Source organism: Camelus bactrianus, chromosome 35 (assembly GCF_048773025.1).
Source record: "Camelus bactrianus isolate YW-2024 breed Bactrian camel chromosome 35, ASM4877302v1, whole genome shotgun sequence".
In the NCBI taxonomy this organism is placed as follows: domain Eukaryota; kingdom Metazoa; phylum Chordata; class Mammalia; order Artiodactyla; family Camelidae; genus Camelus; species Camelus bactrianus.
The window spans coordinates 9,426,013-9,713,688 of record NC_133573.1 but is presented as its reverse complement, the minus strand read 5'-3'; the positions used below and the strand labels follow the sequence as shown (position 1 = coordinate 9,713,688).

The following is a 287,676-nucleotide window of genomic DNA, read 5'->3' as shown; positions in this document are numbered from 1 at the left end:
TTTAATTACTAGTACTTTTATACAGTCCTCTCAGTGGGAATTAGGTTTGGTTGAGAATCCAGAATAACAGAAGTATAAAAATGATTGACATTTATGTCCCATTAAAGGATCCTGGCTGAAAAATGTAACTCTCTTTTCAGACACCAAACTGAAGGTCCCTGCAGTGGGGAGTGGCTGGTTTCAAAGCTTCTGGAATCAATCCACCTCCTTTAGAGGAGAATTTGAACCCAGGTGGGACTCACTGAGTAGAATGTCAACCATCTGGGCTTGCTGGACCTGGCCTGTGTTAGCGACGGAAGTTAAGCTTCCCAGGAAAGCCCCTAGATAGGGACTGGCTGTCACAGGTCACTGGGTGCCTCTCCACAGTGAAGGGGGAACACAGGGCTGGCCAGGTGACATCACTGAAGTTCCACCTGCCTCGGAGGAGTGGCCCCCTAACCTGTTCTGCCCAGGCCTGGTGCCAGCTCTGGTCTTCTGGTAAACCCCGCCAGGCTCTGCGTCTGGTCCCAACTCCTGAATCACCCTCCCCAGTCCCACAGAAGCTTGTCCATCAACCGTTCTAAGGAGGCGACATCTGGGTCCACCTCACACGGCACCCTGGTCTTCCAGATTCACCAGGGACAGGATTTGTCATATGTTTCGCAGTTTTTTTCTCTTCCTTCTTCCCTGGGAAGTTGTCATGGTTAACTGAGGAGGAGGAGGAAGAGGAAAAGGGCGTGGCAAAAGCCCACGTCCTCAAAGGCCACGGGATCTGGAAACATTGTGGATGAATATGGAATGGCTGACAGAGTTTCAGGGTACACAGTGGGAAAATGAGTTCCACAGAGGCACGTGAACATCATGATCCTAGCTTATAAAAATATATGAACAATCTTTACTTATTTAATAGATTCCCAAGGAGAAAGAGGCTGGAGAAACAGGCACCAAAATCCGAGCGGCGGAACTGGGGGGGACATGCTGTGACGGAGAAGGGGAGCCCTGGCAGACTGAGGACTTGGGGGTGGACTTGATGCAGCCGGTCAGAAAGAGGGCGCAGTGGAAGGTGGCAGCCAGGCAGGACGGGTGGAGAGCTGCGGGCGGGAGACATGGAGCCACGCGAGGCTCCCACGTCGGGAACCTGCGGGGGGAGGCAGCCCATCACCCTTCCAAGTACCCAGCCGCGCCCCTCCCCGAGTCAGCCCCCTGATGCCCGGAGAGACCGGCCGCAGCAACAGCTGAATAAAACCGTCTGCACTCCTCTCCGATCGCTCCTCCCCCTTCCCCTCAGCCACACCTGCCAGCGGCGGTCGGTGAGAGAGAGGAAAGAGCCAGCGCCGCCACTGCCCCTTGCCGGACCCTCCGTGCCTGGACGGCTGTTCAGGGAAGGACCCGGTGAGGGGGGCCCTCCAGCGGATTAACATCCTCCGTCTTCATCTGGCAGGACTGCATTTTTTGGATAGCTGACAATACCTGAGGAGCTGTGGGTGACTTCCAGCACTGAGAGAAGGGAGTGGAGTCAGACAAAGCACGTTGGAACGTTAGGTTCAGAGGAAAAAAATAAAACCATTTCACGTGTGTTTCTCACCAGGTTCATAGTGTTTAGTAACTGGTTACACTTACAAACACGGTGAGCTCTCAGCTTTAGGGAGTGGTGTGGGGAGACGTTCAGGGTGGCCCGAGCACGAGAACCGCAGACGGCAATAACCTGGGACTTTCAGGAGTGTGTGTACAAGTGAGTGTGTGCGTGCAGCCTCACGCGGGTGGGTGAATGTGTGTCTGGGTTGATGGTACAAAGAGGAAGAAGAGGAACGAGATGGAATAAGACGGGCTCTAAAGGGCAACATACCAGGAACTCTAACCAGCAAAAGAAAAACAAATAGAAAAAAGGGAGGTGGCCAGGTCACATTGCCTGTAATGCGGATGCTCATTCAGCGCCCGGCATCCTCATTCAGGGAGAAGACCTGCAAGACACACAGTTGTGTGCTCCCAGAGCCGCTAACTTGCTTTGCTCTCAAGCCATGTCTCTGTTTAATAATTTCCACAGCTGTGTGTGACATAACCACAGATGCACAGCCGAAGCGAGTTTCCCCAGCCAGTCCTGCTTCCAGGGAAACTGATGGGAAGAGACAGCACCGGGGTTTTTCCCTGCACGCCGGCCAGGGCTGCGGGTTGGGTCAGTGAGCTCGCTGCCCAAGGGAGCAGCAGACAGGCTGCCATCTCCCACCAATGTGTCCTTTGTCTTCCACTTTCCTGCAGGTAGCACATCTTTCTCTCTGACTTCTGAAGAAATCTCTTCTTTTCCTGGTTTCCTGGCTCTTTAAGGAAAAAAAAAAAAAAAGACAAGACCAAACAAGTCATCATTTTAGGCACAAACTAGTTCAACAGCTTTGATCCTATAAAAAGCAAAACTTCTATTTCCACCATTTTATGTCTCCCTGAAAGAATTTTACAGTTATTTCTTGTCCTCTGTTTTCCCAACTGGAAAACTTAAACACCATCTCGGAAAGGCAGCCATTTCCAGATTACTGCAGTTTACTGAGTTTGTTGCAGAAAAACGTGTTACAGCTCGGTGTAACAGCTCCGTGTAAACAGCTCCGTGTTAACAGCTCTGTGTTAACAAAGCTCCGTGTTACAGCTTGGTGTTACAGCTCAATTGTGACAACAAGCTGGATCCCGGCAAGAGATCAAGCAGCACTCGGAGAGGGAGAACGCAGGTTTACTACGCCAGCGAACCCAGAGGAGTTAACACTCCAAGCTCTGGGCCCCGGCTGTAGGTTTACACAGGCTTTTATAGGCAGCCAGTTTACACTTTGCAGCATCTTATGCAAATAAGATATAACAGAAGTTGGCTAATTAGGAACAAGCTTTGTAGAAATGAATCAATCAGGAGGGAGAGAAATAACCCATAGGAGTGAGCTCAGGGAACCAATAGAATTTTAGGGGTAAGTTCTACTTTCCTAGAAGTAAGCCGTTTCAGAGGCAAAAAGTGAGACAGAGCTTCTGGGCAAGGGAACCGGATGGTGCTGGCAGGAGAGTAGTGGCCCTGCCTGGGGGTCCTGCTGGTCTCTTTTTTTAGGGGGCTTCCCACCTCAAGTTCACAAGCTTGATGACTGCCAGCAGAACTGACCTTGACAGAGAATCGCTTTCCTCCCCCGCTTGCTGATGCACAAAGGAAGCGATTTCTCTCCGTGTGCCCTTCATCCAGGAACGTGAGTGAGCAGAGTGTCAGGGACTTAGAGCGGGACACCACCGTCTGTGCTAGTTCTCCCGTTTTACATGTGAGGAAAGCAAGACCTAGAGGAGTTAAGTCACTTGATAACTAGTCACCCCGGAGCAGAGATGCAATCTCTCTTAGCAGTCCTGATTCCAGCCCGAGGCTCCGGTCCCTGCCCCCTGTGGCCCCTGGATGTTGGCCGCCTTGACGTTGAAATATAGCAGAGTTGGAGCGAGGGCTGTCATCACCATCAGGGCACAGCGACCCTGTACAAATGCCGGAACCAGGGAGGCCGGAGGAAAGTCACCCTCTGAGGGCAGGTCTGTGGTCCTTGTGAGGGGAGGCATGGGCAGTGGGGGAAGGCGCATTGTGTGACCCCTCCAACGACACTGCTCTGCCAGGGGAGAGCCTTGACCCATCTAGGAAGAGCGTCTCTGAGCCCTGCCCACCTCTGACCTCGTGCCTTCACAGAGCTCCTGCGCTGTGCACCAGGCAGGAACAACACAGCTCCCCTGACCTTGTCTTAGGGTTGGTCTTGATGAGGAATTGGTGTTTGATTTTTGAACAGAAAGAAACATCACGGGAGAGAGGGAGGAAAGGGATGGAGACACGAAGGGAAGGAAGAGGAGGAGGAAGCGCTGGAGGTCAGTGGCTTTATCGCAGCATCGTGTTTCAGACCCAGTCTAACCAGGAGCCAGCACTGGGCCACGGAGGCCCCTGTCCCTTTCTCTCTGATCTCCCTTGTGATAGCCTGAAAGAAAAGGCAGTTTTACCACTTTGTAAAGCGTGGCTTTTATCTCTCTTGCATTTTCTGGATTCCAGCTGTTGGTGAGAAAAGAGGGGCAGCACGACCTTCTTGGGACAGGATGCCCGCCTCTCTCCTCCCTGGCATCTCCTGGCCTCCCCATCAAGTCAGAGGCCAGGGCTAGTCAGCTCTGGTCATCGGCCCTGTGCGAGAATGACGTTCTGCATCATATGTTGAAGTTAATTCCTTCCAGTCACTTACATCACGTACGCAGAACATTTTTCTCATCATTCGAAGGTTCCTCCAATGGTTGCCCTTGGTTACAACTTTATCTTTATGACACAGATTATCCCCTCGTTGCCTTGCTCCCCTTCCAGGTCACTTGTATGTGTAACTGGTGGCCTTTGCCTCGTATTACTGACGTCGTGTGCTGCCTGTCATTTATTTGGGAGGGAAAGTGAAGAGATAAGAAAGGCAGAAATTCAGGGAGAAACAAACAAAGGCCCAACTTTGGCTCCAGCCTAAAGGTCATCATCCAGACCGGCTTGGGCAGAGTCTGTGCTGGGGTGCAAGGTGCTGGGGTGCGAGGTGTCGTGACAGTGAACAAAACTGCCCTGTACACCCGGTGGAAACCCTAATTCGAAAAGATACATGATGCACCCCAGTGTTCACAGCGGCTGTGGACAGTATGTTAACAAACGGGCCTGGTGGCATTCCAAAAAAAACTCATCTGCAAAGACAAGCTCCCTGCCCTAGGAGACGACAGAGCAGGATGGAAGGAACATGGATCCCTGATGGTCTTCGTGGGAGCGAGGGGCCCCACCAACTCCAACTGCAACGACGGATCAGTTAACATGAGAAAGCTAGGGATGTATTTTCCCTTTGAACCTCGTAGCGTTGGGAGTCTGTCACCTCACTTAACCATCACCCCAGCAGACTCTGACTTTCAGACTGTGTTAGGCACCAATGTCGCCAGCCTCCGGAAAGTAAAGAACCACTCGAAACCAGCTTCTTAAGTCACCATTGGTTTTCTTGTCATCAATATTTCTAAACCAAAATGATGCATCAATGAAAAATAGTTCAAAAACGTCAGAGGCGTTCCCTAATTAAAGCTTCTCCTCATCCTGCTGAGACCAAGAACCCTCCAGAGTGGGTCTGAGCCTTACTCGCCTCCATACCTGTGATGATCAGCCGGACGTTGACTGCATGATCAATCTCCTGCATCAAAGAAGGACAGGAGCCCAGCTGGGAGCACACCGCCAGGCTGGCCTGGGGACAGTGACTTCCAGAATTGACACAGTCATCCCCTCCCCCCACACCCCCAGGAATCACCTGCCTCTGGCCCCGTTACTGTGCTAAGAACAGATAAGACACGTGTTACAGTCCAAGATGCTGGGAGGTGATCAGATGCCTTTAATTAACTAAGGCGGGTTAAATAACTGAAAGGAAAGACTGTGAGTGTTCTGTTATCTCGCTTTCCTTTTAAACCCTCGGTGACTCCCCGCTCCCCTACACACCATGAATCGCACGGTGAGTAAGTGATTTAAGGTGACTGCTGGATGGTGCCCAGAGGGCCTGTCAATACAGCCTGCTATCAGCCGCCACTTTATATCAAGGCTAATGGCATGAAATGTAATATGAAATTCTGGTTTGGAGAAAAATAAAATAGTGGTTGTCCATTGATTAAATTTACCTGAAAGTCTGACATATTCATCGACCAAATGCTGTTATTTCTGAATGAGTCATGAGCTTTTAAGAGGCTGCCGGTAAACCACCGCTTGCATTTCAGACTGATCCCTGAAAGCATCTCTTCCCTAGGTTAACCCCTGTGCCCTCAGCTCCAAACGTGCCTGTGAGTACTGCCAGCCTTGGCTGGTCCTCTCCATCCCCTGCTGAGGATGCTGGGCTCCTAGCACAGACGGGGAAGGGCCTGGGGGAGAAGCTGCTCCAGCGCTGGCATTTCACAGAATGGGACATCTTCCTGCCACACTATCTGTATCGGTTTCCAGTTGCTGCTGTAACAAATGATCACCAACTTAGCGACTTCAAACAATGCAGTTTTACCACCTGACAGTTCTGGAGGTCAGGAATCTAAAATAGGTCCCCAGAGCTGAGTTCCTTCTGGATGTTCCAGGGGAGAATTCCTTTCCCCTCCCCTTCCAGTTTCCAGAGGCTGCCTGCATCCCACATCCTTTGCCTCTTGTTTGCCTCCTTCATCTTTAAAGCCAGCAGCATCACATCTTCTCTTCCCTCTGAGCTCCTGCCTCTCTCTGATGAAGACCCTGGTAATTACATGGGACCCACCCAGATAACCCAGGATAGCCTCCCCCATTGCGATACACTTAACTTAACCACATCCGCCAAGTTCCCTTTGCCATGTAAGGTAGCATGCGCCCAGGTCCCAGGGCTTCAACTGTTGACATCTCTGGGGGGTCATTATTCCACCTGCCATGTTGTCAAAAGAGGAAATGTTGTAAACAAACCACTGAAAATATTTCACTTTTAGTGAAAAGATTTCTGTCTATTGACACAAATGTTGTCAAACTCCGGAGAGCATGGCAGTTAGATCTCAGAGCCTGGGCACAGGGACCACGCAGACCCCGTCTGACTGGGCTCTGCCAATCACAAGTTCTGCAAGCTCCGACCACATAGGCCATGGATTGTCCATGTAGCTTAAGCATCAAACCCTTGAGGGAAGGGGCAGAAACACACGGCCTTGTGGGAGTATCCCGTCGTCCCTGCCCTGCCTCGACCTCGTTGCCGGACACCCTGTGACTCCCGCTGGATCTGTTTTGTTCGAACTCGTGTTCTTCCCTCCCTGGGATTTCTGACGGTAAGTGTCACTGACCCACCCCCGCAGGTGCCTGGCGTGCGCTCAGGCCTTCAGACTCAGCGTGCGGTTGCTTCTCTGCCACGCAGAGACTTGGATTGGATGGAGTCCCTGAAATCCCCCCGCGCAGGACGGAACGGGGGGACGCCCCAGGTCGGAGTCTCAGCTTTCCTGGTAACTATCGGGTGACCACGCACAAGTCAGTGACCCTTTCCGGGCTTCAGTTTCCAAATCTATAGAATAGAGGCTGGTGATGAAATGGCTGGCAGAGCCTTCCCTCGTGTGACCGTCTCTGCTTATGTGACTGGGCCTCACAGGTGATGTCACCTGCTTCACCAGGTGTCACTTACGGACCCCAGGGATGCCCACTAACACCTGCAAGAGTAGAAGCAGCAGGAATTAGACAGGCCCCAGAAAGGGGGTCACAGAGTGGGCGTCCTCCACGCTCTCCCGTGACCTGACGGGCCAACGGAGAGCAGCTTCTGTGGCGAACCAGACAGTGCGCCCACCTATTGGTACAATGGCCGCAGAGCCACGTGTGACTCTCGGAAGGAAAAGGACATTGTTCTGGACAATTCTGGGAAGGACGCTGTGGTGGATTATTCTCGACCACAGACAGACTCAGAAATATGTCTGCTTCTTAATCCTGTGAATCAATGATTCATGGGATGCATGCATCTTAGGAACTGAATGCTCTAGGGTTGCTTTCCTGGAACTCTTCATTTCTGAGCAGTCTCTAAAGGCCAGTAATGAATGTCCACAGCCACAGAGCTAAGTGATTATGACCTGCCCTCCTGCGTCTGGTACATTTGCTTTAGGAAAATTCATTAATAAATAAACATTTTCCATAAATATGCCTGATGAAACAAAGGTAATGAGATTCACTTTTAACAAGTCAATACTGAGAATGACAAATGATGACTTTTTAGGGGATTTTCCTGTAAGTTTCCTGAAAGCCTCGTAAATCTTGCCCTGCTCTTATCCACGACTGTTCTCCCCTGACTAGACAGGTGCCCAGCTTCGACTGAAACTCCACAGTCAATTACGCAGAGTTACAGAAAGATGGTGAGAGTGCGGGAAACAGCAGATAATTCCATGGGTGAATCTTCTGAACGGTCAAGTTCTCTCAATGCCCCAAAGACCCAAGGAGCCAACCCTCTGTCTTCTCTGAGGGCAACTGGTGAGGTGGGACCAGCAGCCGGGGATGAAGTGTGATTCGAGGACGGTTAGAAGTGCCATGTGTTGAAATGACTTCCCCACCAACACTGGCTTCCTTGCCTCCAATTCCCAGTGTCTGGCACATACTAAGAACTCAAATGAATAAATTACTTAAGTCTTAATTGGCCAAAGTACAGGGTCGTATTTGTTCGGTCCAACAAAGTGTTTGCAAAGGTCAGAATGGAGAAAGGAGTCCCACCAGGCTTCCATAGTTTGATGAACATACTCTCTAAGTTGGAATTGGTCATGGAAAGATGAGGGATTTGGAATCTTACAGAACTGGTTGCATCCAAGCTCCACACCTACAAACAAGCTATATGACAAGCTATTTAATGTCCCTGAGTCTTTATTTTATTCCCATCATCAAAGGGATATAATCATGGCTACATCACAGGGTGGCTGAGGATTAGAATAAAATATCATGTGTAAATTATCTGTCACAGTGCTGAACACAGCCAGAGCTCAGTGTACGTTTAGGTTTTCCTCCCAATTCTCCCCTACACCTTAACCCCTTAGCTCTGATTCCTTTGCTTTTAATTCAGATTCCCCAAGTAACCCAAATAGAAAAAAGATGTTTAACAACCTACATGGAATTTTTTCTCTTCTTAAGCATAGTGATTTCTCAAAGTTTGTATTATTATATGTTTTGAGACTCGGTGGTTAGAATCTAGAAAAGGGAACTTTTCTAAGCTACAAAAAGTCTGTATGCACAGAGTTTAGAGATGTACATTCAACTTTTTCAAGATTGGCCCTTGTTTTAAAAAAAATCTCTAAGTGCTCCTTTAATTTGAGGGTTCTAAAATCGGCTACTGTATTATTTTTCCGAGTACTTGGACTTAACCATTGGCCTGAACGCACTTTTAAACACTGAGAAGATAATTTGTTTGAAGAACTGAAATATTGCTAGAATTAATTGATCCAAAGCCATTTAAGAATTTCTTGCCTTAGGAGGAGGTGACATGGTGGATACTGAGGGAGGGGTACTAGGAATGCCCCTCAGTTCTGTGCGAGTTCACAGAGCAGTATGCACGTTGCTGATTGTGTTCTGGAAATTGTGGACAATCTAGATTGGAGACCTAGCAGAAGATAGAAGGAAACTGTGTTTCTTACCAGAACATTCTTCCTACCAGAACAGAATCCCTGAAAGTACCCAGCCTCAGCTTGGCACAGTCCAACTTGGACTTGGTATCAACTGTCATTAATGATGTTATGAATGAATAAATAACCCAGAATAGACTGAGATCAAGCTGGTACACACCTGTGTGTAGGAGTGGGCTCTCTCTGTGGGAAGTGGCTATTTTGCTTGTTAATTATTGAAAAAAAGAGTCAATTCTGGGACAGTAACCAAGGACTTAGGAGTGGAACTTAGACTGGGCTGCAGACACAATGTCTCTTCTCTCCCTGTGCCACACGCTAGCCAGGCATCAGCTGGCCTACGGGCAATCCTTGGAAAAGGACCCATCCCAGAGCCACGGTGGAGGTCACTCAGGTGGGGGCCGTGAAGAATCAGGACCCAGCGAAGTGGCCAAGCAGCAGAGGCGGTGGTGCCGTGGCTCTCAGAGAAGAAGCTCCTTGAGAACTCAAGGACCCAGGAAGAGCACAGCAGACTGACTCTCAGAGAACCGCGGGTCAGAGCTACAGTGGGCACCACCTAACACCGCGCAGAATGGCCAGCATTCGAAAGTCCACAAATGATAAATGCTGGAGAGGGTGTGGAGCAAAGGGGCCCCTCCTACACTGTTGTGGGGAATGTGATTTGGTGCAGCCGTTATGGAAAACAGTACGGTGATTCCTTTAACCACTGAAAATAGACTTACCCTATGATCCAGCAATCCCACTCGTGAGCATATATCCTGAGGAAACGCTAATCTGAAAAGACACCTGCACCCCAATGTTCATAGCAGCACTATTTACAACAGCCAAGACATGGAAGCAACCTAAATGTCCATTGACAGATGAATAGATAAAGATGAGAGATATAGATAGATATATATAGATACACACACACACAATGGGATATTAGTCAGCCATAAAGAACAATGAAATAATGCCATTTGCAGCAACATGGATGGACCTAGAGATTATCATACTAAGTAAAGAAAAAAACAAATATCAACTAGTATCACTTATATGTGGAATCTTAAAAAAAAATGACACAAATGAATTTATTTACAAACCAGAAACACAGACATAGAAAACAATTTATGGTTACCAAAGGGGAAGGAGGGGGGAAGAAAAATTAGGAGTTTGGGATTAGCAGATACAAACTACTGTATATAAAATAGATAAACAACAAGGTCCTACTGTACAGCACAGGGAACTATATTCAATGTCTTATAATAACCCATAATGAAAAAGAGTATATATATGTATGTATAACTGAATCACTATGCTGCGAACAGAAACCAGCATAACATTGTAAATCACCTATACTTCAATTTAAAAAAAAATAGCACACAGCAGCAGCGGGGGACCGGCTGAGTCTTGGGAGGATAAAGCATACACGGAGGCTCAAGCCATCATCGTTTGGGTGACAAAGGTGCGCTAAGCACAGAACATACTCAGCTTGGGCTTAGCTATTTTCTTTACACACGAATCATTTCCCTCCCCATGCTCATCTCAAATGATTTGGTTGAAACCGTTTCCAAGCCAATTCTAAAGAGCAGAACCTGAACAGATTGGAAACCTCTGTACCTAATCGCCAAACCCTGGCATCCCATGTCAGCCCACCCAGTGAACAAATCAGAGTTCTTGTGCTGACTTTTACAAGATTTTTCCCCCTGCATAATGCCTTTTTTTTTTTTTTTAACTATTTTGTTCGTTTTTTTAATGGACGAACTGGGGATTGAACCCAGGACCTCATGCATGCTAAGCATGCGCTCTACTACTGAGCTCTCTGCCCCCTCCTCCCACATTCTGCCTTTTAACACAAAGAATATGAAAGAAAAAAAATGGGTGGAGTCCAGCCCAGTTATGATATTATTTTTTTCACCAGATGCAAATTATTTCTCCATTATAAATTCAGTCCTGAATTATGCTTTAGTGGGAGAACTGGCTGTGAGCTTTATTCCTGGAGGAAGCCCCTGAGATGCCCCATCCCTTGGCTCAGCTGGAGAGCGGGAGGCTTCCATGTGGCTGTTCAGCCTTTGCCCGAGTACATTTCCAGACGCTGCCCCAGCAAAAAGAAAGCAGACGGAAAGTCACCGGATGCATGTCTAATGCGCAAGGGAAATGTAAGCTACTGGAATAGGAGTAGGATGAGTAACAGGGAGAGAAGGAAGGTGGCACGGCCCACTTGGAACCTGGGGAGGAGGCACCGCTCAGCGCAGAAATCGGTGCGTTTCACTGGAGCGGTGCGCCGGGCATGTTCCTGCGACTGAAAGAGGCTGTGTAAGGCGGTGCCACAGGCTGATCCGCCTGCTATTTATAATTCCTGAGCAATGTTTGATGTTTTGCCACCAGAAAAATAGATCGTGGGCATGGTTCACTGACAAACAAAATTAAACATTTATTTCGTTCTCTCTGCTGAATAAAGCGTCACAACCACCTTTTGTATTTTTTCCAATGAGACCAGGTGGAACCTCCGTCCCTAAGAGGTGCTCAAATTGCCCTTAGACCTTGTTTTTGGAAAGTGCAGCCGGGGGCCCTTCACGAGGCTTTCTTGGCCACAATATGGAGGAGGCGGCAGAGGTGACGTTCACATGTGCCCTCGTGTCCCCGCCCACCCCCTCGGGGAGCCAGAAGCTGACCCCTGGCCCTTCTCTGGTCTCTCGGTGCCTCAGCAGGAACGCCTGTCCTTGAACGGGGTTCGCCTGCGATGGGAGACGCTGGCATTAAACAGAGCACCCTTCTTTTCTTAGCTCAGCTCCACGGAGCTGGCCGCACTGCACCTGGGGGCAGTGGCGACGTTTTCCCATCACTTCTGGAGAGAGTTGCAGAATCCTCTAGGGGCGAAAAGTCCGCAGCTTGAGGAAAGGTATGGACATCCGCCAAGGAGAAGCAGGCTTCTGGGAAAGCGTGTGCTCTGAGTCACCCTGGCCCATTACTGGTGATCTCTGTCCCCTTTCCTCTCCCCTATCCCTCCCCTGCTGCGTCTGACACTGGGGTTCTTCCTCAGCCGAGGAGCCCTCGGTGCTGGGGGACCCCTGGGAAGAAGGCTGAACCCCTGCCCTCAAGAAGCTCCCGGATTGCAGGATAAGTGGTCAGGGTAATGCTAGCGGCCTCACTGGTTCATGCAGGGGAACAGAGCCAGAGCACCACGCCAGGAAGAGGGCGAGGAGACCAGAGCTCCTCCAGGATGGGTGACACCCTAGTGCCTATGACAGTGCCCTGTGGACACCAGGCCCCCAGGTTTTGTTTCGCTGAACTGATCGGGAACTTTCCCTCTGCCCAAGCACTCCCTCCCACGGTGCCCCTGAGGATGCGAAAGCCATGATCTGAGAAGGCATCAGTGGAAGGGTTCAGATTCTGTAGGTGTAAGTTCTGTCTCGACCACCACCCACCCTTGTGAAGTCAGACACGTGATTTATCTTCGCTGCATCTCTTTTTTCACCCACAAAAATGAGAGGACTTCTCTAGGATCCCCAACTTTGAAACCCTACACCTCTAAGTGTTAATGTGAAAGAAATCCAGGACTGCTGAGAAGGCAAAAAAAGCAATGAGTGTAAACACGCCTTTAAAATCCTTAGCCAAGGGTCAGGCGTTTCCATGGACACGGAGTCCCTAAACAGCAGAAAAGACAAGCAAGGTCCATCAGGCCTCCTCCAGGCATCCTGCCACATGTTCCACGTGAAGAACAAGAACCTCGAGTCAACTCTGCTTGAGCCTTCATCACTTTTTTTTTAATGTTCTTGTTAAGCTCCGCCCATCATTTGCACACACATGGTTGTGTATTTTGCAACGGGGACTTGGCAGGATTTTCTGCCACATACTCTGATGCAGTAAATGAATATGTTATGACTCGCCAACCACTGATGTAGGGGGAGAGGCTGCCTTTGGGGGATTTCAAATGTGACTAAACATTACTGGAAATACCCAAACCGAGCCCCACTGATTCTGATTTCGCACCGCTGAACAAATCTGTATGTGTGCCCATTTTTTTTTTCAGATGAAAAGAGACAGTGATAAAAATCAGTAATCTAGTAACATACTTAAGACAGATATTTAGAAATGGCTGGGTTTTGTTTTTTTATTTTTAATTTTCAATTTTTTTTTTTTTTTTTTTTTTTTTTTTTTGCTGGGGGAGGAAATAGCTGGGTTTTGATTGTATGTAGATGACCATTGTGGGCTGAAGTTTTCACAGTGACTTAGCAAATGTTTTCCAACCTCTTGCCAGACTAAACCCCTCAAGAAATGACTTCCAGGTCAAACCTTTTAAGAAGTAGCTCTTATTTCCTGTCCTAGAGTGGTTCGTTTCTTCCCCTCCTCGGTGACTCTGAGATGTAACTGGCACCGCTGTCGTAGGTCGGACCTCATCTACAACGCGCTACGTCGGGTGCGGCTGGTGCAGGGCGGCGATCACCCACCTTCACCATCAGCCATGCTGAGTTCTCTTCTATCAGAGTTGCCCACTGGTGGTCCAGGCAGAAAGTCAGTCGCTAAAAGCCCAGGTTGAGGAGGTAGGCTTCCTGAGTTTTAATCCAGATTGACCATTTTAACTTTAGAAAATATTTGTCAGCGTGCCTTCAAGCATCTCACCTCCTCCATCTGCCTTCCCGCTGTTTCCGAGTCTCTTTTTACTAGGATGTCGGTGCCCCTGTGTCTGCTTCCCTGCAGCTTAGCTCGTCTCTCAGTCTTTCGATTTATCCCTTCCCAGTGCTTCTAGGGAAGTTCTTTGAGTCAGTTTTTCATCTTCCTTTTCCTTCAGCTGTGTCAGTTCTGCTGTTCCACCATCCGCTAAATCTCTTATTTCAACAATTGTGTTTTCAAAGTCAGTACTTCAAGCTGCTGCTGCTTTATAACTGCTTGGTCCCGTGGCACTCCCCCATCCTCTCCCGCATCTCTCTGTTGACGTTGATTGTGCCCATTTTACATTCTTGATCTGTTCCATGTGTCATCCTGCCTCCCCCGGGGAAGTCCCCCCTGGTTTTCTCTCTTCCATGATCCTTGAAGTCCTCACATCCCTGACCATTTCCCCTATGACTTTATCTTTTATCCTCTTCAGACTAACATTTGCTTCAGCTGGTACCTCTACCTAAAGGAGATGGAAACCTCAGATCTCGCTTCTGTCCTATTAGGAATGGGCTCAAGTCAGATAGCTTCTAGAATAGTAAGTGGATTTTTTTTTTAACTTTCTATTTTGAAATAATTGTAGATTCACAGGATGCTGCATAGATAGTGCAGAGAGGTCCTGTGTGCCTGGCACTGAGTTTTGCCCATTGGTTATAGCTTAGGTAACCAGGGCACCTCAATAAACAAAACAAAAACAGGAAATAGGTGTTGGCACGCCAGGTCTGTAAGGACCTGCTCCACTTTGATAATGGCCTTGCCCTTGGGGGGAGGTATGGAAATTTCCAGACCTGCCAACCTCAACTGCTCTTACCTACTGCCCTCCCATCCTTGCTGGGCTTCTGAGCCTCCTGGGGGCAACCTGATCTTGCCATGTCCAGCTGGCTTTTGTGCTCATGATAGCAGTGGGGTGGCAGGGATCCTTTCAGAGAAGGGAAGAGGATACAACCAGGAATTTGCTCCCATCCCCTGTCCCCTTTTTTAGCCTGTAACCCTCGCTCTCTCCAGTTCACCCTTCACCCAAGCTCATCTTCCCACATGAGGGCTTTATCACCAGTTGTCTCTCCAGGTTTCTCCATGGTTCGGTCCCTTGCCCCTGTGCTGAGACACCTGGGGCACAGTCAGATCTCCAGCTCGGTTAATAAGACTGAGGCAGAAGTGGTCTGGAATTGCTACACCTCCCAGCCCCCTGCCTGACCCCCAGTCCCTGGCCCCGCCCCTTGTCCCCCTCCACCAGCTCAGCCATTCTGGTGCATCACCTTAGCCCAGCACCTGCCCCTCAAAGGTAGCTGGTGACGCTTTGTCATCTACATCACGAACAGAAGATTTTCAGCCCCGCTCACAAACAGGTTTCATCCTAATACCCCAGTCTTTTATTTCTCCCTGTGAACTTTTCCTTTCCAGTCCCCGAAACCAAACTCACTTGATTTCCCCTCCATTGTCGGTTCCAGCTCAGGACTACCCTTTAGTTCTGTTTGCCTGAGTCCGCCCGCCAAACCCCCAGTTGGGATTGCTCTTTCTGTCCCGTGAGTTCCTAAAGCAAGGATTCAAGCAGCATTAACTGGGGACAGGTCACTGACTGCTCCCGATATCTTGAAATGTCCTCAGCTAGATGACACAGTCCTTGGGGGAAGAAGTCTGTCTTCTGACGTGTCTCCCGTGAACGTGATGTTCCGCACCACAAGGGAAAGCTATTTTGGGGGGGGGGGTTCCCTTTCAATTAAAAAAAAAATTTTGTTAAAATACAGTCAGTTTACAATTTTGCATCAATTTCTGGTGCACAGCATAATGTTTCAGTCATACATAGACACATATACGTTCCTTTTCATATTCTTTTCCATTATAGGTCACTACAAGTTATTGAGTGTAGCTCCCTGTGCTAAACAGTAGAAACATGTTATTTATCTATTTTATATATAGTAGTTAGTATCTGCAAGTCTCCACCTCCCAATTCATTCCTTCCCACCCACTTCCCCCAGGGGTAACCGTAAGTTTGTTTACTGTGTCTGTGAGTCTGTTTCTGTTTTGTAAATACGTTCATTTCTGTATTTTTTTTAATTCTACATATGAGTGATATCATATGTTATTTTTCTTTCTCTTTCTGGCTCACTTCACTTAGAATGATGATCTCCAGTTCCATCCATGTTACTGCAAATGGCATTTTTTATTATTTTTTATAGTTGAGTAGTGTTCCACTGTATAAATATACCACAGCTTCTTTATCCAGTCATCTGTTGATGGACATTTAGGTTGTTTCCGTGTCTTGGCTGTTGTAAATAGTGCTGCTGTGAGCACTGGGGTGCATGAGTCTTTTCGAATTCGAGTTCCCTCTGGATACATGCTCAGGAGTGGTCATTGATTGACGGAGACCTTCAGTGAATTTCACAGCTCATTCTACCATTCATACACATACTTTCTCCGCACGTCTGGAGGCCAGGTAGGGTTCAGCTCACTCACTTCCTTTCTGCTCTCTCAGCATTATGCCCAGTGCCAAGGTGTGTGAGGACTATGTATACCTTCACTTCTTCAGTCAAAGCCATGAACAGGTGCACGCCTTCTCTCTGTCATCTCATAATAAGAACCTCGAATAGCAATAATTCATTTGTTGTGTCCTGAGCTACAGAAAGCAGTGCCCTTCTGGAAGGGGTGTGTGTGTGTGTTTGTGTGTGTGTGTGTGTGTGTGTTTTAGAGAACACAGGCTGAGTGGAATGACCTTGACTTATCAAAGTCAGAGCCCAGAAAGCAAACAGGACTCATCCCAGATGGGACTGAGTTGGCCATTGTTGCTCTGGAACCAGTCTCATTACTTGAGATCCAATCTGCCGGCTGCCATGTTACCCTTCATTACTTGGGAGCATCTTAAATTTGCAAAACAATTGGAAATGCTAAAGTCCAACCATCACGATTACTCACAAAATACTTTCTTCTTGGAAGTTAACTCCTGAGTAATGTAAGTTTTCCTGTTCTCTGTCTCGATCCCTGTTGTTTCAAAGTAGACATAGAACATCTACATGTAACTACACGGGCTTCAAATGCTAATACATTGCAGCAAGGATCTTACTTCAAAATCATACAGTACGTGAAACTTTAAAGTCTTGTTAACTGAAAATCACAAGCACACAGTTGCATCAGTCATTTCAGTCTCTGACCTCTGAGACGTTTAGCCTTGTCAGATATTTATAAAGTTGGGAAATTTTCAGTGGTGTTATGTAATGGGAAAGAAGGAACCATTTGGAACTAAGCAGCTAAGATCTTGTTCTGATTACTCTCTAGCTGTGTAATTTGGGGTAGATCCTGGAACTCTCATAGATCCATTTTCCTGTTTTGGAAAATGTGAAAAATAATTCCTATTTCATGGGATAGCTGTGAGAGTTAAACCAGATCATAAACGTGGAGGTGATTAAATAGAGCACTTTGTACCCTGGAGATTATTGCACTTCTGTTTGTCACCATCTCTTTTCTTCATTTGAAAAGCCATAGCACTGAGGTGGGAGGGTGTAGCTCAGGGGTAGAGCACGTACTTCGCATGCACGAGGTCCTGGGATCAATCCCCAGTACCTCCATTAAAAATAAAGTAATTAAATAAACTTAATTGCCTGCCTCCCCCAAAAAATAAATAAAAAGGTATCCTTAAAAAAAAAAGTCATAGTGCCAAATGTATGCATGGTTTTAAATTAGGTACCTTAATAGATCAAGAAAGAGCCCCATTAAAAACAGTTATATTTTAATTAATATTTCATAATTCACTGGATCACTGTCTCTAATACTCAAGGATGCTGGTTTTACATGAACTGATATAGTTCACACAGTCAAAGCACTTAGTTCCCAGGGATGCTGTCTAGAAATGTTGACTGAAGAATAAGCCAGTAAGCAGCGGCACAAGCAGAAAGAGGCTTCCTGGCTGCCAGGTGGCGGGCTTTGGTTGCGTAAGTTTACCCCGGGCTTTTCCTGTTGGGTTCCACGATACTTAGAGAAAGACCTCCTCCTTTGTGCAGAAACCACTTCAAAATTCTCTTAGAAAGGTGAGAAGAGTATAAATATTTTCAAGGGTAGGAGGAAGGAAATTCTGTATCTTCATCAATCACGCATACCAAGCTAAGCGTCCAAAGTTTTTTAAGGAAAATACTTTGTAAAACTTCTTTAAGAAATTCCTGTGAAAGAATAAAAAGAAATTACATCTCAAGAAGGGAGATAAAGAAAGAAGAGGTATGTATTCAGTGTTGAGAGTAACTTTATACACAGAATCTTTGGAACAATCTCTCTACCCTTTGCTTATTTTGGTTATTTGGACTTCTCTAATAAGCTATCATGAGGTCTTTCTAAAATTATTACAAGGGAAAATTAAAAAAAAAAAACACTTTTCCACTATCTCATTTGTTGGCAAAAGAGAAAGAAAACAAAGCAAAGACATCTGGTAAAACTGTCGACTGTGGTTAGGTATCTCCGATGGCCTGTTAGGTTGTTTCAAGGCACGTTTTATTTAATTCTACTGAATGCTATTGAGCTGCTCAGACCAGAACTGTGCGTTCTGTTGTGTTTCCACGTCCACCATCGCAATTCAGTAACAGTTAGTAACGAGTTACCATTTATCGTTTACAATAGGCCACGCACTGCGTTAGCACCTTTGCGTAGGTTATGTCCTTAAGTCTCCAAAATGGCCTTTGAAGCAGACACCATCCGTGTTCATACTGTCTGGTGTGGAAAACTGAGTGGTCGTGCCCAAGGTCACACAGCCAGTAAGAGGAGGTTCCAGGTCACGCGGGTAAGCAATGCAGAAAGCACGCATCAGACGCCAGCTGATGGTGGCTTTGACGGGATATAGGAACAGCATACTTATTTATAAAAAGTGACCTGCCCCAGGACTGTCTTCTTGTAGACGTGAGTAAAAAACCTGCCAAGGTTGAAGCTTTATTGCACGTATAGCATCTGATTAAATAGTTTCCGATAGCCAAATTAAGCCTGTACTAAGAACTGGGCACTCAGATCGAGCTCTAATCAGTCATCTATATTCTGACATCATTTTACTTTTGAGCAGCTAAATTACTTTGGGGCCTGGAAGCTCAGACAAGGGACTAAAGAGAATCTCTCGCATATTTAATATCCAATGATTAAAAGGTGAAATAGCCTTGACCTTGAATTCTCTCACCGTTTGGGTTATGCCCCGAACATTACATTTATGCTGTATTTTTGTTTTGTTTTGGTGTAAGGCAAGAAACTCTTATGGTCAGTGCCTATCGAGCTGCTCTGGTCAAATATTTATTAAAAAGTGCCTATTGATTTGCAGATTATGACCGACCACATATGAACCCTTCTTTCCAGTGACATTCTTATTTAAGGTATTGATTAAAGGCTTTTCATGCAGAAAGCATTTTTCTTGTCAGTTCAGTTACGCTGGCTTTTGTAATAAGCTAATTTGATTTCCTTTTTTAACCTTTGTTTGATTAGAGGAACAGACATTTGCATTAAAATTCAGGAGAGATGAAGTCTGTCATCGATCCTGACTTCCTCGTGGACCTCTTGTGCTCCGCGAGAGATGATTTAGAGAATGTCAGGAGGCTCGGAACAACCATAATGAGACAGGGAAAAAAAAAATCACTTCAGACTTACAAACCAGTGAGGGCTTATTTGACAGAAAGGGCAATTGCGTTGGGTGGATACGTTCTAGAGGAATCCAATTCAGGAAGTTCAAGTTTGTTCTTTTAGGCCAAGTCGTTAAGAGATCTGTGAGGTGAACTGACGTTAATAAAGTACTCCCCAGTTGCACCAGAACATTTCCAGACATCTGAAGAGGTTAAAACATATCCATTGTTAGTTGCCACAAAGGAAGACTGAAAGTAAATTCTGATGTTTATAGCATGTTCCTGGTGAAGCACCAACCTCAAGACAAGTTTGTGATTTAACCCCTACCGCTGTGTCTGAGAACTGTGGAGATAAAGCAGCAAGGCAGCTCGGGTCCTCCCCCTGTGCACCCCAGGACTGTTTGGTCCTCTTGCACAATAACACTCAAAGCTATTTGCAAGGTCTTAGAGCTGCCCTTGACTCTGGATCCTTTTCCTAGATGGGAGTCACTGGGGTTTGTGGCCTCAGTAGCTTAGATCCATTGCTTATTCCTGAAATCACCTCCCAAGGTCTTTATCTGGATCTTTTCTGGAAATGGAGGTTCCTTCTGTTTTCTGAGGAGTTCCACTGGACTTGGGATTTTTAGCTCAAGAGGAATTCGCCTACGATGATCCAAGGGATGTGTATGAAACACTCAGTGAGATGCACGAAGTCTATAGTTTTTGCTATAGTTACTCCAACATTTTCATGATGCAGGAGTTAGAAAAACCAAAAGACAAGACAAGTGAACAACTTGCAAGCAATTGGTTGCAAAATTTCTGGTTCCCAGTATAATAGGGAACTCTCCCAAGTCCACTGGATAAATTCTCACAATTCTAGGTCGCTTGGAAGAATGTTTAGGGTCAGCAGGCCATTACTAAAATTTCTTTCTTTCTCTGGAAAAGTCATTGAGTATACTTACTGAAAGTAACTTTCCATTATCCATTGTTCTGACAGTGGCTAGTCCCAAGTGTCCAGATTCCACAGCTTATATTTGACTCTTTTTATTTTTTATTTAGTTAGTTATTTTTTTAATGGAGGTACTGGGGATTGAACCCAGGACCTAGCGCATACTAAGCATGCCCTTTACCACTGAGCTATTTCCTCCTCCCACCCCCATCCACTATCTTTTTATATTAATGTTTTAAATTAATCTAAATTAATGTGTTTCTCCTTTAAGCTAGCAGAAGCTCAGACACTAGGAAACCAGCTTCTTAAAAACTCAATGCAGTTTGGAAGTGAAAAATAGTTGGCATTTGTTATTAGAGATACATCTAAGTGTACAACTATGATGCAACTACACATATTTTAAGGTCTGCAGATGAAATGAGATTGTTCACATGAGAAACATTTCTAAATTAACAAAGTATGATGACTGCAAATACTTTCAAATTCCATAAAGTTAGGTTCTTTGACAGTAACGATGGCACCATCTTATTTGATGTCTAGCAAATAATCGAGATGAAAAATGTTCCACTTACAGTACCAAGTTTCCATACTGTCCATGGTATGGAAGTGGAATATCCATAAAACATGGCAAAAGAATTTAATAGAAGTATTTTCATATGTCCCATATGGGCAAGTCATTAGCTGTTCTTTCATGTTGTGAACCCAAAAGTATCTTTATTATATTTTATATGGTGTTAAAATCAATAAAATGTAATATAAAATTCATCCGGAGGATGGTATATTTACACATTCATAAGGCATTTTTAGTTGAGACATTATGTGGACTTTAAATTTAACAACAATGCGGCTGGGCTTCTAGCTGTGCTGTTCCGTCCTTTCCAGTCCAGGATCCCGGCACCTGGGAAGGCCATCAGACTCATCCCAGCGGAGGCCTAGGGGCAGACACATCATTTTTTTTTGTCTTTAGCTGCCCTTCAAGTCCACTAAAGAGATTTCCTTATCTCCTAACAAAGATTTTACTAGAGCGTTTCATGTGCAATTCATCAGAATAGCTGCCGAGACGTTCAGATTTGTTTTAAAAAGGTAGGAGCCTGGTGGCAGACAAGCTTGAGGTTTAAAAAGCCTGATTTTGCCTGCTTTTCATTTTCCCCGTGGCCTCTGCAGTCTAGTTTATTGGTAACTGCCATGTTACTATTCCTGTCTCAACTGGCTCCTCATTACTCAAAGCCAATAATACTTGCTAAATATGACTAATAGCACGTGGAAGGTCACCAAGTTCACTGCTAACCTTCATTCCAGCTCCAAATGTTTTCAAGGTTAATAGATTGATTTTTGAGCTGAGATAGGATGCATTTATAAAATGGGAGAAAATGAAAACTTTGGCATCGCCAATATGCGGCTAGTTTTAGATGATTCATTTGTTACATTTGGAATGTAGCCATGAAATTCATTTGATACATGTCACATGGTTATAGTCTAACCCAGACACTGGGAAATAAATTAATGATACATTTTTAACACTAGAGGATTTTACACACACACACACAACTCATAATCCAGGATGAGAGTGAGGGCGCTGTAACTTATTGATTATTCCCGCTAGAGGATATCACGTATGTAAGACAGAGCCTAACCACTTTCAAAGATTGAGACTACACTAAAACACAGCTCGGTTAAAGCTATAAATCTAAGAGGTTAGTTGTCAATTGTGTCCTTCAGTCTCCTTGCTTGGAGGAAGGATAGATGAAAATCCTGACCTTGTCTCTGTTCTGTGCTTCCTGCATTTTGTGGAGCCCAGGTTTGAGCCCACAGAAGTCCCCTGTTTTGCCCACAAAACCTTTATTGGACTTGACAAGGATGCCAAGGTCCCAGAGAGACCTTTATCAGCAGGCTTTCTGATCCATCCAATGCCTACTCTGGATCCGTTCCTACAATCTGTTCCTGAGCTTGGATTTCAACTCCAGTTTGGTGAGTTTGGGGAGTCCTGGCCCCTGGCCCACCAGGCAGAAGGCAGCATCTCCTGGGAGGGTCTTCCAGGTCTCAGCAGGCTTCCTGGTCCTTATTAAGAACAAGTCACCAAGGCCCGCGGTTTCCTCCTTTCACATGTTGTTCAATTCACTCTCTCTCTTGATTCCACCAGGGCTGGATCACTACCTGCCCCCTCTAGCAGATCGCCTTTAGTTTCATGCCCTTCCCATCCCACTGCCTGGTTAGTTGGCCCAATCACAGTGAACGTCATGGCGGTCTTCCTCCGGAAACGTCTCCAGTGACCTCCCCTTACCTACCGAACTGCACACAGCCCCCTTGGCCTGGCTGTCCAGGTTTCCCACCTGTTGCCCCACATCCCTGCTCCCTTGTCCTTACAGAACAAGGATCCGTGATCTGCCGTCGACTTAGCTCTCCCTGTACTGACTGTGCGAACCTGGGCCGGTCACTTCATCTAGCCGAGCCTCCCTATCTCACCTCTGTACACAATGAAACCTTCCTTATACGTCGTTGGGAGGAGCGACCACACGGTGCGGAAGATCCCTGACATGCTCCATGCCCGTGGCCAAGCTCCAGGCACTCGCAGGAGGGCCTGTCCCCTGCCTGCAGGTCTCAGCACCCTAGGAGGCTCTGGACCTTGCAGCTCCCTCTCTCCTGCAGGCCGTGTCAGTTTCCACTGTGATGAGGACGGATGCATGCCTGGCCACATCCTAGTTCTTATCATTTCCTGGTTTTTCAGGGGTGAGAGTCTCATCTTTCTAACTAGATTACAAGCGCAAGGAGCTGGTTCTCTGCTGCTTCTCGGCCTTGCCTGCTCCCTATATCCGGTATTCCTTGCCCCAGGTATTTCTGGGGCCTTCGGGATGTGTCTCCAGGGTCCATTCATCGTTCCCATGTGTGGTCTCCAGTCTCTGCTGAGCGTCGTAATGCCTGTCAAAGAGAACTCCATCCTCCTCCATGGTTCCCATGCTGCCTTCACCCAGCGTTTCCACGGGCGCTGTCACCCCCTCGTCCCCCCACACCTGCCCTCCCTGGAGGCTGTTGCATCCACTGACTGTCATCTCATTGCACTGGGGCCCCCAAGTCCTGTTCCTTGTGTTCCCAGTGTCTCAGGAGAGTTTTTAGGAAAACAGCCGTTAAAGAGGGAAACATTTTTCATGAGAGATGAGTTGATTGGAAAAGAGCAGAGTGACAGGTTCAGGATCCCCTTATACTGACTGGTGAGCAAGGCCGTGTCACTGGGTTAAGCCTGCGGACGTGGTGGCCTCGTCCCTGAAGCTGAGTTTGCTTGCAGGTGCCCTCGGTGCCTCAAGCAAGTAGACGTCTACTGAGCCCCTTCTCCCAGGTCCCCGGCCAGGGCTCGTTCCCAGCGCCAGCCCCAGCCTGGCGCATCTACGTCACCTTCCCTGGCAGCACTCTGCCCCCATGTGCAGAAAAATCAGCTGAACATCAGCCGACCGACTGTCCTAGTCAGCAGCATCCAGGAAGCAATTTGGGGCATTAAGCTGACTCTGTCCTATGGAATTTTATTTCTATTTTTTTGTAATTTTTATTTAAATGTAACTTTAAATCCTTTCTTTTTAAGATTTTTGGGGGGGAGGGGAGGTAATTAAGCTTACTAATTATTTATTTAATTTTAATGGAGGTATGGCGGATTGAACCCAGGGCCTCGTACATGCAAAGCATGCACTCTACCACTGAGCACTGAGCTATAGCCTTCCCTTGCCCTATGGAAATTTTTTTAATTTTTAATTTACTTTAAATTTTTTAATTTAAATTTTTTAATTCAAATTTTTAACTATTTTTTATTCCTGTTTTGGATTCTTTTTCTCTTATTTGTCCCCCCCCCCTTTTTTTTTTAATAAAATTAAGACACGAGGGAAATAACATCTGTGGTTTGAAATGTGCCTCTCAGGGACCTGACAGGGCAGCTGAGTTTAAAAACCAGGTTGGAGAGGACTGACCTGCAAAAGCATATGTTCAAAGAAAAATTGATTTTTTTTTCTTTTTTTTTTTGCACTTTAGGTTGCAAACACCAGAATATTTCCCAACCCGAGAATGAGGAGGCAGCTGAAAGAATCTTGCTTGGGATACTTTTGAAGCGACAAAAGTTCTGCTGGCCTGAGAATTCAAGCCGCCCCCTCACCGTTTTGGTGCCATCATTGGCTGCCCTGGTCCACGTGAGCCTCGCCTGTGGCCCCGACACTCCCCTGTCTTGGGTTAAGTGCCCCTAACATCCCTGAGAAGACCAAAGCCATCCTTACAGGCATCAGTGGTGCCTTGGTGCTGGAGGCTGGTTACGCTCTGGTGCCCGGGCCTGCAGGAGTCTCCTCAGTTCTGGAAGACGCGTGAGAGAAGGGGAGGGGTAGTTTGAAGGAAATAAAAAGTGAAGGAGGGAAAGCTAAGTACTGTTTCCTTATGGCTGAGCCTCTGGTTTTTGGTCTCCTAAAGGCAATGGCTTTACCTGGTTACTTTCAGGTTTTCAGATCTGTATGACACCCCACACAAACATGCAACCAGGCAGGGGCACACACACACCCTATTCGAGTTGGGGGCAGCAACGCTGTGGAACCGAATTTCCAGAGGATATGATATATGGCCGAGAAAATGGCACAGGACATTAGAACCAGGGGTGACCTTGGAAATCATTGAATCCAGTTTCTTCAATTTGCAGATGAAGAAACTAAGGTCTCAAGAAATATACTGACTGGATAGCACTGGGAACTATAATCAGTGTCTTAAAGTAACCTATACTGGCCAGAAAGAAAAAGGAAAACACCACATGATAGCACTTATATGTGGACTCTAAAGAAAAAAAAAAAAGACAAATGAACTTATTTACAAAACAGAAACAGACTCACAGACATAGAAAACAAACTCATGGTTACCAGAGAGTGAAGGAGGTGGGAAGGGATAAATTGGGAGTTTGAGATTTGCAGATACTAACTGCTACATATAAAAGAGATAAACAACAAATTTCCACTGTACAGCACAGGGAACCATATTCAATATCTTATAGTAACTTATGGTGAAAAAGAATTTGAAAACGAATATATGTGTGTTCCTATATGACTGAAGCATTGTGCCGCACACCAGAAATTGACACAACATTGTTAACTGACTGTACTTCAATAAAAAAGATAAGAAAGAAATGAATGAGTTTGTTCAAAGTCAGGGAGATGCTTGTGGTGAGGGCAGGAATTGGTACCCAGGCCTCTCTAACATCTACCTGGCTTGTTGCACCTGAACAGCTGTAATCATTTGCCCAATTTGGGGGCTTAAAACTAAGCTGCTTTCCTGACCCTGATGCTGTGCTAGGATATTTGCAAAGAGCTAGCCTGCTCAGCTAGCGTGCTTTGTGGCTTCCACACCTCCTGTGCTTATCCATAGGTTGCACAATAGCTGAAAGACTTCAAAGAAATATAATGGACCCTTTCCTGATTTCCAGTGTTCAGTACTTCCATTTTTGGACTGTCTCTCTTTCTCTCCCTCCGTCCCCCTGCCTTGGCCCCACTTTTGTCGAGGAGTCAGCTCTGAAGCTTGCAGTTGGAGTAACTTTAAGCTCTTGTCAGAAAGCACATGAAAAGCGGGAGGAGGAACCCCATTCGCCACTGCCTGAGAGTCCTGGTAAATCGCCTGCTTGTTGCTTTTTGCTGTTTCATTCCATAAGCTCATCCCTCTGACACTCACCTTGAGCAGAAACTTACGGAGACAATAGACAAACTTGGCAGAAACCAAAGAGGAACTGTCATCAAGGAGTGGTTTAACAAAGTGGACGTAGCAGACAAACGGCAAGGCTGCCTGTTCAGTCATGAGGATGGAAACATGTCTGAGACTCAGTGTACGAAAAGGAAATTTAATAGGATGGGACAAGTCACTTGAGCACCTATTTCCTTGAAAATTGGATGTGCTGGTGCCCATCACTCACAGTCTGCAAACACTCTCCGGGCAGAAAATGACCTCATCTCTTTCTTTAAGGATTGAGGCAGCAGACCTGGGTTGATTTGGAACAGGACTAGGGGCTGTAAGTAGGGCACTGACCGCTAGGGCATTGCCTTAGAAGGTCTGGACAGAGGCGGTAGGGAGTCAGAACCAGGAGAGAGAAGATGAGAGAGATTGTGAGCAGCAGCACGTGAAATCAGGGCAGAAAATGAAAAATCTGCATAAAAGATGAACTCATTTTACCCTGAAATTTGCTAAGCCTAGAGTCATAAATGCCTCTTCATCTTGTAATCCATCCTGGTCATGGAAAAGTTTGTTTGGAACTGTAGCTGTCTGTGTTGATGTGGGTCAGGTGGAAATTCAAGCTCATTTATGGGGGAAGAGGGATTCAGAGTAACTTCAGCAGGCAGGGCTCAGCTCCCGGCTTCATGGAAGGGCTCCCTTTCCCAGGACTATGCCATGAAATGTTAATATAAGCATATTTCTTTTTTGACTTTCTCCCAAACTTTAGGCTTCCTCCCTACAAATGTGACGATTGCATTTCATCAGAGACTCTTCCAGAGCTTGGTTTTACCCTTTTCCATGTACCAGAACCAGCACTGTGCCTGCAAAGAACACAGTGTCACGATTACCTTGGCCTCCGAGATGTAGTACTTTTGCTTTCTTTCAGCTTTTCTATTTCTCCAGGGATGGACGAAGCATTTAGGACATCTTTCCAAATAGCTTACAACATTTCTTACATAAAACTCAGCCTCTTTACTGGATTCCAAATTTCTAGCTGATTCTTGACTTCTGTCTGGTAAGAGCCTCTTCAGTTAGACACGGACACCCGTCAGGACTCCCAGGGGTATATCTCACTCATCTCTCTATGCAGGTCTAGTGTCCCTCCCCGGTACTGTAAAATGTGGAGGAAATCCTTGAGTGAGATGCAGCGTAGTCAGTTATAACAAAATACTCTATAGGATGTTGTGAGAGCATGAGGAATGTGGCAGTTATTTTGGCCTGGAGGACGGAGTTCAAGGGAGGGCTCACAGAAAAGAGATGTCCGGGCTGGCTCTTGTGGCGGAGGGGAAGAAAGGGCGTTTCAGACAGGAAACAACATTCACAAAGGCCCAAAGGTGTGAGGATATGTGACACATTCAAAGAATAACCAGCCCTCTGATCTGGCCAGAGAGTTAAGTGCACAGGTGGGGGGGGGGGGCTGGGCGGGGGGCAGCGGGCGTGAACCCATGAAACCGGAGAGGCAGGTTGGAGCCAAGCTGTGAAGGGCTCTCCACTATGACTTGACTATAACCTTTCTGTGCCCTTAAGCTCAGTATCAAAGATCATGATGATCTTCTAAGTAGCTCACCTCTCCTAATTCAAGGGACGAGGAAATTCTCAGGGGAGAATTAGCTGCTTGCACAGATGGTGTCCCCGGTGCATGGACAGATGCCAGCCACAGGCCCAGGAGCAGAAGGGCTCGCGGAGCATGTGCCGCTGCGCCAGGTTCTCTCCGACTCTTGCTGACAGCAGAGGGGCAGTGGTCCACTCATTCTCTCAGCACTGGTTGGCTACCTCCATAAGGCAGGAAACCACATTGCCTCCCCTTGCTCCTCCCAGTCCGTCCACATCTTTCAGGGTGTTGGTTGTGTTTTATGACTCTTTCCTCGAGGCCACGCTTGACTTTATTTTCACTTGATTTCATCCGTATATGGAGATATTTATTCAGGGAGTGTTTGCGGATGTGCACTCTGTAAGCTCCATGCCTCTCTGGAGACAAGTCTGAATACAATTCACAGAAAACACTTCGGACCAGACAGACCTGAGCCAGTTAGGAAGAAATAGAAGCTGTAAAAAGATGAAAAGCCAAGGATGAAGAGGAGACGGTATTTGGGATCCTAACACTGCCTGTGACGGGCTTGTAATATGTGGCTTGAATCACTTCTTTCCTGGCCATGATGCTTACCAAGAGCTGGGTCCCCTTGGAATCCAGAGGCCAGGGCTGATAATGACAAATCTTTCAGGATTTGTCCTGAAAGGTTTCCTGATCTGGGTGTAAGATTCAAGATTCTGAAGTCCTTTCACCATCTGAATCTTCAAGTCTCTTGTACTCTCGGGTCCTGGGTGAAAGAGGAGCAAAGCGCTCAGAGAGGAGGCCGAGCTTACGGAACACACTGCGCTGGGCCTGCCTTCATGCTTTCGATGTTCCTACGTTGCATTTTATGATCTCACGAGTTACAACTGGCATCAATTTAATGAATTATTTCTTGAAGAAATCCATAGCATCACTTCACAAAGCTTTATTACTGCCACATTTGAGTCTCCTACTAAAATGGTTTTTATTAAAGCCTTCTGAAAATTCAGACAAGATGGTATGGCTAGTTCCACCAAAAAGGGGGGCTCTGAGAGGAAGAATCTGGAAAAGGTTTCAGCTTTATGGAGTCAGACTCCCTAGGGTGGCATCTTGGCCCTATCACCCAGGAAGCTCTAGGACCTTGGACAAGGTCATCCGCCTCTCTACACCTCCGTGTCCTTCTCTCTCTCAAGACTTGTAACTTATCTACCTCAAGAGGCATGGAGATTGGATCATTTGTTCACAATTACCCGTTTCCTTCTCCTCTTTTTCCAGTCTTCCCTGTAGACACCATCATCACACTGATGGGGTTTGGCCACACAACTTACAAGATGGGCTGCGAGCAGGGGAGGTCTTTAGAGGCCTTGCGTGTCCCCACCAGCAATGGTGTTCTGACCCTCACCCTAAGACCATCAAACCTCATGCAGTGGCTGCTTCTTCAGCCTGGTTCTGGAAGAAGACACATGGAGCAGAGCCAGGATGAGTCCAGCAGAGCTGCCAGTGTCCGGAAATTCCAGAACTTTTAGGGTTGACAGTTGAAACTCTCAGATCTCACAGGTAAAAGAGTCTCAGATTAAGACAAAGACAGAGCATAGGTCCAGACCGCCCATTGTCGAGTCTGCTGATTAGATTTATATGGCCCTGGTGAGTTATGTCAGTTGGCAAAATGCCCCTGGGGAAAGAGTAAAGGTGCAGTCATCTGAAGCTTGATGAGATCAAAGTACCAATGGGGCCATTTCTTGAGAAGCTATCTGAGGTGTGGCTGTTGACTTACGTGGACCTTACTGGGATCAGTTTGATTAAAAATGAAAGCCGTTATGTAGAAGGAAATATTACCAAAAGCACCACTCTGGATTAAAAGAGACTACAACTATTCAATTCATAAAATAACCCCCGGGCCCCCAGTCTTCTGCAGGTGTGAAGGAGTCTGAGACCGCTTCTCAGCCACAAACACCATGCTTTCCAGTACTCCCTTCACAAAAGACCAAGGAGGATGGTGGAAAAGGAAGAGCTGCCCAGACGGTGGAATCGAGCACCTGGAGAACAACAGACTGAGAAGGGACTCCCAGAAAATGGAACTGGAACAAGCCAAGGAGCATCCCCTGCCGTCGAGGGGGCAGGAGGGAGCCTGCAACACTGGCTCAGTGGAATATCGGAAGTGCTATGAACCAGTGACTGGCACAGGCCTCCAGCTCTGCCTGTCCTTACTAAGGTGTCCCTACCCCACTGTACTGTATGATCTTCAGTGTCTGGGGAGAAGCGGGCAGACAGCTAACTTCTTTGAGTTCCTAGGTCTCTGCATCCAGAAGGGCAGAAAGCACACGTGATGTATAGCACCAGATTCCAGACTTCTGAGCCCACTGCCTGGTGGTTTTGAATATCTTGGGGAGAGGTGAGAGTATCCCGTGGCAGGGGGGTGATCTGGGGCCAACTGCGGTCCTTGTCCATCCCTGCCCTTGCCAACCACTGGCTTTGGGGCTGGCTACATGGCTTGCTTTGGCCAATGAGACAAGAGTGGATGGGATGTCTGTCACCACTGAAGAGATGATCTCAGAAGAACTGCAAGTTCCCACCAGCCCTTTGCTGTCCCGGAGAGTGGCTTCAACCTGGCTTTCTTAACGCATGAGCATGTTTTGAGAATTTGATGTGATCATACGTGCATAAGACAGTGCCTGGCACATCATACATTCAAAATAAATGTTAAATTCTGTCATTGGGGTCATCTCTACACCCCCATTCACCGACAACAGCTCTTGGAGCAGAATTAGCAATCTTTAATATTTATTGAATGGTTGAAGAGGAATTAATTGAAATTTACACCTTTCATAAAGTTAAATAAGGTGACTGAAATAGAGAATCACTTCACCAACCCTTATCAAGTCTAGTGAGACACCTTGTAAATTGTTAGAGATATGTTTGTTCGATCTATATTGAAGTACCTGGACTGAGAAATCATATACCAAATGACATTTTTAAAAACAACCAATTAACATTTGGGCCAGTATTTTTTGCTGCTGCAAAACATGAGAAGCAAGTTCTCCAGTAGGAAAGGGCCCTGGAACCATAAGAAGCACTTCATCAGTCATTTTGGTAGCAGATAGCAAACCTGACTGCGACTCAAGAGTCTTACTAAAGGGGCTCTACGAGAACCCCATTCCAGAGCAAGGACACAGCGTTCTTTCCTAGATTTTTAGAATGTTCTGCCAAGCTGATTCTTGGGGATATTTTTGATAAGTTCTAAGGTAATTTATTTGGGGACCTTAAAAGGCTCCTATAAATAATGGAGAGGCCATTTTAAAGCCAAAGTAATGAGGAAGGAAGGGCGATAGAAATGGACCGGAAGAAGGACGGGGGATCTATCTGGGGCGCTTTGACAATGAACATGGCTCCTTGGAAGGGCGGATGCTTTTAAAATTTGAAATGTCCCCTTGGAAATCAAAGGAGGTCCCCCAAGAGAGTGAAATGCTTTCATTCTGAGGCTTGCAAAGTTTTAAAACAGCATGAAGATGGGCATTAAGAGTTGATGTTTCTGATAGTGCTGCTGTATTACTTTTACTATTAATAAAACCACCTGAGATTTTTATAGTGAATTTAATTTAAAGCACTTTCACATCCATGTTGCCATTATTCTCCACAGCAACCCCGTGAGTTTGGCTACACAGGCTTTATTATTATCTCTATTTAAATAAACAGATAACAAAATACAGGCTCAGAGAGGTTTACGACTTGCCCAATGTCACACAGCTAATAAGTGGCAGAAGTGATTCATTTTACCTCGGGACCATGGTTCTTTTATCTCTTATCAAACAGCAAAAAAAAAAAAACAAAAAACAAAAAAAACAAAAAAACAACCTTCCAGCTGACTTTCAGTATTAAATGGCAAAATAAAGATGCAGCTGCCTGTTTCTTCTGTCCTCCAGAAACACAAGAGGCAGAGGTGATTACGAGTCATGGTTCTCTCATCCATCATCCATGAGGCAAGGTGGAGACAAGGGACTGTGCACGGCGAACAGTGGTCCAGCTGTCAATCTCTGCTGGTCGAGGAGACAGAGGCTTGCTCTTCTACACGACTCTGCTGGGAGGAATTCCCCATGACTAACAAGGCTCTGTCCCCTGCCTCGCAGGCACCACCTGCAGTGGCTGGTGCAGGATGCCTATCCTGGTGAGGATGAGTGATAGCCAGGTAGAATCATCACGAGATGTAGTGTGTAGAGATACTGCAAGAGAAAAGACAAAAAGAAATGGAGTGCATGTTGGGGGAGGGGTGAAATGACACCACAGACCAGGCGAAAATTGGCATCAATTATGTCACCATGAATACACAAAAGAAAATGAAGCTATCAATTTTTTTTAAATTTTGGAGTGGGTAATTAGGTTTCAGTGATTCATGTATTCTTTTGTAATGGAGGTACTGGGGCTTGAACCTGGGACCTCGTGCATGCTAAGTATGTGCTCTACCATTGAGCTATACTCTCCCCTGAGGCTGTTGATATTTTAAATAAGAGGTTAAAGTTGGGTGACAAGGGCCCAGGGAAGATAAAGTGAAATAACAAGAGATGAAACAAACCCTCCCAGAAACATGAAGGTAACTTTGGAAGCAGCACAAAGGAGAACAGACCATGCTGAGAACCCAGCAAGGAGTGCGGACCAGAGAGAGGATGTGACGTAGAAATAAACAATGGCAGGGCTGGATCAGAGATAAAGGGTAAATACAGAAGACATAGTAATGAGATCCAGAATCAATGGGAGACCTGAATCTAAATTTTAAATGGCACATCTTATTCTAGAGAAAAAACTTACATCACATTGTCAACACTGAGACACACCCTAGTAAAGCCACTGGATAACAAAGAAAAAGAAAGATTTCCTGTCAATGTTAGCATCATACCAATAACAAAATTCAGAGAAAAAGGATATAAAGAGGAGAGTTATGTAGGTTTAGAGAGTTCCTTATCTTTCTGAGCCAGGCATCAAAGCTGAAAAACCAGTTAACACGAGCTTATTCAAATAGAAACACTAAGAAAAATAATAAAAGTCAAAGAAAATCAGCTAGTAGCAGGAACATTGGAGCGAGGAGGTGGAGATTAGTGATTCCAACATTAATATAGTAAAGAGTCAAAGAATGCTAGCTGAAGAAATAGAGATCTTAAATAATGTCTACTATATCCTTATACAAACAAGCCACTAGATAAAAATTAAAATCTTTCATATTATCAGCAAAAGAAAACACAGGGGCAGGGTAGAGCTCAGTGGTAGAGCACATGCTTAGCATGCATGAGGTCCTGGGTTCCATACCCAGTACCGCCATTAAAAATTTTTTAAAAGATAAAAAAAAAAAAAAGCCCACATAGTGAAAAATAACAAAGCATTAATAAAAGCCAGAAGTATGTCATTAAGACAAACAGATCTGTCACATCCACTTCAACAAATTTATCCTGCAGATATCTTCATGAATGCATGAATGGCATATGTACAAAGGTATCTGCTGCAGAGCTGTTCATAAAATCAAAAGACTGGGACCAATTTAAAAGTCTATTCATGACAACTGATTGAAGAATCTATAACACATCCATGAAATGGAATACTAGACTGCAATCTGAAAGGTTGGAGCAGCTTCAAAATCAAATCGTTCGGTTGACAAATATGGGAGCATACGACCATGTGTATGAAAAAGCATGTGCCCATGTAACACGGGAGCTGCGTGCGTGTGTGCCTACAGGGTAGGCATAGACTCGCTCTGGGAGGATGACGAAATGGGTAAAAGCATGTCACCGGGGAGGGAAGTTGGGTCTCTAGGGGATACAGTCAAGAGGAGGAACCGTCCACCACCTGCTCCTCTGTGCTTCCTGAACTGTCATGTAAGTTAAGCAATTTACAAAAGGCAAAAGCAACCTTACCAGTTGGTTGGCTCTGGGATGCGTGTGCCAGTTTATAAAGGGGTGAGACACCAAGACAGTTTGACACAGAATAATCCCCCACCTAGAACGCCTCTGAGTGTCCGGTTTGCTTCCGTGTCCCACTGAGACATCAGGTTTCAGTTTGCTTGGAGACACGTAGAGCTTGACTTAGGAGGGACTTGAACCCAGGGATCACCATTGAACTGGGTAGACATAGTCCAGATCAGCCGCCTAATGCCTGCTTCGAGCATGCCAATCAGACACCAGGAAACTGAGTGTAATCAGAAGTCACAGTGAGACGGGGGTATGGAGGGCCAGCCCAGCGTGCCAGCCCATTGCTAAGTGCTCTTCAGTTTTTAACTTTTCTCCCTGAATGTCCACTCCCACTGAGAGCGCCCTTTCGCAGTCTTCATTTGAAGTGAGAACGCATTTCTTGCTTTGCTTCTGCTATGTGGATTTTTTCAGCTTTCTACTAATAGATTATAATCTCTAGACCCAGGCCTGAGGGACAGTTTACACAAGATTATTTACACAGTATGCTCTTCCACAATTTGCTATTTCAAGGCATGAAAGAAAGAATCACAAGTGCCTAGGAAGGAAAAAAAAAGAATTATAAAGGGCAGCCTTCCTCTTGAGAGTTGAATTTGATCCTTTAAGGCCAGCAATTCAATCTCTTTAAAGGCACATCTCTGTTCTAATCAATCAAGCTTTCATTTCCAACGGCAATAACCTTCCCTAGGCACTCAAGGAATCAGAAACTAGAGCTCCGGGCAGGAAAAGTCAATACAGAATTTTTCTACTAAGTTGACCTGGTCCTACAAACGAACCTGCCCAGGATTTTGTCAGCGGGAAATCTGATGTTCCAATATATTGTGGGATGCCAACAGCATCTACCAGCACAAATCTGTCACATTAAATGGAGAAGATGTGGTTTGCATCCAGGGAGTTGAGGAGTAGCCTTTCTGATCAATCTGAGAAAAATTGAAAATAAGCAACAGCCTCCAGTGTGTTTCTCAGCTTCTCGTCTCGGGTCTATGGTTTTGTGACAACTGTGTCTGAGGTTAATTGACTGGATGTTCTGGGTCTTCGAGGTTCTGATCCTAGTTACTTAGCAGGTGGCTTCGCAGATGCTGTTGGTCAATAAAAGCGTTAGAAACCATGGATTTGATCCAATCCTCCATCTTCTTCATTAGATAAGCTTTGTGTGACGTGATTGGAAGATTCAGACATACACACATTGAAATTTACAATACAAGACATTTTTTAGGGATTTTTTTTCCCAAAGGGCCACATTAGAAATTTTCTCAGGGAACATTCAAATTTCCATAAGACTAGAGAAACAGTGTCTTCGGCCAACAGATTTCAAGATCTGAATGGTCAATGGTATATCATGACGGAGTTTGTATCTTCCCGCACTGGTGTCTAGATAGTTAATAGATGTGAAGTCACGAGGCTTGGCTTTGGGGGGAGGCCCCCACCCCCACCCCATCACGGTATGAAGCAGGTAAGAGTTGGAAACCATTTGACTTTCTAAGCCTGCAAAACAGGGATCAGAATAGCCGGTCTGCCGGAAGGGCGAAGGAGATGATGTGTGCGCTGAGCTTCGCTTTCTGTAAAAGTCATGCTGTCAATACTCAGGCAGTTCTCAGCAGGAATGAAGCTGGGATCCTGGTGAGCATTCTGTCTGCATCTGCTACATTGTTTCACAGGCTACTGGTCCAATCTAATTCTTTAAATAACAGCACACGCTTTATTGACGTATGACTGACATACAAAAAGTTGTACGTTTGTTTGAGTTAACAAATTTATAATTACCAGGGGCAAGGGGGTGGGAAGGGATAAATTGGGAGATCGAGATTTGCAAATATTAACTACTACGTATAAAATAGATAAAAAGCAAATTTCCTTTATATAACACAGGAGACTCTATTCAATATCTTGTAGTGACTTATGATGGAAAAGAATATGAAAAAGAATATATGTATATATATGTATGATGGAAACACTATGCTGTACACCAGAAATTGACACATTGTAACTGACTCTACTTCAGTTTAAAAAAGAAGTTGTACATGTTTAATGTGTACTCATCTCAATGAGTCGGGAGATACGTATACACTCACGACACCATCACCACAATTTATGCAAGAAATACCTCCATCGCCACCGAAAGTTTCCTCCTAGCCTCATTATTTTATTTATTTATTTATTTATTTATTTATTTATTTATTTATTTATTTTTGCATAACATAATGCTTACCGTCTTAGTAAAATCTCAAGTATACAGTGCAGTATTGTGAACCACTGGCTCTGTGCTACAGCAGATGTCTAAGGACCTACTCATCTGCATAACTGAAACTTTTGGGTCTAATTCTTAGCTGAAAATGCCACTATCATCATGAAACTCTTTTAGAGCTTGGTAGGAAACTAATCTTCTTTGTATGTTAACAGTATCACCCTAAGGGTAGTAATATTGCATTTCATGACCCTTTTAGAGAAGTTCTGACCCTTTCATTAGACATGCAATTATAAAAGTTGTTTTTAAAAAAAACTTGCTGCAACTGCATATTTAGATTTTCTGTGAATAATCTAAGCCTCTCTTCTAATGCTTTTTGTTCCATGAATACACATAATTATTCTTAGTCAGTAGAGTTGCTTTAACGATCTGGTTAGCAGGTATCTTCCAGATATTCATCAGGGCGAATTTCAGCAATGCTGTCTCTCTGAATTGCTTAGCTGCATGTAGATATGATATTTTTCCTTTGCTACTAAGTCCTGCTGCCAAGCCAACTGAAGTCTCCGGCTTGAGCCAGGAACATAAGCACAGTGCATCGTGGAAGGACTCCACGCTGGCAAGTCACCCGAGATGCACACAGGCTGGAAAATGAATCCATCCTGTGGCCAGAGTTGGAACTGCCTAGAAATCCTCCAACTCCTTAGTAACTCTGGTTAGGACAGCCTGGAAATGGTTGTTTTTAGTTGCTCAACACACATGAGGAGCCTGGGCACCCCAGGATACCTTTCACCAGGCAAGAAGGGGCAGGAGACAGTCAGATTCCAGTTGTTTAAAGGTATAAACAGGCAGATCAGGCACTCACGGGAGGCTGTGCCGCCCAGAATGTTGCTACTGCCAGAGAACCAGTTTGTGGTTTTCAAACAGGACAAGTGGGTGTGGGCTGAAAATGTGGCATAACCACCCAGGAAGAACTGAAATTGCCAAGCAGGAGGCAAAACTACCCGCCCTGATTATAATCTGTTGCCTGACCGCTCCCACCAACATAAGCCTGTGTCAGTTACCCATACAAAAATTAAGTTATCTATCTGAAAGCAAAGAAAGGCTCGAGGCATGACTTCATCTGTTGGGGGCCAGTCCGAGGGCAGCAGCCAAGAGGAGCCCTAGATACCGAGGAGACCCCAGCCCTCCTGTTCTGGCTCGGTCATTGACAAGAACAAGTCTTGCAAATACTCCCAGCTTCAGCATCCTTATTCATAAGCCAGGATAAACCACCCCAGCTGCATCTTCCTGGCAGAATTGTGCTGAGAATAAAGAAAACCCATCCACAAGTATCCAGGAGCTCTCAGTGTTCCCAGAAGTGTAGACCCTGAGTGGGTAAGAAAAGTATCTGGCCTGGGGTATTTCAACAACAGGTTCTGGAAGAGACAGACTAAAGCCTGTGAGATAATAGTGAAGCCATTGGACTGGCTGAGTCAGGTTTGGGACCTGGGCAACTGCTGGGAGGCCTGCTCTGGCAACACACACTGAGACTGCTTCATGCGCTTTGCTTTCTTGGGCGGTCAACTCAAGCCATTGCTCTGCAGAGTATTGTGAATGCAGCTGGTTCTTTAATGATGACAGTGTCTCCTCCCTGCTCATAGCTGTTCATCACATGATTCTGGAAGTGGAGTCTTCTTGATTCTTCCCGTTTGATTGAACATCAGTTCCTGGTCTCCAGCTTTGCAGTGGTTATCATTACATTCTTTTCATTGTTTTTTCTCCCCACATTCTGGGGTCTCAGAAGGAGAAGAGAGAGAGAAAGTGCCCAAGAAAATGTTTGAAGACATAATAGCTGAAAAGCTCTCTACCCTGGAAACAGTCACCCAAGTCCAGGAAGCACAGAGAGTCCTCCCGTAGAATGAACCCAAAAGGGAACACACCAAGACACACTGTAATCAAAATGACAAAAATTAAAGAGAAAGAGAGAATTTTAAAAGCAGCAATGGAAAAGCAACAAATAACCTACAGGGGAACTCCCATAAGGCTATCAGCTGATTTTTCAGCAGAAACTCTGCAGGCCAGAAGGGAGTGACAAGATATATTTAAAGTGATGGAAGGGGAAAATCTACAACCAAGAATATTCATTGTTTTTTTTTAACCTGTGAGTCTCTGAAGCTTGAAAGTAGTCTTGTGTGTAGAATCCATCAGTCCTTGGCTCAGTCAGTTACACTGCATGACTTTCAGCCCCTTGATCTCAGTGGCAAGGTGCAAATCCAACTCGGAACCCTAGATGGCAGGCAATAACTACTTTTCTCCATCCCATTCCCCTAAAAAAGCCACAGGATGGACAAACGAAACAGTATGGCTCACACATTTCTGTTTGTCCTCTAACCTCTTATTTAAAACAAAACCCCACAAAGTTTTCTACCTACATCTATGTTCATTCTGCTGAAAAAGCAAAATAAGGATTTTCAGACTATTGAGACCTGAGTGCGTGTGCTTTATTTTGTTTTTCTTAAGTTTTTTCGTTTGATTGAGTTTGTTGTTTTGCCCAGGAAGGAAACGGTGGAGGGACAAGCAATGAAAGTGGTAATGCTGGCATTATGAAGTGAGACTATCTGGATTGTAGCGCAGTCTTTATTTATTCATCATTTTTGGCAGGGTGGGGTTGGGGGAGTTCGAGTGGGAAGGACACAGTGTGGATACACAGGTGGAAGCCACGATCAGGAGGAACAGCAATGAGGTTGCTCCCAAAAGCCAAACAGCATCATCACCCAGGAGCCCGGGCCGCTATTTCAGAACAGCCCTGAGACCGCAGTTACTTTCGGGAGACTTTCAGATCATCCTTCTGCCGGATGGAAAATCAACTTAGTAGAAAGCCGCCGACAGTGGACTTCCAACCTGACTGTAGTCCTGAACTGCCCTGCAAAGTGAGGACGCTGCCCGGGAGGGAGCGCACGGGCACACCCACCCCCGCAGCCACAGGGCCCCCGGGGGCCCGGCCGGGATCAGGACCGAGGCCATGTGGCGCCGCGCGCGCCGGGGATGCGCCGGAGGGGTGAAATCGGCCCGGGGACCTGGGACGCCGCCTCCCACCTACCCGCGGGCGGGGGCGCTGCCCACGTGGTTTCTCCCAGCAGCGAATTTCCTCGGGAAGCGCGGCTGCCGGGTGGAGCGTTATGACCATATATAGAGAGAAACTGCCCGGCGCGCACACATGCAAAAAAAAAAAAGACCAGGAGAAGCCTGAGTCAGGCGCCTCAAGTAGGAGGGACAGTCGAGGGGTTAGGACGGAAGCTGCCCTCTTGCACACATTGTTACTATCGGTGTCAGGTCGGCAGATGATTCAAAAGACCGATGGGAGGAGGGTAGAGCTCAGAGGTAGAGCGAGTGCCTAGCATGCCTGAGGGTCCTGGGTTCAATCCCCAGTGCCTCCACTGAAAAAAGAAAAATGAAAAACCTAATTACTTCCTCCCCAAAAAGATGAAAAAATAATAAATAAAAAAAAGTAAAATTGAAATTTAAAAAAATAGTTGGAAAAGACCATCAGAACAGGGAAGTGTTGTAAAGGCCCCTGCACGCCTGGAAATCCAACCACAGGAAGAGGTGGTAACAGTCGTTACAATCCTGGAGAACTGGTGAAAAAACTGGCTCAACTTCGATTTTTTAAAATAATCATTGCTTCTACCTTTACGTCTACATTTGCTTGTTTTTTATTTAAAGAAAGCCACACATATTCTAAATAGAAAGAGTCCACTTTATGATCTGGGACAAAATCTCTGTGGCTGAAGCATTGCTGTGGGTGAAAAACTAATGCAGATTACACGTCAGACCACCTGGCAGCCAAGTGGAGATGATTTCCAGTGTGTACAGTAACTGCTCTGATGTTTGGGATGTAACAGTTCCTGCCGACAGAAGAATAGAGCTACCAAGAATGTTGACCAGAATGGGTCCAGAAGGAGGGAAGGGACTTTAGGAGGAATGTTTGGAAACGAATCGAAAGCTTTTATATCTCTCCCCAGCTCTTCCATTTTGCCAGCGTGTGCGGAGTTCATGTGGCCTCAGTTTTCCACTCATAAAATGGTCACAGCACCTGTTTCTACCTAGTTTTTAGTTCTCTATTAAGTTTTCCTGTGGTTATGCTCATAGAGCTTTTTGAACCTCTTGGAAGCAAAATATTCTCATTTTTAAAAAACTTTTCTTTCATGGCCTATTATGATATGATCATCAATATATAGTTTTTAATATATGTATAGTTATATTATCTGATGATAATAATCAATATATAGTTATACTGAGAGCTGAACATAATGTCTATAACATGGGAAAATTAAACATTAGCAAATAACCAGAAGGAACCCATGGGCTTATTTTTGGATTTCATAAAATTGGCCAAAAACAGCGGTGGGGGGGGTGTCTATTCTATGCAGATCAGCTAGGACAGTGCATCACTCATGTTGCTGAGATTAAATGAGCAAGGTAGCACAGGAAAGCAAATAATTACCCAGTGAGAGTGTCCTCACATAAAGTAATATTTTTGCAAGTTTCCAAATATATCCAGAAAATAATATTTTTCCACCAAATCGACTGGCATTTTTTTTCAATAGAAGTTAACAGTCTCATCATGGAAAATTCAAGCAATATGGAAATACAGCAAAGAAAAATGTGAAAACCCTTTATTGGTCTCACACTCCCCAGAAACCAAAGACATTAAAAATATCCTGCCAGACCTCTTTCTAAAGATACACACACACACACACACACACACACACACACGCATCCGTATAATCAGAATGACGGTAATGGTCTGCAGTGTGCTTTCGTAACTTAACAAATTTTATATAGCTTTACAGAGTCATGTGTATAAATGAACCCCATATTTTATTGGCTGCAGCCACTGACTGAAGGTCCTACAATTTATTGACCCCATCTCCTCTTGATAAAGCCTTAGTGATGTTCCCTCTCACAAAAGTGCTGCAGCGAACGTCTTTGAATCCTTACACGCCCTTGACGAAGTGTTAGCCTCAAGGTACATGAGCTAAGACGAGTTTCTGGGTCAAAGTCAACAGACCTTAAAAATGTTGCAGTTTCAGTTTCTCTCCCTTCCCTCCCAAGCACTTATCCACCTCCTGAAGTGTACCAGCCTCCCTTTTCTGATGCCCTTGCTTTTGCGGCTGAAGCCATTCTTGGTAAGAAACGTTGGAAGTTTTACCAGTTTAACCATCATGGTATCATGATCAGTTGATCAGAGACCCCTCCCAAGTGCGTCATCTGGTCCAGCCAATCAGTTCTGTTTCCCACGGAGCAGATGAGCAGACCACAGCGCCCACTTCACTGTTAGCTACAGGACCATCTAAATACCAAGCTCTGGAAAAGCTATCTCCAGAATGCGGCTTAGACACGAGGTGCGGGAGGCGCCCTCACTCCCCTCCTGCCCAGATCTGAGCGGTGGACGCTCACTTTCCGGCAGTCCTGAGCAGGGCTGAGCACGGCCAGCGGTACCTGCAGGAGGAAGTGGGCAGGGCCCCCTCAGGCTGCAAGGCAGCCGGCTCACCAGACACAGGGGACAGAAACGGTGGCTGAGATGATGTCAGCCGGCGGTCCTGTCTTTTTTGTTTTTTATTTTTTAATTTAAGTACAGTCAGTTACAATGTGTCCATTTCTGGTGTCCGGCACAGTGTCCCAGTCATGCATATACACACATAGATTCGTTTACATATTCTTTTCCATTAAAGGTTGTTACAACATATTGAATATAGTTCCCTGTGCTCTACAGAAGAAGTTTTTTGGTTTTTGTTTTTTAAAACCCAGTGCTTCTGTCCATTTGGTGTAAGGCGATTCTTCCAGAAGGAAAGCTAAGAATGGCCTGGTGGAAGGCGGGTCCCGTGAGGGAATACTGCAGAAATTCCTCCTCTCTCTCTTTTTCTAAACCGAGGTATATTGACATATAATATTACACTAGCTTCAGGTAAGCTACGCGATTCGATACTTGTATGTGTTGCAGAGTGATCATGACAGTAAGTCTAGTTAACATCCCCCACCAGACATAGTTGAATGTGTTTTGCTTGTGATGAGGACTTTTAAGATTGACTCTTTTATTCTCCTCTCTTGATTGATCCTTCACTAAACCAGTTTTATATGTTTTTTTCCCAGTATTGACAAGGCAGTTCTGTGCATTATTTTAAGTTCTACTGATAATCATTAGTATATTTTACCAAAGACATGTGAGCTTACGTTTCTCTATCAGAATCTAATATCAAATCGTAACTATGTCCTGGGCTTCCTACCCCAGTGGGAACCCTTTGCAAGCTTCTCCTTTCCCTTCTTTCCCTCCCTCTGTCCCTTCCCCAGGCTTTACTGAATAGTCTGAACAATTTCCCAGATGCTCTGATAATTATTTCCTTACAATACGACTTCTTTTTCATGATTACTTTTGCATCCCAACTGCAATTGCATCCCACCTCATTTCTCAAAACTTATTTAGATTTCACTCTAAGTTTTACTTAAGTTTTACTGAATTTTTACTGCTTACTGCCCTTTCTTGTATATCGTGTCTTTTCCTTTCTTGTGATCTTTACTCTGATTCAGTTTTTGTTTACCTGAAGTCTCTTCGCAAATAGTTACCCCAGAAGTGCACGTGGTTGGTACACTATTACATTCGAAATCTCTGAATGTCTGTGATTCTGAGTTAGGATCCTTTTCCTTGCTAATGTGTAGCTCTGGTAAAATCTCACACCTTTCACGGTTCTTGACATTAGAAATGGGCCTTTGAAAAATAATGCCGTCATTTGTTGGTGAACATTTTCAGTAGACAACCGCCCTTTCTCCAGCTCTGAAGAACTGTCTCCCATTGTTTCGTTGACTGTTCAGTCTCCAGTGTGTCCTTTTGTGCACCCAGAACTCTGACTATTTTTAAATTCGACTTCTGTCTGTTCTCCAAGACACCCTTCGTGTTTGACGGTCTCCTTCTTGTGTGTACACGCCATCCAGTTTCCAGATTTTGAAATCGTCTATTTTGTTATTCACTGTCATTATTTAGGTTTTTATTTGGGCAATTATGGCTCAGTTTTTTTTTAAAGAATCATTTCTTTTCAGAGCGTTTGTTTGCTTGTCTTTTCCTGGATACAGTTCCCTCTCAAATCTCGTCATGAGTATGAACTCGAACGTCTCTCCCAAACCCTCTCCTCTCCTGTTTCCCGGGGCCCGTTGGCTCTAAAGGGCCATCTCAGAGCTTTCCTTTTGACCAGAAGATCCCATGCCTGCAGTGAGTGACTGGTTGTTGCTGCTGGGCTTATTTGCTTGACTTAGCTGGAGCGAGTCTCCCCAGCACTGGGGGAGCGCTGGCTCCAGGATCCCCCAGAAGGGAAGGGTCTGAGCCCGGACCGGTGGGCCTGAGTGAGCTTCTCCTTGGAGGGGTTGGCGGTGCGGGCAGAGAGCAGGTGCTTCTCGCGCCGGGGGTGTCGGAGAGCTGTCGGGCCTGCTGAGCCCCCTCCACCAGGCAGGCAGCCGTGGGGCAGCTGGCATCGGCGCCACTCCCCTGGCCACCAGAGAGACTGAGGCCAGCAGGCGGACTCCCTCAAACACAGCCAAGCCCGTGGCGTCCGGGGCTTCCCCTCGGAAAGCTGAGAAGACCAGGTGGGCTTTCTCCTAACCTAGGTCTCCGCGGTGGGGACTCAGTTTTCTGCCCCTGCGTAACTAACTACCCCACCTGATGGTTTAAAATCACGCACGTTTATTATCTCATGGTTTGCATGGGGCGTGGGTAAAGTGTGCCCTCTGCTTCAGGGCCACAGGCCACAAGCCTGGCCCACAGGGGGCTCTAGACCCTCTCCCTTGCTCATGGAGTGTTTGGCAGAATTGGGTTCCTTGCAGCTGAATGACTGAGGCCCCTATTTTCTTGCTGGGAGCCATGGTCAGTTCCTGAGGCCACCTCCCGTCTTCTGCCACGTGGCCCTGAAGGCAGCTCACGGCAGGCTGTTTGCAGGTTTCCCAGCGGCGGCAGGGCGTTGCTCTGCCTTCCATTCTCCTCTCAGTCTTGCTACAGGAGTGTCTTATAAAATGTAATGCAGTCAGGGGCGTGACTACTGCAGAATCACTTACCACGTGGCGTAACCTAGCCAAGGGAGCAGCTAACCACGCAGAGATTCCCTCCACATCACAAGGAGGGCATTATCCAAGCCGTGTGCACCCAGGGCTGCGACTTTTGGGGAACCCTCTTAGAATTCTGCCTTCTACAATCGCCAAGTGTGTAAGAATACATTGCAGTCGAGCAGCTCGGGCGGCGGGAGGAGCGGCAGCGGCCAGGCAGCCCAGCTTCGCGAAGGCTCTCGGCGCAGGCACCCGGCACGCGCCCGCCCCGCCGCCACGATGCCCAAGAGGAAGGTCAGTTCCGCCGAGGGGGCGGCGAAGGAGGAGCCCAAGAGGAGATCGGCGAGGTTGTCAGCTAAACCTGCTCCTGCAAAAGTGGAAACGAAGCCAAAAAAGGCGGCAGGAAAGGATAAATCTTCAGACAAAAAAGTGCAAACAAAAGGGAAAAGGGGAGCCAAGGGAAAACAGGCCGAGGTGGCTACCAAGAGACTAGAGAAGATGTGCCTGCAGAAAACGGAGAAACTAAAAATGAGCAGAGCCCAGCCTCTGATGAAGCAGGAGAGAAAGAAGCCAAGTCTGATTAATAGCATACACCTGGTCTTATCAGTGGTCCCTGTCTCCCTTCTTGTACAATCCAGAGGAATATTTTTATCAACTATTTTGTAAATGCAAGTTTTTTAGTAGCTCCAGAAACATTTTTAAGAAGGAGGGAATCCCACCTCATCCCATTTTTTAAGTGTAAATGCTTTTTTTTAAGAGGTGAAATCATTTGCTGGTTGTTTATTTTTTGATACAACCAGAAAATAGTGGGATATTGAATATGGGAGGCTTTGATTGTCTTCAGTGTCAGCTTAACATTCCATAGATGGGGGGTAGTTTTTATATCCTATAATACAGAGAGCATAATTAAATCGCAATTTGGAGTCAGTTGTGCATTTAATGTCTTGAACACTTTAAATTACTTCTCTTCCCATGTTGTTTTTGGTAGAATTGTTTCCTAAAGCAAACCACTGCTTGATCTTGGCTCTCCTCGTCGGAATTTTGTGCACTCTGTAACATCTTTGGTTGTGGTAGTCCACTTTCCTAGTAACTTTGTTAATGTGCTGTGAACGATTGAAAATTTGAGTGTGTAGTGTATATGATATTAAATTGTGAATTGGTGGGACTTACGATGTAACAGCATATCAACATTGGATGATACTGGTACTTGATATCCTGTTAAGGAAAATTTGTTTCCAAATTTTCAGCTGGAAAGTCACTGGAATAACTTTGGAAAAGAATCACAACTACATGCTTATTTTAGATTTTTGGTATGTGTGTTAAGAATTGTGTACAAATTGAAATGTCTGTACTGATCTTCAAAACAACCAATAAAATCTCAGTTGTGAAAGAAAAAAAAAAGAATACATTGCAGTCTCCAATGGTGGGATGAAATTTCTCCTATGTTGGGTCACTTTAGCGAAGAAGCAGGGTAGGAGGAGGAGATGTCTGTTTAGGACGCCACAGTAAATTATTCCAGAGATTATCTTAGCTTTCCACCTAAATGAATTGACATTTTTAACTTTTTGTTGTTGTTTTCACCTTTTCAAAAATCTTCGAACCAAATCAATTGATTGGAAATGTAAATAAAACTACTTTGTAAGTCTGAGGCAGTGTATTTGTCTTAAACAGTAGACTTGACTTTTTATAGCAGTTGGAGGTTTTCAGAAAAGTCGGCATAAAGTACAGAGAGTCCGGATACCCCTGTACCCTCCCCGCCCCAACACACCCGGTTCGCTCTATTACTGACATCTTGAATGAACACGGTACATCTGTTACAATTGATGAGCCAACACTGAGATATTATTATTAACCCAAGGCATAGATTACATTAGGATGCACTCAGCGTTCTGTATTTGGTGGGTTTTGCCAAATGCTTGATGGGCATGTGTGCATGAACACAGCACCCATGACGGGTGTCTACCACTGCCATATCATACAGAATAGTTTCAACTCTGCATTTTTTTTTAACCAAAAAAAGTGTTCTTTTAAATCAGATCTTTGTCCTGTCATGGACCACGTAGGAGATGCTTTCAGGCAAACTCGGGGGTCTGGACAACCATGTCCCAGGTTAGGGTGTAACTCAGCCTTCTGTGACTGAATAGAGGTTGGCCTGAGAGCCCTGACACTCAAAATTGATTATTAGAGATGAGGTGGTTCAATCTGTTTAAGAGGAACACAGTTTCTGGGGAGGGGATTTTGAGACAGAGAGGGGAGTTTTGGTAACAACACTAATAGCATGGTCCAGAGCAAACTCCAGGGGCACAGGACAACGAGCTTCCGGAAATAAACTTGTCTTGAGGATGCTTCATGAAAGATACTGTCAAGAAAATGAGAAGCAGGAAGAATATATCTCGTAAGACACCTCTGATAAAGGATTGTTATGCAAAACATAGACAGAACTGTTAAAACGCAACAACAAGGAAACAAACAGCCAGATTTCAAAACGGGCCAAAGATCTGAATAGACACCTCACCAAAAAAGACACACAGATGGCAAACAAGCTCAGGAAGAGACGCTCTGCATCACATGTCGTCAGGGAACTGCAAGTTCAAATAGCGAGATGCCACCACTTACCTATTAGAATGACCAAAACCCAGAGCACTGACACTGCCCAGTGCTGGTGAGGAGTGTCTGAGCTCTGTCGCTGCTGCTGGGGATTCAACGTGCTACAGCCACTTTGGAAGACAGTCGGGCTGTTTCTTACAAAACTAAACATACTATTACCGTATAATCAGGAATCACACGCTGGTATTTATCCAAATGAGTTGAAAACTTTTATCCACATACCAAAAAAAAGGAGAGAGAGCCCTCAAGCCATGAAAAGACATGGAGGAAACCTAAATGCATATTGCTAAGTGAAAGAAACTAGTTGGAAAATGCTACATGCTGTGTGATTCCAATTACACGACATTCTGGCAAAGGCAAAACTATGGAGACATAAAAACAGTGGTTGCCAGTGGGGGCAGGGGAGAGGGAGGGATGATCAGGGAGTGCCCAGAGGGTGTGTAAAGCAGTGAAACTGCTCTGTATGGGGGCTCTGCTTTCTGCTCCATTTTGCTGAGAACCTCCTGCTGATCTAAAAAATAAAGACTATTTAAAAATTATCTTGAGGAAAATGCGTTTCCAAGCTGGTAACCAAGACTAAAACCAAGCCCCAGAGGATTTTTGGAGAACAGCTGGTTTGAACACACATGTAGCTGATGATGACCGGTCCTTCAGACCCAGACTGGGGCTGGCGCAGTGCCCGTGCCCAGGAGCGGTGGCTGTGAGGGGCTGTGCTCACTGAAGGGGGAGCCTAAGCACAAAGCGAGCTCAACGAAGCTTATTCTCTCTAGGACGGTGATGGAGGTCAAGACAGAGCACCATTGTGTGATGCATACCAGACGCATCTGTTGCCTGGGGGTGACAAACGTGCGACAAAACTGCACTTGGCAGGGAGAGGCAATGCCAGTGTTGACTGGTTCAGGTTTAACTGCTTTGTTCTGCTGGGTGTAGGAGGAGGCAGCTGGCCCACTGAAGGACGCTGAGGCCCAAGGGGGTGCTCAGGTCCATCAGCAGAGGGCAAGAGAAGGGAGCAGTGGAGGAAGGGTCAGACACCGACCTCCTAGCTAATCTTGGGATTGGAAGGTTTCCATTTATTTTGGAAAAATAATGTAACGAGTAATGTAATGTCCACTCACATGTGACATTCCTGATTTAAGAAGGTGTGATTTATTTTTTTCAGAATTCTTTTATTTTGTTTTATTCTCTTCACTTGCCATCAATATATTTGGAGCTCAAGAGTATACTTGGTACAAAAGAAGGATTTGGGAAGCAATCTATCCATCTTAGGGTCTTTCCAAAAAAACAGTTAACATTGTGTCCAAAGAACTTTATACAAGATCATTTCACCCGGGCATCCTATCTATGGCTCCAGAGAACAACGGATTGAAATCATGGCATATTTGACAGAGGACATGATCCATGTGCCTCTGCTTTCTTATTAGTGTATTGAGCTCCCTGGGGAAAACCCAAGACGGGATGTGGCCGGGGGCTTCTCCAGCAGCTGTACTTGGATGAAGTCTCTGAGTTGCTCTGGTTTTGCTTTAATGTTACTGGATTCTCATGCTCATTTTACCCCTTTTGTCCTTCAGTTTCTCACTCTGTTAAAAACTAATCAGGCCACACCCATTACAAAGGCTATTATTTTTTAAAAAGATGGAAGGGAGGGAAGAAAGAGAAAGGAAGGAAGAAAAGAAAGGAAAAAAGGAAAGGAAGAAAGGAAGAGAGAAGAAGGAAGGAAGGAAGGAAGCAAGAAAGGAAGGAAGGAAGGATGGAAGGAAATAACAAGTGCTGATGAGGATGCAAGGAAATTGGAACCTTTGTGCATTGCTGATGGGAATGTGAAAAAGCACCACGCTATGAAAAACAGCATGGTGTTTCCTACAAAAGTAAACAAAATTTCCATAGGACCCAGCAAGTCAACTTCTGGGTATATCATTTGGGTATATCCTTTGGGGAACTGAAAGCAAGCACTGGAAAAGATGTTGGTACACCCATGTTTGTAGTACCGTGATTCACAAGAGCCAACAGCTGTAAACACCCCAGTTGTTGGATGAACGGATAAACAAAATGTAATATACACATTCAGTGGAGAACAGTGGAATTTTTAACACATTTATTATTATGTTATTTATTGTATGGTTCTTGTACAGTAAACTATACATATTTCAAATGTACAATTTGATGAATTTTGATAGACATAGACACCAATGAAACCACTACCACAATCAAGATAGCTAACATTTCCATCACTCCCCAAGAGGTACAATTTTTGAATTCCCAATTTATCCCTTCCCACCCCCTTTACCCACTGGTAACCATAAGTTTGTTCTCTATGACTGTGAATCTGTTTTTGTTTTGTAGATAAGTTCATTTGTGTCTTTTTTTTTTTCATATTCCACATATAAGCAATATCCTAGGGCATTTTTCTTTATCTTTCTGGCTTACTTCACTTAGAATGATGATCTCCAGGTCCATCCATGTTGTTGCAAATGGCATTATTTTATTCTTTTTTATGGATGAGTAGTATTCCATTGTATGTATGTGTATGTGTGTCATCTATCAATGGACATTTGGATTGTTTCCATGTTTTGCCTATTATAAATAAAGCTGCTGTGAATATTGGGGTGCATGTGTCTTTTTTAATTATATTTTTCTCCAGGTGTATGCCCAGGAGTGGGATTGTTGGATTATATGTTAAGTTTATTTTTAGTTTTTTAAGAAATCTCCATACTGTCCTCCCTAGTGGCTGCACCAATTTACATTCCCACCAGCAGTGTAGGAGGGGTCCCTTTTCTCCACACCCTCTCCAGCATTTATTGTTCGTGGACTTTTTAATGATGGCCATTCTGACTGGTGTGAGGTAATACCTCATTGTAGTTTTGATTTGCATTTCTCTAACAATTAGTGATGTTGAGCATCTTTTGATGTCCTTGTTGGCCATCTGTATGTCTTCTTTGGAGAGATGTCTAGGTCTTCTGCCCATTTTTTGATTGGGTTGCTTGTTTGTTTGGGTTTTTTTTTTTTTGGTATTAAGGTGTATGAGCTGTTTGTATATTTTGGAAATTAGTTCCTTGTTAGTTGCATCATTTGCAAATATTTTCTCCCATTCTGTTGACTGTCTTCATTTTGTTGATGATGTCCTTAGCTGTGCAAAAGCTTTTAAGTTTAATTAGATCCCATTTGTTTATTTTTGCTTTTATATCCATTACTCTAGGAGCTGGTTCAAAAATATACTGCTGTGATTTATGTCTGAGTGTGTTCTGCCTATGTTTTCCTATAGGAGTTTTATAGTATCAGGTCTTACATTTAAGTCTTTAATCCATCTTGAGTTTATTTTTATATATGGTGTTAGAGAATGCTCTAATTTCAGTCTTTTACAGGTAGCTGTCCAGTTTTCCCAGCACCACTTATTGAAGAGACTGTCTTCTCCATCATATATTCTTGCTTCCTTTGTCACAGATTAATTGACCATAAGTTTGTGGTTTATTTCTGGACTTACTATCCTGCTCCGTTGATCTATGTTTCTGTTTTTGTGCCAGTACCATACTGCTTTGATTAAAGAACAGTGGAACATTATCCAGCCCTAAAAAGGAATGAAATTCTGACACACGCTGTAACATGGATGAAGCTTGAAGACAAAATGCTACGTGAAATAAGCCAGACAGAAGAGAACAAACATTGTGTCATTCCACTTATATGAGGTATCTAAATTCACAGACAGAAAGGAGAATGATACCTTCCAAGGCCTGGAAGGAGGGGAGGATGGGAGGTAGTGTTTAATGGGGATGGAGTTTTCGGTGGAGAAGAAGACAAAGTTCTGGTGATGGGCAGCAGTGATGGCTGCCCTGATGTGTATGTACTTAGTGCCATGGAAGTGCTGACAGACAGTCAAAATGGTAACTTTTCTGTTAGGCCTCTTTTGTCACAATAAAAAATATTCATAAAAGGAACAAAACACTGGGCAGTGGGAATGGAAGCTTGGCTTCCAGAGCGGGATCTGGCTGCACTGGTCCTAATGTAACACTTAGCGCTGTGGTCCTGACACCCTCCCTCCCGAGGCACTCACTCACTCACTCACTCACTCAACTAACATGTCATATTTGTGAAGCACGTACTGCGTATTTAAGTTACTCTAAAACTGTGGAATAGCTTGAAGGCTATTGATTGTGGGTCAGAGGCAGGATAGAATTTATCAAAATCATCCATGTTTGGGAATAATCAAAATTGCTTTTCTTTTCTTTTCTTTTCTTTTTTTTTTTTGATGGAGGCACTGGGGCTTGAACCCAGGACCTCGTGCATGCTAAGCATGAGCTCTGCCACTGAGCTCTACCCTCCCCCAAAATTGTTTTTCTTTTAAAACAATATAATTCTTTGCTTTCCTCGTCACATCTTTTTCACCTTCAGATATAGATTTGACTCTTAAATCAGAGTATCACAAAATGTGAAGGCTGGGAGGAAAAATTATCTAGCCTAGTAAATTATTTAGCAAAGTAATGTATTTTCAAATAAGAGTGTACAGAGATCACTCATATAAAAAAAGAAAATATTAAAACTAGTACATAGCCTTCTTGGACAGACTAACTTTTTATCATTGGGACAAGCACATGACATTGATCGTGGAAGAGCTTAAGCATCTTTAAGAACGCCTGATTTCTGAGGTCCACCTGAGATTTTAGGAATCCACAGAGCACAGCCTGAAACCCCTTCATTCTACAGATATAAGTGATCTGCCCAAAACATGTGTTATTTTCTTTATTGTGATTGTCAAACAGTGGTTCTAAGTTGCAGCTGACAATTGAAATCATTTGTTCTTCTAGTCACCTTTTAAAAAAAAATCTGTAAAACAACTGAGGGGTAGAAAAGTCTGCATGTCAGTGAGGGCAGTTTGATAAATACGGTGGAATCCAAGAGTATGGGCCTGCAGTCCAAAAATCTAGATTCTGGTTCTGGCTGTGCCGGTCACTAGATGTGTGACCTGAGGAGAGTCAGGTTACCTCCCGGACCTTGACGTTGTGTTACGTCTGAAAGGAAGGATAATGATGCCCAACACACCTCGTTCCGGAGGTTACAGTGTACTTGTGAGTTAAGCATCTATTTTTGTTTGTTTGAAGTACAGTTGATTTATAATGCTGTGTTGCAGCAAAGTGATTCAATTATCATATATATATATATATAAAACCTATATAACCTATAATGGAAAAGATCAAAGAATATAGGTTATTACAAGCTATTGAATGTAGCCCCCTGTGCTACACAGTAGGTCCTTGTTGTTTACCTATTTTATATACAGTAGTGTGTATGTGTTAATCCCAAAATCTTAATTTCTCCCTCCCCGCCACCCAAGTTTCTATTTTTGAGGCTGTTTTTGCCATGGTATAAGAAAAACAATCACAGCAATCACCAAAACTAAGTTGAAATGAGATAGTGTGTACATTTAAAGCTGTATATTAATAAATTTTAAAAGTTTCTGTTAGTCTAAGTATTTGTTATCTACAAAAATAAGTGTTATCTATTAAAAAAAAAGTCAAGTACAATCTGTAAACAAGTTTTGAACTCTACATCTGTCATCAGGCAGGAATTTCTAGAGATTTAAAATCACAGCTATTCAATTATTTCATCAGTCAACTTCCCCTCCACAGTAAGGAAATTATAATTTTATTGGTCCCTCAAATTTATGATCACTCCAGCGACTCAGAGTCCAGATCACATAGCTCTTTCTCTTAATCAGATTTACATTTGGAATGCAAGGTTTTACAACATTCAATTTCTTTCTCTATTAAAATGGTTTTCTTAATTTAAAAATTTTAAGCTACATGCCTTGATAAGATTATTCCTTTTCTGGAATGAACAGAAGCACAAAGCAGGTAATAATAATTCCTATTTCAGGCTAATCTCTTTGTTTAATCATCAAAACAACAAAAACAGAACACACCCACGTAAAATGTGAAAAGCTCTTGCTCTGTCATAGGTTTTAAAAAATGGTGCTTTTAATCAGCAATGAGAAAAAAAAAATCAGTGCTTCAGGCTAGCACATCAAGGCCTATAAACCAACGCTGGCCTACTTCCTGTTTCTGAAAATGAAATTTTACTGGAACACAGCCATGCCTTTGTTTACATATCGTCCACGGCTGCTTTTGAATTATGACTGCGGGCAACTTGTTGCCACAGAGACCATATGGTTTGCAAAGCTAAAAATATGTCTTCCTTGATCTTTTGTAGAAAAAAAAAAAATGGTCCATGTCTGACCGAGGGACCGAGTAGAGGAAAAAGCAAAGAGATGCTCCCCTTTCTTGAAGCAATGGTATCACCAGAAGTCTCTAAACCACAAATATTCCACACTGAGTTGAAAAGCAGGCATTTTCTACCCAGTGTGGATGGAGGCCTGACACTGGAAGGTCACCCCATGGCCCGGGTGCTTTCCTGCCGGAAGACAGGAAGTATGAGTGAGCCTCCTCTGTCTTGGAAACAAAGAACAAGTAGCTGTGTGCAGACTTCTTAGGCAAAGTGATTCTTTTAAGGATGGACGACAGGGGGATAGAAACAACAGACCCAAAATGATGCAGATCCTTTTCACAAATGTTTGGACGGGTGTTTGGGCCACTGGCACCTAGGTTACGTGTTCACTTTGAGAAGCTGCTTCTCTGGGGCCTCAGGTCGGGGGACAACAGAAGCGACATCACACAGGTGTCTTTCCTATGGTCCCCTCTGAGTCTTGGGACACTCTCTCATTTTGTAGGGGAGATGTTTTCCCTTCCGGCCACAACCTTAACCCCTGGATACAGCCAAGCCTGATGCTGGATCTGCTCTCTTCAGACTTCCTCGCTGCGGAAGGCGATAAATCCCGCTCTTGCTGAAGTGCTTTGAGTCGGGTTGTAACTACGCACTCTCACAGCCAGTTCGTCCCAACGGTCCCTGCAGCACTAATATTTCTATGACTTTCCACCCCTGAGAAGCTTGCTGGTGAGGGCCCGTGGTGTTTAATGTCAGACCTGTGTTCAAATCGCAGCTCTAACATTTGTTCATTGCATGAGCTTTGCAGCTTCGGTCCTGACCTCTATCAAATGGAGATAATGATACCTGCTTCCCAGATCGATGCGATGGTGACAGGAGATTGTGTATTTGAAAGTCATAAAGCCTAGAGGAGATAATAAATATTCTGAAAGTGTTCCCCCAGGCCTCCCCAACCAAACCAGGATCAATGGAGTCAGAGGTCCTAGCCCACACCTCCTCTGACTGATCCTTTTTGAATTAACTCAGTTGTCTCTCTTTTGGGAAGCCTTCCCCGCCCACACACCTCTGCAAACCTTAACTTGATGCAAATTCTCAGTGGTTTTACAATTCTCTGAGATTAGCACTTGCACCATTCATAGCACTTAACCCAGTTTTTAAGAATAGTTTGCCACATTTGGTGGGGGTACAGCTCAGTGGTAGAGCACATGCTTAGCATGCAGGAGGTCCTGGGTTCACTTCCCAGTACCCCCATTAATAAATAAATAGATAAATAAATAAACCCAATTACCTGCCCCCCAAATTAAAAACAATTTTTAATAATAAAATAGTTGGACAAAAAATATTTTAAAAGAATAATTTGCCAATTTATTCATTGTAGCAAGACATGTCCATTATTTTTAAAATTGAAAAATATAGAAAAGTGCAGATTGCTATAATCAATGCACGAATCAGCCACACTTGCATTCCTACAACCCAGAAACGAGTGAGACACGATTCTCTCTCCCTCTGTCTCTCCCTCAACCTACAACTATTCGTACACTTTTAGTTGCAAGTAAGAGCAAACCAGGACTCAGTATTCATTTGGCTTAAATAAAAAGAGTTAATTGACTCGCCTCACCTAAGTCCAGCAACAAGGTGACTTCTTAAGCAGGACAATTCACTAAAAGTCAGTCTCAAGTTATAGCAACAAGAAACTGGGACTGAGGCAAATTTAATGTTCCTTAAGTGCTATTATGAAGACCAAGTGAAAATCAGTCAACTAAATCTAGATAGCTAAAATAAGTGAGTAAATTCAGCAAATTGGCCACACGGGGAATTACAGTGGGGAGGCGTTTGGCAAACAGACTTTTGGCCACTGACCTACAGGGATGACACTAAGGTTGAGGGACCAGCAGATCAGCACCCCCACCCTCTGCCCCAAATCTAGGCCTTTCCATCTTCCTGTCTTCTCCTGGGTGTCAGCTCAGCCCAGGCTGGCTGTGTGGTGGCGGCCACGTGCAAACATCACGTCATGTGCAGACCCATGTGCCGCAACCTACCACTGGCAAGGGGGCTTCATGACCACTGACGATTGGTTCTGCAGGGCCAGCCAGCTCCCTGAAACACACAGCCCTGCAGAGAACAGAAATACCAACAAAATGGTGTTGTGCACCCCAATGTTCACAGTAGCACTATTTACAATAGCCAACACATGGAGACAATTTAAATGTCCATCAACAGATGCCTGGATAAAGATGTGGTATATTTATACAATGGAATACTACCCAGCCATAAAAAAGAATGAAATAATGCCATTTGCAGCAACATGGATAGACCTGGAGATTGTCATACTGAGTGAAGTAAGAGACAGAGAAAGACAAATATCATGTCACTTATATGTGGAATCTAAGAAAAAATACAAATTCTATTTACAGACCAAAACCAGACTCACAGACATAGAAAACAAACTATGATTACCAAAGGGGAAAGGACAAGGAGGGATAAATTAGGGGTTGGGGATTAACACATACACACTACTGTACATAAAATAGGTGAACAACAAGGACTTACTGTAGAGCCCAGGGAACTATATTCCATTTTTCATAATAACATATAATGGAAAAGATTCAGAAAAGAAAAAAAAATATATATGCATGTATATGTATAACTGGATCACTTTGCTGTACACCTGAAACTACCAGTGTAAATCAACTACACTTCAATAATTTTCTTTTTTTAAATAGTGTTGTTAGGAGGGAGGAGGGAGACAGAATGGGTAGGAATCAACAGTTTCTGCCTCCCTCGCCTTTTGATTTAACATCTATAAATGCCTCCACGACAGTAAATGTTTTTTCACTGTTTCTGAAAACGTGATTTTAATTGAAAGTGTAAGTGCATGAACACCTCATAACTTAAGACATTCCCTGTTGAATTAGGGCAATGCAGTTTTTCGCTGTGATAGATCACTCAGTGTTTTGTCCACAGAGCTGTCATTTTCATGTCCATAAACCCATTACCTCGAAGAATGCTGTTTCTCTTATGCAGTAAGTATTACCATCGACAGTTAGGTGCCATTTTGTTTACTCATGTGCCATCAATGAAGCAAGTAAATGATTGAGAAATGCTGGGTTTGTGATATCCACATGGACTTCTGTAACCTTCGCCACCAGCTCCCATGTTACCTTACTTTTTCCCCCAAATAGAAGAGCTCTTGGCCAACTCATTTCAACAAGTGTTTACTGATAACATTGCCAAGCCCGATAAAGTGAATAAGACCCAATCTCTGACTTTTTTGAGTTTATAATTAGTAGGGTTTTTCCTAAGATAGCTCTCTGCAGATAGCAGCCTTCAGATTATCAGAATTGTCTGATCCATGTATTTGTTTAATGTTTATTGAGCATCAATTATACCCCATGATCTGTTCTCGAATCATGAGGGCACAGTGCCCTCACAGGACTTCACAGAATCCCTGGGCACAGAGAAAGCAGGCTGAGTGGATCTTTCAAAGTCGTTCCTCCCACCCATTGTTCCCAGGCCCCCTGTCACTTAGGAAGGAAACACCTGGCCTCCCTGCCTTCTTCTGCATACTTCTGAGGGAACCAATTCAAGCATATTTCTTGCTTTTGGCCTTGTCACTGATGCCATAGATAATGCAGCTTTCTCAGCAAAGGGCTCAGCCCACAAACTTGATCTGGACAAAATTTATTTCCTGACACAGCTCATAGCTCACAAGCAAGGCAGGAAGTGCTGCTGCTCACAATGAACTTGGCTGTGGCTGTGGCTGCAAATGGCCTGGGAGGACTCAAATCCTGCTGACCCAGCGACTCCACCACGTTCTCTCCCAGGACCCTGGACCTGCCAAGTGGTGAGAGGCCACGGAGCGCTGGGCTCTGACCTGGGACTTCCGTTCAGTGTGGAATTTTTCAGGATAACATTTCATACTTAGACATGTCATGCTTAAACACAAACTGTTCTGCAGTGGCCCAGGTGAACCTGGTTTAAATATATATATAAACATTTCATTTTTGCCATAAATAAAATTATGAGAATATTTCTACCTTTTTGTCATCCATCTAAACCTATATAGTTAATAAATTCCTTTTCTGACTCAAAAGCATTTGATTGAAAAAAAAATCTTGATTCACAGAATTTTAGCGTTAGAAAGGCCTTGGAAATAATCTAGTGCAATGATGGGCAAATCTGGCTGCCCATCCAAACGACATAGGGAGTTTTTCTTTTTCTTTTTCTTGGTTTTTTTTTTTTTTTTGATTGATTATAGTTGATTTACATCATTGTGTTAATTTGTGGGGCACAGCACAGTGATTCTTTTATACATTTATATGTATATTCATCTTCATATTCTTTTCCATTATAGGCATTGAATATAGGTACAAGCTATTAAATATAGTTCCCTGTGCTATACAGTAGGACCTTGTTGTTTATCTATTTTATGTACAGTAATTAGAGTTGGTATCTGCAAATCTCAAACTCCCAATTTATCCTTTCCATCCCCTTTCCCCCTGGTAACCATAAGTTTGTTTTCTGTCTATGAGTCTGTCCCTGTTTTGTAAACAAGTTCATTTGTGTCCTTTTTTTTTTTAAGATTCCACATATAAGTGATATCATATGGTATTTGTCTTTCTCTTTCTGACTTACTTCACTTAATATGATGATCTCCAGGTCCATCCACGTTGCTGCAAATGGCTTTATTTTATTTTTTATGGCTGAGTAGTATTCCATTGTATAAATATACCACAACTCCTTTATCCAGTCATCTGTCAATGGACATTTATGTTGCTTCCATGTTTTGGCTATTGTGAATAGTGTTGCTGTGAACATTGGGGTGCGTGTACATTTCTGAATTACTTTCCTCCAGATATATGCCCAGGAGTGGATCATAGGATTTGGATCATAGGGCAAGTCTACTTTCAATGTTTTAAGGAATCTTCATACTTTTTTCCATAATGGCTGCACCAAACTACATTGGACATGGGGAGTTTTTAAGACTCTAGATTCCCAGGCCTCACCTGGACCAACAAAATCAGATTCTCAGGGCATCAGATTCCAGCATCAGAAACACAAGTTCAAACCTATCATTTCAAAGATGAGGAATTTATGGGCCACAGATTTGTGGAGTCGCACAGTCATATTATGTCAACGGGAATAATATATTTGGTTTACTCAAACATCAATGTCTTTCTTAAGTTTGTAACCCCAAAAAACCCAGTGAAGCCAGAAGAGAGGCACTACTGAGAGTCTGGAATCCCTGCAAGGAGGTGGGGAGAGGTCGGTCAATGAACAGCTGGGGCAGAAGGGGCGGGAGAGGCTGGGAGGGCTGCGGAGTTGCCGGAGGAGGCCATCGGGGAGGGCACCAGGGAGCCTCTGAGCAGCAGCGAGGCACTCCTACCCCGGGAGCCGCTCCCCTCCTCTCCAGCGCGGACTGTGGAGCAGGTCCGGGCGGAATCCGACAGGCCGGTCCAGTGCCGGGAGCCTGACTCAGGCCAATGTCACCGTGACTCAGAGGCTGGACGGGACTGTGCACCTGGCACTCCTGTCCCCGAGGCAGGAAGTTGGCCCCGGAAGGCAGCGGGCCACTCACCTCCAGAAGACACCCAGGCCTGCAGCCTGGGGCTGCTCTTTTCTGCTTAATGCAGAGAAATACAGAAAGTGGCATGATACAGCTTTTAAAAAATTATTTATTTATTTACATTTTTTGCTAATTTTTTTTGCAGGGTGGAGGTAGTTAAGTTCATTTATTTATTTTTCGGCAGAGGTGCTGGGGATGGATCCCAGGACCTTGTGCATGCTAAGCACGCACTCTACCACTGAGCTCTACCCTCCCCTCCATGATACAGCTTTTTAGTGGAAAAACAGTGAAGGTTCACTTTTCTTTTAAGGATACATAGTTTAAAAGGCAGGCTTAAATGTGATTGAAAGGAAGATTACTAGCCAGGAGCAAGTTCTCCAATAAGATGCATTTGCTCCACGGATATTCACTGAGCACCTACTACACGCTGGGCAGTGTTGCAGGTGCTGGTTTCTGCAGCGTCCGTTCTTAGAACGGAAATATTCAAAAGAGCAGCAATTTAGTCAAATGAGAAACCTAAATTAAAGATCATGTCACCCTAGCAAATGGAAAGGATGTACTAGGTGAATTTTGCTTCTGTATGGCGTGTTAGACGTCAAAATCCACAAACTACAATACTACATTTTTAAACTCTTGTGTTAACCTGAAAAGTACTGACATATAATTTTAATAGTATTACCAATAGCAACAATTTCTTGAACACTCTGTGCTAAGCATTATGCATTTCTGAAAATTTAATTCTTACCATAAACTTTTGAGGCAGGTCTCAAAAAAAATCTCCATTTTACAGACATGGTAATTGAAGCACAGAAAGATTAAGAAACATGTCTAAGATTACACAGCTCTTGAACCAAATTCAAACCCAGTTAGTTTCAACCCCTAGTCCCCATTTTTCACAAATAAGCCCTAGTGCCACCCCAGACATCCTCATGAATCTGCATGTGTTATGGGTGGGAAAGTGCGGAAAAATGGTTAAATGCCCAGCCTTTGGTGTCAGCTGCGTCCTCTTTGCATCCTGGCTCTGCTGCTGCAGAGCCAAAGAGTACCTGTCTCCCCGAGTTGTCCTGGGTTTTCAGGATAATTCACATTAAGCACATGGACTATGGACAACAAGATGTTGGTGGTGGTGACAACAGAGGAGCCAGAATCTTGGCTTTGCTGTGAAATCTCCTCTTCTTACTCCAATCCCCCAAGTTCTGAAATCTGAGTCCCCGAATTGCCTAAGAATAGTGACAAATTATCATCAGATTGCTGGTTTGTTTCTTTCTTTATTCATCATCATCCAACTGGGAGATAGTGAGGGTCATTCTAAACACAGAGCAAGGGCTTTGAAGCCAAGAGAGGGTGTAAGTCTTGGTTCTCACACTTACCTGATGTGCAACTTTGGACTAATTATTAAATGTCTAAGCCCATATTTCTCAAGCTGTTTATGGGAAAGATCAGTCTCTCTCTCTCTTCCTTCCTTCCTTCCTGGCTATTTCCAATCTATTTTGGACCGACACTGTTGCAAAATACAGTAGAAATATCTTAGTAATGCGCTACAAACACTCTAAATGCTAACTCTCAATTTCTGTTCTAAACCCAGTGAGGACATTAACAGTTTGTGGACATCAGAGTCCTACTGCTATAAGCATTTTTTCATCATTTTTAAAATGGGGACCCTAGTACTTACTTCATGTGGTCATTGCGAAAAATCGAGTGAAATCATGCAGATAAAGTGCTTGCCTCACATATCGTGGCCACTGAGCTGGTAGCCCCTTAGAAGTGCCTGTTCCTGGCTTGTGCTAGGAACAGGGGTGAAGAGACACAAGAAAGATCTGTAGAAAGGCATCTCAGGTATTCGTGGCTGAGTCCCTTGTGAGTCCTTTATCTCCCTAGCTCTTTGGGCAGCGGAATTGCTCCTTGGGCGATATGTTCCTCAACTCCAGTTTTTTTCGTGATGTTTTAGTGACCAGCCTGAGGTAATCCCTGAGCCACACCAGAGGCCTGTGCCTTCTGAACTCAGCCCACCTTTCTGTTTTGCTCAGTATAAGGATAACCCCAGAATGTCACTCAGAAGTGAAACAGCTCTGGCTGTCTTGCCCAGCTAAATTAAACCGAGAAAACATGGACAAGGAACATGTTCAATAGCTGTGTCATTACTCCATTGGTGGTATCACCGAAGTGGCTTGAGTAAGGTCCCAGTGGAGCTGAGGAAGGCACTGGTGCTGCCCTGAAGTGCTCCCCATCAGGACCATTCATATAGAATATATTCGCCTACGGAAAGTGCAGCTGAGTCACAGAGATGCCATCAGCAGCCTCTGGCAACGTTTGAAGACACTCAGAGAGCATCTAAGTGATTACACCGTGGTGCTGACAGGGGACAGGGTGACGTCTCCTTGCTCATGGGATTTAACTGAACCTGACACGAGCTGAAATCAAAGCAACAGAAAGCCTAAACTGGAAGATGACAAACATCTCCAAGGTTTGTTTGATGACTCTCACCCTGAGTAATATCCTCAAAATCATGAAGGAAAGTGGCCTCATGCAAACAGCAGTTGAGGCATGTCTAAAACTACCAGGGGAAAAGGAAGCTCTCAGAATCCAGATTTATGTCAAATTTAAGTTGACATTAAACTATATCCAATAATAAACATTAATATGACTCCATATAGTAGTCTTTATTATAGTAATAAATACTTAAAACACTTTCTATAGATTATTTATATCAGATGAGAAATCCTAATGTAAATGTAATTTTATCTTTCACTGAGACGTGGAAAGCTACAATACTGAAAAGCATCCGAAAGGTAATATCTCTGTTGTATAAGACACACCAAGAAAACTTCCATGCAAAGCCTCCAACAGAAATAAGCTCGTGGAGAAAAAAGACGTGACAGTCAAATAAAAAGCCAAAGTTCGTCAATTCAGAGAGAAGAAAAATTGATACATTGAACATTGGGCTGTCTAAACAATGAAAATATTGTTAAGACTGATCACCCTCCACTAGCTGAGTTGGCACTGTCTAATGGTCACAACATCAGCTTCGTGATCACAGAGTGGGTAGGTAAGAGTCGTGGTATAGAGCTGGGAAAAAGAAAGTTTTCGCCTCTAAAACAACTGATTTAGGGGGAAAGAAGCATTAATGGGATAACCTGAAAAAGCAGTCCAAGTGAACAATAACAAAACACATGCAGGTAGGGGACATGAAGTTGTTAAGATTACGAGCGTTCAGTTACACAAGTCCGGGCTGAAATCTCTCCATAAAATTCTCAGGGGATCAATTTCCAAAATATACAAACAGCTCATACAGCTTAATATCAAAAAAAAAAAAAAAAAAAAAAAGCAACCCAATAAAAAAAAAATGGGCAGAAGACCTCAATAGACATTTCTCCAAAGAAGACATTCAGATGGCCAACAGGCACATGAAAAGATGCTCAACATCACTAATTATTAGAGAAATGCAGATCAAAACTACAATGAGGTATCACTTCACATCAGTCAGAATGGCCATCATTACAAATAATAAATGCTGGAGAGGGTGTGAAGAAAAGTGAGCCCTCCCACACTGTTGGTGAGAATGTAGTTTAGTGCAGCCATTATGAAAAACAGTATGGATATTCCTTAAAAACTGAAAATAGACTTACCATATGATCCAGCAATCCCACTCTGGGGCATATATCTGGAGGAAACTCTAATTTGAGAAGGTATATGCATCCCAATGTTCACAGCAGCCCTTTTTACAGTCGCCAAGACATGGAAGCAAACTAAATGTCCATTGACAGATGACTGGATAAAGAAGATGTAGTGTATATACACAAAGGAATACTACTCAGCCATAAAAAAGAATAAAATAATGCTATTTGCAGCAACATGGATGGATCTAGAGATTGTCATAAGTCAAGTAAGTCAAACAGAGAAAGACAAATATCATATGATATCACTTATATGTGGAATCTAAAAAAAATACAAATGAACTTATTTGCAAACTGGAAATAGACTCAAAGACATAGATAACAAACTATGGTTACCAAAGGGGCAAGGGGTGGGAGGAGGGATAAATTAGGAGTTTGGAATTAGCAGATACACACCACTAAATATAAAATAAACAACAAGGACCTACCATATAACACAGGAAACTATATTCATTATCTTGTAATAAGCTATAGTGGAAAAGAATATTAAAATATATGTATATGTATAACTGAATCACTTTGCTGTACACCTGAAACCAACCCAAAATTGTAAATAAATTATATTTCAATGAAAACAAATGTTTAAAAATCATTCTACAAAATTCTGTAAAATGACCCCCTCCCTTGCAGATTTTGGAGATGGTATATGAAAAGTGCTTAGCAAACTCCTAACATCTACTCTGGGTTAGAGAAATGAGAGCCACCATCAAGAACATTAATAATAGTAAAGCAAGAATGATGACTACAGTAATTACAGCCTAGTCCACTCACTGTTTAACCTGCCGGTCCACCAAAATAGGAACATTTTCTAAAACCTAATGATAATCATAAAGTATCATTTATTTCTCTATAGCTCCCTTAGAAAGAAACTTATTTATAAGGGGAAAGTGTAGATAAATCTGGCAAATTCACAAGAAGCCTATTCTATTTTATTTCATTTGTAAACTGGAGTGAAATAGATACTCTGAGGGCTTCAATTATTTATTTAGTGAAGTACCAAGCAGTGTAGGAGGCACTATACTACTATTTAAACTTTAACCAATATACCTAAAAAATAAATATTGCCACAGGATAACTGGCCTAACTTTTTCAGTAAGCTCGTAACTAGAGGGGAAAAAATGGCGAGGAATTACTACTATAGATTGTAAAAGACTGGCAGGACAGAGTAACCACAGGTGATGAAGGGCATTTGGGGGATCTCATTTGAACAAACCAACTGTAAAAAAATGCACCTTTTTTTGGAGCCAACCAGGGAAATCTATTATGGTTTGAGCATGAGATAATATTAAGGGAAAAAAATGTTACTTTTATTGAGAGTAATAATGGCATTGTGACTGTACAAGAAAATACCCATATCTTTAAAAACTTACACCAAAGAATGTGTATGAGATGGGTTCTCAGTGACTGGGTTTTGCTTCCAAATAAACTTCCAAAAAAGGAAGACCAGGGATGGGTGAATCAGAGGCAGGAGAGGCCTGGTAACTGTTAACTCCGGGGGTGAGAGGAGGGAAGTTCACTGTACTCTTTCTGTCCTTTAAATATGCTTCAAATTCTAAATGACAAAATCACGAAATGAAAAGCACTTAAACCCCAGGTAGTTAATGTTCTCTCACTATTTTTAAAAAATGATTCTTGGAAATAAAAATTCAATTTGTTCATATTTACTTCTATTTTTTTCCCAAGATTTTTGGAAGATATTTCCTCTCCATTATATCAGAAGGAATATAATGAAAAGACTTGGCATTTATAGTATTCACAATATATCAGAACCTCTACATTTAAAAAAATCTCCTTTACAGAGGCTTTGAAATGATCAGGAAATCTGGCTAATCACAAGCAAGTTTAGGTACTCCAAGAAGCTCTACCAAGATTTTAAAGGTATGTACTTCACAATGGCATGGATGACTGTTAAAAGGTATTTTTGTTTCAAGTTGAATAAATCAGACTATCTGATCAATTCTTTTGGATTAAATTAAGTTTATGTTTTGCCTCCGTGTGTGTGTGTGTGTGTGTGTGTGTGTGTGTGTGTGTATACATATAAGTATACTTATATGTGTACATACACATATAAGTTCAAAGAAGAAATGAAAAGTTGGTTTCCTAAAGATTATTTCTGATTTGAAAATTTGGGGGACAGTCCTCTCCCGGGCCTGGGAACAAATTCCTCAACACTTCTAATTAATTCCAGAGTCCCCTCCCAGAAGGAAATCACCAAGGACACCTTACAGATGTGCTGGATTCTGCCTTTCCGTCTGTACAGGGGCGTCCGTGTGATGTCTGCTTCCAGCCTGGATGGAGGCAGCCCTCTGTCTCAGCCCCGCGGTGCTGATGAGGCCAGGGGGCTGGTGGGAGGTAGTTCTAAAGTCGAAACCACAGACTTCAAGTCTGAGCAGTCTCAGAGAGCCCGCTGCCCAGCCCTTTCCTGCAGAGACAGTGCCATGACCTTCCAGCTGTTTCACTCTGGCCCGCTCAGGTCTGCCTGTCCCTTTCACCTCCTCTCTCTGGAATGCCTCACGTGCTCTGTGCCCCCCTCTTAGGATAAATCCCCTCCCCCTCCTGTTTGACCCTCACATCTTCCCAGTCTCCTAAATGGGGAAAGACAAGGGTTATCCGTACCTATTTCTAGTCTGAAAGAAAACATTACCAGATGCTCTCTAAGAAGGAACCTAGAATAATACTGAAACTTGCACTTTCCAAGTGAACCACAATAAGACCCATACAAGGTTTTGGATACTTTTAGAAAGAACTAGAATCGCTGTGGACTAATAAGCGGAAAAGTTTGAAATTGCATATGGATATTTACTAGGAAATCACTACTCACAAGAAGAGCTTTTGTAATGAAATTTGGAGTTGAAAGTTCTTTGCATTCCTCACCGGTAAGGCAGCAAACTCAAAACAAAACTGCAAGTCCACCTGTGGATAGAGGCAGTATTGTCTTATTTTACTAGTGACATTACGATTACAGGAAAGAAAAAAAAAAAAAGGAAAAGGAAAGGGAATTTATTTTCTTCAGTGAATTACAGGAAGTTCAACATTTCAAAACACAAGTCCAGACATCCAACTCAACACAGGTAGCATCAGAATCTAATCAAAATGGAATTAGCAGCAAAAGCTGTTTGCTTCCCACCTATTTTTGCATAACGTCATAATTTAGCAGCTGCAAGACTTTCAACAGGGTTAAGATGGTCGCTCTAATTTACACTGCAGGCTCTCAGATGTTATCCTCCCCTAAAGGCTGTGGTCTCGGTCTCGAATCCATGTCATCTTTTATGATAATAATATCACTAAGTGTTTCTTTTTGGGGAGGGGAGAGGTAATTAGGGCTATTTATTTATTTTATATTTATTTTTAATGGAGGTACAGCGGATTGAACCCAGGACTCTAAGCACGTGCTCTACCACTGCGCTATCCCCACCGCCCCAATTAGGTGTTTCTTAATGTTTATAATTAAGTGTTTCTTGATGTTTGGACTTGTCTTAAGTGTAACATGTGGGGAAAAAAGCTGCTTTCTGCTCTGCCAGCCTCATGCTAGCTCCAATTTTCCTCCTTAAGAGCCCAAGGCAAAGAGCACCCCAAGCTCTGAAAATCTCGAAGTAAAGGGAGGGATCAGAAATGTATGAATCAAGCATGAATTACTTAAACTGCTCAGAGGCAAAGAAGAATAGAGCCTGTTTGTAAAGATCCCCAGAGATGCAGATGATTCCACAACCTCAGTGACTAATTCCTACTCCATGATTCTTCATCTTATTTAACCAGAATCCAAGGGCTGGATGTACACTATGCTTCTCCACTGTGGAGTCTCAGAAGAGCTGGATCTCCGCCCACCCTGGTACTCCCCTTGGACCACAGGACTGCAATGGACTTGGATTTCAAGGGTATGTGTCTGAGATGGTCTGGCTATTCCAGCAGGACTGAAGCACTTCATTTTCATCACGTGGAGGGTGTTTTCCGCACAGACACACAAAATCACCAGCCGTTCAGCCATTGAATCCCTCTCACTTGAATCATTCTCCTCTGGCGCACACACTTTTACTGCTTCTCTGTAGAACTTCCACCCACCCACCCACACCCACACCCACACACCAGTGCTGCACCCAGATATTTCATTTCTTGCCAACTTCCACGTTCTGTCTCTGAGCTGTGGCTTTGAGACCTCCTCATTCTCCTCACCGCCACCAGAAGCTGACTTTTTTCCCCCTAGAGGTGGGAGATTTTTTTCTATACGAAAGTAAGCGGGTTTTTTTTTTTTTTCCCCCTTTTATTCAAATGACTGCCTGTGTTCAATGACAAAAGAGAACTTGCAGGCCGGGCGGGGCCAGGCACTGACTCAGTCCTGGACCGCGCCTGCAGGAGCCCCGCTCACCCCTCAGCCAAGGTGCCAACTGCTCTCGGTTCTACTCCAGTTGCTACAACTAATGAAAACTGTACAGTTAAACTGTGAACACCAACCAGTGATCTCTGATAGCTCTGGGGCCAAATTCCTCCTGGCACAGGCCACCTCTAAGCTGCAAAGATCACCCTTAGGCCCGGTTTGAAGCAGTTCCTTTTCTCTCCCCTCTCCTATTTTTTTGGCTTCTGGATTTTATTCAGGTCTAATCTCTTTAAGTCCTGCTCCTCCTGGGCCCAGTTTGGTCAGCAGGGTGTGGGTCCCCAGGTGCACGGTGGCAGATAAATTCTGAGTGCCAAAAAGAACATGGCTGAATGGTTCTACTTTACATAATAGCCGAGGGGCACTTGAAGGCTGTTATCAGTCGTAACCAGCTTTTCCTTTTCCTGGTTCCACCATCCTACTTGCTCTGGTTTTTCCCTTCGGTTGTGGTTTTTGGTTTTTTTTGTTTTTTTTTTTTGGTTCTCTGTATATATATTTTTTTACTGAAGTATAGTCAGTTTGTAATGTTGTGTCAATTTCTGGTGTACAGCATAATACTTCAGTCATTCATTTTCATATTCTTTTTCACCATAAGTTACTACAAGATATTGAATATAGTTCCCTGTGCTGTACAGGATGAACTTGTTTATCTATTTTATATATATTAGTTTGTATCTGCAAATCTTGAACTCCCAATTTATCCCTTTTCACCCCCTTCCCCCACTGGTAACCATAAGTTTGTTTTCTGTGAGTCTCTTTCTGTTTTGTAAATAAGTTTGCATGTGTCACTTTTGTAGATTCCAGATATGGTATTCATATGGTATTTGTCCTTCTCTTTCTGGCTTACTTCATTTAGAATGATGATCTCCAGGTCTATCCATGTTGGTGCATTATTTTATTCTTGTTTATGGCTGAATAGTATTCCATTGTATAAATATACCACAACTTCTTCATCCAGTCTTCTACTGATGGACATTTAGGTTATATTCATGTCTTGGCTACTGTAAATAGTGCTGCTATGAACACTGGGGTGCATGCATTTTTCTGAATTAAGGTCCCCTCTGGATGTATGCCCAGAAGTGGGGTTGCTGGGTCATAGGGTAAGTCTATTTTCAGTCTTTTGAGGAATCTCCATACTGTTCTCCATCACGGCTACAGCAAACTGCCTTCCCACCAACAGTGTAGGAGGGCTCCCTTTTCTCCACACCCTCTCCAGCATTTATTGTTGGTGGGCTTTTGAATGCTGGCCATTCTGACAGGTGTGAGGTGATACTTCATTGCAGTTTTGATTTGCATTTCCCTTTGTTTTTTAGGCCCCTGCCCTTTCATCTTCCCTGTGGCTCCTCTCTGAACTTTTCCCATTGCTCTGAAGCGATTAGTACTTTACACATTATTCTTAGAAGGATCTGACCAGCCCCTCAGGAGATCACATGACAAAGACAGTAAGGAGCTCAGGACAGAGCAGCGGCCCAGGGTGTCGGCCGCCAACCAGGCCAGCGGGCCTGCAAGTCGGTGCTCACCTGTGGTCTTGGAAGGCCTTTTAGAGGAAGGGAGGGAAACGAGGCACCCGCACTGCTGCTTTGGTTACTGATAGTACTTCATGGGACTCTCCCGTCACATGTATAGTCTCATCTACTTCATCGTCCATAAAAACCCTGAGAGGAAGGTCGTTACTAACTCCAGGTAACAGGTGAAAAAGCAAAGGCTCAGAGACGCGGTGAGGTTCCAGGTTTGTTGACCTCAAAGTGCAAGCTTTTATGCTAAGCTACGTCAGCTGTTTTGCAAAATACCACAGGCAGGGAAAGACTTTTCTGCCCTGGAAACAGCTCCACCAGAGGGCTTTTGAGGTCCTCCTAACGTTCTGAAAATGGCATATTCAATTCCAAAACTTTGCAGAAAGCAGCTGCTGCTGTTCTGTCTCCTTCCCCAGCTGACTTCTGCTTGGGAGGGCAGGAGAGGGGGGTGGAAATACAAGAAAAGGCAGACAGAACATTGATGTGGTACCAAAGATGTAAAGGATGATTCTTGAAATTAAGATTTGGAGGTGCATGAATGGGATTTCTAAGAGGCTAGATTCAAGTGAATGATAACTTATCTATGCAGTTTAAACACAGGGACCTTCTTGATTCTTCTAGAGCAATGTAGTGGAGTATGCAGGCGTGCCATTTCCACAATGGCATTTGTCATTGGGTCTGCACTGTCACTGTTCACCCATCTGTCAAATCTGTAGACAAATGGTTTCCATCTTGAGTTCATGTAAATTATCTTGTTCATGTTGTCATTTATTTCTTTTGCATTTTTCATTATTTTTTTTCCTGATTCACTCTCCCAGACACCGATCTGCTTTTGATACTAATTCTGTTTTCCATAATGTTAGCAATCCACAGAGATTTGCCTATAAATTAGTGGGTCTCCTCTGTACTGTCTAGGACTGACTACACGTCTCTGACTGACACACAACTGCTCCTTAAAGAAGGAAAGTCTGCACTAGGTTTGCTTCACTCTAAAAGCCAAGGTCTTCGGAAGAATGAGTCCTTTCCTAGAAACGTCAGTTTACTGTCTTGGAAAGGGGGGTTTATTTTGAGGTAGATACTTATTTTCAGAAATAGCCTCAAATCTTTTTTCTGGTATTAAAGGCTTATGTTTTGGAGGGAGGGAAGATGTGGTCTTCAGCCTGGTCATTATGTACACATAATAACTATCAACTATCTTTCCATAAAATACATTCAGGTCTAACTCATTCTTTCTTTTTTTCTTTTTTAAAGAATGTTTGCAAAATACTTGTATTTATTTTTTTATTACTATTATTTTTTATTATTGTTATTTTAAATTTCTTTTTCAGTTTTATTATGTAGAATTATTAGTTTGACTGCACATATACATTATATTGCATGTAAATACATACATACAATATACTGCACATTTTTGTTTAGTTTACACATATGTACTGATCATTGTTTGTAAGAACAGATTAGAGTGTTAGCTTTCACTTATTCTCCTTTAAAGCTGCTGATTATTTCATTCTATGCATATGTTAGAATTCATTTAATCAATTTTGCCTTTTCCTGAATGTCAGTTAGAATCATACAGCATGTAGCCTTTCTAGATTGGCTTCTTGCACTTAGTAATATACATTTAAGTTTCCTCCATGTCTTATCATAGCTTGATAGCTTATTTCTTTTCAGCACTGAATGTACCATGGTTTATTTATTCATTCAGTTACTGATCGACATCTTGGTTGCTTTCAGGTTTTGGCAGTTATGACTAAGTCATTCTAAACATCTGTGTGCAATTTTTTGGGTGGACATTATTTCAACTCCTTTTGGAGGAGGGTGAATCACCAAGGAGGGTGATTGCTAGAACATATGGTAAGAGTATGCTTAATTTTGTAAGAAACTGCCAAACTCTCTTCCAAAGTGGCTGAACTATTTTGGATTCCCACCAGCAGTGAGTGAGAGTTCCTGTTGCTCCACATCCTCACCAACATTTGGTGGTGTCAGTGCTCCCAAATTGGACATTCTAGTATTTGTGTTGTGGTATCTCACTGTTTTATTTTGCAATTCCCTAATGACATATGATGTAAAGCATCTCTTTGTATGCTTTTTTAAAATTTCTTATATCTCCTTTGGTGAGGTGTCTGTTAAGGTCTTTGGCCCATTTTTTCAATCGGGTTGTTTGTTTTCTTATTGCTAAAGTTTAAGAGTTTTCTGCATATTTCAGAGAACAGTCCTTTATCAGATCCATCTTTTGCAAATAGTTTCTCCCTCCTGGTGAAATTTCAATGTTCTGACTGTATGAGAAAAACAGTGTAGGTGACATTTTAGGCATGTGGCTGTCATAAGCAGTTATAAATAGGGAATTCTTGTGAGCACAGCCCAGAAAGCCTATGACACCAGCCACCAGTGATGCAGAAGTTCCAAAGAAGCAGCAGCACGGGGCTGGTTACTCTGAATGCTAAATGAAGTGTTCTGGGAAGTATAATTACAATTAATATAAGATTGTTCTCAATCTAATTAAGAATTGACAACAGGTTTTAAACAGGGTGATTTTTAGGTATAATTTGAAGGCATTAAATTCCTAGTATGTAAGCTAGAAATTTGAAATAAAATGTTCTGGTTTCTCTTTAAAGTTTATTTTACCTTGAATAGCAAACACAAACAGCACACTCTTTAGTCATGTGGTTGATCCCAGAGGACTGTGCTTTCTCTGTTCTACTTCCTACAGGTTATGTAACACTGCAGGGGAAATCTTGTTATCACAAAATATTGGAGGTTTATCTGATGTTTAAAGAATTGTTTCAGATAAGAGTAGTTAATGTACAAGTCAAGATACCAGACCACCACAAAAACAAAAAAATTTGTTTAGGCTTATAAAAGAGATGGATCTTATCTGTGCTTAAAACAGTGATTCTTTTTTTATGTGTGTGTGTATATATATAGAAGTTCAGTCAGTTTACAACATGTCAATTTCTGATGTACAGCATAATGCTTCATTCATACATGAACATACATATATTCGTTTTCATATTCTTTTTCACTGTAAGTTACTAAAATAGTGATTCTTACTTTTTGGGGATTAAGATCCCACTAAAACCAGAATTACCTGCAAAATTGCAGATCTATATGTATAAGTGAAATTTTGTCTATAGTTTTGGGGGTTCAGGGACTCAGGGTTTCCCATACATGAGTACACGGCAAGAACTCAATTTTGGACAATATGTTATGGGATTAATGTGGGGGAGGAGGGCTATATTACTTACCAAGCACACAAACTTTTCCATTAACCTAGTTGACTGACTTCTGAATGAATCTGGCCTAAAATCAAGCTGCTCCTAATTCAGATTGCTAAATTTTCTCAAGATATTCAAAAGCAATTAAATAAGGACAGAAATATTACTGTCTTATGGTCCCTAGCCATCACTCACTGGTAGCACCATCATTTCCTGTACTGAGCAACCCTGGTTCCTAAAAAAACTCCGGCGCGATTGGACTGTTTATATTTGGCATGTTCTTCATTCTTTTTTGGGAAGGCACATTCCCTTCTTCAGCTGAAGAAACTCAGTGTCTGAAAAGAGCTGCCTGAAAACACTGTTCCCTCTGGGCTCTTAAAAATGTTCAGCATCTGAAAGCTGGCAGGGAATGCTCATGCCCAGCGGAGGCAGAACTCCGTGGACTGAGCAAGAAAAAACCCGGGACGCTATCTATGGAAAACAGGAAGCAGCACACAGTTGAGACAGCCTTACTCACCTGCGACCCGTATTCAAAGCCCTAACCCAGAAACTCTGAGCTACCTAGAAAAGGGAAAGACCCAATGGCTAGCCATAAGCTATAAGGACAGACTGTCCTGACACTTTTCCACCTTACTTTTAAATAAGCAAAGGAATAAAACCCTAACTAAAGCCCTGGACTGGCTGGTCCAAGACACAGCCACCTGCCACACAGACACAGTTGCTTGCCCCTCCCTCCTGGGGAGCTGAATTTCTCATGGTCCCTCTGGCGACTGTAACGGGGCACTGAGAAACACTCACTAAATCAAAGCCCCCAAGCGAAAAATAGACCGTTGCAAAATACACGAACTTACAGTTTCTTTGCATTATTAGATTATTTGCATATTTGGAGACAGAAAAAGGAGGAACTGGAAGGACTGTCTCACACTTTCTTGTTTTTCAAAATGTCAGTAATTCCCAGGGCTATTTTGTTTGTTTGTTTTTAAACCCAGGGCACACAGATTCACATTTTAATAGGTGGAGTTAAGTGTCTTTGTAAAAGGAGTGGGGTTATTTATGATTCAGAAGCTTGTCCACGTTAGTGTTTCAGGGCACCATCAGAGACCCCTTTTCCTTCTAATCTTATCTGTTCATTTTTTTTTTTAAATGTTTAAAGGAGGTGTTACATTCTGAGTAGCTGGAGGTGGCACATGAGGAAAATATATCCAGATCACCATGTAGAAACAGTTCTTAGAAAATTAGCTGAGGCCTTCCCCAGCCACTGGCCGTCAGTCAGCTCCAGAAGCCATCACAGACACAATGGTATTTAAGACCCAGTCTGTTGATCAGCCACACTACTTGCAAGGATCTTCTGTCATTAAATGTCCTAGGAAATCTTTTCTAGGGCATCTTTCTCACACAGGAACTGCCTATTGCATTTTGCTCATCCCCACACAATTTTTTCCATATCATCAGTGTTGGGTTGGTCTTCACCTATAAACCTGGGACCTGACTGGCAACGTGTCCCTACACACCCCGTTTGGATTGCGATAATTACTTTTCCTGTTCCTCGTGGTCTGGACACTTTTATTCACAGGGTGACCGTATAATCTATCATCTATATCAGGATGTACTTTTGAGAATGAAAACAGGGGCTATTAATAATTGTGCTTGGACAACAGACAGGCTGGGGCTATCATGGGCATACTGGGATACAAAGTCGCCCTGCTTATTTAAAACTGATCTGGTATGAAACACACCAGCCATTGTCAAGACCAAAACATTTCAGTCTTGGGGCTACTTCTGTTCGCACAATGGAGGTATTTATCCTTTGCTCTAACCCCATATGGTCTGGCCCAAGAGACACGATTATTGCACTTGAGAAATTATTTATAAGTAAATGTGTGCTAAACTATTTGCGTGTAGAATATTACACTGTTTAGGGTTGTATCCATTCTCAAAAGACTGAAAACGCTTCAAGTTGTCAGGGGATGAATTGTGGCTTACTGGATAGGGCAGTATTTGACAGGCTGAGTCCTGAGAGTGCTCAAACTACAAGAGAGACATCTCTCCACTCCGAAGCAACATTGACTCCCTCCCACTCCCAATCCTGTCTTCCATAATCACATAATTAAATGTGACATACTAGATCTAAATCAGTGATCCAACTGCGATCCCATTGTCTGAAAGAGATACTCTGGTTTCTAGAGAAGCCTTTACCCTCTTCTGTGCTTGACTAAATGTTAGCGGTTCCTTTTATTTGTATAAGCCTATTCCTTAATTGTAAGTAGAAATGAGAATTAAACATGGATTGAAATTGAGTTGGGAAGTCCCATTAAAAAAAAATGGCAGGGCCCCCAAGCAGGGCCACTACTCTCCTGCCAACACCATCCGGTTCCCTGGCCCAGAGGCTGTATCTCACTTTTTACCTCAGAAATGGCTTATTCTAGGAAAGTGGAACTTACCCCTAAAATTCTATTTGTTCCCTGAGCTCACTTCTGACTGGTTATTTCCTTCACTCCTGCTTGGTCCATTTCTATAAAGCTTGTTCCTAATTAGTCAACTTTTGTTATACCTTATTTGCATATGATGTTGCAAAGTATAAGCTGGCAGCCTATAAAAGCCTGTGTAAACCTATAGAAGGGGTCCAGAGTTTGAAGTGTTAACTTTTCTGGGCCTGGTAGTGTAATAAACCTGAGTTCTCCAATCCTCTGAGTGCTGCTTGGTCTCTCGCCCGGATCCAGATTGCTGTCACAACTGAGCTGTAGCCCCCATCTGTAACATATTTTTCTGCAGCAAAATGGACCTGGCCATCCCGTAAAGTCTCTGCTGGTGAGCAACTCTGAGACTTTACTTTGAAAAACCGTACGTGAAGGAAGATACATTTTGAAGAGCATGTTGTAGTATGCCAAAACTAAAGAAAAGGCAAAATTTTAATTATTTGACATTATAATTTAAGAGATGGCAGAAGATAATTTATAACTGGGCAAGAGTGGAGGTAAAGTACGATTTGCCTTTAATTCAAGATAGATACCTATCAGGACATGATTTAGCAATGTGACCTTCACTATTCCAACCTACTAGGAATTCCTGTTTAACATGGTGAGACTGACCAACCTTTGTTTGGGGTGATCATACATTTTACAGTTAGCTAACTGTCCACTGGTTAATATTGATATAAAATGACAGGGCAAGTCACCATCCTGACCAATTACTGCTCCTCTTAGAGGACCTGTTCTTTAATTTCTTGTTTACTCAAAGCTTGTGACTTCTGTACGTAAATTGCTACTCACACTTCAGTTTGGCCAAATGGTCTGGTGTGGCCCCAGAGCGAGCAAAGGGACCCTTTATTTGTCTCTCGAATATCAGCTGAGCCTCTGTTATGTGACCTGGAACAGTGTTTGACACTGGGATTAGAAAGATGATTAAAGTGCCGTTGAACTAATTTAGCTTAGTGCTGTGCAAATGCGGATGTCGTAATGTTCCAGTAGCAAAGATGGAATCCTCAAATCACACAGGAAAGTTCTGGGAAATGTCATGCAAATCAAGCATAGATAAATTATACTTTACCTTTAGAACTCTAATCTTTGCTGAGACCAGGCCAGTGCTGAATCATTGTGAAAAGTGGTATAACCAACCCCTCTAAATGTAAGAATGTCTGGGTCTCCTGGCCGCTGCATCATTGGGTTATTAATATAGAAAGACCATTTAGTCTCTTGGCCTTGGTCATCCATTAAGTGGGAAAAACCATCCTCGTTTCTTTAGACGTCTTCAGAGACTAACCAATAGGTTTGACTTTGCTGGCCAGCAACGTGCAAACCGTCCATAGGTGGGAGGGTTCTATTTCCTCTTCTCTTATTTAAGATTGGCACCCAGTGGGCATCCCAGCTTCCAGCCGCCCCCGAGTGAAACACTGCTTCTCAGTTTGACAAATCTCGTGACTCGCGCGTTCTAGTCCCACAGGGTGCTACAGCTCACCACGTGGCAACTCATTTTGTGCTAACGGTGATGGCAAGCCCGCACTGAGTTACAGGGTTGCGGTTTGATGTCGCTTGGCACTGGTTTCTACCGTCATATCAAAATGTGCCCAGCCAGGCTCATAATGAAATGTTTCCCTTCTCTTAAATGTCCCTTCTCCAGCCCCCAAGTCCACCTACTAAAACAAAGGGAGGATAAGCAGAAACTGTATTAAGGATGAAACCTTTCCTTCTCATCCCGGCTCCTCATAAATGGACCTCCTGATGATCTAGCAAAAGCAGCTCTCTAACTCACCAGTTTTCTCTGAAACTTTTCTCGTCTCCATCTTTGCTGGCGCCCATCTCTTCCCCAAGTCTTCCCTTTTCTTCAAGACAGGAGTCAAGCAGACATGACTCCAGAAAAACAGTATCGGGCTTATTAGCTACCCTCCTTTCAAAAGGAAAGCGTTTTTGGCCCCACGAAGCCTTACAGGGTGGTGACTAAGTGTCTGTAGCCGCCGGAGGCAGGGGGCTCCCCGGAGGCAGGGTGTGAAACCGGCCACTCTGGGGTAAGCGGACGGACGGGGGGCCGGGGAGACGTGCGACTGTGGGGAAGCAGCACCACGACAGGCGGAGCAGGAGCAGGGGGCCTCGAATTCCCTGGCGGGGGGACACCGCGGCGCGCGGGGGCGCCGAGCCTTGTCCCAGCCTCCCTCGGCTGCGGCGGAAGGGGTCGCCTGGGCCCGCGCGCTCTTTGTCGGGGCGCGGCCCTCCCCATCCCCGCCGCCCAGCGTCGCCCCTCCCCCAGCCCCTCCCCCGCCGCCGGCGCAGCTGACGCAGCCCGGGAGGAATGCGCTTCCGGAGGGAGAGGGCGCGGCGGCGGCCTGAGGAGCGGGATCTCCGCGCCGAGGAGGCGGGGCCGTGGGGGTCGTTTCCTGCTGGGAGGCGGCCCCGCGCCGCCGAGTCTCCTCCCCCGCCCGTGAGAAGGAGGAGCCGCTGCCGCCGCCGCGCCCGAGCCCGGGAGGCCACGCCAGCCCTCGGGACAGGCCGAGCGGGAGCCGTGGAGCACAGGCCGAGCCGGGCGCGGGCCAGACGCCGCGGGAGAAGGTAGGCCCGGCGGGGCGGGCGGCGGGCTGGGCGCGCGGCCCGGCCGGGGCCTCGGGGGTGGGGTGGGGGCGTCGGGGCCCTGGCCGCGGCCGCGGGGCGGATTCCAGCCGTCCGGTTGGGGAGGAAGTCGGGCCGCGCCCGCTCCCGGCTTCGCTCCCGGACCCTCCGGGCAGGCCCGGGCGCGGAGACCGGGGGCGCAGAGGCCGGGGTCTCAGAGGGTGGGGGCGCAGAGGCCGGGGTCTCAGAGGCCGGGAGCGTGGGGGCGGGGGCGCGGGGCTGGGGGCTAAGCCCTGGGACGTGGGGGCACGGAGGCCGAGGGCGCTCAGAGGCTGGGGACGTGGGGTCGGGGGCGCTCAGAGACCGGGGGCTCAGAGGCTGGGGGCGTGGAGGCGGGGGCGCAGAGACCGGGGCGTGGGGGGCGGGGGCGCTCAGAGACCGGGGGCTCAGAGGTTGGGGGCGTGGGGGCGGGGCACTCAGAGACCAGGGGCTTAGAGGCTGCGGGCGTGGAGGCGGGGGCGCAGAGACCGGGGCGTGGGGGTCGGGGGCGCTCAGAGACCGGGGGCTCAGAGGCTGGGGGCGTGGGGTCGGGGGCGCTCAGAGACCGGGGGCTCAGAGGCTGGGGGCGTTGGGGCGGGGCACTCAGAGACCAGGGGCTTAGAGGCTGCGGGCGTGGAGGCGGGGGCGCAGAGACCGGGGCGTGGGGGGCGGGGGCGCTCAGAGACCGGGGGCTCAGAGGCTGGGGGCGTGGGGGCGGGGGCGCGGGGTTGAGGGCTCAGCCCAGGACTTGGGGGCGCAGGGGCCGTGGATTCAGAGGCCGGGACCCGCAGCACGGACGCCAGCCGTGGGCGCGGCCTCGGGGGCCTCCGCGGGCCGGCGTCCGGGAAGCGGCCTCGGCCCGGGCTGCCCTCTGCGGGGTGGCGCGGGGTCGGTTTCTCATGGGGCCCCTCTCGCCTCATTCTGGGTATCCGCGCCGGCGGTGCCTCATTCATGCCGTACCTTAATGCTTCGTGGGTTGTATTTTTAAGATTGCCAGTGTTTAACGCCGAAATAACTTATTTCATCACGTGTGTGCTTGTAGTCAAAAACCTAGCGCTAGTTGGTATGATCACCAGTGAATTACACTTTTTAAGGTTCCTTTTCTTTGTAAAATGGGAACAATACTTCCAGTAATAATAAGTGTAATAGTTATTACAGTAACAACAGTTAGGTCTGAGCTTAGCTCTCCGCACTTGACCTGTGTTTTCTCATTTAATCCTGGAACCGATCCAGCGACGCGGGTGCTGTTTTTATCCCGGGGACGCTGAGGTGAGGACACTGAGGCACAGGAGTAGCTGGTGTGGGGAGAACCCATGGGGTTTAGCAGCCCGCGCATAAGTACAGTCCGTGAAAATCACATGGAAAATGGAAAACACTTGGCTTAGAGTAGATGATCTTTCCTTCTTGATATATTTAAAGGTTTTACAAAAAAATCTCAGCATGTGATGGATAACGTCATCAGTAAGGCTTCTTTGGGTCTGCGATCCACGTAAATATTTAGGTGCGTAGAATTACTGGATTGTTTTTTGTTTTCATGGTTCAAAAATAACAGATGCTAAATGAATCTTGATTAGGCATTTTCAACTACATCCTACTACAGCGTTTTTAATAGGTTGTATAGTAGACTGCTTTAGGAAGTGTTCAGGAGTCTCGGTTGCAAGTTACCTGCTCTAGGTTTGAGGGTGTCAAGGCCCATGGAGGACAGGGCTCACTGAAGAGTCCCCCTGTAACGCTGTTGAGAGATATGGAAGGTAGGGGAGTATACATGTGTGGGTGGGGGGTGTGAACTCTATGTTCTGCCCAGTTCTGCCGTGAACCTGAAACTGCTCTAAAAAAATTAAGTCTATTAATTAAAAAAAAAAGAGTCCCCTGTAAAGTTCACACTTGAACATAATCTTAGTTCGTTGATTGATAGTAAGCGAGTGACCCAAGGTGATTAACTGATAAATAGAAAACACGTGAAACAAATCAGCATTGTGGTTACCGGCATTTGAAGAGAAAGCCATTTTACTTATACTAAAATTCAGTGTAAAATGGAAGATGTTATTAGAATGCTAGTTAAAAAGACGGGGGATGTGGTTAATACTTTACTTCTGTAAATAGAAAGCAGACGAACTCTTAAGTCATCTGTGCTGACTTCACAGACCTAAAATTTTAAGTTTTTGTAACATTGGTTCTTTAAAAGAATGTTAAGTTCTATATTAAGATTATTTTCTAATCCCCTCAACATTCTGCGTGTGGAGAGCACGGAATCAGCAGTATTGAAAATCACTGGATTTAAGGCTTCCTTCTCAACTTTGTGGTCAGTACAAATAAAATCTGCCCCAAGTCAGCATCACTGAATGAATTTATAGTCCTATTTTAGTGTCAGTAAATTCCTAACTCTGGGGACATCTGGTCACTTTATAAAATGGTGAAGATTAATCCATCAGTGGTTCTAGTTTTCATGGAATGCTTGCCACTTAGTATCTTTATTGTTTGGTTTCTTGCCAAATAAATTGTGGCCTACATCATTGGGGGTATTATAAGGGGTATTATAATAATATATCTTTAGAAAATCTGTATTTTAAAACGTTTTGTAAGTATGCTGGTTTGCTGTTAGCCACTCTGCTGGAGTGATGAGAGAAAATACCCAACTGGTAAAAAAAGTTTCAGAACTTTTGAGTTCTGAGACTTGACATTTCTTAACTTGTGACAAGCTGGATTTGTCTGAGGGGGTCCTGTGGACCGATTTCCTCACTTTGCGTGGAGAGTTAGGATCTGTCAGGTTGTGAGTAGAATCCTAGGGGATTGTGTTGTGCAAACGTGCAGGTAGGTATCTCTTGTGCTGGCAGGTCTGTTCTGACTGATTGTATATTGTGGGATTTCTGTGCTTCTGTATTGTTGCAGCGCTGGGAGTCTCAGGGTGGGGAGGATGCACTGACTGGGATAAGGGACCCTGAAGTGGTAGCGGTACCTCCAGCTGTAGAAAACGGAAAATATATTACAGTTTATATCTAGGTTAAAGGAGGTGCGGTCCATAGAACCCCCAGAACATTAGCAGCCTTAGGATGTGTCAGGCGATGGGTGAGAAAATGTGCTCTCTCAGGAGCTGTGTGTAAAAGGGGCTCAGCTATGCTTTGTAAATTTCTCATCCTTTTAAAGGTGGCTAATATGAGGCTTTTACAGAGTTAAGTTCTATTTGTAAAATAATATAATGTGGGTTTTTAGAAGTCAACTCCCTTAAACTTTGTTTTGGGTTTGTTGCTTTAGAAGGTAAGGTTAACTATATTTAGCAGTATGCTAAAGCATGTGTAAAATATATTATCTCATTTTGAATTATGTGTGTATGTGAAAAACTGCTTCAAATATACATGTTCCATATATGTATAAACACACATGCACATGTAAACTTATTACAGGGCTCATCTCGTACAGTCTCCAGGTTGCAGGGTCCTGGAGCCCTGGGATGGGTAAGGTAACTCACTGGAGAGTAGGAAGGAAATACTAAACTTAATATTATAAATATATATTTTAATCTTATTACTTTAGGGTTTAAATTTTTATTATGATTTGTAATGTCTTAATACATTGCTGTAGAAGTGCATGCATTTTAGTTTATAAATACATATTTTGGGGTACATGTATTTTTTTTTTTTTAATAATAAAAGTGAGTGATTAGAAAGCATTGGAGACCCTGGTAAGGGGATGACGTGGGTGGGGCTACAAGAACCACGAATGTGGGATGCAGGGCTGGTGAGTCTGAGGTAAGAGGAGAAAGGAGGTAAGAGGAGAAAGGAGCGAAGGGGCCCAGGTTCTGGCTAGGAGGTGGCCACAGTGGATGGTGCTGGTGGGCTCAGGGTGGGAGGGGAGCTAAGCTCAGCCTGGACAGCCTGGTTGGGCTCTGAGGGGTGGGCTCTTAGCCTGTATGAGCTGGCTGGCGCCGGAGGCTGCAGTTGAAAGGACCGCAGTGAGTGTGTGGAGTGAAAAGGGCGTGAGAGGCCAGGAGAAGGAATCCAGGAGAGCCCCCCCCCCCCCGTGTGTGTTTGCAATTCCGATTCCTTCACGTGACACCTTGGTGAGTGACCTGGGTATCTTTGAGTTTTACCTGTGATGAGTGTGCTTGGGGTGCAGAGCAATGCTTCTTAGAGAAGTCGTGTGAAGCAGTAAAGGGTTCTTGACTGGAGAGCCCTGGGTTCATGCAGGCTGTGCCCAGGTTTCTCTGTGACTTGGTTTGTGTGTCTGCACCATGGGGGGTCTCCTGGTTTCTTCCTGTCCCTGGCGAGCTGCTGTGTGACCTGGCACCGCAGAAGACGGCGCTTCTTGCTCTCTGTCACCATCGGCACCCCGGGGGGCGGTGCTGTGCCAGGTCACTGCTTCCAGAGAGCCTGCCGGTGCCCAGCAGCCCCATGTGCCACGGATGGCTCGGGTCGGGATGCAGCTCCGTCGTCCCTTGCGTTTGAATCCATCCGTGCTCTGAGTGCGGGTCACAGGGCGGTGCGGTGCTGGGGCTGTTGTGGGCCCGGAAGCTGCCTGGGGCCTTGCTGTCTAGTTGGGACAAGTTGGGTTCAGTCCAGGGAACCACAACAAATACCGCAGAATGTTCTACACAGCATACCATCCCAGATAGCATTCTCCAGTAGATTTTGAGAAAAAGATCTGCATTGGCTTGAATGGGTTGGGAAGGCTTGTGGAGGAGCTTGGAACAGCGTGAGCAAAGGGCTGGATGGCAGGTGTGACATGACCAAAGGACAGCATGGTTATGGTTAGAAGGCTGGATCCAGTCTAGCTTCGCAAATGAATACTGTTTGTCTACTCTGATACACGATTGTACGTATATAAAATACATACGCATTTATGTTATACATATAAATAAGACGAAGGATGTACAAAGTGAAGGCCTGGACCCTGACCCTCTAGCTCCAGTCTGGTGTGGTTCACAGCATGAACACAATTATAACAAATTTGAGGTAAAACAACACTGGATTACTGAGCATCACTGAAGGTCTGACGCTTACTGTGCTGGACACTCTTAGGATTATGTTTGGGGACCACAGAGAAAGGAGTAGTTAATTCTTCTTGTGGTTGAAGAGGTGAAGAGCCAGTGAAGGCCAAAAAAATGTCAGGTAGGTAAAGGAAAAATTAGTATTTAATTTTGTTCTAGGGAATATTGTTTCAGAGGAGTGATGAGGACAGTATTTATGTGAAAAATTTATTGGGAATATGCCATTTGAAGTTGAAGTCCTGTTTCAGTTTATAAATGTTTATGGAACGAATATGTAAATAATTTAAGCTGTCTTACTCTATGAAATTAGGAATAGCGGTTTATTAGCTCTCCAGTATTTGATAGTTTATGCATGATTTGTATTATGATTTCATTGCTTCTCAAAAGGAGGTGCTGGTGGGTCATATTTGATTATTGGAGGTGGAGATTGTAGTTTGAAAAAGTGCATGTAGTATTGAGTTTATATTAGGAAAACACAATGGGGGAATGGTTTTGTGACTACTGAGGAAGTGTGGGTTTAAAAAGATTGAGAGCTGTCGTGTGGTCACTCAGGCTCTTGTGTTTAGAAGTCAGTGAATGAGTTGAAGAGCAAGAAAAAATTCAGTAATCAAGTAGGCTGCCACCTATAAGTCACTGTAAAAATACTTGTTAAGAACTTGTATGTTTATGGTCATATTTTATCCTTGCAACTGTTCTAAGGTAGATAGTATTCCCAGCTTAGTGCTGAGTAAAATGAGAAATTGATTTCTCCCTGTATTTAGTGAGGTTTTATAACATTTACTTTATACATATATATATTTAAAATATACTCAACACTGGGCAGAGAAAAATACGGTCAAAATTTATTAAATTTTGATCATCAAGTGAGAATTTTGGAGTGATCTACCTAACAAGTGGGTAAAATTAGACAATTTGGGAACATAACAGTTCTCCATATCTGAAAATGTGTGGAACAAAAACAAATTCTTTCAAGTGCTTATTGAAATGGTTAATTAGGGATGGTTAACTTTTCCTGGAGCTCTTTTCAAAATAATCTTCATAAACTTGCTCCAAAGTGAAATTCTCAACCAAAATCGTTGCTAACTTACTCTTCTCTTGCCCTGACAGGGAAGGGCCAAGTCTGTAGACATAGACTAGTATAAAGGAGGAACAGCTCACCAGGCTGGCTTGAAAAATACCAGGTGCTTGGTAATGTCTTATCTTTTGAGTGGGAGGAGGAGGATCTGGGAAGAACTAAGTTCAGGCAACTTTTCAGGCTTGTTTTGCAGCAGCCCTCAGTATTATGACTTAATAGCTTTGTTTAAAGTGTTTGTTTTTTGCTTATATTTTAAGCCTCTCCTTTTGCAGCCTTTTAAGTTTATTTTGTGCCCACTCACCTTTTTTTTTTTTTTTTTTGAGGTTCATGCTTAATTCATTTTTTTTTCCATCCTCACAGAAAGGTTTTGGGAGGAGGTGGTGGTGGTACACCAGTTACCTGTTCATTGGCTCACCGTTGGCTGTTTCATGTTTCTTACTGCCTTGAAGTGTTTTGAATTCCGTGTGGTTTTTGTCAAGCTTTTGTCAACGTTTTGTCAACGTGCTCTTCTGTCACGTTGATTCTGTTCTGCATGGTTGTGTGTCATAGAGAGGATTTCAACTTAAATTTTCTTCCTTAGCTCTAGTTTTCCCTCTAGTTTTGTGGTCTTACTGCTTTTGATCGCTGTAAGATCTATTTGATACGTTCCAAATTCCTTGAAGAGCATAATGGCTTCATTCTTCTTTCAGAAAAGATCCTTCACTTTTTGTGCTGTGGACATTTTCCCTAGTTGTTGGGTTCTGAGCTCTCGCTTTCCGCCACTTCCAGCTTCTTGATCTTTGAAGCTTTTTATTTGCCAGCCTGCAGCCTGTCTTTCCCCTCACGCTCGGTGTGGGTGATGACAGTTGATCTTCCATGTTCTCATTTTCTTGGAGAAGGTGGGGAGAGTAGTCATTCAATGAGCTTTTGTCTGTTACTCTGTAATTTTACTCACATAACTAGCCCTGTTGTGAGGCATTCTCTGATTTCAGATTGTTTGGTAGCCTGTGACTTTGGAGCAGCCCACCCTTTGTTGTTGGACTAACTAGCCTCAGGCTGATAGTCCTTGGGTAAAAAGGGGTCAGTAGGGAGTTTTAGGAAGTTGGGTAGTTCAGGCTGCTGTGGGAATTATTTCTGTGGGTGGAAAGGGGCTTCAGATGAGACTAGGTGCATCTTTGCCTTGGAGCACTCTGCCTCTTCTCTTTCCTGTTCCCTCTTTTGTGTCCCCCTTCATCCTTTCTGCTCTGTTTTTGTTAATCATTAATTCTGGTTTATTATTTGGGCTGTAAACACCTCCATGGTCACCACCACACTCTTTCCTGCCAGATGGGGGTGGGGGAGGGTTGAATTGTCCTCTTCTTGTTGCTGCATTCACCCCCAGTGCTCACCCTCGAATTCGGTGGCCTTCACGTGTCAGGGCTTCAGAGTCCCTCCATTCACGCTGTCCCATCTGGTTGCTCTGCGGGGAGAAGCAGGGTGAGCTGCCCCTGAACTCTAGGCTTGCCGTGTGGCTCTGAGTTCTTTTCCTGGACCACATTGATTTGTACATACTAATCTGTTACTGGATTATTTAGTTTTTCCCTTTTAAAAGCAGATGCAGATACAGAAAGTAATGATGGTGGTACAGACTTGGGATGAATCCAACTTTATTATATTTCTAGGAGAGATTTATGATAAACCTCAATGTAGTTACCTGAGTCTTTCCCACCGTTTAGGTGAACAGGTTTAAAATGTTAGGACATAAAAATGGAAGCAGACTCTCTCTGGAAGACAGTATTTGTTGAGAACCCTTAACGTTTCTTTTTAGAAACCTGCTCATGCTGAAAGCTTGGGCTTTTGAATCATGCCTGGGTTCACGTCCCAGCTTTGTCATGTGTCTGTCTGGCACGTGGTAGAGATGCAACAAATATTTGTTGACTTAATTAGTTGTGTTGAATAAAAATATGCTCTTGTGCAAAGCTTTTATAGAAAGAAATCTGTTTTGGATGACTTCTTTTGGTGCTGTTCCCTTGTGGGCATAGTTGGCTTTTGATCACCTAATTTTAAAACTTGAAATAAATATAACTCACCACATTTTTTTTCCCTTTTCCACATTATTTTAAAAGTAATTTTTCTCTAAAGTGTAATTGTTTAATTTCTGCAAATATTAGTACATATACAGTTTCTAAAGATACTGTCTGGAAATGTAAACAGAAATGTCACACACTGTTAAAAACAGTAATAAATAATAAGTATGTATTTTAGCAGTTTGAATAGCTCATAAAACTGCGTTTAACCTTGATGAATAAAGATGGGTTTACAGTGGAGATTGAAATAATTATGTGTAATTTTTGACAAGGGGAACAATTGCCCATATTTGGGGTTTTAAACACTAAAATGAGATTGGGGGAGATGTTTAAGATTATTAATTGTTCAAGGAATGAATTATGACTCTCTAGATAAGATTACATATAGTAAGAAATAATGTCTGAAATGCTTTTGTAGGAACGGACTGTAGCTGTGGATGTACTCATGAAATTAAACAATTAAAATAACTTGTTTGGCCTCGATTCAGTGTGAAGGACTAAGAAATAAACTCACAGAGCACTTTAAGTCCTTTCCACTTCTGTGCTCTGAGTCAGCTCTAACAGTAGAAGGATGTTCTTTTTTTTTTTTGTAAAACAGTGACTGAGCAGGCCTTCAAAAAGTTGTAGCTTAATGTAATGGCGCACAAAGTCAGGTCACAGCTTCTGGTTTCAGATGGTCTGGTTTCATTTACACCTGTGCGATTTTGGAGACGTCATTTACCCTTTCTGTGGTTTGGTTTTCTCATCTGTAAAACAAGATAATGTCATTCCGAGTGTCATAGAGTTACTTAGAGGAGCTAGATTGCTGTTACTATTTTTATTATTACTGTCATTATTGTATTCATTTGAAAGTGTTGAAATGAAAGGGGCTAACCTTTTGTTACAAATTACCTTAGATCAACGAAACTCAATTCCTGTGTTACCTTATCCAGCCTCTCAGTGAGCAGGTGCCCTTGTTTTAAGTGTCCTTAGTGGCCTCAGTCCCTGCGTGAATCCGACTGGGACACAGCCTTGGAGGCAACTTCCTACTAGAAGATGTCTTTTCAGGGCAGTTTCCTCCTTTCTGTCAGCCTCTCCGAGGCTTGCTCCCTGATGACAGAAGCCACCTCAAGTCACTCTTCCGTGTTTCTGTGTGAGGTATGTTATCTTCCACCCTGACCCTTTTTTAAGGTGGTTTGTGTTACTAACATTCAGAAATGTTTTATCTAATGTAGCAAGGAAAACACAGGTTCTGCTGCTTTTATTATTTTACATATAAAGTGTTAGAAAGTAGGATAATCCTACTGAAATGTGGAACCTAGAATAATTACGCTTAACATAATGATTAGTATCTAATTAATGTAATAATTACCACCTGATTAAACCTTATTATACAGTATAGTAAGGTTTTGATACTGTAGCAAAATAGTGGAATGGTTATAAAAACCAACACCATGGTTTACAGTTGTGTGGTTCTGACCCTCACACCTCCTCCTTTTTTCCATGTCTTATGTTTCATCTGGAGCCAGTCCAGAGTCTTCTGGTTGTAATTATGATTGAGAAACAAACCATTCAAATGTAGTTAACTTCTCTATGCAGTCAGGGTGGCGCTGAGCTCCGGCTGTAAGTGTCCTGCCGACGACCACGGTGTCACCTCAGCACTCACGAGGTGCCAGATGCCCTTAAACGTTTCATATTTACAGCTCATTTAAACTTCACATAACCCCTATGCGGTAGGTACTACTGTGTCCATTTTAAAGATGAGGAAACTGAGGCACAGGTTAAGTAACTTGCCAGTGTCACTGACCTCCTAGGGGTTGATGGGGGGTGAGTCTAGGTGCCTGGCTGCGCAGCCCGCCGTGAGCTCTTGTGTGCTGGCGGTGGGCACAGCCCTCTACTCGCCCTCGTTAAGCTCACTGGTCTTATGGACACCTTAGACTGTCTCCAGTTATCCTTAGGGCCTTTATTAAATCCTAAGGTACCATACCAGGCACAGAGAACACGAAGCAGTGCCTTCTAGGAGATGACCGTTCACACAGTGGATCGTTGGTACACATGTGCAGCGGGCGGGCTGAGCTGCGCACGTCTTCAGTGCTCAGTCTTAGAACAAAGCTTGTATTTGTTGTAGCACATGTGTGTGTCTCTAGTGAACCACCAGCTTCAGGTCCCTCCCCAGGTTTTCCCATCGTTGGGGGTCTCGGGAGTTCACGCAGGCCGTCACCCTCACTCCCGGGGCCAGCAGTGTTCCTGCTCTTTCAGCTCCAGTGGCCCAAGCACCAGGCTAGAAACAGAAACTCTGCCCCCTCACTTGGTCCTGGCCTCCTCTGGTTCCTGCCGCTGCTGCGCAAAGCAGCAGGTCACTCTGGCCCACTGCATCTTCCCCCAGCGCTTCTGTCTTTCCAGTCCCTGGGGCTTCTCCAGCAAGTCCCTTGTCTGTCCGCAGGGCGAGGGGCCGGCAGCAGCCCTCAGGGCGGAGGCACGGGCATTCTTGGAATTGTGGGACCTGTGGGGACTGGAACTGATAACCCACTTCTCCATGCTGACCCTCCCCCGGACCCGCTTTCTGCAGCGTCTCTTGATACCTGAGGGGGTTGGTTCCTGGACCCCCAAAGAAACCCAGTCCACGATATTCTAGTCTCTATCATATGGTACAGTGTTTGCATAGAATGTCTGCAGTTCCTCACACATACTTTAAATCATCTCTGGGTGACTTACAATAGCTCCTAAATGTGACTACCTGTGCAGGGCAGATTCAAGTTTTGCTTTTTGAAGCTTCCTGGGAAGTTTTTTTAAAAATATATTTCCATCTGCAGTTGGTTGGAACTGCTGATGGAGCCCACTGGTACAGAGGGCCCCTGTGGACCCTTCTCGGAGCTTGTCAGTAAGACCCAGCCCCAGGCGGTTACCTACCCCGCTGTGGTGACCAGGTGCCCTGGTTCTGGCTTTTCCTCTCCTTGGCTCACTCTCCCCCGGGTCACCTTCGAAGAAGCTGCTTGCGCACACGCTCTTGTCTCGGGCTGTGCTTGGGGAATGAACCACAGCTAAGCCAGGGCCTGACACTGCCTCCTCCCCTGGACCTTTGACCCCAGCCTGCCTGTCTCTGGGTGGTAACTGCCCCTGCGTCCCAGCTCTCCCCACCTGGTCCATGCAGCCCCTGGCTCCCCCGTGCCTGGTCTCTAGGCCTTTGTCCTCTGTGTTTTATCAGCAGCGCCATGTCTGCCTCCTGCACTGGCTCTGTAAACTGGAGTTCATTCATCTATTTCTGGATTGGCGTCTGAGGACCTATGGGGGATAGTCTCAGTGATTTGAGTGTTTTTACAAGAATTTTTAAGAATTTGAGGCTTTTGTGCTAATAATTATAATAATAAACAACCAACACGTGAATTAACTGGTTGACCCCCGTGTAGCTGAGTCTGTCTACATTCTTTCAGTGGCTGTGTTGGTTTGTGTGTGAGAATGAGTTTTGGTTCATAATGTACAAGAATGTGGAGTGTGAGGCACTTTATATGCAGCTGAAGTTGGCTGCGGTATACTTAAGTGAATTGACAGGTGTTACACGAGGGTGGCTATGGTAACTGCTATTAAAGAGGGTCTGCATCTTAACTAAATCTGAGAAACTCTTCTTTCCTGGGCTTGTAAATAATGTACATGAAAAATGTCAAACAATTTAATGTATTTCTGCAAAAACTTTTGAGCACTGACTTTGTGCTAAGCATTTCTAGGACCTGTAACTGAATAAATAAGACACAAGAAGGCCCTGTGTTCTTGGCGCTCAGAACCTACTAGGGTAGACGCTTGTTAACAGGTGTTTCCAAGCAAGACGGGTGCTGGAAACGTGCCTGCATGGATCAGGGTGTCCGTTAGCTGCTGGGCCTCACTCAGCATCACTCTGCAGTCCTGTTGCATCGTGCTGATTTTCGTCAGTCCCCTGCCCCTCTGCCCCTTTCTCCCAGCACTCGTCCTCGCTTCCTGTTTCAGCAAAAAACGTAAGCTGTCATGTGTGAACCCTCTCGGCTTCTTACCCCTGCTCGGGCTTAGAGCTGCTGCACCTCTGTTCAGGGTAATGGGCGTCTTCCCTCTGTCCCTCTTTGCCTGGAGGAGGCCCGGCTGCAGCAGTCTGTCTTCCTGTGTCTCCTCCTCCTCCAGTCTGCCTGCCGCGCCCCTCTCTTCCCCAGTGTTCTGTTCTTCCTGGTCTCATCCATCTTCATGATTTCATTGCTGTCTGTGTGATGACAACTCTCAGGTGTGTGTCCCTGAGTCTGAATCTTCCCCCGAGAGCCACTCCCAGGGGCCTTCCTACTTGGCGTCTTAGATACCCGCAAGCATTTCACGCTCCACGTTTCTAAGTCAGCATCAGTGTTCTCTGCCCTGACTACATCCCCTTCTGCAGTCTTGGTTTGGATGTGGTGATTACTTTCTGTCACCTCCTTACCCAAGCAGCCACCAGAGCCTCCTTGTCACGACTGTGGCGTCTTGTCCATTGTCACCCTGGAGCCTTGTCAGTAAACTTTGCGCCCATCCAGTGGCTCCTGTCTTGCCGTTCATCCTTTATCCCAGAATCTTCTGCCACGTGTATGGTGTCATCCTGCCTCCCTGTGCCATTTTCCCAGGCTCCTCGCTACATAATAGAACTTAAGGTTCTCTGTAACCTGACTGTGACCTCCTGCCTTGTGGGTCTTGGTTTCTGTCATTTCCAACTTACAACTAAGCCTCAGAAATACTTACGCCTTTTAAGACTCTTTTTGGCCTTTATGATATTTTAAGATTTTAACATTACTTGTACTCATTGTAGAACATCACAGGGATAAACTAATCACTGACCCCACCAGCCAGATTTAACTACAAATAACGTTTAAATATTTTTTTCTGGTTTTTTTTTTCCCCCTATAAAAATAGGAAGAGCAGGTCAATTCCAGCTTGGGGGAGGGAGGGGAGTCACCCAGTTGTAAATGTTTGGGAACAAGACTGGAGGGAGGGGCTCTGCGGCGCGGCCTGGCCCGCAGCCCTCTGCCTGGGCCTTGCCCTTTCTGGCCAGAACGCTGCCACCTCCGTGGAGCCTCTGACCCTCCAGGCAGAGCGCGGTGTCCTCGGCGCACTTTGTCCTTATCTTCATGGTGGAAGTCATCCCGTCGTGTTGTAGTTGTTCATGTGCTTGTCTCTGAACTGAAGGTTCTCTGAGACAGCGATGCTGCATCTGCAGGGAGGGCACAGAGCTGGCTGAGGGGAGCTTCCAGAGGCGGGGCCACGTGGTCGGCCGGCACAGGGCAACAGGAGAGGACAGCCACGTGTTTCAGTGGTGTCTGGGGGCCGCTTTGTGTGACTTCTGTAAGGGGTAAGCTGAGTATCTCACTAGGTCCATGTTGTAGGCAGTCAAGAAATTGTTGAAGGAAGGATGAATGAATGAAAGTGTGCAGAGGGGTGAGAGAAGGCTTCGGAAGTTTTCTTTCGCAAGAGCAGTTTGACAGGTGTGGTGGGAAGTGGGTTACATGAGTGGAGGGGAAAGTCAGAGGTCACGGGATGGAGACCAGTGTGAGACCACCTGTTTCTAGACCTTTGACCATAAGGAAGACAGCGTGTAGGGTAGGCCCGGCCTCTCCTAAGGAACTGTTCTGTGCGGAGGCTCTTGCTGGGAGATGCCTCAGGGCGCCTTCCCCAGCACGAGGGTCCCGCAAGGACAGGCCCCATGCTCAGGAGTGTGGTCTGCAGGCCTGGGGGTCCCCCAAGGGCGCTTGGACCAGCGCTGCCTTAGGACTTTCCGAAGTGTGGAGGCCTTGGTCCTGCCTCCTGGCACACGGGCAGGAGGGGATACCCGGTGCTGCCCAAGGCTGCTTCCTCCCGGTTGGCCGCCTGCTGGCCTCCTGGCCACTTCTGCCTGAGCCCCCCCTCCCCCGCCTTCTCATGCCTTTTCTTTATCTTAATTGGCCTCTCGTTTCCGCGGGAAGGAAGCCTGCAGAAGCCTCTCACAGACGGGCCCGCGTCCCCACCCTTCAGCCGGTGCTGCCTGCTTCTGGGTCCGGCTGGGGCTCTTCAGAGGCAGGAGGGCCTCAGAAGGCGAGTCTTCAGCTTGTCAAGGTTTATAAAAGGAAAAGGACCATGGCGTTTAAAGTAATATTTAAAGCTACATGGCCTAAGAATGTTAGACGTTTTCTGTAATGGAACAACTTCCCCATAGTGGTGATTTTCTGAATTGTGTGATACTTTATGGTAAAGGTTTCCCAGCGCAGTTGAGTGGTCCTTAGAGTGGCCTGAGTCGGATCCTGAGGATGCACGTATCAGTCCATATATGGAACAAGTATTTGTTCTGTTCACTTTGTGTGGAAACTGCCCAGATGCTGTATTCATCACAGTCATGCGTTTCTTCCAGAGTCTTACTGTTCCAGGTCCTTTTAGTCATAGCTTTGGAATTGATAACATTATTTGAATTGCTTAGAATTGTAGTCTGCATGGGTTCATTGCACACTGGACCTCTTGGGCAGGCCTTAAAAGGTGAGCTGTCATGCATTTCACACTTCGGTGACCCTCGGCTTTGGTTGGGCTTTTGGATGCAGTCACAAGTGGTGTGTAAGCAAAACTACGCTTGTAGCACAACAGAACTGGCTGCTCTGAGCGCAGTTGCAGAGTGGATGACTGCAAGTTACTTGTATCGCTTTGCTCTGGGAAGCCAGCAGCAAATGCAAACTGCCTGTAGCAGCAGAAGAAACCAACTGTCTAGGGTGCTCAGAGTACACCTTTAAAGCACTCCCTCAGAGCTATGGGGCTGTATCCTGGGACGTAAGCCCTCCGAGATGGGAGATTTTAAAGGAAACACTTTTTTCTTATTAAAGGAAATTTACCAACAAAGAAAAAGATTCCACATGGTTACCCTGCCATAATTGTTTTTACTAAGAAACCAGAAGAATAAAAGAAATTAACTCTAACGATTAAGCCACAAATTAATCTACTGTCTTTATGTTATCCTTACGGTCTCTTTGGTTACTTTATATATACTGTTATTTTTACAAACCTGTCACTTTTAATGGGTTCTTTGCTTCGAGAATTATTCTATAAACCTTTGATGTGACTGCATTTCATTCTTAGGACCTGTAATGCGCCATCAGATTGATGCAGTTAGCCCTTTCCCTGTTACTGGAAATTTGGCATTTTTGCCTGATGTAAATGTGCTCGAGTTCCATACTGAACGTGTATGTGCATGTGCATGACCTTTTATACTTTTAATTATTTCCTTGGGATGAATTCCCAGTAGCTAGTTTACTGAGGCAGAGGGCAGAAACGTTCTTCATAGTTTTTGATATAGGTTGTTAAATTACCCCCCGCCCCATAATGCCAGTTTGCAGACTTCTCCCTGGTGTCTCTCAGCGGTTTGCACGAAGTTTTTGTTCTGTTAAGTTTTGTTGGGTTAAAATTTGCTTCCTAGTTTACCTTATATTGCTTTAATTTATATTTCTTTGATAAGTAACAGAGCTAACCTTTTGTTAGCTTTTTGGGGTTTTGGGGTGTGTGTTTGCTTTGCTTTGTTTTTCACTCTTGGGAAGGGGCAGCTGTTTCTGCATAACCGTCAGACTGGCTGCTAGTCCAGGAGCAGCAAGTGGCTAAGGGATGGGGTCAGAGACCTGTGCCGTGTCCGTCGTGACCAGCTCTGGTAAGGAGTGGATTAATGTCCTGAAAATCTTGATTCACAGAAATGATGTACCTAACGGTTGGAGTTTGGTATCCTCCTTAATACACAGAATCTTATTTAATTTTTTTTTAGAGATTCTAGAAGACAGTTAAGCCTCTTTTAAGTCTTCTTAGGCCCTTCCTCCCCCACTTTTGTGTAGTTTGTACATCTAGAAATTGTAGGGAATTGAACTGAATATTTTACTAGTTCCACAGATAGTTTCTGATTTTCTTGAAAGGAAAGAATTACAGGTTATCAAACTCAAAAATTGAGCTAGGGACTTGCGCAGGATGTTGGCCTTAGCCTTAGAGGAAACAAACTGTTGAAAGGCTGTGAGCAAGGGGGTGCCATGATCCAGGACTCTGACAGGTTCACTCTGACAGTGAGCATTGAGGTCACGGAGGCAGCTGGATGAGCCTGTTGGCCCCTGGGAGCCACAGAGATGGGAGATCCCCTGGGACAGAGCCTGGCAGCAGCAGCTTTTATGGTATAGGGATTCTTGACACTTGCTCTTTTTTTGAGCGCTCGTTAATTAAGTGTTACAGTGTATTTGATTGCGAGAAAAGCCAGAGTGGGTCCGAGGAGAGGGGTGATGGGTGTGGAGAAGGGTTGGAAGAGATGCCTTGAAGGGCGTTGCTTTTACCAAAGCAGAGGTAAGGGGAGGGTGACTGTGTGTGTGTAATGTGTTTTCTTATTTTTAATTGTTTTTTAAAATCTAACTTTGTACATTTTGTATTTCAGATGAATTTACAACTGATTTTCTGTATTGGACTGATCAGTTCAGTTTGCCTCGTATTTGGCCAAGCAGGTGAAAAAAGTTTCCTTGCTGTATTTTCATTTCAGTGCCTTGTGTTACTTTTGACCAGTTAGATTCCTGGGAAAACCCAAATCAGGTTGTTCTGCTCCTTCTGAGAGCCCTACAGGGCCCCACCTCCCCCGGAGAGAGGGCAGGGCCCTCCAGTGCCTGCTGGGCCCTCCATCGGGCTCTGCCTACACCCCTAGGATGGCGCTGGGGCAGGGTGCAACCCAGGGAGCCTCAGGGCTGCAGTGTTGAGTGAGCGTGCAGGTGGCAGGCCTGCTGACCCCACGTGGACCCAGCCCTGGACAGGATGAATATGGACTTGTCAGGTATTTAACAAACTACAGTGAAGGTGTCGGGGAGGGGGATGTGGGGTGTGGTAGTGTGAGTGAAATGAAAAGAAACAATACTTGGCCCAGTTGTAAGAAAACTCGTGACAATTACAACCATCCAACATGAGAGATGCTGAAATTACGCCTTTGGGAAAAGGTTAAGTGTATGGATTAATGGCACCTGTCTTTGCTATAGAAGACGAGAAAGGTAACTATGTCTTTTTATGGTTCTCTGCTGAGACGATCCAGAATTACCTCCCTGTGTGGGGGGATGGGGGGAGGTCTGAATCAGCTTAGTAACTAGGTTCACAGTATTCATATGTATTGAATTATTTGTCATTGTGATCGATTTGCCTCTATTTTCTCTCTTGAAACTTCAAGTAAAGTGGTCTCTTCTTTCTTTCTTCTGACAGATGAAAACAGATGTTTAAAAGCAAATGCCAAATCATGTGGAGAATGTATCCAGGCCGGGCCCAACTGTGGGTGGTGCACAAACGCAGTAAGTGGGCTCGCTCATGCCGCTTCACTTGCTCCTCAGTCACTGGTGTTGTCCAGAACTGTGTCCTTGAGGAGTGCCGGGTAGGACTTCCCGCTCAGATCAGCGTTCGTGGAAGGAGCGCTAGCTCTGTGCACAGCACCGCGTGGTGGTCTGGAGCACAGGGCCACTGGGCCCCTGGGGGATGCTGAGCGCTTGAGATACGGGTGCTCCAAGCTGAGAGTTGCTGTGAGCCTCCAATACACACCAGAGTGTGAAGACTTAGTGACTGGAAATCAACTAGACTTCAGTGTTTAAAGTATCAGTGATGCTGAACTGCTAATATTTTGTATATGATGTTAAAATTAATTTCACCTGTTCTTTTTTATTTTTTCTTAGTGTGGCTGCTAGACAGGTAAAGTACACACAGCTCTCGCCTGTGTGACACGCTTTATGTTTCTGTTGGACAGCTTCCCAAAACACTAGCTGTTTAATTTGACCGTTTTTGTCCCCTGTCCCACCCCCTTTTTTTTGATGGGAGAGGTATAAATTGATCTTCCTAATTGTGTTTTAATTAAACTAACATAGACTTGATGTGTGTTCTGGTCCGAGCCCCTTGGGGTTAGGGTATAAATTGTCTTCCGTGCACTGGTCATCATAGTACCTTCCGCAGAGCTCACTAAATGTTGAACTAATGCATGAAGGAATGAATGCTAAGTCAGAACTGGAGGTAAAGGGGAGTCATTTTGAGGATATTTAATCTATTCACAGTGAATAATGTCAGAAGGTCAAAGACTTACAGTTTGTTTTTACCCAGGCATTTGACCCCACATTCAAGTGCCTGTTTTGGGGGCATAGCTGGTCAAATAGCAGATACTTCGTGTGGTTTGACCCTACGAAAGACAGAACGGCAGGTTTTGTTTTGTTACTTCAAAATTTTCCTGATGGCACTTTCTGTTCCCCTAAAACGATGTTCTGGAGTTAAACTGCAGACAGTGGAGAACTCAGGGAGTTCTCTGAGTGTCTCAGGCGAGGCGGACTTAACTGGAACTCTTGATTTTCATGCCTGGAAAATGAGCATGTGACGCCTCTTTTTATCTGTGTTGTGACAAGAGTTGAATGAACTTAAAGCAGTTTCACCTAGAAGGTTCTAGATAAGTGGTACCTGCTCCAGCAGCAGTTCTAATTTCATGAGGGTTGTAGTTGATCTGGGTTTAGGGTTATCCTAGCCAAGCTGATCTTTCAGCAGTTTAGGCTGTGGTCTTCGTGGCATAATTCTTAAACTAGTGACGCTCTTTTGGGGTGTGTTTAGTGTTTACTTGAGTGCTGTGATCTTAGTTTTCTGGATTGGCTGATTTGTGGAAACGGGCAGTCCGCTGGGCCCCGGGCTCTGGTGGCGTTTGAGCTTAGATTGCACGTGATCGTGGTAGTGCTCTGACCCATGGGGCCCCCTCCCAGTCATTCTAATAAGTACAGAAAGGCTCTCATTCATTGAGTGTTGTTTCCCTTAAGAAATAACTGACCAGAACTGCTGTGTCCTTTGTATTTAGCCCCCTCACTTTATGCAGCACCGTGACACTGGTGGGTAATAAATAGCACATAAAACTGAACATAAAGTGACCCCAATAAAAGGCAGGCCCTCATTTGCCCAGTGTCTAGCTTAGAGAAGATTTTTTGGCCAACTGAATACAACATTTTTAGGGATATATGTGAAATGATCAAATGTCTTTTACAATAAGCACACATTTTTAAATAATACACACATTTACACATGTACGCTGCCATTGCCCCCCTCCCCATTTCATGAAAACCTTACTTAGAATCTTTATATACATCTTAACAGCGGTGTTTTTGCTTTCACTAAGGTACGTCTTAGTCATTGGATAAAAATTTTTATTTCTGTCTAAGTTGTTTGAGGTGTAATGCATTTTGAAATCACTTCACTACTGGAAATTTTACCCTGTGCCAAAAGTACCATGTACAGACCACTCCATACCACTAAGACCTTATTTTATTTTTATAAAATTCACCCTATTTTATTTTTATAAAATTCACCCAAATATATTCTTGACTCTATCGTATAATCACTATTTTTTTTTTAAATAAATTCTAAAAGGCTTGTTTACAATAGTAGCCAATACCTAAATTTTTTTTTCAAGCCTCAAAGAATGCTTACTAGATCTGCTAAATTTGTTGGTCTCCTTTTAGCAAAAGTTTTTAACTTTTCCCTAAACATTGAGTTGTTCAAAACTGAAGGAGTATGCTATATAATATGAGAGACTTCTAAGTATTATTCTAAGGGAAATTTTGGAAAAAGGTATTTGTCAGATATTTGGTTATACGTATTTTTACTGGCTGTTAACCATGCTGAGTACATGATTTCACTGAAGACATTTCTTTGACTAGATACTCTAAATTTGAACATGGAACAGTTAAAATGTGCGCTTAGGTCAGTCCTAAGTATTACTAAAGTAATAAATTACTAGTAGTATATTAGTAATAAAGTTATTACTTTCAAGGGGGAATTTTTAACCAAGAGCACTTACTATGGTTCGGATGAAGGGGGCATTTTGCTTAAAAGCCAGAAATGAAGTACATTAGCTGTGTCATCTGATTTTTGCATTTTAATTGGTTATTTGCAATTATAATTATGTGAGAGGCTTGACCATTGTACTTTTTATTTATACCTATATTTTATGTCATTTTTTTAGACATTTTTACAAGAAGGAATGCCTACTTCTGCACGATGTGATGATTTAGAAGCCTTAAAAAAGAAGGGTTGTCATCCAGATGACATTGAAAATCCCAGAGGCTCCAAAGACATAAAGAAAAATAAAAATGTAACTAATCGTAGCAAAGGAACAGCAGAGAAGCTGCAGCCAGAAGATATTACTCAAATCCAGCCACAGCAGCTGGTGCTGCAGTTACGCTCAGGTACAGAGATCTGTTTCTGCGAACACCTTTGTTTCTGCTTGGGCTTTTTTAACAGCTTTATGGAAGTTTCTGTTGAGGGTTCATTTTCACATGTGGACTGGCGTTCATAAAAGGGTGTTTATGTAATACACTGAGAAATTTTTTGCAGGCACAATTTGTAGGACACACATACTTGAAATAAACATTGCCCGAAGTCCAAAGTAAACCCCATTACAGAGTCAGAGTATTAGACAGAATGGATTTCAGAAAAGGAAAATGTCCATCTTCTGGTATAATTACATAACGTAAAGGCAGCATTTCATCTGTTTTTCCTTTGCTTTTTGTTCGGTATTGTTAAAATATGAAGGTTGTGGTAAGAATGTGTAGCAGCCCCGCATCTGGACAACAGAGAAGACAAGCCCCCTTCCCCCAGTGCCCTCCTCTCAGGAGAGTGGTCCCCCCCGGCCCTGGCACCCCTACTGCACCCGCCACCCCACACCTGCTCCGGCAGGGCTCGGCGACACCACCACCACCAGCCGGGCCCGCCCCCGGCAGGCCGTGTTCCTTTCTCCCCCTCACTGTCCACGGCCATGCAGCGCCTTCGAGCTCCTGGCTCTCCTTTGGCTCCTGCAATAACTTTGTCTCATCGCAGAGCTTCACGGCCTCTTGTTCCTTCCCTTTGTAGTCCGCTTAACTGCTAGTGTTCCTCTCACGGCTCCAGCTGTTCATGTGCTGGAGCACACTTTTCTCTTAAGCTCCAAACGCAGTTACCCAGCTGCCTCCCAGATTTCTATAGTGAGAAGACCTGCAGGTCACAGATGAAGTGCCTTTTCTCCCAAACCTCTTCTTTCTCGTGCATTTCCCAAGTGGATGGTTTCCAGCCCCTCTTCCCCTCATTGTTTCCTTTCAGATCTTTATCTTTTCTCAGAATTTTGCTATAGTTTCTTAATAAGTTTCTTTGTCTCCATAATTCATCTTTAAACCCATTTTTTAGGTGTTCAAAGGTGGAAGTCAGGGTATGTTACTCTGCCATGGAGCCATCCCCTTTGGCAGGGGAGTCTCCACGTGCAGCGTCAGTCTGCACTAAGTCACATGTGCCCCGTGCGAGCCTGCACACCCACCCCGTCTAACCTGTGCTGTTCCCCGTTTTCCTCTGTCGCTGGCCCGTCCTGCCCGATGTGCAGTGGGGCTGCTGTCTTTTTCGTCATCCGCAGGGCCTGGCGTTGTCAGCATTTGTGAATGAAACACCCATTTAGTGTGTACCATGGACTCCCAGGCTCTTGTAAAAATTATGTCAATAATACATTTCATTGTATTGTGTTTAGCTTATAAATCCGATTCACTTGGTTTTTCTCATTTGCTTTTGATTGCTGGCAAGCTAACCTTTCCTAACATGTTTAATCAGGGGAGCCACAGACGTTCACGTTGAAGTTCAAGCGTGCCGAGGACTACCCCATCGACCTCTACTACCTCATGGACCTGTCCTACTCCATGAAGGACGACCTGGAGAATGTGAAGAGTCTGGGGACAGACCTGATGAATAAGATGAAGAGGATTACCTCAGACTTCAGAATCGGTAGGAGTGGTGAGAAAATCGGGGCTCCCCATCAGCATGAGTCCTGGCGTCTTGCTCTTCCCCACACGCTTGTGGGAGAGAGCAGCTGGGTCTTGGCCCTGTCTTCTGGGAGGGCTGAGGGCCTGTCACTCATCTGATGGTCTTCCGGGCTCCTTGCTCCTCTGCTCCTGTAGCTGCCGTGTTATTGATAGTTACAACCCATGGATAATGATTGCATGCTTGTTTTCACAGGAACAACAACTTCGTTTGTTGACTTACTGCATAAACTTGCTGATTACTCAGATTCTGTTTCATTTCTAGTTTACTATGACCACACCTGCCTTTGTGGCCTTAGTCTCATGACACACCTGGATTTTTCATGCAGCGATCTCCATTCCAGATCTCATTATTAAACCCTGATTGTTTCTTGCTAAAGGTTGGCTTACAGATGGTAACAGCGTGGCGCTTCTGTGTGGTTTATCCATCCATCTGTCCACCCTCCATCTGCTCATCTCTGGGTGCATTTTTCCTTCACAGGGTTTGGCTCATTTGTGGAGAAAACTGTGATGCCTTACATTAGCACCACACCAGCTAAGCTCAGGAACCCCTGCACGAGCGAGCAGAACTGCACCAGCCCGTTCAGCTACAAAAATGTGCTCAGCCTCACTGACAAAGGGGAGGTATTCAACGAGCTCGTGGGGAAGCAGCGCATCTCCGGGAACCTGGACTCTCCGGAAGGCGGCTTTGATGCCATCATGCAGGTTGCAGTGTGTGGGGTGAGTGCCGGCGTCTTCTACAGAAGGATGGTATTTATGTGCATTTTAAGTGTGATCCTGGTATCAGTCAGTAGAAAAAAATTACCTTAAACACCATATCAGACTTGACTAATCCCTTGAATTCCTTTCAACTGCAAGCACTTTATAAAAGCATAGTTAGCCATTATGCCCTTGTTTGAGCCCGGCAGCTAGTTCATTTACATGGGCGTTAAAGGCTGGAGCGCTCAGCACGGGAAGCAGTGGGGCGGTTTAGCTGAGGCTGGTGCTCTGGGCTTTGTGCTTGAGAGGGAATTGGGGTCATCCAGGGTGTCCCGGGAGCATTAAAACTGCGTTGATGGACTGTGTCCTTTGGTCAGTTTTCTTCTGCTCATCATCTTTGAAAGGTGTCTTCTTTCTTGTGTGCAAGTCACTCAGAAGGAAAGAACTTTTTAAGTCCTAGTTTGTAAGCTAGATGAGAACATGTATTTTGAGACGTCATATCATATTTGTGGTATTAATTGTGAGGTTTTCAGTAGTAGTGAGGTGATCTCAGTTGGGGTAGTGAGTAGAATTTTATGACCCATTCACCAGCTGAAGGGTTTCAGATGACCTTTTAATGACACAACTGAAGCTGAAACTAGAACATTGTGAGGTAGAGAAAATTTGTCTTCAGTGCCTGCAACTGTCTCAGCCCCCCTCCCCGTTTTCCTTACAGTACCCCTATGCCCTAGGAGACCTTCCTTGGTTCCAGATGCTGCTTAGTGGTGGTTTTTCAGCCGATTTTTAATGTGCTGCCTGATGCCTGTGATGCTAAAGAGGAGCACAAGGTGGTGTCATGTTTGAGAGAACGCTCTTGAGACTGTCAGGTGGGGCTTTGGGTCTCCCGTCACTCCTGATCCTCGGCAGTGTCCCCAGCCGCTCCTGAGGGCTGGCTCCTGCTCCTGGGAAGGGGTGAGATAGGTGTCTCCCGTCGGGCTGTTCTGAAATCCACTGCAGGAGCCCTTACAGAGTGCCATGGGCGCCCAGCAGTGTGTCATGCTCACGAGAGCGACTGCCACTTACTTCTCTCTGTGCGAGACACATTCCACCTGGACTGCCAGCCTTAGTGAGCTGTCCCTGCCTTCACGACGTTTGCAGCCTGATGAGGACAGACACAGATGTGGCTAGTAAATTTAGGCAGATGTGATTGATTATAAAGCCACCATGGAAGAGGACTTTACTGCTAACTTAAGTTTTTTGCTGAGTAAGGTGAAGAATAAAAAAACGACCAAATAAAAGTACTGATGGGTAAGAATGGGTGGCATTAGCAGGTTTTTCTATAATGAAAAATGGAAGACGAAAGCTGGAGGCCTATAAAGGAGGTCTGTGCTGTGGGGGCTGAGGTGGGGTGGCGGAGAGAGACCGCGGCAGTCAGTTAAGGTGTAGCTGAGATGCTTTCACTTAGTCATTAAGCACCTACCGTGTGCCGAGCCCTGTGCTGCCCACTGGGGCTCTGACCCACACGGCAGGGAGCGCACCGTCCAGTGGGAAGAGAGATGTTGACTTTAAAAGATACAGTTTTTGGAGAAGAGCCGATGGAGAGGGCCGACCAGGCAAGGTGGAGCTTCTGGGGGTGGAGGGCGGCCGCCACCGCGAGCAGGCGAGCATTTGGCACAGTAAGGAGACACAGGGCTGGGTTCCTGGGTGGTGGGAGACCACGCAGAGACCAGAGGGTTCTGCTCAGTTATTGCAGGCGGGGTTTTACGGTTGAAATCCTTTTCTTTTCTAGTCACTGATTGGCTGGAGGAATGTGACGCGGCTGCTGGTGTTTTCCACGGATGCCGGGTTTCACTTTGCTGGAGATGGGAAGCTTGGTGGCATTGTTTTACCGAATGATGGACAGTGTCACCTGGAAAATGATGTGTACACAATGAGCCATTATTATGTAAGTGCTGAGCTCCCACCACGTGGACGGGCTCTGGGCTGACTCTAGGTGTCTGATACCAAGAGCACCATGGGTGACCAGCCTGTGGGTTTTTCAGGGCTTGGGGTTTTGTTATTTTGGTAAGTTGGGCCCTGGTCTGATGTCAGGAAAGCTGGTGTTGCTGTTTCAAGGCTGTGGCTTTGCGCTTGCTTCCTTCCGTGTAGATGAGGGCAGGAGCGATGGGAGCTGTGGCTCTGGACTCTGCATCTCAGCCTGCAGCACGGTCTCCTTGCGGGCTCCGTGGGCGGCACGCTCGATGAATCGTGTGTGTAGTCTTACGCTCCTCACTTATATGTGAGTCACAGGCAGAGGCGCCCTGCCTCTAGTGAAAGCAAAGATTGGCAGGTGATTCAAGTTCTGGGAGCATTTAAGGCTTGCTGAGTCTTGGTCTTATGTGATGGATTTGCAGCCTTTAATTACTGGCAATTCTTTAATTTCATTGTTCTAACATTAATATACATAGATAATCTTACTCTTTAAAACCTTTTTATCATGGGAATTTCTACACACACTTAAAGATAGAAGAGGACTAGAAACCCACTACACACCAGCCCCTGTAGCAGTGATTTCTGTTCTCAAGCTGCCTTGCAAAAGCAAGCCGGTCACATCTGCAGGTCATTTTTATTTTCAGAAAGTATTGAAAAACTGGAAGAGGGTGGATGTCATTCATACTAAATTTTATTACTTACTTTCTTAGGATTATCCTTCTATTGCTCACCTTGTCCAGAAACTAAGCGAAAATAACATTCAGACGATTTTTGCAGTTACTGAAGAATTTCAGCCTGTTTACAAGGTAAATGTGTACATGTGTGATCAAAGAGAACACAGCGCTGGACCCTTTTTGTTCAGTCGTTAGAGGCTAAGTGATGAATCTGAAGTGTGGGAGCATCACCAGCTAGACAGAAGGGGTTTTACAGAAGTGGTTTATATTAAGTTTTAGTTACATTATAAAGCCAGATGTTCTTAGGTCTGACTCCTTGAGATACTTAGGAAATGTGTAGGGAACTGTTATTTACAAATATGTAGTAGGTACACAGTAGACACCAACTGGCTGAATGCAGAGTACTTTTGTATTATATGTTTTATCTTTTACTTGCAGGAACTGAAAAATTTGATCCCCAAGTCAGCAGTAGGAACATTATCTGCAAATTCCAGCAACGTGATTCAGTTGATCATTGATGCGTACAATGTGAGTGCACTTTAAATAGGATCTGTTTGGGGCAATACCCTGTTGAGAATACTTTGCTCAAAAAAAGTAAAACTTCCTGATGCACAATTTAGGAAGCCCTGAGGACAACGTGAAACTTAAGATTTTGTATACCTGGAAGAAAAACTCATATTCTCTTACAAAAGTGTAACTAATTTCGTAGCCTAAACAACACAGAAGTAGAACAAAGGCACGTGGGGAAAATTTCTGAATATCTGTCTGGATGTCGTTAAGCAGTGGGTCTCCCTGTGGGAAAGCAAGTGTGACACAGCTCACGTTTAGATCTGTAGGTTCACCTCAGGCTCGTTCCCTCCCCACAGTGTCCGGCAAAGAGCCGTCTGTCCAGGTGGACTGTGCCAGAAAAGCTTTTCTGCTGATTCTTCTCTTGTCTGTGTTCCAAGGACATGGTTTCTGTTCTCGGGAGGTGCACATGTGGTCATACGTGCACATACTGTAAAATATATGTGAATGTAAATGTGTTTTAAGATGTTTTAAGAGATCTGTAAGGTTTTTGCCCCCCACGTGGGGAATTGAAACCAAAGAGGACTTGTTTTCTCCATCTAGGGTATAAGTCACGGTGCTTTAGTGACGCCCATTAGGCTGGGCGGTGGCCGCTGTCCTTGTCGGGGGCTGGGACGTAACGGTGACCCCTGGTGTTGCATGTGCTCTGCCCCGACCCTTCTGCAGGTTGAGTTTTAGGTATTTTTTTTTTTAACCTCGTGCAAGGGGTTCCTGAAGTATTTTGGAAAGAACCTACTCGGAGAGAAGTTTTTACAAAGGTTTTCTAGAGTCTGGCTGGTCCATCTTCCGTGCAGTTGTGCCCCTTCCTCACAGAAGACCCAGTGCTTTCCTGACGCGCAGCCTTCTCCATGTCCTTAGCCGACTGAAGTTCTCAAGAATCCTCCTGCTTGGGTTTTTTGGTTTTTTTTTTTTTTTTTGGTTGAGGGTAAGGCCCAGGGCTCTGATGGCCCCTGAGCGCGTGTCCCCAGGCTGTAGGGGGTGGGCCATGGACCCTGGGCCTAGTGCCCTGGGAGCGATGGGGCCAGTGGAGAGCGCGGCCTGTGAAGAAGGGACAGTTCTGAGCTCTCAGGGCTCCTTGTAACTAGACCTGGGTCCTCACTGACGTTTTAATTCAGTAGTTAAATGGGAATACTCTTCTGTCATGGACGCTATTCTGAAGAATGGGTCTTTACTCATTAGCGCCTATTTCTCTGTGTTCTGTTTTGTAGTCACTAAGGATTTGGCTTCAAGTATTTTATTTAAATGATACTGTTTTCGTAATAGTTTATTTTACCCACTGGTTTTATGCACTCAGCTTACTTTATAGTAGCATTTGTTTGCATTTCCTCAGTATAACTGGTCTGTCTTTTAGTCCCTCTCCTCAGAAGTCATTTTGGAAAACAGCAAGTTGCCAGAAGGCGTAACAATAAATTACAAGTCTTACTGCAAGAATGGGGTGAATGGAACGGGGGAAAACGGGAGAAAGTGCTCCAACATTTCCATTGGCGATGAGGTACGCGGTGTAGACGTTTGCTGAAGAATAGAAAAAAGTGCTTGTTTGTAAACAATCTAGTTTGTAGTTTGAGAATTAGTTAAAGAACTATAATTTGAGTAGCTTTTTGAAAAATTTTTAGTAGATTTAAATTGCTTAGTTGTTAATCTTTTTTTCTTTCAAGGTTCAATTTGAAATCAGCATAACTTCAAATAAATGTCCAAATAAGGATTCTGAAACGATTAAGATTAAGCCTCTGGGCTTCACTGAGGAAGTGGAGATTATTCTTGAATTCATCTGCGAATGTGAGTGCCAGAGCGAAGGCATCCCCAGCAGCCCCAGGTGCCATGATGGCAACGGGACGTTCGAGTGCGGGGCCTGCAGGTGAGCTGGGGCCACGTGGCGGTCGGGGCCACGTGGCGGTCGGGGCCACGGGGGCAGGCACTGGCCGCAGCACAGAGGTGACTGTCGCCCCCGCAGGGCCGCCTGAGGACCTCCTGTGTGCTATTTGATGACTTTCACTCTGAAAGACTCTCACAGCCGCGCAGAGTGGGTATTTAACACATGGTTAAGGTTGCTCTGGGGTTTTTCTCTCACATGGTATCAGTCTGAATTCTCTAGAGCTAAATGAGCTTATTCAAAATATGTTCACAGAAACATGTTTTAGAAACATATTAGACTTACCAGAGTGATTTTATCTGGGAAGTGGAGTTAGGAAGCAGTGAGAGATGTTGACCTTGTACTAAATGTCCATCTTCATTGTTGGAATAGTTTTTTAAAGATAAATACATTTTGTAAAATGAAGACAGTATTTTAGAACATAAAATCTGCTACTAACAAAACTGATCAAATTATTTTAAATTTTCACACGGGTTACTTTTTAATTAAACATTAAAGTAGAATATACTCTGAATACAGCTTTCTCCTTAGGAGAATAGGAGGGAAGAATATTTTGATCTCAACGTCAGCCCCAAGTGACTAGTCTTTGAAGAAGTTTTAAACATGATAAAAATAAATTGGCTGCGTTTTGCCATCAGTTGCTAAGAGGTCTGTTATGTAGAAACGGAACAATTAAAATGTAACGTTTTGTTTTTCCCTGTTGTACAAAACCTGGGTTGTGTAGACCCGTTTTAGTAAAACATTATTTAGAGGATTATCTTGAGAATGTTTTGCATGCCTGCCTTTTGTAAATTTACCAGGTACAGGACTAGTGTATTTAGTGTCTGTAAACACTCAGTGTCCTAAAAATATACAGTGTGTCTGGAAAGTCTGGACCCGTAGCTTATTTTTAAGCTGTGTATTCTCAGATGATATGCTCGGTATGTTTTTCTCCCATTTCTGTGCACCTTTTGGGGTGTGTTTATTGTACTTTGGGTGAACAGTTGACCTGTTGCTTCACCTGTAATAGCAAACGTGATAAATAGCGTATCATGCGCTCTAAAAAGAAGTTTATGCTGTGTTTCTGGAAGTTTTGTCACCTATGGGTTGCCAGGCTGTGTTTTCACCTTGGGCGCCTTCCTGAGAAGGGGGTTCCTTCGGCCCTTGCGTGGGCGCCTTGGGGCCCGAGACTGCCCGTGTCACCAAGTCATGAGAGGTGGCGCTGGCTGTCTGGCTCCCTGTCCCCAGCGTCTCGTGCTCGGAGTGGCCTCCACTCACGTGGCCACCATCTCGGCCCATCCAGGTGCAACGAGGGCCGCGTGGGGAGGCAGTGCGAGTGCAGCACGGACGAGGTGAACAGCGAGGACATGGACGCGCACTGCCGCAAGGAGAACAGCTCCGAGATCTGCAGCAACAACGGCGAGTGCGTGTGCGGCCAGTGCGTGTGCCGCAAGAGGGACAACACCAACGAGGTCTACTCTGGCAAGTTCTGTGAGTGCGACAACTTCAACTGCGACCGCTCCAACGGCCTCATTTGCGGAGGTAGGGGCCGGGCTGCGGGGGTGGGGGGAGCCTGTCTGCCTGGGGGGAGGGCTGCGGTGGGGAGGAAGGGCTGCAGGTGCTGACAGAATGGGCCCTGTCGCACACTAGGAAGGGTGCAGCATTTGCTTCCTGAACAGAGAAAGGGCAGCCTGGAGGGTGGCTCCATCCCTTGGACGCTCGTTCTTCCATATTATTGCTTATTTCTCCTTTCCAGTCAGTGCTGTGATCTGACGGTCTTACCATCTTTAATTGCAGGAAACGGTGTCTGCAAGTGTCGCGTGTGCGAGTGCAACCCCAACTACACGGGAAGCGCGTGTGACTGCTCCTTGGACACGTCCTCCTGCCTGGCCGTCAACGGGCAGATCTGCAATGGCCGGGGCGTGTGTGAGTGCGGCGCCTGCAGGTGCACGGACCCCAAGTTCCAGGGGCCCACCTGCGAGATGTGCCAGACCTGCCTCGGGGTCTGCGCTGAGCACAAGTGAGTGTCCCGACACCCGAGGCTGCCTCCCGCTGTCGCGTGGTCCAGAGGGGTCATGCCCTAGGGGACGTCTGCCTCCCTGAAGCCACCTTCAGTCTTCGGGCTTCCTTCTGGGTAGCGCGCGTTTGTGTGCGGTGTTGAGGTGTGTCCTGGGGTTGGGGGGCGCATAATTTCAGTCTGAATTTGCTGTGTGATTGAATCGTGTGGTAACCTTCATTAAATTAGCATTACCAGTTGCTTAATTAACTGTCTTGGGCCTAAACAAAGCAATGTGGAAGGTTTTGCCTTTTGAAGAACTACTATCGTACCAGCAGAACATTGTTTAAATTATTTTGGTTTTATGCTAAATAATACCCAGTAGGACTAGTTTATTGCTTTCCTATTTCTTTTGGAGGATTTTTGTTTGAACTGTAATAAATCTGTAATTTCACTTGGGAAACTAGCATCTTTTTGTTCAGTTTCCCCATCAGGAAGTGGCATACATCTCTTCATTTATTCAGATCTTTCATAGCTCCTGGTTTAATTTTGTCAAATTTTGAGTCCAGCACACAAAATAATCTTGAAGGAAATACTTGTTTCAAATAATGATGTAAAGGTATGACTCTGTTTCCCCAGAGAGTGTGTTCAGTGCCGAGCCTTCGATAAGGGAGAGAAGAAGGACACGTGTGCCCAGGAGTGCTCCCACTTCAACGTCACCAAGGTGGAGAGCCGGGACCGGCTGCCGCAGCCAGGCCAGGTGGACCCCCTGTCCCACTGCAAGGAGAAGGACGTGGACGACTGCTGGTTCTATTTCACCTACTCGGTGAACGGGAACAACGAGGCCACGGTGCACGTGGTGGAGACTCCAGGTGGGGGGGCTCGCGCTCGCTGTGGGTCTTCCTCCTGCTCCAGCTGCTGGCAGGGGCCCAGCACAGCTGTGCTGCTTCAGGCTCAGGCTGAGACATCCGTGATCTCAGAGCATGAAGTAGGATTTAATTAACCACGTGGGAGGGACGGGGAGGAGAAGGCAGGCTGTAGGTTCCCGCGGGGAGTGTTGGCAGGCTCGGGTCATGCGCGCCCCGAGCGCCAAGCCCACGGCAGGCGCCCCGCGAGCAGCCTTCATCCCTGAGCTTCACCTAGGCTTGGAAAGCATACAGCCTGACTTTGAAACATTTTTATCTTAGCTTTTTTAGGTGCTCTTTATATTTTTTGGAATTTTCTACATTTGTGTGCAGGTTTTCATGGGAATATAAGGTTTAATTTCTCTTGGATAAATATTAGGAATGGATTTGGGGGCCATATGATAAGCATATGTTCAACATCAGAAGAGACACAGCCAGACTGGTTTTTAAAGTCTCTGTTTTGCATTTTCAGACACGTGTTTTACAGATTCTCCCCATCTGTGCTTCCTTGTCTTTTCATTTTCTTAAGTGTCTTCTGAACACCAGAAGTTTAATTTTTTTTTTTTTCTGGTAGGGAGGAGGTAACTAGGTCTCCTTGCTTATCCAAGCCCCAGGGCCGCATGCTTGTTAAGCACTTGCTCTGCCCCTGAGCTGTGGCCTCTTTCCCCAGACACTTGAATTTTGATGGACTACAATTTACCAAGTCTTCCTTTTATTACTATTATATGAGAACTCTGCCTTATTCAAGTTCTTAAGGGTTTTCCTCTTGTGTTTTCTTCTGGAAGTTTTATAGTTTCCAGTTCCCCACTTGGGTCTGTAGACCACGTCGAGCCCGTCTCAGAACAAGGTGGGAGGCGCGCTGCTCTGCTTACAGCCCAGCCCCGCTTCTTGAGAAGACTGAGCTTTCCCCGCCTTTGGTGCAAACCCGGCGCCCTTGTGCGCGGGCCGCCCTCTCCCCCTGCTCCGCCCGTTAGTCTATGCGTCCGCCTCTGGCGGCGCTGTGCCAGCCTCCTTGGTGTCGCTGGTAGCGGGGTTGTCCAGCTTTGTTCTTTCCTCAGTGTTTGTGATTTATGCCTAGGTATTTCATGATTTTTAGTGCTGTTGTGGAAGGTACTACTTTCTAGATTTCAGTTTCCAATATGTAGAAATCGATTTCTAAATAATGTACGGAAGTGTGAATTGTTTGCATTCCCTTTACCGTGCAGACTGCAGCCAGTCCGGCGCTCTGCGGCTCTGCCGTGCCCTGCCCGTCCTGGTCCTGCATGTGCTCACCCTGTGCCTCTTCCGTTGCAGAGTGCCCCACCGGCCCAGACATCATTCCCATTGTGGCCGGGGTGGTGGCTGGCATTGTCCTCATTGGCCTTGCGTTGCTGCTGATTTGGAAGCTTTTAATGATCATTCATGACCGAAGAGAATTTGCCAAATTTGAAAAGGAAAAAATGAATGCCAAATGGGACACGGTAAGTTGGAAAACCTCTAAAAAGGAAGGTGATCCACAGAGTGAGTGTAACACTTCTAAGACGTGTTTATTACAGTCCTCTTTAAATCTTGTATTCCCCCAAAGTGCATTATTCAGAAAACTTACACTTAGCAAAAAACAGAAAAAACATCTTAAATACATTCTATTAAATAAGACAAAACAATTGTAAGAATATTTCCTCTGGTTACTGTGGTCAGTGTTTTTATTTCATTAATTACTTTGATCTTAAATCCGCTCTCCTGCCTCTTCTCATGAAGAGTGGAACCCTGAGTAGTGTCTGTATAATAGGCTGTGCAGTGGAATGCTGCCTTCTGTCTTTTGTTTTCAACAAAGAACCTGAGGTGGAAGCAGCCAGACTCAAAAGGCTGCAGACTGACTCCATTTATATGACAGTATGGAAAAGGCAGACCTCTCAGGGCAGAAATGAGATAATGGTTTCCAGGGTCTGGACCTGGGGGAAGGGCAGCAGGCGTCTTGGGACGATCTCCGTTGTGGGTGTGTTCATGCACGTGAGAATTCATGGCACTCTGCACTTAAGCAGGGTATATTTTACTCTCTGCAAATGTAAAGTCAGTAAACTTTGTTTTATAGAATCATTTGAAAATGTGCATGGCTGACAGTTCGTGCCAGCACTCGGGTTTGAGTTATGGTCCCCGGGTGCCCATCTCTTGCTACGTGAAAGCAGTGGCACTCTTCAGTATTTCAAATTGAAAATGAATCTTAAGTCATTTGCATTTTACTACAATTTGCTTGGGTTTTTGAAAAAAATTAACGAGTTTCAGAAGTGTTAAAATAGTAAAAATTTTCTTTTATAGTGTTTAAACACGATATGTGTTGTCAGTTTTTTTCTGATGAAATCATTAGAAACTATTTCTTTTACTTTAGCAAGAAAATCCGATTTACAAGAGTCCTATTAATAATTTCAAGAATCCAAACTATGGACGTAAAGCTGGTCTCTAAGTGGCCGTCGGTATTCTCCTCCGTCTTGTCTCTGCATGTGAGATGGGTCCTTCTCTGCTGCACTGTGTGTCCTTCATCACTCTTGCTTTTCTTGCTTTTAAGTCTGGCTTTATTTATATGGCTCTATTATGGCTTTTGTTTTTGTGTGTGAATTTAGTGTTTAGAAGGGCTTTAAATTACGCTTCATGGTGTGGAAGCAGCAGCCGTGTTGTAGTGAAAAGACAGTGTGCCTTGTGGTCAGACTCCACGGGTTGGGTCCCAGCTCTTCCACTGGTTAGAAGGGCCCTGGTCCTCCACTGCCGGGGCCCGGGGCTCTCGGACGGGGGAGAGGGGGCGGTAATCAGACTGCAGAGGATGGGGGGTGGTTTTGAGCCAGTGGGTTGCAGTCTCACATTCCTCCCAGAGTCTGATGCTTCAGGTGATGGTGCTGTCCTCGTATAATAAGTTATGTAAGTTTTAGGGTGAAATAGTGAAATTAAGGGCCAAATAGAAGAATAAATGTCATCTGGCATAACATCTGTATAATTTATAACTATAACATCATTGTTAGTGTGTCTAGAAATATTTTGAAAATCTTTAGTTCTTGATAGTATCTTGAAATTCCATTAAAAACCAGAACCTTTTACTAATATATATATTTATATTTTTCTTGTTAGTTATTGAATAATAATTCTAATATTCAAAGCTAACATTGAACTTTTTTGGAAAGATAACAAGGAGTTTAAAGAGAAAATCCCATTACACTTTTAAATAAAAACTTAGTTGAAAATGTCATGGTTGGAATAAAGCTTGGTTTACCTCTTCTCTGAGCTAGGGTCAGTGATTCTGGTGTCTGTTTTACCTGGATGACAGGTTTTTCATTTTCTCTTTTATCATTAGTGGACAGGATTCCTCCTTATAACTGAATTTTCATGAAATGCTTTCTGCATATTTTAATATAATTATGTAAGCCCCTGAAACTCTCTGATCCAAAGGTTGTGATTAGAACCAGTTCTCCTGACTGGTGAGCTGGGACTCTGCTGCCCTTCCCAGGTACTTTCATTCATATTTCACATATGAGAAAACTGAGGCGCAGGAGGGTTTGGTGACTTGATCACGGTCACATGACTAGTTAGTGGAAGAGCTGAGATTCCACCCAGCTGCTGGGCTCCGGGGTCCGGGTTCTTAACCACTGCCTCGTACTGGCAGCGGTCACGTCTGCAGGGGGCGCTGTTGCCTGGTTAGGAGGAGGTAGATCACTCCTTACAGAAAGGTACAAGCTTTTGACATTTCTGGTAACTTAACAGTGACAGTGTTAAATGTTTGCCCTATGCAGGAGTGTTGGAGAAACGGGAAGCCCCCTATGTCACCTAGACACCAACTCTTCAGGTTTGCTTATTCACTCTGCTGGACGCGTGTAACAAATAAGTTCTCCAAATATGCAAGGTTTAATGTTTCTAAGAGATACAGGAAGTACTGATAACATTAGAAACCATTGCTTGTCAGACTTTTATTTTACTTCTAAGCAGATTTTAAGACTGTTGAAATGGCAAAGTTAAATTTGATGGCAGAAAATTACAGATTCATACATGGGCAGTCTGGTATATTTTCTTGTTAGTATGAGACTTGATAAATTCTTTTCTTTCTCACTTTATACTTTTCCAGAAAATCATTTTCAGAAGGAATCAGATTTGCTAGGATTTTTTTCCTTCTTTTTTTTGGTAGGTCAAAAACAGTCAGACATTCACAATTTCATATGGTTACTTCTTATATGAGAAAAATTTCTCTCCTGTTGAAAGGTGAAATTTTCATCTTTGCTATATGTTAAATTGTACTTCGAAGGAAATTATTGATAAATTAATAGTGAGACTTAATGTTTTTATTGTTAACTCAATTTTTGGCTAAAATATTCCTTCTTCAGCCAAAATAAGCATTTTGAATAATTCATGAAGCAAAAGTTTGATAAGTATTTATTAGTGAAATCCAAGCAAATGAGTGGCTACAGGTTATTCTGAGATGTTTTCTCAAGAAAAATAAAGTAGAAATAAACAATAGAAATTAATGAATAAGCATTAAGAAATTAAAATAAATCATGGCTTATAAAGCACTTGGTCCAATATGGGACCAAGGCTTACCAATTAATTAATTATTCCATTAACATGTCAGGTAATAGGCAGACACTGTAATTATTTCAGCACATCAGATTTCTCATGTAGGTACATTAAAAAAAATCAAATTATCAAGTTTATAATTGTTAAAGTGGATTGAAAAGTCGCCCCTCACTGCTGTTAAGCAGATTTGAATGTGAATAAGGTGAATCTCCCACAGTTGTGCAGGGTTTTTCCAGTTCGTTCCAGAGATGGGGCGGCAGCCACCACTGTCGGCCCTTCCACAAGGAGCTCAGGGCGGCGCTTTGCCGAGCGCCCAGGACTTTACTGCCCAGCATGCCCTGTCCTCTTGATTTAAGTAGGCCTTGCTTTTGGTCAGGGTCGGGAGGGCTGCACTCTGAGCCATGGTAACTAACCTGCGTTGTAGCTTACCCCCGTTACGATGATGCCCGACACAGTTTAATCTTACCTCTAACCTTGCATGTTCAACTTCTGTTTGGATGGACTTTGAAATAATAAATACAAATGTTGTATATACGAAAAGGCAGACTTTTCTCCCAAGGTAAGTTCTGCCATTTAAATCCTGTCTTGGATTTATCTGTAACTTTGGTGGTTTTTTCTTTTCTTTTTTGTTTTCTGGATTTTTTGGTGGTAGTTGTTACCTCCCTTAAAATAATCTTAAGTATTAAAATTAGGCTTATGTAATGCATTATTTTAAAGAAAAGTAAATGGTAATTTATTTCCCCAGCATATTTGAAAGAACAGGCAGTCCTAGCCTCTTACACAGATAGGAAGATGGAAGTAATGTGACTGACTTGTCAGGAGTGTTTTTGCTCGAGATCCCTGCCTCCAGTACGAAGTGTCTTCACGGTCATGTATTAGCTCCGGTGGGGATCGGAGCTCAGACTCTGATACCCTGTATGACTGTTATCATCCGTATCACAAAATGCTGATCTCTGAGGGATTTTGAGTGCCTGTGTGTTTCAGAAAGGACCGGTCACTTGGTGTTTTGCGGGGTGGGGCTAAGGCACGTTGTCAACTGTCACTTGGTGTCCAGACCAACTGCTGAGCTGAAGTCAGGGTGGTTACGCGGTGTCTCTCGGGACCCACCCCACGTACTGTGCTTGGCCACAGCGATCTGCCTGCCTGCAGGAGAATTGTCTCCTCAGCGTGGCACATTAGACGGTCAGTCTGAGACTGTCTGCTTTCTTGGCTCCTCCCTTCCCTGCCCCTCAAAACACCCACATGCACCCTCAGAAATATCCGAACTCTGTTTCTACTGAAATGTGCCATTCTTTCCCCAACACTGCAGGTGAACTTGGATTTTGTATGTTTCTATTTACCTTTCAGTGTTTTATCTGTGGTCACTTTCACTTTGAAAATATCCCTAATCTTCTCAAAGTCAATCCTTTTGTTCTTATACTGTTCCCATTTTATGTACATAATTCTACTTTGTACTGTGTCAAAGTGCTTTAATTTATTTTCATCTTTGTCATCCACCAGACCGTACCCTCCTGGGAGGCAGACATTGTGGCAATTAAAACCAGATCCGAACAGAATCTCAAGTGAAGTGTAGATAATGTGTAAAAGCAAAAATTATTGTTGAGGTGCTTTCTTATAAATATTTTAAAAAATCACTTCAAATAGTTCTATAATAAGATACAAAGCTAAACAGCATTTCAAAATCTAAATTTTTTTCCTAAAAACTTAATGTTCTATGTTTCTGTTGGATTTGTACTGTTACTTCCTCTGCTGTAGGATTATTTGGCTGTATCTCTCACCTGACTTCCTAGTACAGGGGGATAGGAGTGCTGTAGCAGACACTGAAGTGTATCACTCAGCGTAAGGGGTTTCTTAAGAACATAGTAAGAGTGTGGGATGTATGTTATTTTCTTGTTGGTATATTTTGGATCTTGAAAGAGCTTGTGTTTATGGCTTGAAGTCATTTACTGGGCTTGAGTTCAGTACTCTTTAGTAAAACATAGTATTGCAGTAAAAATAAAACATTTCATCAATACGATATCAAAAAATAACAGTTATTTCATGAAGAATAATTATTTTTATTGAAGCAAATTAGGCAGCGTGATGGCTGGGAGGAGGAGGCACTACCCTGAGTGGCACCGACAGCCTCAGCCAGCTCCCAGCAGTGTCATCACCCCCCTCGCAGAGGTGAAGTCAGGCATCCTGGGAACTGTCAGGCTGCTCTGTGCACAGTGAAGGATTGAGAGGCAGGCAGCTGATGGGAGGAGAGTTAATTCTTCCTTGTAATACGTTCAAAACCAGTTTAAAAGGGAGAAGCCGTCACTGCATACCTGCCAGTGGAGGAAGGGATTCAGAAATGATGCCTGGTGACAGGGGCATCTCAGACTTGAGAGCACAGCTTTCATTTTTAATTTTTGTGTTAAATTTAATTAATGCCTTTTTAAAAACAGTGTGATATCTGGGCAGATAAAATGGAAGCAACTTCTGAAAATGATTGTAGCTTTCAGTGTTGTTTGTAAATAACACTGCATGACTTTAGTAGAGTGGCTGATCTTTTTTCTCCCTTTTTTTAGGGTGAAAATCCTATTTATAAGAGCGCCGTGACAACTGTGGTCAATCCCAAGTACGAGGGGAAGTGAGCCCCGTCTCGCGAGCCACAGCACTGGGTGCAGCGCAGCCCCTGCGGTCACGGCGAGGGCTTGGAGCGCGCCGGGCCGCCCTCAGGTGCACATTCTGAAAATGTACAATATGTATAGTTTGAAGATTTTTTTTATTATTTTGAAAATAATGTTATAATCAATACCAGGGACTGACAGAGACTTGAGACAGGAATGGGCATCCTTGTGAGCTGAGGTCTCGTCGTGCCTCTCTGACCTCTTCTCCTGACTGGGATCCAGCTTCTGTTGGATTCAGTGAGATTTCTGATGGGATCGGAGGGGCGGCGGTTGAAGGGATGAGTCTGATGAGAGTTTGTTAAGCACGCATTAAACCTGATTTTTAGCTTTGCGGGTATGTCCGTTTTCAGTTATACAGAATCCAGAGTTAATGTCCTGCCAGCTGGTAAGAACTGTTTTAAATTTTCTCTCCTGCTATTTGCCTGTTAGACATGACTGGTGACATATCTGAGAGATGAGGATGTTGAGAGTTACTGATGTAAAATAATTTTGAAGTCTTAGGTCTGCAAAGGCCATGGGGAAAAGTCAGAGTTAGGAAGGGAAAATATAGCTTTAAAACCTGTGTGCCATTTTAAGAGTTACTTGCTCTGGGTAACTTTTATGCCTTCTCTTTTTAAATTCAAGCCTTGGATAAAAGTATTGGGAAATTTTCTGCAAAAAAGTCCTTGATTTAGCATTATTTACATAAAGGCCTTAATTTACACAGCATTTGCTGAATTGGGGACCTTTGGGTGAATTTATTTTATCTTACTCATTTTATTTTGTTTAAAGCCTGGTGCTTTTTATCACCTCTTCTAATCATGCGTTTGTTTGCAGTTGTGGGTAGGACCCTGTTTATCAGTACTTTTTTGTTGCTGTTTAGCTGTACATTTGCCTTTTAACGAGCACGTGAACTCGTCCCGTGGCGCAGGCAGTAGCCGTCGCTCACGCAGTGCTTGGAGTTAGCGCGTTAACGCTAGACCACGTGCATTCACTGCTCACGGAGTTCCCCCTGGGTTTCATACTAGTCACATTCTTTTAAGTGCCTTTTAATTTTAACAGTTCACTTTTTACAATGCTGTTTACTGAAGTTATTTATTAAATAAAAATGCCTGAAATACTCACATTGGGTGTTTTGGCTCTATATGGATATACCTTTATTCAGTCAATGTGCATGAAATTTTTATAGTTTAAAGAGATTGACTAAAAAAATGTCTGGTCAGTGAGGATTTCACCCTAAAAGCTAAAAGAAAAGGAGAGGGGTGAGAGAGGGAAAAACAAGAGGAGGAGGGGCGGGGGAGAGACTGTCTAGGGCTGTGTAAATAATTTTGGGTAAATCCTCTTCCCTGCCCTAGGAGATGGGTTTCTTCCCTGCATTAAGCAGAATTAACTCTTTACGAACATTTTCTTAAAGCTGTTAACTAGAAGCTGCAAATTGTGTCATTTTACTTAAAATACAGATGGGGAATCGTTACTGTTCTGATAATGAAATTTTAATTTTCATTTGGCTTCATTTATGTAGAAAGTATATATATCCATAAAAAATACTTGCATAAAGCTTATTGAAAGAGATATATTCCGTCCTGGAACACGTACCGCGCATCGGAGATTTGGGGGAGGGCTGTGGGAAGGTTCCAGCTCTGCCAGCCTCTCACATTTGCAGTGCCCCTCCCATTGTTAGAGATTGGTATCTGATATCCTTTTTACTTATATCTGCTTAAGTGTATTTCCTAGCTGAGACTAAATCGTCTTTCAGCTGAGTATCCTCATCTTTATCCGTTTGTAAGGGACGGTCCACGGGAGAATGCTCTTGCTCATGACTTGTTTCCCTGCTTCACTGTCCGGCCCCACCGCCGCCTGGTGCCCCAGGCATAACCCGGTGAACTGAATTACATATTTCTACCCCAGAAGTTTGCTTTTGTAATGAGATTTTTTTATAACTAATATAGGAACAAAGTCTTATTTTTCCCTGACATGTTAAAAACAGGCTGAAATAATGGTGAAGTTTTTGAATTTATATTTTAATTTGGAAGTTGGAGGAATTGTACACAAATTTCTCATGCTGACTGTAGGAGCACTGACATTTGAATAATTTTAGGTTTAAAACTGGCAATTTGATGAATAGTTTTGATTGAAACCATTTATAACTATGTCACTAAAATATTTTTATTTTCCCAGCAACAGTACATTTTGACCTCCCATGAAATGCTTTCCCCAAATTAAGGTATCTTGAAAGATAATTGTACATTTTTTTTTCTTCAAACTCTTAAGAAAATTTGCAGAATGTCAGGTATCATGCATGTAGTACTGGGTCAATGTCAAATGCCAATTAGTGGTATATTTTGCAGGGATTCCCTGACATTTAACAAAGTTTTCTTTTTCTTTTGCAGAGTATAATTTTATCAATTTCTTTGATAAACTTGCCCAGAATAAGACCTTGGGCCACAAGAATAGTTCATCATACCACTGAAAAAATCCATGTGGCCAACATTGAAGTGCTCTTCCCCTCTGTTGTCACTAGGGCTTGTGCAGTCACCTGCCTCTGGTTTTGTTGCCCATGTCCTTGAGGACCAGTGATCTGTGACCTGATGTGCTCACAGGAATTCAGACCCTGAGCACCCCCAGGGTTCCTGGAGCCATGGGGACAACACGGGCTCCTGAGGCAGCCCTTCCATCCCAGGGCGCACCTGAGCACTTGGAGGTGGGAGCGGTTTCCTAGTGACCACGGGAGCAAGTTTTCAGGCTGGATCAGATCAGGATTAAATAGCCCATTAAGCCTCCACCACTGTGAGGGTGATACGTTGTCTAACGTGGAACCTTCTGGATACGAAACACAAGGGTGAAGCATGAGACATGTCAGTTACGTCCCCTGGTGATGACCATCCTTCTATTCATTTCCTTCTGCGCTCTAAGGCTTAACGGGACTGTAACTATATTAAGATCTTATATGAGTTTTTCGAGGGTACAGACTTCATGTAAAAGGTTATTAGTGATACTTAATTTTACTTGATTTATCTTCCACTTACTCTGGGCTTATGGTCTCAGGACTGATTCTAAGACAGACCTGCATGTTCAGCAAGAGGTAGTTATGGACTGCTTTGTTAGCAGAAACAGCGGCTCCCAATGTTTAAATCCGTTATTTAATTCATGATTGTCGTAGTTTGTAGAAGACAGAGCTGCCTCCAGTTCAACGTGCAGGCAGTGACACGCGGACTTTAGCTACTGGTGACCCTGTATTAATGTTCATTACTGACCTCGGTTATCCCTGTGCCACGTGCTGACGTTGGGTGGCGAACCGGCCCCCCAGCCGCCGTGTGAAGCCGTGCTGCCCCCGCTTGGCTCCCAGGCCCGCAGCCTGGCGTGCGTCCCGCATAGCTGGTGCTCCTGTCTCCCCCCGGATTCGACAGTGCCTGTGTGGCCTTCTCAGCGCATCCCCACAGCGGCGTCCAGGGCGGGCTGCTCACCGGTATTTGCTGAGCAGGTGGCTAGGTCTCTGCAAGTGACCCCTGCTGCCTTCCCGGCAGCGCGGGCAGTGATGGCGCTCGGGCTTCCCGCGGTTCTCGTGGGTGCACTCTGCCCCCCGAGGTCAGTCCTGCTGCCCACATCTCCAGTGCCGCCCTGTCGGGGCGACTGAAACAGGCCAGGCTCCCCTTTTCCTTGCTAAAGATTCTCCCCTCTTCTAGGTTGTTCCCCTTGTGACAAAATGCTAGTTATATAGGGATCATCTCTGCTTCTCTATTTCCTTTTCTTAAAATTGATTTTTATTTATTTTTTATTGAAGTTTTTTTTTTTTGAAGTATAGTCAGGTTACAATGTTGTGTCAGTTTCTGCTGTACAGCACAAGGTTTCAGTCATATATGTACATACATACGTTCCTCTGCATGTTCTTTTTCACCATAGGCTGCTTACAAGACATTGAATCTAGCTCCCTGTGCTCTACAGAAGAAATGTGCTGTCTATTTTATATGTAGCAATTAGTATCTGCAAATCTCAAACTCCCAATTTATCCCTTCCCACCCTCTGTCCCTCAGTATGGTAACTAAGTTTGTTTTCTATGTCTGTGAGTCTGTTTCTGTTTTGTAAAGAAGTTCATTTGTGTCATTTTTTCTAGATTCTGCATGAGTCATATGTGGTTTTTTTTTTTCCCTCTTTCTGGCTTCACTTAGAATGACAGTTTCCAGGTCCATCCATGTTGCAGCAAATGGCGTTTTTTAATGGCTGTGTGGTATTCCATTGTATATATACCATTTCTTTTTCCAGTCATCTATTGATGGACGTGTAGGTTGCTTCCATGTCTTGGCTGTTGTAAATACTGCTGCTGTGAACATTGGGGGTGCACATATCTTTTCAAGTTAGAGTTTTCTCTGGATATATGCCCAGGAGTGGGGTTGCTGGGTCATAGGGTAAGTCTATTTTCAGTCTTTTGAGGAATCTCCATACTGTTTTCCACAGTGGCTGCACCAAACTACGTTCCCACCAGCAGTGTAGGAGGGTTCCCTTTTTTTCACAGCCTCATCAGCATTTATCATTTGTGGACTTTTTAATGATGGCCATTCTGACTGGTGTGGGATGATACCTCATTGTAGTTTTGATTTTCATTTCTGATAATTAGTGATATTAAGCATTTTTTAAAAATGTGCCCATTGGCTATTTGTATGTCTTCATTGGAGAAATGCTTGTTTAGTTCTTCTGCCTATTTTGGATTGGGTTGTTTGTTTGTTTGTTATTAAGCTGTATGAGCTGTTTGTATATTCTAGAAATTAAGCCCTTGTCATTCATACCATTTGCAAACATTTTCTCCCATTCCTTAGGTTGTCTTTTTATTTTTTTGCTTCTGGTTTCCTTTGCTGTGCAAAAAAGGCTGTGAATTTGATTTGGTCCCATTTATTTTTCCTTTTATTTCTATTGCTTTGGGAGACTGACCTAAGAAAACATTGCTTTATGTCAGAGAGTGTTCTGCCTATGTTCTTTTACTGGAGAACTATGGTACCTTGTTCTATGTTTGTCTTTAATCCATTTTGAGTTTGTTATTGTGTGTAGTTTGAGTGTCCAACTTCATTGATTTACACGCGGCTGCCCAGCTCTTTCCCAGCACCACTTGCCGAAGAGACTGTCTTTACTCCATCGTATGCACTTGCCTCCTTTGTGGAAGATTACTTGACCATAGGTATGTGAGTTTACTTCTGAGCTCTCTGTTCTGTTCCATTGATTGTACCTCTGTTTTTTGTGCCAGTACCACGTGGTATAGGTTACCGTAGCTCTGTAGTATGTCTCCTGCTTCGTTCCCTTTCCTCAGTACTACTTCGGTACTTCTCGCTGTTTTGTGATTCCATATAAATTTCAGGATTTGTTCTAGTTCTGAGAAAAACGTCCTGGGTAATTTGATAGGGATTGCATGAAATCTGTAGTTGTCTTGGGTGGGTAGTATGGTCATTTTGTTGAGTACTATGCTGGCTGTGGGTTTGTCCTAAATAGCTTTTATTATGTTGAGCTATGTTCCCTCTATACCCACTTTGGTAAAAGAGTTTTTTGTTTTGTTTATTGTTTTGTTTATCATGAATGGATGTTGCATTTTATCAAATGCCTTTTTTTTTTTTTGCATCTGTTGAGATGACTGTGATTTTTGTCCATTCCCTCATTGCTGTGGTATCACTTAGATTGACTTGTGTGTGTTGAACCATCCTTGTGTGAATCTGACTTGATGACGGTGTATGATCTTTTTTTATGTGCTGTTGGATTCTGTATGCTAATACTTCGTTGAGGACTTTTGCATCTATGTTCATCAGTGATACTGGCCTGTAATTTTCTTTTTTAGTAGCGTCTTTGGTTTTGGTGTCAGGGTGATGGTGGCTTCACAGAATGAGTTTGAGAGCGTTCCCCTTCTTTAGTCTTTTCTTTCTAGTGGGGGAAGGTAACTAGGTTATTTACGTAATGGCGGTACTGGAGATTGAACCCAGGACCTCGTGCATGCGAGGCATGAGCTCTACCACTGAGCTGTATCCCCCCCCTTTAGTCTTTTGGAAGAGTTTGTGAAGGGTTGGTTTGAGCTCTTCTTTTGTATGTTTGATAGAATTCCCCAGTGGAAGCCATCTGGTCCTGGACTTTGGTTTGCAGGGAGTTTTTTAAATTACAGATTCTGTTTCACTTCTGGTGATCCGTCTATTCAGGTTATGTATTTCTTCTTGATTCAGTTTTGGTGTGCTTTATGCTTCTAGTTCACAGCATTTTCTTAGAGTTTTTTGCATTTCTGTGGTATTGGTTGTAATTCCTCTTTCATTTCTTGAACCAAGAGATTAAATCCTTAACTGTAGAACTTTAAATATCTCTTGGCACTGTTTTCACTAATGCAGTAGTGATAAGCATGGTTTGAAATGTTGCAGTAATTCTGGATACTGGGAAAAATCTGAATACATAAGAGCATTATTTAGTTTTATTTCATTTGGGTTTTCAAACAGATAAGGAAACAATATTTAATAATACTATTTAGAAATATTAGAAGCTGGTAAAAATAAATACAGCTTCACATAAAAAGAGGCACATGATTAGATAAAAACAGGAATGAAAATTCACCAATCTCAGGGCCAAAAATATAAAACAAAACAACAACAAAGACACCAGGCTACTAAAACTCAGCCAGTATTTACAAGTTTTTTCCTCCTGTTCTTTTCAGTGTCCCTTTAACACCAGTATCAGTGAAACTTGATATTAATAACAGTGCTACATGGAATAAGTGCTTTGAGTTTATACATAATCTTTTATAGTTCAGCTAGAGTTAGTAGTATGATTTGTAAGTCTCACTAGGTTTAGTAAGTATTATATAAATAGTAAAGACTTTGATCTCTTCAATGACTTTCAGTTTTAATATTAAAAAAGGAAACTAAAGTAAGTTCTTTTCTGAATTCAGTTCCTCTACCTGGACATGTAAATGTATGGAGGTGACTTTACATAGTGTCATAAAGAACGGCTCTGCAAATAACTGATCCTTAAATAGCCATAACAGTATCAGAACATGCGGAGCACACGTTTCGTTTAATTGTTTTCACAGCAGAGGCATTGCTGGGACATTAGTGAATAGAAGTCAGGAGGACTTCAGCACAGAGTCCTTTCTTACCATTGGCAACACATAGGCTTTGATCTTCGAGTTCCATGTTGTTCCAGACAGTAAAGAAGAATTCTGAAAATAAACGAAGTTACCATATTTTTCACTTAATTCACTGGTCCTGAAGATACAGAGTTGGCCTGGGTGACTGGCCCTGAAGACACACCCTGGGCCTGGGTCATTGGTGGGGAAGGCACTCCATGGGCCTCTGTCACTGGAGGAGAAGGCATATGCTGGGTCGGGTCCGTGCTGTTGAAGGCAAACCCTGGGCCTGGGTCACTGGTGCTGAATGCACACACTTGGATTGGGTCACTGGCCCTGAAGTCGCACCCTGCGACTGGTCGCTTTCGCTGATGGAATCCCTGGGCCTCTGTCACTAACTCTGAAGACAGCCACTTGGGCTCTGTTACTTGCCCTGAAGCCACACCCTGGACCTGGATCACTGTCGCTGAAGGCACACCATTTCCCTGGGTCACTGACCCTGAGGTCACACCATTGACCGGGGTCACTGGCCCTAAGGCACACCCTGGGCCTAGTTCCCTCTTCCTGAAGACACACTCTCAGCCTGGGACACTGGCCCTGAAGACACAACCAGGACCTAGATCACCGGCAGTGAAGGCACACCCTGAGCCTGGGTCAGTGGCCCTGAAGGCACACCCTGAGCCTGGGTCACTAGACATGAAAGCACATCCTGGAATTCGTCATTTTCGTTAAAAACACACCTTGGGCTTGTGTCACTGGGGCTGAAGGCACACCCTGGGCCTGGATCAATAGCCATGAAGGCACAACCTGGGCCTGTGTCACTGGCGCAAAATTAACACACTTGGCTTGGGTCACTGACCCTGAAGACACCATTGCCCTGGGTCTTTAGCACTGAATGCACACCCTGGACCTGTGTCACTGGTTTTAAGCCACACCCTGGCCCTGGATGATTGGACCTGAAGGAACCCTCTGGGCGTGTCAGTGGCCCTGAAGACACACTTTTGGCCTTGGTCACTGGTCCTGAAGACACACGTGTTCAGGTTCACTGGCTCTGATACACACCATTGGCCTTGGGTCATTGGCCCTGAAGGCACACCCTGGACCAAGGTCACTGGCCTTGAAGACACACACTTGGTCTGGGTCACTGGCCCTGTACACACCCTGGGCCTAGGTCACTGATGCAGAGGGCGCACCTTGGGCCTTGGTCACATGCTCTGAAGGCACACTCTTGGCCTGGGTCACTGGCCCTGAAGGCACACTCTGGGCGTGGGTCACTGGCCCTGAAGGCACACTTGCCTGGGTCACTGGTACTGAATTAGCACCCTGGGTCTGGGTTCCTCTCCCTGAAGACACACTCTCGGTCTGGGTCACTGGCCCTGAGAGCATAACCTGGGCTTGGTTCAATGGCGCTGAAAGCACACCCTCGTTCTGGGTCACTGGCACTGCAGACAGACATCAGGTTGGGTCACTGTTCCTGAAGCCACACCCTGGTCTTGGGGCACTGGCCCTGAATTCACAGCATCTTCTTGGCACTGGCCCTGAAGACACACCATGGACCTAAGTCTCTGGTGCATAGGCACACACTGGGCCTGGGTTACTGGTGAAAAAGGCACGCTGGGTTCGGGTCAGTGGCGTTGAAGGTACACCCTGGGCCTGGGTCAGTGGCGCTAAAGCACACGCTTTGCCTGTGACACTCGCGCAGAATGTATACCCTGCACCCCTGGCGCTGAAGTTACACTCTGGGCCTTGGTCTCTGTTAATGGCCACCCTTGGGCTGGGTCACTGGCATAGAAGGCACACCCATAGCCTGGGTCACTCGCAGCAGGCACATGTTTGACCTGGGTCAGCAGCCCACAAATCACACCCTGGTCCTGGGTCACAGGCACTGAAGACAGACACGGGCCTGAGTCACTGTTCCTGAAGGCACAACCTTCACCTGGGTCACTGCTCTAGAGTCACAACATTGGCCCGGTTCACTGGCCTTGAAGGCACACTCTGGGCGTGGGTCACTGGCCCTGTTCACACACTTGCCTGGGTCACTGGCCCTGAATTAGCACCCTGGGCCTGGAATCCTGGCCCTTAAGACACTCTTGTCCTTGGTCACTCACACTGGATTCACACCATTAGCCCGGGACACTGGCCCTGAAGACACACCCAGGGCCTAGATCATTGGCACTGAAGGTACACCCTGAGCCTAGGTCAATGGCCCTGAGGGCACACCCTGGGCCTGTGTCACTGGACATGAAAGCACAAACTGGGTTTTGGTCATTTTGGTTAAAGACACACCTTGGGCTTGGGTCACTGGCGCTGATGGCAACTCTGGGCCTGGGTCACTGGCCCTGAAGACACACACTTGGCTTGGGTCACTGACCCTGAAGACACACCATTGCCCTGGGTCTTTAGCACTGAATGCACACCCTGGACCTGTGTCACTGGTTTTAAGCCACACCCTGGCCCTGGATGACTGGACCTGAAGGGACATTCTGGTCCTGAGTCATTGGTCCTGAAGCTACAAACGGGCCTGGATCACTGGCACTAAAGACACACCCTGGGCCTGTGTCATTGGCACAGACGGCACATGCTGGGCTTGTTTCACTGGCGCCGAAGGCACACCCTGGGCCTGGGTCACTGGCCTTGAGAAGCACCCGGGAGCCTGGGTCACTGGCCTTTAATCCACACCCTGGACCTGGATGATTGGACCTGAAGGAACCCTCTGGGCGTGTCAGTGGCCCTGAAGACACACTTTTGGCCTTGGTCACTGGTCCTGAAGATACACTTGTTCAGGTTCACTGGCCCTGATACACACCCTGGGCCTAGGTCACTGGTGCAGAAGGCGCACCTTGGGCCTTGGTCACATGCCCTGAAGGCACACCCTTGGCCTGGGTCCCTGGAGCTGAAGGCACACTCTGGGCGTGGGTCACTGGCCCTGAACACACCATTGGCCTGGGACACTATCCCTGAAGTCACACCTAGGGCCTAGATCACAGGCACTGAAGGCAGTCCCTGTCCCTGGGTCACACACGTCTTGCGTCACTGTCCCTGAACACACACACTTGTTCTGGTTCACTGGCTCTGATACACACCATGGGCCTTGGGTCACTGGCTCTGAAGGCACACCCTGAACCAAGGTCACTGGCATTGAAGACACACACTTGGTCTGGGTCACTGGCCCTGAAGACACACACTGGGCGTGGGTCACTGGCCCTGAAGACACACACACTGGGCGTGGGTCACTGGTCCTGAATTAGCACCCTGGGCCTGGTTCTTTCTCCCTGAAGACACACTCTCAGCCTGGGTCACTGGCCTTGAAGACACACCTTGGGACTTGGTCATTGGTGCTGAAGGCACTCTCTGGGCCTGTGTCACTGGCAAAGAAGGCACATGGTGGGCTCAGGTGAGTGGCTTTGAAGGTACACCCTGGGCCTGGGTTACTGTCCATGAAGACACACCGTTGGCCTGGGTCACTGGCCATGAAGGCACACTCTGGGCCTGGATCAGTGGCACTTAAAGAACAGCCTGGGCCAAGGTCACTGGCATTGAAGACACACACTTGGCCTTGGTCACTGGCTCTGAAGGCACACCCTTGGCCTGGGTCACTGGCCCTGATGGCATACTTGCCTGGGTCACTGGGCTTGAATTAGCACCCTGGACCTGGTTCCCTCTCCCTGAGACACACTCTGAGTCTGGGTCACTGGTCCTGAACACACACTGGGCCTGAGTCAGTGGCACAGAAGTAATATGGTCGGCTTGTGTCACTGGGGCTGAGGGCACACCCTGGGCCTGGGTCACTGGCGCTGTTGGCAACCCTGTGCCTGGATTGTGGCCTGAAGGCACACTCTGGGCTTGGGTTAATGGCCGTGAAACACACTGGGCCTGGGTGACTGGCCCTGAAAGCACACCCTGGGCCTGGGTCACTGCCCCTAGTGTATAACCTGGGCTTGGTTTTATAGTGCTGAAGGCACACCCTCGTTCTTTGTCACTGACACTGAAGACAGACACGGGCCTGGGTCACTGGCCCCGAAGACACACACTGGGCCTGGGTCACTGGCCCCGAAGACACACACTGGGCCTGGGTCATGGCCCTGGTGGCACACCCTGGACCTAGGTCATTGGCCCTAAAGGCCCACCCTGGGCCTGGGTCACTGGCCCTGCTGACACACCTTTGGCCTGGGTCACTGGCCCTGAAGGCACCCGCTGGGCCTGGGTCACGGGCCCTGAAGGCACACTCTTGGCCTGGGTCACTGGCACTGAAGGGACACCTTGGGCCTGTTTCTCTGGGTTTGAAGGCACACACTGGCCCTGTTTCACTGGCCTTGAAGACACACTGTGGGCTTGAGTGAATGGCCCTGAAGGGACACCCTGGATCTCTGTCTCTCGCCCTCAAGGCAATGCTAGGCCTAGGTCTCTGGCCTTGAACACACACCTTTGGCCTGGGTCACTGGCCCTGAACACGCACGGGGCCTGGGTCACTGGCACAGAAGTAACACGCTGGGCTTGGGTCACTGGGGCTGAGGGCACACCCTGGGCCTGGGTAACTTGCCCTGAAGACACACTCTTGGCCTTGGTCACTGGCCCTGAAGACACACTTGGCCCGGGTCACTGACCCAGACAAACGTAAGAAATTCAAAGTAATCTGACTAGGAAACCAACCCCCAAAACTAAACTTGAAGGTCAGTGTCTGCACTGAACAGACCTCCCTTGAGGATGTAGGATTTGTGTTTTCCACCAGAATGTTACCAAGGACTTAAGATGTGTGGCATCCTTCAGTGTGTTATTTTAAGAAAGCTGTTATAAGTACCAGTTACAGTAGAGCACAGCCAGCTTCAGGTCAAGGACTCCATCACATAATCAGAGAGTGCTGCTGTTGTGGTGCTTGGAACAAGTCTTCTTATCCCTCCCCCCTTCTCCTGGCCCTCCCCCATGCACTGGGTACGTGGATCTTCTTCAAGGCCAGATTCTTTCATGTTGCCAAACTCCTGCAGGAAATGCATTAACCATGCCTCGCTGTGCTCATTATCCCCTGCGTTGTCGGTTTTCAGGTAGGACTGAAAACCGCATGGCTTTGGCCTCCAGGAGTAACTGGCTCCATCCCGCACTGTCACCTAAGACAGTTCCTCCAAGAATGTTGGCCAGGTAGAGGATCTGATAGCCTAGTGTATAGATGGGGAAGGTGATGGTTCTCAGGTTGAGGTTACTATTCATTTTCCAGGCGAACAAGTGAATGTCTCAGTGAATACCCAAATACACTGCTTGGCATTCACCTGAAAAGAAGCAGGACCTTGTACACCAACTCCCTTGTTTATAGAAAAGTTGGAGTCTCCCAGGCCTCCCTACGCCTTAGAAGAGCAGACTCAAACAGTTGGTTAGGACTAGCCTGCAGGCATGACCGCCTACCTCAATGATTAACTGAGATTACTCCCCCATTGTCCTTTAGAACTTTCAGGGCTGAACATCTTTAGAGATGGTTTTTGGGGGACGGATACTCGGTCTACCAGACTGCGGCCATCCTGGTTAAGTGCTTTCTTGCTTGTTACCAAGGCTGTTGCCCCCAGGATCATATCCCCGCCCCTCCCTCCACCAGAAGCCAACTACTCTTGAGACATGAGGGAAGGGGGCATGGCACAGCCATTCAAGGAATGACAGCAATTTAACACCAAAGTGGTGGAAGAGTCAACTCCCAGCTGGCCTTGAGGATGATGGTGGGAGGTTTGACGTCTAGTGGACCTTGAGCTTCACTGTGTGCTCATTGTAACAGCATGATGATAACGTGCCCGCAGGCGCCATGACGGTCCCAAGGCTAACAGAAAAAGGCCGAAGAATGGGCAGTGGCCCAATTCCTGGGAATCCCAGCCCCCTCCCCAGGGTAGTTGGAATGGTCCCACCTGTAGGCACGTGAAGCTACGTGAAGCCCATAAAAACTGGCAACACCACACTTAGCGGGCCTTTTTTCACTCCCTCTCCTTCGGAGACGGCCTGCACTCCGTCTGTGGAGTGTGTACCTACTTTCACTTTAACCTGAGCACCCAATTCCCACACCTCTTTCCTTGCCTTTCTCTTGCCTGACACTCTACACAGCGTGTATCTCTCTACATAAATCTACCTTTACTCAGCGGTGGCTCGCACTTGAATTCTTTCCTGCACAAAGCCAAGGACCCACACCTGGTGGGGCACGTCCCAGGGACTCAACTGAGACCTGGGACATGGCCCTCCCCTAGCCCCACATTCGTTTTTCCTGCATCACCTTCAAGGAAACAAATAATCACGTCCAGTGGTGTAAACAAAGACTGTAAATAACTTTACATCTGTTTGGGTCAGGTTTTGCCTCCAGTTGAACTAAGAAAGTCTTTGGATTCTCAGACTTTGTGGATTTTGGACCTGCATTAGAGGCTCCATTTGACAGATAAAGAGAATGCGGCACAGCAAGATTAGGTAGCTTGTCCAAGGTCAGGTAACTAAGCAGTGGCGGGAGTATCCAACGCTTCAGGAGCAGGTGGGTCCGGAGAAAACTACCCCCACCGGTTCCTCTACCAGAAACGCACCTCCCACCTCCCCACTCCGCGGGGCGGGGCAGCCTTGTGTATGACCCCTCCAATCCTATCCCCTCCCTGCTAAGAGTTTCTCTTGTATTCATTTTCTCTCTCTCATATGGTTTAAAACAGCAGAAGCCATTTAGAGTTGGCTCACCCCAGACACTTCTAACAGGCTCAGTCAGGGAGGGCCCCTGGGGAACTGGGTCTGAGGCAGGTGCTGATTTGCTAGCCCTCCCTGCCCTGCTCTGGGGGTTAACCTCAGGGTGGTGCTAAGGGTTGGGCAGGGAAAGCGGCTGGAACAGGAGGTCTAAATGGAGGAATTGAACCCTTCAGGATACCAGGAGAGGGCACGTCAGTCTTTTCCTGTGCGGCTTAGGATTTCTTTCTTTTTTCCCCGTTTATGCCTAACCGGTGATCAGCTGGAACGCGCAGCAACGTGTTTTGTATCCCGCTGATTTGGGCAGCATCAGCCCCTTCATTCATAAACCAAGTTCTTCCCCCATGTGACGTCCTTGTTTTTCAGCACAAACCTGCTCTCAGACCCTCTCTCCATAGCTTCCTGGGACCCCGCCCTAAATTCTGTTTTCTTGTTTTGCAGAAAGGGCCTGTTGCCCAGAGAATCGGGGGCACTTGCTTGGCGAGACTTTGACCTCGTGGTCAGATGCCTTGTGCCGCCCGTACCCACGTCCTTGCTTATCCCTTCTCGCGGTGCTTTGGATGCAAACTAGGGCGGCTCTCCCTCCCTTCTCATCTTGTTTCCTCCCTTTTCACTAGTCCTGTAGCATCTGCCCTTCTCCGGTACAGTAGATCAGTACTTCTGCTTTCCATATACAACCCGGTTCAATCCAGTAATCCCACCTGTCCACAGCACCTGAAGCATCCGCATGTCAACGGTTGGTCTGTTCCCCAGGAACGAGAGGCCCAAAAGCATCCTGCAGGCTTTATGTTTTTAATTAAAGGTCTATTTTAAGGGCAAAATCGGGTGCAAAGGCGCGCATGCTCAGGTTTCTAGCTGTAAGGTCTTTAACAGAGTTAGAGGGCTGGCTTCAAAGATGCCTTGAACAACTCCCCTCTTTCCATGGGGCGCAGCGACCCCTATAGCTCTGGACTCCTTGCGGACCCCGCAGCGGGGAAGACCGAGTCGTCACATTTCATTTAATTAATAATTTATTTTAATTAACACCGTACGTCACGGTTGTCACACTGATCCCTTTGTGCAACCCGCATTAACCCACCTGCCGGCCTTGAAGCTGCCTGAGCAGCCGGCTTGGGAGGCTGTGGGCGGGGCAAGAGAGCTGAGGGGCGGGGCCTGAGGGGACGGGGCCTCGGAGGGCGGGGCGCGGGAAATTCCCCAGTGGAGGTGGGGAGGCCAGTCAGCTGTGCAGCGCTGGGCGGGGTCGCGTGGCAGCGCGTCGGCCCAAGGCTCCCGAGCTGCAACCGCCGCCGCCCCCACCCCCCGCCGGTCCCCTGATAGGAGTCTGCATCCGGATCCGGAGCCTTATCCCAGGGGCACGATGCCGAGGAAGCAGTGACCCCGAAGGAGGCCGAAGCCTGGGCGCCGGGTGAGCGGGGACAGGGGGCGGGAAGGGGCTCGGCGAGGCGGGTGACTCCCTGTCCGTCCTGGAAGCTATTCCCGCAGCTCGCTTCCCTGCGACCCGGAGCCAGTAGAGGTGGGGGTGGGGGGGTCTGGGGGATGGCGGCGCTGGGAGGGTTTCCAGGACCCGACGGATCCTGACCCTGTGCGAGAGGGCAGCGCGGGCGTCCATCCCAAAGCGCCCTTCCCCCTTTTTTACCCGCCTGGCTGGCGGCAGGTGACTTCCTTTGTAGGTTAAGGGTGCCAACCTCCCGCCGGTCGGGAATGATTATATATCCAGTTCCTCACCAAACGGGAAGTGGTTAAGGGCACACTTTTGAAAGGCGTAAAAACTACTCTCGCTTTATGAGACTGCCCGGGACACTAAAGAACTGGTTACTGCTCTGAGGTGGTGGGATTACCGAACAGCCGAAAGGAATCTTCATAAACCGTTGTGTCTAGGAGAGCATGTGTGTGTGTATATTTAGATACATACATAGAGAGTATGAATATTTGATGAGGCTGAGAACCTCAAAGGAATTGTTTGTGTTGTCGGTAATGTGTTAAGCTGGAGGCAGTAAACATCTTAAGAGAAAGTGAAACCTAGGTTCGTCCACCTGGAAAACTGTATAGAAATACATGCCACAGAACTGTTTAAGGATGAGATGGAAAATGAGACTTAGAACATCAAAGGCCTTGAATGTGGTTAAACAAGAAGAACCATTGCCCCTTTCTCTTTGCGTGAGGAAGAAAGAGCTGGAGGCCCTGGCCAGTCCCCACCCCTATCCTGGGACATGCCCAGTCTGTAGTGGGCTGGAGAGGTTCAGTCGCCGTGGCCAGTCCAGGGACTGCCCGGTAATGGACTGGGCAAGAGGAGTTTCAGTGTAGCCAGGAGCAAGAGGACAGTGATTAGAGAGTCTTCCAGGTGATGGGTCAGTTTTTCTATTTATGTATTGTGTACAACATTAGGAAAGTGGGGTTTGTTGGGTTTTTCCGAGTAACTGACCTCTAGCTGCATATTATGCTATGGAATCCAACTAAACTCTCCAAAACAAAACAAAACTTTACTCCTGAAAGGAATTAGTCACTGTATTACCTTCCTGTGGAATCCACACCCTTAGGTAGAGGCACATCTCTGTGTATTGAAAATAAAATGTATTTCATTCAGAAAGGAAAAAAGATTATATTAAAAGTTCTCATTGTTTTCACTTTGATATGTGTATGTGGATTGAGTAATGGAATATATGTTATGAAATGATATCCAGATGTCTTTGTAGAGATATTTTTAAAATAGTACTAATTTTCAAAGTAAGTCTTAAAAGTTGAGTTCAAAATCTGGAAATAAGTCCCACAGAACTATAGGAAAAACATATACTAGCATGTCAGGTTTGTCATCTACAAAGCAGAAAGTGTTTTACAAATGTAAGACTTTAAAGTACCTTGTTACACTGTATTTTCATTTCATTTCAACAGACATTTACTGAGCCCTGTTCTTGGTGTGCCAGTCTCTAGAAAGAAATAGAATAGAGACCCTCACTTAGGTTTGATGGGAGGATAGACTGGCCTGGGATGATTACGGTACTTTGCAGAACAGGACTAAGGAGGTGAGACACAAAGTGCCACTGAGTGCTCAGAGGAAGGAACAGGTCATTTTACACAGGACATCTATTTGAGCTGGACATTAAACTGCCCAGTAGGTGTTTGCCAGGGAACAAGTGGGTCATAGCATCTCAGGAGGGTCGAAAAGCAAAGGAAGGCAGGGAACTGTGAGCTATTTAATGTGCCTCAGGGCTGAGTGGCATGGTGACAGGAGATGATATGAGTGGCTAAATGGGGGCTGGACTCTGAAAGGCCGTGTTTGTCTTGCTCGGGAGCTGGAACTCTGTCTGTATAGGAACGGCTTTAAGCAAGCGGATGCCCTGGTACTAGGAAAGAAACCATGGAGGTCATGGGGCTGCAATGGAAAGAGAGGAGTCAGACCATGGGGGAAACTATGAAAATTCTTCAGTAAGTATTTGTTGAACTCACATGTATGTCAGGTAATGTTCTAGGTGCTAGGGACCCAGCGCTGGACAATACAGGCAAAAATCCTCTGCTCTGTGGAGAACAACACTGCTGTAGTCCAGACAAGACCAGAAGGGCCCCACCTGAACTGGTGGGGATTGAGAGGAGGGGGAAGTAGTGGGACCCGTTAGACTTGGGGGGAAGAGGAAACAGGAAGAATCAAGCATAATTCCCAGGTGCCTGCCTTGGGTGATAAGAGTTAAATCTGTTTCCATATTCTGGATATTAGCAGTTACAAAGTCCAACTACCATTTCTGGCATTAAAAGACAGGGTTTCTTTTACCTCCTTAACAGGATATACACTTTACTTCTGTTTCCAGAGTGATGATGAGCTTAGCTGGTGCAATCTTGGAATCTTCCTCAGTCCCCTTGAAAACCCAGACTAGAATTTGCCAATAGCCAACTATTGTGTCTGATCAGGTCTTCACTGTTTAAAACTAATTATCCATGGGGGGTTGAACTTACGAATACTTAATCAGCAAATTTGGCGACTCAGCCACCCTAGGGTAAGGGCCTGCCTTTGTTCCATGTTACTCCTGCTGGTCCAATTTCCAGTGGGTGGAGGTCCCTTTCAGGCAGATTTCTGTTTGATACAAAATGACTTTCTGGCAGTAAGAACTGTCCTGTGACAGAACCGGTGGTTGCCTGCTAAGGTCATGTGCTCATTTTCTCTGTCACTGAGGTCATTCAAGCCTGGTCTGTAAGACCATCTACCACGGAAATTAGACATTCTTGCACTGAATAAGAAGATGTGCTGGATCATTTTTAAGACCAACTCAGGAATGAGACTGAAGCTCATGACTATGAAGTCAAGTCACTGCTATGATTACTTGACTTCTACAATTAAGAAGGATAATTGTAATCAGGAATTCAAATAGCAGATCCGAGGATAAAATCTAGATTTTGCTTTTGCTAGTCCACCCTTTCGGGTAGTTCCCATTCTTCCTCGTTGGTGAAATCTTGACAAATCCTGTGCTAAATAAATTCACCCTTCTGTCGGTCAAAAATATCTTTGCTTAGAAATGATGCATTTCAGATCTAGATTGATTGGATTTTTATGAGAAATCCTGTTATTAGATAGAAACTTGGAGTAAATGGCTTAGTTCCAGTTTCTGTAACCTTTGAAGATGTGTGCAAGGCTTTATAATGCATCTCTGTGTTTCTCAATTGAAAATGGGTCAAGGTAATGCTAAGAATTTAGAGAACTCAGCTTTTCTCTAATGGGCATTCTACCAGTAGACACCTCATATATGCACTGAACTGTGATAGCTCCTAATGACACCCCCCTCAAATAATCTAAAATCGTAAGATGCGCTTAGAGTCACCAAAAATCAATTAAATTGCTTTTCGTAAAAGTTTGGCTTATAGTATTTATGTGCTTATGTTTGGCATTTATGCTTTTTATTTACTATGGCATTTGAATTACCAAATAATTTTTCCTGAAAATGCTGCATAACAAAGAGTCCACTCTAACTGGGACGGGCATGGGTATCAGTGAGAGAGAGCAGCATGGCCATGAAGGCACTGAGGCGGATGTGGTGAACAGTCGAGGCTGGACTGTGATCTTCCTAGAATCTTAAGAATAATTTTCACAGAGCTTCTGAGCTGAAAGCAACCATAATGATCACCATTTGCTAGGCAAGTCAGTAAATCATCACCAGAGGTCAGGTGAGTTCTCAAGGTCACACATCTGGCTAGTGGCACCCAGTTTATTTTTCTACTATCTCCCTTAGGATAACCCTGCTTTTTTTTTTTTTTTTCTCATGTCCTTATAAATTCTGGGCAACTGGAAAAAGTTGATAACTAGAACCAGTTTTAACTGTTATGGTTGTGCCTCAAGTGTGGGTGGAGATATAAGGGAAAGTCAAGGAGGAAAAATACCTGAAGGGACTATCTCCTCTCCCCTCCCCGTCACCTCTCCTCTCCCCCTTACCTCACCCGTCCCCTCCCGTCTCTTCTCTCCCCCTCCTCTCCTTATGTCCCTTTCCTCTCTCTTGGAAAAGCCATTAAGGAGAAATGTGTGCCTATAATAAAATGAAACCAGACACATCTCTAGATATCTGCTTAGATAGTTAAAAAAAAACAAACCTGTTAAATGCTTCCATTTACTTTTGCAAAGCATAGTCTAATCATTGAATACCTGAGGAAATTTAATGTTGACAACTGAATGATACACATTACAAGCATTTTATCTTTGTCTGTGTTATTTAGTAAAAATCCTTTTTTATGAAATGTTAGCTCCAACATCATAACTGTGCAAAAATGAGTTTAACGGAAAGCCAGAAACTGATTTTATTCAAATTATTTTATCCAAATTATTTTATAGGGGAAAACAAAAGCAGTCTATTCTGGTCACCTAACGCGAAGAGGTGACACACTTCGCCCTGTACCTCAGCTGCTCTAGAGATGTCACACAGGCCGCAGTGCCAGGGGCGGGGGCGTTGGGCTGACAGGAGGACAAGTACTTTCAGACCAAGAGCAGGTCGCCAGGCTGTGGGTTCCAGGAGGCCTCCAGAGAGCCCAGGGATTGCATGCTGTCGGAATGGGGGGTGCTCTGCACTCCCAGGGACTGGTGTGTTGTAATATATGGGCACTAACATATGGTGGCTTCACCAGCTTCTGCCCTAACAGGCACAGGGACTTAAAAATCATAATGGATGCTTCCCTTGTGGTCTCTTAGAGAAACAGCCATTTGTCCTCTGCCCTCCTGGTGGTGGTGGCAGGTTCTACTGGTGTATGTGGGAACTTCTAGGGACAAGGTTCTTTGGACAAAGTGAAAATTCAAGTCAGTAGTAAATTCTTTGCAAGCAATTCATTTACTCTTATTGCTGAGAAGAAATAGGACAAAAAAACATCCTTCTGGTGGCCTTGGTTATTTCTTTAAGATTTTTGATAGTGTGCGATGGCTGAATGGAGTGGAATGTGGACTCTGGGCGAGTTACGTGGGCCAGTCTCCCATGTTCATCTAGGGAGCGCTCACAGGGTTGTGAGGCTGTGACACAGGACAGATCGGAGAGCACTGCGCTCTCCTCATCCTCCAGTGATGGATGCAGTGACTTTGCAGTTCCTCATGAAAAGGCATAATCATCATCTTCGTGAAAAAGAAAATGTGTGCCCGCAGCATTAGATTTCAACGTTTGCCCAGGTGGTAGGCCAGAGAGTAGGACAGTTGGGGTACACCCGTGTATCTTATTTATGGACACATTGACTGCTCTACAAAATAAAGTGGAATGCTTAAACTGCTCTCAGAATAGGCAGCCACTAAGCCAGACCTTCTGTCTTTTCAGTGTGCTTTGCAGAAGTATCGCATATGGAAGCCTAAGTATCCAGTGGTACGTTCACCGTATGACAGGACTGGGTTTGGGAACCATCCTGAATGCTCCATTGAGCTTCTAAGTGACCTTGGATGACCCATAAAGCGTCTGTGAGCTCAGCTCCATCACTCAAATAGCTGTTTAGTTGAGTTTTAGTGAGGATTAGAAACTGACCCTCTGGTGCACTGAATCAGCTCACAATAAGCATCCAAAATATGTCAGTTCTCCATTTCCTATTAGCCAAAAATACAAGAAATAAAATGTGGAGTTTTTTAAATAGTCAATTATTGAGATATGATCCACATTCTATACAATTCACCCAAAATGTGGAGATTTGAGCTTAAAGATTTTCTTGGGAAAATCGATTTAATTTGCCCATATCTACAAATATATCATAGAAACCCTCTTGAACGCCTCACATTAGGATTCCTGGTCATCATATTATACCCATCTCTTCCTGCTCCATCTCCCACATCCTCACTTTATATCCCTTTCTATGCCCTTATACACAGACATACAAACTGAAGCTAGGATGGACCTTTGTTGTTTAAAAGAAAGAATCAAGATTGTTTGAGATATGATGGGAGAGAAAGTCCGCACCTTCTAGGATACTTACCAGTGCCCGCATGTGGGTTTGTGGGACTTGTGGGGACCCCTTGCAGAGGGGGATGTTTCTACTTTGTGGCTTTTCCGTAGAAACTGCTGCCATGTCCCACCAACCACTCAGCTGGCTGACCGAAAAGGGGGACAGCCCCAACGAGACCACAGGAAATGGACCCCCCAATCTGGCTCACCCAAACCTGGACACGTTCACCCCGCATGAGCTACTGCAGCAGATGAGAGAGCTTCTAATCGAGAACCATCAGCTCAAAGGTGAGCGACACCTGGCCCAGGTGTCTCCACTCCCCCTGGGCCTTCGGAACGCCATCCCTTGGTCATAGGCTTGTAGGCGAGCTCCCTTCTCTGCACCTGGTTCCCTGTGGGGAGAAAGAGCATAGAATTGCTTTTAATGCTAAAACTACTCCCACTGTTTACTTTTGGATGCAGGTAGGAATTAAAGTACTGTATGTATCTCAGGGAAATGACATAATGACATTTAGCCCATTTAAAAGGAAAAAGGAAAAAAGGCTGCTATTCTTACAGAGTCAGTCCTAAATATCACCTTAAGAGAAAGTATTCTAGTATCTCCAGCCATGGCTTTCAGCAGGACCAGTGTTGGAATCCAGGAGTGATGGACCTCAGTCTATCTAGCTGTTCATAGGCATTTTGTTACAATAAATCAGCAAAATCCATTTTATTTTCTTGGACTTTTGAGGACTAGAAATGACATTAGACCTGCTAGTCCTGTCTGGAAGCAGAAACCACTCATCTTGCTACACAGTCTTTCCAGCTGACCCTTGGGCCCAGGCCGAGCTTGGCGTTGTGAGATGCAGAGCTACATGGTGATATGGTCTCCAGGGAGGTCCTGTTCATGACACCAAGTCCAGTCCCCTGGTGTGTGACACTCTCCCTCTGAACCCCATGCAGAAGCCATGAAGCTAAATAATCAAGCTATGAAAGGGCGATTCGAGGAACTTTCAGCCTGGACAGAGAAGCAGAAGGAAAAACGCCTCTTTTTTGAGACCCAGAGCAAAGAAGCCAAAGAGCACCTAACAGCTCTGAGTCGTGAAAATGAAAAACTGAAGCAAGAACTTGGAAAGCTAAAAGAGAAAACAGAAAGGTCCTTCCAGGTGAGCAGACCGATCAGTCGTGGTTTTATTCTGTTAATATGTGTAGTGGGATCTTAACTTGTCTAGACGTCTAGATCAAAACCGTTCATAGTTCAGACTAGATGGATGTTATGCATTATCTTCAAAGAAGAGTTCTTGATGAGAAGATTGGTTGCAATTTTTTTTTAAGTACAGTCAGTTACAATGTGTCAATTTCTAGTGCACAGCACAGTGTCCCAATTATGCATGTATGTACATCTATTCATTTTCATATTCTTTTTCATTAAAGGTTATTACAAGATACTGAATATAGTTCCCTGTGCTATGCAGAAGAAACTTGTTTTTTTAAATCTATTTTTATATATAGTGGCTAACATTTGCAAATCTCAAACTCCCAAATTTATCCCTTCCCACCTCCTTTTCCTGGTAACCATAAGATTGTTTACTATGTCTGTGAGTCTGTTTCTGTTTTATAGATGAGTTCATAGTGTCCTTTTTTTCTCTTTTTTTTAAGATTCCACATATGAGTGATGTTATATGATACTTTTCTTTCTCTTTCTGGCTTAGTTCACTTAGAATGTTGATCTCTGGGTCCATCCATGTTGCTGCAAATGGCATTATTTTATTCTTTTTATGGCTGAGTAGTATTCCGTTGTATAAATGTACCACAGCTTCTTTATCCAGTCGTCTGTCAACGGACATTTAGGTTGCTTCAGTGTCTTGGCTATTGTATATAGTGCTGCTGTGAACATTGAGGGAGATTGGCTACAACTTTAAGGGTGATATATAAGCTCTGATGGAGGAAAGAAATGTGAAAAGCTTTGACCATGTTGATTAGAGTCAAAAGAGTGTTATGGTTTAAATCAATATTTTGGATTCATTATTGATAGTATGGAAGGACCTCTACCTCGAACCATCCAAGTGTTAGTTTTTAGTTTATGTCTTTGATATAGAATTGCATTTAAAGAATCTGTTACTCAGAATTTTCTCGTATCGACTTTGTCCTTTCTCTCAGTCTAAAATAGATTCCTTACTTTATGCTTTACATTTACTTTTTGAAAATGGTTTGACAACTGTCATGTTGTGACATGAGGCTATAGGATTGCCACATTTCCACTGACCCAGAGAACCTGAGAAATGTGCTCACACCTGAGAATGGGTATCAGTGATGTTACTGAAAAAGCAAATCAGAGCACATTTGAATCCTCTGCTCATAGGTTAAGGCTTACTGGGTATTTGTTTAGATGAACATCTGAGGTTCATTTTCTTCCAAACCTAGAAGTTAACAGCTTTAGGGAGGATGGAGCACTGAGTTGATTCTTGGATAGCAGTGATTTTTCTTTATTTTTTATTTGGCTTACAATATTCTGTTAGTTTCAGGTGTACAGCAGAGTGATTCAGATATATATATATATATATATATATATTCAGATATATATATATATATACTTTTTTCAGATTATTTTCCATTATTGGTTATTGTAGGATATTGAGTATAGTTCCCTGTGCTCTACAGTAAATCCTTGGTGCTTCTCTATTTTATGTATGGTGGTTTGTATCTGTTAATCCCATACTCCTAATTTATCCCTCCCCTCTTCAGTGATTTTTCTTGAGACTTTACCTTGAGCTTTGTCGATGACGAATTTCTTAAATGGGTAAAGAATACAAGCAAAGAAATAAAATGGAAAGAAAATTATGAAAAGGGGATAATAGAATAATCTAAGGAATTAAAAGTTGTTTAGAAAAAAATCATAGCTTATATCAAGCATCTTACTCCAACTCCTGCTCATGGGACAGTGAAAACATTCTGCTTTAATAAATTTGTGTTTGTATTGGAAATGTTTCACTGTTGATAAGATTTGTCACATCTGAGGCTTCAACTTGTCTTACAGTTCAAAGAGCATTAAGCTACTTCTTTGAGGGAAACCTCTCATTGTCTAAATATTCTTGGGGTAGAATACTTGAAGAAATGACCATCTGGGGTATATGAGTAATTTTCTGCTCTCTGGAAGAAGACATCTTAATTGTTTTCCTCTCTTGGCTTTTGGGATATGTGGGCTCACAGTTGGCTTCAGCCTGCTGGGGCCTACCACACTGAAGCCAAACTTCCAGAAGCAGTTCATCTGTCTGAGATAGTCTACCTGGAGGTCTTCTTAAAAGGTCCCAGAATTGGAAGAAGTTGAGATTAGAAGCTGGAGCTCTGGACAGCTTCTCTCAATGCAGGGGATCAGCTGAAGCAAGTTACAAGCAGGACTCAGAAATGAGTCATTGGGACAAAGAGACACTCAGGACTCTTAAAAACCATTGGTCATTGTGGGTTCATCACCAGTCATGGGTTCTGGCTGGCAGAAGTCCCACTGAGACAGAATGAATTACTTGAGACTCTGTGGAAAAAGTCAAGAGAGCAAGAGGGAGTCGGGAGCCAACTCCACGAACCTCTCAAATGCTCCCACATTTATTGTGTACAATCAAAGAAGAAATCACTAACAGTTGTGTGATGGAATGCAGGAATTTAGGGAAAGACAGGGTGGGATCGAGATTGTAGAGTCTGGCTCAAGGTCAGAAGACCCTTTATGTTTTGGTAAGTCATGTTCGCGTTGGCACCAGTGAGCCTTACAGCTTATCAGGGCGGAATGTATGAGAAGCAGCTGCTTAACAACACTTTTCTTGGACTCAGGTGGCTGTGCCTGTCTTAGGTTGCCCCCCTCAGGGGATCTTACCCGTAATTGGCTAACCAGCCTTCTCACCTCTGAGTTTGAAGCTTTTTATAACTTGTTTACCATTCCGGCCCAAGACTCATTCCTTTGGTCCCACAGTCGGGGGCCTACAGTTTACCTTTAGGAAAGTCATGGGAAGAAGGGAGTAAGATACATCCTTATAGATATGTTAGAGCAGACCAAGAGACCAGCCAGTTCCTTGCTTTGGGGATAGAAGACTATCTAACAGCAGGCACGCCCAGCATTTATAGCTGAGGGCTTGAGTCATTGCTTTGCAACAGCAGAGTGCTATCCAAAACCTCAACTATGCAAGCAAGGCAGTTACTAAGGACATTTGCTCTTCTTTAAGGAGACAAGCGGCTGGGGTCTGTTATAATTTGTTAACCCAATCTTGGGCTCCCACAGGTCATCAGCTTTCTCCCCACAAACTGCCTCCCAGGCCCACCGCTTGCCTCTCTGGCTCTTTTCTAATTTTTGTTTCATGTACAACTTGTGGTGATTTTTAAAGTTTAGGCCCTCATCTTCCTGATTTACTAAGGCTCTCAAGGCCTCAGATTTTCCTCTCTCATGCTGGCGCCTCTTTGCTGCTTCTTCTGCAAGGACTCCCCCAAGCCACAAGGGCCTCATGCGTGTTCTGCGCCACACAAGGGAAGAGAAGGGGGAATCTCCTTAGGAGATCTGCCTTCTGATCCCCAGGGTGAGGCCGAGGCATGTTCTGTCCTGATTTCACTGCACTGTACATCATGATCTCTGAAGAGTACTTTTTAACTTTTAACTACAGATTGCTAGGTGAAGGTCGTTAGAAAGACTTATTTTTGGATTACAGAGTGGCATGTCAGCCTGAGCACATTTCCAGGACAGCCAGGCACAAAGACAGAGAAATTGTTGTTTCACAAAAGCCAATCAATTTTAAGTGCACAAAGTGATGAAAGACATAATAAGTAATGGAATTGGACTTGAGAAGAAACCCTGGGAGTTTAGTCCAGGAAGGCAGTGGGCAGAGCCTTAACAGAGCAATGGAGAGAAATTTAAAGTGTCACACCTCACAAGGTGTTTTATAGCCAAATAAGTAGATCCACAATTTCCCACGGATGATAAGAGAGCCTCACAATTGTAAAAAAGAATTAACACGATAGCTGAGATTCTGGAGTCATGGCCTTATATCCCTGATCCTCAGACACTTATTTAAAACTCTATTTCCTTCCTTTGTGCCAAGGTGGTTTTTAAAAACCTGTTCTGCACAGCGTCCTCAGGGAGGTCGAGAGGGTGGATATGAAGATTCCTAACAAGAAATCTGACAGTCTTGCCCTTACCTGCTGCTTTCTGGTTCCAGGCTAGGCAGTGCCTTTCCCTTTAAGTCTTCAAATGTATGTTTCTTTGCTCTGAGTCATTCCCAGGAGAGACAGCACAGGCTTTGCACCTTTCCTTGCACACTTAACTCTTCAGTTTTACAATGAGTTGCTTTTTTTCTAAAGCCTGTGGGAGTTTCCTAGCAAGGGAATGCTCCAGATAAAGGCAGAGTCCAATCCCACTGGGGTGAGGGGCACGTCCATGCTGCAAGTTACTACCTACCCCTCACCTTTGCATACTTCCTGCACTAGCTGGCTTATGGTCATGGTCCATACACATGCCTTTCTGATAATTTTTTGATCCTGCTGTGAGCCTTTGGGCCTGTGCACTGTTCATGAGGAAATCTACAGGGTGTGGGTGTGTGAATTTTCTGTGTGTTGCAATCCTCTGATATCTCAAGTGTACATATTTCTGGTGGCACCTTGTCCATGAGAGCAGTGAGGGGAGAAATCAGAGGGGCCGAGAAGGGCACAGCTGGAAGAGACCAGAAGAGATCATGTGGTATCATGTCTTTCTTTCTGACCCAAGATAACTGAAGCCAAGACATTCAGTGAATCTTCACAAGGCGACACAGGCACTGATTAGCAGTGAGAGCTAGACTCTCCCTTCTCCCAAGTGAAAACCCCACATGGAAACAGGCGCTTTCTCACATGTCTTTGTTCCACGTAGTAACTGCAACAGGATGGACACAACGTGACATTAGGGAAATATTACTGTTTTCGTCTTTGTCTTTCAGTTTTCAGTTTTATTAGGTAGAATTGTTATAATTTGACTGTACATACACAATGTATTGCATATAAATAGAGAAATATTAATATTTATTTAGGCCGAACTTTAATTTTTCCACTTTTAGTACCAGCCTCTGAATTTTCAGTTTTCTTATTTCTCACCGGACTTATTTTCTGGCCATTTGAAAACACCAACATAGAGTATTGTGGCAACCAGACTATGCCTGGGAGAATTTCAGACATTTCGTTGTGTTTTGCCATTACTATACAGTCATGCCCTTGGTGCTCTGGCTTCTAAGCAGACATGCCAAGTGTGGGGAGGCTAGGAGTGAGTATGCATTTGTAGGGAGAAGGAAAAGGCAAGAGGTTGAGTTGTGGCAGCTGTTTGTCCTTCTTTTCTGGAATTTTTGACTACAGCTTACAAGTGGACCATTGCCAAAGTCTGTTTGGTTATTTTCTTATCAGATTATTTCAACATGATGAGGAAGCCTTTCTTGTCATGAGGTTATTTTAATTTTCTGTTATTTGCATACAATAAAATAATGTAAAATTTTCCAGTTTAAATGGTATGTCAAAATCGATTGCCAAGGAAAAGCTAGAATTCCCTACTGTAAAGCATAGCTTTCTTGCCAGTGGGTGTGGGGACACTCGAGCTTGATGGCCGAGTCCTTAGTTTGACTCATTAATTACTTTGCTCCTCATCCTTTCCAGGACCTCTCTGGGGACCCCAGGGTCCCCAGAGCAGAAGCAGAACAGGAAGCAGAACAGCTGAAGGCCCAGGTGACACGCCTTCAGGCTGAAAAGGCAGATCTGCTGGGCATCGTGTCTGAATTACAGCTCAAGCTGAGCTCAGACGGCCCTTCTGAAGACTCCTTTGTTGAAATCGGAATGGCTGTGAGTGTGGTGGTTTTGCTTTTTTCCTTTTAATTGCATTATACTCAGTTTACCGTGTTGTGTCAATCTCTGGTGCCCGGCACATGTTTTCAGTCACACGTGAATATACATATACTCGTTTGCATATTCTTTTTCACCGTGAGCTATTAGAAGATCTTGACTCTGTTTTCCCTGTGCTGTACAGTATAGACTTGTCTATCTATTCTATACCTCCCTGTCAGTATCCATAAATCTCGAACTCCCAGTCTGTCCCTTCCCATCCCCTCCCCCTGGTGGTTTTGGTTTTGTTTTAAGCAAGTTACAAACCTCACCTGGACAATTCAGGATATCGCTATTTCCTTTTGACACAAGGAAGCCAAATAGTGGGGACATTTCAGCACAGCCAACATAGATGTATAACAGACTGCTTATGGTTATCAGAGCTGAAATGGAAAATACTGATTACCTTTTATGACCAAAGAGATAATCCTTTTCCCCCCTAATTTGTCCTGACAAATTTATGTGACTGACCTAAAAAAAAAAGAAAAGAAAAGAAAAGAAAAAAGGCATAAACTTTTTCAGCCTAGGTCTTAAAGCTGTGTTTAGCATTTCACTTAGGTAAGCAGAATTGTGATCAGATATAGTAAAATCAAGTGGCTTTAAAACACATTCATAATAGAATCCTCTTTTCAAATAAAGTCTTAGGAGGAACCTTGGTGTATTAAAAAGTAAGAAGTGGAGAAAAAGATCAGAGCTGGTTGTAGCCCAAAGGAATGCCCTGGCTTCTCCTTCCCCTCTGAGAGCAGCTGCCGGGCAACCTCCAAGAACAGAGTCAGAAGCTGGTGTTATTAAATTGGCATTTACGCGCGACCCCAAATGAAGTGAGCTGGGCGAGGTGGCACGTGCCCGCCCGTTCCTGATGTGAAGCAGCTATCGGGCAGGTGGCTGGTGTCTGGGCGGTCCGGCTAAAGAGCAGAGCAGGCAGATGAAGCCCAGAGAGAGCTCTCCTTCTCTGCTACTAAAAAAAAATTGAATACAGAGTGAGGGAGACGAGCACAGGAGGATAAAATCCCCCCCAGTACACACAGTCATTCCAGCTTTGTCAGAGTACACGTCTGCTACAGGAAGAGAGATTGTGTCTTTGAAAGAGAAAACTGGGCCGTGGAGATAAGTGGGGCTGGGGTGGGGTGAGGAGCACCATGCACAAAGCTGAACTACAGGGTGTGTCTGAAATATTAGTGTGTGCCTTTCTTTACTTCCTCCTTCATTCACTGCGCTAAAGATTAACAGATTTAGCAAATGGCTCTTAATGACCTTACCACCCGTGCCCCTCATCAATTTGTAAATTTTAAGTTAATAGTGACTGAAGTCAAGAGAAGTAAAATGCTAACCGGAAAGTACACCATGTCAGAGTACTCCTTCTGCAAATGACCAAAGATTATGAAAACACAACATTGATCAGAGAGCTTTAATCTTCTGCAAATAACTGATAAAATTCAGGAAGCCCAAGGAGCTTATCAGAAGTTCCTAATGAGGCTTCTTTAGGGTGTGTGGTTAGCATAACATTCTCCCTCAGTGATGAGCGATAGTTATTTTTAGACTCAACTTGTTTTTCTTGCCCTGCTTCTGTGAATAGGAAAACACTCCCCAAGATTTAGGAACAGTGTGCACACACAAAATTATCTAGAAACATCTTTGTGTATTTTTGGAAGATCTTTTCATTAGCCCACTGGAATATAAAATGTCTTTCAGATCATTTAAGTGGTTTGAGCCTTACTGTTCCCTAAGTGGCCCAAGATGCTTACGAATTTCTGATAGGAGCCACCTTTGTGCTTTATGAGCCTTGCCCACAGAAAACAGCCCTTTTTTTCAGTGTTGCTTCAGCAAGTCTAGCACTTCGCAGTTTAAAGGACTGTATGAGCAAGGTGTGTGGAATTGTCACTGGCTCTGTGTGACCTTAACTTGGAGAAGGGAACTGCCAAGGAGAGAGAGAAGGAGATAAGCTTTCCTGTGTATGGGTCAGGGTGACTGTGCTGAAGGAGAGACCAACCTCTCGTCTCGCCTGGATATTTATAATCCTGATGGGCGGGCAGGTTGAGGGAAGGGAAATTTCCATTCTGTTTGAGTGACCAAATTTAAACATCTCACGTTTCAATGTTTGATAGGTTTCTTGGGTTGTGAGTCATCAAAATTCTTGATCTTTCTCCTTTTTGATAAAGAATTTATCTTGCAGACATACTATGTTAAATCCCTTTCATGTCTCCTTTTATAGGAGGGAGAAGCAGATGTGGCAACAAAAGAAATCAAGACAATTCCTAGGCCCACAAGAACTGACTCCACTGACACGTATGTGAAGAAGCACTAGAGCCGTCAGAAGACACGCTGGGCAGTCTTGTCACTCTCCCAGCTCGCCACTGGGAGGCCAAACGTGGTGGGCTGAAAAAGCCACTTACTAGCTTATACCAGGACCTTTCAAGAATGTTCGGCTTGAATGCTATTTAATGTTGTAGCCAAAACTGGTGGAGAATGAAGACAATGTTTGGTGCCTTTGTAGGCTAACCCCTCACCGCGCTATTTAGAGGTGTTCATCTCCATCAGATGGGAAGTGGAAACAAACTTGTCCTCAATTAAAAGACCCATGTTTCCTATTTGTTTACCAGTGCAGTCTGACCAGGCTGCCCAGCTGATAGGGTTAGATTTCCATTTTCTCTTCCCTGTTCATTTCCAAGTACAAGCCAAGGTGACTAATACTGGATAATCCGTAACAATGACCGTTGTTGCTCTGGGTGTCAGTGGCTATTTTTTGCAAGTGTCCAGATACCTGAGCTGGGCACTCAAGTAGACTTGTCCCAAGTAGATATTTGGAAGCAGACATCTTACATGGTGGGGGTACCTGGAGAAGGCAGGGGAACTGGGCACCTGAGACTCTTGCAAATAACTCTGACCCAGAATGCTCGTCCTCTGTGAGCAGGTTACTACTGTATAAATCTACTTATAAGAGATATTTATCTGAAAACTTCCCTAAGGATCTCTTCCCTCATAGGCTTTTAATTTTTTTTTCTATAACTTGATGAATGTACTTATAAAACATAAAAATGAGTTTTTTTTTTTTCAATTATGCTCCCAAGCCCTTGTATAAGGGAGAAAATAAAGATTAGATAATATTCTTTCATCCATCAGGGCAGTTGGCAGAAATGAAAGTTATTTCCTTTTTCAGTTAGAAATTCCTCAGCCCCCCCCCCCACCATTGCTTTTTGTAATATATCAAAACACTTTCCTGGAAGTGGTGGGAAGGAAGAAAGCCCTATTTGAAATTTCCAAGCCACTTCCTCTTCATTTATAGCCATGTAAAGACCACTTCCTCTTTTAAACCACACAGCTGTTTTTTAATAACAGCTTCTTTGCCCTGTTGGAAAGTAGTTTAAGGAGTCAGAGATTGATTTAATCCTGGCTCTCTGTTAGATGTGTGAATCTGAGTAGATTACTGAAAGAGTGGCTGCCATTAGCATCAGCATAGTCGCCCAGAATGTTGAGTGACTGCAGTGGTGGTCATGGTTTTCTTTGTCATTGAACCACCTCTTGATTTAATCTGATTTTGAAATCAAGAAAAATACTTGATGTACCAACAATGCCTACATTTCTCTGCTCTCATTATTTGAAACCAAAACCAAAGATGATTTTCTTCTCCTTACCTGAGAACGTGGTGGCTTCTGTCGAGTTAGAGAAAGGCCGGTGGTGTGAACGTCACCACAGGCAGCACAAGTGCGTGTGCCCTTTGTGTGACTGTGGTCCTCTTGGGGCGAGTCCTCTAGGAAAGCTGAGCACCAAAAACCAGGGCTACCCTCTGCTCCACTGTGTCCGTGGGTCCTGTGGTCTGGTGCTGTGGACACAGTGACCATTTGGAAGAAGTGAGCACTTGCAGTGTAAGGCGAGCCTACCTGTCAGTCCCCACTCCTTCCTTGGAAAGCAAGGAAGAGTGTGGCACTGGACATCACCGGGCCATCTGTGCTCAGTCTGTAAATGAGAATTAACTGGAGACTGTTCAGGAAAGCAGTTCCTTGAAATTGGTTCATTATATTCTTAGACTCTGACATTTTTGTTTTCTCATGGAAGCCTTTTAACCTTCATCTGTCCTGATGTAGGAGCAGATCTGCAGAAGGCACCAGGAATTATTTGGAATTTGAGGAATTAACTGTGAGCCAGCTCCTGCTTGGTCTAAGGGAAGGAAACCAGAAGGTGGAGAGACTTGAAATTGCACTCAAGGAAGCCAAAGAAAGGTATGAAATAAGCAATCTGAAATTTGCATACACTGCTTTTATTTAAACAGTTTTATCGAGATATTGAGATGTATTAAGATACCATACAATTCATCCATTTAAAGTGTACATTCCAATTTTTTAAGAAATATTCAGAGTTATGTAGCCTTTACCACATTATAATTTTAGAATGTTTTTCCCCCAAATAAGAAATCCATATCCATTACCACTCGTTCCCCATTCTTCCTAGCAATCTACTTTCTGTCTCATAGACTTATCTTTTCTGCACACTTCATATAAATGGACTCATACAGTATGTGGACTTTTGTGACTGGCTCATTTTATTTACCATCATGCTTTCAAAGTTCATCCATGGTGTAGCACGTATCAGCTCTTCATTCCTTTCTGTTGCCAAATAATACTCCATTGTGTGCCCAGACAACACTTAGTTGATCTGTTCATCATTTGATGAAGTTGGGTTGGTTCCACTTTTTGCCTATTATGAATAATGTCTGCCCTGAACATTCATGCACAATTTTTTGTGTGGAAATGTTCTTCAGATTTGCTGGGTGTATACCTAGGAGGTGAACTGCTAGGTCACATGGTAACTCTGTTTAATACTTTGAGTGATTACCAACTGTTTTCCACAGTGGCTGCACCAGTTTACATTCCAGGCAGCAGTGTATGAGGGTTCCGCTTTCTCCACATCCTTACCAACACTTGTCTTACCTTTTTGATTCTGGCCATCCTGGTGGATGTGAAGTGGCATCTCACTGTGATTTCAACTTTATCTCCTCAATGACTAATAATGTTGAGCACCTTTTCATATTGGCCATTTGTATATCTTCTTCTTTGCCCATTAAAAAAAAAACTGGATTGTCTTTTACTTACTGTGAATTATAAGAGCTCATTAATAGTCTGGAGACAGGTCCTTCATGAGGTATATGATTTGCAAATATTTTCTCCCATTGTGTGGATTATCTTTTCACTTCCTTGTTGGTATCATTTGCAGCACAAAATTTTTTTATTTTGATCTAGTCCAGTTTATCTGTTTGTTTGTTTTTTTGTCACTTGTGCTTCTGGTGTCGTATCTAAGAAACCATTGCCTAACTCATGGTCACAAAGATTCACCCCTGTGTTTTCTCCTAAGAGTTTTATAGTTTTAGCTCTTACATTTATTTAACTCTGTGATCCATTTTGAGTTCATTTTTGTTCACGTTGTGAGGTAAGGGTCCATCTTCATTCTTTTGTATGTAGATATCTAGTTGTCCCAACATGATTTGTTGAAAAGATAATTCTTTCCCTCACTGAATTGTCTTGGCACGCATGGTGTAACTCAGTTGACCATAAATGTAAAGATTAATTCCTAAATGCTCAGTGTTGTTCAGTTGATTTATATGTCTCTCCTTATGCCAATGCTGCACTGTCTTGATTAATTTAGTTTTATAGTAAATTTTGGCATTGGGAAACCTGAGTCCTCCAATTGTGTTCTTTTAAAAGATTGTTTTGGCTATTCTGGGTCCCTTGTTTTTCTATATCAATCTTAGGATAAGTTTGTTAATTTTTGGAAAAAAATCAGTGGGGAATTTGTTAGGAATTGTGCTGAATCTGGGGATTCTGATTTGGGGAGCATTGCCATCTTAATAATAGTAAGTCTTCTGATCCATGAACGTGGATGTCTTCCCATTTACTTAGGTCATCTTTAATTTCTTTCAGTGATGTGTTTTAGTTTTCAGCATACATGTTTTGGGGAAACTGGCCTCACAGAAATGTAGTATACACACAAACACTTCGGGGTAAAGTTTATCTTCCTTGTAGAGCTGTGAAGTCAACGAATTTCTACATGTGAGTGAACTCTTTAGTAGTGCTAAGTGCTAACCATATAAAACATGGGGGAGGTTATGCAGGAGTTTTAAGGTTCCAGTGACTGCAACATTTAATCACAACTATGCAACATTAAATAACAAATAAATGAAATTATATAAACAAATAATATTAAATAATAAATATGCAGCATTTAATCATAAATATGTGTATATAATATATAAATATCTTATGCCTGAGAATTCTCTCAGACATTATAAATGGCTCATTAATTTTAAAATTATAGTGTTATAAGAAGCACTTTGTAACTGAAGCAGTTGAAAATTTTAACTATAAGATCTGTTCTTGTATTGTTGGTTTTTTTAATGAGGGGTAGGTAGTTAGGTTTATTCACTGATTTCTGCTTGGAGGAGGTACTGGGGATTGAACCCAGGACCTCTTGTGCACTAGGCATGTGCTCTACCACTTGAGCTATACCCTTCCCCTAGATCTGTTTTTAAAATATGAAATATAAGTTACTTATTCAGGGCGAGGTTAAGCTGGAAGACACTGGGATTTGTTCAGTGACTTATTTGATAGTCACCTCTTTTCAAAGGTGAAAAAGGTATAATGGCTATAAATTCTGTTTTTATCCCACATAAAATTTACCCCGCTGTCCCTTAGAAAGATTCAGAGAGGAGGCCAGTATCATGTATTCTAATAGAGTAAAAGATCTGCCCTGCCTTTCTGACAAATCCTAAAACAAGTAATAATGCTCAGATGAATAGATAAATAAAAGCATTCCTTTTACACGTTAATTATTACAGCTGATTTCTAAAGGGAGGATGTTATGCTTTGAAAAAGACCTTTAATAGTAATGAGTAATCAGTGTGTTTCTGTTTCATTGGCACACTGACCCTCCTGAGTTCTGCACACCATCCTAAGTCAAGTTTAGGCAGTAATTCATCCTTCCTCAGTGATTACCTTTGATAATAAAAATGTAAAGTCATGAGTTTGCTGATGACATATCCTAATCTTTCATATGATCTAGTATATAATTTCTGCTTTCAAAATGATACATCTCTCTATCTGGATGTGTAGCTTTTCAGATTGCAGCTAGGAAGTCAGGCCTACCTTTGAGATGAGTGTTTCACTCTCTAACTTTGGGCTTCCTGTAAAGGGTCCCTTTCTCAATAGCATTAAATTTCCACTTTGTGAGCCAGCCTTCTTGCAGTATTTAACACCTGGCAAGTCAGTGATCTGTTGCCACAATGAATGTTCTCTATGTGAGTATTAGGGACAACCTCCTGACTAAGGTTGGGCTGAAACCAGGAAATAAAATCACTGATGCCTGGACAGCCTGGCTTGATTTACTATGTGAGATATGGTGAAAACACATTCCAAGACCTAGCATGCCTTTTTCTCAAATAATAAGTCAGTCTTCAACCATTTTCATTAGTCATAAGAAACAGAGGTATAGACAGTCTAAAACTGACTGAAAAATTTTAGGTGGTTTGTGGGGAAAGGGGACAGTAGACTTCTCTTTCTTTCCTTGTTTCATATAAATTGTGTCTTCTGAACAAACGTAAACTGATAGCCAGGAAGGAGAGAGAAATTATATAAGAAGTGTGACCCAGGAAAATCAAGAAGTAGCAGGGGAAAAGTCAGTTCAAGATGAAAATTTGCCCTAGAAAATTAAGTTGAAATTCAAATGTAGGTCAGAAGCCTGTGTCATATGTGAGTGGTGTGATCCTTCAACCTTGCACCAGCCAGCTCTTAACCCGTTTATTTGCCTAGCCAGAAACAGTGCCTGTGCACCAGTTAGGTTTGGCAATTGGCAACAGGTACCAATGCTGTTTGTTTTATGTTTTACTATTATCAAGTTCTTTTTTAAAAATCAGTTTTGCATTCATGTAAAGAAGCAGTTGTTCCACAAGCTTTTTACGGAAAGAACCAGCAGCCCCATCCGCCGCCAGCTTCTTCCTGCTTCTCACCACTTTCAACATATTTAGCTGGTTCTTTTGATATTTACTTCCATATATCAAGATTAAATTGCTACTTAATTTTTTTCCCTATTTTAGACATAATCTATTGACCACCACCACCCCCCCCATTATAAAGATTTAACTGTCTGTCACTGCCACCATTGTCACCCCACACACTTCTGGACCCTTCTTTCACCCCACCCCCAACTCCAAATTTGATAATACTGAAATTTAGTTAGATCACTACTCAGCATTTATTATTATGCACACATGCACACACATGTACCCAGTTCTCTGTTGAGCTATGCTTTATGCCTTGACCACTTTTCCTTTTTTACACAATGTTTTCTTTAACCTCTATGCAAAATCACCATTTAAAAATTTACTTAGTTTCCCCATACTCTTCCCCAGTGAGGAAATCTCTCAATTACATGCAAACATGTTAGTCTAGTAGTGTTCTCTTCTTGAAGCCTTTTCTTCTGGAGTCCAGCATCATTGCTGTCTAGGTCTTGCTGTATTGCAGTCATCTTGGAATCTCCCCTTGTCACTGTCCTGCAGAATTCCTTCAGCTCTACTCTGTTGATTGCCTATTTCCTGAATCCAATGCCTTTCTTACTCTCTAAATATCTCTACTAACTTACTAATAAAGATTATACAGAGAGGATATTTTCTGAGATCTGCATATCCAAAAATCTCTCTTTCTACCTTTATACTTAACAGATAGTTTGGCTAGATTTAGAATTCTACATTGGATATAATTTTCCCTCCAGATTTTAAAAGCATTACTTCATTGGATTCTGACTTCTAGTGTTAATGCTGAGAAATTCATTGCCATTCTGATTCTTAATCTTTTGGGATAAAACTTTTGTTTTTCCTTTTCCCAGAAGATTCTTTGCTCCATCCCAGGTTTTCTGAAATTTCACATGTGCTTTGGTGTGAGCCTGTTTTCCTTCACGTGATCTAGACACTCTCGGCTTCTTTCATTCTGCAAACTCATGTCCTTCAGCTCCTGAAAAATGATCTTGAATTAATTGAGGGATAGTCTCTTACCCTCAGTTTTCTCTGTTCCCTCATTCTAGCACTACTGTTATTTTGAATTGGACCTCCTGGGCCAGTCCTCAGATTTTCTTAACTCAGTAGTCATTCCTCTTCTCTGTCGCTGTCTCTCTCACATTTTCACTCTTTCTCTTTCTCTCTTTTTCTGCTTTCTGGTACATTTGCTCAACTTTCATTTTCTTTTTTGGCGGGGGTGGCAGTTCCTTTGAACGCTCCTGTTCCATTTTATTATGGTAGTAATATGTTTCTGTCTCCAAGGATATTGATAGTTTTTTGAAGTTTATTTCCCTTGGCATATTCTGATTTCAGTAAGTTTTTTTTTTTTTTCTGGTTTACTTTTATCTTCATTTTAAGGTTTTCCTGAAATGTCTGGTAATCTTGCCTGTTTGACCAGAGTTAATAGTTGGGGTGCTGGGGGCTACATGGGCTACATGCTGACTGAAGCGCTGTGTGCACGTGTAGGGAGATCTGACCGGGAGCTTTCCCTGGGGAAGCCGCATGTCAAAAAACTTTAAATCCTTTCCTTATTCTGATCAGATTCCCCAGAGGAGACTCCTCCTGTCTCCTGTCTGAAGGGTACTGTTCTAGATGCCAGCCTTGAGATGAGTAGGAAAAGAAGGCTGAGGGTCTCAGTACCCTGTGTGTGAGGTCCCCTCTTTTCAGTAGGGAACACAAGTCCTCAACTCTGATCAGTGTCTCTGAGTTCAGGGATCCTTTAGTTTATGATCTTCTAGTCCTTCTTAAACAGGTCCCAACTTTATCCCTACGTCCAGAGGTGCCTGGTGCCACTGATTCCTGAGCCTTTGGGGTCCCACAGTGTGAACTGGGTTCCATCCTGGCTCTCCCGACTGTTGGCTCAGATCCGGCCTTGGAGGGCTGCCAAGTCAGTTCCCACTCACACCTGTGCTTCCCAAATCTTGCTATTATTCCCTCTCCCCTTCTCTCTGTTCTTGTCAGTATATAGCTTTTTAAAGTCATTTTAGTGGTGTTCGGGGTGGGAGAAAGATTACATGCATATATTTAATTTAATCGACCATCTTAAATCACAAACCTCTTTTTGTTTCATTTGTATTGGGTTAGCTTTCATATGTGATTCAGTGTTAAGAATGTTGCCATATTTGTTTGTTTTCAGGAACTTGTGAACATAGATGGGTCCAGAAAAACAAGTTTTCCCCTTTCTGCTGGACCCTTTTAAAGGGGACACCCACTCTCACGTAGCACACGTGCAGTGTTCAAGATAAATTATCGCTCTTATACCTCTGTCTGCATTCATCCCTTAATCAGTTCTAGCCAACTTCAGGTTGAAAGCAAAACCAAAGCTAATACAGTGAATGGGAGAAATTTTTGAAAATGTTGATCCTTTATCCAGATTTTGAACTTTTTTTTTAAGTGCGTCTGCAATTGTTATTCTGGAAACCAAAGAGAGAGTAACTCTTCTATATTCTGTAATTTTTCAGAATTTCAGACTTTGAAAAGAAAGTTAAGGATCGTTCTGAGATTGAGACCCAGACAGAGGGGCGCGCAGAACAAGAGAAAGAAGAGGAGAAAGGCACAGAAAGTGTGGGTACTAAGAGTCTAAGACTGTTTTCACAACCCTGAGGGGCAGAGCCAAGTACAGGAGCTGGAGCCAAGTCTTGTGATGTGTTACTGGCTTTAGAAATACAGAAATAATTTCAATGTTGAATATTTTCTGTTTCTCTTACATTTCCTTGGCCTAATCTGAATTTCATTCATTGTAAATTGTAGTGAGTGTATTCCTAGTGATTCTAGGAAATAACTCCTCTATCTCTTCTTGACTGATTTTTCTTTCCCAAATTCCTAAATGAACAGACTCACTAATTGAGAAAGGAATTTTGTCCCTTTTATCATTTGAGGATGTGACCCAATTCCACTTAAGGTGGAATTGAAAGCTCTTGGTTCTGTTCCACTACTGATCTGAATAAAATAGCTTAAGTGAAAAAGGGTCATGTTTATATACATGTCTGTTCTGAGACAACTCAGAGAAGTGCCTGGCAGCCTGCAAACCCAGCCTTAACTCTTGGAGAAAGCTGATGAGGGCAGGAAGTTGTAAGACCCACTGTAGCCAACACATAAGGCATTTACATAAAATGCTCGCTTTAGCTGATTTATTTATTCAACAAATATATATCAGATGCCTACAGTGTGCCATGCTCTGCGTTGACCCCCTACTTTCAAGAGAATGGAGAACATTTAAAAAACTGAGCTGAAGAGGCCACCTATGAGTAACAGTCCCTGTTGATTAAAGCTAATCAGAGTTAATAAAGACATACTGGGATTTCCATGGCTCCACAGAACTCACTGGCAGAAACTCTAGAGCCGCCAGGGAAAAGCCAGTACAGAAACAGTCGCTGAGTAAACTGGTAACTTAAATCAGCCAGGGAACATGGCGTGAGCTGCTGGCTGGGTAAATTAGATTGTGCTTTGACATCACTGTGATCTGTGATCCCCGGAACCATGATCAGGCCTGAATTCATTTTGATTATGATAAAGTCATTATCACAAGTGCATCCAAATTGATCAGTTAATGCTCTATAAGGAAACAGTTGTATCCAAAGCATTTCTTTTCATACAAGATATTTGGGGCATTAGTTCTCAAAAGTTTAATCAATTCACCCATCAGTCTTAATTGCACACCAGTGGTTCACACTGTTCTCACAAAGAGGTTCATTCAACCTCTGATAAATGCATGTTTGGGATTTCCTGGATGACAGGTTGGAAGTGAGGTGGAAACGCTGAGCCTTCAGGTGACAACCCTATTTAAAGAGCTTCAGGAAGCTCACACGAAACTCAGTGAAGCTGAGCTGATGAAGAAGAGACTTCAAGAAAAGTAAGAAAGAGTGATAAATTTTATCCTCCTTTGAAAAGTTTACATTTTTACAAAATATGTTACTATACAAAAACATAGTTTTTTTTACTGTGTTAGTAAATTAAGAAAAAGAGACCTACTTAAACTATGAATTCAGAAAACATTAATGTTCAGGTTAATATATAAACATGAATTTCTTGTGGTAATATAGGGGAGTGGGCCCAGGGGACTCTGATTTTGCTGTTTTGGGGGCACTTGCTAAGCATATAGGAGGAGCTGTAAAAAGCAGTGAGCCAGGCTTCCTGTGATTTACCTGAGCTGACAACACTGATGTGAACGAACATAAAAGAAAGCTACAAAGAACACGAACTTGAGTGGGATTTATCCAGGAAAAAATGTTTCCATTTTCAGTCAGTTATGAAGGCTAATATATACATTGGGAAAATTTTGCATTTGCTTGTTTCTCTTGATGTAAGAAGTTACCCCAAATTTAGGAAGGCCAAATCGATGCTGTTGTTTTGGATGAGTCAGCAAATATATTTCAGACACAGCAAACAAGTGTGTGTTTCTGTGGAGGTCCACTGACCAGGGAGTCACAGGATTGTGGACCTGGTTCAGCACAGCAGCAGATGCTGAGGACTGGATAAACACACCTGTGTCAAAATACAGATCTACCACTTATCTGTGGTATTACCTTGTGCAAGTTATTTATTTAACCTCTCTGGGCCTCCCAGTTTTATCATTTGTAAACTGTGTGTCATAGTTCCAGCTTTGTAATGTATTAAGTGAGCTAATGTTTAATATGCTTTGTGTTAGTGCCTTGCAGTTGGCTATTGTTGGCTCATATTTGCTATTATTATACTGAAATTCTGTCTCTGATATGTAGGAGGACTCAAAGCACTTCCTTCTCCCCTCTTGAATCTTTGTCAGAAGTCCTATTTTTGGTGCTTAACAGAGCCCATAACTTTTAAAGACATTAAAGAAAGCCATGGATCACTATATATGGGAAGCACTTCTAGCCAATTACTACCTTGGTCTGTGTCTAAATAACAAAAATATATTTGCATGACTAGTCAAAACAGTTACTCCAAGTGGGCAGTAGCTTTTGTGATCTTAGATCCGGACTTGCTTATGTGAGGCATAAGGGTTCAGAAATACGTAAATTTCTTTTACAAAAAAAATCTGTATTTTTTTATATACAGGCATCAGGGTTCAGAAATACTTGCTTCTAGTAAAGAAGCAGGGAGGATAAAATATTTAATTTTGTACTGTTAAATTTGTGAAAAGTAGAATCCTCAAGTTCTTTGTATTTGCAGCATAATCTTGGGGTTTGTTTGAAAGCCATTGAGAAATGAAGGAGCATTGTTTGTCCTCATGAAATTTTGATCTTTCTTAGATGTCAGGCCCTCGAAAGGAAAAATTCTGCAACCCCATCAGAGCTGAATGAAAAGCAAGAGCTCGTTTATAATAACAAAAAGTTAGAGCTCCAAGTGGAAAGCATGCGATCAGAAATCAAAATGGAGCAAGCCAAGACAGAAGACGAAAAGTGAGTACGCGGTGCCTGAACGGCTGCTTGCTCAAAGAAGACAGAATAGCTCCTTTATGCAGATTGGAATCAGGATTTGAGAGTAAAGTAAATTTTTTTCTCTTTTATCTATTTGAAAGGAGTACTAGGAGACTTTTCTGAGGAGATAAAATTTAGGTCTTCTTATAACAATTATGAAACCTGTGTGCAATCTACCTTGATGGGGGAACTGTTTCCTTTGAGAGTAAGAACGTGCTAGTAGGTGGTGGGATGACGAAGGTGGGAGAGATTTCGCTACTTGCGGGTTCAGAAGCAGGTTGGGAGGCAAGACTAAGTGTCTACGATATTTTCCCCAAGGTTCCACTTTTTAATTTCTTTTTATATAGGGTCAAATTAGCAACTCTACAGTTGACACACAACAGGCTACTTCTAGAATATAATAACGCACTGAAGACAATTGAGGAACTAAAAAGGAGAGAGGTACTTGTAAAAAAAATTACTTTCATAGCCTAGTCATGAACAGAACTATTGAACATTTTATATAAATACGTAAAGTATTTGTGTTCATCCTCAGCTGTCTGATTTCAAGGGTTGTTTTTCCATTTATAATTGATTTCTTGTGTCTAAGTGTTTATAACTCCTGATGGTCCACATATGTATAATGTGCTTTGTGTACAAAGATGATGCTAATGTCCTGCGGTCAGGGAGTAGGCGTTCAGCATTTCTAACAGCAGGTGGGATTGCAGGAGAGCTGAGCATGGACCCCTCTGTGAGTAATGCATAGTGAGCTGCTGGCTGGCGCTGGAGGGGCTTGTCTGCTGCCTGGGGCCGTCACATGGCTGGCTTGCCAGCTGTCACTGAACTTGAGACCCTGGACTTACTAGGCTGTCACTTAAATTAGTAATAATGCCCAGCATGGTGTGATAATTTAAACACCATGGATGGATATGTGAGGTCACAGATGTGTTAATTCACCCAATGGTGGCAATCCTTTCACAGTGCATACAGAAATCATCATGTTGTACACTTTAAATATTTTACAGTTTTGTCAGTTTTACCTCAATAAAGCTGGACTAGATAAAGGCCACAGAAGCTTTGAATTAGAAAGGGTCTCCGGGTTTATATTCTTAGAAATATACTTCTTGTTTTTCATTTATTTTTAGTAGAATATTGTTCCTCTCTAGGACCTAGCAAATTTTTAATTTAAACATTCCACTGACTTCATAAAGTAAGAGTAACGTGAGTGGAAGAAGAGAAGTGTCAGCAAATTACAACCTCACTGCGATCGGGGTCTGTCATTTACCTCCCTTATTTTAATGTTTTCCTTTTCTTCTAATCATTGTTTTAAATTAGGAAATTACTATTTGCAAGCCATAAGTTAAATGAATGCAAGTTTCTGATTAAGTTATCATTGATGATTAACAGACCAATTTAGAGCCAATCATTTAAAATAATCCTTTACCTAATATTTTACTAAAATAGGTCAAATTATTTCAAAACCACTTCTAGCATAAGCTTGTCTTTTTCAGTCAGAAAAAGTGGATAAGGTGGTGCTGCAGGAACTAAATGGAAAGCTGGAACTGGCAGAGAAGGCCCTGGCTTCCAAGCAGCTCCAGATGGACGAGATGAAGCAGACCATCGCCAAACAGGAGAAGGACCTGGAAACCATGGCCGTTCTCAGGGCTCAGGTAGGCGGCATTCCTGGGCATGAGTGAGGGAGGCCAACTCTGATTATGTTCTCAAACAGGAAGGTGATAGTGTTTAAAATATTTTTTTTAATTTATATTTTTTCCATCAGCTTTTTTTTTTTAAACCTTCTTACTGAAGTATATCACATGTAGAAAGTGCCCCAGACCTGTAGGTGTATTACTCACTGAATGTATCCATTCTACAGGTGATGGACAGCTGGATTGCTTCCAGCTTGGGGCACTGTGATTACTGTTGCTCTGACAGTCTTTTGCACATCTTCCTTGTTGCCCTGTGCATTCATTTCTGTTGGGTACACACCGAGGAGTGGAACTGCTTGTTCACAGAGTACACAGTTTACTCAGTTTTAACAGATGATGCCAAAGAGGTTTCCAAAGTGGTTGTACCAGTTTCCACGCCCATCAGCAGGTAGTTCCTACTGCTCTACGTCCTAACGCATGTATATTATCGGTCTTTTTACTTTTACTTTTAACCATTTCTGGTGGGTTTATAATGGTGTCTCATTTAATTTGCATTTCCCTCATGACTAATGAAATTGTTTTCCAAATGTTTATTGGCCTTTGAAGTATCTCCTTTTGTGAAGGTTTGCCCAACTTTCTTCTGGTTTGCTGGCTTTTTCTTGATTTTATGGTTCTTTATATATTCCAGCTACAAGCCCTGGCCAGTTATTCTTTTTGCAGATTTTGTCACTCTATGATTTGCCTTTCCACTCTCATGAAGGTGTCTTTTTATGAACAGAAATTCTTAATTTTAATGTAGTCCAATTTATCAGTCTTTTAATTTATGAATAGTCCTTTCTGTGTCCTGTTTTTAAAACTTTCCCTACCTCAGGGCCATGAGCGTATTCTCTTAGGTGGTCTTCTCAAAGTTTTATGGATTTGCCTTTTACATTAAGATCAACAAACCATCTGGAATTAGCTTTTCTATATGGAGTGAGGTAAGGGTAAAGATTAATATTTTTTCTATATGAATATCCTATTCGTTAGGAACCATTTATTTAAAAGGCCATCTTTTCTTAAGAACTCTGCTGCCCTCTGTCACATACTGTGTCCGTGTACCCATGGGTCTATTTCTGCACTCCACACTGTTCTGTTAGGCTATTTGTATATCCTTATTCTGGTACCATACTGTCTTATAGAGAATCCACAGTTTTGATATCTGGTAAAGTCTTCCTACCTCATTGATATTCTTCATGAGGGCCTTAGATTTTCCTTCCTTTTTTCCTTTTCTTATAAATTTCAGAATCTGCTTGATATTTTCCACACAGAAAAAATACCTACTGGGATTTTGATTAGAATTATATTAAATATATATAAATCAGTTCAGAGATAACTGGCGTCTTTACCAGTTTAGCATTGACTCTCCCCTTTCATTGACATGACATATCTTCTTTCATTCTTCTCAGTAATATTTTCAATCTTCTTAGTAAAGATTTTGTTCATCTTTTACTAGATTATTCCTAGATATCTTTTATTTTTATGATACTATTATGAATAGCATCCTTTTAAAAACTTCATTTTCTAATGGTTGCTGAATATAGAAATACAACTGATTTTTAGATATTGACTTTGTATGCAGTAAACTTGTTCAACTCACATTTTAATTCTAATAATTTTTCTGAATATTCTTTTGGACTTGGTGCATTAATAATCATACCATTTGAATAGTGACTGTTTTATTTTTTTTTCCCTTTCCGGTTCATTCTGTGTTTTTCTTTCCTTTTCTTGCCTTACTACACTGGCCTTACTGCACTGGCTGGGACCCCAGTCCAGTGCTGGGCAGCAGTGGAGACAGCAGGCCACCTGGTCTTGCTCCCAGTCTCAGAGGTGTGATGTTTGCTAATGGCTTTTTATGGATATCACTTAACAGATTAAGGAAATTCCCTTCTCTCCCTTATTTGCCAAAAATATTTATTTTGAGTGGATGTTGAATTTTATTTAGGAGATTTTTTTTCTCCATATAATGACATAATTAGATAATTATATGCCTTTTTCCTTAAACTTGGTAAATTGCACTGATTTTTAAGATATTAAACTTTGCATTTCTTGAATTATCCTCATATACATTGTTGCATTTGGTTTACTCATATTTTGCTTAGGATTTTTGCATTTATATTCTTGAGGAAGATTAGTCTAGAATTTTCCTTTTGCTCATGACCTTGTTGGCTTTTTAGTCCAGGGTTTTACTAGCCTCATAAAAACAAGTCTGGGCACATTTCTTTTTTCACTGTTCTCTAGAAGAGATTGTGCACAGGTGGCTGGTTGTGACCATTTTGGCCCACTCTTGATGCTGGTGGGCGGAATCCCTGGAGGAGCATTTACTAGTGAAACTGCCTCCTGCCTGAGATCTAAAATCACCAGAAAGAGGGCGGAGGAAATCTTTTTGTTTGTTTCTGTTTGTTTGCTTAATTAAAACTGGGATCATGCTGTATCTTTTGTACTGCTTTTTCACTCCTGATGTATCTTGGTTATCTCTCCACGTTATTACTCATAGCCATATGTACTTTTTTTTTAAACAGTCATACAGTGTTCCAATGTGTGCACCAGCTGATAGATTTAACCAGTCCTCTATTAATGGACATGTAGGTTGTACCAGTATTTTTGCTGTTGTCAACAGTGCTGAACTAAACATTCTTGGATGCATGTCTTTGTGCACTTGTATAATCTCTAGTAAGATACAGAAATGGAATGGTCTGGCCATTGAGTGTGCCTGTTTTAAGTAAGTATCACCAAGTTGTCATCCAACAACGCATAATCAAAACTATTCTCTCTCCAAAAGCAGATGAGAGCTCCTACTTCCCCACTTCCTTGCATCAATCTTTTAAAGTTTACAATCTCATAAAGATAAAAAGACTATTTTTAATACAACAATGCCCAAAGTTTATTATTCCCTGTATACATACCCATTATGAACTCTGCAGAGTGGCAGGCTCGATGAAATATGGAGGTGGGTGACTGGACTTACAGCTCTAGTTTTATTTCTACAGGAACTGAATTTCAACCTGAACTGTTTAAGGCATTTCCTTTGTTTGGGCATGATAATGTAGTCACGTACTTTTTGCCACATTCTGTACAGAGTCATCTGTTTTGTCTTGATCGATACACTTGTCCATTCATTCAGCACCTCTTTTTTGAGCACCTGTAATCTGTCAGACACTGTTCTCACTGCAGGGGATATAGGAATGGACAAAGCAAAGACCCAGTTCTTACTGGCTCACAGCTAACAAGTGATAGAAGTGAGATTCTAGCTCAAGTTTAGGTCTGACTTAAAAAAGCCCATGATATCTATCAACGATACCGTAAAATGTTGGTCCACTCATAAATGGCAGGAAGTCCTTTAAAATTCTCTCTTTACTTCATGCCTTTTTTGTAACTACAAGTGTGATTAGAGTATTTAAATTTTTATTAATTTTACTTTTTAAAGTAATGGATAGAAGTTTGTACCCTAGAACCACTAAATTTGAAAAGAAAACCCTAATTTTAAATATACAAAGTTAAAAACTGGTTAATTATTAAATTTGAAACTTTAAACTAAATTTTAAGTATTTAAATAATGCCCAATTGACTATTAAGGTGTTCATTTTTACTTTATAATTTTATAACAGTGAAGAAATTGCTATCATGGCATAATATTCATTCATTCATTCATTCATTCATTCCTAACAAATTATTCTCCAAATGTAGCAGCTAAAACAAGCATTTGTTTTCACACAGTTGCTATGGGTCAGGAATCCAGGAGCAGCTTAGCAGGGTGACTCTGGCTCAGAGTCTCTCATGAGGCTGCACGCAATATAGACTGCAAGATCCATTTCCAAGACGCCTCACACACAAGGCTGTGGGCGGGAGGCCTCAGTTCCTGATCACGTGTGCCTTTCCATTAGTGCTGCTTGAACAGCCTCATGACATGACAGCTGGCTTCCCCTAGAGCAAGTGACCCAGGAGCGAACAAGGCAGAAGCCATAGTCTTTTATGATCTGGTCTTAGGAACTGCACATCATCACTTCTGTAATATCCTAGTGGGTACATGGGTTGGCCCATTCATTGTGGGAGGGGACCACATGAGGGTATGATTACCAAGAGGAAAGGGTCACAGGAGCCATCTTGGAGGCTGGTTACCACTGCAGGAAGCCAGCACGGTTTATGGAAGAGTCCATGATGTATGGGCTTCAGTCTGGGTTCAAATGCTGGTTTAAGCACTTAACTAATTTCCTCAAGATTAAGGGCTACTAAACTTATAAATGTAAAATGAACAGCGCAATTCTACATTCCCAGGATTTTTGATAGAGAGAAACAAAATGGTCAGTATAGGCATCCAACACAGGAACCCACACATGTTTGAAATTCAACAAATAGCATCTATTTATTGTTATTTTAAAGTTGGCTTAAGACCAGCCTTCATAAATAGACCTGACAGGGTAAATATAAACCATTTACTATATGAAGCTAATGCTGAATGTTATTTTTTAAAAAGAGATCAGATAATTTTATTGAATTAATGATACATACAGTATTTCAGCTGCCTGTATCAGTGTAATTGCTGAGCCCTAACTGTTTAAATGCATACACATACATAACTTGTGTCTTCTGTTTGAAGGCAGTTAGAAAGTCATGGTCATTACACTGGTTTCTGGCAGGAACACGTATCTGTTGTTGACAAGGCATATCACAGGGTCAGCACTGCCACTTCACCTCCTCAACAGGTGAGCTGCAGAGAATCCACATTCCTCTGGGTAGTAACTTTTGGCTCTTTTCCCTCTAACAGATGGAGGTTTATTGTTCTGACTTTCATGCTGAAAGGGCAGCGAGAGAGAAGATTCATGAAGAAAAGGAGCAACTGGCATTGCAGCTGGCAGTTTTGCTGAAAGAGAGTGATGCTTTTGAAGACGGAGGCGGGTAAAGATGAGGGGAAGGCTTAGAGCTTTTACCAGCACAGGCTATGAGAGCGGTGCCCCAGTGTTTCCTAATCTGAGCTGCAAGAATTGCTGAGTGCACTTCACCTGATGGTGTTCCTAACACTTAGTTTGCCTTACAAGGCTTGGCAGCATCTTGTGGGAACCTGATTGAGTTCTTTCCTTTTACATAAATTGTAAAAACCTAACATTATGTGTTCTGAAGTCATATCCCACCATTGCCATGGATAGAATATTCCTAAGAGTTTAAATAATTCTGTAATATGTTTTAAAGAAAATACTGCTAAAGTTACTTTGCCTTTAAAATTTTCATTTTGAGAAAAATTTGAAAAACGGAGGAATAGAAATAGAAAAATACAGAGAATAAAATAACACACACCAATCTGCACCCATCCAGAATTGGCAGTTACTAACATTTCTTTTATTTGCTTCAAGTGTATTTTTATTAAAAGAAAAAAGGGAGTTGGAGATGAAGTTGTGGGCTCCTTTCTCTACCCCTCATCATAGTCCTCTCTTCTCTTCCACACCCTGCCTGGCAGCATCCCTGTCTGTTCTATGTTTTTGCATATATACACGTGTAAATACTATCTTAAGATAAGGTAACATAATTTTTTTTTTACTTTTTTAGAGATAATATTAACTTTTTTAAAACAAAGTGCATAGGTTACAAAGTGATTGCTCTAGGTATCCTGCAACTTGCCTTCCATAACTGATTTTGAACTGTGTATATATATGTATACATACAGATTTAATTCATTGTATTTAATTGCTCTGTTTTGTGTTTAGAAATACGCCACTTTTTTCTAATCTATTCCCCTGTCAATTGACATTCTGTTCACTTACTGGATTTTAAAAATTTTACTTAACTACTTTTACTGCACCGTGTCCCAGTGCCAGTAGTATTTAAAGTTCAAATTACTCTTAAGTTTTGGTTTTTATGACACTTGGCTTTGTACTTTAGCCCTTTTTTTCTCATGCTTCTCTTGAATGTCTGCTTAATGCTGTCACATTTCAAGGTTTCACATACAGTGTTGCTTTTAATCCCAGTAGGCAGTCCTTGATGGAAATGCAGAACCGTCATGGGGCCAGAGCAAGTGATGCTGACCAGCAGCAGGCTTACCTCGTTCAAAGAGGTGAGTCATGTGTGATTCTAGGCTGTCAGGGTTCCAGGGAATATCTATCCTCTCAAGAAGACATTTAAAGAAAAATTTCACTACATTCTATACAATGGATTCTAAATCAAGCTACCAAAAATAGAGCAGTTATCAGTCTTATTTCCACTGAACCCCAGACTCCATCCATTCCCTACTGAATCCAAACCAGACTCTTCGCACTGGCAGTTCAAGGCGTGGCATAGGCGATCTTTTGATCTTCTCTATTCCCCTGTAGGTGTTAGCCAAGGGAATCGCTCCTTCCTTGTTCCTTGAACTTGTCCTAAGCTTATATACTTGCCTACGCTTGCTCATGTGGTATCCTTCACATAGATGCCCTACCCTCATTCATATCTTTCTCTTCCTACAGTCTCTTTCCAGTAAACTCTTACCCTATCTTTAAAATCCATTTCAAATACCATCCCCATGACTCCAACAGAATGTGACCTCCCCCTCCTGAAATTCCAAACTATTTTATTCCTGCTTTTGTACTTATCTGCAGTTTTATAATTATTTATGTGTTCTAAATATGTACTTAAATATTCTATTAAATAAGCTTCCTTGGAGCTTATATCCTCACCCACCACCTAGTGTTACACACATAGTAATGTTACCATTTATTGAGAATTTACTATGCACAGGTGCTGTGTAGATCACTTCAGACACATTATTTTATAGGATCCTCATAGAATTCCACGAGGCATATATTATCACCATCTTCCAGAAGACAAGTTAAATAACCCAGGATCTCAAGGCTAGTTAGGGGGTAGAGCTGGACTCGGAACCTGAGGTTATCTGACTCTTCACCACTGCACGGCACTGCGTGTAATGGACTGTCAGTTATGTACTGCATCCCTGAGTGAAACTGATCATGATACTCATGCAAGGTGTGGTGCTGTGTTCATTACGTGGTTTTAATACTCTAGTAATGATGTTCTGTCATTTACAGTAAATTACATCACTGAAAGGGAAGTATTATCCTTGAGTCTAGATACGGGGAAAAAAATTCAAAGGATCAAGGACTGCTAGAACTAGACAAAAAGTGAATAGCAATGCTACTAAGAGAATCAGGGTTTAAGATGTCACCCAAATTTCACATAAAACTAGTTAGCTATTTTTTTAATGCTGGATTTATCTAAGTCCTTTCCACAAGCCAGCTGACTACTGAGATGGAACTATCCCAGTGTTATCAGCAGCAAGGAAGCAGTATCAGTATGTCTAGTTAGCTGTTAAACCCTGGGGCAATTCCTCTGAGTATCCTTTTGCCTCCCATCTACCCCAGGGCCCTCACCAACGTTCTTTTTACAAGATAAAATAGATTAAAGTAAATATTAGAGGTAGTAATTCAGGTTAAAAATACACAGTATTCATGGGGCCTATGCAGAAGTAGCACATGGACTGACATAAATACTGGCCTCAGGCATTTCCCAGCATCATCAGGTAAAGCGTGTCCTCTGAAAGCTGTATCTACCCACTTGAGCACTGCCAGGCCTTTTCCGTAACCTGAATTTAAATATCTGAGGAACACGCATATCCCTCATATATAAAGTGCCTCCAAGCTTGTCTTGGTTCAAAAAGGACCATCTCTTAAACCTAGATTGCATAGGGGAAGAGTGTCCTTCCTCGTAACTAGGTAAGGCAAATACCTGTTTACACTAAAAAACAGAACAGCAAAGAACTGGTCACACACTCTTAACTTATATTTATAATCTAAAAATTGCCACGAAGTGTGAAAGTATTCATAATTATTCCTAATAGACTTTTTTTCTTATGTAAAACAATATTCCAAACAGATTAAGATTTTGTTTGTTTGTTTCCTAACAAAGCTGCCTTGCGGGGGAGGGCTTAGCTCAAGTGGCAGAGTGCACGCTTGGCGTGCATGAGGCCTCGCGTTCAGTCCCCACACCTCCTCTAAGAATAGGCCTAATTACCTCCCCCCATGAAAAAAATGATAATAATTTAAAAATAATAATAACAAAGCTGCCTTAATAGCCCCTCTCGATATACTTCATCATGGCTGATGAAGTATCTGCAGCCATCTAAGTGTCTCCTGTGGTCTGGGGCACTTGGCGAAGCACAAGGAAGCGAATGGGCATAAGGCACCGTCAGGCCGTGAAGGCCTGTGGTCTAGTTAGAGACAGGATGTGCATGTGAGATAAAAGAAAAGGATGACCCCTGAGGGCTGGGGGTGGGGGTTGAGAAAGGCCTTGAAAAGAAGTGACTTTAAGCTTGACCTTGAAGCCAGGATTTAGGTAAGTACAGTATGAGAATAAAAGGGCAAAGGCAGAAATGAGTGTGATGTGTTGATAATGAAAACTGACTAAGCTTATTTAAGAGCCAGGAGGTGGAGGGAACCCATTAGCTGGCTGATGTAACAGCCCAAGTCTGCATTGTGAAACCTAGACCAGGACAAAAAGAAAGGCACAGATAGACATGATAAAGTTTAAAGGGAAGAATTCGCCCCTGATGTATGGCTGGTTGTCACCTGGGGCAGGGTTTGGCAAGCTGCAGCCCACAGGCCAAATCTGATATAAAGGTTTATTACAACATAGTCATGCCCACTTGCTGACATACTGTCTGGCTGCTTTCATGCTACAGTGGCAGAGTTGAGTAGTTGTGACAGAAATTTATGACCTGTAAAGCTAAAATATTTACTCTCTGGCCCTTTACAGGAATAGTTCCCTTACCCCTGATCTAAAACAGTTAGAAAGCTCGCTGCTTCAGAAATCATGCCTTGTGAGCAGTATTTCTGTTTAAGGGTAATTCCAAAGTTTGCTGGACACCAACTATCCATAACGGTCTCACGTTATTCGATTTAAATAATATGCTCCACAATTAAACCATGTTAAATAACCAAACAAATTAATAAACCATAGCAAATAACCATGTTAAAACTTAACCTCCATTATCATCTTCCAGAAACAAAATTTTGAGGGGGCTGAATAAATGTCTAGAGACCTAGGCAGACATGCTTAAAAACCAAAATGGCGCACATTGGTGCAGAAAGGTCAGATCAAGGAGATGTTCTGGGAACCAGAAATCATTTCCAGCACTGATCATTTGCACACTTAGGACCTGCCAAGAATCAAGGTTTCTTTTGAGGATTCTTCCATTTAGACTTGAACCTCAGTCCAACTCCAACTTCAATTCTTTCTCCCCACTTAACTTTGCCTGGATAACTCTTAATCATTCTTAAGACTCCTCTCAAGTGGAACTGGTCTCATCCAGAGCAATCTGAGCCAGGCACCTTTCTCTGCCCTCCACGAAACCACCTTGTGCACGACATGGCCACAGCGCTGCCCTCCCATGCCACTGCTGTCACTTTTCTTGCCTGATGTCCGCACTGTGTCTGTATCCCTCTCTCCCACCTCCCAGGTGCTCAAACATATCTGCTGAATGACCGTAATTGTCTCTGCTGCTGAGAAGGTACTACTGTTTCAGGATCCCCCTCCATGGGATTGTCTCCTCGACTTTCTCTTTTTGTCCTTAGCTTAACATCCTCATCTCTCTCTTCTTTTTCTCTCAAATATTCTAATTTTTACTAGAACATATCTTGTACCTAGAACTGAAACCATATATTTTCACTTACTTAGAACCTGGAATAGAGCCTAAATCTTAATATGACATGGACGCAGGTACTATTTTTGGAGATTTTTTTCTGTGTAGATTACTTCAGTTAAAGAACAAAAACAAACAAAAAACCAACCCTGTATTCACTTCCCATGGGCATTGATTACAGAGTTTAACTGGTGTTAAAATTAGTATCTGTTACTAAACTCAAACCAAACTGCTTGCAACATGAAAGGAATGGAGTAACATTTCGTTTAATGCTTATTCCCAGAAGCCGAGGATAGAAACTGGCTGCAGGAGCAACAGCGGAATATTCCAATTCATTCTTGCCCCAAATGTGGAGAAGTTCTGCCCGACATAGATACACTACTGATCCATGTTACGGACTGCATCATTTAAGTGTTGATGTTGCACCTCCCCCAGACTGTTGGTAAATGTCAGATTTTTTTCCTCCAAGAGTTGTACTTTTGTGTTACTTGTTTCACTCAAATATTTTGGCTCATTATTTTAGGAGAAAGAAAAGTGTTGTGTTCTAAATAGGACAATTTTTTGTGTGTGGATTTCCATGAACTCACAAAATAGAATCCTTAACATAGCACTCTTCTGACAATAGGTTCTTTTTCTTCTTTTAATTCAGTTTACACGAGCACTGAACTGTTCATGCAGGTAGTGAGTGTGTGACATCATGGACACAGTAAGAGTGGCAATAAGATGGATGAAGCCTAGCTGATTAAGAACGTTCTAAGGAGGTAGGGAAAATGATGCAGTCACAGAGTTAATCAAGAAAAGTGTCTTTGAAGTTTTTTTTTATAATAAATTATATTGTTATTTTTCTTTATCCATTTAAGACAGGTCTGCATATGTATATATCTTACAGTTTTATTTCAGCCACAGCACCAAAGTTATGATGTGGCTCTTTTCATATGAGCCCTGTGAGCGTTTACTTGATCATCAGGACACATGAAAAACATATGAGCCTACACGAAGCAGATACATTTAGTTCACTGGATTTCCTGTAACTGTTGACAGTATAAAGCTCTCTTTTTCTTTCGTTGTGCTGCAGGCATATTTCTGTCTGCTATTCAGTTACCTACTGAATAGTTTATTAATACTGAATAGTCTATTAACTTCTAAAAAGAACAGCTATCTATTAATTTTCTTCCTGGATCAGGCTCTATATTCGTAATCACAAAAATAGTTGTTTCAAAATAAAATTTTGCTTCTGACTCTTTCACATTGTCCATATGTGACTGGCTAATTTCATAGGATGTATGTTTTTCTGTATTCCGCTTCATATAAGCTTAATACTTTTTCAGAACTATCTTGTTAATTCCACGAATATGAGCAAATCCCTTTACTAGAAACTAGTAAGTGTTGTTTGAATTAGAAACTGTTCTTTCTAAGGAGGAGAAAAGATAGGGATTTGCCATATTTTGTAAACATACAGTTTAACCAGATTAGCTAATATTGGACCAGCCGTGAAAGTTATTAATGTCCTTATGTATCTATATCAAAAAACATTTAACAGAAAAATGTTAAATCTCCTCTGTTTGGCTTTGTTGTAAGACTTATCTCCTAGACAAACTTGACTTGTGTGTGTATGTATGTGTGTATGTATATGTATATTTTAAAACAGGAATCAAAATAGTTCATTACAGCTTTATGTCAAGAGAACACATTGCACAAATTCAACAGCAAAAACAGAGATTCCACCACCTCACCCCATGGAGAATGTTTGTTAAAGACATTTCTAAAATAAGTATGAAATTTTACTTCTAATTTCTTATTTAGAGTTTCTAGTTTAAAATTTTTTCCTTACTATTTTATATTGGAGAAGACAGATTTCTAAAGTATCTTAAATTGAAAAGCAAATCACATGGTTCCATATTTAAGTTATTGAGAATATCCTTTTTCTTTGTTCAGGTAAAAGTATTAAGCTGATCCCAATGTGAAATAACAGTGTGAATATGCTTATTAAGCCTGTGATCAGACTGTTTACTTGGTAATTAGAAGGACTACAGATGAAGGCAGGTTCATGTGGTCAGTTTAAATTAAGGCTATTGTTTTAGGAGAATCAAATGGTTTGGTAAACAACTTGTGAAGTCTGTACATGTCTTATCCAGTTAATTCAGTCTTCAAAGGACTCATTCCATGTTACCAGTTAACTACACCTCATCAGAATTTTGGCCCCTCTTCTGGGGCCAGCCATGCTGTATTCTTTTTTTTTTTTTTTTAATGTTTATTGAAGTATAGTCAGTTTACAGTGTTGTATCAATTTCTGCTGTACAGCATAGTAATTCAGTCATACATATACATACATGTATTTGTTTTCATATCCTTGTATGGCTAAATGGGAGCAACAGAAAGATGGGAATTCTGAAGAAATACGAATGAACAAGGGAAAATTTCACAGCTAATAATTTTACAAAATTAGGTCTTCTAATATTATATTTAAAAATAATTTTGATCTGGTCTGGCATGTTAAGGAACTTGGAAGTCATCACTCCTATCCTTGTAACAAGAAAAATGGCTGAACAGACTTAACATCATCAACTCTTTAAATATCCTTCAGAGAACTGAGGTCACAGGGCAAACTTCTACCCCCAAATTGGAGAGACAGGGAGATAAAGAGAGTCACAGATTACCAGCTCAGGGCCTCAGGAGCAGAAACCACAGCCAGAGCCGAGTACCTGAGTAGGAAAACTTAAACTGTAACTGAAGAATTGCATAAGCCTCAGTGTGGATGAGCTTGAGACTTAACTCCAGGGGGAGACTAGTCTTACGGGGACCCCTGCACTTGTGACTTTTACCTCCAGGAGCCCTACCAGATTCTTACACTGAAGATCAGCAAAAATTCCCACATACTCCCAGCAGGGGGAGGGGAAAAGTAGACATTTTGAAATACACCAGAGCATTCTGTTCCTCTTAAGAAGGTCTGCCCTCAAGAGAAACTATTTTGCCAGAGCCTAACTTGCTGGGATATTAGCAGAGCCTAACCAAACTGGGGGGGAAAAATACCCAACTTTGGCCCCCTCTAGCCTTACTCTTAACACCTAAGTTACAGAAAAGGGTAACATACGTGCAATGAGAATACCAGAGGAAAAGAAGGAGAGAAGGGGTCAGAGGAATGTCTGAAGTAATAATGGCTGAGAATTTTCAAAAATTAACAACAGACACCAAACCACAGATCCAGGAAGCTCAGAGAACACTAAGCAGGATAAATGTCCAAAAAAAAAAAAAAAAAAATCTTCACCTAATATGTCATGTGAAAACTGCAGAAAATCAAAGACAACAAGAAAAATTTGAAGGAAGCCTGAAGGGGAAAAAAACCTTACTTGTAGGGGAGCAAGGATAAGAAATATATCAGACCTCTCTTCAGAAACCACACAAGTAAGAAGAAAGCCGAGAGAGAAAAACCACCAACCTACATTCTGTGTCTATGGAAACTATCCTTCAAAGTGCAGGAGAAGTAGACTTTATTAGACAAACAAAAATTGATGGAATTTGTTGCTAGTAAACCTGCTTTGCAAAAAATGTTAAAAGTTCTTCAGAGAAAGAGAAAATTATATAGATCAGAAACACAGATCTGAGTAAAGAAGCGAAAGGCATTAGAGAAAGAACACATGAAGATAAAAGAGTCTTTTATTTTTCTTATAACTAACTAACAGGTAACAGTTTGTTCAAAGTAACAATAGCCACAAGTATTTGGTGATTCTAGCTAATGGATAAATGAAATAATTGAGAACAATGTTATAAGGTATGGGTGGGAAGAATTGGGAATACTCTGTTACAGGGCATTTTCACTACCTATGGGAAGAGGAAAACCCTTCAGAGGAGAGATTTGGATAATGCAATAGAAGCTGTGGATGAATTTGCTTTTCAGGAGGGGACTTTGGATTGATTGCTGAGCTGGGCAGTTCTGTGAGCCTGCACCTGCATCCTTCAGCCAGGACCTCTGCAGGCTTCTGCTTTGAAGAACAGTCTTTGGAATCCTGTACTTATACCCTTTTCCTGTCCTACCTTCAACCTAAGCCTGGATATGCAGAGATTCACCTGTTACCTTTTCTCTACAAGGTCTTCCACTGCTGTGTCTTCCATTTTTGGCCTGGATTACAGCTGCTGCTACTTGCAGTAGAGATACAGAAAGTGATTTGTGTAGGTGGCTTCATGAATCGTAAGGACCAAATAGAGGTATCTGACAACTTCAGCCTAGTGTGTTTTATAATCTTGCCTTGTTCTTGCCCCCATGATTGGAGAGACACCTCACCTAGTCACAGATCTTTCTCATCTTCCCTGCCAGCCATTGTAAACCTCTGTCTTCCATTTATTTGTTCCTTTTTTTTTTTTAAAGCTCATCAGCAGAATGTGGTTCCAGAATTTGCAAGGTGCCACTTAAGGTCTTCAGAGGTCAAGTAAATGTGATCCTAGATTTAAAATCAGTGAAAAAATTTTAGCAGCTTTATTGAGATGTAATTCACCGACCACACAATTTGCCCATTTAAAGTATACATTTCAGTAGTCCTTAGTATATTCACAGATGTGTACAACCTTTGCTACAGTCAATTTTCGAACATTGTTAATGGAATTACGGGTGTTATTTTGTGTCTGGCTTCTCTCACTTAGATAATGTTTTTAAGGTTTATGTTATAGCATATATCAGTACCCATTCCTTTATTTTTTAACTTGTAGAAAATATACATAACATAAAATTTACCATTTTAACCATTAAAAAATAAAAATAAAAAAACACTAGAGCACCCCTACCCTCCAAGAAGTTAAAAAAAAAAAAGAAATATAATTGTTATTGCTAATAGAGGAGAGAAAATGGAATAACATAAAATGCCAAGTTAAAACCAGAAAAGCCAGAAATAGAATGAAAGACAACAGAAAAAACAAAGAACAATAGCAGTGAATAGAAAACATTTTTTTATAAAAAGGTAGATGTTAATCCAATTATATCAATAATCACTTTAAATACCATTGGTCTAAATATACCAATTAAAAGATGGAAACTCTGAGAGTGGATTAAAAAAAAAAAAAGACCCATCTATATGCTGCCTACAAGAAACCTACTTTAAATATAAAGACACGTGTGGATTAAAGTGAAGAGATGGAGAAAGATAAGAGTATGTTAACACTAATCAAAAGAAAGCTGGAGTAGCTATATTAATTTCAGACAAAGAGAACTACAAAGGAAGAAAAATTATTAGGGAAAAAGGGGCACTGCAAGTGATAAAGGGGTCAATTTTCCAAGAAGACATAACAATCCCTAATGTATATGTACCTAAAAACAGAGCCTCAAAATACATCAGGCAAAAACTGACAGAACTGCAAGGAAGAATATATGAATCCACTAGTACAGTTGGAGACTTCACAATACCCTCTATCAGTATGATTAACAGACCCAATAGGCAAAAAAATTATTAAGGACATGATTAAATTGAATAGCACTGTCAATCAACTAGATCTAACTGAAATTTATAGAATATTTCATATTCCACATATGACCGAATACACATTCTTCTCAGGCTCATGCAGAACATCTACCATGACAGACCACATTCTGAGCCATAAAACACAGCTTAAGAAATTTAAAACAACAGAAATCATACACAGTATGTTCTCACACCACAGTGGAATTAAACTAGAAATCATTAATAGAAAGATACCTGGAAACCCTCCAAACACTTGGAGAGTAAGCACACTTGTAAATAACAGGTTAAAGGAGAAGTCTAAAAAATTTAAATATATTTTAAACTAAATGAAATTAATATATAACATCAAAATTTGGGGATGAAGTGAAAGCAGTGTTCAGCAGGAAATGTTTAGCTCTGGATGCATACATAGTAAAGAAAAAGGATCTAAAACCAATAATTAAAGCTTCTTTTAAAAAAAACTAGAAAAAGTGGCAATTAAACACAAAATAAGCAGAAGAAAAAAAATAATAAAAATTAGAGCAGAAATCAATGAAATTTAAGCCAGGAAATCAATAGAAAAGAATCAATGAAACCAAAAACTGGTTCTTTGAAAAAACTGATAAACCTCTAAGCCATGTTAACTAAGAAAACAGAAGACAAAAATTACTAATATCAGCAATGCCATGAACAACTTGGAACTTGAAATTTTAAAAACACTGTGACATCTACATTAACACCAAAAAATGAAATTCTTAGTTATAAATCTAATGAAATATGTGTAAGATCTGATGAAAGAAATTAAAGAACTAAATAAATGGAGAGATACTCCACGTTCCTGTACATGAAGACTCAATATTGTTAAGATGTCAGTTCTTCAGACCTGATTCACAGATTCAACGCCAATTCCAATCAAAATCTCAAGTTCTTTTGCAGCTGTCAACAAACTGATCCTAAAGTTTATATGGAGAGGCAAAAGACGAGAATAGCCAACACAACACTGAATGAGAAGAACGAAGCTGGAGGACAGACACTACCCAACTTCAAGACTTACTATAAAACTACAGTAATTAATACAGTGTGGTACTGGTGAAAGAACAGATAAATATATGAAGAGAACAAAACAGAAAGCACAGAAATAGACCCAGAGAGTCCTCTGGGCTTTGACAAAGGAACAATAAGCAGTTCAATGGAGAAAGGATAGTATTATCAACAAATGGTACTGGTACAACTGAACAGCCACGTGCAAAAAAAAAAAAAAAAAAAAGAATCTAAGAGACACAGACCTTACACCTTTCACAAAAACTAACGCCACAGACTAGGAATAAATCTGCATCTGAAACATGCATCTGAAAAAGGGCTGGTATCAAAATATCCAAAGAACTCTTAAAATGCAACAATAAGAAAACATCCCACTTTTTAAAAGGGCAAAAGATAACAGATACCTCACTAAAAATGTACAGTTGGCAAATAAAGATACAAAAAGTTGCTAAACATCATGTGTCATTAGGGAATTGCCAATTTCAACAAGATACCGTTACACATAATAGAATGGCTACAATTCAAAACAATAACACCACCAAGTGCTGGGGAGGATGTGGAACAGTAGGAATTCTCAATAATTGCTGGTGGAAATGCAGAATGGTACTTTGGAAGACAGTTCGGCAGTTTGTTGCAAAACTAAGCATACATCCATCCTTCATATTTACCCAAATGAACTGAAAACATATCCACACAAAACCTGCACATGAATTTTCAAAATAGCTTTACTCATAATTGCCAAAACCTGGAAGCAACCGAGATGTCAATAGGTAGATGGATAATCAAACTGCGGTACATCCATACAATGGAATATTAGTCAGTGCTAAGAAGAAATAAGCTATCAAACCACAAAAAGACTTGGAGGAACCTTAAATGCATATTGCCAAGTGAAAGAAATCAATCTGAAAAGGCTACATATTGTATCATTCGAACTGTATGACACTCTGGGAAAAGCAAAACTACGGAGTCAGGTCTGCAAGTAAAGTTCCTGAATGGCAAGGAGTTGGAGATTTACAGGCACCAAATGGCTACAGATGAATTTTGATCAGGGAACAGCCAGGCCAAGATTTTGCTGTAAATGGAGCAACAAGGGAAATGGGTTGAAGGTGGTTGAGACTGGAAGTAGGCCAGTTAGAGGTAAATAGGAGAGAAAGGATGAGAGCAGAGGTGACAAGGGATGTACTTAGCGATATGGCCCAGTGGCATCTGGGGGAAAGAGGCTTGAGGCAGCCTAACCTTAACTCTCTTTGCGGCCTGTTTCCCTCTTATTCTGTGATACGTTTTAAAAGTCCCTCCCAGTGATTCTGATGCACTGTAGTTTCAGAACCACTGCTATAGAAAGATGCAGTAACTACAAAGGCTAAACACAGAATATTGGGTCCCACCCTTAGTTTCTGATTCAGTAGGTCTGGCATGGGGCCCAAGCATTTGATTTCTAACAAGTTCCCAGGTGGTGCTGATGCTGCTGGTCTGGGGGCCACTGAGAACCCCTGCTTGAGAGCACTGACAGTTACTACTTCCTTCTTAAAACTCGCCTTCCTTGGCATCCTGTGCCATTTTCCTACAGGCCCACCCCTCACACTGGAAAACTCTGGGGCAAGAATACAAATGGAGGCCCACATATCTGATGTATAGAGTTTTAAAGTTTTATAGATAAAACTAAAATCTCCTTGGAGCTTCACACTGAAACAGGACATCTTGAGAAGTGGCCCCCAGCCCTGCAAATCCTGCTTCTCTTCCCACCTGGACTCAGTTCTGTGCTGCTTGGCGGCCTCTCCCCAAGACTGGTGACACCCCAACCTGCTATCCAGGCACCCTGCACCACCACCCTCAAACGCCACCCCTTAGAGGGATCTACCATCAGAAGGACAAGGAGAGGCCCACAGAGGTCCTTGAAGCCCAGTTAGGACCCATGAGTAAAAAATTCCAGGGTCCCAGGACCTACAGCTTTGGCTTCAAGGGGCTTTCAGTATCTGGATAGGGACATCCCCTCAGCTCTGGGACTCTTCACCCTGTGGAGAGGGCAGAGGAAGCGGACCAGACCGGGGCCATATGAAGGGCCGGCGCAGGTAAAGGTCACCCTCTTGCGTAAGGCTAGGTGGCGGCCTGCTTTTTTGACCACTCTATCTGTTCCTGCTCAGCTTCTGTCATTGGCTCAAATTTTTGTGCTCGCCATGCTTCTGCCTTTTACAGTAGAGGTTCTTGATTTGGAGGGGTGTCTTGAGGAAAATATGTGAATCCCCCAAAGAGGTACACAAAATCGTGAATGTATGAGAGTGCATTTTTCTGGGGGCAGGGAGATGCATCATTTCTATTGTATACAGAAAGGGATCTGTAATTGCTTCCTGTCAGAAGGGTGTAAGAACTACTACAACACTGATACTTTGTTTTAGGTTTTATTTTAGATGTATGTTAATGATGCTTAAAGATGTTGTCCGGTACAGACCTCTTCTTAAAACCTCAAAACTGGCCATCAAACTGGCTACAGGGCCTTTCTTAGTATCTTTCACACATCTCATTTTGAAATTCCAAACTAAATCTGTCGTCTCCCTAACCTGTTCTGTATTTCCTGTGCTACCTACTTCAGTGCATTGCCTCAAAAACCACCTGAATTCCCCTCTCCCTCCTTCCTTGTCTCTCCCTGTTATCTCCACATTCAGTGGGTTCTGAATTTACTCTAATTCTTTCTCAAACTCACCTCCCCCTCTTTTCTCAAAATCACCACAGTACTCATTCCAATTAATAACTGCTTGGTTCCTCACTCTAGAAAAGTTTGAGGGCTTAGATTGGTTTTGTTTCGTATTTCTTGCATGGATTGGATACAAAGTGGCCTTGGAAAGTCAAGAGGAAGAAAAGAACTTTGGAATAAGAATCAGAATTGGTCCAGGAATTTCTGCATAATGACTAAGAATAACTCCATGATGAGCCTTTATAATTAGCTGTAGAGATGCATTTAAACTCCTTTCTTCAACGGGATTACTACAGTTCCTCCATTACTATGAACTTTTCAACACTAGCAGCTTTAAAAGTGGTACTGTTCATATTTCTGGGTCATTGTAATAGGTTCAGATAATAAGGCTGAGCACCTAAATAGAGCATTAATCTCCATTAGGACACAGGGGGTAAAAAAATCAATGTAGCTGGCATTAGGATAGTTTATTTTCCAGCCAATCTAATGCTGATTTTAATTTTTCTGAAAATGAAGGTAAATACAGTGGACAGAGATGCCACCTTGTATAAAATGATTAGTGGGGGAATGCAGTGCCCGAATAGTGTCTACAAGGGAAAAAAAAATTTTTTTAATGGTAAAATGGTCGTTTGATCCATCCAAAACTCTTCTGCTTTGAATTCTTTGAAATTACATAGAAGCTATGTTTTTACTGTGTATCTAGAAACTGCGTTCTTGGATTTATGTACAGACACTTTTTAGGATGTAAATACATTTTAAAAATCTGCATTTCTGTGTAAAATGTGCTCTCCTGACCAGTTGTTCCCAGCTCTGACTCCAGGTACAATTCTCAAAGTCTATGGACCACGAACTCCTCTGGAAATAGTGGTTTCTACCGTGTCTAGCCTTTTTTTTTTCAAATTTTACAGACGGTGAAGATGTTACTACTTCCCCAAGGTCAGACGGAGTTTTTTGTTTGTTTGTTTGGGGGCCCAATTATCTCAACTGAACACAAAGCTGTAAAATAATCAACTAACTGAAATAATTAACCAGCTTGTTCAGACGTGTATACAGTCAGCGCAACCAGAGCACATTCGTGAGGGCGGGGGCGAGGTTTGCAGTGGGCTCTGCGGTTTGAGCGCCAAAGTGCAGGGTTACTCTACACCTCACAGGAACCGAAAATGAGGCTATGGACTGGATGGTACAGTCAGTCCCGGAAGGTGTCAGGAACTGACTTATGACCTCCCGTAAAAATACCGGACGGGAACACTTCTACTTCCCGGCGCCGGTGGGGACGCTACATTTACCCGAAGGAGGTCCGGGCTGCACCGACCGGACGTTCCCTTGCCCCCAACTAAGATGGCGCCGGTCACGTGAGCCAATCAGATCACTCTACGCAAGGACCGTCAATCGCTCGCTCCCCCAGGTTCCTTCCGCCCAGAGCTCGGACATAGCCAATCAGTGCCGCTCCGAGCCGACGTGCGCCTGACGTCAGCGGCGGGGGGCGGAGCCAATTTGGGATTTTTGGCGGGTCTGGCTGTGGGAAGGAAAGGACTGAGGAGCCGGTAAGGAGCGAAGCGGGTCTGGGTGTATGGGTGGCGGTGAGAGGGCCTGAGGCGCGAGTCTGCGAGAGAGTTTTGTGAGCTCCGAGGGCGGGAGGCGCGGAGCCCGGGGACGCTCAGGTCGACTCGGCTGGAATTGGGCGAACGGTGGGGCCGAGCGCGGGGCCTGCGCGGGGTCGGCGGCGGGATGGGCGCTGAGTCCAGAGGGACGGAGGGAGTCGGGGCGGGGGGCTGCGGACACCTACGATACGCACCGTGAGGTGCCAGGAGTCCCGCAGTCTACGCTGTTTAAGGGTCCAGTTTTTCGTTTTTACAGGTAGCCTTTTAAAACGCTTGCTAAGTGCGTGCCGTTTGGACTTTCTCTTATTCATTTATTTATTTGCTTAAATTCATGATTTGCTAATAGTTACTGAATGCGTGCCATGTGCGGGGCTCCAAACACCCATCACTTCTGCCCTCGTGAAGTTTATAGTTTAAAGAGGATAGTGGGTAACAGACAGGTACCCCTTAGTAGTGTGTACGGTGAAGTCGTGAAAAGGCTGAGGTGAGAGATTATCAACAGGGCCTGGTCACATAGGGTGGTCTGGAAAGGCTTAGAAAAACTGATACTTCAGCAGAGACTGAAAGATGAGAAGGAGCTAGGGGAGAGCTTTCCAAAGAGCCTGAGGCCTGCAAGCACTCGAGTGTTCAAGAAGTTGAAAGCAGGCTAGTGTGGTTGAAGCTTGGTTTGGGGGGTGAGTAGAGTTGGGTGGAGCAGACCCACAGAAAAGATGAGGAAGTACAAGTAGGCAGGAGAGAGTAGCCATGGCCTCTTGGGCTTTGTAAATTTTGTTCTAAGGGCAATGGAAAAATCATTTAAAAAGTTTTATGGAGGAAATACCACAATGTGACCTATGTTCCTAAAAGATTGTCAAGGAAAGCAAAGATTACTGTAGCCGTTATACAGAGGATAAATGACAGGGGGATAGAGAGACTAGTGCAGGAAGCTAACACGGTGGTCCAGGTGAAGGATTGATGGTTGCTTGGACTAGGCTTTTGGTGGTGAAACTGGGGAGAAATGAAAGATTTGAACACTATATTGGAGGTAGAATCCATAGCACTTGTTGGATGGTCCTAGATGTGAGGGTGAGAAAGAGTGCATATGTTTGGGGAGGGAATAGAGGGTTGATTATAGAAATGAACACGACAGTTTGCTCTCACCTAACCTTCAGGAAGTTTACAATCCAACAGATTCCCCAGTAGACAACATAGCACAGGGCACATGATGGGTCCATGGAAATATTTGTTGAATAAATAAAAACAAAGCACCATAATCATTACTTGATGTTGGCCTTACCAGGGTCACATATATTATAGAGCACGTACAAGTTAAATAATAAGCTAGAAAAATTTACACTTTTTGCTTGTAGTTTTAAAAATCATTTTAAATTAAAAAAGGAAGGGGCACAGAATGACATGAATTTATCATAATTAACTATGCCAACTATTCCTCTTGAGTTTTACTAACTTGTACTGAATCAAAATCTTCATGTGACTAAGGCTGCAACTAAGTAGAACTTTCATGGATAATGAAGACATCAAACGAGTTACAAGAAACAAAACAGATAGTAGCCCTGATATTTAGACCAGCCTTAATAATACCTGTTCCCAATTTGTCTCATCTGTGTAATCTAGTGTCATACCAACTACTCTATACCTCAGTTGAGTTTCTATAACCATTGCTTGGAGATAAGAAAAAGGGACTGCTTCCATCCTAGGAGGCAGATGGTGGTGGTGGTGGAGTGAGAAATGGCCAGAGTCTTGATGAATTCTGAGCTTAAGGCCCTAGAATTTGGAGGATTCTGGATTTGTTGGATATGCAATGTGAGAGAGAAGAATCAAGGGTGACTTTTGTAATGTTGCTTTCACACAGCCAAGACTGCATCACTGCCATCTTCTGGGCACCTGATCCTCCTTTAGTGGTTCTCCATCACCGCTGTTCTCTGGACAGCATGGATGGTAAGTCCTGGCAGTTTTCTCAGTTTCTCTTTGTTTCATGGGAAACCACCCTTTTGTCTATGGGCTTGTTATTTATTCCACTTATAAAATAGTGAAAATTGCTATCCTACCCTCAAGTATTATCTGAATGGTTCAAAAGAAATCTCACTTCAGTCAATGAATGTTACTTGTTTTAATGAGGTGAGATTTCCCTTCCTAACAGCAGTGATTGTCTTTAACAATAATGATAGTTGGCATGCACTTACTGTGTGCCAGGTGCTGCTCTAAGATCTTACAATCAGCCCTTCATATCTGAGGGTTCTGCATCTGTGGATTCAACCAACCGTGGATAGAAAATACTCGAGAGAAAAAAAATTTCAGAAAGTTCCAAAAAGCAGCACTTGAATTTGCTGAGCCCTGGCAACTATTTACATAGCATTTACATTGTATTAGATATTATAAGTAATCTAGAGATGATATAAATGTACAGGAGGGTGTGTGTAGCTTATATTCAAGTACATTTTATTTATGGGACTTGAGCATCTGCAGATTTTGGTATCTGCTTGGGGTCCTGGAACAAATGCCCTGTGTATGACGGGGACGACTATATTAACTGATTTAATCCTCACAGCAACCGTATTTTATAGACAGGAAGACATGTTTGGTAACTTTTCACAGGTGAAACTGTGAGAGCAGGGATTTGAACCCAGGCAGTGTGACTTTAGAGTTCACATTTGATATTGAAATCTGTTGAAGTGGTTTTAGTCAAGCTCTGACTTAAATTCTTACAGTCCTTTGAAAGTTTATTTTACAGAGATGTGTGCAAAATATTTACCTAGTAAAGAGATATTGCTCCAGTTAGCAAAGCTTAGCCTGAGAGCAGCACAGAAATGATTGTGCTGGCTATGAAAAGACCTTAACAAGCATTATTTTTCTGGTTGTGCAATTTTAACGTCCAAGTTTATTATACTTTGCTCTTTAAAAAGAAAATTAAAACCAAATGTTAAAATTCATCATACTGTGACAATATGTGAAATTGATTACACCTTTAATATAATGGTAGTTTCCTGTTTCCTAAAATCACCTAATTACCTACAGAGCCATTGATGTAATACAAACTGTAAGTTTTTGCTTTGAGATGGTCATGAGAATAAGTAGTAAATGGGTCTGTGTTCTCTAAGAAATCATTGTATTTAATGAAATCTCATTTGTTTGGCATGGCTTCACAATTTGTTCCAGTATAGACAAAATAAAAAAGTTTACCGAAACTAGGTGCTGTTGAATGACATCCCTGCTTACATGCTAGTAGAGAGAGCAAGATAATAACAAATAAGTGAGAAAATATGAGGTAGTTGGTAATATGGGAGACACTGGAATGAGTTTGGATGCTGAGAAGAATGCACCCTGTATGACAGTGATTGCCATGGGGCCTGGAGGCAGTGGTAAGGAGCTGGCATAGATTTGACATAATAAACTTCTAAAAAAAATTTTTTAAACGAACTAAAGGCCAGAAGCAAACATGACCAAATGTTAATGTTGGCTAATTTAGGGTGGTGAGATATGAGTACTTTTTTATTTTTTTTTGAGTTGTAGTCAGTTTACAGTGTGTCAATTTCCAGTGCAAAGCACAGTTTTTCAGTCATGCGTGAACATACATGTATTCGTTGTCACATTCTTTTTCACCGTGAGCTACCACAAGATCTTGTATATATTTCCCTGTGCTATACAGTATAATCTTTTCTATCTATTCTACATATGCCTGTCAGTAAGCTAAGAGTGCTTTTAATATAATTCATTGTACTTTTCTATATTTAAAAAAATTGCTCAAACAATTAAAAAGTGAGGGAATATGTACATTTAGGACCTAAATGTATGCTTAGTGTGTTCTTTCCATTATTCCCTTGTGGGTTGAATTTCATATGCAGGAAGTTGTCTGATTAGCTGACGTAGCTCAGATAAAGAGACCTAGCCCAGTGCCTGGCCCACTGTGGTTAGTAAGCAGATATTGGTCCTTTTTCCTTAGCCCCGTGCTCTCTGAGAAGCACTTGGAGAGAGGAGAAATGGAATCAAGAACAATAATTATACCAGGCAAAACGGTGAATCTGCGGAGTCATTTTAACTGCCTTTTGAATGTTGAATGTTTTAACTCTGCTTGTCAACAGTGGTTTTTCACGGGTAGGCTTCCTTTCTTTCCTTTTTCCTATAGGGGAGGAAGATGATTTGTCTCTGCTGACTGCACTGCTGGAGGAGAATGAGTTGGCCTTGGATTGTAATTCACAGGAGAGTCAGCCCTTGACGCAGGATGTTGGTGAACCCGACTCATTCGATGAGCTCTTTGACACTGATGGTGACGGTGAATCTTACACAGAGGAGGCTAATGATGAAGCGGAAAAGCCTGAAGACCAAAAGGAGAATCTGGCTGCACTCTTTGGAGACACAGAAGACTTAACTGATGAGGAGGAAGTTCCTATGTTGCAGTCAGCTGAAAAGAGGGTCCTCCCAGCTCCTGCTCCCAGACAAGGAAAGACTAACCAGGAGTTGCAAGGTGCCTTAACTACTTGCTTTCTCTAATTTCTTTATGATAGACCAGATGAAGACCATCTATTGGACAGCTTTCTTCCAAATAGCTGCTGAGTCAGGGGTAGAGATAAATGGCTTTGCCAAAAAAATTGTATAAGTTAGTGGATCAAACATTTCAAGCCAGCATTTGAGCATACAGAGAACCCCTTATATCAGTGTCAGCTGGCTGTGATTGATCTCTGCTGAATGGTTCTAACATTTCTCACGCTTATTAAGGAAAAATATTATTTTAGGATTTATGTGCACATGGAGGCAAGGACAAGACTACAAAGCTGGCACACATTCTTTTTGAGCAGAAGACCATGTCTAAACAGACAAATGGAGGAGCGCCCTTTTCTTATTCCTGGCGTCTTCTGTTACATATTTTTAAATTACATACAATAAAATGCAATTTCAGCCAACCAACTGTTTATTCTAATACAGGAGCCAGAATTTATTGTATTATGATAATTTATGGAATGTGTAATCATTTCTTGACTCCTAAAAGCTTGTTAGCTATGAATATGTGTCTATGATATCTGTCAATAGTACAAATTTATAACCAGGTTTGGTATTAGAGGTTTAATTGCTGGAAATAAAATGCTTATTTCTCTGAGGGGACCACTTTGAAGTGCCCGAGTTAATTGCGAGTTCTTGGCATGGATTATATTGTGGGTCTTGAGGCTTTGGGGGAACAATGGGTGGACACCAAAAGTAGTTCCAGCACTCTCATCATGTGTAATGTTTCCTCTGGTCTGGTTCATAAATCAGTGTATTTCTCTTTCCTAGATGAATTAAAGAAGTTGCAAGAGCAAATGAAATCCTTACAAGAACAGCTAAAGCTAACGACAATTAAACCACCCGCCAGTCCAGCCCTTCTGCGTAAATCCCCAGGTAATCAGACTCATTCTAGGAATTCTAATTCATACATTTATAATTCATTACTTCTGCATCCAACTCCTGATAAAACAGCTGCTGAGCCCCTTTCTCAATTTTCGTTACTAATTTCTTTTACTTTTAATCAAGTAGATAAGGCTCCACGTCCCCCTCTTAAGGAGAAGAAAGTTCAGAGAATTCAGGAGTCAGCATGCCTTTCTGCGGAGCTCGATGTCCTTGCTGCACCAAACCCCAGGCAGGTGGCCCGGGCACCGAAGCTTTCACCAGCAGGTGGAGTACTCAAGGCCTCCCTGGCTTCTCACTGCTTGGGCTCTGTTTAACATACATTTCGGCAGTGTCATGTGTGCATGTGTGTTTCGGTCTGTCTTACCTACATGTTGAGAAAAGTAAGTTTCTTAGAAATGGGAACCATATGCTGTATTTTGTACTCTTTTCTCTGCATCTCATAGTGCTTACAAAATCCTTAGGCAGAGGGTAGGTATTTACTAAATACTTAATTGGTTAAATTATTTTTAACTCTTTAGTCCTGTAGTTGACTTGAATTCTAGTAAGTATAACCACTGGGTGAGTCCTCTCTTGAACCAGAGGGTCTATTCTTTAGAAAAGGCTTCTTAGCCAGGAGTATAGAATGATACTCAGATAAAATCCTATTTCAGCAACCACATATATACACACAAAATAAAATGAAGAGGATTTGTAAGCACTGTGTATTGCTTTTGTTGTACTGTCTTTTTGCCCAAAGTGATTATTCTTTGGAAGATCTAAGACAAAATCGTCTGGAGATAATATAGCTTGGAGTGAGCAGCATTTTATTGATCACACATGTTCAAAGAGGCCCTTTTGACTACTTATGACATCTGACACAGCAGTACAGAATAGCTGCAAGCTCGGAGTGTTCATATGTTTTGGCAACAAATTATATATTCCCTGTATTCACTTATGAATAGTGTCCATCCCCTTAGCACCTTTAATATTACTATGGTGTTTCATTAAGCAGTGTCCAAAGTTTGGTTTTGAAAGGACAATGCAGGGATATGGTTTCCAGAGACTCTGAAGTTCTTGGGTTGCCCTGGTACCTAGCTTGGGAGCAGTGATCCATAGTCACTTTGAGGGTAAACAGCAATCTTACTCAAGAGAGAGTGATATTTTCTTAAGGAGGATATCCCAGCTTTCTAACCTTCAGAAGCATTATCAAATGCTTCTAAAGTATGAAAAGTAACCACATCAGTAGAATAACCCTGGTCCCCTCTGATTTCTCCCCACCCCACAAATAATATGGAACAGATTGAAATGAAATAAGAAAAGAAAAAAAAAAAAACAAGAAAAGAAAGCAGAGCTAACTTTAGATTTTTTTCCAGGGAGAATTTGATCTGTGCAAAAATGTCCATTAATTACTGATTTCTAAAGCGGGGCTCTTACTCCCTTGTGACATCTACCGTGGTGCTCCGTGTAGGGTGAACACACAATAAATGTCATTGCACAGAGGAGCAGTGTTCTAGGGCAGCACTGATACAGCAAGACACTAGACACATGTGGCTGTTTAATTTAATTAAATTAAGACACTTATTTCCTTAGAAACACTAGTCAGTTTCAAGTGACCAATGTCCACAAGTGGCTGGTGGCCACCACGTTGCACAGCACTGCTATAAAACATTTCCATATTGCAGAAAGTTCTTTTGGACTACGCTGCAGACATTTGAGGGTAGTCAGAAGTGATCCTATGAGCTTCCTTTGTTCTTTTAAGATTGGTTATTGCCTGTGTTGATTAAAAAAATAATTCCATAAAAAGTGTAGTTATCAGTGTGGAACTTAACTTTTTAATTGATTTTTTAGAGCCCAAAAGCTCATCTTCAAAGTTGACAAGTGTGCCCTCCCAACCACTCCGAACGACTCCTGGAAACAAGCCTAGTGGGATGACGAGAGATCAGAGCGCAGGGACTCCCAGGACCTCTGTGGAAATGGCTCAGACAGTGTCTGTGGAAGCCTTCTCTGGGCTTAGACTCAGGTCAGTAGCTGTAAAAGCCCACTCACTCTGTTCACATGCCTCACGAGATGCCTCTTCTCCTCCCAGAGAGCGAGCCTTCCAGATACAGTGTGTGTGCCGCAGATCCGCCTAAGACCGCCAGCTTGTGAACTTGACAGAACTTGGCTGTTGGCACTGGGTTTGACTCAGTACATTTGCATATGAAATGTCTAAGGAAGACTTTTTTCTTGTTTATACGATGAATAGCAGATATGTTTTCATAAAAAGGAATTGAATAAATATTATATTTAATCAGAAACTGACAGAAACAGTGATAGGAAAAAAAAAAAGAAACAGTGATAGAGATTATTTTTAAAAACCTAAAGTTATATACAGTTTAACCAGGATGGTAGTATCTTGTAATTGATGTTAAGAGAAATAGCTGTGCTCTTTCTCTTTCTGATAAATTTAAGGCCAGTTTATATTCTTCGCATCTGTTACATGGAGAATTCACAGGAGTAGGTCAGGGAACAGCCTGGACTTTTACGTCTTTTGTGCTTTGCATCACTCCTGCATTGTGTCTCCATGGTTACTACACAGCATTAATCCTGACTCTGAAACTGAGTTGCCTTTAGTACCATCCATCTAAGTAGCCAAGAGCAACCTCTCTAGAACACCTGAACCTTGTCAATCTAAACTAAAACTGCTAAGCTCTTATATGGTGTATTATTAAGCAGGGGAGAACATGTGACTGCCAACATGCAGTAGAAGTTTATTGTAAAGACTTTGTACTCTTCAAAATTGGAAAAAATGTTCAGTATCCTAATTACATTTGAGGCAGAGCCTGAGGGATGGAATACAGTACAAGCTCACTGAGGGGGCTTCAGGGCTCTTTTTCAAGGTAAACATGTCTCTCCTGAGATGACACTGCCTGCCCCAGCCATTTCCCAGTTGAAAGTCCGTGCGGATAATGACAGATGTTGCTGATGTGAATGTGCTGCTCATGTGAGTTGCCCGGAAGTAGACGAAATTGAAACTCTTCAGCCAAAGCTTCTGAGTGGCCTACAAATTTAGGAGGTTGCAGAATTGTTTGAGTCTCTGTAATTCTTCTACCTGAACCTCAGACTCTAAAAATACTCCTAAGGATCGTTTCCTGATAGCAACTTATTAACTCACAGAAATTAGGCAAAGAAAAGGATTTTTCCACCTATGCTGGTGTTTTCCTCTTGAATGTTCTTCATTGGTCAGAGTTAGCTCGTGGACTTTCTACTCCAGAAGACTTCTGGAAGAGTCAAAGAGTATGTTTTTTCCTGACTGTTCTCTCTTGTCCTTGAATATGTAATATGGTCAAACATAGAACAGATATTAATATTCTACTGGAGGAAAATGACCTGCAAACTCAAAAATTTTTGGCCAGTCATTAGGAGCAAGAATATATTAATTAAAGCTGGATTCAAAGCTTTTACTTATTATGTGAAAACATGGCTTTAAAAAGATATAATTAGAACCTTTGAAATTCTTGCAGAGTTGATGGAATTGAAATATCTTATCTACTTATAGCAATTCATAATTTTGTATTAAAGTCAAGAGATTTTTTAAAAGGATATTGTAACTTTATATTAGAATTCAGAAGAAGCTAAAGAATTTGTGGTCTTTATTGTCTGCGTAAAGCCTAGTTCTAGATCCAAGGAAAAGCAAACGTATCTTTAAAAATTATCTTATTTTTATCTGCTGTAAAAAGGTGCTCCTTGTCCATACTGCATAACTAAGCCTCCCTGAAAACAGGTATTTTAGAGACTTCTGTCCATAACACCTCTTCTAACCAATCTACTCCAATGCCAGGTAATCCATTATTAGGATAATAATCTGTTAATTGCTGGATTCTTGACCTAGGAAGCCTCGAGTATCCTCCACAGAAATGAACAAGAACATGACTGGCCGGAAACTGATCAGACTATCTCAGCTCAAGGAAAAGATGGCAAGTGAGAAACTAGAAGAAATAGACTGGGTGACATTTGGCGTTATACTGAAGAAAATCACTCCCCAGAGTTCTAACAGTGTAAGCCGTTTTATTAATTTCTCAGCTGCTTCTTCACAAATTGGCAGTGGGGACTCAGGTTCTTGTTTTGTTACCCAGCGCCCATTGGTATTTCATTTGGAAATAATTGCTAGTAAGTTCCCAAGTTGCCACACCATCACTGGGTACCCAAGGGAAGGCTATGTAAGGAAGGCCCTGCTTAAAGAAGACCTGGTTGCACAGGCCTCTTGGGCTTTTCGTTGTCCACATCATTCTTACTCAGTTCACTTGTTGTTTGGTGACGTGTGTGGTTGCCCCTGGGACGCTGTAATCCCTCTTGTGGGGGAGGAGCAGGTCCTCAAAGACACCAGGTCCACAGATCCTTTGGAGAGCCTTTCTAGACATAAGATGTCAATCGCATAAGTTCCAGAATTGCTGACCTGTCCCAGTACAGGATGGCATATTTTATTTGATAGATATTACAAAAGATCTAACAGGTTTTAAAATTGCAGTTGACTGAGGCATAACAGGAACATTATTTTGTGGCCTTAGGGTAACCCTTAATCTTTCTTTAAGGACCTCCATTTCCTTATCTATAAGATGAAGGAACTGGCTTTTGATCTCAAAAGTCTCTCTCTAAAATACTGCAATTAATCATGCTCAAAACTGATTTTATTCTCTAATTTAGATCGTGGCCAACCTCAGATTTTTTGTGAGTTCTGACACCAAAGGTTGAGTTTCAGATTCTGAATCCCGTTCTAGCCCTATTCTGTCTCAGTAAATGTGAACAGGTCTGGTTTTCACTCAGGTTCTTAACTGCACTACCACTGGCTATAATGACATGGAAATAATAGGTGTGGAATTTATCTGAACTTGTCCATAGATTGTGCAAATCCACGAAAGAATAATCATAATACTGAGTCTACACAATAACTTACCGTAACCTATAACCGTACCCACTCTGGGATGCCTCTGTGAAATAGCTTGATTCAGTATTGTTTGAATTATTTTGTTTTAAAAAAAAAAAATCTGTAAACATAGAAGTTGTTCGTAAGTGGCCAGCATTTTGAGTTGCATTTCTTCACATATTTCTTAATACTTCCAAAACTTTACAGTTAAACACAACTGGTTTTCTTTAAATGATGCTTTTTTCTTCGAAGAAAAAATTTAGAAGCATTGAGCTGAAACCTCCTTATTAATATTAATAACATAATTAATTGGTGATAAATAATAGATTTACTAAATTTATATCAGTTCTTAAATGGGAGTGCCACACTTCCCTTGTTCTTTTAACATTGTGTGTCCATGTGTGTATGTGTACTTGGGTGTGAAATCAGAAGAGCATTGCTGTCCCCTGGACTATTTAGATCCAAGAATTAGAGACGCCAGTATCAAATTTGCCCCTTAATTTATAATTAACAGGCATTCTGATGACTACATATTCAGGGTGGGTTATACTTACATCTTTCACAGTAGAAAACTTGAACCGTAAATGGAGACAGTTTAACCCATTGTTCAAAATTTATTAAAAACAAGAATAAATATTTGCTCCAGGGGAAAACATTCAGCATCTGGCGACTGAATGATCTTCGTGACCTGACGCGGTACGTGTCGCTGTTCTTGTTTGGGGAGGTTCACAAACAGCTCTGGAAGACTGAGCAGGGTACGGTCGTAGGGCTGCTCAACGCGAACCCCATGAAGCCCAAGGATGGTTCAGAAGAGGTAATACTCTTTCCACAGTTTTTTATTTTTTTTAATTTTTTTGGTCTTTATAACTTAGCTGATCAGAAATATTTTTATTGGTCTACCTCCAGGTAGTAAGTCAAGCTTTTATATTATCTCCATTAAACTTTTTGTTTGTTTGCTTGTTTATCCCTCACCTGCCAGTATTCTGAGTTGTTTGCTACTCTAGAGTATTTTGTAACAACTTTTTTCATTATATCTCCTCAAGTTCATTCCAAGGTTCCTGGAGTTTTTTCAACTCTTGGGCTCAAATCTCCTTAGATCTTGTAAATTTGCATGGCGGCACTGGGAAGGCGAGGTTTTATAGTTGAGAGAACTTTGCTCCATTTGTCAGTACCACCATAGCTGCAACCTGTGAATTTTCACCGTTTCAGGCAGCATTAGAGTTAGGGTACTACTTACTGATGCTCTAGTAAATTACAAAGCTAGATGCAGTGTGAATAGAAACAGACAAGTTCTCCACTGGGCGCAGCAAGAAGCTACTGCTTCTGTTGACAGATTATTTACCTCAGGAGGAGTGAGAATGGAAACAAATCTTCATCTGTTGGTTAGAAATGTGTTTGGCTGCAAGTAACAGAAAAACTTCACTGAAGTTTCTTTTTAATGTTAAACACTGAGGTTTTTTTTCTTAGATAGTAAAAAAAATCCAGAAATAGGCAGTGTAGTGATGCCAGGGCCAGTGTCTGTGAGTCTCAGCCTTTTCCTCTTGGTCACGAGATACCTTTGGAGTGCTAGCCATCACATCTCCATCCAAGGCAGGAAGGAGGCCAGCCTCCTCACTCTGCTTTTGTCAAGAAAGCAGCCTTCCCAGCTGCCTCCTGCTTGAGTCTCATTGGCCAGAGTGTGGTCATGTGACCATTACTAGCTGTAAAGACTGATGGGAAAACAGATCAGGATCCATCACCTGAGGGTGGGCATTTGGATTCTAAGAGCAAAGACGCAGGAGGGAATGGACAGGGGTGGAGAACTAAGTGTGTCATCTCCACCTCCCATGTCTACAGCTATCTTACAGAGCACTGGCTTCAAATTCCTGTGCACTGATAAGATGGATAAAAAGCCTGCTTAACTCAGGCTAACTGTTGTTACATCCATTCTTGCTCATGAAAGGCCATGCCTTTGTCTGCTTTTAACTCTCTGCCTCTTTTCTCCAGGTGTGCTTATCTATTGATCATCCTCAAAAGATCTTAATTATGGGGGAAGCTCTTGACCTGGGAACCTGTAAAGCAAAGAAGAAGAATGGAGAACCATGTACACAGATCGTGAATTTGGTTGGTTTCAGCCTTCTTGGGGTGGTTTTTGCTAAAGAAAGAAACTAATAGGAATAAATTATAGGTACTTTAGCTGTAATGACCTGTTTGGAACTGAGTTTCCCACATAACAGGAAGCATCAAAGTGAGAACATTGAGTGTGTGTAATGACCAGTTTACAAAGCTGAGGGCAGGGGAAGGATTTAACCTCTTAGGAAAGGTCTTTTATTGCCAGTTGACTAGGCGGTATAAGAAGGACAATTGTAATTTGCCCTCAATTCTTTCTAGTGCCAGAGATCAAACACTAATGATGAAATACACTGAAGCCTTCTTTTAGTCAGTATTTAGCTCTATTATACCTTTTCTTAGAAATTCTTTTCTAAAAAATAAATAAGTTTATTGAGGTAGAATTCATACACCAGACAATTCACTCTTGTGACTTGTGCACAATTCACCAAAAAAAAATGCACAACTTAGTAATTTTTAATTTATTCGGAGTTGTACAACCATCACCATTATATAATTTCAGAACATTTTCTTTTCTTTTTTTTTTTTTTCCCCAATAAGTTTATTATGAAAACAGGCTGGTGTGGAGACAACGGGACAGACAAGTCCATTTAGGTTGGGTGGCTGAGATGAAGTAGGCTTATTCACATTGATGGCATACTCGCTGAGGGCAGGGGTCAGGTCCTCCGTGGTTAGCGTTCTTACGGTCCTTGCTCTTGCTTTGGGAGCTGCCAGAGGCTGTGCCCTTCATTTTGCAGGGCTGTAGGGCATCGTTGGCAGTATCTGAGGTGAATTCCTGGGCAGCTAGGGAGATGAGCTGAATTATGCATGGGTCTGAGGCCTCAAAGCCAGCATGGTTCAGGTAGTAACCAGTCACTGCATTGGGAATCATTGGCGTGTAATGCTCCAGCTGCATCAGGAAGCCCACCAGAGGCATGCTGGGTACCACCAGCTTCACGTCTCGGTTGGCCGTGCTTGGCAGCACGTAAACCCCATTAGACATGGCACCCTCTGGGGGCGCTGCGCCGTCCACCGACACTGGAGCCACCCTGCACAGCTCGGCCGGCTCCCCGGCCCGCGCCACCACAGGTCCCATGCCCCTTGCCACGGCTTCAGCCCCAGGCCCCCATGCTGTCCCCACAGGGCCGGCCTTGTTCTCTGCAGCGGTGCCGGAGCAGCTGCAGCTCGTTGGGCCAGTGGGAGAAGCGGCGAACCGGAACATTTTCAATACCCTTCAAAAAAACAAAACTCATACCCACTAGCAGTTATTTCCCCATTGCCTTCTCCCCTCCGGTCCTGGTAACCACTAATCTACTTTCTGTCTCTGTAGATTTGCCTGTTCTGGACATTTCATACAATGGAATTGCATAATACGTGGCCTTTTGTGTCTGGCTTCTTTCACTTAGCATGTTTTTAAGATTCATCTATGCTATATCCTTGCTACAGAGCATTTATCAGCACTTTGTTCCTTTTTATGGTTGAATAATATTTCATTGTGTGGATAAACCACATTCTGCTTATCCATTCATTGGCTGATGCACAGTGAATTGGGTTGTTTTCACATTTGACTGTTAGGAATAATGCTGTAAACGTTCATGTACAGGTTTTTGTGTGGGTGTCCATTTTCAGTTCCCTCTGGCATATACCTGGGGTGGAATTGTTGGGTCTTGTGTTATCTGTTATGTTTAGGCTTTTGAGGAACCACCAAAATGACTTTCACATTCTCCGCAGCAGTATTTGAGGGTTCCAGTTTCTCTACATTCTGGCCAACACTTGTCATTGTCTGTCTTTGATTACAGCCATCCTAGTGATTGTGAAGTGGTACTTCTTAGAGCTCTTAGGAAGGATTAAATGACAGGTGTTGGTTTCATCTCTTTATTTTCCTCATTCCTGTCTAACAGATGAACTAGTGAGCAGGAAATAGGAAGGAGAGAGAGAGTTGGAAAAAGAGGTCTCAGGATGAAATACTTGACAGATCTCCATATAAGCGCTAGACCATTAAAGTTCCCTAGTCACCATTTCTGAGGGTCACCTGATAGACCAATACTACGTAGTTTCTCTTTGTTCCTTTTCACTGAGGGTTAGCATTTGTCCAAGAGTCAACCATAGAAACAGACAACCTTACTAGAAACTGGTTTTCTTTTTTAACTTTTACTGAGGTAAAATTCACATTGCATATAATTAACCATTTTGAAAAGTACATACCAGTAATATTTAGTGTATTCACTTTGTTGTGCAACCACCAGCTTCTTGTAGTTTCAAAACCTTTTTGTCACCCCATAGGAACTCCCCACACCGACTAAGTAACCACTTCCCTGGTGACCTCTGATCTGCTTTCTGTCTTTGTGGAATTGTCTGCTCTGGATATTTGCTATAAAAGGAGTCATACCACATGGGACCTTTTGTGTCTGACTTCTTTCGCTTAGCGTAACATTTTCAAGGTTTATCCTAGAGCTGATTGTATTTCCACTGTAGAAAGAGAGCAAAGGCAGTGAATGATACCACTTTTTCTTTAACCCAAAGTATGTGTTAAGAGGAGTTTAGGGAAGAACTTTTTTCCCTTAGTCGCTGCATAGCTATGCGTTGAGAATGGTCTCTGAAGTCAGCAGGGAGGGTTCTGCTCGCAGAATAGCTCTCTGTGAGGCTGGGAGAAAGGAGCGGTATCTGTTAACTTTGTCCCCAGCACATTGCACCAACCCTGATGCAGCCATTCCTCCTTTTTCCAGAACGACTGTGAGTACTGTCAGTATCACATCCAGGCCCAGTACAAGAAGCTGAGCGCCAGGCGAGCCGACCTGCAGTCCACCTTCTCCGGAGGCCGAATTCCAAAGAAGTTCGCCCGCAAAGGCATCAGTCTGAAGGAACGGCTGTGTCAGGATGGTTTTTACTACGGAGGCGTGTCTTCAGCCTCTTATGCAGCCTCAATGTGAGACATTCTCAGGGCTGCTTTGGGGATGAGGGTCTTGCTTGTTTTTTAAAGATAAACCCAGCGGTTGTACATTTCTGTCCCAGGCCTGGAAGACTTCAGTGGGTTTTATCTTTCTTAGCACTCTGCCTGGAACAAGGTGCATGAGGGCGTCTTCCATTCCCCGGTAGAGAGGAAAACACTGAGGAGGCGGAGATTCTGAGTCAGGTCACGGTGGTCTTTAACAGGGAGCCCATGCTTCCTCTTTGGCTTCTGACATGAATAGTGCAACTTTGTCAGGGCTGAGTGGCCATTAGAGAGTGTTAATCATAGTGTTGACATCCTTGAAATCATTTTCCTCATGACCGTTAGGCTGAGGTTGCTCATCTCTTGGAACCCACATTTAATTTAGGAAGCCTCACAGGGGACTGGGATGCTTCTGAGGCCAGTATCCATGGCCTCTCCTCAGGGGACCTCAGCCTCTCCATAGAGTCCCTGCAGTAGGTGATCGATGGCCTTGTCACCAGACTCTAGAAAGCACATCTGAGGATGTGACACATGGGACCTGGCTCAGGGGAGCTACACTTGGGTCAAAAACAAAACATAGATTTTGTTCTCAATCCAGCAGAAATTGGGCTAGAGGACTCCTTCTCACTTCCTCTGTGCTTTGTAATATCAAGCACATTTTTAAGATTTAAAATAATTTCTGTATTTTTTTGCAAATTGCAAAAAGCAATGCACATATGTTTTTTTTTTTAATGCATGTACAGTTTAGCCAAAAGTAGACAGTGAAAACCATCTGTAATCCCACCACCTAGATAACTGTTGGTATATATGATTCTAGGTTTTTATTCCCGTATGTGGATATTTTTAATAATATAAAATGAGATCAAATTATACCTATACTTTGCAACGTTCTTTTTTCCCCACATAAGATGAGGTTTTCTTTTTTTTGGAAGATTCACTTACAGCTTTATTTTTCATGGCTACATTGTCTTCTTTTACATGGCTCTAATTCCTCATGAATAAACAATAGTATTTCCAACTTTTAACAGTACAAACAAAACTTACATTAATATTCTGAATTTTTGCATAGATCTTAGGTAAATCCCAGACTATTTGATCGAAGTATTGGCATATTTTTTCTCTCTTTTGCCAACTTGCTGTCCTGGAATGGTCTTCAGGCAGAGGTGTGGGCTGCCTGTTGTTTTACACCTCTGACAATCCACGCACCACGAATGCTGCGGGGCCACGTTATTATGGAAGTCTGCATACTTGGTGCGCTTTGAGAAACCTCAACAGTTTGTAATAAATGACTACTTCTGCACCTTCGTTACCTCCTGGAGCACTGAAGTTCGGTGATTTTCCTTTTTTGAGGGGGTGACTCTTGTCATTTCAGTGCAGCTGCTGTCGCGCCTAAAAAGAAGATTCAAACCACTTTGACTAATCTGGTGGTTAAGGGCACAGACTTGATCCTTCAGGAAACTCGACAAAAACTAGGTAACTAGTTTCTCGATACTATGTTTCTTTCTCTGGCTTAAATATGTAGTCAGGACTGAAAATGGTTAATTCCTACTGTAAGTTATGCTTAGTGAATGATGTGGCCTGAGCTGAAGGAACCAAGCTTGGTTGGCAGCGTCTTAAGAAAAAACAGCATATTAATCTTAGCTGTGTCTTTGCTTGGTATGCTTTTTAAAATGTCTTCTTGTATCTGGGTCTAATTCTTAGTGTCCAGCACTAGAATCAGTAATGTCAGTTCTTAGTCAAACTCATCAGTTACCTTTCGCTGAAGCAGGTCTAGGTCAGAGAGTGCCACCTCCACCCTGTCCTTGGGGCTCTGTTGATAAGTGGTCAAGGTCTAGCATGGACCCATAGTGCATATTCCAGAAATAGGGTATGAATGGACCCCACAAATACTGGTATTCTAGTCAGTATTCAAAATAAGATAAATGTGTCTTACCCTTGCAGTCCTACTGGTCTGATGTTAGAGGTTAAGGATTCTCTTTTCACTTGTTATTTCATCTTCTTCATTTACAAAGGACCAAGTTACAAAAGCAGAGTTTAAAAAGTGATGTCACGCGACATAAAATAGTCTGAATTTTGAGTCCTCTAAAGCTGATGTTTGCATATTCCAGGAATACCCCAGAAGAGCTTGTCATGCTCTGAGGAATTCAGGGAACTGATGGACTTGCCTACTTGTGGAGCCAGAAACTTGAAACATCATTTAGCCAAAGCCACGCCATCAGGTAGAGTCAGCCTGTCCCTGCCCTGGTGTCCACACCTGGGTTCCCGCAGCCTCACAGAACCCCCTCAGCCTGTGGCTTGTGTTTTAGGGACCATGGGGAGCCTGAAACCTGCTTTCCAGTCTATCTCAGCATCAGCCCTCTTGAAGCAACAGAAGCAGCGTATGCTAGAGATGCGGAAAAAGAAATCAGAAGACATACAGAAACGGTGGGAGTAATAGAGTTAATATTCCTTGTTTAGATAATTCATCTCAGGAATCCTGAGAATGTCTTAATAGATTTCAAAAATGTAGCTTTGGATTTGGGGTGGTTGACTACTTCTTAACTTTGAAAGTCTTTAAAAGATAATTTTAACATAACCTAAATAGATGGCACTTAAAGTGATGTATTTCTGACTTGTGCATCCTGAGACCAAGGGCCACAGTCTGCAGTAATTAACAGCACTGTGGAAAAGAGGAAGGAGTGGTGTGTAAGGAGTTTGTGAACAGGGAAAGTAGATGTTAACCTCTTTGGCATCCGTTTCTCAGTTTTGCCCCAGGTAGGTTTTTAGTTACAGGCTAAGCCAATGTGTAGATTTTGCATTTGTTCAGGTCAGCAATGAAAATGAGGCACTGAACATGGAGAGTCTTTTTAGAGGCAAAATCAAGTGGAAATGGGTGTGGAAGGTAAACAAATCAAAGACTCTTGGCTTTAGGTTGTCTGAATAGTAATAAGAACTACTGTTTACAGCACCCAGCGTGCACTGAACACCATGTTTTACACAGCATACGTGTCTCGTTTGGTCCTTCCCGTAATCTACCAGGTGTTTTTATCCTTGTCTTATGACTAATGTAACTGAAAGCCAGAGAGAAGTCACACCTCCCTGTTCTCCAATGTTGAGCCATTAGCTGTCCCAACTCTGGGTGCTGAAGGACAGAATATATAGGTATGGACATAAAAATATACATGGAGCTGTGGACCTTGTAGGAAGTAAAGAGCACCTGTCAGTTTCCAGGCATTACAGTTTGAAGTTTTTCAGAATTTGCTGGCCAAACAAAACATATCTCTGGGCAGGATCTGATAGACAGTTTGCAAACTCATCCTGGAGCTTCCAGGAGTGGGTGTGTGGTCACGAAAAGAATACTGGCCCGGGGTTACCTGGTACCAGTCCTGAGCCTGTCACTTACGAGCAGTGGGGACTTCATCTCTTTTGAGGGCTTTGGGCTGGATGATTCCTGATGTTTGTTGTTTTTAAGTAGCCCTTGAAAACCATATATAAAACAGTCACCGTGTGAATTATAGCACCTTTGTGTTAGGACTTCCAAATGCATTGCATACCTCTTCTCAGTAGAGTAAACAAAATACAGAGCGATTCAGTGAGTTCCTGAAGGATCCAGCTCTAACTAGAGGGCTGGGAGCGTAGTCTGCAGCTTGCCTCAGGGCTACGCTCCTTCGGCAGCACCCACTGGAAAGCCAGTCAAGACAAATAGTAATCAGTTCTAAACTGGTGAGATAATTAATTAACTGAAGAGTTAATGAGGCTAGTATTGTTTTTACCGTGTGCTAATCAGAATTAGTAACCAAGGAGGGAAAATCATTTTACTTATCAGCTGGTGGCCTGCCTGCAGTCTCCCAGTCTGTATGTTTTGTGCTCACGTAGTTTGTGACTGCCTGTTTTCCTTAAAGATTTCTCCAAAGCTCGAGTGAGGTGAAGAGCCTGGCTGCGCCTTCCTCCTCTCTGCAGCCCCCTTTGCAGTCTCCCCCAGTGGGAGCTGAGTTCCCCAGGATGGAAGGAGCCCCAGCCACACAGACGCCCAAGCTTGCAAGAGGCATCTCAGAAGGAGACGACGTCCTCTTTTTTGATGAGTCACCGCCACCAAGACCGAAACTGAGTGCATTAGCAGAAGCCAAAAAGGTAGCTGGCATCTAGTTTCTTCACCACCTGAATTATCATTCTGTGAGACGTGGCTGGAGTTTCAAATTTTACATACTTGTGACCAGGAAAGACTGACACCTCATACCTATTTATTGATCATGATAATTAGAGTCAGAGGAATTTGAGATGATAATGGGTGTCAATTTAGTGCCATTAATTTAATCCAAGAAAATTAGCCATTGTCTTCGGACTGTTTGCTGTCAGACTGCAGCAGGTAACCTAGAAGATACTGTTTTACAGCTGGAGACACCAGTCTTAGGGGGAAACGTGCTTGGAATTGTTGAGGCCATTGAATTGTCAAATAGTGGTTTAAAGAATCTTTCTCTAAAAGGAATCTGACACAGAAACCTATTCTGTAGACAGATGGAAGCTAAGTTGCTCTGATTGAAGTGGGAGTTGGGGGTGGTCAGAACCCCCTGAGTCACCCTGAGTCCTTGCCTTGAGCCTGTCTCCTCTTTGTCCCAGTTAGCAGCTGGAAGCGCATGAAGGGCGGAGGCTAGCTGCAAACTAAAGCCGCCCCTGCAGTGATAATAATAGCGATGACACGTGTATATACTGTTACTCTGTGCCTGTGGCATTTGTGTACGTGCTGTGTGCAGTACGTGCTTTACCTCATTTTATCCTTACAGCCACAATCCTAAAAGGTAGGTTAGTGCTCTGCCATTCCCATTTTGTAAAGGTAGAAACCGAGGCTGAACAGTTAAGTCAGGCTATAAACTAGTTAGTGGCAGAGCTGGAACTCTGCCCTAATGCTGTCCGTCCTGAAACACACTTCCACAATGTTTATGTTGTTCCTCTGGGGGTCTGAAAGCCTACAGACTAGCTGATGTTAAACTAACTATTGATGTTTAAATATAGTGAGACTTGGTTCAGTAACTTAGAGGCCTATCTTCCATTCTCTTAAACTTTAATAATTGTGTTAGTAACGCTAAGTTAAATGAAGGTATACTTTGCTAATTTATGTTTGAGAACAGCCAGAATTCACTGGTTAATCACTGGAAAGGGGTGCAAAGCTCCAGATGTCTGTCTGTCTCATCTTTTAGATTTTTATCTCCCTCGCTTTTCATTTTTTCTAGTTAGCTGCTATAACAAAATTAAGGGCAAAGGGCCAGATGCTTCAAAAAACAGACCCAAATAGCATTAAGAAGAAACTAAAGAAACCACAGGATGTCCTGGAAGTGAAGGAACGTGCAGAAATGAGCAGCATACTTTCTCCTCAAGGTACTGGGAGTTTCAGACTTGGTGATGGGAAAGAGACATCACTCACGGAGGAAACGTTCTAAGACATAACCAGCCTCCCTGACATCAAAAGCCAGTGTTTTACTTCAGTTTACCTCTATGGACAGTACCTGAGTAGAATTTCTGCAGCTGAAACTGATTTTTTTTTTTATAGTCACATTAAGTTAAACTGAAATTCCGCATAATGTGAAAACTTGAGATTACTCATTGGATCTTTGTACATATGTATCACTATAAAGATTTGCTTTGAAAGAAGTAGAATTTCTTTGTTTTAAATTGTCCAATTTTTATTTTTAAAACTGAAGCTGACTGGGGTTTTTTTGTTTTTTTTTTTTGTTTGTTTGGAGGGGGAGGTAATTAGACTTATTTATTTACTTTTTTAATGGAAGTACTGGGATGGCAGTGTCATTTGAACATCAGTTTGTAAGTAGGAATTTCTTTGTTGTTGTTAGACCATAATTGGCTCCTGTTTTTAGGTGAAAAAGAGATTCTAATCTAGAGATCAAATCTGCCAGACACACACGCTCGCGCGTGTGCGGGTACACACACCCCATATTCTAGTTTGTACTTCTCAGCTCGTTTCTTTTAAGAGCCTTCCTTTGCTGGTCCAAGTGGGGTCAGTTCAGTTTGAAGGGCCTCGTGGGCAAAGGCAGAGAGAGTGGGGCAGCTGAGGCAGAGAGAGTGGGGCAGCTGAGACAGCGAGGCTTGCCGGCTCCCTGACGTTCCTCTGGAAAGGCTCAGGCCTTCTCTTTCTGCTCTAGATGAGGGTGGACTGGAGCCTGCCAGAAAGAAGAGGAGAGAACAGCTTGCCTACCTGGAATCAGAGGAATTCCAGACAATTCTAAAAGCGAAATCGAGGCACACGGGGATCCTAAAAGAGGTAAGAAAGAGCCCAGGGGGTCAGAGGTGACGGGGACTTCCTCAGACTCAGGTGCTTTGTCGTGGGACCAGAGTCTGTTCCTGTTACCTCGACCAAGACGTAGCTTGGTCAGTTTGAGTTTGTTTTGAAGAATAGAAATATTGCTAATAGAGTTTAGCTTTGCCTTTGTTGCACTGAAGGATATCGTTCAACATTATTTAAGTTGACTTCAGTATTATAAAATATTTTAGTCAATGCTCTTAAATAACTTTATGTGGTGTATAGTCTGTAAAAATATTGAATTACTATACTATACACTTGAAACTAATATACTATGAAGTCAACTATGTTTCAATTTTCAGTAGTTAACTTATTTTTAAAATGTTTACATGTAATTATGACTGTGAAGTTATGTCTAAATGGCTCTCCACAACCTACTGTTTTCTGCCTTGCAGTAGGGGAAAGGATTTTTGCATTCATACATTTTTATATTGTACTTTAAATGCTCTAAATCAATAATTAATCAACCCAGCATTCACAATGCCCCTTTTTAATAATAAGTATTTTGTATTGTTCCCTTATTATTCTGAAACTAAATTTGTGGATATTATAAATTACCTACCTAGTAATTTCAAAAATATCAATATAAGCCTAGCTATAATACAAAGAGGGAAAGGGGAAAATGTTTATGATAAAAAAAATATGTATTTCATTATGTAAAATACATGGGCACAACTGCCCTTGAAGAAATAACGAAGTGGTCAGAGGCGTGGACTTGCACGCGTGTATAAGTGGATTTACCAGACAGCTAGAGATGAGGACTCAATAGATGCGTTTTCTTGATAACTTAATACCATGGACCTATTTCTTTGACAATGTAATTTATTTTTTTAAACAGTGAATAGTCCTAGGAAACTTTTGAAGACATCAAAGCACAGTTGTCCCTCAACATCCACAGGAGTTGTCTGGTTGCACCTTTGGAATAGTCCATGTATATTAAAATGATGCATGAGTGTTGTAGGTTGTATATAAAGCTGTTAGGTTCCAGGGTTATGTCAGGTTTTTCATCCACATGGATGCCCGTGTAGAACATGCAGAACAATTCTGTGATACATGAGGGCCTGTTCCATGCACTGCAGAAGGTGTAGCATCCCTGGTCCCTGCCAGTAGTGACGGTAGCAGTGACTGGAGTAACAAAAAAAGCGCTCCCGGAAATTTTCAAAATGTCCTCCATTTAGTGCCAGTACTCTGAATGATCTGCCCTTCTTTTCATTAACAAGTGACTGATGAGGCAGTTTTATGTTATATCTTTCTACTGGACTTGGGACTCAATCAAGAGAGGTGCTCAAGCAGACCCTGAAAGACTGTAGAGCTGAGCTCCTTGGCTCTTGCGGCCACTAAGGGCCTCGTGCTCCCTGCCTTGTCCAGCTGTGCTGGCTCCAGAGCTGGGACCACGTCCTGCTGTGAATATGTCTCTGCCCTCACACTTTCTTCCTGTTGTTCAGACAAGCAGGGATGGCGCCTGCCAGGTACTTGGTCTGGAGAACATTACCGAATGGTCGGTATCATCACTGGGGAGGCGTCCGGCACCTCCCACAGCCGAGTCTGCACTGGCACAGTTGAAGTGATCCCCTTCCAGTGCACACTTGACCTGATGACATTCTTAATCACGTTAGTAGTTTAAATTTGTATTTAGCGTTTTACAAATCACCAAACCCTTTCATATCTTCTTTTTGCTTGTTAAGGGCTTGTTTCTGCTTACATCTTTTGAGTTGCAGTTCGATGAGCCACAATCAAGTGTCCTTGTACACTTAGATTGTCTCTTTGGTTCTGATTTGACTGTTATTAAACAGCTGCCTGAGTATATATCAGATTTGGTCCAAGGTCTTCTGGATGTCTTATCCTTCCAGGCCGAGGCTGAGCTGCAGGAACAGTATTTTGAGCCCCTGGTGAAGAAAGAACAAATGGAAGAAAAGATGAGAAGCATCCGGGAGGTGAAATGTCGGGTAGTGACATGCAAGACGGTGAGTGCAGGGGACGGCTCCCACCGCGGCCTGTCTGGGGCTCATGACTCAGCAGGACATGGAGCCTCTGTGGCATTGGGGGGCACGTCTTGTGACTGGCATCCTGTCCAGGTCATTTAATTAGGCTGGAAACTAAACAGCCTGCCACAGCCCAGGACCTGGCTTCCCGTGACCCGGCCACCGAGCTCCGATGGCAGCATTTGTAGTGAGATGCTCCCCATTTGACCACAGGTCCCAGTTCTGCAGATGAGCCTCTTCCCCTTGGACCACTGGGTCCAAGTATTCTTAGCTCTTCTCAAGTTTTATCCCATCCTCAGCCCGTGGTCCCCAGTCCCTGGGACCTCGGTTGAACAACTTGATTTGATCAGAGGTCGTGATCAGCTACTGTTGTCCCCTTCTACTCAGGGCCTCACCTACAAGATGGACTCTCAAGGCAGAGTGTAAATTGTATTATTGTCTCTGCAGAATTTTTCGCTGAGTCTGTTAGAAAATTCAAAATCCTCTATTCCTCAACAGTAATAAAAAAAAAAATGTTTGCTGAGCTCTACTCCTTCATATCTTCTAAATACACCTACATGGCTAATTGGCCTCGTGGGCACCTGTAAGAGGAAGGAGAGGCTTAGCTTACCAGGTACAGTTTTCTCTATCTTTACTTTGAGAACCTTAGATTCTGTTTACGTGATGGGGGTGGCCCTGAACCAGCTGCTTCCTTGAGAAAGTGGGGACCCTGGAGCATCAGGAAAGCATTTACCTCAGAGGACAGCTTCTACTCTGCCAACATGGCTGTACTGGCACGGAGCTGGTGTGTTTGTTTCCTGTTGCTGCTGTGACAAATACCACCAACTGGGTGGCTTAGAACAGCACAAATTTATCTTACAGTTCTGTCGGTCAGAAGTCTGAGTCTCACTGGGGTAAAATCCAGGTGTCAGTATGGTGTGTCGAAGCTCTAGGGGAGAATCCGTGTCCTTGCCTTTCCCAGCTTCTCAAGCTCACATGCATCCCTTGGCTTGTGGCCCCTTCCTCCATCTTCAGAGCCAGCAACGGCTGGTTGAATCCTCTCATCGCATTGCTTTGACCTCCTCCCCCGTGTCCCACTTCCACTCTTGAGGACCCTTGTGACTCCACTGGGCCCACCTGGACTATCAGGGATAATTTCTCAATCTTAAAATCAACTGATTAGCGACCTTAATTCCATCTGCAACCTGAATTCCTTTTGCCGTGTAGCATAGCATACTTACAGTTCCAGGGACTAGGGTGTGCCTGACTTCAGGGGATTATTCTGCCTACCCCAGGTGGTACACCACTCTGCTCTGCCCTCTTTGAGGTTGCCAAGGCCAAGAGTTGTTCTTCCAGACGCAGTGTGATTACCAGAAATTACACCACACTGTCCTGGCCCTGCTTCAACTTTCTCCCACCATTTCTTGTTCTTTTCAATCCTTTTGAAGATCAACATTAAAAGTGAATTATTAATGTCTGTCTTGGTTTTGCTGTTTATGAAACAGGAGTAGTAATAAGCGTCTATCCTTTTCGGAGGCCTTACAAGAGAAAAATGAAAGAGCAGCTGATAGTCCTCTCTACACAGACCCCACGCCTAGGGTCTGCGGCCTTGCAACCAGAGACGAGAATGAGTGCAGCACAGACCGGCCACAGCTGGGCGGAGGCTCCCAGTCCTTTTCTCCCTTGGCCCTAGCCATCGTCTTGATGCCACGAAAGGTGGCTGTGTATCTCACACCTGGCCAGGCTGGAGATGTGAGGAAAAGTGGTATCAGGAGGAGGAACGTCAAAGGGTCACACAGATCAGTGCAGCTGGGGGATGAGAGGGGAGCTCCGCTGGTGGCTGCTGGTGGCGAGGAGAGGACAGAAGTCCTCAGGAACAGACTGCCTCGCAGCAGCTGGCCCGTTTCCCCTTCAGCGCTCTGTTTTGTTGTTTTGTTTTTGTTTATTTGTTTATTTTTATTGAAGCCTAGTCAATTTACAGTGTTGTGTCAATTTCTGGTGTACAGCTTAATGTTTCAATCATCCATATACGTACATACATTCTTTTTCATTATAGGTTACTACAGGATACTGAATACAGTTCCCAGTGCAGTACAGAAGAAATGTGTTGTTTATCCATTTTACATATAGTAGTTAGTATCTGTAAATCTCAAACTCCCAATTTATCCCTCCCCACCCTCATTCTCCCTTGGTAATCATAAGTTTGTTTTCTATGTCTGTGAGTCTGTTTCTGTTTTGTAAGTAAGTTCATTTGTGTCTTTTTTTTTAAGATTCCAGGTATGAGTGTTATCTATGGTATTTGTCTTTCTCTTTCTGGCTTACTTCACTTAGAATGACGATCTCCACGTTCATCGATGTTGCTGCAAATGGCATTTTTTAATTCTTTTTTTAATGGCTGAGGAGTGTTCCATTATGCATATATACCACAGCTTCTTTATCCCATCATCTGTCAATGGACATTTAGGTTGCTTCCATGTCCTGTCTGCTGTAAATAGTGCTGCTGTCCCTCAGAGCTGTTGACCAGACGTGTGCATTCCTTTGGTTTCATGCAGTGTGCGTACACCCACTTCAAGCCCTTGGAGACCTGCGTCAGTGAGCAGCACAACTACCACTGGCATGACGGGGTGAAGAGGTTTTTCAAGTGTCCCTGTGGAAACAGAAGTATCTCCCTGGACAGGCTCCCCCAGAAGCACTGCAGGTATGAGAATCGCCAGGGTTCTTGGTCCCATCCACCCCCTTGAACATTTTCCCCATTCCTGTGTGATGGCTTTTCCCTGGGGACTCTGGGCATCCTCCACCCAGGGAGGGTCAACCTTGTTCTGTGCCCCTTGCAGCTCCTGGACATCCCTGAGCACTCCTGGAGGTGGGGGACCCTGCGTCTTTCACGGCAGTGTCCCCAGTACTCGCTTAATATTGTGCCCAATGCACAGTAGTTATCAGAAATGTTTGTTGAATAAAATAACGGAGCCTGGGTAGGGTGGGTTGGTGACGTGTGTGTGTGTGTGGAGGGCTCGCATAGGGAGTTTTTTTCCTCCACTGTAAGGGGTTATTCACGTTTTTTAAATATGTGAGTATGTGTGTTTTAAGGGACTTTTTGCTTTTACTTTGAGGGGGATTTCAGATAGAGGCAGAGCTGCTGGTTTGACTACTCAGGGGGCACGGTTCACGTAGAACACACTGAACAGTACCTGTGGAGTTCGGGGTGGACGATCACACCGCAGTTTGTAGAACAGTCACTGGTCCATCCAGCACCCTCTTCATTTTTGTGTTTCTCTGTCCCCTTCCTCACTCACTGTCATCATTGTTAGGTATCTGTTCTTCACTGTGTGATTTTATTTTCCTTTATCATCGTGGTGCATTCCATTGTTAAATTTTCCTAAATCGAACTTTTCTTTTATTCCTTGGTTAACCCTACTTCTCTTCATGATTTTTTAATATTAGTACACTGGTATAGTCAGTTAGCTAATATTTTATATGTGAATTTTTTACCTATCTTCATAAGTAAATTTGACCTTTTTTTCTTGTATAGACTTAACCTGGTTTTGGAACCAAAATATATGAGCCTTATAAAATGAATCAGGCAGCTTTCTGAAATAATTTATATTAAATAGCAATTATTTCTTGAAAGTTTAATGAATCTCAGCCATAAAATTATTTAGGCCCTGTTTTTGAGGGGGGAGGTGGCTTTGATAATCGATTTCATGGTCTCTCTTCTGCCAGTTTCAGCATTTTATATTTTTCTAGGAATCCATTTCATTTAGTTTGTCAAATTTATTAACATTTAGTTGTCCCTAGTATACTTTTTTTCAGTCTATTAGTTGCTAATTTTTATTAATGGGTATTTACTATATTTTGTTCTGTTTTTTTTTTTCTTTTCTTTTTCAAGATCAACCTTGACAGAAATCTCTTGATTCCGTTAACCTTTTCAGAAAACCATCTTTTGGTTTTCTAAGTGTTTATTGATTTTCTTCATGTTTTATTGATTTCTGCCTTTATCTTTCTGCCCTTCTCATTTCTTTGGGTTTGCTTTCTACCTTTCTGTACTTCTTCAGAATAAAGGAGTTTAAAGCTTATACTCAGGCTGCAAAATTTGACGTAGTTAAAAGTATTCTTTAACATCCTGGGTCTCTTACTCCTTTCACCTTCTGAGATGGCCTGCGCTCTGTCTATGGAGTGTGTATCTACTTTTTCTTTAATCTGAACACCCAACCCCACACCTCTTATCCTTTCTCTTGCCTTCTGAGATGGCCTGCGCTGTCTTTGGAGTGTACGTCTCTATAAATAAATCTACTTTTACTTAAAAAAAACATTTTTTAACATACTGGATGATTTCCTTTTTCACCCAAGAATTAGTAATATTGTTTCAATTTTCAGATATATAGGAATAACTTTTTCTTTTTTCTTTTTTTTTTTTTTTTGTTATTAATTTCTAACTTCATTGCATTATTCTTGAAGGACATAATTTGTACGGTGTTGAATTTGGAATTTGGAAATTGAATTTGGAATTTGAGGCAATTTCAAAATCACCCTTAGTCTTCCCAAGAAGGTCTCAGCAGAACATTCTCACTACCTTTTTGTTTGCTCATTTCATTGTGGTTGTTATTTATTTCCAGGAGCCCAAACTTCACCCTCACTTCAAGTTCTCCAGAGACAGTTTGAGGTGGGGGTGGGGGGACACGGCCCCATGCTAGTTCACCACCTGATCAGGAGCTGGCTTGTGAACTTTTTCACAGTCCAGATGAGAATTGTTTTAAGTAGCCATTTGTATATTGATACCTGGCTTCCAACAGCAAGAGCTTATGTAAAACATTTGAGAGCAGAGAAATATGTTCCTTGAGGACAAGCGGTAAGAACAACTCAAATGGAAGAGCACGATGCCTTTCAGTCTCCAGGTGGCACTATTATTTTGTCAAGAACATCTGCCTCCCCTGGTTTCTCTCAGCAATTCTTGCTCTAGAGCAGAAGTGGGCACTTTTTCTGTATAAAACCAGAGAGTAGATACATTAGGCCTAGCAGGCCCTTGGTCTGTTTCACAGCTACTCAGCTTTGCGGTTGGTAGGTAATACACAAATGGGCATGGCAGGCTGGACAGCTACTGGCCCCGACAGTGAGTTGTGCATAGTATCATCACTGGTCTGGTAGGAGGCTGCGAGAGTTCTCTCCATAGATGTTGAACTGGTCTCTAGCCGGGGAGAGGCTCGGAGCCTAAGGTCATTGGCGCTGACGCTCGGGCAGGAATGGCGTCTAAGCCAGAGAGGGAGGAAGGATGCAGCTGGTGGGGCAGCCCCCTGGCCCCAGACCGTCTCAGACCCAGCAGTGCTGGGAGACAGATTCTCAGGACGTCACTGTATTTCTTTTCTGTTTCCCTCTCTCTTCCCCAGAGTAAACTTTGTAGAAAATAAGCTTTCCCCATAGTATCCCCGTGCTTTCTCAGGGTTGGGCTCACCTATGGGAATAAGAGCCTCTAGGCTCTTTGACTAATAAGAAAGTGAAATCTTTGGGTTACGAGAAGATTTCCTTCCTGTTGTGTTGGTTTAACACCAAATTTGATATTGACCTTTAAGTGGAAAATCAGGATATCATAGACTTCCCTGTTCTCACTACTGAAAAGGGGGAAGGATTGTCCAAACTAGAAGGAAGAGTAATCCTTTCTTATTACAACCTTTCAGTTCCAAAGAAGGAGAAAGGGGCAAGCCGTGGGCTACACATGGCTGTAGGCAAGCTTCCTCAATCCAAGGGTCACCCCAGCGACCATCAATAAAAACCGTGCTTGTGGGAGAGGGTATAGCTCAAGTGGTAGAGTGCATGCCTAGCATGCACACGGTCCTGGGTTCAGTACCCAGTACCTCCTCTAAAAATTAATTAATTATTTCCCTCCCCCTCAAAAAATTAAAAAAAAAATAGAAACCATGCTTGCATGCATTACCTGCGGTGTGCACAGCCCTGTTACCCTCCCATTGGAATTCCTTCTCTGAAGTATCTAGCTTATTACAGAGTTGAAGTGCACTTCTCAAATCATCAGAATGTGTATTTTTAGTAGCAATAAAGCATAGCCTGTAATATGAATGTCACCTTGATCAGCTTCTGCTTAAATAGGGGAGCTCTTCCCCCAAGTGCAGAGAGCACCATTTCCTTTATCTGTGTGGTCCCATAACCTCACTGCTGAGTAAATCCTATCTTTTCTGTTTCAGTAACTGTGGCCTCTTCAAATGGGAACGGGATGGAATGTTAAAGGTATGTCATTTGCAAGGTGATTGATTTTAGAGACCCATGCAAATAATGTTGACCTATTTCTTATTAAACTATTTTCACTTTTCTAGGAAAAGACAGGTCCAAAGATAGGAGGAGAAACCCTGCTCCCAAGAGGAGAAGAATATGCCAAGTTTCTGAACAGCCTGAAATAGTCCTGACTTCAAACAGGTACCCACAGCCTGCATTGCTTCCTGTAGTTCTGGAAAAGCTGAGTATTGGGTCTGAATTGCCTGTGTTCCTGATTGACATAGTCAAAGCAAATACTTGTTAAGCCTGCAACTTTGCCTACTTCCTCTGTTGTGTTGATTTAGTGCCAAATTTAACACTGACCTTTAAGTGGAAAATCAAGATATCATTGTCTTCCCTGCTCTCACAATGGATGGCAAAATTCTCACAATTTTTATGCCCCAAAACTGGAAGGTAGATCGAGAGTTGTGTTTCTCTGTCTTTTGGATTACAGAGTATTCAGTGTCAAAGTTTTGTCACAATAATGTGCTGGTATTTCTGCGGACACCCAGAGGCAAAAGAATTAATTTAGCTCAAGTAACTTGCTTAACTTGTGGGCTTCAGTTTCCTTGTCTGTCAAATGAAGAAGGTTGTACCAAATGATCATGAAGGTATTTTTGAGCACACAAAGTCTACAAATAATGTGATTTTTTTGCCGTCTAGAAAACCACGCACATCGCCCTTGACATAGTCATGCTGCTTTGATATTGAAGGCCAGGTTCTGCTGTTACCTTTATCTTGTTCTTCGAAATCATGTCGCTGAACCACTTGGCATTTCAGTTGATGTCTGTATGGCTCTCTGTGCCCTCACAATGTTGTGGAGCTCTGATGCAATACTTAACATTCTTAACATTTTAAAATATGGTTTGAGAAAACTTTGAAACCTCTAACTAAAACAAATGCAAAATTTGAGAAGCTGTTGAAGCCTGATTGAAAACAGAAATATCCCACAAAGACAGAATCCCATGGAGTTTGGGATGAGCAGATATGCTTCATTATACACACTAAGAGTTGTAGATCTGGGACTACTGCCCTGATGGAGGGTGACAGGCAGGCAGGTTACTCCCGTGGCCCCCGGTCTTTGGCGCACTAACTCTGTGGCTGTGGGTGAGGCACCCATCCTCCCCGTCTGCTAAATGGAGACGGTGACTTCTCAGTGGCGTGGACGCGTGTGAGATGGCGCCTTTGTGCAAGGGCGCAGCAGGTGCAGAGAAAAGGTGCTTCCCAGATAAGAGCACAGAGACCCGAAAAGCAGATTCTTTCTGAAAGGAGCTTTTTGGTTGCGGGCTGGCGAGGAGGTGTAGGTGGTGAGGCTGGAGAGGCACACGGCCGGCCTTAAACTTTGCAGGGCCTCCTTGGGTGTGGTGAGGATGTGGGTCTTGACTCTGTAGGTGTTTGTAAAGATCACTCGGCCACTGCGTGGAGAATGAGGTGGGTGGTAGGGCTGCTAAAGGCAGAATGATTCTTAAATATCGCAGCACTTGAGGGAAGGGAATGGTGTGGCCTGGATGGAAGGGTGGTGATGGAGGTAGACAGTGGTGGGTGGCCTTAAAGGACAGGCAGAATTGTGCAGGACAAGGAGTCCAGGATAACGTCCTGGGGTGGGTAACTAATGTGTGGATGTTGAAATGCTGAAGGGGTGGAAGGCAGACAGGCCAGATGTTCAGATGCACCAGTCTCCCCACCCAGGGATGATCAGGGTGGCTACAAGAAGCAACTCTGGGGCAGCTCGGCCCTCAGGATAAGCCTCTTACCGTCTGAAGTTCCCCCGGAGGTTGCTAAGGGCACACAGGAATGTGGAATGTAACCACTATTTTGTACACGCATTAGGTGCTCAGTAAGCTTCTGAAGAATTAGCAGTTTTATGAGGACCAAAGGCCAGAGAACGTGGTCAGCATTCCAGGTGAGGCAGGATGGGGTTTCACTGGATCAGCTCCTTCGTGGCCTTCAGCCGTCTCAAAGGCACCCATGAAGTCTTGGGTCTTTGCCCTGAACCAGCCAAAGATTTGGAGTCACCCACAGGAATCGGGGTATATAAGTCTGGGAGGGTCACTGGCAGGGAGAATAGTTGGGGAGAAGGATGTTACTCATGGAAGATCTATTCCAGGTCCTTCTTCAAATGCAGCTCAGTATTTATGGGTGAAATGATAAAAATGTCTAGAATTGACTTTGAAAATACAACAGAGGGATGGAGGGCAACGCGTGGGGGTATTGACGAATCAAAAGTGGCCAAGTCACTAATTGTTAAAGCTGGGTCATGGCTACATGGAGACTCGTACTCATTTCTATATTTTTGCATTTGTTATAAAATGTCCTGATGAAAAGTGAAAAGGCAAACAAGATAAGCAGCTGGAGCTTCTCTGTGATGCCTGCTCAGTGTCTCTGGGAGCAGTCGACGCTCCCTCCTCCAGGCTGTTGCTGTGTTTGGAATGTTGCTCTGGCAGGAAACATACTGGGTGGGTTTATCCATGGCACCTGCGAGCTTGTGTACTTCAGTGTGGTTTGATTTCCAGGCGCCAGACAGAGTGCTGCCCTACTAGTGCTCAGTGAATGTTGGGTGGATGGAGGGGTTTTAAAAATTGTGAATACCAAGAACTTAATAAGTGTTTTTTGAATTGCTAAAAGAAAAAGAATGATAGAACCTCATGCAGGCTACCACCAAAAAATTCCACTTAGGAGATTCCTCTACCTGAGCAACCTGATTTTTCCAAATACCACCTGACCCAGGTGAATGCTGATACGCCTAAAGGCTGGGTAACCTGGTAGGATTATCATACTGGGATTTAAAGTCTACCTAGAAATAATTTAGATTTCCCCCGAGATGGTATTACAGTAGGAACATAACACTTACAGGAGGTGGCCATGAGAGAGAGTTGATTTAGGTTTTTAAGAGCCAGAAACAAATTTCACATTCCTTAGATTTCATCAGATTCTGCTCAATGTGAGCAGAAGGTGCCGTGTCTGATGCTCGTGTTCCCCCAAGGTCACACCCTAATAACTGTATTTTAGGAGTATTTCACTTTCCAGGAGGTGTGTGTTTGGTTCTTTTCCTTAACTAACAAAGGAGAGAATAAAGTGTTTAACTCTCAAAAAGAACCAAAAGCACTTGAAACTCTGTTATTTTTAATGGCTTATTTAGAGTAGGTGTGTTTGTCCTATAAACGTATGACGGAGCTATGTATTTGATGGAGGTTACAACTGAGCAGCTGCCCGGAAATTGAATTCCAGGTTGCTCTTTGAGGAGCCCCCGCCTATGTAAGAAACAAGTTCTTGCTTGAGCCAAGGGCGTCGTCAGAGTCCATGTTCACTGGCATATTGTATGTGAGTCGTGCAGTAATGTTCTTACAAAGGTTGATGGTGAGCTGAATCTGGATGTCCTCCTGTTTTTAAATTGAATTTTAAATAATAAAAAAATATAATCAAGTTACTTCTCAGTTACTCTTGATGTTGGGGGGTTTTCATTGGGGGTGCCGTGTGCGTGTGTGTGTGTTGTTAGCATACTCAGGGATATGAGACAGGGTGGGTGGACTGGAAGGGGACTAACTGTTTGCTTTGAAAGTATGATTCACTGTGAGACCAGTCTTTACCCTACCGACTTTATCAGTGTGTATTAAATGCTTTCATATACATCCAAAGTACGTGTTTAATTTTGTCTTACACTGTCTTTGGCAACATATGTATAATGTGTAGTGTATAATGCCTTATTGTATGATCACAGGCCATCAGAAAAGGTCAGCACACAAAAACTGGCCATGTCCTTCATGGTTGGTCACAATGTTCAGATCTTCACAATAGATTTTCTTTTCCTATGCCTTTTTCTATTTAGAGGAAATAAGTGGCTTTTTGAAGAAAATCATCTTTCTCTTGAGTTTTGTTAAAATAAAATATGTTTCCCGTTCCAAACAATAAAAGGAAAACTGAACTAATTTAGATAGATTGGTGTGGAAGCATCCCCAGAGGGAACTTAAAATATTAAAAGCTTCAGCTTCCAAAATTTTTGCAGTTTTCAACTTTTAAAACCATTACAAGTGGATGTATAGCGGAGTTGACTGGAAGAGATAGCATGAATTGGGTTTTTGTATAAAAGATGATAGAAGTAAAGTTTGATGTTTATAACAGATTTAAATGTGTCTGACAACATTAGTTTTTAAAAATCAGGAGAGTAAATCTGTCTGCCCAAGTGTGTCTGATAGCAGCCCATCATCACGGCCTCTGCAGGCAAAAGAGGCATCTCTGGTGCCGTGGGAGGAGACGTGGAAACAGCACCGCTCACAAGGATGACTGGCCCCAAAGTGGAATTCTGTATTTGCCAGTACTGAGGGAAGAAGGGATGATGTATCTAAAGACAATAGCAGAGAGGCACGAAAGTGAAAGAAATCACTTGGCTTAAGTTGACAACAGTTTGTGAAAAGGCTGTGGAATTTTTGAAAATCAAAGGGAGCCAAGAATATAGCCGCACAGCTGGACTATCCAGATCAAGACGAGCAGGTGGCCTGCCACGTCTGCACGGTCAGGCCAGGTATCCAGCAAAACGGCCCTGCATTTTGGAGAAAAGACAACAGTAATGGAGGTGGTGAAAACTCAAAGCCATTTCATCAGAGAAAGGAACGAAAGAACTAGAAATATATATGCAGTGAATTTTTGTTATTCACATTGACTATGTTTCATAACGCCACCAGCTTAACCAGCAGAGACTCAATCACTGCTCCCAGGGGAAATACAGGGTGGGGTTCCTGCGAGCCTCAGGTCACATTTTCTTCACTGGATCAATGCATCACCTTATATTGTGTGTGTTTCTGCAGAAAGACATCCTCTTTAATATGTATTGTTGATTCTTTAACATGGAACTCACTGTGACTCGTGACTGTACAAAGCCGATCTCAGCATGCATGTTTTCTCTGTGTGGCACATGCTTAGGGGGCTATATAGCACTTCAGCACGACACGTGGGGGCCATTTGAAACAGCAAAAGCATCCAAAAGAGCATCAAAATGTGAGGAACACAGCACAAAAAGGACAACTGTCTCCAGTGTCAGAGCTGAAAGCAGCGAGAGCGCTGCTTCGTTTGACCTCAGCCGGGACAGCTCCAGCTTCTCATCGGTCTGCACATGTGCGTGTCCACGAGTGACCACAGAAGCACCATGGTGTTGCTTTTGGACTTATAAATTTTAGCAATTAGGTGAGTGCACAAACAAGGAATCCACAAACAAGGAGCAACGGTATAACGTTTTCTAAAACCAGGCAGATCGGGAGTGTCCCCACTTTGCAGATTAGAAAATTAATTAAGGGATTGAAAATATGGGTTGAAGCCGGGACTGTATCCAAGGCTGTGGTAATGTTGCTTGAGGGAAGACTTCTCTGTTGGGGTTTTTTTTAAGTCAACTTTATTAAAGTCTAAATTTCACATAGTAAAAGGTACACATCTTAAGTGGATGGCTCAGTAAAATTTTGATGAATGTATGCACCCATGTAACCACCACCACAAGCAAGAGAGAGGACATCTCTGTCATGCTGGAAGATTGCCTTTCCCACTTCCCAGTCAGTCCACACCCCCTGGTCCCGTCCATCACTGATCTGTTTTCTATCATTATAGTTTAGGTTTGTCTTTCACAGTTTCAGAATCACGCAGAATGTACACTTGAACATCTTTCACTCAGCGCGCGCGCGTGTGTGTGTGTGTGTGTGTATTTTTAGTGGAGGTACTGGGGCTTGAACCTAGGGCCTTGTGCATGCTAAGCATGCACTCAGTAGCTATACCCACCCTCCACACTAAGCATATTTTGACAAACATCCATACTGTTGCCTTTGTCTGCAGTTTATTTTTATTGTTGCACATTTCACTGTATGGGTATGTCACAATTTATGTATTCACTTGTGGATGGACATTTGGGTTGTTTCCAGTTTGGGTCTGTTATGAATAAAGCCGTTAGCATTATTCAGGTGTAAGTTTTCCTGTGAATATGTTTTCGTTTCTGTTAGGTAAATATCTAAGAGTGGGATTTCTGGTAAGTGTGTATTTAACTTTATAAGAAACTGCTAAACTATTTTCCAAAGTAGTACCATTTTACACACCCACTAATAACGCATAAGAGTTCCATTTGCTCTGTATCCTCACCAGCACTTGATATTGTCAGTCTTTTTAGTTTTGTCCATTCTGATAGGTGTATGGTGGTAACTCATTGTGATTTTAATTTTACATTTCCCCCATAACGTCTCTTCCGGTGCAGTTGGCCATTTGTATACCTTTTTTGGTGACATATCTATTTACTTATTTATTGAGTTGAGTTGTAAGAATTCTTTCTGTGCTCTGGATACAAGTGTTTTGCAGACATATGTGTGGTATTTTCTCCCAGTTAATGGCTTGCTTTTTCATTTTTTTAACAGTGTCTTTCAGAGCTTTGTCTTCATCCTGATGAAGTCCACTTTGTCGCTGTCTTTTATGGTTCATGCTCTGTGTCCTAGCGAAATCTTTACCTGCCTTAAGATCAGAAGGTTTTCTTACAGAATTTTTAAATGCAGTTTTAGCTTTTACAGTTAGGTCTATGGTGAATTTCAGACTGATTTCTCTAGAAGCTGTGAGGTAAGGGTTGAGGGTCATTGTTTTCCAAATGGATGTTCAGTTGCTATGGCACTGTTCAGTGAAAAGATTACAGTTTCCTCATTGGATTATTTTCACTCTTTCGTCGAAAATCAGTTGACCATGCATTTTGGGGTCTATTTCTGGACTTAGTTCTGTTAATCTGTATATCAGTCCTTATGCCAATACCTCGCTGTGTTAATTACTATAGCTATAAGACTTGGAGTCAGATAATATTAGTCCTCCAACTTTGTTCTTCTTTTAAAATCTGTTTTGGTAATTCTAGGTCCTTTGCATTTGAATGTAAATTTTAGAATCAGCTTATCAATTTCTACCCCAAAAACTCTGCTGCAATTTTTATTAGGATTGTGTTTAATTGATAATATTAAGGTTTTCTCTCTATGAATATAATACATTTATCCATATATTTAAGTCTTCATTAATTTTTCTCAACAACATTTAGTAGTTTCAGTGTACAGGTTATATGCATATTTTGTCTATTTCTAAATAGTTTTGATGGTGTCATAAATGGTTTTTTTAACTTAATTTCCAATAATTATCCTATATACTTGCTAGTATTTAGAAATACAATGCATATTTGTCTCTTGGCCTTGTATCCTGGGGCCAATGTAAACTTACATGCTAGTATAGCAGCTTTTTTATAGATTCCTTGGGATTTTCTACATATGGGCTCTTACCGCCTGAGAAGTTTTAACATTTCATTTCCTGTTTTGCATGACTTTTTTTTCTTGTTCCCAATCTGAGGAGGAAAGCATTTAACTTCACCATTAAATGTATCCAGGAAGTATTCTGAGTAAGGTTGGACAAGATCTATAAACAGTGGCGTGGTCTTTGTCTCTTCCGTTCCCTGGAGTGATGTTATCAATTGAGCGTTACTGGGCTTGACCATGAGAGGAGGAAGTGGATTCGGGTCCTGGGCTGAGTCCATTTTCAGGCTGCGATGCTGACTTTATTACATCATTATTAGCCACACCGTAACAGAAGTGGTGTCCGACTGTGTGTCATTCATGTACTTTGAGTTAAAGGTACAAGCAAATCACCAATTCAAACTGAGTGGCATCAACCTGTCCCTCCCAAGTGACAGTGTGACTCTCACTGACGTGGGCATTTGGAAGCTTGGGCTCAGGAGGGCTGCTCACTCCTTCCTCAGCCTGTCTCAGCAGTCACGTGACTGAAGGGCCCTGCCAAACACAACTGTTTGTGTAAAACCGTTTTCTGAGCCCAGGTGCTTATCACATCTCTGAAAAGCGTCTTAAGGTTCAACGGTGGTTTCGTAATAGCAGCCATCAGAAGCCAGGGTCACAGCCAGGCCAGCTGTCACCCAAACTAGACAGCAGATCAAGTTTAGTTTTGGTATCATCTCCTTTGTCTTCATGGGACTACTTTGCTAGGGCTGCCGTAACAGAGTGCCTCAGTGGGCAGGAGTGGAGCGCGTGAGGTCCTGGGTTCAATCCCAGCCCCTCTATTAAAAAACAAAAAACCAAAGTGCCACAGACTAGGTGGCTTAAAACAGTGAACACTTGTTCTCTCACAGTTCTAGGGGCTAGAAGTCTGAAATCAGGTGCTGGCAGGGCCACACCCCTCAGAGGCTCCAGGGGAGGGTCCTCCCTGGCCTCCCCCGGCTCCTGGTGGCCCAAGTGCTCCGTGGCTTGTGGCAGCATCACCCCTGTCTCCGCCTCCCCTGCCCCAGCCTCCTCTCCCCGCGTCTTCACACCCCATTCCCTCTGCGTGTTGGTGTCTCTTCTCTTCTCATAAGGACACCCGTCACATTGAGCTAAGGGTTCCCCCTACTAGCCTCCCAGCTGATTACTACACCCACAAAGACCCTACTTCCAAATGAGGTCAGCATTCGCAGGTCACAGGGGCTAGAGGTCAGCACATGTCTCTAGGGGAAACAACTCAGCCCCAGCAGGGCCCTTCTGCCCCAGCTGCCCAGCCTTCGTGCCCAGGCTCAGCATTATCCCACCTCCAAGCCTCGCTCTCAACTGCTTTCAGGAAGTCCACGCTAAGGATGCAGAAAACTCAAGAACAGCCTAAGCAGGCACCTCTCTGGGGTCAGAGTGCCCTCGAAGATAAAGGGAAAAGCACCTTCTCGCGGCCACCTCCCTGTCCCCACCCCAGGCCCTCTGCTTCCCCCTTGACCTGGGTCCCTGACTGACTAGTCCAGCCTGCTTTGGAGGTAGGGTTTCCAGGGCAGTATAGGGCAATTTTCTTTTTTTTTTGAGGAAAAACTTCTCAACTGTGGTAAAACTCTTCACCAGAGGTGGAGCAATTCATTAGATCTGGACACTTCGCCATGAGTGCAAAGAAGTGATAAAATCTTTAAAAAATGTTCTAATTATCAAGCACTTTATGCACATTTCAAGCCACAGGAGCTGAATTGGCCTTGGGAAGGTAGGAAGGGCACTGGGCAAACTCCACCATGAGACACTGTGACTTGGACAGGTGGAAGAGAGGAGCCACCCTCTTCCCAGGAGTCCTGGGATTAAGAACATGGAGACTCATGCTTGGGACACAATTCAAGTCCCAACACGACAAAAGTCAAAGCTGCGCACAATTTCTTTGCGGCCTGGCGCACTCGTGTTAAACTTAAGTGGGTGGATCGGCAGCTGAGACTTGGAACTTTCTGACTACGCTCTTCAGGGGCTCACTTGAGACATCTGCTCCCAACGTTACGCTGCAGACATATATCTTAGCTGTCAGCGGGTGTGTAAACTGAGTCAAATAAAAATGCTTCCAAGAGGAAGCAAGGTTATCAGTACACACTCCACCAACACAATTCACATATTCAATACCACTAGCCACACCCTGCTGCCTCTGGGCCTGTTTTTGACAGGCAGGCTCTTTAGGAAGTGCGCTGCTCGCCACAGCCCTCACTCCAGGTGCCAGGAGCTGCAAACTACAAGGTGACAGCAGTGGAAGAAACTGACATAAAATTAAGACTTTGCAGAGGTGCCGACATCTCATGACAGTTTTACTTATTACCCGAAGAGACTGAAATTACTGGGGAGGAATGAGCAGTTCAAAGTTTCGGAGCATAAAGCTCAACAGGATGAAACAGAGTTCTGCTGTTGGTCTTCTGCCTCCCCGGTCTCTGGTCTAGACTGGAGAAGTTGATCACCTGGAATGGAACGAAGGTCAGAGGTGGGCCTCACGCACGGGTACCACCTGCCTCCTACCGCACCCCCAGGAGTGCAGAACAGGGAGCCTTAGCAAACGGGCCTGACAGACCCCCCCACTCCTGGGTCTGTACTCTCGGGAGTGGGGCTCCTCCTGGCCCCCGACTCCCCGTGCAAATCAGAAGTTCTTGCTAACAGGCACGGAGGAAGTGCGAGAGGAGGGGTGTAGGGGGCACTGCTCAGGCCCCAAGTCAGGGCTGTGGGCTGCTGGGACAGCAATCCCAGTGGGCCTGTGCTCCACCTACACAGACGCCCTCTCCGTAGGCCAGGAGCCAGATGCCAAGCCAGCAGATCCAGCCCCTCACCCTTTAGGTCAGTAGCCGCAGTTTCCGAGGGTTGTGCATGTGTTTTCACACACCCAGCTGTACAACAGAGAAAAGGAAAGCACTGCTCTCTCCCTTCAGCCAGGAAACAAGAGGAGCTGCAGAGTGGCTTGTATGGTGACGGTCACACACCCAATGCCTTCTGGCAGGAGGACCAGCAGTCAGGCGATGGCCGCCAATGGAGCCTGACTCCAGCCATGTATCTCTACAAGCCTGCTGCATGCACATGAGGGGCATGCACTGATGTCAAATACCAGGAGTGATCTGGGTGAGTGGCCAGTTCGAAAGAACAAAATGAAACAGCTTGTCCTTGTCTCCTCAATGGCCAGGCTTGGCATGTTGGCTCTAGATAAAGAACTCTGGCAGAAAGAATTCTATTACCTTGTTCTACTCCCATCCTTAACAAGGGCCCCATTATACCTTAGGGTTTTCAAATTCCACCACTCAGAGCTAATCGCAGCTAGTTCCTGCGCAGGGAGAAGGATGCCAAAGGAAACAGGACCTGGAATCCAGGCAGCGGAGTGTCACAGGAATTCGTGACGGAGGATCTGTATTTTCAGAGACTGGCCTTGTCAAAAGGGTGGTGTTCGGGACATTCTTTTACCTGCGTCTTCGATGTTCTCTCATTACTACCCCCTAGTCCTTAGGGGCTCCAGATAGGTGGTTAAAAAGAAATCTGCCAAAGGATGGATGAGATTCGAGGAGACAATACAGAGTGTTGACTGAGCATTTTAATTTATGAGCTATAAGCAGACTGATCATTCTATGGGACAGGAGTCTCACTTTGGGAACAGTGGCAAAGCAAAGTGAAACCATGTAGGATTGACATTAGGAGGCCTCACAAGCCTTTGCTCACCCAGAAAATCATCTGCCAAGAAGCAGAAGCCAGGGCATTTTAATCCATCAGGACGGAAGGTATGTGTGTGTCCCACTGCAGGCCCCAAGCTGAGGCCCTGGGAAGGGGCCTGTTTGTGTAGGAGAGAAGTGCCCGGACACCGGGGGTGGGTGGGGCAACTCAGGCTCCGTCTTCTGGGTCTGTCAGGCTGAGGTCAGATGTGGCGGTTGTAGAGATAGGAGGGGTACAGGCCGTCATAATGCCACTGGCGCCACTGCTCGATGGGCTCCCGGCTTCTCTCTTCCTGTTCTGGGGACGAGAGATGAAGTCATCGTGTGAGGATGGGGGGCTCTGTTCTGGGGAGAGCCACCGAGCTCTCTTGGCAGCTGTGGACCAAAAGTGCCTGCCCTGAGGTGACAGGTACCAGTTGTCCCTGTGAGCATGGACGGCAGACCGAATGCCCCAGCTGGGAGGGTCCAGAGGACGCTGAATCCAAAGGCCTCGTTTTATGATCAGGCCTGAACAGGTGAGCATCACAGAGGTGGTTGCCAAGAGAGCCAAGACCAGGTCCTGCATTACGTTCAGTGTTCTTCCCTGCACAACCAGCAAAGGGGCGCAGGGAGCCGTGTGCAGAAACTGGCCCGGAGACTTGACGACTAAGAAACACATCACAGAAATCACAGTAGCAGCAAAAGCAGACTGCAGGCCGCACTGCTGAAAAAATCATGGAAGGAGATAATTATCAATTTCGAGTAATGGGATTACAAGTGAGGTTTTCTTTCTTACTGTTCTGTATTTTCTAAGCTTTAAAAATAGTTATGTTTTTAAAACTAACTGGGCAAAGGGGTGGATGGACCACGTGGGGGAAAATCTTGGTACCTGCCGATTCTGGGTGGTGGTTGTACGGGGAGGTCGTTGTACCGTGTACTTCTCCGTGTGTTTGAAATGGTTCACAGTAAAGGGCTAAAAGGAACAGAGGGGAGTTCTTCGTGAGTAAGAAAGCCCCGGGTTTCTGCCTTTGATGAGATAATTTTCTGAATAACACCTCTGTTTGGCTGTAGAATTGGGCTCCCGGTGCCACTTCAAGGCCGCCTGTCGCTCAGTGTTAGGGACCATTAAAGCACCAGCAGCTGTCACAAGGCTGTCAGTGTTTAAAAAGCATCCATGAAGCCCTCAAAAAGTGAAACAGAATTAAGATAACTCAGCAGTTCTGAAAACAGGAACAGATGAATAAACAAATTGTGAGATCGATAGGTAGACAGACAGACAGACATGAACATATGTGTGTATATATGTATGTATTCAGCCACAAAAAGGAGGGGTGTTCTCTGATACATACTACAACATGAATGAACCTTGAAACATGCTAACTGAAATAAACCAGACATACAGAGACAAATAGTGTGTGACTGCACGTTGGACAGTCAAATTTGCAGGGACAGACACCACGTTAGAGGTTACCAGAGGCTGGGGGAGCAGGGTGTTAATGCGTAATGGGTGCCAAGTGTGTCTGAGGTGTTAAAAGGGTTCTGCAAATAAATAGTAGTGATGGTTGTGAATGTACTAAATGCCACTGAATCGTACACTTAAAAATAAGTAAGATGGCAAATTTTATATTCTGTATTATTTTACCACAATTTTTTTTTAAAGTATTTGGGGAAAATGTTAGGAGGATGGAAAGTTAATAGAAGAATTGCAAAGATTCAAAACCCAAAACGACTTCCTTGCCTCTGTTTTCTCAAGTGTGAGCTTCACCCCAAAAGCCTGTGGTCCTTACCACTGTGAGAGCCAGGTGACCTCAGCAGAAAGGGCCCTTGTAACTGCTGGGTGTGGAGGCACCGTGTCTGCTGGGAACGCTTCCTTCTGTGTGAGCCTGGGGTCAGTGCTGCCCCGGGCGCTGAGAGTCCTCTCAGGGACGCGGTGTCTCAGGGCCAGCCTGGAGCCCAGCCAGGCCAGGCTGGGGCTCTGGGTGTGAGCCTTCGGACCTTTCTCGGGCCACATGGAGCAGCTGCTCTTCGCCAGTCTTGAGAATATGATTTTTGACAAAGAAGTTGATTTTTTTATCTCCAGGTCAAGCCAGACTCTTCTTAGACCATTTCATTTAGTCTAAGGGGAGATTTCCCTGGTAAAGACCCAAGGCCTGGACCCTGTGGCCTTCGTGTAGGGAGCACTTGTGACAAGATGTCATGTGGCCAACCTCAGCTGGTCTGACCCAGGCTTCTGGCTTTGAAGGTGGAAGCAGACCTGGGCCACCAGGTAGGCCTTACAAGTGGAAGCTCAGCACACTGCTTATCCCGGAGCTTTCAGAGCAGAACTCAATGTTATTTTTGCCTTGTGACACTGGCGGTTTTAAGGAGAGTTACAACCAGGAGCCAGGACTGAGCCGAGTGACTCTCTAACCCTGCCACCTCTTCCCCAGATGAGGGCCAGTGTCCTGGGTGGGTTGGCAGAGGGGCCTTTGATAAAGATGGGGTATTCAGGCCCTCAGGAAGGTCACTCTTGTCCAGAAATCTCTCTCCAGACCACCAGATATTCCTCCACTGGAACTCGAGTCCTTCCAGTCACCTATGGTAATCTCTCAGCATTCGCTCTTATGCAGCAAGTACCTCGGGGAGAGGGCGGGCATCCAAGTGCCATCAGGTATTCCGAAAATTGGTGACATCATCAGGTCAAGTTACCTAACTGAACCCAGGGTCCTGACCGAGAGAGTGTGGGGGCCCCAGAGAAGGGCTCTGAGCACTGCCCACGGTGGAGGTTTCCAGCAACCTGGTCACCGTGCAGTGGCCTGTCCTGGGGCAGAGGCAAGAGGAGTTTCGCCTTGGGCAGCATTTACCCTCAGGCAGAGGCTCGGCCTGCTGCACCTCGATGCCTCCTGCCTCTGTCAGGCTCTGGGGAGAACCCTCTGGGCCTCTGCACGCCCCGCCTCCCTCCCTGCGTCCTCGTGGGCCCGGCCTCGGATTGAAGAAGTCCCTCAAGACCTCTGCACGTCTGGTCATCCTTCATCTACAAGAACCCGGGCTTCGCTGGCAAACACGCCTTCGTTTAAATCCCTTACTAGCTTTGTCTCCATGAGTATTCACGTATCCTTTTTAAGCCCAAGTTCTGAAACTGTAAAATGGAAATTGTGAGACCTGAGAGGCTGGTCACATGGATGACAAGGTTTGGTGCCGCACCCGGCAGAGCCAGCGCTCGGGCAACGACGACGGCTGCTGTCGCTGCAGCTGCCAGAGGCCTGTGGCCTGCCCTGCAGCATCTTCCTCTTTGTGGGCAAGGCCTGAGGCCCCCGGCCTTCGTCTCTGCTGGTATTGGCGGAGGATCGGTCATCCTTTACATGCCTAACCCTTCATCCTAATTCATCATGTAAGAGAAAACTGAATGTTTTCCACCCAGATGCTAGGGATTTGGACCTGAAACATTTTAAACTGCACAAAATAAAACGCTGTTATTAATACCATGAATTTGGGGGAAAAAACCACTGAAGGAATTTTAGAAGCCACATTCTCATTTTTTAAATGCTTCTCCCCAAGCTGTCCACCAAGGTAAACAAATCTCCAGCAGAAGTATTTGCCTCTGAGTTACAGCAGTCTGAGTTTTTTCTAGGATGTTCAGCTTGCCAGGATCCTGCCCAACATCTGTCTGCAGGTTGCAGCCAGGCGCCACCTGCAAGGCTGTGGCACCGCCTGCCTCCACCTGGTGCCTAGTGGCTGTGTCCTTCTCACTAAGAGGCACCTTGCGAGCGTGTTGCCTCCCAAATCCACCAGAGCAGGCGAGCGAGGGGGCTGACTACTTGAGAACTGAGATTGTGGACTTTCTCTAACAAAGGTCACCTTAACTAGGGCCTTATGTCCAAGCTCACATGCCTCCTGGACCTTAGTCAGGAGCATTTCAATCTTGAATTTTCAGGAAAGACCAAAAAAGTAATAACACACACACAACGGCCTACCTGGTCTGGTCCCTGCTAAATGTTCTATGGGTTTTTTGCTGTGGGCGACGTGTAAGGACACTTACTAGGTACACAGTCAAACCCCATCCCCCGTGGGAGGCTGTGGTTCCTAAGTAGAGCCTTCCTCTACCCGCACCCATGCCCACACCCAGAGGCCTCAGTGAAATCAGCACTCGCGGTGGGGGTCGGGGAGGCTGGGGCCCTGTCTCCCAAGGCGAGAGGGTGGGATTGGGAGAGACACCTCTGCAAAGGCGGAGGCTTAGCAAACAAGACGCTCGCAGCAGCCGGTGAGGAAGCACGTTGCAAGGGCCCGATGCTGTGGGTGAGGGGGGCCTTCAGGTGGGCTGTAGATGTTGATGCTGGCGGTGGGGAGTGTCCAGGAGGCTCTGTGACCAGTGCTTTCTGAGTTCAGTTGTCCTGGTTTGCTTCCACCAGTCCCCAGATGTTGACTAGGTAAACAAAGGCCTGCGTTCCCAGAGCCGTGACATTGGTGTAAATCCAAGCCACTTGAAAGTGAGTTTGAAATCCTCCCAACCCAGCTTCCACGGGAGCTAAGCCACTAGTGCGGGTGCTAAGACAACGCAGGCCACCACGGTGACCCCAAGTGGGAAGAGAACATACCAACCAGAAACTCACCCAGTCTTATGGCCCCAATCCAGTGGTGCCCTAGGTGTTCTGTGCTCTCCATGCTTCTCAAGTTCTATAGCCATTTTTGTGCCTTTCTCTTTTTTTTTCCAAGACTCCCATAGAAAGGAATTTAAAGCAGAGCGGTTCTTACCTCCCTCCTCTGATACAAATCTAGGGAGGAGTGCAGGCGGATTGCGTGCTTCTCCCACAAAGCCCTGCTCCCCGCGAAGACGCTGGTGGAAGAGCTCTTACCGTCGTTTTGCTCCTCTGCGAAGTTCTCAGACTCGTTCCTCTGTTCCTCATGATGCTCTCCGCAGCTCGTCAGCCCGCAGCCGCTGCCTGTTCTCCACTGGGAAAGGGGGGAAGAGGCAAGAGTTGCCCCCAAGAGTAGGGACAGCTGCACGTGTTTAGGGGAACACCAGTCATTCCGCCTAAGCCCTTGCATGAGTGGGGAAGGGGCTGCTTGCGCGGGGGTGAGAGTGATGGTTCACTCCTGACATAGACTTTAAAACCTGCGGGACGTGGGGGTCATCTCATCCAGCTGCCTCGTTTTGTGGGTGAGGGGATTGAGACCCTCCCCAAAAGGTGACACAGTTTAGCTTCCCTCGTAGGATGAGTGGTGTATCTATCCAAGTATGCTGGGCCTCTCGGAAATTGAAAACCCGGTGATCAAAAATGAATTCCATGAGGGCATAACCCACCTAACGTTAATTTCACACTAATACCTGCAAGTCCGTTCAGCAGCCTTGAGCACCTGTCACAGCCAAAATGCATGCTAAGCCCTGGGATTAAAAAGGCACGAAAGATTCTGCCCACGAGGTCTGTGGTCCACTTAAGGGGAAAGATATAAAGATAAGTTGCACCCAGCATTCAGGCCGCTATGATGAGAATCCCCACCGGGCACAGTGATGGCACGTGGTGGGGGATCTAAGATGACCCCGATAGTCACGCCCTTGGGTGAGTCCCTCCCCTCGGCGGCGTGGGCTAGCCTGCTGACTGGCTTCTCAAGGACGGAACATGGCAAAAGTGGAACATGACTTACGAGATTAGGTTACAAACAGGACTGTGGCTTCTGTCTTGGGTTGGTCTGCCTCTCACTTTTGCTCTCGCTCTGAGGGAAGCCAGCTGCCATGATGTAAGCCATCCAGTGGGGAGGCCCATTCATGGCAAAGAACTGGTGTCCTTGACCAGTAGTCCCTAGGACCTGGAGCTTGCCAACAGCCACATGCATGAGCTTGAAAGCAAATCTCACTGTCAGGCCTTGAAATGAATGCAGCCCCAGCCACCAGCTTGACTGCAGCCTCTCGAGAGACCCTGAGCTCAAGGCTACCAGCCAAGCCGTACTCAGACCCCAGAAACTGTGAGACAATAAATGTTAGTTGTTTCAAGCTGCTAAACTTGGGGCTCATTTGTTACACAGCAGTGGGTAACTAGTACAGGATATGGGGTGATGAGGTAAACTCCCTGATGATGAAAATACCAACCACAGGTATTCCTTACTTTGTGAGACAATGTATTCCAGTAAGTTGGCTGTAAACCTTCTTAGGAGGAATCTCAGTTCCACATTGTAAAATTGGAGGTGCACCTCTCATTGGAAGAAATACCCCAGTGATAACACAAAACTGTCTGTGAGAGCACATGAATATGGTGACCGTTCCTTGGCTGCTGAGCAGGGACGCTTGCCGAGGGGTTGGGGTGGGGGCGGCCACCTCAGCTACCATGTCCCCCTCACCAGCCGGTGCAGCTGTTCCTCACCTGCTCTAATTTAGCGCCTCCCCAACAATCTAGATTTAAGATTTTTAGATGTAAAATAAACCAGTTTCTAGGTTCATCCATTTCTGCCCTCAAGTCTTCACATTGATCTCTTTGGTGTGAGACCTGTGGTTGTCTGGAGGAGCTTATTTAAAGCTCTGTTAGTCATAAAGCATTTCTTTCAACTGGGCTTTAGCTGGAAAAATCCACAAAGGCAGGAAGGCCATGGGTGGTACAGGAGGACTGGTCCCTCGATGCCTCACTCTCCCACGGTGGGGTTCCCTCACGTCAAAGCAGGGAGACTGAGGTGCTGCTGTCCCCACCAGCTACGTGGTACAAGGTGGGGGCGCTGATGATGGAAGCAGAGAAACTGAGGCAGGACGCTGGTTTCCTGTCCCACCCACATGACAGGGTGATGGGAGAAGCAACCTGAAACATGTCTTCGTGAGACGACAGTACCATTAACCATCTCCAATCCTCCTTGAAAGTAGGAGCCTCCGATAATAATCACATTATGTAAATACTGGTTATTGATATTATTTTATATGACTTAATTTAACTCAGGTTAAAAATCACGTCAACTGTGAGCTGGTCTCAGTGCGAATTCCTTAGGAAGCTCCCACGTGTTTCCCACACTTGCGCCGTTAGCTACATAGCTGTGTGCGTCTTTCGTCTGGCAGAAGGGATTGGTACTCCATCCAGTCCTTCCCCGTACCACGCCCCTTGCCCCACACCCCCACATTTCTTCGGACAGGCTTCAGGCTCGGAGAGGTATAGTGACCTAATCAAGGTCACACAGCTGGTCAGGGCAGAGCTGGGACTGACCCAGAACATGCCTTGCACGCAGCATCCCCCTTACAACCCACTGTAAGCTCCGATGTTGCTTAAGGCTCCAGGTACCAGAAAGCTGCCGGCAGAGGGTCAAGTAGCCGGCAGGGCAGGACAGAGGGCTTAGAGGCTTAAGAGTCTAGGAAGCAGGTGCTTAACAAGCCACCACCAACTCCTAAAGAAGCATTCTCCATTTCTGTGTACTCCAGAAAGGAAACCATCTTCCCAAATTGCCTTTTTAGAGGTGTCACAAATTGGACCTGTGACTCGGCAATGAATAAGAATTTAAATCTCTGGACAAGGTGCTATTTTTATACTATGCACCCTCTGCATAGGCTACATCCCTACTCAGGAACATGCATTTCCTCGGATTAGTTCTTTCCTCCCTAAAGTAATCTGCGTGTTTACCCAGAAGCTTAGAGACAGGAGATGCCTGTTTTCTTGTTCCAAATTCAAGTTTATCAAAGTGTCATTTGCCTTCAGTGGACCTGAGACACAACTGGGCATTGCTCCTGCCCATCACTGGAGTTGACCAGGTGACAGCAGATGAACTCAGGTGCATCCTAGGTGTTCACCAGGGACCCCACGACTGACACACTGAGCTTCCGTCCCGGGGGACAGACCCCTGGCTTCATCACGTGCCTCGCTGTTCTGAATCTGCTTGGAGGATGGAAACTCTTTGCCTCCTAAATTCACGCCTGTTCCTCCTGGAAGTCTGCCAGAAGGTTGCTTCTCTCATTTCCATCAGGAGCTGCCCAAGTTCCATACTGCTTCTTGCCCATCATTTGAAAACAGTCTTGCTGTTTTCACTGAGTAAGTGACCTTGCTGAGTGTGCCGAGAGGTACAGAGTTTATTCAGACCCACACGCAAGTGATGAAGCAGGACTTGGACTCAGAGACGGTCAGAGCCCAGGGTCCTTGGAAGAATCTAGTTCAAGGGCAGAAAGCTCAAATGCCTTCAAGGGTCAGAAGGTCATGAAAATGAGAGTCCCTGCCAGGCAGGGGACACCAGGGCCCGCTCCAGGCTGAGAAGGAGACATGCTTCCAAACTCAAAAGCCTCCCAAATGCATTGGAAGTGAAAACTTTTGCAAACACTGCTGGCTGAACACCACTCTTTCAAGGACTTATAAATAAGGAAACTTGGGCTCAAGGAGAGGAAGGTCAAGGCCACTTAGCAGCAAAGCTGTCACCAAACCCACATTCCCTGCTCACAGTCCCTTGTGCCCTCTCCCTGCCCGCAGTCCCTTGTGCCCTCTCCCTGCCGGCAGCGCCACCCTCTTGCCTGGAAGGGCGTACCATGGATTACCCCCGGTTATTGTGTCCCCTCTCGACCAGAACACATATTTCCCCCCGACACTTTTAATTCAGACATTGAGATGCAGTCCATCACTGAAGTGCATTTTATGTGGCGCTGTCTCTCTCTGTTCCTTATGCCGACAGCATAGCCAAAGACTGACCTCCAGTTGAGGAAACGTGTAACTTCTAATTCAGAGCTTCAGTCACTTTGATAACCAAGGGCCTAGGTTGAGCCCTGGGTCCCTGGCGGTCCCCGCAGCCCAGCTGACTGTGGGACAGAGAAGGGACAGGAGAGGAGGCGAGAGCAGAAGGCAGGCCTCCAGCATCCTTACTATTGACCTCATCTTGGGATTTGGGGGACCGCTTGTCACGCTTCTTAAGGAAATTTGAGGCATCTGATTCCCGCATGAAAATCTCTTCCACACCTGAAACCCGAGAGATGCCAGTCACAACCAGTGGGGGCTCAGCAGGGCTGCCGCAGGAGCCAGCCCCTCTGCCCTGCACCCCTGGGCCTCACATTCCTGGGCCTCTTGTCCTCCCACCTACCTGGTGCCCACCGACACACCGGTCCCCTCCTGCAGCACTGTGGGGTGAGAGCACAGCGTGAGGGCGGCAGCACCCCGGGAGGAGCCCGCACCCCGAGCCGGGCTGGGACGGCCCTCCCCAGGCTCTGTGACTTTCCTTGGTGCCTCAAATACCAGCCACAGAGCCGATCTCCCTCAGAAACCACCAGGCACTCTTTTTCCTCTGTGCTATGCTGTGTTATACACACACCTACACACCTAAATACACACACACACACACCCAGGCACAGCCCTCTTAACAACAAGCACCCCGCTCTGCCAGGGCCACCTGTGCAGCCTCACCTGACACCTGACACCAGGGTCATCCTGGGGCCTCCCCATACTCACTGGAGAGGAGCACCGCAGCCGAGAGGCAGGAGGTGAGGACCAGCTATCTCCAGGCCATGTTTGGAAAGGCTGAGGCTCCATCTGGGAATGATGGGCAGAGAGGGTTCTGTAGACCCTGTGGCTGCTGGTCCTCACTCCTGTTCAGGCAGGATGAGAGAGAGAGAGAGAGAGAGGAGGCCGGGATACCACCGAGGGGAGTGGGAGGGGTCCCGGCTGTGGCTTCCATTGGCTGCTCCTTCTGGAGCACCAGAGATGTTTTTGGCACCTTGCGAACCTCACAGAAGCAGAGCCTGTCACCGGGGCCCCGGCTGGGACAGTCCTGAAGTGGCCTTTCCAAGGTCTGCACCCAAGGAGTTGCTATTGGAATGCCTGGCCTCAGAGTCAGAATTCCAAAGACGAAGGGCGAGTTTCAGAGAGCTCCTGGCATCTGCTTCAGGGGAGGTGGGGCCTCTGGCTCTGGGGGCTGAAGCATGCTGGGGGAGAAGGAGGGCGTCATGGGGGACTCCGGCTCAGGGATCAGGCCGGGAGGGGCTGCAGAGACTGGAAGACCCCCATCAGAGTGACACTCACACTGACTCGTGGGCCATCCTGGCGGCACTCCCCACCTGGACGCATCCCCAGCCGCTGCTCGCTGTCAAGCAAAGGATAGACCCCTTGGCCTGGGGTCCCAGCGCCTTTTCAAGACATTGAGGAAGAGAGGCAGTCTGTATGTGAAGAGCCCCACCGCTGGGCGTACCTCTCAAAGGCCCACCCGTGTTGGGGAGGAAACGCGCTCCCAGAAATGGGAATGAAGGAATCAGAGCCCCATGGGGTCCTCAGAGCCCAGTCCCTTCGAAGCTTGCATCTTGACTTTGTCATTTATTTCTAACCATCCAGAAGAGTTGCCTGCAGGCATTGTTTAGAATCATCCTAACGGTGACCATCGCTAGACCCACTACATGAAGCGCCCCTTCCATTAGACATGTGTAGTTACTCCCCACAGGTGCTTGGCCCACTGACAGGAACAGAATGTTAGTAACAGAAAAATAACCAAGACAGAGCAAGCAAAAATGGGTTGTTTTCCAGTGGAGGAAAGTGCTGGGGACACCTGCGCCAGCTTGTGGTGGCCGGAAGCACACAGAGGGCTTCCCTTCGACACCGGTTGACCCCCCCCTTAACCAGATGGGGGTGGGCCCTGCATGATCGACCAGGAGGGGCAACACCCGTGAGGGCACGTCACCAAGGAGTCAGCTGTCAGGATTAACCAGCCGTCACCTAGAAGAGGGAAGGGCCACAGGACAGAGCAACTTTGAGGGGACTCGTGGGGTGGGGAAGTGGCTGTGTGAAATACCTTAATTCTTGCTGCCTTTTTTAGTTCCATTCATTTCAACCATGAATATTCATCAAACCCCTTCTCTAAGCCAGGCACCTGTGCTAGTCACTGGCTAACCAGCTTTTGGTAAGCCTGTCTGACATCTCTGAAGTAGCTTCCGCCCCAGGTTGGACACTGCATCCACTGTCCCCGCAGAAAGGTTTGGGGAAGAATCTCAAACCCCAGGAAGTCCTCTCAGACCCAGCCAGGAAGAAAACGGCAGGAGATCCAGAAATCGCTGAATAGAGGATGGAGGCTTGAAATGGGATGTGAACTCAGTTCTGGAAAAATAAGCTTACATAAGCTGGTCACCTGAGATTTCTACCAGTTACACTGGTCTGCTCTAAGACCATTTCTGGAGACCATAGCTGGTCTCTAAGTATAATCTCTCAGTTCCTTCAGAACTTTCTCTCTCTCCAGACCCATCGGCGTCCACACTTCGCTCCCTCTTTCCCCCTCTTGCACCTGCAGCCCCCCCGCCTCTGGGTCTGCTCACCACGGCTGGCTGTGCTGCAGAAGTGGCCTCCTCGTGGTGTTATATCCCAGAGTATCACGTCCCCCACCTCAAGGCAAAGGCATGATTCTAATACAACCATAATTTTGTGAATATACTGAAGCCCACTGAATAGTACACGCTAAGTGGATGAATTGCATGGTATGTGACTGATGTCTCAAAAAACACAAAAATGCATATATATTACACAAAATGAAAACAGTGTCAAGATACTCATCTATTGGGGTCGTAGGGTGGGTGTGGGGTCAGGAAGACTTTAAAGAAGCAGTGATGGCTGAGATGAGTCTTTAAGGACAAGGGTTTCCGGAGCCCAGTTAGATGGAAGGCATTGCCAGAAGGCCCAGGGGACTAAAGCAGGCACTGCAGTGATACCAGAGGACAGGAGTGGGTCGGGGGGCTGGAGGTGGGCTCTGACAGCTGTAAGCACAGGCCCTGGGGCCAATCCCCCTGTTCAATCCCAACTGCATGGCCGTCAGCACGTCATTTTACCTCTCTGTGCCCAGTTCCCTCCTCTGTCACGTAGACTGATGTAAGGATTGGAGTCAATGCAGCCTCGGTTCTTAGAACAGTGCCTGGCACTCACAGAGCATTGCGTATGTGTTTGCTACCGTGGCGCAGTAATTAACCGTTCTGTGATTTAGAGCAGGGGAGTGGCATGAGGGTTTTTTTTTAAAGGAACACCACACCCACGATGTGAGGTTGAGAGGGACTAGCCTAAAGCAACAGAAGACTTAGAGAAGGCTGTTGGAGTAGTCCAGGTGACAGAAGATGTCGGCCAAAGATGGGAGGAGCAGGAACGGAGAGAACAGAGCATTTAGAAAGATTGAAGAAATAGAATCAATAAGAGGTGATGACTCACTAGCTGGAGGCAGTGAAGCATTGGAAGGTGTGCAATTCTGATGGCTCCTGAGTTTCTTGTTTAGATAACTGGATGGATGGGGAGACCAATTCAAAAAGGTGGAGAAAACAGAAAGAAGAGAAAGTTTGAAGGACATGTAATTGGACAAATCAAGTCCGATGATTTAGAGATTCAGACCAGGTCTTCTGGTGTCAGGTCCAGTGCTCTTCTCGTTCTTCCACCACGATAAAATTTTGTGAATGTACTAAACTATCCTGACAATCACTTTCAGAACACTTATCACCCCAAAAAAGAACCTCCATATGCATTAGCAATCACTCCTCATTTTCCCTAAACCCCTGGGCAACCACTAATCTGCTTCTGTCCCTGTGGACTCGCCTATTCTGGACATTTCTTCTAAGTGGAGTCATACGATTGGTAGCCTTCTGTGACTGGCTTCTTTCACTCTGAAGACCGTGTCCAAGGTCCATGCAGTTGTAGCTTGCATCAGTGCCTCGTTCTTTTCATCGCTGAAAAACACCCTGTTGTACGGATACACCGTATTTTATTTATCCACTCACGAATTAAGGGACACTTGGGTTGTTTCTACCTTTTGGCTATGAATGATGCTGCTGTGAAAATTCTTGCACAGGTTTTCAGGTGGGCATGTGCCTTCATTTCTGTCGGGTGATACCTAGGCGCAGAATTGTTGGATCCAGTGGTGACTCCATGTTTAACTTCTGAGGGGCTCTTCGATTATAGCTGAAATGTTCATGTACTCACCTCTCTCCTTCAGTCCTGTGAGGTCTCTCTGAGGAGATGTTTCCACCTTTTTCATACCTGAAATGGTCCCTGGCACCAAATCGATGCTTTATAAATGTTTCAGTAAACATTCATCAGTGAAAATACTGTGGGGTGAGGGCATTGAAAGGAGACATTTGTGAGCTCATTGCAGTGGGCTCTTTGTAAGAAGGTACTCACACAGGGACCTAAAATTTCCAACTTCATGTATCACTGGGTGAAGGCCCTTCTCAAGCAGCAGACATAAATTTTGTGGTGCATTTGTGGATCACCTTAGAGGGCAACCCAGATGGCCTTAATATTCCCCTCGGTTTGGATGAACTTTAGACAGGTTTCTTTCTGAATATAAGCCACTGACTTCCCTTTTTAAAGAACATTTAATTTAGAAAACTTGCACTTGTAAATTCTTACCCTGCACCTTTGAAACATATGCAGACTTTCTAACCTCTTGCCAGTCATTCAGCCCAGGAAGTGTCTTTCTCAAGGACTAGAAATCATGTTTTTGAAATGAAAACTCCAAAGGTAATAGAGAGCACTTTTATTTCCCAGTCTCTGTGAGAGGTAGGCACCTGACTCTGGTGGACACTTTACTCCATTTGTGTGTGTGTGTTTTTTTTTCTTGGCTAGGGGAGGTAATTAGATTTGTTTATTTGGTTATTTTCAGAGAAGGTACTAGGGATTGAACCCAGGACCTTGCACATGCTAGGCATGTGCTTTACCACTTGAGCTGTACCCTCCCCTACTCGTTTGTGAATGCCAAACACAGGTGGCCTAAGATTCCCCCCACCCCAGCTCTTAAAACCTCTCCAGCTCTACTGTACAGTCCCACAGTTCCACTCTTGGGTATTTATCCAAGAAAATGAAAACACTAATTCAAAAAGATACATGTACCTGAATGTCCATAGCAGCATGGTTTACAATAGCCAAAATATGGAAAAAACCTAAGGGCCCATCAACAGATGAATGGGTAAACAAGATGTGGTATATATACACAATGGAATATTATTCAGCCATAAAAAGAACAAAATTTTGCCATTTGCAACAACATGGGTGGACCTGGAGGTATTACGCTTCGTGAAATAAGTCAGAGAAAGACAAATACTGTGTTTTCACTAATATATAGAATCTAAAAAATAAAACAAATAAACAAATATAACAAAACAAAACCAGACTCACAGATACAGAGAACAAACTAGTGGTTACCAGAGGAGAGAGGTAAAGTGGGAGGAACAAGATAGGAGAAGGCAATTACGAGGTACAGACTACTAGGTATAAAATAAGTAACTTATGAGGCTGTAATGTACAGCACAAGTATTTTATAGTAACTGTATTTTATAATAACTTTGTACGGAATATAGTCTAGAAAAATGTCACGTTACTATGTTATACGCCTGAAACTAATATAATATTCTGAATCAATTCTACTTCAATTGAAAAAAAAATCCTCAGCTCTCTGTATCAGTGGTGTTGAGTTCACCCTCTCTCCTCTGTTACAACAGTCTTGAGTAAAGTCTTCCTTGCTTTGTCTGGTATGGTTTTAACTTTGACAGGAGCACTGACTCAACATACCACTTGAACCATGAGGACCAGAGGGCGTAACTCATGGATGTGGAAATGACCCCTGGGGAGTATGTCCGTGCAAGTGAGGTCGCTAGATGCCGTATCCCAACGGGCAGTGTTATCCTGGACTAAACACAGAAACGTCCACTGCCTACACCTGATACTAAGAATACATTATGTTCTTTCATTTCACTTCATTTTCAGTGGATTAAGTATGTTCCTGGGCACCCCCTACCCCCGCCACGTGGTAGAGGTGGGTTAAGGATTATACCAAAAGGGAGACTCATGACCCTGGGAGCCAGGAGGTCCCAGAGCTTAGTCCCCTCAAGAGCTCCCCCAGAGCATACAGATGAACACCTTTCCCGCCACCTCCTCACTAAGAAGGAATCGCCTTACATGTGAATGTGAAGGCTTGTTTGTTGAGTAGGAGAGTGACAGTTTGCAAAAGAAAAATAAAGGCTTCAACTCATTTGAAGTCCCTCTGGATCTGACTGTGTGGACACAGGTGGGTGTGGAAAATGAGGGCTTTGTGAGTCAGGACAACACTTCTAAAACCTGTTTTCTTATTTTCCTGTGAAAGACATTCATTTCTCTAAGCGCCTAGCCAGAGTGTCATAGAGCTTTATATATTTTTATATATATATATATGTATTTATGTTTATATTTATATATATATATATATATATTATATATATAAAGCTCTATGACGCTCATATTATCACTCCCTGTGAAAATGGGAGTCTGGCAGGAGACAGCTCCATTCAGAGTGATTCAGCTTCACGAGGCTCATGTTCTATTCCCAGTGTGACCAACGACTTCCTTGAGTCTGCAGAGAACGTTGTAAACCCTTCTCTGTGTCTTGCTTTCCCCACTTGCCATACAAGGAAGCCAAGAAACATTTGTCCTCACCATCACTAGGATGCATGACATGTTAGCTGAGAAAAGCTCTGGGAAGGGCATGAGGTATCCTACAGCTGTATGTAGTGCTGCTGTGAATGTCTGAGTTGATATTTAGCTGCAATCTCTGTTATTGCTATTCAGTTACTAAAATATCAAAATACTTCCTTATCAATTGGTAAATAGCCACTTTCCTGAGCCCAGGTGCCCCAGGCTCTCTCCACTTTCCATAATCTGTTATCCAAAGGGATGGTGCGTGGTCCAGCAGGGAACCTCCAGAACCCTGCTCTGCTCCCACAGCTAACCTTGATTCTGATTGGTCAGGGTCTGTCCTGTGCCAAGTAAATGTATTTAGTATCACTTTGAATTCAGGGACTTCTTAGGACCCGTGGGTCCTCTGAACTTGCCTTATATTTTTGCCACCTCTCATATTTGCCACCTGTTCTGTTTCTCACACTGAAGTACTATCCCTAACCCCCACCAAAAATCCCATACTTATCACAAGGATTCATGTGCGAGGGGGTTTAAAATATCTTTATTTACAAAAGTGCAAAACTGGAGACAGTCTAAATAAAACAATGGGGCACACACACATGATGTATGGTCTGTGTGTGAGAGAATGCTATGTACTTACTGAAAATGTTTTGAAAGGTGTGAGAACGTGATGCTATCATAATGGTTGTTGACAAGAAGCCACAGCAGTTTTGGTAGCCAAATGCTCTACCCAGAAAGAGGTTCCTGTGTAACAGCTTCTCCTGGTTTGCTGAAGAATCACTTTAGAGTAGGAGTGAGTAAAGTAAGTTAGTGATGGAAGGGAACAGTGAGTTGGCCCCATTCTTCTGGAAGATGGATCACCTGGGATGGATAGATAGATCCTCGCTGTTCTGAAAATGAGTCGCTTTGATAGGTCTCAGGGGAGGCAGAGGGGGAGGAGGTGTGGAGGAGGCAGAGGAGGGTGTGGAGGGGTGTTTCAGGTCAGTGAAGGGGATCTTGGGCAGTTCCTGCCCCAGAATTCCCCTGACTTCTTGACCATGGAACCAGAAAGACCTGATCACTAAGACCGCTGTGATTTGTCATCCCTTGGGCTTAAGACCCCAGACTGAGAGTCACCTAGGGCTCACCTCTCCCCAAAGAAATAAGTGAAGGACCCTTGCTCTACTCCCCGTGACAGCAGCTAGAGCAGAGCCCTCAGCCCCCGCCTCCAGACTGCCCTGTGCCACCAGTCACCTGTGCCCTCACCTTTCCAGGCACACTTGTTGCCAATAGATGCAACCGGTGTTCCAGGTTCTTGTCCCGTCCCAGAAAGAATTCAGAGATGAGACGTAGTGGTGAAAAAAAGTAAAGTGAGGATTTATTAAAGGATAGATACACTCTCAAGGGGAGAGCGGGCAGGCTCAGGTGAGCGGCTGCCCTGAGTTTCCTTGGCAAGTTAGCTACATAGGGTGTAAAAATGAGTGGGTGGAATATTTACTGGGGTTTGGGGTCGTGTTCCCTGATTATCATCCCAACTCCACCTTCCCAAAGGGAGGAGGGATTTTTGTCCTTATTTAGTCTGAATCGGAAGTGTCCTGGGGTCGGTGCATGATGGGCACTTCTGATTTGGAAGGCTAATTTTATTGAAATGAGGGCATAATGAGCAAAAGGTTACATTTGGACACTAGAAATTCCTGCCTTTTCTCACCTTTCTATGTTCTTCTCCAGGCCACTTGTCACCCCAAAAAGCATGATCCTTTATCAGCCCCAAGGTTCCCGCTTTTCTTTCTCTGCCCAGGGACCCCTGCTGCTTACATAATGTGTGATTTCTTGCATTTGGCTTGTGCCCCTCCTTTCTGCCCAATTCCTGCCATTTGGTCTGTGTCCCCCCTCTCTGCTCATAGCTAGCTATCTGCCTGCTCTAACACACTCACTGCCTCCCACCTTCCTCAGCCTTCCTCAACCTTCCTCAGCCTTTTGACCCACAAGACTGAACCATGCCCACTTCCTGAGCGGCCCCAGGCTTTGGGAGTGGCATCTTGGTGCCTGGGGCTATTGGTGTACCACACCCTAATCTCCACTGCTCAGAAGTTGACCCATCAGGGATTTTAAAAGCATCCCACTCAGAGTGGCTTGAAGCCCCGTCCTGAAGACCACGCTCGAAGGTGAGAAGCCCACCCATGTAGGCTCACTGCTCTGCATGACCACAGTCTAGCAGCTGCAGTCACTTTAGGAACTGAAGACTTGACCCTGCCTGCTGGCTTGAACTCAGCTCACCGAGGCCAGGTTCCAGCACAAACCCCAATCTCACCAGGCATGGTCCCAAGACTGGCCTCCCAAGATGCAGCCAAGGGAGCGTATACTGCTGCCGGCAGGACACGTGGTGCCCCGCAGGAGCGAGAATGAACTCCTAGACCCTTTGCTCTCGCCATCGGGGGCGGGGGAGGGGGGAGACCTGAGTGTTCTCACTCTCGGGATGGGTGGGTTCGTCTTACTCTAGAGCGTTTATAGATGCGGTTCTCAGACTTGCCTGCAAATTCAGACGTCCCTGGTGTTTTAAAACTACCAAGGTTGGACCTCAACCTCTGAGTCTTTTTCTGTATGCATGTGGACTTTGAACATTTCATGTCTTTTTTATCAGCAAGTGCTGATTAAAAAGCCTCAGTCATTTTATTTTTCCCAGCTTTATTGAAGTGTAATCAACAAGATGGAATTACATGTTTTTAAGGTGTACAACTTGATGTTTGATGGCCGTACACACTGTGATCACCACAATCAAACTAGTTAATACATCCATCTCCCCAGCCTCTGACAACCTCGTCTTATTCAAGGGTCTGGACATCAGTAGCTTTTACAAGCATGTGAAGTGATTATTATGAACAACCAAGGTTGAGAACCATGAGGATGAATCTGTGTACACTGATTATATATGCGTGCATATGTGTTTTATATACACATATTCACAGACTCATGCAACTTTTTACTAAAATACATATTTTTATTTGAAAAATATGCATTGAAAAAACTTGGAATAGGGGTGGTTCTTATTTTCTTCCTCTAGTTTTGGGGGGTGCTTTGTATTTTTCAAGTTTTGTACAATGATCATGCAGTAATTTTATAATCAGGAGGGAAAAAACCAAAAGTGCTCTTAAAAAGAAAAACTAAAAGACAACTCTACCAGTCCTCCTAGATCGAGCTCTGTTCTGTCTCTGAGCCCTTCCCCAGCCCCTCCAACACCTGGCTGGCTGGCTGTCCGTCCTTGAAATCCTCCCGGCCTGTGAGCATTCCAGTGTGTCTGGCACTTGGTGGAGACAGCAGATGCTTCCTCTTTGTCCCATGTTCGTATCAGGCCTCTTTCCCAGCCAAAGAGTGCCTGATGGGCAGAGTCTGGCACACCTTTGCAGGGACAGAGGTATTATTGATAATCTGGGCCTGCACTCGTGCCTGGAAAGTTGTCCACTCTTCTGAACAAAGGCACTCTCTCTCTCTCGAGATGAAACACAGAGCTGCTTTCTGGTTTCAGGATGGGCTATCTGGGGGAACAGAAAGGAAAGGATGTGCTGGTGAGGCATGTAAGTGAGTTCTTTGGGATAAGAAGTGTGGGCCAAGCTGACTAGGGCCCCCGGCCATCCAGGAACCTGGTGAATATATGGCTTATATCCTGGGTTCGCCATAGTCGGGTCAGCTTGGCAAGGCTGGAGGCAGGGCCCAGCGGGGAGAGGAACTGAGCCACCTCAAGAAACCTGGGCAGGGGCTGAGCTGTGCTAAAGGAAAACAGGCATTCAGGCCACCACCTTGCCCTCCTTGTGGGGATGGCTTTGCCAGCAAGCTGGTGCGGGGGCTCTGCTAGGCTGAGTCCTGCACTACAGGCCTGGGGAACCAAAGGGATGGGAAATGGCGAGCATGACCCCTGGCCCTCTTCCTCCTAATGGACTCCAAAATGCATCTCATTGGAGGGAGAGGGCACCATCCTATGTCACTTCCAGTTACAGCCCAGAGTGGGGAATATATTCAGATGTAGGGTCCCCAGAGTTTGCATACACTAGTACTACGAGGTGCTCCAAGATGAAAGTCTTCCAGGGTCAAATAAATATGGGAAATACTAGAGGAATTTGGGGAATACTGAACCCCTCCTGCCCACCAGATCCACAATGCACAGGAGTGTCGACTGAAAGACATGCACAACCTAAAAGTTGAGAGTTGCATTTTAGTCAGCGGGCTTTCTGAGGATTCGAGCCCATGGAGGTGGCCTCTCAGATGGCTCTAAGAGACGGCTCCATAGAGGCAAGGGAGGAGCCAGAATATATAGGAGATTTTGCAAAAAACACCAGGTAGTCAGAACATTAAAAGATTACTGTTAATTATAGAAAACCAGATATCTCAAGAAATTTAGCACTTTTCTATGTATGGGAAGATGTGAAAATCTGGGTTCATTGACATCTTTCCTTTGATGTGCACCTAGCTATCTGGGGCTAGTCTCCTGTTCTTTCACATCCTGAGTTCCCTCAGGCTGCACCATTGGGGGTGGCAGCAGAGGCCAGGCTACCTACTTGTCTCCATCCTGAATTCCCTCCACTCACTGTTGGGGGCAGCGGTGGTAGCTGATGGCAGCAGCATCCTTTGTTCACTGATATGGCAAGCAGTATTTTCATTCACAGCGCTCCCCCTTGATCCTAAATTCGACCAATATTTTGAAAACATTTAATGACTAATTTTGTCCCACAGTGCTAGGAAGACTTATAGCTAAGTCAGGTGAAGATTCTGTTTATATTCCACTCAAGGTACGAATTTTTCGATCAGGCCCTGTTGATAATCTAAAAATTCTCTGGATCGCCTGTCTTACTAATCTTCTATGATCCAGGAAAGGTTTTCCCTTGTTGCTTCTCCCCGTACCTAGAATCGCAGTATTACAGTTATTCTATGTAAAGTTGTAAGTATGATTTATTTCCTCAAGATGCTCAGCCATCACCAGTTTTGTCAGAGGCCTGCTTTCATGTTGGGAAATGTAAGCGATGACAAGCTTGTAAGGCAGAGAGGATGTAAGTAACACAGCTAGTAACATTCATGAAGCCGCAAGTGGGGATTCAGGCCATGGGCTTCTGCAGACAAGGCAGCTGCCCAAAAGATCGCCAAGGCTGGGAAGTGGATCACCTAAGGCAGCAACCTGACTTTTCACGTGGGTCACGAGATGCGTTCTGTTGGAGGACGCATCTGGTATGGAAGCACAGCATTCAGTCTGAATTATGGCACGGGCGCCTCCTTGAGATGCTATCAGGATGTCAGGGGCCATACAGTTTTGTAACACAGCTGTCCTCACCTTAGAGACCCCAGAATTTAGTAGGCTAACAGCCTGGTTACTATAACTTAAGGCCTTTGGGGTGAATTCTGTTAAGGCTTCAACATGGGAAATCACATCTTCCAGTCCTACTGAAGGCACAAAAATAGTTGCTGAGCGCTCACACCAGTGAAATACAGATCTCTTGGTCCACTGGGCTTGTCTTGATGGTAAATTTGCTAGGGTTGTATCTAAATTAGCACGTAAGTGGCCTTGAGCCCAAAGGAATCCTGAAGTACATCTTCCTATCCATCCTGGCAGAAGCCAAGGCCATAAGTTGGACCCACAAAGCCACTGAGTTCCATTAGATGTGACTCAGTGTATCCCTGGTCGCCTGAGCCAGTCTGTTCCATACCAATCACTGTCTTTAAGGGAAATGACACACTGGCATTTTTCAGAAGGCACCCAGCCTAACCTCCTGGTGTTGTTAGGCTGGTTATCTTTAGTATAATTTAATTGTCCCCAACACAGGGGGGCCTTTAAGCTTAGGCGACCATAGCCTGGTGCTAGCCAAATGAACCCATCCCATAACTGGGTGAAGGTCCCTCCTAACAGATGAGAGGTTACATTTTTTGATTGAAACTTAGCTCGTTGTTCTGACTGAGCTTGAGTAACCTCAAGGGAAAACTCACACTTATGGCCAGGGTCAAAATAAGTATGTCTGATCGGCCAAGTGAGGGGGTCCCACCTAGTTATATCAATAGTGGCCAGGACAGAACCATAATTTTGTTCTTCTAAAATAAATTTCCTAAGGGCCATCCAATCAGAGCCTTGGAGAAGAGAAATCCACCAAGGTGACCCAGAAGTACTGGATGCAGGCAGTTGACCACAAACCCAACAATTAGATTGTTTTCTAAAAATTGCATAGGATTGTGCCCACAATAGAAAAACATTTGATTCATGTGCAAAAGTCCAAGAAATGAAGAAGAAAAGGTTATAAATAATCATATGGGTCAGGTCTGGCATCTTGGGACGGCTGGCTACTTCTGATGTCATCATCTCCCCTTAGTCCTGGCGCTGATGCCTCTTTCCTATTAGAGCATTGTCTAAGGTGAGTTTGAGGTCAGCAGTCTCTCTGTAGACCAGTCCAGTGCAGGGGCCCTTTTTAGGTGGAAAATATGGATCCAAGAGTCAATTCCCTTCAGTTTTGCTGTGCATGAGCTAGTTAAAAGAACCTGATAAGAGCCCGCCCATCTAGGTTGGAGGAAGTCCTTTAAATGATACCCTTTCCAGTGAACATAATCTCCTGGATATACGTCATGAGGCATCTGGTCTTCATTTGAGGATAGATTACTGTGATAAGTTTCATAAACAAGCTTAGAATGTCCAGTTAATAATTCAATTAAACCTTTGCAATGATGTAATATATCCCCCTTTAATAATACAGGTTCGTATAATCCTTTATCCAATCTCATTGGTCTCCCCACGATAATCTCAAAGTGAGACAAATGATGTTTGCCAAAAGAGGTGGATCTGAGGTTGAGGAGAACCAATGGAAGGGCCTCAGGCCAAGGTAAGGAATGAGCATCCATAATTTTAGCCAGTTGGGGTTGTTGGTTTGCGGGTTTTTTTTTTTTTTTTTTTGCATTCTTTTTTTTATTGAAGTATAGCCAGTTTACAGTATTGTATCAATTTCTGGTGTACAGCATAATGTTTTAGGCATACATATACATACATATATTCATTTTCATATTCATTCTCATTATAGGTTGCTATAAGATATTGAATATACTTCCCTGTGATACACAGTAGAAACTTGTTTTTTAGCCAATTGGATTTTAATTGTTCCATTTGTCCTTTCTACTAACCCAGAAGACTGGGGGTGATAGGCACAATGAAAATGTTGCATAATTGGCCAAATCTTACAAATTTCTTTAACAGTTTGTCCAGTAAAATGGGTTCCTCTATCAGTATGGATTCCTGAAGAGACTCCTCCAACAGGAATCACTCTTTCTAAAATCAGTTTCCCTGCTGATTGTGCTGTAACCCTTCTACATGGGAATGCCTCAACCCAGTGTGAAACATGCAAGTCGTAGCAATAACGTATTAATAACGTTGGGAGGGAGGCCTTTGTATAAAACCCATCTGCCTATTTCAGAAGGACCCGCGGGTAATGGAAAATTTCCTTGAGAATTATATGATGGCTTCCCTGGGTTGTATTTGGGACAAATATTGCATCTTGAATATATCTTCCAAACTTTAGTGCAAGAAGGCTTCCAAAAATATTGTTTACCCCGTGGCACCATCTTATCTGGGTTCCAATGAGTTACCTCATGAACATATTATAAAATACGGTCGGTATTGAACTCCAAATGGAAGAATATGCTTCCTGTTTGGGCCTAACCACACCTTTTTGTTAGAACTGAATTTTCCTCCCTTCTGTGTCCAGGTGTCTTTTTCCTTATCTGGCGCCTTTTTCTGAAATTTTAATATGTCAGTAAGGTTCCTGGGAGGCCGGGAGGGAAAGGCAGTGGCTAGTTGGTCACCATGGTCTTGTAGAACTGCTGTCTTGGCGGCATGATTAGCTAGAGTTCCCTTCTGCTTCTGCAGCGTCAGCCTTTGAGTGACCCATGTCTTCATCATGGCAAGTGCACTGGTAGCGGACTTGAATCTATAACTCTGTTTCTTGTTTCCCATTTTTGACGGGCTGTCCTGAGGATGTTAAAAATCTGCTTTGTTTCAAAGTCATGTACCACTCCAAAAAAAAAGCAGTTGCCTGAGTAAATATTAGTAGCTTTTGCTTTGCCAACCGACAGACTCTGGTTACAGCTGTGAATTCAGCCTGTTGGGCAGAAAAGACATTAGGCAAGGGAGCATTGTCAAGGACAGACACTGGAGAAACAATGGCGATGCCAGCCTGGTACTTTCCATGTGGTCCTCCCAGATGTGAACCATCAGTGAGTAACACAAATTCAAGATTATCCACTGGACTTTCTCAAAGGTCAGTCCTAGGAGGTAAAAGATTGTCAGTTAATACGGTCATGCTTGTCACTGTTGACGTCTGATTCTCCTGCGAGCAGGGTGGCTGGGCTAAGTGTGTCTCCCCTGCTGGGGAGAGCAAAGCTGAGTGATGATGTGTGTGGTGAGAGTTTGGTAACGCTTTGTGGAGTGGGGAGCAAAGCCTGTGGGAGGCTGGCTTGTGACTGTCTCTTCTGTGGTGTGCTGGGAGACGAGTGGGGAGGCCCTGGGCCCCTGCATCCGGCTGCTGGCTGTAATGTCCTGTCGGCAGGTAGTACGCTGTGCTGTTGGGTTAATACTCCTAGTGTGACGCCCTTGGGTTCATGTACAAAGAGAAAAAAAGGATAAATCATAATTCGGATGCCAGAAGGCCATTTAGGGTCTCCGTTGGCTCTAGAATGTTCTGTTTCCCAGCAGAGAGGTTCAGTTTGGTCTTGTTTAAGTAAATTATATAATGGTTGAACCACTAAAGAAAAATCTGGACTCCCCGCAGTAGCCGCAAGGCCTAGAGGCCCCCTTAGTTGTCTTTCTGTTTCAGGGGCCGGGAACGCCAGGTCGCCCTTCACTCTGTCCGGTCCATTCAGAGCCCTTCCTTAGATACCGTATGGCCTAAATATGTTACATTAGCTTTACATGATTGTCGTTTTTCTTTGGACACTTTATGTCCCTTAGAAGCTAAACTCTGAAGCAAGTATAAGATGTCTTGCTGATTATTTACCAAAGAAGTTGAACACAACAGCAAGTCAGCTACATGTTGTATCAAGACTGATTTACATAGGCTTAGGAAGAATGTAGATTCTTTCAGTTGAGGTTCAACATTCTTAGTGCTCTTTTGGGGGGCATGGGGAGGGTAATTAGGTTTATTATTTATTTTTAAAGGAGGTACTGGGGACGGAACCCAGGGCCTCGTGCATGCCAAGCATGCACTCTGCCACTTGAGCTATACCCTCCCCCTGGTGTTCCTAGATCAAGCCTGTCAATTATGTTGCTCAAATTTTTTGTCAATTGTGTTGTTTTTTCCTTTTATATGCTCAGTTTTTTTGTCTGCTTTTTCTTTGAATACCGAGAATGGTGTATTAAAATATCCTCCTGTTGTTCACTATCAAAAAAACTGACTTTTGAGGAAAAACTAGATCATCTAAGTCTGCTGTTAATATCTGAGAAAGGTAAGTGGGGCTTTTAGTGTAGCCCTGTGGCATCACAGTCCACATATGTTGTTCATTCAGCAACAAAGGCAAACAAAGGCACAAAGATGCTGGCCATCAGGATGTCTAGGGATACTAAAAACTGTGCTGCAGAGATCTGTCACAGAAACGAGGCCACTATTTCTAGGGATCTAGTACAGGAAGGTATGAGGGTTGGGTACTGCTGAATGGTGAACAATAATAATAACATTGACACATGTCCAGTCTCGTACAAATCTCCCTCCTCTGCCATGAGGTTTTTTAGCTGGCAGGAGGGGAGTGTTACAAGGGCTGGTGTGAGGACCATAAGCCCTTTCCTGATCTAAGCTGATATTGCCTCCACAGCCTCTTGTCTCACTGGGTATTTGTGACTATCGGGGAGGGAGGCTTATTCTGGTCTATGATCATTTTAATGGGTGATGCAGGATATAGTCTCCCTCAATCAGTAGGATCAAGTGCCCATAATTCTTCAGGGACTAAGCCTGACAGTTTTTCTTGTTCAGCATCACCTTCATCATGGGTCACAAACATTATATGATGAAGAAACTCTGATTGCTCTTTTAGGTCTAAAAACATTTCTCCCTTAGGAGTAGGAGAGCTGTGGGCTTCGTAAGTTTCTAGTAAATCTGTACCTATTAGGTGAATAGGAGCACTTTCTCAAGAAGTATCTTCCTTCAAGTTCTCCTAAGTAAAATTCTAAAAGTAATGACCTAGAAGCTTAATAGATGCATTAGAAACCCCCACCATTGGCACAGAAGTGTTACTCTGAGGGAGGGAGCCTTTGATTTTGGTAGGGTTTAAAGTTGAAGTATAGTCAGTTACAATGTGTCAATTTCCAATGTACAGGATGTCTCAGTCATACCTATGGAGATACTGGGGATTGAACCCAGGACCTCATGCTTGCTAGGCACCTGCTCTACCACTGAGCTGTACCCTCCCCCCGATGGCCTAGTTTGTTTTATAGTAAAAGCAAATACTAGGCTTCTTTGTCAATCATGGATTGGACAGGTGTTTGTTATCTATCAACTGACCTTGATTACTTAATTGACACAACTGGAGTTTCATAATTTTTAAAGATGTATTCGTTCCCTTCTTCCTAATAGTTTTGGGAAGTTGGTTGGCCAGTGTGACAAGGGTGTTTGTATGTAATGCAGACCAACCTAAATTGTGTCTTTTACTTAGAATAGCCAATTCCTCATCTATGCCTTCTAAAAAGGCAGAGTTAAGTAAGGGTCATTTTGGTGGCTGAAGAATGATTCAGGCGTCATGCTTGAATATTGTTTAAATGTTTTCTCAAACCTCTCATAATCTGGAGTTGATTCATCCAGTCTTTTTTCACGTTGCTGAATCTTTGACCAATCCACAGCTTTTGGAAAAGTCCCTGGGATAATGTATGAGCTAATCCCTTGCATTCAGCTCGAGCCTGCAGGCTGTGAAAATCAAAATCCATTAAGGAGCCTTTCCATCCTGCTTTCTCTATCCATTCCCTTGTTTATTTCCAGAAACTAATAGCTGTATTAATTGATATCGATCTGAAAACCCCAGCATAGGTTCTGATGGTTAGTTAGTTCAAATTCCTTAGCAAATCCTTGTGGGTCTTTGCCAGGTTCAGGAAATTCCTTAGCTAAAGCTCTGTGTTCTGTTCAGGGCCAGGGTGTAATGTGTAAGCACCATGGACAGTTTGCCTCTTCCCATCGTGGGTTTCTCCTCAAAGGGGGCTATGATTACTTCTGATTTTATGTCCTTTACTGGGGAAGGCAAAGCACACGGAAGCAGGCTGATGGAAGAGAGAGAGAGGGAGCCTCTGGGTTAGGCAGTTCAGATAAAAGATGAGATAAAGGAATTGCAGAGGGAGAGGCAGGATTAATGTTAGCGGCTTTTTAAAATTCTGATGTCGTTTCAAGCAACCTTTTGTTGGTTTCCTGCAAAGAAGGTACTTTAGCATTTTCCCTTTTAGAAGCTTCTAAATACCAGTCAAAATAAGCATTCCAGTCTGTTTGATCTTACAGCTGGCTTTTTTCTAGCTGTGTATGCAAAAAAAAATTAGTTTGGGAAAATCAAAAGAGCCCCAATTTGGCCATTTTAGGTTGAGATCTCCTTTAGTATTGTTTCCCCAATCAAGTAAGTATTTGCGAGTGTAATTTCCATATATATTGTACATGAAACTGGCTGGGGTGTTAGTTGGAACCTGGCAATCTGTCATGCCTTTTTCTTTGGTTTTTGAAAACTTTATTTCCCATTCTGAGGTTAACTTGTTGAAATAAAATCGCTAGCGAAGATCATGTGATGGACCAGTGTGCTGGTTGAGGGTTTTGACCCCCAAGTCCTCTTTGCCCGAAAACCGGCCTCTGTACCCCCACAGCCAAATTGAGACTCAGAGGCAGAGTTCTAGGAGAACTAGAAAAGAACAGCTTTATTGTTTTGCCAGGCAAAGGGAGTCACAACAGGCTAATGACTATGAAAGAAAAATACTGCAAACCATATCAGTAAACAGAGAATGCTGAAGCCATCAAGTCATCAGCCGCTGCTGCCACCCTCCAGCGAAGACATGCCTGCAGCCCAGCCTCTGCAGCCACTCACGATGGTGCCCTCTGAGGGACTCAGAATAAGAAAGGACAGGATACTGGCCCTAGATAGCTAGGTGCTTGCCAAAGGAGTGAATTCATTGAGCCCAAATGTTTGCTTCCTCCCATACATAGAAAAGCACTAAATTCTTTAACTTGAGATGCCTGGTTTTCTTTAGATAACAAGCAATCTTTTATTGTTCCAGCTACCTGGTCTCTGTTGTAAAGCTCCTGTATATCCTAGCTCCTCCTCTACCTTTTCAGAGCAGTCCCTCAGAGCCATCTGAGAGGCTGTCATCCCGGCTCGAGTCTGCTGCCAAATAAAACGTAACTCTCAACTTTTAGGCTGCGCATTCATTTCAGTCGACACCTTAAAGTCTGTGAGCCCATCATGGGGTTGGTGGTCTTGAGGTTTTATAGAAAAGGTGTTTTACAGGGTGTTCCATTCCTCTTAACCTCAACGACTCTTCAGGATCTGTCCATTCTTCTGAGATTATCAGCCTGTTATCTCCTTCTCTGGGTTAAAGTTATTCTCAGTAAAGAATGAATCAGCAAACAGCTTTCACATCAGGGAAGCTGGTTTGTTAGTTTGCTTTTATACTCCTAAACTCTCAGCTGCCTCTCAGGTGTCTCAGGTCCCCTTGGGGAGCATAAGCCCACTGTGGGTGCTCAGACTACAGACGGCCAGTTCTTATTTGCATCCCTGATAGGCCAGCTTGAATTAAAATGAGTGGGTGTCCCGACAGGGACAGCTGCACGGCATGAGGTCTTTGCCTTCACCCCTGGCCTTCACCTGCTGCTGGCCAGGAGGAGGGTCCTGTCTTCAGTGCTGAAAAGCTCTCATAAGTTTTCAGTTTTATTTCAACAAACTCTATTAAAGTAGCCAATTCAAGGAAAAGGCCGGTCTTCCCCCTGAGACAGGATGGAAGGGGGCAGGGCACAGGCATTCAATGGATGACAGCAACTTAACACCAAAATGGTGGGAGATTCAACTGATGCAGGAAGACAGATGTGGGGCATAAGGAGGGCTGTGTCCCAGGTCTCGGTTGAGCCCCTGGGACGTGCCCCACCAAATGTGGGTCCTTGGCTTCACACAGGGAAGAATTCAAGAGCGAGCCACCATTGAGTGAAGGTAGATTTATTCAGAGAGATACACTGAAAGGCAAGAGAAAGGCCACGAGATGTGAGGGTTGGGTGCTCAAATTAAAAGTAGGTACACATTCCATAGACAGAATGTGGGCCGTCTCTAAAGAGGGAGAGAGAGAGGGCTGCCATGAAGCACCGTGTTGCTGGTTTGTATGGGCTTGATGTCTTCATATGCTCATAAGTGGAAGGACCAGTCCAAGTAGCCTGGGGAAGGGGCTGGGGTTCCCAGGAAGTTGGCCGCTTCCCACTCTGACCTTTTGTGGCCAGACTCGGGACTGCCATGGCTCCTGTGGGCATGTTATTCACCATGTTAATATATTACAATGGTGTATGATGAAGCTCAAGATCTGCTAGAAGTTAAATCGCTCTTCATCCTGAGCCTCAAGGCCTCCTGGGGGTTGAATCCTTCACCATTTTGATGCTAACTGCTGTGGCCTTCCTTGAGTGGCTGCGCCCTGCCGCCTTCCCCCCCTTCCTGACAGGGGGGGAGCTGGCCTTGGGGACTAAGAGGTTTGACTTCTAGTGGACCTTGAGTTTCGTTTTATGCCCATTGTAACAGTGTGATCAATAACATGCCCGCAGGTGCCATGACAGTCCCAAGGCTAACCCCAAAAGGCCAGAGAATGGGCAGTGGCCCAATTCCTGGGAATCGCAGCCCCTTCCCCAGGGTAGTTGGAATGGTCCCACCTGTAGGCATGTGGAGCTGCTGAGCCCATAAAAACTGACACCACACCTAGTGCCTTTTTCGCTCCCTCCTCTTCAGAGAATGCCCGCACTCCGTCTGTGGAGTGTGTACCTACTTTTACTTTAACCTGAGCACCCTATTCCCACACCTCTTTCCTTGCCTTTCTCTTGCCTTACACTCTACGCAGCGTGTATCTCTCTACATAAATCTACCTTTACTCAGCGGTGGCTCGCACTTGAATTCTTTCCTGCGTGAAGCCAAGGACCCACAATTGATGGGGCACGTCCCAGGGGCTCAATCGAGACCTGGGACACGGCCCTCCTCACGCCCCACATCCATTTTCCTGCATCATCTCTAATTACCTAGTCTAACCTCACTCAGAGTTCAAAGTCTTCCCAGTCTTTTCAACAGAGGATACTACCATTCAGTGTGTAAACTGAGCAAAATCCTCCCAGTGCTTTTCACTGAGGATAACCCAGGTACCTCTTCTTGAAACTGAATTTCAAGGATAACCTACACTTCCAAAGAGGAGTTTAACATCATCAAAAAAAACTTAGGGTAATCAGCCAATAATGGGAAATCCTAGAACCAGGAGAGATTCACCCAAATTTGTCTGGACTCACAGAGGAGACAGATGGGCCCAAAAGGCCTTTGCTGGTTCCAAGGCTCTGGATCCTTGTAGAGCTCAGGCGAAGCAGAGAAATCTGCCCTGGGTCTTTCTGTGGTCGCCAAGACTGTCAACTGAAAAAAAAAAAAAGCACAACCTAAAAGTTGAGAGTTAAGTTTTATTCAGCAGACTTTCTGAACACTCGGGCCCGGGAGGCAGCCTCTGAGGCCGCTCCAAGAGACTGCGCCAAAGAGGCAGGGGAGGAGCCAGGGTATATAGGAGTTTTGCCACAAAGACCAGGTAGTCGGAACATCAAAAGATGACTGTTAATTCAAGAAAATCAGACCTCTCAAGTTAAGGATTTTAGTGCTTTTCTATTTATGGTAAGATAAAAGTCTGGGCTCCTTGAAATCATTCCTTTGATGTGCACCTAAGTTTCTAGAGCTATTATCCTGTTTATGTGCATCCTGAGTTCCCTCGGGGGCGCCACTGAGGGTGGCAGCAGAGGCCAGCTGCCTGCTTGTCTCTATCCTGCGTTCCCGCTGCTCACGTCAGCATCACAGGTAGTGGCTGATGACTTGATGGCCACAGCATCCTTTGTTTACTGACGTGGCAGGTAATATTTTTTCATTCACAGGACATATTAAAGGCTCTGATAAGTCCTACAGCCCCCAAATCTGTTTTTGTTAGCATTCTCCAAACTCAATTGACCATGCCATCTTTATTCATGGAGCACCCTTCAACATCCCATGACCTATTTTGGGGAGCTCTGACTTGGTCATTTAATGGCAAGAGTCTATAGCTAGAATGGGCATTTGTCAAAAATCCAATTCCATTTTCATGAATAAGCATAATGTAATAAGTATCAGATAATAAGTATTACATAGTCATTCTGTAACATTGCCCTCAATTTACAGTCCAACTGGGGAGATAATACTCACTGGAAACTTTTTTTTCTTTCGGGAGAAGGAAGATTTTATTATTACTTCAATCAAGTAAAGAGAACACTGGATCTTTCCCAAAGCAGTGTCTCCTGGAAATAGTTTTGGTTTTTGCTTTTTTTTTTTTCTTTTTAATGACAACACAAGAATTTAACCATTAAAGGCACTGATAGAGATGGAATTGTCTAGGAAAGAGAGGTCAGTGTAGGCAGGAAAGCCTCTAAGAAGGCCCTGGTATTAAGGAAGATAGGAGTTTTGGAGGATGAACACAGTGTGCCTTCAAGGGAGAGGAGGGGAGGAATTCTAAACTGGGGTTATTGGCCTTACTGAAATAGCAAAAAATCCAGCAAAGGAAGGACAGACATAGATATGGACACATGAAAAGAGGAAAAGTGTCTCCCTCATGTGTCCTACTTTGGGGCAAATTGGGAAGATTCTGAACTGAAGTTCATCTCTTCTGACAGGAGGGAACCTAAGGAAAAAGAAAGGCACCTTGTCCTATGACCTACTTGGACTTTGATCAGCACTGTTGCGAAAAATAGCCCAACCTTGGGCGTGGAGGCTCAGAAATCATTCTCCATTTGCATACAACCAAAGCCTAAGCATATGATAAGTCTGCCCTAAAAGCAGCGACCCTGGGCACCTCGTTGGGGAGGCACCATCCTTCACGTCATCAGCTCTCCTGATGTCCCTGGTAGGACTCTGGGCAGGTGCCAACCTCTGTTGTCAGGGCAGGCTCCCACACCAGCTCTCTGCTGGCAGACAACCCCTAAGAAAGGCTGGCTGCCCTCCAGCTCAGAAGCTCAGCTCTTGTGTTAACTTAATTTTGTTTTCACTGGAGGAAAGCAAGATGGTGACTCCTCCGAGACCATATAGTGTCTTACCAGTGTGAGTTGTTGATTCTGGTGAAATTATGAAAAAGAGAAGAAGCTCCCCTCTCCTCACCCCAAACCCTTATCACTTGCGCTTTTTGGCACAGCTAATTCCGGGAGGGCAGCTAGTGACGGCAGGCAGAGAAGCAGCCCAAGGAAGTCTGGGCAGGGCGGATGCTCATCTTTGAGGCTCTCATCCCTCTGGAAATAGCTGGGGAGCAAGAAAATCAGGGACTGGCTGTTGTGTGGCATGAGAGGGGTGGGGACAGAGCTTTCCAAGCATAGGGACAGCTACTGGAGGAAAAAAAGTGAGAAGGGAGCTTGTGTATGATTTACTCTGCGATGTACCAGACATCCTATTTCAGCTTCGTGATTCAAAAGCTAGAGTTGTGAGGAGCCAGCACCATGTAAAGTTCCAGTTCTCAGCATCTTCACCAGCAGCTGGTGGTGTTAGTGCTTTTAATTTAGCTGGTTGAGTGGGCATTAACAAAACCATATTACATTATGGTTTCAGCTTGCATTTCCCTGATGACTAAGGATATTGAGTAGTTTTTCATGTTCTTTTTGGCCATTTGTTTGTATTCTATGATAAAATTTCTGTTCAAGTCTTTTGCCCATTATTTTTTGGTTTGCCTTTTTATTATAGATTTTCTATGTTCTCAATATAATGCTTTCATCAGTTACACGTTTTACTATATTTTTTAAATACTTTGTCAGTAAATGTTTTTCCTAGGTCTGGCTGGGGCTTGCCTGTTCTTTTTCATAGCTGTGTCTTTTGATGAGCAGCAGTTTTTAATCTTAATGAAGATATGATTAGTGAGGATCTTTTAAAACGGTTTGTACTTTCTGTGTTCTCAGAACTATGTACCTACTCCACGGTTTCAAAGATCTTCTCTATTTTCTTATAAAAGTTTTATGTTTAGATCTATGACACATCTTGAGTTGGGTTTTGTGTATGGCATAAAGTCAGCATTCACTTGTTTTCCTTTTTGCATACCCAATTGTTCCAGCACCATTTGATGAAGTTTTTTTCTTTACCCATAGGATTGTTCTGATGCCTTTGTCAAAAATCAGTTAACCATATACCTGTGGGGTTATTCTGTTCCACTGATCTGTTTGTCTTCCCTGACGTCAGTCATGGCACCACCCTGCCTTAATTTCTGTGGATTTTTACAGTGTCTGAAAATCATGTAGTGTAAGCCCTCCAACTTTGGTCTTCCTTCTGCTCTTCTAGGTTCTTCTGTATTTCAATATACATTATAGTAACGCTTTAGGGAGATTAATTTGGGGGGAACTGCAATCTTGACAAAATTAAGTCTTCTAATCAATGGCCATGATCTCTCTGTCCATTTGTTTTGATCTTCTTTAATTTCTCTCAGCAATACTTTATACGGTTCAGTGTAGAGGCCCCACACAGCCATTGTTAGATTCATCTCTAAGTATTTTATGGGTTTTGAATGGAATTTAAATTTTTTAATTTTCTGTTTGCTGCTAATATATAGAAATGCGATTTATTTTTATATATTGAGCTTTTATCCTGCAACGTGGCTAAATTCTGTTATTAATAGTGGTTTTTTAATAGATTCTTTAGGCTTTTCTATGTACACGGTGATGTTGTTTGTGAATAAAACAGTTATCTTTCTTTCTAACCTGTATTTTTTTAATTTATCTTCCCTTATTGCGATGGCTAAAGCTTAAAATGCATAGAGATGTTAGAACACTGTCTGAGGGGAAAAGTGTTCAGTCTGTCATCACTAAGTAGGATGTTAGAGGTTGGTTTTTGCAGATGTGCTTTGTTAGAGTGAGATAATTTCCTTCTATTCTTAGTACCCTAGGAAGTTTGTTATTGTTACTAAGTTTTGTCAAATGCTTTTACTACATCTATTGAGATAACTGTGTGATTTTTCATTTTGTTACTGTGATCAATTACATTGATTGACGTTCAAACATTAAAACTAACCTTGTATTCCTGGGACAAATCCTACTTGGTTATACTGAATTACCCTTATTATTTATTGCTGAATTCTACTGCTCATGTTTTGTTCAGGATTTTTGCACCTACATTCAAGGGTATTGGTCTGTAGTTTCCCTGTAATATCTTTTACTCTTTTTGATAGCAAGGTAATACTGGCCTCCTAAAATGAGTTAGGAAGTATTCTCTCTACTCTTCTATTTTCTCAAAGAGTGTGTGTAAGATTCATATTATTTCTTCTTTAAATGGTTGATAAAATTCACCAGTGAAGTCATCACTGAGCGTGAGTTTTCTCTGAGCCTGGAGCCAGTCTTGTGGGAAGTTTAGAATTACAGTGTCTGTGTTGCTAACAGATACAGGGCAGTTCAGATTTTCTATTTACCTTTGTGTCACTTTCACAAACTTGTATCTTTCGAAGGGTTTTTCCGTTTTATCTAAGTGGTCAAATTTACTGGCAGAGACTTACTGTACATAATTTCTTATCATTGACCTTTTATGTTTCTATGACGTTTTGATGTTCCCTCTTTCATTCCTAATACTGGAAATTTGAATTTCCTTTTTTCTTTATCAGTCTTGCTAAGTGTTTATTGATTTTATTAATCCTTTCAAAGGACCAATTTTTTTTTCATTAATTTTCTCCCCTGTTGCTTGTCCACTTTAATTGACTCCCACTCTTTATTATTTCTTTTCTTTTACATTTTTTGTTTAATTGGTCTTATTTTTTTCTAGCTTCTTTTAAGAGGGAAACTTAAATCACTGATCTAAGCTTACTTCTTTTCTTTCTTCTTTTCTGATATGAACACTTAAAATCATAGATTTCCTTCTCAGTACTGCTTTAATTGCATGCCACAGATTTTGATATGTTGTGTTTTTATTGTCATTCATTTCTAAATGTTTTCTAATTTCCTCTGTGATTTCTTTGACTTGTGTGTTATTTAAAAGTCTATTGTTTAATTTCTAAGTAGTTGAGGATTTTCCAGATATTCAGATAGCCTCCTGATATTATGATCAGAGAATTTATTTAGTGTGATTTTAGTCCTTTGAAATTTATTGAGACTTGTTTTATGACCAGCATATGGTATATCTTGATAAAAGTTTGGGTTCACTTGCAAAGAAAGCGTGACTTCTGCAGTTGTTGAGAGTAATATTCTATAAATGTCAATTAGCTTCTAAAAGAACTTTGAAGAAGTATGATTCTCCTCATGTACTTTAAGTTATTTATAGTTTTGTTGTAAGCTTAAATAATTACAAATAATTTTAGAGATATTATAGTCATTAATATTTTTAAGTAAAATTGCTGCATTGCTCTCTTTTAAATGTATCCAAGGGAATCCAAATATGATAGTGATTTATAGCCTCCACCATTCATTTAAAAAAAATACTTGAATGCTCTTTTACAGTTGGAAATTTTACCTGTTCCCCTTTTCCCCTTTGAATTCTTATCTCCAGTCTGCTGGGATGACGTAGCAAATGCCAAGGCCCTAGGCATTTTCATCCCACTTCTTCACCAAATATTTTCCTAATGCAATATACCTTTAAGCTTGCCAGTCTTTCATTTATCGTTCTGTCATACTTTTCTGCCAGTATATATATATATTTTTCTGAAACCATAGTCCTTAATGTTAATTTTTTTCTTGATTGAGTTGTTATTACAACTGATATTAGTGCATAGCTAGTCAAATAGCATAGCTGTTATCTATTATATGATAAAGACAAATGGTTATTTATTGGTGTTAATCGTTAAACATTTTCTCATGAACTGGGTGTAGTTGTTCTTTGCAAATTAGATTATGACTCTTACTTATTGCTAGCTTGAGACAAGATCAGCAGTATTCTCCCTGTTTTATTATTGTCATGGATAGAAGAGCTGATGAAGCCTTTTCCCATAAATAAATAGATGAGTCAAAGAGTTTTATTGTAGCAATGTCACTTTCTGAAATTCTTTGAAAGTCTTCTGAGTTATATGTCAAAGATCACAGTGATCCATCATCGTACATTATTCTTTAAGGACCTATCAGCTGACAGATCTATTACATCTTCTTTCAATTTTGATGAGAGCACAGCATTGGAAACCACCAGAGTTGGAAAAGGATTTGTTACCTGTCATTAAGTAATTTGCTTTCCCAGCTTCTGAAAAATGGAATAAGAAGGAGTTTATCAAGACTTCCAAAATTATTTATTATTAAACATTTGCCAGTAAAAGATTTTAACAAAAAATTTATCAAAAGTATGTCTTACACATGTATATGCATATTATAATTTTTTTTGCCTTACATGTATTTTTATCAAATACTATAACTGCATATTTTGCTCATTACTTTGGGGAAAAGCCTGCCACCTCACCAAATTGCAAAGTGCATTGTGTCCCCTCATTATGAAGTCAGACCTGCCTACACAGACTTTCTGTCATTAAAAGTTGGACTTTAAATCTGCTAATACAGATCCTGAGACAACCATCTCACTTGTGAGTTCTGCTTCCAGGTGAGGCACAGAGACTTTGCCGTGAGTTTGTCTCTGGGATGAAATCATACCCACCTTTTCTCTCTGACATTCTCTTTGCTTTATTCTCACCAGACTTAACTGCAGGGGTATCTATTGCTTCTGAGCAGTTTTACGCCCTAGAACAATGAACCTCATTAAGATTCAGGAAGGTTGATAAGCAGGTGCTGGTCTTTTGTTAAAAAGTAAACAGGGGAGAGGGGAACCCACACTTCTGTCAGGACATGTTTTTGGGCGGAGCAGTTTGAGAAAAGAGGACTTATGTGAGTTGAGGAATTAGACCTTAATCCCTGTAAAACTCTCTGTGGCCCATACATCTAGGAAGACCTCAGGTATCCCCATCTGAAGTTCTCTGACCTCAAGAATGAGGAGAGAGAGAAGAGAAAAGGTCTGAGCTGCCTAAGGCAGGCATAGATTCAGAGATCAGGGACATGAAGAGAAACCAGCAAAGGAGATTGGGAAGGAGTTGCCAGTAGGTTAGAAAATTCAAAAAAGGAAGTTGAGTTGATGGTGGAACGAACCACATACATCTGGTCAACCACATACACCCAGCAGAAAGAATCAGATACACCTGGTCAACCGCATACATCTGGTACTCGGGCTCTCTAAGGGTTTAGAAAGCCCTACTTCTGGAGAGTTCCAAAGTGCTCTGCTGAGGCATCTCAGGTGACTTCGGCAGAGGGAAGTGGGAGTCCCCCGAGGGACCAGGGGTCACCTGGGCTCTATCTTCATCATTATCGTATCTAATTTCCATCATGTCCAGGTCTCAAGTACCATCCACTTTTGTCCCTTTTCTCTGAATGCATTTGCTGTAATAGAGGCTACCATTTCAAACCCTCTGACACTGGTTTTCCTATCTCTAGTCTCACTCTTCTCTCTCTTACCTCTCCTGTAAACTATAGTCAGATTCCTCTTTCTACAGTGCAAATCTGATCATACCTCATGACCAACTAAAACCCTTCTGGGATGCACAGCACAGTGATGGCAGCTGCAGCCCCTGCTTTGCCAACAGAGCCAGGATTTTGTCTAGTTCTCTGTTGGCTGTTGGCTTCTGAGACCCCTGAACTTCATCTCCAGCCCCAGGGGATAGGTCTTTATTAAACAAGTCAATCAAGTAATCCTCTTGCTAATCCTTAATTTAAGAAAGGGCATAAGAACTTGAAGGGTGAGAGGAGGCTTGCTAGAATGAGGGAAATTCTGGGAACAGATTCTTAGTTTTTAAAAAGAGACACAAAGAAAGGATTCTGAGTCCTGAGAAGGAGATACATGAAAGAGAGATCATTCTTTTCTGCCTCTGGATGTCGCTGTGTGAGGACACAGTGCCTGAGGCCACTGCAGCCGTGTTGTGATCATGAGAAGAGTGAGCAACACGATGAGGATGGGACAGGAAACAGGCGAAAATAACCTGAGCCTTTGATGACACTGAGTGTTTTTCTTGGTCTGGGGTTCCAGGTGTATGAGTTAATCCATTTTGTTTATTGGTTAAACCTCCAGAGTCGATTTTTCTGTCACTTGCCACCAAAAGCCTCCTGAGTGACTCACCACTGGATAGTGAATGAATTCCAAATTACTCTGCAATGGTATAAAAGGATTATCATCTTCTGTCCCTGTTTACTGCTCCAACCCCCTCCCCCTCCGTCTGGCACACCACACCCTTGCCATGCCATGCAGATTCTCTTTTTCTTCTCATTCTCTCTCTGGTGAGCATCCTTCTCCTGCTGCCCACTTGTCAAAGTCTTTCAGTTCTTCAAGGCTATTCCCAAGCCCCTCTTCTTTTCAATGCCTCCCTTTCCTGACCGCTCCTTCTCTCTCCCCTTTGCCTGCTTTTCCTCACGCCCCGCTTCTTAGTTGCTGGGCCAGCCTCACCCCATGCATTTAGATTTTCACATGGTTTCCCTCCCTCCCTTGCCACCTTCTCCAGTCCACTTTGAGCTTCTTGAGAGCAAAGACCACATCTTATTCAGTTCTCTTGCTCCCGGGGGTCACATCATGATCACTCAATAAACACCTGTTGAAAGGGATTTATGCGGGGAACTTGGATGAAAGTTGAGAGAAACAGGATCGTTGTCCAGCAAATCTGAGAGGATGAGGACTAAATTGTTGGTGTGCGGTGTGAGTGCATGTGTACATGCACACATGTTGGCTGATGTCTGGGTTCCTGTATAGAGGGAACACATGAAAAGGTGTCTGTGTGAACAGTATAAGCTTTAACAGGTTGGTGAATGTGGACTTGTGTGAGTGAAGTCTTCTGTGGAAGGATGTATGAAAGGGAGTTTGTGTGACTGGGAGTCTGTGAGACTCTTTGGAGTGAAATTCTGAAGGTTGAGTCAAAAGTGTGGAAGGAATATACATAAATTTTTCAGATCACTCAAAATTTTGGTCAGCCCCAGATCTTTTCTTTGCCAGCTGTTAAATCCTAGTTTCCAACCCTCTCATTATTTCATTCCCACTCATACTGCCCAGGTTTTCCACATCCCTTTCAAGGAACCTGAATTTAAAGGAGGCAAAATGTCCTATGAACAAGCAGATCATCACTACTGTATGTGTAACTCTTGCTTCAAAAAAAAAAAGTTATGAGGAACAAATAAGAACAGTCTGAGGGCCTCCCACTCCTGGATGATGGAAGACATGTGGATGTTTTTGCTTTTGTTGTCTTTGTTTTGGAGGAAGATGCCTGGTCCCTTGGAGCAACGAGGGACCAACACAAGATTATGGGCCCAAGTGTCACCCTCACTGAAGCTGGTTGAGGTACCCCTCTTCTGATCTGGGGTGATTTTCTTTGTTTTCCTTGGTAACATGGATCTCATTTTTAAGATCTTCTTTACCAAGTGAAGTCTGAATAGGCTTCTCACAAACAGTGAGAGCAGAAGAGAAGTAGGTCCAACACTCATATTTATTCTTCAAGACCACTTCATGAAACCCTACCTTACATATAAAGAAACTGAGATCTGGAGATGTTAAGTGACTGACATGGTGGGTAAATAACAGAACTGGAATTTTTACCTCCAGCCTGTCAGAGGGGGACCTTTAAGGGAGGAGTCCCTGAGGAGAGCTGGGGACCCTCTTGTTTTTTGATTTTGTTTCTTTGGCTCTGACATTGGTCTGGGAAGTGCCCATAGACCAGGAAATACAAGTTCAAGACCAGGGGGAATTCTCCAAGGTACCTGGTGAAGAGAAAGTTCAATTTCCTCACTCTGCTTGGGCAGCCATGGAGTTAAGGCAGGGCTGTGTTATTCAAAGGTTGGTGGAACTCTATCCAGGTGCCCCTTTGTAAGTCTTTCCAAGTGCAAAGAAGCCAAAAAACTCATAAACAATATTATATATGATCTTTTAATGCATTATTCCAATGACAAGGTGATGAGGACTCTAGAGCTCGACTGCTGGGGTTCAAATCATTGCTTCACCACTTTCTAGCTGTGTGACCTTAGGCAAACAGCTTTACCTCTCTGTGCCTGAGTTTTCTCATTTGTAAAATGGAGATGATGATTGCATTTACACTGTAGAGCTGTTATGAAAATTAAAAGCATTGATACAAATTAAGTGTTACCATGGCGCTTGGCACGTAGTAAGTCATAGTACAAGTGTTAGCTGTTACGGCTGTCCCTGGTTGAAGGAAAAATTGATGTTTTTCAAAAATGATCGACTACCACGGTGCCTCCATACCAGGCGCTGACTGGCCAAACTGGACCCTTGGAGGCTCTGACTTCCCCAGCAAACTGAACACAGTTCAGCCCAGAGCAGATACTTTGGAACTTTTAAGTGGCTGATGCTGCGGGAGCTTCAGCCTTGCTGCTGCAATTTTGGTAACTTGGTTTCAAACATGATCACAGTTTTATTAATATGTCTTTATTTTACTAAAATCATGATCCCTTTATTTCATGAATACTGGTCTTTCTTGGTATAATTTATACATCTTGTAGTTTAGAGACAGCCAATCTTTGTTTACTGGCCTGAGACAATTTTTAAAAATTGTGGCAAGGATGGAGTTTGGAGGTATCTCTAGTGGAAAGAGGAGTTAGGGGCCCAAAGGATATAAATAAAAGACCCAATTTTTGTCTCTCTGACTCACTGCCATTGTGTCTCGTTTCCAGAACAAAAGGCCTCAAAGAACATAGACTTTATGAGAATAAATGTGATCAGCAGTGTCTTCAACTCCCAGAGTACATTTTATTTTATTATGTTTTATGGAGTTTAACATTCGGTCATATTTCACATGCATTTCCTCATTGGCACGCAGGTCAGTACAGCGACAGGTGAGCTTGGAGGTCAGACAGACCCGCATTTAATTCCTGGTTCTGATACTAACCAGCTGTGTGACCTTGGGTAAATTACTTACCCTCTCTGGGTCTCAGAGTGCTCATTTGGAAACTGGAAGTAATAAGGCCTGTCTTTGAAAGTAAAAATATCCAGCTTGTTGGTGGAATATCAAAAGAGATCACATAGTGTAGCAGACATTCAGCAAGCACTACTTATAATGCTTATTAATCCTCACCATTGTGACACAAGAGGAGAAGTGTGTGTTGCTCCATTTTGTGCTATTCAGTTGGTTTGTGCAAGAGATGAGACTGGAAAATCCAGGAGCTCTGATTTCCAAGCCAGACCCTTTCTATCACGCCACACTCAGAATACTTGCCAGCGTCTTTACTCATCATCACAAAGAAAATCGTAGGTTGTGGTTTATTTTCCTTGAACCCAGGGATGTGTGACAGGAAATGTTTCTCTGAGCCCCAACTCCTTAAACCACAGAGCTGGAGGCAAAAGCTTGTGCACTGACTCTCTGTTGGCGAGTGCAAACCCCCCACCCCAAGACAGAAGGGAGGGAGGGGGCGCACAGGTGCAGCCAGAGGGAGAGGCAGCAGACGCCAGGTGGCTGGTGTGATGCTGTTCCAGCTGCGGCTTGAGTCGCAGGGACATCTGAAGAGCAGCCCCTGGAGCACTGCCGTGGGGGGAGGGGGGAGCACCGGAGCAGTAACTGCCAACTCCTTCCTTTCCCCCGACCTTCAGCACCTCAGCATGTGACTGTACTTGGACATAGGGTCATTGAAGGGGCAGTTAAGATTAAATAAGGTCGTTAGGATGGGCTATAATCCAACGTGACTGGTGTCCTTATAAGAAAAGAGATGGGGACACAGACAGAGAGAAGACCATCTGAGACACGGGAGGAAGGCGGCCGTCAGCGAGCCACGCAAAGAGGCCTTGGGAGGAACCGGCCCTGCCGACACCTTGATCTTGAACTTCTGGCCCCAGAACAGAATACATTTTTCTGTTGTTTAAGCTGCCTGGTCTGGGGTTCTTGTTATGGCCACCTGAGTACACTACCACAGTGTGTGCGTCACCAGCTAGTGGACTCTGTGCTTTGTGACCACATCCAACAGCAGATAATCCAGTTGGCATCATGACCCAAAGGACACATGAACATTTAAAATGGAGACACTGCTTTCCCTTACTGCGTGCGGTGCTCCCAGATCTTCTCTCCGATTTACCTACTCTGTTCTGTTTCCTTCTTTTATTTAGAAATTGAGGCTTCCTGCGAAATTACTCTCAGTGACCCCACACTGGGTCACCCCGGCAGCTTGGCTGCACCCAGCCAGAACAGAAGGACCGGTGACCATAGTGCACTTCCCAGAGGTCTGACATTGTGCCAGGTGATAGGCCTGTCACATGAGGGCCACGACAGGTCATCTGGGAAAGGACTGAGTCAGTCAGAACCCAAACGTGGTGTCCTCTGTCACAGCCCTTTCTGTGTCTCCCTCAGAGGGTTCCGCCCTCCTCGAGCAAGCACTCGATGAAACGCAGAGTGTGGGTCAACGCTGGATGCGTGTCATAGCCGACAGGGACTCTTGGACTGCCCTTTTCCACTTCACAGCCTGATCTTGCTTTAGGACTGTCCCAGCGCCACCATGATGTGTGGTCTTGAGGAGGTGGTGACACCCCCGAGCACAGAAACCGAAGGGCCCCTGTTCTCTCTCTCTCCACCTCTGCAGCAGCCAATGGGTGACATGTGGCTCACATTGTGTCCCCAGAGCGTGTCCCCAGGGCTGGGCTGCAGTGCAGGAGCCCCAGGGCCAGGGGTCGGGGTAGGAAGGGTCACACGGGTCACCATGATCACTGGCCCAGCCTGTCCGTTCGCATGTGCTTCTGTCCAGCACACACCTGGCTTCCCGGCTGCCCAGCACCTCTCTGAGCCCCACCCTGAGAGCCTGCCAACACAGTCTGTTTCTGTTGCCCACAGTCAGGGTCAGTTTCTGTTGTTTGCTACCAAGATTTCTGACGGATACTGATGCGTGTATTTAAGTGGAATCCATGAATACATCAACATCTCCACCGCACCTCCGAGCAACTCCTTTCTGGGCTCCAGGTTACACCGCAGGTCGGGAGAGCGTCTTCACACAGTGTCCCAAACTTAATCGAGATTCACAGTGCACCGCATCAAGGGGAGAAATAAGGACGTTCGCTAAGCTCATTGTGGTAGTCATTTCCCAGTACGTACGTAAGTCATCACTGTGTTGTACACTAAAATTAATGCAATGGTACAGGTCAGTTATATCTCAATGTTTTAAAAGAAAAGGGAAAAAGCTGCAGCTGTACGTCACACGTGGAAGCAGGCTGCACGCTGCACTGGGCAGGGCCAGGCTCACGGCGCCTTCTGGTTTATCCTAAGAAGCAGTGAGGTGTGGACGACCCGAAGCACTGCTCCCGCCGGGCCAGGTGCTTCTTGCCAAGGTACAGAGAACTTGAACTTTGCTGATTCTACATTTTCATCCAGAGCAGGGTGGCAAATAACAGTCAAGGTCAAACCTGGCCGACCTCCTGGTTTTGTAAATGGAGTTTTACTGGCTTGTGGCCAGTGCCTGCCCACATGTGTGCTGTCTCTGCCTCCCTGAGCTGTTGCAACAGAAACCGTATAGCTGAAAATATTTGCTTTCTGGCCCTTGACAGAAAAAGATCACTGACACCTGACCAAGGGCAGAAGTCTGCAGAAGGGCCGTGAGGGTTCTGCTTGCACCGCTCAGTGACCGTCTCGGAGTCACTCTCAGCTTCTTCCCTCTCATTTTTTAACATTTAAAATTTTATTTTAGTTTCTGAATGGGTAATGCATTTGCCTGGTTCAAATCAAAATCAAGTAAATGAAACAAGTCCTGTTCCTTCCTCTCTCCGCCCAACACCTTGTTCCAAGAAATAACAGTTCTCAAGAGAATTGTGTGCATGCAGGCTTGCTTTTTTGGGGTGACCAAAATGTTTTGAAATTATGGTGATGGTTGCACATATCTGTGAATCTACTAAAAGCCTTTGAATTGTACATTTTAAATGGGTGAGTTCTGTGATATGTGGATCACATTTCGATAAAGCTGTTATTAAAAAAGAAACAGTGCAGAATGTGAGTGCATGTTAATTAAGTTTAATCTGCACCCAAGGAGTGATTAGTCAGCATGTGAAGCATCCCCACCAGGACGTCACATTCAAGTGCTTTCAATACTTATCTAAATCTGTACCAGAGGACTTACAGTTACCACCAGGGAAGATGGAGACAGTTTTTCATCTGTAATACAGTGTTGTCTAAGAGTTGCAGTTGGCTAAAATGAGCGTGTGGGCCCAGCTCTCCTGGCATGCACCACACAGAAGCAAACCCAGCCCCCAAACCCCAAAGGTGTGGCCTTCTAGGTCCAGGGACCCTCATTCACAAGGACTTTGTTGTCAGGTCAAATGAGAAGACTCACGCGCTCTGGGATCTCTGTTTCTTGCCCCAGGGCGGCAAAGGACAGAAAGGGGAAATTCTGAATCAGTAGCAGAATTTATTCTGAGACTTGCTTTTATTGTCAACCTATTAAGGTGTTGAATAACCAGTGAGGCTTGGCATGTCCATGGTGCTGGGGTGCATCTGTCATGCATGATCCCTTTAGCTCCTGGATTTGGGGAGAGGTGGGGAGGGCTCCCAGGAGAGAGGCTGGAGTGGCCGGGTTGGAGAGGCAATACTGGCATGAGGGGTGGTGGTGGAGGTGTTCAGGACAGTGGCTGTCAACCCACGTATGACAGTTTCTCAGGATTTTGAAAGCAGATACAGCTGCTCTGGTGCACACGGGCTCAGAGCCAGTTTTGGCTTATGTCACTTTGTGTCATCATTACACACCTCCTGTGACCCTCTTCCCTTTCACTTTTCTGTCCTCATCTTTTAATCCTTCCTTTGTTTTCAAGGGCTCTTCCATTTCTCCTATCAGTAAAGAACTGCCCCTCCAGGATGCTGGGTGGTTTTTTTTTTTTTTTTTTTTTTAACGTTTTTTTCTTGAGTTATAGTCATTTTACAATGTTGTGTCAAATTCCAGTGTAGAGTTCAGTTATACATGAACATACATGTATTCATTGTCACATTTTTTTCTCTGTGAGCTACCACAAGATCTTGTATATATTTCCCTGTGCTACACAGTATAATCTTGTTTATCTATTCTGCATTTTAAAATCCCAGTCTGTCCCTTCCCACCCCCTCCCCCTTGGCAACCACAAGTTTGTATTCTGTGTCTGTGAGTCTGTTTCTGTTTTGTATTTATGTTCTTTTTTTAGATTCCACATATGAGCGATCTCATGTGGTATTTTTCTTTCTCTTTCTGGCTTACTTCACTTAGAATGACATTCTGCATGAATATCCATGTTGCTGCAAATGGCATTATGTTGTCAGTTTTTATGGCTGAATAGTATTCCACTGTATAAATATACCACTTCATCTTTATCCAGTCATCTGTCGATGGACATTTAGGTTGTCTCCATGTCTTGGCTATTGTAAATAGTGCTGCTATGATCATTGGGGTGCATGTGTCTTTTTGAAGTAGAGTACCTTCTGGGTATATGCCCAGGAGCGGGATTCCTGGGTCAAATGGTAAGTCTATTCCTAGTCTTTTGAGGAATCTCCATACTGTTTTCCACAGTGGCTGCACCAACCTGCATTCCCACCAGCAGTGTAGGAGGGTTCCCTTTTGTCCACAGCCTCTCCAGCATTTGTCATTTGTGGACTTTTGAATGATGGCCATTCTGACTGGTGTGAGGTGATACCTCATTGTAGTTTTGATTTGCATTTCTCTGATAATTAGAGATATTGAGCATTTTTTCATGTCCCTTTGATCATTTGTATTTCTTCCTTGGAGAATTGCTTATTTAGGTCTTCTGCCCATTTTTTGGGTTGGGTTGTTTGTTTTTTTCTTATTAAGTTATATGAGCTGCTTATATATTCTGGAGATCAAGCCTTTGTCAGTTTCATTTGCAAAAATTTTCTTCCATTCCATAGGTTGTCGTTTTGTTTTACTCATGGTTTCCTTTGCTGTGCAGAAGCTTGTAAGTTTCATTAGGTCCCATTTGTTTATTCTTGTTTTTATTTCTATTGCCTGGGTAGACTGCCCTAGGGGAACATTTTTGAGATGTATGTCAGATAATGTTTTGCCTATATTTTCCTCTAGGAGGTTTATTGTATCTTGTCTTTTGTTTAAGTCTTTGATCCATCTTGAGTTGATTTTTGTGTATTGTGTAAGGGAGTGTTCTAGCTTCACTGCTTTACATGCTGCTGTCCAGTTTTCCCAACACCATTTGCTGAAGAGACTGTCTTTATTCCATTGTATATTCTTGCCTCCTTTGTCGAAGATCAGTTGACCAAAAGTTTGTGGGTTCATTTCTGGGCTCTCTATTCTGTTCCATTGGTCCACATGTCTGTTTTTGTACCAACACCACACTATCTTGATGACTGTAGCTCTATAGTATTGTCTGAAGTCTGGGAGAGTTAATCCTCGAGCCTCTTTCTTTTTCTTCAGTAATGCTTTGGCAATTCTAGGTCTATTGTGGTTCCATATAAATTTTATTATGATTTGTTCTAGTTCTGTGAAATATGCCCTGGGTAATTTGATAGGGATTGTATTAAATCTGTAGATTGCTTTGGGCAGTGTGACCATTTTAACAATATTGATTCTTCCAATCCAGGCAGGATGCTGGGGTTTAATGCCGGACTTCTGGGGGTACTTGAGTTTTAAAAGAGAATGTCTAGAAGGAGGCTCGGTCCTCAAACTCATGGCTAGGGTGGAATTTGAGATGTGGGTGGAAAGTGATTTGAGGTAGGAACCTTCTCAACCCTCTTCCAACTACGTGACAAAGGGGGTCGGCCTGTATGGGACCTGCCTTGTTCAGGATAATGGCATTACCCGCTAAAGCCCAAGAGTGGCTTGTGTTTATTTGGAACAGTCTTGTCCCTGTGAACTTCCAGAACCAACCATGTCCTTCGAAAGAAGATAGAATTGAAAGTTCAAAGGCAATGTCTTAGCCAAAGACCAAAGTACTGTGAGATGGAGAAGTTTCCAGGTTGGAACAGGGAGGGAATTAACATGATGACAGAGATGGACACCACCTCCACCTACTTTCTTCGGCAAGGCAGGACGAAGCAGGGAGGTTGGGGAGGATAAGCCACCTGGGTCATCCCTTCCCATCCCAACCAGGCTGAGTAGGGGTGTCCAGGCCACCACAGACGGAAGGTAAGTGCTGTGATCCCTAGAGGAAGGCTGGTATAGTGGTTGATCTGTTTAGCTCTTCTATCACATCCTCATTCTGGCAGACTGACTTCCTGGAGTCCCCTCTGCAGTGATCTTAGCACACAAACTCAGGGGTATAGGAAATACAGCAGTTCTTTATTCCCCTTAAAGCAAATTAATTTTGATTCTAAGACTATTCCTTTGGAAGGTGGAAAATTCAACCCCAGTCATTCCTCAGGGTCCGGTACCCACCTACCTCGTGTAAAAGTGCCTTGGCGTCTTTCAGAGTCAAGGCACCGCAGAAGGAGAGTAGGGCTTGTGCTGTTCCAGAAAGAGCAGGCGCGACTGAGCCAGCCTGCAGGACCCAGGCGCCACCTGCCACGCTTAGGGACCAGCCTCTCGGTTGAGACCAGGCGTCCAGTGCCTGAGCACCAGCCTTCTTCAGTACCCTTGTGGAGTCTGGCCACTTTCCCAGGAGCTTCCAGGGGACTGAATGAGGTGTCCGCTGCTCAGGGAATGCACAAACCATCAGGACGTGCCACATCCCTGTAGGCACGGTGTCTGATTATTTTGAACATCACTCCAACACAAACCCTTGTGCCCACCCCACCACACACACAGCCCCTCCCTCACAGGACATATACAACAGTGCCCCTCAGTGAGTTTGGGACTTGATATCTCATTGCTTCTGCTTTCTGTTCGAATCCCGAGGCGAGGAATTACAATATCCAGGTCAGGCATAAAATGAGTGAGAGGGAAACGGAAGCTTAATCTGTCAAGACATTCCAGCCACATCATGGCTATTTGAAATCTTTTCTAAAAAAAATTTTTTTTTGGCTGGGGAAAGTAATTAGGTTTATTTATTTTTAGAGGAGGTACTGGGGATTGAACCCAGGACCTCAAGCGTGCTAAGCATGTGCTCTACTGCTTGAGCTATACCCTCCCCCTGAAATCTTTTCTATGGAATAAAGTCAACTCTTGGGCCTAAAAAGAGACCGGTGGTCATCAGATCAGTCACAGATAGTCTATAAAGAGAAGAAAAACCTTCACTCTCATTATTATCAAATAAGTACAAATTCTAGTAATCAGTTAAGTATCACTTTTTTATTAGATATCAAAAATTATAAAGATTGAGACTATCTATGTTTGCACAATGTAGAGGAATAGGCACCCTCAGAGACTTTCTGAAGATGAGATGACCCTTTTGAGTCTTGAACTGGGCTGAGAAGGATAAGCTTTCATACCCACCACATAGGACCAGCTACTGGGTATGGGGAAGGGACGTGACCTTGGCCCAGGCAGCTGTGCAGCTGAGGCCATCCCTGAGGGGCTGATAGCTGAAGGAAACTTGCTGACAGCATTTCCAACAGCTAGGTAGATATTCTTAATCCCTGAAAAAAATCTAGGCAGCCCAGTGGTACCCGCCACAGTATATTAGCCTATTTATTCCCTCTGATCACCCAATAAGGCAACCATAATTATTGCTGCTCTGGAGATGAGAAGACAGGTTCAGAGAGGTTAACTTGCTAGGAGGTGGCAGAACTGGAATCCCAAAGCCCTCCAGCTTCCCATGAGTCCCTGCTCTTCCAAAGCATCCAGGCGTGGAAGAGCATCTGCCCTTCAGAGAAGAAGGCCGTATGATCGCTGCCCGTCACGTGCAGGTTGCTCCTCCTTTGACTGAGTCAACCAGAAATCTTGCCTGCTTTATTAGCATGGTCCCCCATAAACATGGGAGACAGTTTTAAAATATATCTTCACCCCCATCATGACACCAGCTTGTCTTCTTGACATGTCTAACTTCCTAGTTTAAATCTAACTTTCCTCGAAATGGGTTCCATCATGGAGTCATTGTCAAGTCACGGTCAACTTTCAGCTGTCCTTACAAGTCTGAGCTAAGAATTTTACTTTGGTCAGAAATATCTCACCCAGCACCGCCTCTCACCCACTAGGACAGCTACTGTAAAAAGACCAAAAAATAGTAAGAGTTGGCAGGGATGTGGAGAAACTGGAGCCCTTGTGCTCTGCCAGTGGGAATGTAAAATGGTGCAGCTGTCGTGGGAAACAATATGGTGGTTCCTCAAAAAATTAGAAACAGGACTACCATCATGACCCACTTTCTGGGTATGTACCCACAGTAACTGAAAGCAGGGTCTCGAGGAGGTGCTACCTGTCCATCACATTCACAGCAGCTTTATTCACAACATCAGTTGGAGGCAACCCGCATGTCTACAGATGGATGAATGGCTAAGCAAAATGTGGTCTGTCCATTCAGCAGACTATTATTCAGCCCTAAAAAGGAAGTTCTGCCACTTGCTACATCATGGGTGAACCCTGAGGACATTATGCTAAGTGAAATAAGCGTGTCACAGAAGGAAATACCGGCTGTGTAATTCTACTTACACGAGGAACCTAGAGAAATCAAATTCACCCAGACGAAAGGTGGAATGGCTGTACCAGGGGTTTGAGGGAGAGGTAAATGAGGAGTCGGGGTTTAGTTTTGCAAGATGTAGAGAGTTCTGGAGATGGACGGCAGTGATGCTTGCACAATAACGTGAATGTACTTAAAGCCACTGACCTGTACATTTGAAAATGGTTAAGGTGGTAAATTTTATGTTACATGCATTTTACTACAATTTAAAAAAATTTTTTAAGACTATCAAACTGAAAAATAGATACCAACCTCAGCACAATCAAACATATTGGGGAGCTTCTGGTGAGTAACCAGACTTCTCAGTCACACTCATCTCCTTTCCCGGCCTCCTGCCTCCTGACATATTTGGAAGAGGTATTGGTGAAGAGTGCCAGGGGTGAGAAGTGGCTGGAACACTCAGGAAAAAAAAAAAACATGTCTGGAACCCGAAACAGATGCCAAGGCTGTACAGGCCAAGTGTATGTAAGAGGGACATGCTCTCTTATGTGAGAGAGCGCTCCCAAAGGAGCAGTTTGGTGCTCACATTGAGCAAGCGATAAATAGCAGGGCTCTGCTATGTGATGGCACCAAAAGGGGTAGCAGGGGCGCCCAAAGGAGTAGACGGCACCTTCAAGGGTCTCACCATCTCTATTTGGGAAGGCAGGATGTTTACAAATGGGAAAAATCATACTTTCAGAAATTCGTATTAAGTGTCGAGGGGGAGGATGCACTGTGCATCCAGGGCGGGTACAGGAATTGAGGGGAAGGAGAGAGAGATTCAGGCTGCGCTGGGTTAGTAAGGAAAGGCTTTGCACAGGTACAGTTTGAGCTGGTTTGAACCACAGAACTGTGCTACTAGAATTGGTTTTAGGAAAAGTTACCATGTCTGGTTGATGCAGTCTTAAGCTTCTCAAACTCATTTACTCTGTGGCTTAAAAGGGGGAACTCCAAGCATATACCAGGAGCAAAGGTTTCTGGTTTTCCTCGGCTTAGTCCCAACTGTAGAAGAGGAGAATCCTTGCTGTTTTGTTCTGTGCTGTGAGGCCCTCACATACCCTTTCTAGATGGGAGTCTGGTGAAATGAACACAAGCCTGGGATAAATCCCCTTCCGCCCACTGCCAAGCCAGGCTTTTCCTCATTCTGCCAAGATCGGGTGCTAATCCTGTCCTAGCCCCTTGTTTTCCAGCTGACATTGACTCCCAGCTTTCCAGGGAGTGGGGGGAGGTCCCATAAACAAAACGAGCCACCCAAGTGCCTCCTGGTAGTGTTTCTTCCATATTCGGTCCTGTCAGCAGGAGTGGGTGTGAAACTGTGTTGCCATTAGTCAAGTCCATTTCACCTGCCTCCACTAATCAAGGTCCTTCTAATTGTTGCTACAGAAGACTTGCATGCCCTCCACCTGGCATGTAGCCCCAGTTGTTTTCCCAGAACTTGGAGCCAGCTGTGTCTCGGTCAAGCTGAGCCGGTTAAGACTGGATAGGATCACTGACTCTCCAACAGGCATGCGCGAGTCTGGAGTCAGAGGAGGGCTGAAAACTCCACCCTCAGATGGTGCTAAGAGCGCCCTTTTTTTTTTTCCCTGAGACATGGAATCTCATCAGTGAATCCCCCCAAACCATGTTTTTCTACAGCAGGTTTGTTAACCTTTGCCCTGCCAGCATGGGGACCCCTCCCACCTGCCCCCTGCCACATGCCCTGGGAGGGACACACTGGTTGAGGGCCAGTCACCTACAGCTTTTGTTCAACCCTCAATAGCAAACTGAGCCCTCCACATGACAGGGGGCCACAGCCCCCTCTGCCCTCCAGGGCCCTGGTCTGGATGATCATTTATAAGGTTGTGGTTGGCCCATTGATGGGTTCCACACAGGGGCCTGACTCTGCCTCACCCACAGGGCAAAGGCCAGGAGCAACCCTTTGGCGCTGCTTCCAGAATGACCAAACCGCCTCCTGCTCCTTGTCAAGGGTCCTCACAGCACAAGTGCTCATGGACCAGGTGGCTCCAGACCCCGCACAGGGAGGAACGGGTCTGGACAGGACACAGGCCACTGATACCGGCTCAGCGGCTCTCAGGCAGGGAAGCAGGTCGCACCTGCCCAAAGTTTTCTTCTACAAAGTCCCCCCGAGACAGACCCACTGAATGACCAAGGGAGACCCTTTCTGAGTCAATCCCACTGTGCCCGAAGCTTGCCATGTGTCATACATCTCATTTAATCCTCACAACAAGCCTTCCTCTATGGAAGGAGAAAATCGTACTGTCCGGCTACAAAGCATTCTTAGCGCTGAGCGTAGAAATGGCCGCTTCCTCTGTGCCCCGACGTCACGCGCGCAGCAGGGCAGCTGCATCCATGGTGCCGGCAGGTCCGCCATCCGTGGGGCAGCTAAGGGCGCCCATTTTTGAACGTGCAGAGGGTGTAGCTCAGTCACACCTGGGCGGAACAGTGATGATGACCACACCTTTCCCCATCACCTTTCCCCACGCTCCCACGCTCAGTCCCTCCAGCCACTACTTTATCCCATAAACACCCCAGCCCCTGGCCTTCGGGGAGGCAGAGCTGAGATCTTGTTCTTCTGTAGCCCCTCTTTGCTGCTCACCTCAGCATCTCAGCCTTTTGGCTTGAAAAAACCTTTCTAGAAACTGGGGGAAAACAAACGTGATTCAGTAACAGATGCTTGGATATTTGTTAAATGAACTCATGGACAAAAGGGACACAGATAAGATGGGAAATGAATTGTTTCCCGATTGTTTAGTTGGAGCTGGTGGTCACTCAGAAATGCGCAAGGGAAATGACAAATTCTGCTGTCTGGTTTTCCTACTGAAGTCTATTTTTTCAAATTTATTTTAAATTTAAAATTAGTTTCAAAAGTTTATTGCAGAGCAGTGCTCCATACACGCTGTTCACACTGACTTGCCTCATATACATTTTCTTTCCAATTGTTGCATAATCCTTAGACCTTGTTAGTGATTCTCTTATTTTCCCTAATTTCTGGCTAGACCTGAGCTTAAGTTGGGTGTCCTTACAGAGAAACAGACAAAAACGGTGAAACTAGATTTAGGAAGACGTGTGTGTTTGGCCGAACGGCATGAGACTCTCTTATTTTCTTTTTTTCTCATTAAAGCTCGAACTAGATTTTTTTTTTTTTAAAGGACTATGTCTCCTTGCCACCCGCAGCTGGTGCAGAAAAATAGTGCTCTGTTAAGTTCCCCCCGTCCACGCCGACTGGAAATTCAAACCGAAAATATCTGAAAACTTTCCCCGGATCTTGAGACGTTAGGTTTCACTCATAAATGCTGAAGGTTTTCCGCTGTCCTGCTCAAGAAGTTACCCTCATCTTCATTCTTTAAAAAGAGTTGGAAAGATCCAGTCTAATGTTTTAAGGAGGGTGGTTGGAATGGAGAAGTCTTGGAAGGAATCCTGTGTCAGAACATGTGTGTCCACCCTTATTCTTACTCCCTGATGTCTTCCTTAGGCCCTTCACTAACTGCCTATAATGTACATTGTTCCAGATTTGAGAAGAAGCCTCTCATGACATAAAATTGTGAGGTGGTGGGTTTTTCAGGAGAAGGATGCACATCTCAATACACTGTACTTCAGAGCATTACTTTCGGCTTGGGTAAAGAGCTAACTGAATGAAAGAAAGTGATTTAACACGCCAGTCATACATCAATCACTTTTATTAGCTGCAACCCCAAGTTTTCCTAAAACGGTAATATTTCATTTTTACTGTTTTTACATCCATCAAAGCCACTCCACCACCATACTGCAAAATTGCCCGTCTGCAATTAAGTACCCTGATCCATGCACTTTGATTTTGTTAGTAAGTGGACAAAGATTACATTATCTCGTTGAGAAAACATCTTCCTTGGACACCTTGTTCCGTCTTGGTTTTCTTTAAGAGTTCACGCAAAGGCTTTTTCAAAGGTTGACTCTTTGTCCCTTCACAAGGCGTGCTCGCAGCATCCAGACATCCTGGAAATAATGCCAAACACGATGAATGTACCTATTCACTACAGGCCAAAGTAGACTTTTCTAGCATCTACAAATAGTTAAATAGGAGAAAGGAAGGAAGGAAGGAAGCAAAGAAAGAAAGAAAGGAAGAAAGGGAGAAAGAAAAAGAAAGAAAGGAAGGAAGAAACAGAGAAAGAAAAGGAAAGAAGGAAAGCAAGCAAGCAAAGCAAAAAGAAAGACACCACAATAGTCCTTAGTAAATAAACCGCATTCTGAGACTCCAGTTCATTTCCTGGCCAGCGTCTACAGTCATGTTTAGTAAGCCAAGACAGTGAGTCCCCAGCCCTGTCGCACTTGGCGCCTTGTTGGTTACAGGTGTGGGAACTGGCCGCTAGGTCTGGTCACGGTACAGTTTACTCCCCAGCTCCTGCTTCCCTCTGTGATGTCCGCCTGCCCTGTGCGGAGGCATCCACTCCTGATGAGATCATCATCATGGCAATGACGGGCTGCTGGGGTGTTTGCTTCCCCCTACCCCTTCTTCTTTGTTCCTAATAAAACAATTCATAGTTTCTTGTTTATTTGGGGCGAAAGCAAGCTACGGCGGGAAGAATGATTTTGGGATTGGAGCTGACTGTAAAATCTGTCACTTATGTTACGATGCCAACTTCTCAAGCTTTTTATTTTCTCACTAAGAGCATGAAGCTATAATGATTGCTCCACTCGGTTTTGGTAAAGAAAAGGAGAAAAGGGATATGAACGTGTTTGTGTCCCAAAGAACTGTGTGTAGCAGAAGTCAGTGTTGTTCTTCCAAGTAAAGCCAATGAAGCGGAAGGACAGAAAGTACAGGGCCTGATTCATTTAGCACAAACTCGACACGCCTCAAACATAATACGCACTTTTTTTTCCTGCTTTAAAATTCAGAGTGTTGGATGGAAGTTCCAGTTGGCAGAGTATGTTGCCTTTGTAAGGCGTTTAAGTACTGGACAAACTGAGAAGGATAAGACTTTGTAGGATGTGCAGACGTGAAGTCAGAGCATCTTCAGATACGGGATACATTCATAGATTCTAGCAAGAAAAGGGGTTGAGGGCGGAGGAAGATTCTTGAGCTGCAAGGTTGCTTCAGAAGACAGCAGCCTGCCACTGGTGTGTGTGGCTCTTCAAAGTACCAGGAGGCCCAGTTATCACTACACTCCGTCTGTCTGGGGGTCATGTCACCCCCATAGGAGACGCATGCATTTATGATCATTTAATGCAGATTTTAAAAGTAGGATCAGCTTCTTGGTTCAGAGGCTAAGTTCTCTCTACAACGCAAATAATGTTTGTCTATTTGCCTTGGCTGATAACTTGATCAGCAGCAGCATGTAATGTCCACCAGTTAAAAATAAATCTCCAGGGGATGCGTATCAGCTAAGAGAGCACGAGACAAGCTGTCTAAGGCCGGCTGCGGAGAAGCGCCAGGGACCTGCCATCCCTGCCACACGCAGGCTCTCACTGAACTCCGCCTGCAAACTGACCCACACGATCACCTGCTGGAGAACTGCTTTCTGGTATGAGATCTCCCCCCATGTGGCATCATAGGAGAGTTACTAAACATCTGAAGAAAAGCAAACACCAAGATCTTTTTAAAATTTTTATTATTATTACTTCTTAATGGAGGTACCGGGAACTGAACGCAGGACCCTGTGCATGCTAAGCACACGCTCTACCACTGAGCTACACTGCCCCCCACACCACCCCCAAGATCTTTGTCATTTCATACAAACATACCTTCAGGCTCAGGCTGGCATCGTTCACTCCATGGCGTTTCCTGGCTACCTCTAAAACTTCCTTTTCAATATTTTCTTGACTGGTGCCCTTCACATCGATATACTGGCAGTTAGCACCTGCAAAGTGGCAGGAAATTGCCTGTGCAAAGTGAACCCAATTCATGTCAGGAAAAACAAAATAAAACATCCCATTAACACCAGCAACCAAGCAAGGATTCTTCTTTGAGAAAGTCAGTTCTTTCACTGAGGATTTGATTTCTAGATTGGATGCTGTTCTCATATGTCCTAAATCCATTTCTTGATGGCTGAATTGCTTTTTTTTCCCCCCCAGCTAAAGGCTAATTGGGAAATTACAAGTTTTTATCTAGCTGTGTTTATTTGTTTTCCAAAGGTATATATGGGGGCAGGGAACATACTTCCATCAGCAAGGAGTCTTTAACTTGTTAGCATTTGATTTTTCTAATCCTAGAGAGGAATGTATTCCAGGGATTTTCATACCCCCAGTTATAGAAGTTACTCTGTCGAGTCTCTAATGAGTTGGTATTTCAGTGGCCACAGACTATGGGGTGGAAGGGAAACTGAAAATACCGTGTAAAGGAAAATAAAACACACACCTCCCTCTCGAATCAAAAGGATATTTAAAGTCTGACAGCGTTTACAAACGACACCTAACTTACTTCCTTCTGAAGGTAAGATGGGTGTTATTTGGTTTTGCCCCATTCTGTAAACCCATCTCAGCTGCAAGTCAGTGGTTAAAGCACACCTTCCTAGACCCAAGTTAGTCATCTTAGGGGGGGGTCACACTCATCAGAAGAGCTTCCTACTCTGCCCGAAACATCAAATTTCTAGGCAGTTGAGTCAAAAACTCCATGTCCCATGGAAGCACCAGTGACATTCCAAGCCATATCGGAGCCTGAGTCAAAAGGACAAGATGTGCGCTCCTACCTACCTGTTTTTATGTATTTTAATGAGTAATATTTTCCCAAACATTAAAGCGGTTTAAAAATATTGAGAAATTACAAATTCGGTATGTTAAACTCAGACATTATTTCCAGCGTTGCACCTGAACCCCCCCATACGCATGGTTCAGAGGGTTACACTAGTGGAGTCTGATCCTGTCTTTATTTAAAATGTTGGCATGGTGATCACCATGGATTTAGGGGCGTTAATTTTGATTTTTTTTAAAATACTGCATTAAAATATTAGTTAACTGGATTGCTGAGTTTTTTGGTGCCCCAGAGGAGAGCGCCTTCTCACCACACCCTCATCCCGTTCCTCTGAGCCTGGTGGAAAAATGAACGAATGGAAGACGAAATCTGGCAACTAACCCTGGGCCTCAGGGAGACACAACGAGTTGTGATAAACTGGAAAGCTTCACTCGGTCCCAAAGAGGCCCCCAGTATTCAATACCAACAGCCATGTTATCAGGGGGAAATGTGAGCCCACGCCACTGACAGATCTGCTTGATTTTAGAGAAGCAAGAAATCTGGGAATTTATGAGAAATTTTGTCAGTTTTTAATGTAAGCAATGAAATTAAGTTGAAAACACTCCGCAGCTGAGGGTACTCAGCTAACACGGCTGGCTGCTAAACCTGATTTCTGGGTGACCAAGTCTGATCTTTGTTTTCTATCAGTAATACTGTTCCCAACAGCAATCATATTACAACCTTCCCTCCTCTACGAGTATACACATTCCAAATTTGATTATGTGAGTATGTCTGCCATTGTTGTAGCCTCTGAAGACACAGGCTCTCAGCTGCCAAGGAAGCTCTTGCTCTGAAGCAATTCTGTGACCCTTCGTGGTTCAGTATCAGTAGGGCTGGAAGCCTGAGGCCACCTGGCTTCTTTCTGATATGAGCAAAACAGCATGAGGGAGGCAAATCTTATTTCCTGGTTGACATACTGGACTAAAGGCCAGATCAGTTAAAAGTCACGTATCTTTTAGATTTTAATATATTTTGACATTTCTGTTTGTAACACATTCATCTTCGGACAGAAGGCAGTAATGTTAACATGTACCTTCCGGAATCCTTGACTTTTGTTGCGACCGGATCCATGGATGAGCAAAGGATGAAAGAAAACGGTGTCTCCCTTCTCCATTATGACGTGCACCCGGGCATTGTCTTTGTCATAGTCCTGGATCCCATGGAACATGATGTTCACTCCTCCCTAAATACAGAAGAAGAGCCAGGTCTGTATGTGAGGAAGCCAACGGTTAAAACCTGATCAATGACTCACCAGGAAAAACAAAGTCTCTCTAAGTTCTTCCAAGAGAAAGAAATAAGTTAGGTTGAAAAAGAAAACAACTTAAGTATACAAAAGCTTCTCAGATGACTGGTTTTAGAAGGCTCCCTGTTGACATTCAAATCATGGACTTTTTTTTTTTTTTTTTTAGACCAAATGAAAATTTTGGAATTTCCACCTACCCTTCATCACTGAAGGTATGAAAATAAGTGAAGCTCAAGATCAGCTTTGCATTTTGCGGTAACACAGGAGACCACCTTTCCAGACCAACCCATGACTGTTCTTTCCCAGCATGCTATTCTCTTCACCTGGAACTTTGCATCAGTCATTCTCTATTGCTCAGGATATCTCTGAGAAACTACTCTCCCAAACTAGGCGAGAGAAAATACTCAACTTTCCTGAGCTCATAAACTACTCATGTCCAGAGTAAAGAAAGAAGGACAGTGAAGTAAAACACTGTGTTTGTTTATAACTATTTCCGAAGTTAGTTATTGCTTTATGTAATGGTTATGTCTTTATGGGAGAAACTAAAATGAGAAGTGACTTAAAGTGTATAAGCCTTTATGGGTTTTTGGATCCCATTTCCTTTCCTAAGACTATCCCCAATCCAGATTCCTTCTGGGGAATAACTACTTCCTTACTATTCTGTGTTGAGACTTTGATCCAGTGAACTTCTTTCCTGCCCTGGGTGGTTATGTGACCAAGATAAGCCAATGTGAACCCCGACTGCAACCACTTTGAATCTGAGCAGAGGATCAAAGAGACCAGACATATCAGAGTTCAGCTGCCCATGCCAGGTGCCCCACCCCAACTGTTCCTACCCAGCAAGGACTCCAGCTTTCCTACCTCCCAGAGCAGCCAGCCTTTCCACGGACTCAGCGTGCACCTGCGGCTTAAGTCAGGGAGCGCCCACTTCTGTTACTTGCACCAACCTTCCCTAAACCTCAACTTGATGAATTTCAGATTTTATATCAGAATCTAGACTCAAATGTTTTCATTTAGCACTAATCCTCAGTGCAAGAATTCTGACACCATATTGTAAACTAACTATACTTCAATTAAAAAAAATACATAATAAAAAAAAAAGAACTCTAACTAATTGACACAGAAGTTCCAAAGCCACATTCTTCACTTTGTACAGAACCACATCCTTTCATCCTGCCTTAACAACAGGTGCTCTTCCCATTCTGATCATCATAATGGGGTTATAAGACCTTATTTCCTTACCCCTGAAACACCAAGGGTCTCCTCTCTGGTTTCTCTGCCTCTGGACTCCTACACCTGCAATATATTCTGTACCAGACCACAAGGGTATCTTTCTCGAAGATCTGCTTTGATCTCATCACTCATGGGCTCCAACACATTTAACAGTCCTTCAGCATCGCCAGCTGAACTGTAAACCGTGGAACAGCCACAGAACGGAATCCTACTCAGCCCTCCCCAGAGCCTCTCTCTGCTGGTCTCTCTAGCTGGAAGGAGACCCTCTTTCTTACTCCAAGAGCTACCAGTCAGTGTGTTAAGACTTACTTGGCACACACATCTGGTAGTGCCATGTTTATGTCTTATCTCTGCAGTGAGGTTTTATCATCTCAGATCCCACACAGCACCACCAAAGTTCGCCTCATTGGTTGGCTTTCAAACACTTGTTAAAAGAACACAGACGATCATTTTATCTGACATCCTTGAATTTTCCCTGACCCTCATCCGAAATCCTAGAACAACGTTTTGCTAAGAAAAGGTATGCCATCTTGTTGGCAAAGCTCCTTACATGTACTGATGTGAAATCAAAACCAACAAAAGATTCTGATCAAGATGCAGCTGTCAGGCAGACTCACCTCCCACTGCGGATAATCGTGTGGCTTCAGGGTGCCCTTGTGTGTGCCTGGGAGCACCACCAGACAGCCGTTGCTCCGGTCAATGTGCTCCATGGCCGTCCAAGCACAGACGATGCTGCTGCTGGGCCGGAAGGGGAAATAGTGCAGGTCCTGGTGCAAGGGATGCCGGGATGTCTTCCTGCCTGAAGCCAAGCCCGCCGTTAAAGTCAGCAAACTCGAGCCTCAGAATTCCTTCCCTCTGCCTGAAAAGCCAGAACGGTGGCCCGTCCCCACAAAAGCCAAACATGACACAAAGCTAAAGAAAACCAGCCCTGACAGAAGCACCAAACTGGAGCACTGAGTCAGCACAGTGACTCCAGATCCCGTAATTCTTTCTGGGTTTCTGGTAGCCAAGTCCTTCTTGCAGTGTTTTCTAACAAGCTGTGCATAAGTCATCATCTCTACTGTGTTTTATTCCTTTGCAACTCTGGTATTCCCCCTAAAAGTTTAATTAAATTAAAGAGAGTGGTCGAATTTGAGGTCCTCCAATAGCCTTCAAAGTGGCTAATACAAAAAAATATATATTAATTAATTAACGAAATAAAAGGCCTCTCAGGTTTCCCCACCACACTGGAAGCATTTGGTGTGCAATCACTGTGTAGAACCAGAGATGCTGTGACCACATTTACATTTTTCCCTAGTTTTTCCCTCCGAACGTGGTTCCCCAGGGCCACCAGATCTCTCCACGCAAGACATCCATGGAGGGAAAGACTTGGTGATGTTAAGCTACAGGCCTGTCACACAAACCCCTCCCGACCATCAGGAAAAAGTTAGTAAGGACCAAGGATCTCTAATAGCCAATTTACCACTACTGCTGGTACAGCTGAATTTCTCAGTGTGGACCAAGAGCCATCTGCATTAGAATCTCTGGGGGTGGTTAATAAAATGCAGATTCCTGAGTTCTGTTTTCTGAATCAGCCTTTCTGGGAGGGAGGTCTCAGAAGCTACATTTGAGCAAGCACAGGAAATTTTAAGAATAACTATGATATGTGATTTATAGGAACAGTTTTAATTTTGTTAGTGATAATAATGTCCACCAATGAGGAAGGCAGAATCCACGCTCTCACATGGGAGAGAGTGGGTCACACAGCTTAGAGGTGTTGAGTAACGGAAGCCTGTGGTACAGTGTTTATTCAACTGCATCTTTCAGAAGCCAGTTGTCTGAAAATCCAGCGATAACCCTACATTACCATCTGAAATCATTATTATACTTCAATGTTGTTATGACGTAAGCTATTTTAAGACTTACTTAAATAAAAGTACACATATTCATTTATGCGAAGTTGTTCACACTGCTATAGTTAGAACATCAACCTTATGTACTTTATAATTAAACACTTTTTTTTTTTTTGCTTTTCCTTGACAAATAAGAGCCCTTTACCAGTATCTGGAGGCTTGTTTATCAGCATCGTATGCATGGCCATAATATTGGGTCCAGTGAAGCACTCCACATATTTCAGGATCTAAGGGAGAAGGGGGAAAAAAGTTCATGAGAAATCAGATGCCCAGGACAGGCAAGTGGCACAAAGTACAACTTGCAAGAACCCAGATGGCAAGAGTTTAAAAAAAAAAAAATCGATCGCTATTTCACAACCTTGCAAACAAACCATAGAAAAGTCACCAACTGGAAATCACTGGAAAGTTACAACACTCTGAATTAAGCAGGCTTTTTGAAGCCAGCTGGGAAAGCAACTGCTTTTTCTCCAAGAAAGACATGGGTTTCTGTGATGTGTCAATGGCACAGGACAGGAATACCCTCCTTTCAACCAAAGCTGTCATCTGCAGGTGCCCAGAGAGAAAGCAGCTTCCCTCTTCCTTCACAGAGACTCTTTGTAAGAAGGGACTTGAAAGGACCCAACAGTCTTGCAGCTGCCACGAGCAGCCCCGAGGGAAGAGCGGGCTCGGGGGCCACTTCACAGCCAGCACAGCCAGCCGTTCAATCAGCAACTATTTCCCGAGGTCGATGAACCAGGCAGAGGGACAGGAAATGGGGACACAACAGTGAACAAGACAAGCAGATCCCTGCCCTCATGGAGTTCATATTCTAGTGGGAAGAAAGACGCTGAACACACAACAACGTGGGCCACTGTGGCGGAGACCATGCTTTAAGGAGTACACTGTGGTGGGCGCGGGTGAGGGAGGGCTACCTCCTGCATCGGACCCACCTGGAAGGGGGGAAGAGCAGAAAGGACCCACCATCGAATGCCGACTTGCGGCCAGGGGCTTTAATCACCCTTTAAGCCTCACAATAATCCCTGAAAGTCAATGCCCCCATTCATGAATGATCCTTTGACACGAACACCCTATACAAGCAAGCTGGAGGCTAATGAGATGCCCAAGTGGGCAGAGCCAGTTAAATGCAAAAGGTGGTTTGCAAACTCCATTTCTGTCTGACTCCAAAAAATGAAGCGCATTCTACTGCTTTCTTTCTCACTATTTGATCTCTTGTGCATAATACTGGTAATCTGCATGTGCAACACTTGAAATGTTACCATAATCCTAGGAGTCAGGCCTCATACTTGTTTTTTTCAATAAGAAGTTTGTTTGGTCATTTTTTTTTTTTATTTTGGGATTCACTTAGGCCAGTATTTTCTAAACTTTTGTCATTCAAGAACCATCCTCACCATGTCCTGCTCTGCTGAATTTCCCAATATATTTAGCCAATATTTTCCCTAAATTAACTTAACTCACTTCTTTTACTTAGGCTTATCCTGATTAATAATATTCAGTTTGAGGTGCTGGTTCACTTTTCCAATACACATTAGAATAAGCACCTGCCTATTAAAATAATGCCTACGTCCTAAAAATCATTGCATGAACCAGGAAATACGTGGTTCACACGTTAGGGTGGTGGGAAATCCGAAAGTCCTGATAAAGCATAACCTACCACAAATTGCCTGTGATTTTCAAGCTTTTTAGCCTTGATCCACCCACACAACGGCCATTTCCATAACAGGATTTGAGGTTGGGAAGAATGGATGGTTCCGAGGGGCCACTTCCCCCGCTGTCCCCAACCCAAGGGGCTGGAAATCACAGGTGGCTTACCTGTACAGTCTTTCTTCATGAGTCAAGTTTTCTAATAGCACCTGGGGTTATAATTTCTAATAAATACTACATGCAAAGTGTCCTTTAAAATCATTCTAAATAAATGGTCATAAACTGTAGTACATTTATGTAACGGAAAGCTATGCAATAGTTCACAAAGTATAAAGTAGACCCATAGTTACTAACATGGAAAGATGTCTCAGATCTACTGTAAGTGGAAAAACAAGGTGACCCCCCCTCGGTGTGCCCCCGTGATATACCAAAGGTGGGGCTGCACAAACATGCTTGCTTATGACTGAAAGAATTCCAGATGAACACACAAAAGAGCTGAACAGACCGGTGCTGGGGGTGGGAGACCTCACTTTTCACTTCATGCCCTTCGGCACTATTTGGGTACTTTCATAAATATGAATTACTCTTAAAGAATAATAAGTTTCTAAAAAACTAGTTTAAGTTTAAAGACAAACTCACACCTCTACTGACCATGAAACAAAAAGGAAAAAAATGCATTTACAATAAATAGCCTCAGTATTTCCACACGCCTTTATCAAATGTGAGAGACTCTCTTTCTCTTTACCACAGAATTCCTGCTCTTCTTAACCAAAAATAATTAGCAAAATTATGAACAGGTTTTGTCAGTCTTGGCACTACTGCCATTTTGGGCTAGATAATTCCCTGTTTGGAGAAAGAGGCTATTCTATGCGTCCCTGGGCCCCAACAGCAGCACAGCACCCCCCCTGCCCGACAACCAAACGCGTCTCTAGACGTTGCCAAATGTCCACCTCTGATTGAGAACCACCGCCCGAGGGGCGAAAGTGAAAACAGAAGCCTTCAGAAGCAGGAGGCTGCAGAAAGAGAAAGAAAATGCAGGGAGGGCTGGAACCTCAGGCAGGGTGCAGTATCTGAAGAGCTCCTCATCTTCTTGGAAATCCTGGACCTTGGTGATCGTTCTCTCACTCGGCGCATACTCTGACTTTGTAATGGTCATGTCCCTCATCACCGTCAGTCCCAGTGGTTTCACCTCATTTCTGCAGATTCTTTCAAACTCACGCCTAGAAAATTAAATTGGCAAATGACATGACTTTACCACTGGCTCCAAGCACCTGCCTGGCCTTGTTCTGTGGAAAGACTTGAAGATTTGGGGGGTGGTTTCTCTGCATGAAGGTGGCCTCCAACCCCAGGCTGAATAGTTCTGGTGAAAAGAAGGAGGAAAATAGCCAACTCAGAGGTGCCTGCCTCCGGACTGCGAGGCCGGAACTCCCTACCAGAACTCAGTGTGCCTCAGCACGCGGGTCGGGGGGAAATCTCTGTGATTCGATTTCATCTGAATAAAATCACAGACACTTCCATATCACTACCAAGCGCCAGGCCCTGTCCAAATATATTCTATTTGACCCATTTAGTCCTAAAAACAACTCTAGGACCTACGTACCATTATTAGCTCCATTTTACAGACCTGGAGACAGAGGTGTAGAGAGGTCAGCTGCCCCAGGACAGACACTGTTAAGTGGTGAGGTTAAGGTCAAAGCCAGCACTCTGACTCCAGAGTCCAGGTGCTAACCACTTCCTGACAAACCAGGTCCCCAGAAAACATTTGAACACACACAAGTTACTCAAATTCCCGTTACACACGCAGAATACATGTTCCTGTAAAATAGCAAATCTTGTTACTATACCTAAAGCGTTGAATATCAGCGTCGGATACCAAGTTTTTAATGACAAGAAACCCATTTTCTTCATAAAATTTTCTCTGTTCTAGGCTTAGAACATTATTATCCAGAGTATACCTAAAGGAGAAAAAAAAAAAATCTCAAGTCCAATTTAAAAATCACAACCTAACAATATGTATCTAGAACCTGAGAGATATTTGTACTTTTCTACTCAGCTTTTCTATTTCTAAGACTTTACTATAAATAATTCAAAACAAATTTTAAAGCTTTAAACCTAAAGCATTAATTACTGCCACCAAAAAAACTGAAAGAATGATTAACTCTATTACATCCACTCACTGTGCTATGGCTCAGGCATTAAACACAAAGAACATGTAATAGTATGGACAATGCTTATTGTAATATAATACGACTACAATGATGTGAAACCAAGACACTATGTTTTGGGGGGGAAAAAGCCTGCAAAGAAACACAAGGAAACAATTTTTTAAAGTGATTGCCCTTATATGATGGAATTATGGGTGAGTTTTTAAAAATTCCTTTTTCTCTGATTTTAAAATTTGTTCTATAATGAGTATGTATGGCTTTTCAGATGGGAAACAAACAATAATTTGTATGTCTTTAATTGTTTAGTTCATGCATTCACAGAAGAAATCAAAGTAAGAAAATCTAAACAAGTATATAACACAAGCACAAACTCAAATCACTCAGTCCGTGCCTCTAGATTGGAACTGTGGCTCTGTGAGACTATTCCACGGAGATTAATGTCTTCCACTTCAAATGGAATTTAAGGTAAACCAAAGACACTAGCTAATACATCAGTGTGCCCAAACTACAGGCTAATTTAAATGAGATACAATGCTTGAAATTTAAAAAAAAAAAATCAGGCATTTCTGACATTTTTCCTTTCTGAAGTTTAAAATAAACATAGAAAATTAAAGTCAGGATCTTCAAAATTTTCCACGATTGTTCTAATTAGAACAAGTTCTGAAAATGGAGGATTTGTATAATGACGTCTCATCAGGTAACATGTATTTTGCATCATAGTTACCACTAGAAAAAAACCTGTATCTACACCATATGGTTAAAAATTCTAAGTTGATCTACTTACTGGAATTGTTGAGGATGGAAACTGGCAGGAGAAACACCCTCTGAGGTGGGTTGAGCTATCTAGGACGTGAATTAAGGCAAATAAAGTAAAATCTAGGAGTCAGCCTTTTGTAGAAACAACATTAGGCCCTGGACTGGCTCTCACAAGGGAAGACCAGTCCTAAACAGACATCATGCAGGCTAGCTACATACACAAGTTCTGATTCGTTGCTGCTTCCATCACTCCATTTTCACAACAGCCTGAGGAGGTGGCTGGGAGCTTCCTTACTCCTGCAACACAGAGCAGGAAGCCCAGGCTGGGAGAGCTGAGTAACTGGTCCAAGGTCACACCTAGCAGAAAATGGCTGAGCCGAGACTTGACCCACACTGTGTACTTCATAGCTTCCATCTATTTGATTCCACGTGGCTATTGCTTCCACTAAGCTACTGAATGAATAAAACTGGAAAGTTTCCATTCTCGAAATAAGAAGAAACGTGCTATTCAAAAGAGGTGTTTAATTTAGTGAGAGTCCCGTCCAAAATATTAGAAACAGTTTGGCTGGTCATTTAAAAGAAAAAGTCTACCTTTATAGAAAATGTTTGTTGTGGGGAGAGTATAGCTCGGGTACAGCATGTGCTCAGCACACACAAGGTCCTGGGTTCAACCCCCAGTACCTCCAATGAAGAGGAAAAAAAAAAGAAAGAAAGACAGGAAGAGAGAGAGAGAGGAAGGAAGGAAGGAAGGAAGGAAGGAAGGAAGGAAGAAAGAAAGAAAGAAAGAAAGAGAAAGAAAGAGAAGAAAAGAAAGAAAGAGAAGAAAAGAAAGAAAAGAAAGAAAGTGTTTGTCAGTCCTCAAGATGAAGAGACGTTGTCTCAGTGGAGTGCTTCTCCGTAAAGCGCTGGTTTTCAAATGGGGTAGGGGTGATGGGTATCAGAATTACCTGGAGAACTTTTTCAAGCCCCAAATTTTTCAAACCCCAATAGTTCAAATTCCAAGATTCTGCCTCCAGTCGAAAAATCACTCTGATAGGATTGGGTTGTATCTTTTAGTTGTACCGAGGCTGGAAAATAATTGCAGAACCATGGCGGGTAAAGAAGCACTAGCTGCCTTAAAGGTCTGCAGGGATTCAGCCTTTCAGAGGCCTCGAGATGACCTATGGTTTCGCAAAAGAAAAAAAAAGTCTAATAATAAATTAAAATAAATAATGACTCCAAAAAAAATATGATCTACGCAGTAGAGTATAATTTTAAATATCCTAAAGAACTGGAAATTCCTGCTAGTTTTCTATCTGGTAATCACCACGGATAACTGAGTTGGCCTCTCACTGGGGTTTTTTCTTCTCATTTTTTTTTTCATTGTTTCTTTAGCTTAAAGAGTTACTTTCAGAGTGTCACTTCCCATGATCATGTCATCATTTTTGAAAGATGTCTTTACATATAACTTTATATAATTTACGGACAACAGAATAGTCCAGGAGCGAGGCAGGCCAGGAGGCAGAATTAACTAACACCTGTCTGTTTCCCCGCCAAGGCAGAGTGTTAACCTCTTTGTCAGCTGTCCTCAGCAAAACGTGACTGCCAGCATGGTCCAGACAGCAGCCTCCCACTCCAAAGCTCCCTTCATCTCTCTGCTATTCCTGCGTTGTGGTTTTGGTTTCTGTTGTTGTTCTTGGAGAATTTTTTTAACATGTGGAAATGTTTACTATACAAAGCTAATTAGCGTTTACTATATTTACTATATAAAGCTAGTAAATATGAAAAAAAATGGATGCAAAAACCTGTACATATAGTGTGGTCCTAAATATGTAATTATGCACTTATGTAAATGCATAGAAAAGAAACACACCAACAAGTTTGCAAGTAACGGAATTATGGGTCATACTAATTTTCTTCTTTATGTTTATCCTGCACTTAAAATGTTTTATACTTTAAAAAATTGTTTAATGTTTTAATGTTTTATGTTTTAATTGTTTTATGTTATAATAAAAATGTTTTATACTTTAAAAAATTATTCTTAGCCAAGACATGGAAACAGCCTAAATGTCCATTGACAGATGACTGGATAAAGAAGAAGTGGTATATTTATACAATGGAATACTGTTCAGCCATAAAAACCAACAACATAACGTCATTTGCAGCAACATGGATGTTCCTGGAGAATGTCATTCTAAGTGAAGTAAGCCAGAAAGAGAAAGAAAAATACCGTATGAGATCGCTCGTATGTGGAATCTAAAACAAAAAAACAAAACAAATACAAAACAGAAACAGACTCATAGACATAGAATACAAACTTGTGGTTGCCAAAGGGGGAGGGGGATGGGAAGGGACAGACTGGGATTTCAAAATGTAGAATAGATAAAAAGATTATACTGTATAGCACAGGGAAATATATACAATATCTTATGGTAGCTCACAGCAAAAAAGAATGTCACAATGAATATATGTATGTTCATGTATAACCAAAAAATTGTGCTCTACACTGGAATTTGACACAACATTGTAAAATGACTATAACTCAATAAAAAAAATGTTTTAAAAAATTATTCCTTATTCCAGAATTCACCTTTCTTGAGACTAGCGAAGGTTGGGAAGAAACCTTCCGACGACAAAATTTCCAGTAGTCTACCTAAGCCTAAACCACACACATAGTCCCTGAGAATCCAGGCAGAGCTCCAGTACCCAGAGCCACTCCCCACATCTGGCGGTGTACACTGAAACGGATTAAAATGAAAGCTTCAGTCCCTCAGCCGCACCAGTCATATTTCACGTGCTCACAGCCACACGTGGCTGCCACATCGGACAGTGCTGGCAGAGGACCCTGCCACCACAGTGGGAGTTGGGGCGGACATTGCTGTTCTAGGAAATACGGATGAAAAAACTAAGCTCAACGCTATTATAACAAGGTCCAGCAGGGTCAGAATATTAAATTTTAAAAGTAGTTAACAGACTGGGCCCGGAAACCTTCGTCTAGTTCCAGTTATAACTAGTCCCAGTACTACAGGTGGGTCTCACAACTGAACTTGTACCAGAAACAAGTGAAGACAGGTTGCTGGGCGCCACCCCCAGCATTTTGATGCCGCCGGTCCGACATGAGCCGGAGTATGTGGCACCGCTGTAGATAACTGCCCTTGCTCAGCAGTTTTCCTCTCTCCTAGCCTCAACTGTTTTCTCGCCCGTAAAATGACATTACATAATCACCTGAGTTCCCCTTTCTCAGTCTGGGGACGGTATTTTAAATGCACAAACGGTTCTGATACATGAAGGCTTGGAACTCAGCCGGGAGAGCAACAGTGAAAGTGAAAGAAACAACCAGTAAAAATCGTCATAGGGCAGATTTCAGGATCCTAAACACAACAAAACAGAAGCTAACCAGGTCGCCGAAGGGGAAAAAAAAAAATCCCAGGCCGTTTTCTGTTGAGCTTCCAAAAGTTCGCCCTGGATGACTACACTTAATCTGAGCAGGAAAAACAAATCTGCAGAGTGACATGATTTATGAGCCACACAGTGACGGGTCTCGGGATCCAAAGACGGAGGAACCACATTCTGCCGGGACTGCCGTCCGAAGGCGTGGCGAGGCGCGGACCCACGACGCCCAGCCCTCCTCCCGGAGGCCGAGTGAGCGCCGCCCGGCCTCCCCGGGAAGGCAGAGCCGCCGGGCGGTCCCGCCCCGAGAGGGCGCTGCGCCCCCGCCCGCCGCCGACGCTCCAGGCAGCCCTGCGCCCGCGTCACCGTCTCGGTCTCGGTCTCGGTCCCCGGGCGGCCGCGGCGATGAGGCGGGCCAAGTGCAGGAGGGGGCAAGGCAGCAGGGAGCAGGCCCGCTTGGGACCGTCTTCCCACCCTCCCCTCCCAAAGCCGGGGGCCAGAGGCACCGAGAAGGCCCGGAAGCTGCAGCGACGCCGCTCCGGCCGCTGGGGCCAGCAGGCACGGCCTGCCGGGCGGAGAGACCCCGCCTCCCCCGCCAGGGACCAGGGACGCACCTGCCCCCGCCCCCGGGCCCCAGAGAGGCGCCCAGCACCGGGACGAGGGCGTGGAGCCAGGGGAAGAGCCGGCGCGGCGGCTGCGGGATGCGCCCGGAAAGCCACCACCTCCCCAGCTCCAGCCCCAAGCACCCAAAGGATACGACGGCCCCGGCCGAGCGGCCGCCGAGGTGTCGCAGCAAGATGCGCAGGCGGGCAGAGGCGCGATCTTTGTCCATGGCCTCCGCGGGGACACCAGCGGCCAGGCCTCGGCCCCAGTAGACTCTGCGAGCGGCCCCGCCTCCGGGGGCGGGGAGGTCCCGGGGCGCACGCCGCGCGGCCGAGGCCGCTGGGCCCCTGGGCGCGCCCCCTGGCTGCCCTGCTGGGTGCACGCCCTGCTTCCAGGAGATCCACAGGTCATCCCCGTCAAACTGCGCAGTAAGCCTCGGCCGTAAGGGCACGGTCACTGCGTCAAGGTCGCCCAGGAGGAAATCGAGCCAGAACATGACTCACATTCTTCATTGCATAGTTCAGATCTATTTTATTCCACATGACTGACCTTGAAGCTGCTGTGAAGGAATGAAAATTCAGATGTTCAACCCTAGCAGTAACATGTATTTCCAAAAGAGGCGTTTAATTTAGTGGGAATCCAATCCGAAATATTAGAAACAGTTTGGCTGGCCATTAAAAATAAAGAAAAGTGTAGGAAATAAATGGCTCCCTGAAATGTCTGAGCCTAGTCTAGTATAATCTTAAATTTCCTAAAGAACTAGATTGATTGATTGATTTTTTACAATTCAGTGAGTTTGGGAATAATTATTTGTGAAGCCATCACCATCATCCAGGCCATAAACTTCCATCACCTCTCGAAGTTTCCTGCCACACTCTTTATCTCATTATTTTTTCTGTGTGTGGTGAGAACACAACATAAGACCTACTGTCTTAGCAGATTTTAAGTATTGTTAGCCACATGGACACCATGCTGTACTGCAGATCTCCAGAACTGTCTCTCATGAATGAACCTTTGTACCCTTGGATCAACCTCTCCACTTCCCCCACCTCCAGCCCCTGGAAACCACCATTCTCCTCTGTGCTTCCATGAGTTTGACTCTTTTAGATACTACATACAAGTGGTAATCAGGTAGTTTTCAGTCCTTCTGTAATTAGCTTATTTTACTTAGCATAATGCCCTCAAGGTTTATCCATGGTGCAAATGGCAGGACTTTCTTCTTTATTAAGGCTGAATAGCATTCCAGTGTATGTATACACCCCATCTTCTTTATCCAGTCATCCACTGATGGACATTTAGGTTGTTTCCGTGTCTTGGCTACCGTGAT

The 287,676-nt window shown here is 44.0% G+C and overlaps 6 protein-coding genes, 1 long non-coding RNA gene, 2 other non-coding genes and 1 pseudogene across 19 annotated transcripts; 5 read left to right on the top strand and 5 right to left on the bottom strand.

Moving 5' to 3' along the window:
• The first annotated feature begins 17,203 nt into the window (after nt 1-17,203).
• On the top strand, nt 17,204-17,276 carry TRNAA-CGC (transfer RNA alanine (anticodon CGC)). The gene has a single exon. It is a non-coding gene; the product is annotated as a tRNA-Ala (tRNA).
• A 26,632-nt stretch (nt 17,277-43,908) lies between these two features.
• LOC105072469 (non-histone chromosomal protein HMG-14-like) lies at nt 43,909-45,088 on the top strand. The gene is given in 2 exon segments (XM_010959423.3): nt 43,909-44,162; nt 44,165-45,088. Coding segments are annotated over 2 exon segments (303 nt in total). The 5' UTR covers nt 43,909-43,963; the 3' UTR covers nt 44,269-45,088.
• A 3,012-nt stretch (nt 45,089-48,100) lies between these two features.
• On the bottom strand, nt 48,101-75,661 carry LOC123618165 (uncharacterized). The gene is made up of 3 exons (XR_006726562.2): nt 75,088-75,661; nt 64,563-64,654; nt 48,101-54,613 (listed from the first exon to the last, which is right to left on the bottom strand). It is a non-coding gene; the product is annotated as an uncharacterized LOC123618165 (long non-coding RNA).
• Nucleotides 75,662-75,719: 58 nt separating this feature from the next.
• On the top strand, nt 75,720-114,711 carry ITGB1 (integrin subunit beta 1). 3 transcript variants are annotated; one of them, XM_074358220.1, is made up of 17 exons: nt 75,720-75,878; nt 92,396-92,462; nt 93,199-93,284; nt 95,972-96,194; nt 97,579-97,749; nt 98,266-98,504; nt 100,252-100,407; nt 101,144-101,239; nt 101,546-101,635; nt 103,026-103,166; nt 103,330-103,529; nt 104,827-105,065; nt 105,321-105,543; nt 106,159-106,391; nt 107,718-107,884; nt 108,790-108,874; nt 113,507-114,711. In XM_074358220.1, exons 2-16 carry the CDS (start codon nt 92,396-92,398, stop codon nt 108,862-108,864), a joined length of 2,406 nt encoding a protein of 801 aa, XP_074214321.1. In that variant the 5' UTR covers nt 75,720-75,878; the 3' UTR covers nt 108,865-108,874; nt 113,507-114,711. The 3 variants fall into 3 exon arrangements, with proteins under 3 accessions (XP_074214321.1, XP_074214320.1, XP_074214322.1); XM_074358219.1 differs by having other exon boundaries at nt 108,790-108,901; XM_074358221.1 differs by lacking the exon at nt 108,790-108,874 and having other exon boundaries at nt 75,721-75,878.
• Nucleotides 114,712-128,570: 13,859 nt separating this feature from the next.
• Nucleotides 128,571-167,549, top strand: OPTN (optineurin). 3 transcript variants are annotated; one of them, XM_074358202.1, is made up of 15 exons: nt 128,572-128,760; nt 134,123-134,167; nt 134,846-135,022; nt 135,677-135,879; nt 141,365-141,547; nt 143,799-143,872; nt 145,669-145,803; nt 152,084-152,186; nt 153,359-153,474; nt 154,850-154,999; nt 155,365-155,458; nt 156,508-156,666; nt 161,447-161,577; nt 162,642-162,727; nt 166,587-167,549. In XM_074358202.1, exons 3-15 carry the CDS (start codon nt 134,857-134,859, stop codon nt 166,712-166,714), a joined length of 1,728 nt encoding a protein of 575 aa, XP_074214303.1. In that variant the 5' UTR covers nt 128,572-128,760; nt 134,123-134,167; nt 134,846-134,856; the 3' UTR covers nt 166,715-167,549. The 3 variants fall into 3 exon arrangements, with proteins under 3 accessions (XP_074214304.1, XP_074214303.1, XP_074214302.1); XM_074358203.1 differs by lacking the exon at nt 134,123-134,167 and having other exon boundaries at nt 128,571-128,760; nt 162,645-162,727; XM_074358201.1 differs by lacking the exon at nt 134,123-134,167 and having other exon boundaries at nt 128,573-128,760.
• Nucleotides 167,550-176,923: 9,374 nt separating this feature from the next.
• Nucleotides 176,924-284,643, top strand: MCM10 (minichromosome maintenance 10 replication initiation factor). Of its 6 annotated transcripts, none has more exons than XM_074358198.1 (21): nt 176,938-177,003; nt 178,913-178,998; nt 181,184-181,522; nt 182,326-182,430; nt 182,563-182,703; nt 184,267-184,438; nt 186,290-186,455; nt 187,968-188,135; nt 189,308-189,424; nt 192,136-192,335; nt 193,714-193,814; nt 194,450-194,560; nt 194,648-194,765; nt 196,223-196,451; nt 197,549-197,693; nt 198,473-198,591; nt 200,481-200,594; nt 203,144-203,289; nt 206,783-206,825; nt 206,912-207,011; nt 284,402-284,643. In XM_074358198.1, the coding sequence occupies exons 2-20, from the start codon at nt 178,992-178,994 to the stop codon at nt 206,993-206,995; spliced, it is 2,625 nt and encodes an 874-aa protein (XP_074214299.1). In that variant the 5' UTR covers nt 176,938-177,003; nt 178,913-178,991; the 3' UTR covers nt 206,996-207,011; nt 284,402-284,643. The 6 variants fall into 6 exon arrangements, with proteins under 6 accessions (XP_074214301.1, XP_074214299.1, XP_074214297.1 ...); XM_074358196.1 differs by lacking the exon at nt 284,402-284,643 and adding an exon at nt 274,857-275,293; XM_074358199.1 differs by lacking the exon at nt 284,402-284,643 and adding an exon at nt 222,466-224,653.
• Nucleotides 189,580-191,493, bottom strand: LOC105072473 (transcription initiation factor TFIID subunit 10 pseudogene; annotated as a pseudogene).
• UCMA (upper zone of growth plate and cartilage matrix associated) lies at nt 217,998-227,199 on the bottom strand. Its single transcript, XM_010959417.3, is given in 6 exon segments — nt 217,998-218,092; nt 222,606-222,664; nt 222,666-222,702; nt 226,563-226,655; nt 226,748-226,813; nt 227,142-227,199. Coding segments are annotated over 6 exon segments (408 nt in total).
• Nucleotides 268,999-269,116, bottom strand: LOC123618172 (small nucleolar RNA SNORA43). The gene has a single exon (XR_006726576.2). It is a non-coding gene; the product is annotated as a small nucleolar RNA SNORA43 (small nucleolar RNA).
• On the bottom strand, nt 270,404-286,755 carry PHYH (phytanoyl-CoA 2-hydroxylase). Of its 2 annotated transcripts, none has more exons than XM_074358204.1 (9): nt 286,504-286,752; nt 282,406-282,464; nt 281,301-281,411; nt 280,508-280,676; nt 277,961-278,042; nt 276,541-276,722; nt 274,481-274,630; nt 272,463-272,600; nt 270,404-270,716 (listed from the first exon to the last, which is right to left on the bottom strand). In XM_074358204.1, exons 1-9 carry the CDS (start codon nt 286,576-286,578, stop codon nt 270,663-270,665), a joined length of 1,020 nt encoding a protein of 339 aa, XP_074214305.1. In that variant the 5' UTR covers nt 286,579-286,752; the 3' UTR covers nt 270,404-270,662. The 2 variants fall into 2 exon arrangements, with proteins under 2 accessions (XP_074214305.1, XP_074214306.1); XM_074358205.1 differs by lacking the exon at nt 270,404-270,716 and adding an exon at nt 270,745-271,760 and having other exon boundaries at nt 286,504-286,755.
• Between the last annotated feature and the right edge of the window lie 921 nt (nt 286,756-287,676).

Bases quoted from the DNA above. Each gene is read 5' to 3' on its own strand.
- ITGB1 (XM_074358220.1), top strand. From the start codon at position 92,396: ATGAATTTACAACTGATTTTCTGTATTGGACTGATCAGTTCAGTTTGC. The intron at 100,408-101,143 runs GTAAGTGCTGAG...TTACTTTCTTAG, and splicing joins ACACAATGAGCCATTATTAT to GATTATCCTTCTATTGCTCA. The intron at 101,240-101,545 runs GTAAATGTGTAC...TTTTACTTGCAG, and splicing joins AATTTCAGCCTGTTTACAAG to GAACTGAAAAATTTGATCCC.
- OPTN (XM_074358202.1), top strand. From the start codon at position 134,857: ATGTCCCACCAACCACTCAGCTGGCTGACCGAAAAGGGGGACAGCCCC. The intron at 145,804-152,083 runs GTATGAAATAAG...GTAATTTTTCAG, and splicing joins CTCAAGGAAGCCAAAGAAAG to AATTTCAGACTTTGAAAAGA. The intron at 155,459-156,507 runs GTACTTGTAAAA...TGTCTTTTTCAG, and splicing joins AGGAACTAAAAAGGAGAGAG to TCAGAAAAAGTGGATAAGGT.
- MCM10 (XM_074358198.1), top strand. The intron at 182,431-182,562 runs GTAATCAGACTC...CTTTTAATCAAG, and splicing joins CCTTCTGCGTAAATCCCCAG to TAGATAAGGCTCCACGTCCC. The intron at 188,136-189,307 runs GTAATACTCTTT...TCTTTTCTCCAG, and splicing joins CCAAGGATGGTTCAGAAGAG to GTGTGCTTATCTATTGATCA.
- PHYH (XM_074358204.1), bottom strand. From the start codon at position 286,578: ATGGACAAAGATCGCGCCTCTGCCCGCCTGCGCATCTTGCTGCGACAC. The intron at 281,412-282,405 runs GTAAGTAGATCA...TTTCTCCTTTAG, and splicing joins TTCCATCCTCAACAATTCCA to GTATACTCTGGATAATAATG. The intron at 276,723-277,960 runs GTAAAGGGCTCT...GCTTGGCTTCAG, and splicing joins AAACAAGCCTCCAGATACTG to GCAGGAAGACATCCCGGCAT.